General features: G+C 40.1%; 2 protein-coding genes, 1 long non-coding RNA gene, 1 other non-coding gene and 1 pseudogene across 16 annotated transcripts; 2 read left to right on the forward strand and 3 right to left on the reverse strand.

Annotated features, from left to right (window-relative positions):
* Positions 1 to 21,833: 21,833 nt before the first annotated feature.
* Positions 21,834 to 63,688, reverse strand: Tmem144 (transmembrane protein 144). Of its 12 annotated transcripts, none has more exons than XM_076932555.1 (13): positions 63,576 to 63,676; positions 54,443 to 54,486; positions 49,890 to 50,056; positions 47,023 to 47,145; positions 44,848 to 44,947; positions 43,128 to 43,208; positions 38,340 to 38,421; positions 36,510 to 36,586; positions 34,476 to 34,594; positions 32,042 to 32,161; positions 30,647 to 30,744; positions 27,421 to 27,474; positions 21,834 to 23,363 (listed from the first exon to the last, which is right to left on the reverse strand). In XM_076932555.1, exons 1-13 carry the CDS (start codon positions 63,585 to 63,587, stop codon positions 23,280 to 23,282), a joined length of 1,161 nt encoding a protein of 386 aa, XP_076788670.1. In that variant the 5' UTR covers positions 63,588 to 63,676; the 3' UTR covers positions 21,834 to 23,279. The 12 variants fall into 12 exon arrangements, with proteins under 12 accessions (XP_076788670.1, XP_034357297.1, XP_034357296.1 ...); XM_034501406.2 differs by having other exon boundaries at positions 54,350 to 54,486; XM_034501405.2 differs by having other exon boundaries at positions 63,585 to 63,668.
* Positions 45,942 to 46,045, forward strand: LOC117707931 (U6 spliceosomal RNA). Its single transcript, XR_004606676.1, has one exon. It is a non-coding gene; the product is annotated as a U6 spliceosomal RNA (small nuclear RNA).
* Positions 63,689 to 77,020: 13,332 nt separating the features above from the next.
* Positions 77,021 to 96,778, reverse strand: LOC143442009 (uncharacterized). Of its 2 annotated transcripts, XR_013109867.1 has the most exons (4): positions 96,644 to 96,778; positions 92,696 to 92,779; positions 84,815 to 84,891; positions 79,265 to 82,781 (listed from the first exon to the last, which is right to left on the reverse strand). It is a non-coding gene; the product is annotated as an uncharacterized LOC143442009 (long non-coding RNA). The 2 variants fall into 2 exon arrangements; XR_013109868.1 differs by lacking the exons at positions 79,265 to 82,781; positions 84,815 to 84,891 and adding an exon at positions 77,021 to 78,512.
* Positions 96,752 to 151,065, forward strand: Gask1b (golgi associated kinase 1B). The gene is made up of 4 exons (XM_034500675.2): positions 96,752 to 97,666; positions 115,079 to 115,293; positions 143,746 to 143,972; positions 147,759 to 151,065. Exons 1-4 carry the CDS (start codon positions 96,769 to 96,771, stop codon positions 147,964 to 147,966), a joined length of 1,548 nt encoding a protein of 515 aa, XP_034356566.1. The 5' UTR covers positions 96,752 to 96,768; the 3' UTR covers positions 147,967 to 151,065.
* A 31,272-nt stretch (positions 151,066 to 182,337) lies between these two features.
* LOC117707698 (peptidyl-prolyl cis-trans isomerase A pseudogene) lies at positions 182,338 to 182,624 on the reverse strand (annotated as a pseudogene).
* Positions 182,625 to 288,358: the final 105,734 nt, after the last annotated feature.

The following is a 288,358-nucleotide window of genomic DNA, read 5'->3' on the forward strand; positions in this document are numbered from 1 at the left end:
TCTGTTTTGACACACAGAAAGTTCTGGAAACATGCATCAAGGAGTTAACCTTTGTCTCTGAGTTGTTAAATTATAAATATTTCAGGTACTTCTGTTTTTCCTAATTATTTTTACATTTTTTTACATGTTTTTACTCTTACATTTTGTATTTTTTACATTTTTAAATCACAATAAAAAACAATTATTTAAATTAAACAATAATGAGTAGCTTAGGATTTTTTTTTTTGTCCTGAGTGTTTTCAGAAGTAGTAGATGGAAGAACGGTGGCTATAGCCAGCTAGCTCCTGCCCGGCTGCTGGAGTGAAGTACACAACAGCTGGCGGAGCGCGCAGCGCTTTCATCTTCAGCTCAAGCACTCCCAGGCTCCGTTTATCTCCTCCTGGTTAGTGTCAGCAGTGAAGATGACAAGGCTAGACACCACCTGCTCAGTGAACCTGCTTTGATTTACCTGAGATGGAAATAAAGAGATTTTTATAGATGTATCCACTGAAATTTATCATCAGTGTTTGATCTTCCTAAGAGTGTTGGGAAAGAACTATGACACAGAACAGTCATAAAAGCCGCTCTTTGATCCAGTTGTAGATTTAGAATAAGAAAACTTAAAACTACCCTAAAGTATGTAGCTTGTGGCACAGACTTGGAATGGGGGGAACCAGAACTGCTCTGTGTAAGCAGGTCCTTCAGTTCAGCCCGCCGAGACTTCTATCCCTTTTTTTGCTTCCCTCTGATTCTTTTAGAGCCCGAGCTTGTAAATTATCTGTCTGGAGTTGGCAGCAAAACCCAAAGCTTCTATTTCCAGAGAAGAGTCCTTTTTAAAAAACAAGTCTGGTCATTTGTCATTTTCCAGAAATAGACAAGAGGTTCCAGAACCATTTGGGAACATTCTAGAAGTGCAGGTTGCCCCCAGTAAAACAGAGCTGGTGTGGGGATGTGTCTAAGCCATCGTGGCTGTGAAGTGAGGGCAGCCATTTGGGGGCTGAATTGTGTCCAGACTGAGAAAGGTTTTACAACTGAGGTGAATCTCTCAGTGTCTGTGCCCAATACGGCCGTTAAGTCTCTTTCATGGTAGCTTGTTGATGTTATTTCTCTGCTGGTGACAAGAGCTAATTCAAACCAGATTAGATAATATTAAGTGTGGGTTTATTGGGAAGCTGCTATTGGGGAGGAGAGGGGCTGGCGAGTTTGCTGGCTCCAAGGAAGGAAGCCAGGGAAGAGAGAAAGATAGATAGATAGATAGATAGATAGATAGATAGATAGATAGATAGATAGATGATAGATAGGAAAGAGTATAGAGAGGGGAAGAGAGAGGAGAGAGGAGAGAGGAGAGAGGAGAGAGAGAGAGAGAGAGAGAGAGAGAGAGAGAGAGAGAGAGAGAGAGAGAGAGAGAGAAGGAGGGGGGAGAGAGAGGAGAGTGGGTAGGGAGACAGGGAGAGGAATCAAAAAATCTGGATTATTTAGGAAGAGAGGCTGGGGGAAGAACAGCCCAGTTACCAGGCTGGAAAGTTCAGGATTGGGGACAATCCTGAGGGATGTTAGAAGAACCTGGAGGCCAGGTCTGCTTTGATATGCATCTCAGTCCCTTGTCCTAGGTCCAAATCAAATACTTGTGGCATTGTCTGGTTCTCCACTAGCTCTGAAGAATTCTGAGGAAAGGGTTATGTTGAGTTTTAATGTTTGCTTCTTTTAGTGCCAAGCTTTTCACTTTGCTCATATGCCACATACATTTGCTTATTGAGTACACACACACACACACACACACACACACACACACACACACACACACATATATATAAAGAATCATCCGTGTAAATTTCAGTTTCTTACAGCCTCAGCTCTAAACAGGATGGTTGTTGTCCTCAAATATATGCAGTAGAAATTTTTGTTTTGTTTTGTTTTGTTTTGTTTTGAGGTTGACTTAGTGCAGGTCACAAGATGGCTTAGTGGAAGCCACATGACTCAAGATGACTCAAGGAAACCTGAGGGAAGTGAGCAGTGGGGGCAGGGAGTTTTGTATTTAAAAAGGCATGCTCCGGATGGCTCATGCCATTCTTTGGCTGTTGCCATATCTAGACCTGCTTCCTGGATCCTGCACAGTGGTCTCTGGGCATGTGGGATGGGGTTGAGAGTGCATGAAATGAAGACAGAGAAAAGGAAGCCATATGGGTTTTGGATGACTTGGTTGCACTGCTGCACCCAGCAGCATCACAAATGAAACTCTCTGGGGATTGATTTGTTTTTTATTTATTTTATTTTTTTTGAGGTACTTTGATTGAACATGGGCCTTCAAACACGCTAGGCAAGTATTCTGCCACTGAGCTGTAGCCTGCCTCTTTTACAGTTTGTACATTTTTAACAACTTGTGTGGTTTAACTGTGTATCGATGGAGGCATGCTGGGCTCCTGGGGGGGGGGAGGATTCTTATGAGAAGTAATAGACTTTGTTTTTGTTTCAAACAGATTATAGAACATGTTTATCCGCAGCTAAAATGCATCCTGAGTATTCAATTTCCACTGTAGGTTTCAGGAAAGTTGGAGGTTAGCCTTATTCTCTTATGTTCCAAACACTAAGGGCTTCTGCCTCTAAGACTGTGGGGTGCAAACATAGTGCAAAGAGACATGGCCACCCTGCTTGCAGTTTCCAGCCCTGTGCATCTGATAGTTTCTCCATCCTGGGTTCTGGAGTGGAACGGAAAGACTGAGTCAAATCAAGAGGTAAAGTTTGACAGGCTCATGTATTTGAGCACTTGGTCCCCAGTTGGTGACACTGTTTTGGAAGACTGTGAAGGCTGAGGAGGTATGTCCTGGCTGGACATGGAAGGCCCAACCTGGGTCCAGTCTTGCTGCCTTTGCTTCCTGCCTGCTGTGATGCTCCTACAGACAGCTGGGGCCTTGATTCTGCCACCAGGATTCCTTGAAGCTGAGACAAAATGAGACAAAATAAATCTCTCAAGTCATTTCTGTTAGTTTTTTTTCCCGTTGTGATAAGAAAAGTAGCTAACACTGTGGGTAAAGCACTCTAGGTAGAAGAAAGAGAACTGAGAAGCACGTGGTATAGACAACTGAGGCAATTCATCATGATGCCTGGCCTGAGGCAGAGCGTTGTCCAAGAGACGCCAAGAGGGATGGGGGACAAGAATGGCTTAGCTCTGGGCACTGAGCTAAGATGAGCTAAGTTCATCACTGAAGATGAACAGCTATGTATGTAAGAGAGAAAGAAAGAAAAGGGTTAAAGGTGAGAGGGAGAGGGAGAGGGAGGGGAGAGAGAGAGAGGTTGTGTAGGCTTGACTAGATTTATGGGCCTTGAAACATAGATACAAGATATTATGGTTATAAAATCCCTTTTTCTTTATTAATCTACACAACAAATATATTGCTTATTCATTAGGGAAAGCTTATTGCAGCCTGTCCAACACTTTGGGTAGTTCTTCTCACCAGTGGTTAAATTGAAGACCATTGGTGATCAAGATTTTAGAAAACTTAACAGTAAATCACAATTGTGATTCTAAATAGAACTTCTCACAAAAGATATCCTAAACCTGCTTCTTTTGGTCCTTATTAAGCCCTAGTTCCAAAAACAAAGATCTCCTATTGTACCATGCCTGGGGAGGGGTGTCTTTAATTTTTTAATAAAGGTTTATTTATTTTGACATGTCTGAGTGTTTTGCCTACATGCCTCTGTGTACCATGTGCACTCAGGGCCTGTAGAGGCCATAAGAGGGGGTGGGCAGAGCCCCAGGAACTGGGGTTACAGCTGGCTGTAAGCTGCTATTTGGGTGCTAGGAATAAAAACCAGGTTCTCTACAGCAGCAAGTGCTCTCAACGACTGAGCCATCTCTCCAGCCTCTGCTGGGTGAGGGGAGGTGTCAGAGCGCTTAAATTTTAATGTGATTGAGTCCCATCTGCTTCATGAGAAACATAAGAACCTAAAATTGGCTGAACTTTTGTGCAGTAGATATGAGCAATATATAGTCACACACACACACACACACACACACACACACACACCGCACACACACAGAGCCCTTCATAAGACACTCAATCCAATCTTAATGTGACAGATATGTATAGACTTGTGAAACAATGGTGCACATTCTCAGAAACAAAGGAATGGGGCTGAAAACCCACTGCGAAGTGACCTGAGGACATAGACTGCTCACCACAGGCGGAATGAACTGGAAACCTTTTCCTTTTGCCTTTTATTTCCCAGTTAATGCTTTGTTTATTAGAACACATGCACACTGTAAGGTCCTGTTAGGAGCCTTCTGCTGATGCTGCTAACACACTTAGAAACAAATCATTCTGAATCATCTGCTCTGGTCAAGGGATTCTAGTTGATAAAGATACACAAAGCAGGAACACTTTTAACACCAGAGATTTGTCCCATCTATGTATTATTACTCACAGAATTGTATTTTTTTCTTAAATCTATACAAAAGTTTAAGGTCAAATCATCCAAGACAGGGCTTTGAAACGCAAGCATGGCTTTTAATGTTTGAGACTTATTTACTCATTTTTATTTATGTGTGTAGATGTGTGTCTACATGAGGTTATGTGCACCACATGTATGCAATGAGCCAGCGGCAAGGGGGTGTCAGATGTTCTGGAACTAGAGTTACAAGGCCTTGTGAACTACCTGCTGTGGATGCTGGCCACCAAACCAGCGTCCTCTGGAAGAGCAGTCAGTGTTCTTAACCACTGACCATCTTTCCAGAGTTTAAGAACCTGTATTTAACCTTTCCTTTATCATAGTTTTTAAATGTGCAAGCAATATATGAGGTCCAGTTGGAGCCCCTTGTTGATACTGCTAACAAAACTGGAAACAAATGTTTTTTGACTAGGAAGCCTTCCTACAGACAGTGTTACTACCTTACCAAGTTTACCCTTAGGAACCTATTATTGAATGTGTTTATAGCTTGTTTTCTAACTCCATGGCAATTTAGAAATACTCTGCATTATTGATAACAAGAAGTGTATTAAATATAAAAATACTTCTAAATACAAAACAACACTCACATAGCTTATATTTTTTTATTTATAATTACCTGTTCTAGTCAGCCCCAGAGTATTCCAGCCAACCCCAAAGTGGCCCAGCTAGCTCCAGAATGCTCTTGGTCTTCCTCTGCGGCAGAACTTGCATGTCACTTGCTACAGAAGGTGTGATGAGAGGCCCACTTAGGAACTCAGGTACACTTCCCTTTCTCAGCCTTGAACTCGTAGAGATCTCCCTCAGCTTTTCCTCCTCCTCCCTCCCTTCTTCCCTCCCTTTCTTCCCCTTCTCTCACTTCTTTTCCCCCTCCCCAGTTCCTTGATATATGGTAAAGGCTAGCCTTGGACTGGTAAAGGCTAGCCTTGGACTCACATTTGTGATCTTCCTCCCTCACTCTCCAAGATGCTGGGAAACAGGCACGGTCTACAACACCTGACAGCCGACTTGTTTTTGTAAACAAATTATAACCATATTTCAAAACCACTTTGTTTTGCTTCCTGATAGGCTTTCCTAACCCTTCTTCTGAAAGTTTCCTCTCTGCACTGTACAAGGAGACTCCCTCACACCCTCAGGGGTCTGTTCCTTTAAGTGTGTCTTGAGGGGTTGGTCCTCGGGTGAGGGGAACATGAACAGTCTTAATTGTTGCAGTGGTTGGTGACTCTCCACAGTCTGAACCTTTGCAGCAGAATTTTTTTTTAACTAATTATTTCATTTCACTGGAGAGAGGCAATTAGAAAAATGTCTAAAGATTTATCTTTAGAAGAATGATAATTTTAAAATGTCAAGAAACACTATTATAAATTTTAAAATATTTAATTCATTGTATACATTTTCCTGTTCAACTTACCTATCTCCAGGAGACACTAACTATTTCACTCTCTCCTCTCCCTCCCTCCTTCTCTTTCTCCTTTTCTCTTTCTCTCTCTCTCTCTCTCTCTGTGTGTGTGTGTGTGTGTGTGTGTATGCACATATGCACATAACAGTAATGTATTCATTGTTTACAACTAAAAATGACATAAACTCCATCAATACAAGGTCCTTGTGGCTGTATTTTACATGAGTAGTTTACAGTATGATCTCAAAAATCTGTGCATTGATCCTAATGTTAACTCAGACTCTGCCTCTGACCATGCTCCATATATGGCTTCTCATTTCCCAAGCCGAGTTGTGCGGTAAGTGGTTGTGGGTTTCTGTGAAGGATGAGACAGCCTTACCAGAGGCTACAGCATTACATCATTGCTCTAGAGATACAGGGCCCTCGTGCCAGGGGTATAGTTTAGTTAGTGAGCTCAGAACATGAAAATTGACCCAGGTTTGGAAAGGGGGCAGTGAATTATGACTTTCAAATGGAGAAGCTACTGTCAGCTTCTCCACCACTCCTGCTCATTAGAAGAAAAAGGGGGAACTCTCTCCTCTTCTCACATGATACAATGTATTCTTTCCTTCATTCTGCCTGGGCTAATGACAAAACCACAGCAAAAAGAATGTTGTATGCAGACTGCCTTGTTCTCCTGTCCCACCGTGAACATTCAGAATATGGTAGCTCACTAAAGTGAGGTTAGGGAAGAGAAAGGGAACAGATGCCGCTGGACCCTGCTGTACCTGCTGCTGCTGCCCTAAAGATGATTTTCTTCTCCTCTGTACAGTTAGTGCATAGGATGCTGACCGTTTCCACCCTGATTCCTGGAACCAAAACTCGACTACCTCATCAAATTTTCCATCTCCAGCAGAAAGCACTAGGGATGAATCAGAAGTGAAGTTTTCAGATGATGTGAGACTTGAGCAGGGAGTGAAGTGGCTCAGAGATTTATATGAATAGTTTTATTTCCAGCACATCAGACTCTAAAACAAAATGTTTAGGAAGAGGGGAGCTGGGATTCTTAGAGTCTGGCATAGCACATAAAACCACCGAAGTAAAGAAGAATTATTCCCCTCATAAAATCAGGGTAACAGATTTGCTGCACATATCACCTGGTATTTTAAAGCACTGTATTTTTGTGTTCTGTGGTTACAGTGTGTACCATGACTCAGATATGCTCTCCACCAGGCCAGTCTTCTTAAGAAGAATTCGCAATTGATATAATAGCAAGGCCTGAAAGGTGTATCACTAGGGAAAACAAACAAACAATACATCTTGCCTTAGGTAGCTGACATTTAATATTCTGACATAATTAAGCTCACTTAAAGCCAGCCTTTCCTTCTAGATAATATATTGTCTCTTAAAACTATTCAGTATATATGTTAGTCTCAGCAATATGGTTTATTTTGATGGTTAGCTGTAGCCTACCTTTAGTTTTTAAAAGATGCTTAACAGACCACATTTCCAGGAAGACTTTCAGTTTATTGCTTTCTTTGGAATGAACATCATGGCCAAGTTTCTTAGTACAGAGAAAGAACATATCTTCTTTTGAGGCAGACCAGTTCTTCAAGGGAAAATACTTTTATTGAATATGAGTGTGTTAATATTAGCTTATCATATGTTAATAAATAATTTTGTATGTTACCTGAACTAGAAACTCACATAGAATTCAAAAAACCTTCAGACAGCATCATTTAGCTGTTCCCGTGTTGATGTTCTTTTATTTTGTAATTTTTACTGTTTTCTACATTGGGAAATAAGTACACACACACACACACACACACACACACAAAGAGACAGGGGTAGTGCGGGGGTGGGGGAGAGAATAATCTGTCTCTTCTTTGCAGCTCTTCTAAGTTCTGTATTTCTTTTAAAAACTTTTAATTGATTCTTTGTGAATTTCACATCATGCATCCCACACCCACTTACCAACCTATTCCTTTATACCCGCCCTCCACTCTTATAACCTCTCCCCCAAAAGAAAGCAAAAATAAAATTGAAAGCCACCACCATCACCGAATCTCACCGATAAAGCTGTGGTATGTTACAGTGTGTCATGTAGTATACCCTTTTGTCCAAACAGCTTAACTTATGAACGTTCACTGCATTGAGTCATTGGCCTGGTTTGACCCCTCTGGCTTCTGCTACACTATCAACTCTGGATCCTCACCAGGACTCATCTCTGATATCCTGATGTTCACCTGTGTTATGGAAGATCCCGCAGCTTTGAATCTGCAGGATTGGGCCCTTCATGTGCTCCAGCAGTTCATACATGGATGGGGTGGATGTTGGGGTGAGTCAACTCAAAGCCCTGGATATGGGCCTGGGTGGTAGCTGAGTTGGTCAGCCTGTCAGCTTCACTACACCCATGCCACCAGGGCCAGCTCTCTCACTTTGCCCAGGCAAGGGGCATGGCTTACTTTCTTGAGTGCTGCAGCTGGTGAGGGGTGGGTCAGCTCACCCTCCTGCTGCAGGTAGAAGTTGGGGGGGAGGCAACTTGCATAGCAGATGAGGGGCGGGGCCAGCTCCTGAACTTACTCTATCAGGCCCAGCACTCCTGCACCAATATCACCAGAGCCAGGTCTCCCATGCTTCCCAGGTGATGGGGTGGAGCCAGCTCAGTATAGTGCTTGCCCAAATCAGGGACATCTGCATGGCCTTTGGTGGTAACTTTGGTCATGGACATTAACAGCAACCCCAGCTGCAGCAGGACATGAACTCAGACATGGCCCTCAGCAGTAACCCAGGCCAGGATGTCACCATGGCCTCAGCAGGCAGCCCAGGCCACTCAAATCAGTTTGACCCTTGGCGTCAGTACAGTCCCCAGATATCAATATAGTCTCAGGCAGCAACCCAGACCACTGACATCCAGATGGCTTTCGGCGGTAATTTGGGCCACAGACAGCACAGATTCCAAAGGCAGGAGGGCGTGGACCTAGGCAGCCCTGGATGGCAGCTTGGGCCCACCATCAACCTGGCCTCAGGCGGCTGTGTAGGCTCCTCATATCTGCCTGTTTCTTTCCTGTTTTGACTTTCCAGTTCTACCTCTCTACAAGTGCAGGAACCACTCGGCTTTCTTTCTCTCCAATCTCTCTACCACATACTCCCTCTTTCCCATCTCTCAGGCACATATTCACTCATTGTAGTGGCTCTGCTGGGATGGGCACTTGGGTGTTTTTCTTCCAGCCAGCTAATTTATCTCTCTTAAAAAATTGTTGACATGAGGCTGGAGAGTTGGCTTAACCATTAAATGTGTTTGTTGCTTTTGCAGATACCCAGGTTTGATGCCCAGCACTCATGTGGTGAGACCTGATGCCCTCTTCTGACCTCCACAAGCACCAGGCACATGTGTGGTACACATACATATATGCAGGCAGAACATTTATACACACAGGTTTAAAGAAGAAAATCTGAACGTGTTGGACATGAGTGGAGGATCCCCAGTCATCACCTCACAACAATGCACATAAGGAAAGCCTAGTCAAAAGTCCCACCAGTGCAACTGAAGAAACTTCACGGGAACAAGTTGATGGTGGTACTTTGTGCAGGGATGACTTGTGGAGATCCAGGCATCTCCATGCCACTGGCTGATAATTATAGATCTAATAAAAACAAATCAAAGGCAGATCAGTAGAAAGTACTTCAGCTAACTATGTCATGACACGTGGAGTCACTGGTAATGACACCTTCTTCCCCACTTTATTGCACTTTGATGTGACATTGTCTCCACTGTTGTAGGCTGTGAGTGTCACTAGGACACTTTTGCACAACCCCACAAACACCCAGCCACAAAGTTCTGCTTTTCCAAGTTGAGAAACACAAGGCACAAAAAAGTGGCTTATGTAGGGACAAACACTGATTTTTTTCAGGGCTTGCTGATGTGGCTTCATAATCCATACTTAGCTCACCTCCTGTATCTACTCTTGATCTCTGCACGGCCTTTGGTGATAACTTGAGCCGTGGTCACTGACACCAATACCAGCTGGAAGCAGGACTATGAACCCAGACACGGTCCTCAGTGGGAACCCAGGCCAGGATGTCACACATGCTTCTAATTTTATGATTTGGATCTAAAGGGCTTAACAAGCAAGTGGCTGCATTGATGATGAATGAAAACATAACCTGTGAAAAAGGGTATCAACTGACACATAGGCAGAATCCCTATCAAACCATTCCCTGTGTTTATCTTCACAAAAAACAAACCTATAAGACAGTGTGGCCTGTCTGAGTTCAGTTCCAGCCTTGTTCAGTTCTTCTGGATGAAGCAAATGGACACAGTATTTAGGAATACCCAGCTTCCTCAGTTTTGATATGCAATGTTTATGAAAATTATGGCTGTTAAGTATTCCTAAGCTTTGCTCCCAGGAGATGGCTTTAGTAAGTCTGTGTCACTTTCTTGTGCAAGATGGCCTAGTTTGCTTTCTGTTGTTATCATGAAAGCCAGGACCAAAATCAAGTTGGAGATTAAGGGGTTGATTATAGCTTACAGTTTATAATCTGTCAGGAAGGGAAGTCAGCACAGGAACTCAAAGCAGGAACCTGGAAGCAGGAACTGAAGCGGAGACCATGGAAGGATGCTGCTTACTGGCTTGCTCCTTAGGGCTTGCTCAGCTTGTTTCTGTACACAACCCAGGACCACCTAACCAGAGATGGTGCCACCTACAAAGAGCTGACCTCCACTTCTATCAATTACTAATCAAGATTTGCCTATAGGCCATTCTTATAGAGGAAATTCTCTCTTCTCAGATGACTCTGGCTTATGTCACAAAACAACAACAACAACAAAAGACTACTCAGCACAAACATGGCAGATACAGATTTTGAAAAGATGATAGTAGTTGTCTTTAACATGGTTCTATATAAACAACCACAAAAGAAATAAATTCTTTCGAATGGTCACCAAGCTTCAGAAGAAAAAATATTGAAGATCCATCTAGTTTTATTTAACATATAATTCTAAATGTGGTATTGACAACTTTCCAAAATTTTCAAGTTTGAGATTTTCACGCTCTTTCCTGTCCTCCATTTCAATTTCTTCTGTTTCTTTCTCAACCCTGTATCAACCTGAAGGTTGTATCACCTGAAGGTGCCATCCCTCCTCCCCTTTCCCCAGTCCTAGTATACTCTGCCAAGTCCTAGCTACTCTGTCAGGGACTCAGGTGGGTGCATTATTCTTCTGGTCCTCCATTCTGATCTCTCTAGTCTTGCCCTCGGTCCAGTAACAAAGTGCTTATAGATGTCTGTTCTCCCATCTCAACTCCATTCCTGGAGATCCTAATGCTTATTTCAGACCCAACCTTCTCATTCCCATCTCTCCAGAATTTCTTTGCCTTATTGTAACCTATTTGGAGGGTCCCCTCTTTCTACAGTATCTCCAACTCTTTAGAGACACAATCTCTTGGTGTACACAGGATTCCCTTAGCTCTCTCCAGATGTTCCTGTCAGGATTTTCTCATAGTCCACCTCTGTTCTTCTTTGCTACACAGTGACCTGCAGAAGCACTGTTACCAGGCAACCCAAGCTAGCCTAATTTCCCTAAGATTCAACAAAGACCAGACCAGATAGCAACACCTAGAATTACCTCAACCATTCCAATGCTAGATGCCTAGGCAACAATGCCAAAACAGACATTAACAGATGAGACAGAATGCCTCCACCAGAACCCAGTAATGATATAATAGGCCCTGAGAAATGCCGTATAGTTGAATCAAAATACAAGGACTTCAAAAAAGCAATTATGATTACGTTCAAGGAACTTAAAGAGGAGATGAATAAATCCCCTGGGGGCTACCTGACTGCCTACCCCTTCTTCATTATGCCTGGATGCCCAACCCCATTACTGGGCAGAAATCTTATGATAAAATTACATTTCTCCTTTTCCATCTAACTTATTCCAGAATTTTTTTTCCTCTTCCTAGCCTCTGAAAAGTCTCCTTGTCTACTATCTGACACTAATACTTTGTCCCATCCTCTTTCAGGATCCCTCTTTCATTGACCCTAAAGAATGAGAATCTCCTCTTCCTCAGTGGCTTTCCTTCATGCCCCTATTATGATCCTACTCTGGGATCCTTCCTCATAACTCTGTCACTCTCAATACCTTATCTTTTAAAAACATAGACAAGGCTTAAAACCTATCATGCAATGCCTTTGTAATAAAGCTATTCTCAAGACTACTCACGCACCCTATACCAGCCCTATCTTGCCTGTCCTAAAACCTGAAGACTCCTACTCTCTGGTCCAGGACCTTGGGATTAGTAATATGGCTGTCTTTCCTTTACACCCAGTAGTGCTCAACTTTAGCTCTCTACTTTCTCACATCCCCTCTCTATGTTTTACTTTACAGTTCTAGACATTAAGGACACTTACTTACCATCCATTTACACCCAGGTTCACTCTGTCTTCACCTGGCCGTGACACTGGGTCTCTTAAAAAAATTACCTGCCAGCCTAAATTGCTTTCAAGTGTAAAAGTCAAGACTTGCCTTTTCCCTAGAGCTAGAGCAGTGGTTCTCAACCTTCCTAATACTGCAGCCCTTTAAGACAATTCCTCATGTTGTGGTGACCCCCTAACCATAAAATTATTGCTACTTTATAAATGTAATTTTGCTACTGTTATGAATTGTTCATATTTTTGGAGATAGAGGTTTGCAAAAGGGGTCTCTGCTCAGATTGTGAACCGCTGAGCTAGAAGGACAGGTTTCAATATAAAACAAACTCAAACTCCTATGTAGTTGTTACTGATGTAAAAAAATGCTTTTTTGCTCATCCTTTACTCTCAACGATGACTTAAAAATGACTTACTTTTTCTATGACTACTTTCAATATGCAAGTTGTCATGAAGATTTAAATGACTGGGTGTTTTCAAAGGGAAAGAAAAATAGTTTATGCAAGTTGTGGGGATCTGAGAAAGTGATTTAATGCATGTGGAAAATGAGACAAAATGATACATATTATGTTAAAACTTCAAAGCTCCACATTTAACATCAACAGAGTTCTGATAAGTTATTAATCTATTCTTGGTGACAGGAACACTGGCTACTAAAGCTCTTAAGAAAATAAAATTGTCATAGTTACAGGCTCAAAAAGGTTTAATTTTTTTTTTGGTTGTTTTCTAAATCTAGACTTCAAAGTGCCTCTAATTGTGCTGAAAACGTCTCGATCTTTCCATCTACCCAGTGCTCTGGAAGAGGAATGAGTGTTTGTGTTTCTTCCCATCTTCTGGGTCCTCAATCTTGTTTTCCAACTTGTTCCTTTTCCTCCCAGGACTTTTCCATCTTACTACAGATGAATGTCCATGCTTTTATCACGTTCTAGAACCTTTAGGCCTTACTTTTGCTGTGGTCAAAGGTGTGAATCCAGTTAAGTTCTCTGAAGATTTACTAACTGCTTTCTCTATAGTGGGGATGTCAGTGCAGATTCCAGACAGTGGTCCTGCTAACATATCTAAAACTTCTCTTTTTGTCAACTTTAAAAAATATTATGTAAGGTTTAGGGAGTTGTGACTTGGATCCATCTGTCACAGCTCAAATGGGCTCTAGATCCTTCGCCTGAGACAGGCCAGCAGATTTCTAGCATATGTCTGTGATAAAAATCCTCCCAAGTCCTTTCTGTCCATAGTCTATATCTGTCCCAGTAGATTTCCACTCCGCTGACAGACACCATCCAGGGATCAACTTCAGCCCTGCAATTGCTGTCTTCCAGCCCCAGGTGGTCCAGCAAAACTGGTCAGGCTTTAACTCAGCTGAAAGCTGGAAAAACTTCTTTCAGAAGAGCATTAGTGAAATAACCCAACTGTGGACAGTAAACCAGATGCTTCTGACAGAATTTCCTAGTGTCTGTTACCATCCACTGCTTACTTGAACCCCTGTTTTGGGCAGACATTCCAGACCTCCATCTTCTCAAGCTCACAGCCAGAAGGAGGCATCCTTATCATCAACAAAAGGCTAGACTGTTAGGCCCAAAGAGATCCCCAGAATAACAGAGCTAGAGGTAACATCCTAAGCAGAAGAAATTAGACTAGATAAATAGAGGGATTAGTATTGGGTAAACAGAGGCCTAAAGGTGGTTTCCTGTTTGCTAGGAACCACCCTTAAATCGCCAGGAACCTCCTTTAATCTGCCTCAAAGGTAATCTGCATTTCAGGAAAGGGTATCTGGTTCCCAGTCAGTTCAAACAAACAGCACCTCCACCCTGTTATGTGCTTGCTTTTCCACAGTAAATATCTTCTCTGTGTCCCATTCCTCACCCCAGAGATAGCCTTGGCAGTCTGATCCACAGTAAATCCTTCTACCCATGGGACGGTCCAGTTCAATGGCTTCCCTGTATCCTCATTTATAATATCAATGTAACTAATCAAAGAAAAACCATTCAATAGCTCTTTGTCGAACATGCAATGACCTGTGTAAGATTCTACATTTGAAAGACAACTTGAACATTAGGTAAACATGAATAAATAATTTGACTTATATTTTCATTAAAGATATACCCTAGCATGTTTTGCTGTGGAAACAACATCACCCCAAATCAGGCTTCTGTCACGATAATTCTTACCTATGTGACCAGTTCTCTAGAGATTCTGCCATCAGGACTTCCTGGCCATCATGAACTGAGTGTGCCTGGGAACTATGAGCCAAAAGAAAACCTCTTTCCCAAGGTTGCTCTTTTCAAGTGCTTTTCTTTTAGGTGCGAGACAACAAAGGCATAAATTGTGTAATATCTGTTCACCTCAAGTTGGTTTCTGTCGCTTGAAATCAAAAGACATAGCTAACTGATGAGCTGCGCTAGAGAGAAGCCAAGCAAGAGTTTCCAGTTGGCTCACACTGCCAATGCTCTTACCTGTGCAAATACCTGAAGCAGAACAAAGGTTAAAAAGTTCAATTATTAGATATTGATTTATTTGGTGATTTCCTTAAGGCACTGTCTGTATTGTGCATCTAGCTAGCATGACTTCACTTGCTACCTGGAACACAGTGACCTGGAGAAATAGCTGGGACAATGGGTCATTGTCCTTTAAAGCTGCCGACTGTCACTCATGCTGTATGAAGCCTCGCCTGCTTTCCTGACCCGCCTTGTGGTTTTAGAGTAGAAAATGAGAATATAAACTGGACCCAACATTGAAGCCTTTCAGAACTTGTCCTGGCTTTGGTCCACTGGAGACATCTCTTCTCTTCCATTTGCATTGAGTGCTTACTCCAGAAACATTCCCTAACACACCCAAGAGCCTGCATCAATCCGCCTCTTTGGAACACTGGGAAAATCTCCAGTCTCTCAGTTTTGTGTAATTCAAGTTCCCACAAAGCACTGGACTCTAAAGTCTGATGGGTTTTGGCAGAAAGACTGTTAGGTTTTTGGTGCTTTCTGAGTTGTTTGTTTGTTTTTGTTTTTTAGGTTTCAGATAAGAATTGGATCGGGGGATGACCCCAGAGACACAGTAACTAATCTCAAACCCTAAAGCTACTCATTTTAAAAGCTTAAAAAAAATCAATGGTTAAAATTGAAGCAAATCCCTCTTTCAACAGGTGACTCTTCTTTCTGACTTCATAGTTTCCCTTTCTCAATAAGGGTCTAGTACTGTTTGCTGTACAGCTTTGACAGTATTGGGTGGGGGAGGAATGAGAGTCAGTCGGGCAGCAAGGGGGCACAAGGTGATGCTGTGTGACCTGCTTTTTGCTATAGAGGAGCAGATGAGGGTGGGCATGTGAATTGAGTCACAGCAGAGAAACACTCAGAGGAGAGAAAGGAGTTACATGCTTTCTCCTTGAGATGGTCCTCCCCTGGGCATCAGAGAACTGAGGTCTGTTCTCTTGGAAGAAATAATACAAGATGAGAAGAGACAAGTCGCCAGGCCTGGAGCATGTAGACACACTTGAAAATGATTCTGTAAGATTCTACCTCAATTAAGACTGAATTACTAATCTTGGACTCTCCCAGAACAATATTTGAGCAAATTCAGACCTCCGAAAAGGATCCTGATTAAGAATGTGTAACTCAGGCATGTCTGACATGGGACATTTATTTAGATATCAGAAAACATCCATAAAAAACAAAACACAACAAGTAAACAGCAGATAAAGGTGGACAAGAAGAAATGTGCTTCCAGAAAACAAAAAGTTAGACAATTCTGATTTCTAGGAATCACTTCTAAGTGAAAGGAATGAATCTCTTGAAAATAGGAACTAATTACACATTTGGGCGAGAGAAAGTGCAAGGTACGTTGTCTCAGAAAGCAAGGTGTGCATAAATCCTGATAGAAGTGCTGAGGGGCTCCTGCTGGCCATGCTGCAGGATGCTCATCCTAAGTCCACAGGATGAGCATAGGGAGATGTATTGTAAAAGATTAAAGGGTAATGGACATATAATTAATTACACAATCATAGAAGCTCCCCTTTGCAACTGTCGATGCAATCGTTTATTTAAGCAAAGTTGCCAGTAAGTGCTGAAATCTTTGGGCAAAAGTTGTTGGAGAACTGTATCATAGAAAAAAACAATAAAAACAATGATTGTAAATCTGATGGAAAGGGCCTTAATCCAATTATCAAACTCAGCACTGTCACCAGTGGAGCAAACTAGGAGTCTATGTGAGGCGTGATAACCACCAACCAAAATGAAAAAATAAGCAGATTGAAGAGCCCTGGCTAAGGTGCTCCTTCTTACAATTCAGACTTACAATTCTTACAACTTAAGAAATTGTAAGTCTAAATTCCCAAACAAATGAGGATCAGTTATTGAGAGTTATACATAAGAAGAAGAAGAAAGTTCCAGAAAAGAAAGCAGAGGGACTGAACCCAAGGAAAGTATGGCAGACGCCCGCTCACAGATGCCAAGGCACACACAGATGATGTCACACATGTGGCAGTTACTCCCGCCACAGTGGGAACTCACTTAAAAATCATTTTGGCCAGAGCGTTGAGAAATGTTAGTGGGGGTGAAATTTAGTTACAACATTTTTGTAGAGCATTTTGACAGCATCAATCAAAACTCTAAATGTGTACCTATCTCATGATGTCTAGGCATATATTGTAAACTTTCACATCAAGTGTATAAGATAAACACACAAAGATATTAACGATGCCCTTCAATTTTGGTAGGGAAATACTGAAAACAGTCGCTAAAACTGTATGAGAAAACAGAAATCGAGCAATTGAGAGAGAACAAGGAGTCATATTTAATTTTTGCTTGTGTCTTTGCTGTTGTTTTGAAGGCAAATTTGTCTGTTGTAATAAGCAAACCTAATTTAATGAAATTGATGTTCTTTCCAGACAGAACTGATGGACACCGTAAGAATCATACAGAAAAGGTCAGACACTCATGCTGGGAAGAGTTTTCTTCATGACAGTTCTGAGCCCCAGCCAACAGGTAGAGCAGTTTTCGTTTGTATGCTCTTGTAGGCAAGGGGATTGCCTGGGAATGGGGCCCCCGACGGGCTTCTCAAAGTGTGTTCTTGGATGAACAGAGTTAGGGAGCTAAGCAATGGAGCCAGGGAAGACTACACACAAGCTGAGAAAACTATATTGTCTTCCTTGCCTCTGTAGTCTTGAAACATCTCGGGCAGAAAAGTTAGCATTATCCAATATTAGGGTAAACCCTAGGTGATTGGATATCCACAATTGTTGTGTCAGCCATTGAAAAGAGATCCACTTACAAAAAATCAGGAGGCATGTGTTGTCTGCCACTCACAGAAATTCTCTCTGGTGTGCAAGTGTCCAATATGAAACTTCCCTGTGTCTCCCACCTCCCTGCAGGATGCACACAGATCTATTGGAATTGAGTGAGAATTATTTTTATGTTCCCTCACCTCAGAGTTAAGAAATATATTCTTTTTTGTTTGTTTGTTTTGCTTTTTAGTTTTTCGAGACAGGGTTTCTCTGTGTAGCTCTGGCTGTCCTGGAACTCACTCTGTAGACCAGGCTGGCCTCGAACTCAGAAATCTGCCTGCCTCTGCCTCCCAAGTGCTGGGATTAAAGGCGTACGCCACCACTGCCAGGCAAGAAATATGTTCTTAATGTTGAGTTGAACAGATTTATTGCCAAGATGGTATTCAGGGAATATTACTTTTAAGTTTTAGGAGCATGGAAGAATAAAGTGCCCCGATGCAGGGCATGACTGTAAATGAGGCAGTTCTGCAAAAGTGCCTTGTGATGAGATTTCAGGCATGTCCAACTTTCTGTTGAATTTGTGTTGTGATTTTCCACTAGGTGTTGCAGAACTGAAATAAACACGGTCTCATGCCCGCACATCACCTTTGTCTAGTATAATTCCATACCCAGGAGAGAGGGATGGTGACATGCCTTCTCAGCCCAGTCTGCCAGGGAGAGTTAAGTCTGTAAGATTCCACATTCACTGGACGTGTAGTTACAGCAAGTGCTTGACTTAATGAGCCCACTGGGGAAACATTTCAGCCTCTTATTGGAAAAAGGCCTTCAAAAAAATACCAGGGCAAATAGTTCCAGGTCTCTGTGACCTGAAGCGTCTAATTAAGCTTAAGAATTACTAGTGCATCTTTGAGAAAACTGAGGCTGTGCAGCCTGATGAGTCAGTGGGGACGCGTTGCCATGTGGTTAGAGAAGTGTGGCTTAGCCGTGCCCCGGGTGTTGGTGGAATTCGACAAGGACACACTCTGCCCTTACATACTTCTAACCCAAGTTTATTTGTGATGTCTCCACCTTATGGGAAACGAAATGATGAAGTCCAAACACCAATAAAAGGAAGGCAAAAGCAATCATTGAGAGACAGATGGCACATGGAGATTTAGAGGCACAGCTGGGACAGAAAAGATACAGTAGTGATTTCAAACACAGGAACGCTCTTGGTACGGCCATCCATGGGCCACACATATATGAAGGAGGATAGTTGCAAGAGAGAGACGGGACTATTGGAGGATGTGTGCAGTTCTGAGCTGATCCCAAATTTATCTGGCATGCATATACTGCCCTCTGGTGGTCAAGTCTGCATTTTTTTCCATGAATAAATTATTACTAGTCTTTAAAAATTAAAGTTGGGCAACCAGGTACCTGATATTATGAGAATAACTCATTTTAAGCATTTGATTGAATTTTACGTAGTCATAAAAGTTGAATGGATCATCTTAGAGGTGCTCCAGTTTTATAAGATTTTCCATCTTTGGCAATGGCTTCAAGGAAGACATGGTTAACTGCATCAGGCTGAGACCCAAGCTGTCCTTTTGAGGGCTAGGACATCTTGTCAGCAGATGTTCATTTGATCCTCGGGAGAATGACACACATGGCATTTAGTGAGCAGTAAATAAGAGTCAAGTAGAAAATGTGGACTTTTTTTTTTTAAAAAAAAGATTTATTCTATTTTTTAAAAAAGATTTGTTTTATGCATTTGAGTACACTGTCACTGTCTTCAGATACACCACAAGAGGGCATCGGATTTTATTACAGATGGCTGTGAGCCACCATGTGGTTGCTGCGAATTGAACTCGTGACCTCTGGAAAAGCAGTCAGTGCTCTTAACCACTGAGCCATCTATCCAACCCTTGACTTATTTACTTTGTGTATATGGGTGTTTTGCCTATATGTGTGTCTTACACCTGATAAGTTTTAGAGATTCTTTTGTTTCCTCCCTGCCTAATGGTTTTCAAGATAAAATGCTTCATGCATGTGTTGGTGGCTTATTTCTTTTTAATTGGCATTCCACCATAGTTCTCAAGCACATCGTAATTTGCTTATCTTTTCCGTTTTTTTATGGACATGACCTTATCTCCCGTTCTCAGCTGTACACTCATGGTTGAATGCATTTTCTAGTTCTAGCCTTCTACTGTGTGAGTCTGCAGGATCCAACTCGGGCTGTCAGGTTTGACGGCAAGCATCTTATTTACCCCCTCGAGTCAACTTGCTGGTCCACTATTGCTCTGTGACGACTAGAGAGGCTTTAAAGGTTTCCCAATAGGACAGCTTTCATATACCATATAATTGTATGTGAGGTATTGTTAACAGATGCCAAGAAACTGTAAACTCTCTTGATTTCATAATGACTTAATGACCATTTATATCAGTGATGGTAAACTACGAGATACATAGAAATTCTGTCTGGTGAAATCAGGATGCTCATGTACTTAGGGAGGGTTAAGAGGGGTTTGAAGACCAGAAACCTGTGACAGTGCTGAAGAAAAGGTGGGTTTCAAGTGCACTCCTGAGTTTGCAGTACTTGAAAGCATGTCAGGCACAGTCTGGGTGGAACCGGAAGGCTAGAAACAGACACAGAAAAATATGCACCTATTCTGGAAAAGGAGACCTTCCCAGTGTTCTGTCTTGTCCAAGGGTTCTGACAGAAAGCTGTAAGTGCTCCTGCACCAGCTTTAAACAGGATGTGCTGGAGACATAGCAGGAGTGTAATCGGGCTGATGGTTCACACCTGCCCCTCGGTCATTTTATGGCTCTGAGAATGTACATACGGTAACCTTGCACAGGACTGACTTACGCTGACAGGACACCCAGGGCTGTTTTCCTCTTTGTCCACATTAGTTTATTTTCAACCCAAACGCTGAACTTCATTGTCTATACCTAAGAGAAGTTCTGTGCCCTCCCTGCTTCAATTCTTTTAAATCTGTTAAAAATTACAAAAAACAAAAAAAATACAAAATGTGTCAAAATATACCAAAAAATGTGTCATACATAATAAATGCTAAGTACATGATTGCTTAATGCAAACAGCTTTTCTCTCCCCTCACACTGACATACAAGTCTCCTTCCAGGTCCCAAAAGCCATCTCTATGAGTCTGACACATTGTTTTTGTTTATTGTTTGTTTTTTTCCAGGCAGGGTTTCTCTGTGTATAACTGGCTGTCCTGGAACTCACTGTGTAGAACAGAGAGATCTGCCTGCTTCTACCTCCCAAGTGTTGGGATTAAAGAGGAGTACCTCCACCACCTGGTGACACATTGTCTTTTAATGTGTACATAAATATACATACAGGTCACTTTGATCACTAGCAATTTTCTTTAAGGGTATCATGTTGTACACAAGATTGTACAACTTACTTTTTTCAACTCATTGTGACTTTTGGCACCAACAGGTATAGTAGTCAGTCACACTAATCGAAGTTAATCAGGAATAAAGACCCATTAGTAGTTCAAAGGAAATGCTATATTGCTAAGCCCAAGATTCCTTATTTTCTGTTCTGCTCGTGAACATCGTGTGAAGATCAGCCTTACTGGGTGGCTCCTTTTACTTTATGCAGTTTTGTCTCTGGACACAAGGGGGCAGGAGCTCTTTGGTACAAACATGGTTGTCATTTTCATTAAGGTGCAATAGAAAGCACAACTTGAAAAGATCAAAACAGCAGAATCTGGCTGTACCAGACAAGGGAAATAAAAACCTCAAAACCTCACCTTTGAGGGTGAGTGGACAGAGTAGAGATTGTAAAACTGCTCCGTTAGGTCAGCTGGCAGGAGGGGAGAGACAAAAACGGACAGACAGACAGACAGACAGACACTAAAACCTACATCAAGATGAACCAGGGCAGAAAAGATTGAAAGCCCTTCCCCACTAGGCTGCCTACAACGTGTGGAGCTATGTCCTTGATTAGAAAGGATCCTGTGGTTTCTGGCCAGCACGTCTGAGCCTTCCCCTCAGCTCACCAGCCTACTTTACCTAATACCTCCCCTTTCCTAATAGCCACATGGCCCTGTTTCAAAAGACACAGAACCTAGCAAATGCCATCGAGTGTGCTAGGACTCAGATCTGCCCCTATGACGTAACCATGAACAGTAAATTGTTTGGTAACCATTTTGGAAAAGCTTCTTTCTCCCATAATACCTTTTTAACATTGTAGGCATTGCTTGGATTGCTTGGGGGGGGGGGGGTAGAATAAGGGCCCCATTTTTTCTTTTTTTGTTTTTTTTCCCTGCAATTTCCTTACTTCCTATTTAAAATTAGCAACTTTACAAAGAACAATTAAAGGCTGCCCACCGTGAAATTCTAAAATATATCTAAAGAAGAAAAAAGTAGCTTTTTTTTTTTTGGCCATAAGTTTATTCAGAAGTTGTCATATTATCACAATTTAATGACATTTCAAGTAAAAACTGAAATAGATAAAAGACATTATTATCAAATATTATTTGTTTGAGCAATTCAATGATTAGAAGGGACTCCAGGGATGTTTCTGATTTGGCCAGACAAAGTATAATTGGGTTAAGGGTGGTTGAGTCCAGTAGTTTTCATAAGTTGTAAGTTTTTCCTATCTGTAAACTTTGTTTCCTCTTGATTAACATGTAGTAACAATAGCAAAGAAGGTTAGAGTGCTTGTCGGGCAAGGAGACATTAGGCAAAGGACACATCCTATCATTAACCCCCTTTCACCGGAAGCGTGCCATGCCCAGAGCTCAGGTCCAAAGCCACATAACTCAGGAGCATCTGAGGTTTATGCCCAGGCAGGTACAGGATGCTATTCTGTTGCTCCGGCACACCTAAGTATTGCAATACCAGGAGGGAACAGGTAAAAGACACAGCTAAACACTGTTATTATATTAAGGGTGCAGAGAGCATGGAAGCAAGCAGTGTGCTTGCAGGTTTTTTTCCTTAAAGAATCAAATCAATGTACTTGCTACATTCTTTTGTCTCCTGGAAATCAGTTAAAATAGGATCAAAGCAAACACTTCCAGTTAAAATAATTTTTTAAAGTAACTGTGTTTAAGGACAAAAATAGTTGTGCGGTCAAACAAATTTGCTTCCTTCAAATTGAGTGTGATGAACTAAAACTTTTAGCAACCCTAGAACGTGTCCAAATCTGGAACCATGAACACAAGTATGTGCGCCTGTGAACGTACATAGAGTGGTGGTGACGTGCTCTCTGAGGATCGGTTTTATTTGGAATAATTATCAAAACATTTTCAGCTAAAAAGGGCGGGCAATGTTAAGAGCTGAGCAATATTAAAGCAATAATTTTTGGCTAAAAATAATGAACTGGCCTTTTAAACATTCAGGTATCAACTATGACACTTGCTTTTTCTAGCAAAGGGGCCGATAACTTTGAAGTTGTATTCCACAAGGTATGCCTGTGTTCCTTCCCTCAGTCAAGAAAGTATCTATTTTTGTTCCTCTTTATTAATAAATTATAAATTTGGATGGTAATTTCCTTTGTACAAACTCCGCCCTATTCTGGATTATAATATTAAGTAGACCCTGATGAAGCCAGCACCACCAGACAGGATGATCCAGCATGCCTCTGAGCCAGCCAGCGAGGTCCTGCCTTCGTTAACAGCTCATTGGAAGGAGTTTTCATACATGCTGAACTGAAACATGGTCTCTGTCTTCATTCTCACATTTGTGGAGTAAACAGTCATTTATCCATTCATTCATTCCCAGAGTGCCAGAGCTCCACTGCTCTGCAGCTTAGCTGTCCGCAGTGTTAGCTTGTGCGGCAGAGGCTTTCTCCTAGCCGCGGCTGCCATGTGCTGCTCTTGCTGTGAATAACTACATTTTAGAAAAAGCAGTGCACAAGGCCCCAGTCAAGATGATGCAGAAAGCAAGCACCAACAGTAAGTAGTTTCGGAGACCCTGAGTAATAAAAACAAGAAAGGTTGCATTGAATAAAACTTGAATCGAATTTAAATTTACAACATGTATATTTTAAAAAGACTGTCATGGATCATGGATCTTTACTGCATCATATGCTCTGGCTATTGGTATTCTCTCTCTCTCTCTCTCTCTCTCTCTCTCTCTCTCTCTCTCTCTCTCTCCTTTTTTCTTCTTTGTCCTCTCCTGACAATCAACGAATCTCCTAAGAAAATCTGTAATAGTCTTACTAATTCATCCACTGAATAAACATATGTGAGCACTCTCAACGCACGCCCTGGGAAATGAAGGAAAGGGACGTTACAGACGAAGACAGGCGAGGGCTTTTAACAAGCATCACCATGCTATTTGTGCATGTGTTCCTGGACTCTTCATGGAGCTGGTTTGGAGAGTAGAGCTGGGCTTCCAACCCTTAGGTGTTGCCCAAGAAAGTGGGAGAAGCAAGTGGAGATTCCTGGAGGAAAGACTGTTATGTGCAAAGGCTGTTGTTCTTAGGAAGCATGGCTGTTTCCCGGGGTGGTTTCAGTATGCCTGAAGCATGAAGGTGAGTGTGTGGTGGTTTGAATGAATGGCTCCCATGGGCCCATAGGGAGCGACACTAGTAGGAGGTGTGGCCTTGCTGGAGTAGGTGTGGCTTCACTGAGGGAAAAGTATCTCTGTGGGTGCGTCTTGAGGTCTCAGATGCTCAAGCCACACTCAGTGTGGCAGTCTCCTTCCTGCTGCCTGTAGACCCAGATGTCGAAGTCTCAGCTTCTCTCCAGCACCGTGTCTGCTTGTATGCCACTATGCTTCTCACCATGCTGATAATGGACTAAGCCTCTGAACTACGAACCATCCCCAGTTAAAGGTTTTCCTTTGCTGTGGTCATGGTGTTTCTTCGGAGCAATAACATCCTAACTAAGACAGTGGGGATGGGGGTGAATGGCTGGATGAGTATTCAAGAGCCTATAGGTCTTACTTTTTTGAGCAATGAGGTATTAAAGAAACAGGAAGATGTAGGTGTTGAAATTTTAGATTTGCATTCTAGAAAGTTTACACTTGTGTGTGCATGTGCGTTCGCACGTGTGTACGTGTGGAGGATGTGAAACAGCTAGGAGGACCAGAATGAATGTATGGAGGCCAAGGAGGCAGCCCTAGTCTTTGAGAAAGAAGATGGAACACCAATGGTATGATGGAGATGGGTCTGAAGAAACAAAGAGAAGATCGAAGAAGATTAGCTTCTGCTACTATGTATGGGCACTCGTGTTAAAGATGGAAGACATGGATAGCCTCATTCTAATGCAGCTCCGTCACGGTCTGAGTCTCAAAGAAATACCTTCCTGCCGTAAGCAGACATATTTCATTTCCATGAGATCTGTCTTTAGGGGTATACACAGATCGATTTCAATAGCTCCCTCCTGAGATTAAACCCTCAAACACCGAGAGACAACAATCCTCTATGCCTGAGCATACTTTCTGGACAATATCTTATCCCCTTCAGCCATTTTTCACATAGAATGGTTCCCAGAGCCCTCTTTGTCTTGGCTGTTCTTCCTGAATGATAGCTAGTAGGTACTCACTCGCCCCTTTGTACAGATAGACTCTGTATACTGTAAGGCAAGATCTGTATACTCCAAAACCAGAATAATGCCTAATTCTAAATACTCATTCTACCTCAGTGGCCTTGTCACCTAGTAGACTAGCCTGGGTAGCCAGGGAGTCCCGGGGACCCTCCTTTCTTTGCCTCCCCAGCACTTGGATTACAAGTGTGTACCACCACACCTGGACTTTTATTTGAGTCTGGATTCTGGGACTGAACTCTGGTCCCCAGGCTTCAAGTTGAGCACTTTTCCAACAGAACTAGTCTCCTTCCTAAGTTATAGGTCATCCAATACAGAAATCATAGAATGCTATTGGCCATTTTCTTAGAAATGCCATGATTTAATTATAGTCATGTAATGAGCACACAGAGATTCTGAGAGGTCGACTGGGGTGGGGGAGATAGGAACGTAGACATGCAGCCTTCGGCCTCTGCAGGGAAAATGCAGGTGGCCGCCCTCCTCTCGCCAAAACCCTGATTACATCCGGCTCACCCAGACAGGTAACCTAAAAATTACTTAAGAGAGGGGCAAACGGGGAGGAAGACTGGAGATAGCATGCTGTGTCTCTGGAGAGAACCGAGTGACTTATTGTGAGGAGTGAATCTGTGAAGGCTGGGTGCTGCTCGTCAGTGAGCCTCAGCAGAGCGGAGAGCTGCATTTGTGAGCACCTCCCCTCGAGTGCCTGGCCAATGAAGTATGAGTGAAAACCTAGTGGTGGGTGGATCATGTAAGATTTAAAGCTAAGGGAAGGGTTCCCTCTTCACTGCCCTTTGTCCAGGTCTGGTGTGAGGGAAGAGCAGGAAGGAGTGCCTAGTGTGGTTGCCCCGTGGTGAATCAGAGTCAAGCAGAAGAGGCCAAATTGACGACTGTACGTGAGGCTAGCTCTCCTAACCACACAGTAGGACTCTCTCAGCACACTGAGTTTTCCTGTCCTCATTCGTCATCTTTTCCTGACAGTTCCTTAGGAGTTCTGGGCTTCAGTTGTGACAAGTTCACGGGGCAGAGGCAAATTTGTGCAGCACACCCCAGACACAATGGAAACAGTACCCAGAAGGGAGAAGGTGTGGATGCTGCTAAGGGACTGTGCTTTTAAATTCACAGCCCTTATCAGGATTAGTCATGCTTGGGGCTGGAGAGATGGCTCAGTTGTTATCAGAGCTTGCTGCTCTTCCAGTGTATCCCAGTGTTCCCAGTGTCTCCACAAGGGGCAGCTTACAACTGCCTGAACTCTAGCTGGGGTGGGGTGGGAGGGATCCTACACCGTCTTCTGGCTTCTGCATGCAAATACCCACATACTGACACACACGTACATAAATAAATGCAAAAGTAAATTAAAAAACTATTTCTAAGAGTTAGTAACTACCCTTAACATGTAATTCAAAGACCTAAATATTACATTACTCTTTTTGCTACTTAATAAAGAATCAGGTTAGAGCACATTAATTTGTCTTTGATCAGGGCTCTGTAAGGTGGGTTTAGGCCAGGTAAGTTGTCTGACTTGCTGGGAGCCTCAATACTAGAGACTATGTCTAATTCTCTACTAGTGAAGTACAGCACCCAGAGCTGCCAGGTGGGGCCCAGCTTCTGTTGCACACATTTCCATGTATGTGAGTCCCACACTAGGGCTTTAGGTCTCCCTAAAATCGTTAGTTTTCAGAAGTCTTAACTTAGCTACTAGTACTAGGTCAGAACAGGCACTCAGTAAATTTGTTTAAAGAAGGCATGTATGCATGGGCTCTCCAGATGAACTTGGTTGCTGTGGGTTATCCTGATGTTGTTTGTATTCTGATGCTAATTCTGTTTCCTCAAGAGGGGCTGCCCCGATGAGGAGTGAGTGGATCATGTACTCAGGTGATTCCATGTGAATCTTCTTTCCATTTTAACTGGTCAAATAAAGGCTAGAGCCTGTGATTGGACAGTGGAAGGGAAAGGTGGGGCTGGAGGTTTTAGAGAGTGAGGGAAGAGAGGGAAGGGAGAGGAGGAAGATGGAGGAAGAGGAGGTGGAAGGAAGATGGAGCAGAACCACGTGGCCTGGAGAAGCCACAGTAGCAAGGGATCTCATAGCTGGGGAACAGAGTAGTGAAGTGGTAGATCTGCCCAATCTAGGCCTGCAGCTTTTAAATATTGTAAAATTTTTACAATATTGTGTGTTTTTTGTAAGGGCTTTTTTTTTTTTTTTTTTTTTTTTTTTTTTGGGTGTTGGAGATTTACTGCAACACTTGGTGAATTAGAGAAGAAGCTGTAAGTTGATACAGTTACATTTAAAATCCGAGCCTTCAGTTATTAAGTGCTGTATGCCCGACTACGGGAGCACTTTGCTAAGCCTCATCCTATCTCGTAGCAGCAGAATGGTGTTCTCATGGGGTCTGCTAACCCTTTGCATTTAAGCATCTATCCAAAATTCTTAATTTCCTAGAGGAGACTGAGATTGGGGACAGCAATCATTTCTTCATCCTTACCTGTATTTCCTTGAAAACGAAGATCCCCCAAAGTGCAGCAATAAGTCCAGGACCCTTATATTTTAAAAAAAAAAACCTTTAATTCTACTGGATTTTTTAAAAATATAACTGCACCCTAGAAAAATACCGTAAGCTACAAGCAACATAATTTTTGGGGGGTGGGGGAGGAACCCTATAATCTAAACTATAGTTCCACATTGATCCAAGAATCAAAGTAACATCCTTAAATAAGACAGATTTCTTTTTTTCTTTTTCCTTTCTTTTTTCTGTTTTGTCTTCATAGTTATTATTGCTATTATTTTGATGATGCTTTAATATTTTATCACATTAAACAATTTTTTAATGCAATATGCTTATGATAAACTATTTTAGTCAGGCCTTGTAGTGTGGGTATGTAGTCCTGGATACCTGAAACAGGAGTACTAAAAACTGAAGGCTTGCCAGGGTTAAAGACTGAGTTTAAAGACAGCCTGGCTAGCTTAGCAAAACTGTCTAAAAAGGTAGTAATATTTGAAAGGGAAGGGGCTATACCTCAGTGGTACAGTGTGTGGAAACAAAAACAAAACAACAAAACAAAACAAAAACCCAAACAACAAACCAAAAGACAGAAGAGAAATAACTTTCCTCTTTTAAAATAAACAAATACCTTATTTTTCTCTTGATGCACTTCTGGGATACATATAAAGAGATTGATAGAATAAAGTATATGAATATACCTTATATTTTCTCAGCATTAGCTACATGATCTGATCTCTTAAATGAAGCAAGGGCATCTCTGAGAGAGAATGGCAGTACCAGGCCCCCACGTAGACCAATCAACTGTGTCTAACACTAAACTGGAAGGGATGCTAAAGGTAGCTATATATAAAAATAAAACCATGTAAGCAAGCAATGGGAGTTCCTGGAGGCAAGGACAAGAGTGAAAAAAGTATACAAAATGGGAAATGAGAAGAAACAAGAAAAGGCACATTTCTACAATTTGAAAATGTGAAGCTGTTCAGATCTGGTATGAGTGTTTTTCACCAGCAAGGAAAGCCGTGGAGCTGGCTTAGCTGTGATGTCGGTGAGGAAGACATATGAGGGCAGAATTTTAATGACTCCTCTTCAAACCCTGCAGGGACTTTGGAAGAGCTTCAATAAACAATTCCACAATGTTCTCTCTCCCGGCACTACTCCCACTGTCTACAGGGCTGGCCCAATAAAGTTTGATTCCACTGCTTCTAGCATGTGAGGGAAGTAATAAAAATGCCTTGTTTTCCATTTATCACCATCTGCGAAGTCAGCATCAAAGGGGCCAGAGAATTAGGTCAAAGGAACCACCTTATATCAGATTTGCAAAGTGCTGATCCCAGGAATCCAACTCAAATGAGAAGCACGCGCCTTGTAAGGGTGGGCGGAAACATCAATATTACGCCGGTTGCTCAGGAATCTTTATCAGCTTCATTCTGAAAATGCATTTCTCTCCAGAGAAGAAAGGACCATAAGGTGGCACTGGTCTTGGAAGCTTCCTACCTGGTGACTTTTTAAATTACCCCTTTATTCATGCTCCGAGCATTGTTATGAAGATATATGTGGCTTTAGGAAGTGATGCCAATGTAATGTAATATGTAATGTAATGTAATGTAATATGTAATGTACATCCCAGGCAAAGGAGAGCTGTGGAGAGAGAGACCATTCCACAGCAGCTGCAACAGCTTGGGATGCTTGAACTGTTTTCCTTTAGGAAAATAATACATGTGAGGGGGTCCATGAACTGAGAAATGGGGTCTTCCTTCCTCCTCCTCCTCTCTCTCCTTCTTCCTTGCATAAAGACTTTGGGTCTAATAAAAAATTTATTGAGACTTGCAGAGTTAGGCATTTCCGTTTCATGCCAACATGCAGGTTGTTTAAACAACAACAACAACAAAAAATCACTTAGATTTTATTTGAATTTAGTTTTGTTTGCAGGTTATTTAATGAATATAGAACAATCCAAAGAATGCTGTGTGAGCCAGGCTTGGTGAGACATGATTGTGACGTCTAACATTCTGGAGGATTTTAAATTTGAGACCAGCTTGGGCTACAAAGACACTGTCTTGGAAACAAACAAAATACTCTTTGAAACCCACATCAAGCCTTTGTGAAATCTGTTTTAGACTAGTCAAGGTTTAATTCTTTTAGGTTTACACAGGTACGCTACTAAAATGACTTAAAGAAGGAATGTCTGTGATGACTATTTAGGAATCAGGAGAACAAACTGGTCAGAAGAGAGGAACACTAGGGTGGAGGCTTGACAGGTAGGGGTCCTGATCGCTCTTGCAGAGGACCCAAGCTCTGTTCCCAACATCTATGTTGCATGGCTCACAACTGCTTGCAACTCCAGCTCCCGGGGGATCTGGACTCCATTACACATGCCCACACATAGGCACATAAGCATAAACATAATTAAAAATAATAATGATAAGATTCTTAAAGAAGAAAATGCCCATTTATATACTATACTACAAGTGTGTGTGTGTGTGTGTGTGTGTGTGTGTGTGTGATTATACTTTTTTCACTCTTGTCATTGCCTCCAGGAACTCCCATTGCTTACATGGTTTTATTTTTATATGTAGCTATAGACTGGAGACTGTCTAAGGTTATGATGACCTGGGGGTCCACAGGAGCTGTGGGAACTTCCAAGCTATTCTTGGAAGTTCTGGTTTCCACCAGTTCTGTGATTCAGGCAGCACTCTCGCTGATGCCTCAACTTCTTCATCTTCAAAGTGGCTTTGAAGTGACTTTAGCATTACTTATGTTATGTCAAAATAAGCATTTTGGTTTTTGCTGTTACCTCTGTTTCATGTAATTAAGCCCTCCAAACCCACAGACTCAGACAGCAGTCCTTATTATTATTATTATTATTATTATTATTATTATTAATGCCATTTGAAAACTTCCTCAACCCAGGGACATAGAGTGAGTGCCAAGAGGAGTTTGAAGAACTTTTGTCTCACATTATATTTTTATATAGTATCACACAAATGAACCCGAGAGAGTCAGGAATAGAAAATTATAATATATTCCAGATGTCATTAGGTAAAATGACCAAAGGAAACACTTCAGGGATGTAAAAGATTGGGTATCTGCAAACCTATTAAAAAGAGGTTATAAATGTTGGCTCCTTAGCAACCAAGCACATGCCAACTCAAGAGTGTCAGCTTATCTATTTTTAGCGTAAGAACAATCCAGGAAACCGGCCACTTACAGCAGTGATGATCGGGAAGCTGATCACAGCGCTTAGTGAGTGGTTGGCTATGAACCAGCAGCAGGTGGCGATGGCCCACAGCACCCCTGACAGGAAGCCTGGAACACAGGGAGCATATGTGGGAGGCACGTGGTCCTCTACTGAGGACCTCCTACGCCTCCTACAGCAGGGACTATGAAAGCACACGTATAAAAGCATTCTTATAAACAACGCTGGCCCCTCTGGAGTTTTGAACTATGCTTTGTGGTCCCTTTAGAAGGTGAGTGATTCCTCTGTTCTAGGCTGCTGTGAGGGAGATGATGAATTATTCCCTTTGTAGATGTTAAGGAGGAGCTGAGGGAGGGACTGAGGGAGGCGGACAGGCCTAGAAAGTATCAGATCAGACATCCTGTGAGGTTGGGACAGGTGGGGGAGGACAGAAGCCCATCCTTTAAGTGAAAACCCAAGCTAAGTAATCTGCAGTGCGTTAGCCAGATGTTCAATAAATACTCTACTGTTGCTAATCAACCAGACACTCAAAATAATCAGATGCTTTATGTAAAAATATTCTCTTGTGAATACACACTCCACATTGAACTATGCTGAACTCTTTAATGAGAAACTGTTATTACAACAGTCAATGACTAAAGGATTATGACTCAAAACACACTTTCTATTAAGGCTCCAGGAACTTTTTCTTTCTTTTGAACTTTTTGGATAAACTACTTTTCTAAGTGACTTCAGACTCTTTATTTGTTGATACTTCTTTTATTGTAAATACAGGCTCAGGGAGCTGGCTTGCAACACTAATCTTAAAATGGTAGGAAAAAAAATAGTAAAGACTGATGACCCCAATAGAAGAGACTTTAACACAACAAACATCAAAATTAATGTTTTTGCAATTTAGGTTCTATAGTAATATAACATATGTACAGTTTCTTGTTTTATTAATCATTTTAACCATTTAGATTTCAAATTTCAAATTTCAAATATTCCCCTTCCTGGTTACCTCTCCACAATCCCCCATCTGGTCCCCCTCCCCCATCCCCTTTGCTTCTATGAGGTTGCTCCTCCACCCACTCACCCACTTCCGCCTCACCCCCGTAGCATCCTCCTATGCTGGGGCATCAAGGCTCTTTCCCCTCCCATTGATGTCAGATAAGGCCATCCTCTGCTACATATGTATCTGGGTTTTTCTCAGTGCTTCATACTTTATAGTGAACTGAGCCAGGACACTTAAGACAGCTATCTCTTTTTTTCTTTCTCTTTCTCTCTCTCTCCTCCTACCTCCGTCCCCACCGCCGAGATTGTCTCTTTCTTCCCCTTCCTCACCCTCTAATGATTATTCAAGTTCATTTAGTGGAACTGGCACTTAACTCAGAATAATAAGATTTTGTAGTTAATATTCTTTCTTACCTGGTAAGACTGCCTCTGGATACAGCTTTGGCCTATTTTTCATGGCTACACAGTAGGCCACAAAGTAGACTGTGGATGTAAGAAAGATGCCGCTGGAGTGTGCAAAAACGTAGTCTAAATCTGCAAACGTGGATGGCCAAATGCAAACGTCATATTAGCTACCTCAACAGATTTTAATTTCTGGACATAAAACAAACTCACAGAACCCACTGACCTTAAATGTGCAGGACCATTCATCATACCTAGTTATTCTAAATCTCCAATGCGCTGGTTGTTTCAAATTTTAATAAACAGATTTAAAATCTAGAAATGTTAAGTGAGTTAACTACAGCGAGACTCTGTCAGGCTACTTTTCCTATAACCCTGGAAATCTCAGTAAGAAACAGTGACTAGTATCTGACTATGATGTCAAGTTGCCTTTTAAGAAGGACTAGGCATCCAGCCCTCTTTTTGCTATGGACCTCAGCAACTGTGGTAAATCTTGATATAGACCAGAGGGGAGAACATGGATTAAAAATGGGCACTAGTGTATTGCCAGACTCTGAGGTCTGTCGATCCACTCAGAGATCAGCACTTCTACTGCAGATCACAGCTGAGCTGGAGGTCAGAAAGTGCTGGAAGTTATTCCAAAGACAGTTTTCAACGAACTAGCTGCAAGGCAGGGAAGGGTAATGACACACAATGGTGGCTCATCCTGGAGACCCTAATATCACTGACAGCCTGAGCAGATGGCACTGTGCCACCCAGATGGGTGCACTGCAGGAGCCTGGCTAGAAAATCTACCTTGTAGTCAACGGTTCTCTCATCCACAGTTTTGACAAGGATGAGTGGTGTGCTCACGGATGAAGATTTGAATGGCATGACTATCTCTTCTTCTAAATGTGAAACAACATTGTAGATCGTAGAAATAAAATCCACCCATCTATCCACAGAAGGATATCATAACTTGAAAAGCACAGACCACAAAGGTGAGTCCTTCCTCACTGACGTGTGACTCGAGAAACCTGCCTAATAGCTCTCTGATTTTATAGTTTTCAGCTGGGAAATGGTAATAGCAAATGGTGTCAGTTGCCATAGGAGCCAACCAACTGGTTTCTGCAAAAGACTTTAGAACAGAGTGCATGATACAGATGTGCAGTTAAACATGACAGAGTAATGCCCGCTGAGGATTATTGTTTAACAAACTGGAATAAAGTTTGCTCCCGTCAGACTGTGTCATACTGTCAGAGTTCTAAGAACAACACCTAAAAACTCATTGTCTATTGACAGTAAAAGACAGTTGTGGGCATTGTTTATTATGTCCCAGGACTAGGAGGGGCTTTCTTCCTGAATAGTCAATTGTTTTTATCTGTGTTCTCTGACTTCTGGGACTTGTGGCCCTGAATTCATTTCCCTTGTGGCCATGAGAGCCATGGCTTATTTCAAGCAAGTGTACAAGTGTTCCACAGAGTTGTCAAACTCACTTTTGACTCTGGTTTTTCCTAATTTTTATTTTTCCCTCCTTCCTTTGATTAAATTTTCCTTTAGTTATTATCTCTTAAAAAGAAAAAAAAAACCCAAATCTAAAAAAGAATTTACACAAAAAACTTAAAATAAAGGAGATCAGTAGAAGGTTCTAGAATTGCACATGGAGCCAAGTACAGAAAGAAGGAAAGGAGCCAGCAGCCTCAAGATCGTCAGTCAGTTCAAACCTCAACAATAACTCAAGTTCTCCCAGTGGGCACTCAACTGGCCTTGAGCTTGTGACTTTCCTGTCTTATCTGCTTCCTAGGAGTCCCACGTTTCACATTTCTCTCTTATCTAGTCAGCCAGTCACATTGATTTTCTACATCACATGACCCAGAAGTTCACTTTCTCTTTCTTGCTTCCTTAAGTATGCCATGCTTCCATGGGATTACAAGACCCCCTACACACTCTCATCTCCCTTTCAGCTTGCCCAGGGTTGTTGCACAGAATGTTCAGGTTGCTTCTGAGATACCGACTTTAGAACTGGAGGCATTATGCTGACCCTTTCAGATGGACCACTTTGTCCTTGAAAAAGAATATCCTCTGACTGAATAGGTTTATACTTTGACATTTACTTGGTTTAAGAATACTATGTGCTATATTTTAACTTTTTAAAAGCACAGAATACATGCCTTCCCATCGGTTATGATGTTAGACACAAAGGGCTCTTCATAATCTCTGAATTTTACTAGAAATCTGGGAACTGCGTGCTGAGATCCCAGCAGTGGAAATGAATCCTGACCATAGTTGATTCCATTTGTATGTTACAGATCCCATAAAAACATTTTAATGTCTGCTGCAACCTTTATTCCTGGTGCCTTCTAATTCACCACTTACAAATGAAAGGACAAAGGCACACAGCAGTGCTGACTTCATCATAGCTCCTTTTTCTACTAATAGAATATCAGGAGGAAAGCTCCTCACTCACCATACTGGCTAGCGCCTGCGTACATGCTGTCATTTCTTTGGCTGTGATCCTTGATGTAAATGATTGGCACAAATGTGGATCCATAGAGTATTCCAGATATTACTGCAAGGCTGCAGCCCCTTTAAGAAACCAAAAGAAAACCACTGTGTATTTTGGCCAGAGGAAATGTTTCCGATACACAAAAGGAACCACAAGTAAGGCTTTCTTCGATTTTAAGCAGTTTACCAGAAGCCAGACCTCTGCCTTGGCCTCATGAAGAGAGAAGTGTAGCTTCAGTCGTCTACTGTGTCACGGTGGAAGGACATGCCATGCAGAGGGGATAAGGAACCATTACTACAAATGATCACTATGAACGAGCTGAAAGGATTGTTGCTGAGGGTCATACACTGTACAAATAAACTGATGTGTGAGGCCTTTGTGGATGGGCATTATGTTTCAAATTTCCCTCAGACACATGTTTCGGGATCCTCATGGAACCAAGACAGACTATGGACAAATGCATTTTTGTTTAGAATGACTACACAGACAGAGTTGATTATAGTCCTGTCAAGAAGTGTTCATTGACTCTAAGAATCTGAATATTTTAGGTATAAAAAATTTTCTTTATGAGAAGAAGCAATGTTTCATTTTAAACACTGCCAACTCCTTGGCCTTGGGCCCTACATGCATAAAATGGGGACTAGTGTTTTGGGGCAGGTGTTGAAGGACAAGATGAGGGTTTTTAGGACAGTCCTTCTATCTCATACAAACAAGGACTTAAAAGAGGGAAGCCATTGTAGACCAGACCCCTGTCTTCAAAGCATGATGCCCCAACCCTGTAATCTCAGAGAGTGGAGAATTGTATGTTTGAAGCAGTATGGCATACATACCAAGATTCTGTTGAAAAAACACAAAATAAATTAAAAGCTCCCCTAAGCCTGAAAACAAATTCCTTGTCAATTAATAATTTTATTTAAGGATATTTAAAGGACACGAGAATCCAGAACTCTCTGTACATGATCCTGTACATTCCCTGTACATTGCAGGCCTCTGACTTGGAGGAAGACAAGATTTCATGGCTCCAAACACACAGCTATGAAAAGATAATTAGAATTTCTTTTTAGGTAGTACTTGGGGTGGATCCCTGGGCCTCTTAAACACTAGGTAAGTGCTTACGCTACATCCTTTGAGCTATAGCCCCTGCTCTTGAAATCTTCCTCTTTACAAACATTCATATATATATTGCAGCTTGATTAATTTTTGTCTTTTTGACTAAATTCACTTAATTTAGTCAAACATTTATTCTATGGCTTCTTTCCTATTGTGAAGGCGACTTATGTACTGCCTGTAGGTTGCAGTTGTAAAGCTCAGTCATAGAGTGTTTGGCTAGCAAGCCCAAAACAAGTGACCACTTCAATGTCCTGGGCCCAAAGAGGTTATCACAGCCACAAAGTTCAAACAACCATGAGCGTAGAAGGAAAGCTATACACTATAGTGTGTTTTAAATAGTTTGTTTCCCTGGGGGTGGGGGAGAAAAAAAGCAAGTAAAAAGCCAAACCACTAACCCTCCATACTCTAAAGTGAGATGGGTTGCTTTAAGGCATCTCTGAAGTGCTTATGACGAGACATGGGGTTAGGACTTACACAGGAACACAATGTTCTATTATATCTGACAACAGATACCTGGGATCATAAAACAGTCACAAAGGAAAGAAGGGTGGCAGCCCTGGGCTGATCAAATGGAGTGCACTGTTTCATTAGACTAAATACTCACTGCATGGTCATTATGCAACCGCTATACTTTTGGTACTGAAGTCCTACAAAATACGGTTGCTCTTGTCGCTGGCTAACTGGTCAGATACTGTATGCCTCCAGGCATCTTCTGTACCTAAATCTCAGCAGAGTGTAAAGAACCCTGTCCCCCAGGAGGTGGAAGTGCAAGGTTTCACCATCATTTTCTTCCTGGGATCAGATGAATTTCACCACGTCTCTCTGGACCCTCTGTTTTAGAAAACGTGAAACACAACAGGAGAGAGAGAAGCTGCCTCGCCTTACACAATGCGGTGGTGCGTGGTAGAAAGTTTATCCACCCAGGAGGAATCCGCACGCGGGTCTTCAGTTCTGTTGATCACCTGTGGAAGTCATCAGAGAGACCCGCATACAAGGACCTTCAGCACACAATTTCAGTGCCACACAAAGACTTTCAGGGTTTCCTCCCCTCTCAAACATGCCTTAACACACACAAACACAAGACACCTATGAGCTCCGGCAGTTCAGAGCTGCCGTCCTGACTCCACCCCTTCAGTTTTCAACTTAAACATTTCCCACAGATTAATGTGTAGCTATTTGATAAATTTAAATTTCATGGTTCACTGGTGTATTTTAATAAACTGTAAAGAAATTAGACCCAAGAAAAACTCAGACTTTCTACAGGAGAATGCATAAAATCAGTAAACATTTTAACGTCTCTTTTCCCTCAATAACATTTTTTTTGTTTGTTTTACTGAATTAAAAATACTTCCAGCCATGTTTCGAAGTTACGTTGATACTTTAAGTTGAGGAAAATCTGTGAGACAAACTTGAAGAAAATTTATGCTGCAGGGCACCATCTAGATCCCTGGATCAGTAAGAGGGACAAGAGCTTCCTCTCAGGGCCAAATTATCTTTTCTTGAAGCACACAGCCTTTAAAGATGCCCAGGAATCAATATCCCTCTTCTCTCTTTCTTTTTAGGTCAATTTAATGAAGGTATTAGCCATCTCCGTCGATAGAAGAAGAAGGGAGGGGGAGGGGCAGAATCATGGTACAGTGGGGAAGCTGCCAGGGAGGCAAAGCCTGTGGCTGTGGGTGTGGGCTCAGGGAGCCTAGCAGATGGGGAGGATGGCTGGGACTGAAGGACTGGCACTGGGTTCCTGGCAACGTGGACTCACCCTCATGCAAGCTTTGCAATGGGACCCTCGACAGCTGGGCAATGTCATGTCTCTTTAAGGTTGGCCCTGTTTAACACTGATTTCAGACCAACTTATATTCTTTATGGTCAAAACAGTGCCTCCTTGTATATTTTCTGTCATTGCCAGCAAGCAAAGCATGATGAAGATAAAACCAGAAATGAAAAAACCAAAAAACCAAAAACCAAAAAACAAGTCTAGTTCACTTCTTACTGGCATATGACCTCCGTGAGGATCATTAGCTCGCTCTGCCCATTGCCTTCTGTCTTCCCCCCAGCCTCCTCCCTCCTTCTCCCAAGCTACTCTCTCATCCCTCACTGTGCAAGCCCCCAAGGGATCCTCAGTGAAAAACTGCAATCGTATACCTTATAGAGATCTATTGTTAAAAAAAAAAGTCAGCCTCATCATTGGAAGGGGGCATCACCATGGAAACCTGACCCACTTCTGATAAATATGCTGAACTATTTTTATAGGCACAAGGGATGGAAAATAGCATCTTCTCTCATGGGGGTCAGAGTTATGTTTTGTCTTTACATTCTGGTAGTATGAATGCAATGGTCCCTATAGGCCCACAGGAAGTGGCACTATTAGGTGTGGCCTTGACAGAATAGATGTGGCTTTGTTGGAGGAAATGTGTCACTGGGAGCAGACTTCGAAGTGTCAAAAGCTCAAGCCAGGCCCAGTATTGCTATCTCTTTCTGCTGCCTGCCAATCTAGATGTAGAACTACTGGCTAGCTCTATAGAGCAGGCCTGCCTGCACATCGCCGTGCTTCCTGCCATGATGACAATGGACTAAACCTCTGAACTATAAGCCAGCCCCAATTAAACGTTTTCTTTTATGAGTTGTGGTGGTCATAGTGTCTCTTCACAGCAATAGAAACCCTAAGACACATCCCTCTCTTACGTTTCAAATAAAACTGTCCCGTACAATACTCACAGGCTCTGTCATTAGTGGTGTGGTGTCCGAGCTGCCTGGGTTATTCGGAATTTCACTTTTGATGAACAAAAACGTGAGCGCACTGCATGAAAACACATTCCAGTGAGATTGATCCGGACATGATCACTTTGTTTTGTTTTTGTATAAAGCTACCCAATTTTTAAGGGAAAACAAAATTTAAATCGAGTCCTGATAATGGAATTACTTTCACACACACCCATGGTGGTGGGGGGAGCTTGCTGTCTCTTCAATGCCCCATTCTCCTTGGTGTCCTTTATCCAGCAGGGTAAAGAACAAACACAAGAGACTTCCCCTAGGTTGGCTCTTTGTCCTGGTTTCCCTGTTTTAGTGAATGGTCACATCTTTCTTACTGTTCGAGTACAAACTTGACATTGAATCATGTGAAAATGAAAGTGAACGCAACCCTGAAGCATCCTTCATATATTGTAATTGCAACCGCCAAAAATTTAACAGTATCCTGTTGGACAGCTGTAAGAGATGGCCACCTTTAGTCACATTTGTGATAAAGGACATTCTTCCTGGAGAAATTAGGAAGGTGATGTCTCCTAACCCACAAGTGCCTATGATCCTAGCACTTGCGAGACAAACAGAGAAGGACCACAGTTTAATACCAGTCTGGGCTTTGCATTCTAGGGCAACATGAGCTATATCAAGACCTTGTCTTCAAAACAAAATGACAGAAAGAATGAATTTTATGAGATTAAATGCAGCACACATTTTGTGTTGTAAAGGAGGAAATTCAAGGTGGTTGTGTTTTTCTAATTAGAATTTTGCCTTCAGCCTGTCATCTCACATAGATGGATCAGGAGGTATTGTGGCATTTTAGTAGGGCTGTCCAGCCTGGTCCATAGTTAGAGAAAAGGACTACAGCCCTATGAAAGACAAAGCTAGGAACAAAGGCCTGCACTTCCTCACAATGCAGATTAATGACCAAGGTTGGGGGAAAACCAACACTCCAGAGAAGGTGAAAGAGATAGAAACAGAACAGACACTTGGATAATCCATAGCACATCATTTTATTTTTTAATAGGAAAGGAAATCTTCCTGGAAGTTGAGGAAAGAGGACAGAAAATTCAAAGCCATTCTAGACTACCCAGTGAGGACTTAGGCAAGCAAGTACGCAAGCAAGCAGGCAAGAAGGCAGGCAGGCAGGCAGGCAGGCAGGCAGGCAAGAAGGCAGGCAGGCAGGCAGGCAGGCAGGCAGGCAGGCAGGCAGGCAGGCAGGCAGGCAGGCAGGCAGGCAGGCAGGCAGGCAAGCAGGCAAACAGGCAAGAAGGCAAGCAAATAAATCATCTGCTGATTCAAAGCCCCAGAGTGGTTCCTGTTGTATAAACAAACAGAGTGGTATATATTATATAGGGAAAATGTACAGGTTCTTTAAAGACTGGACCATACAGTGGACTGAAATGATCATTTTAATTATGAGAAGAAAAGTAGCATCTGAGCTGAGGAGATGGTCCAGTAGGCAAAGTGTGTGGTATGCAAGAATGAGGACCTGAGTTTGAATCCTCAGAATTAATGTGAGAGGGAACACGTTACAATGAAAGAGTATAGAGTCCTGCAGAAGGATAGGACACCGGGACAGGAGAGTGCCTGGGACATTGCAGGCCAACTGGCCTGGCGTATGCAGCAGCTATGAGGGCTTATCTCAAGAAAGATGAAAGTCAAGGATCAATAGCTGAGGTTGTCCTCCGACCTCCACACATACGCCATGACACCTGTGTACCCAAATGCATACAGGAATATTTGTGTGGACACACATACACAGACACACAAACAGACATAGACATACAGAGACACATCACCCCCCCCACACACACACAGATACATATATAGGCACACAGACAGACAGACCGACAGACAGACAGACACACACACACATACACACACACACACACACACACACACACACACACACACACACACACACACAGAGAGAGAGAGAGAGAGAGAGAGAGAGAGAGAGAGAGAGAGAGAATAAAATTACTCTGTAACCAATGAAACTATGTTTTGTTTCCTCACTCTACCATGAGCTCTAAATTCACTCAGCCAATGCCCTTCAAAATGAACCTATTAAAGCCATTAAGTTAAACTAATTAAATAACAGATTGGTGCATTCCACCCAGGAGAGCAATAGAGATGGGGCCGAATGCCTTACAGGAAGAGATCCTTGCATCCTCCCACTGCAGAGCCAGCTCTTAACAGAGCTGCACAGTCCCTTCAGCTCAATGTCTACTTTAACATTAACTTGAGACACCAACAAATATCCCAAGGGGCAACTATGCATGGATATAATAGTACAGGGGTTTGGGTTCTACGTGTCCTGAAAAGGCTGTGTCCAATGTTTGGTGACTGCTCTACTTGCTGTGGGGAGGCAGTCAGCCTTTCAGAGACGGAGCTTAATCAGAAGTTCAGTGTTAGGAGTGTGTCTTTAAAGGGGCTTTTTGAGGGTCCCTTTCACTTCTGCTGTCCTCTGGTAGATAGCGTTGCTCCTTCATACACTGTGAGTTTACTGTGCAACGTCTCCCCAGCCCCAACCATGATTTGTTATAGGCTTTTCCCTTATGCTGATGACCTAAAGTGTTTACTAGAGAACAGAGAGTGAGTGCGGTTGGAAGCTACCTTATATTAGGAGTCTTAACCATGTGTCTAGGTACACAAAGCTCTCGAAACATTTACTTTTCAAATTACCTTAAAAGATTGGTACTAGCATTTCCTCCTCTTTAAGGATGCAAAAACCAAGGATTTGGAGAAGAGATCCGTGCAAGGTCATCTGGGTAGAAGTGTCAGAGTATGAGAAAGTAACTGATTTGTAACTTTAGGGAAAATTTTTGTGTTTTTAAAGCAGAAATTTGGAGGAGAATGGTGCTTAATGTACTGAACAGACCAACGTTTAATTCTTACCATTAAGTTAAAACTAGACATGCTAAATTAGAATTTTACAATGTGAAGAAATTGTCTTAGAACTACCGAAAGCCAGAATTCCATGTGAACTGTATAGAACACATAAAACTGCCTCTAACCAAATGTGTCAAGAATTTACAGTTTTAGAATAAGCTTTGCTATTCGTCCCCAATTGCCTAGGGACTGCTCTCTAAGGCAACATTTCAATGACAAAGAGACTGTTCCTGAATGTGGCTGGGGAAAAACACCATTACTGGAGGAGGGAAGATATACTGTTCTTTCCCAGAAGACTGAAAAAGTACTGAAGTCTTTGAGGGCAAAGCTATTCAGTATGCGCAGCACTGACAGCAGCCGATAGAAATGGAATCCAGAGAGAGAAGGTGACTGAATTTAAGGTGACCCAATTCTTGCTTGAGTTTTATTGGCAAAACTCCACCATGTGGAGATTCAAGGTCATTTTCATACTCACTGATACAGTATACACAAGTAGAGGAGGAGACATAAAGAACTCGGTACTCAAAAGAGAATGTGAGAGGTGAGAGAATTATAACTGGGTTAAGAAAAGGAATGGGAGAGTGGGGTGGTAAGAGCTGGAATCAGTGCTCAGAAAGGCCCCCCTTACCTGTAGTCAGCCATGATCTGACATGTTAAACTCAAGGCACACTCATCCCTAAATTCTGCCTTGTGCACTGCCTTCCATAGCACAGTGCCGTCTTCTCATCTGAGGCCCGAGGCATGCGTTGGCATCCCTTTGCCCAGTTAGCCACCTTGAAGAACTACCCAGCACTTAGTCACTTGCAGTCCTTTAGTCAAAACCACGATGGTGATTTGCTGTGCCGGATTCAGCTAATGTGACCACAAATCACAAAAGTGGTGAAGCAAGCCGGCAGGACCAATGTGCCATAGAAGATCCACTCAGAGTTGTCTTTCAGTGAGAAGGTAAAAAGTTCTCACCTTAAAAAACTAAGAGAGAGAGAGAGAGAGAGAGAGAGAGAGAGAGAGAGAGAGAGAGAGAGAGAGAACTGCACTAAAGGTTCTAAGACCTGTAGTAAGAACAAAGCTAAGTCATAAAGTTGTCAGACATAGATATTTCTCCTAGCTTTTCGGTCTTACTGAAACCATAAAACTCTAAAAGTATGGCCTTAATGCTTAGTTAAAATGGAACAAGCATGAAGTCATAGTGTTTGGTACTCCCTGTGTTTTAGGAATCCTCTGAGGGTAGAGCATATTCTCTTGTATGAGCAAGAACTATGGTACTAAATAGAAAAAAAAATGACCATTCCAGTTGCATAGAGGAAACGAGCAGACTATTGACTTAGTTAGCATTCTTTGGTAAGCAAACTGCTCCAATACATCCTGGTTCTTCTTCATGTGCAGTGTATTCTATTTAGTATAGCTATTGAAATGGAACTTCAGAGCAGTTCAGTGGCTTTTACGGAGTTTCTCAGAGCTCTTGAGAACTAAAATTAGGGTCCCCGACCCCCCTCATCTGGTATTTCTTGTTCTGGAAATAAGGTCTGTCATTGAAAATTAAGAATCAGGAAACATAAATTTTATGAAATGTAGGTTTAAAGAAAATGTAAGGATATTAAAAGCTTTAGGAAGTGGGGCTGGAGAGATGGCTCAGTGGAGAAGAGCACTGGCTGCTCTTGATGGGGGGGGTTGATTCTAAGCATCCTCATGTCAGCTCATAACCATCTGTCACTTGAGTATTAGGGAACTGGAAACTCTCCTCTGACAGGCACACATGTGGTACATATACATGCAGGCAGAACATTCATACACATAAAATAAAGATAAAACAAATCCTTAGAAAACACTCTGAATGCCCCAAAAAACTAGTGACTAGAAACATCTGCAGACCTTACTACTGACAGCCCAGCTCCAAAGTAATTCAGCATTGGCTTGGACACTTCTTCTGCATCCATCCCAAACCAGCCAAACCTGGAAATGCAGAAGAATATCAAATCAGATAGCGAGAAAATAGACTCAGTTTAAGAAAATAGACTCGAGTTGAAATCTTGGTTCTCTTATGCACTTATCTTTGGATAAGTTACTTTTCTACACTGTGCCTCTAATTTCCATGATAAAGTGGAGAAAATAGCAGTTGAGGCATGGTGGTTCATGTCTGCAATCCCCAGAGGTAAGACAAGAAGAACTCAAGGCCAGTCTGGGCTACAGTATTTGGGAGGCAGAAGCAGGTGGATATCTGTGAGTCTGAGGCCATCCTGGTCTATATATTGATTTCCAGGCCAACCAAGATTACATCGTGAGATCCTATTCCAAAATTAAAACAAAACAAAACCCAAACAAACTAAACCCAACCCAACTCAATTAAACTCAAGCCCTTCTATAATCTTTGAAGTATTTAAAAATGAATTCTTGTCTAAAAATTCCTACTCTCTGACATCAGTTTACAATCTTTTCATCATGGTTTGACTTTGTCACAATCCTTAGCATTCTTCATGGAAAGCCACACAAAGGATGAAGCAAGAAGAAAAAGCACTGTGTTGAAACAAACAAAACTCTAGCGCACCGGGAGAGAAAGGATGGGAAAAGATGAATATACTGCAAGTTAGTAGACACATTTGCCTTGCTCTTTGGGGGCAGTATAATGCTTTTGGGTAGAAGGGAAGCCTTAAAGTGAGGCAAGAGTAATGTTTTCTCTTCTCATTTCCCAAGCCTGGCCTGAAGCATATTGACCATGGGCATCACACACTGTTCATGGAGCTTCACGTGTTCCCATCCCTGCCCTTCGTGGAATAGGGGAGCCTCTGCAAATGTAGCTAGTACCACGGGGACACAGAAGGCTCAAGTCTGTGAATTTAATTAGCTTAAGTTTCCATATAAAGACTACCTGTGGCTTGTGGCTAACCTTTTGGACAATGCAACTTTCTAGCTAGCCTTGAAGGAGTGCTCCCTAAAGAGCCAGTGGTTTAGGTGTGGCTAGCTGTTCCCCTTCTCTCTGCCATTATACTGTGAAAGCAGCGGTAGACCATGACAGGTTTTTTGTTTGTTTGTTTGTTTGTTTTGTTTTTTGTTTTTTTTCCCAAGACAGGGTTTTTCTATGTAGCCCTGGCTGTGGTGAAACTCACTTTGTAGACCAGGCTAGCCTGGAATTCAGAAATCCACCTGGCTCTGCCTGCCAAGTGCTGGGATTAAAGGTGTGTGTCACCATGCCCAGCTCCTAAAATGTTTTGATATGGCTACATCGCACTAAATCCTTACAAAATGCCAGGGAGATGGAAATTGTTTCTCTATTCTAAGGAAGCACATCTACGTTAGAATAGGTACCTGGTTAGGGAAGAGAGAGGGAAAGCAGACTTCAACTGCCTTTCTCCCTGTTTTTGTGTCCAAGATACAGCTTTTTTACTTTTTTATTTCCTTTACTACATCTTGATAAAATATCTAGATCGCTTATTTCTAGAAGAGCCTCAGAGAAATAATAGACGTGGCTCATTTACGTGTGCCAGCCATAATCTAAGCCTAAGAATCACATGCTTTCTCCCAGTGCGTCTATTTCCCAGTTAACACTGAATACAGGGTGCGGGACTCTTAGCTGAGATAGTTTGAATTGTGTTACCTTGAGCTTGCCCAGCCAGTTAAGGTGTTAAATGATCCCCAGATTAAGAGTCCAAGACCTAAACCGATGGTTTTGATAATTGGAACGACAGCAATGTTCCCTGTAGATACAACATGCAGGAAAAACGGGTCACTTCCCATACAACAAATGCATTTCTAAGCTAAATTAGTATTTTTTTCTGACTTTTAACTTCTGCCTCAACATGACTCCAAAATGTACTCTCTGGTACTCACTAGCTTTCCTTCCATATTCTCACAGACATTGACTTGCGCTCTTGAGGGTCACCAGGGCCAAATCCCTGATGGTGTTAATGTTATTAGCATAGTAGTTATGGAGACAAGGTCTTGCTATGTCCCACAAGGCTGGCCTCCCATTTTAGGACTCAAGAGATCTTTTCATCTCACCCTTCCCAGTAGCTGGGACAATGGATGCTTCTTACTCACTGTTGCTTTTTGTAAAACACTTCTTACCCTTTCTGCAACCCGACTCAGTCATGCAGTTTTCTCTCTCAGGTTTCTTCTTTAGGTTTGTGAATCACCTATGTCTCCTGATTTGAGCCATTCATCAGAGGTCCATATACCCTGCTAACATAACTCTACTCTAGACTGTCTTGAGTCTCAGTGTTCTGCTCTGAACTGCTGAGGCAATCTGCAGCTACTGTCCTCCACTGTGGTGATGCTGGAGATTTAGACTCAGAGGGTATCATGCTCCACTTAGTTTCACATCTGGAAAAGTTCTTCTGGTTTCAAGGTGTTAGTTTCCCCTCTAATCACCTGCGATAAAGTCCTTACACTATCAGCTCCCCTCTTTCCTCTGTGTGCCAGTCCGGTTGGTTGGTCTAACCTATAATATGGTTACATTTCTCAAGTTTGGCTCCCCACTTATCCACCTGAGCACAGTGGAACCTGATTGTGAGATAAAGATCTGCACAATGGGCCTGGGGAAGAGCCATCTATCTTTAATCTCAGATTCTCTGTGAGTTAGAGATCAGCCTGGTCTACATGGTGCCCCAGGTCAGCCAGGGCTACATAGTGATATCTCTATCTCAAGTAAATAAGTAAGTAAATAAATAATTTCAAAAATTAAAAAAAAATGCTCATTTTGGCAGTGCACATATTAAAATGGGAGTGATACAAATAAGGTTAGCATGACCCCTGCACAAGGAGGACAAAGATTTCACGAAGCATTCCACATTTTGCACTAGTCTTGACCAAAACAAACAAACAAACAAACAAACAAATAAATAATCTGCAGGCTGACAAACAAAGGAGAGATGTCTTGTCTGCAATTACATCAGTAAGTGGAGGCAGGACTCAAGAGTTCTAGGCTGCTCTGGGCTGCATGTGAGACTGATGTCTCCAAAAGCCAAGAGAATGAGGGAACAAATTCTGTTCACTCCCTCCCAATTCCACGTGGTAAACAATCACAGAGACACATGCAAGGCATGGAAATGCAAATTCTGGTGGAAAGGTAAAGTTTTACTTATGTTGATCTCTGATTAATGAATTTCATTAAATCATTTAATCCCTCAAAGACTCTGTGGGTAAGCGGGTACCATTTTAACATTTTAAATTTATTTGCATCTAACAAATTTATCTCTTAAAGGTTTTCAGTAATTCTCTTTGTTTAAAAAAACAAAACAAAACAAACAAACAAACAAACAAACAAAAAAACGAGGGCTTTCCAGGTTGAATTCATAGTGGAGAACTGTTTCAGAATGGCTATCTGGAAATGTAGATTCTACTATAGTAGTTAAGGCATTGATAAAGCAACGAGATTTTTAATTGTCAGTTTCCTTTGCTAAATGTTACTCAAAATGATTATATGCCACTATTTGCCAGCTCTTATGGGTAAGCTCACAAATGATGGTAACAAAGGGTTGCTCTCTAATATAAACATTTTCCAGTAAACATGCTGGAGAAAGGTCAAGTGTATACAATGGCATTTGACTTATGTGTTTAAAGGATCAAATGTCTTTACTCTAATAATTTTCTAGCAGGAACTTAAAACATTTAAAGGGAAAACAAAATGAAGAAATTTCCCAAAATACATGAAAGGAAAACAATATATACTTCATGTCTGTCATGTGTACCTCACAACTGTGAGCCCACTGTGGTTTTTCTCCAGGTTGTGAATATGACTGTGACCCATGTATAAGATGAATATGCACATTACCTGTAGCCCAAATGCAGCCGCCAAGCATTGCAAACGGCCAGAACTTAGGGCAGTGTAGTATCAAGTTTACCACCAAGGCAACCAACCAAATGGCAGCACAGAGCACCCACTGAAGGAACATCCCTACAAATAAGACGACCTGGCATTACTTAGCAGAAAGATTTGAGTATATGCATGTTTAAGAATATCTGTAAGATGTTCTTAGAAAGACAGACACAAATCAGGACATGTGCCCATAGTGGGCACGTGGTGTGTTTATTCTTACATACTTTATGTCTTGGTGGACCCAATCTCAGACACCAAGAAAACAAATCTGGTCAAAAATCTGGTAGGTATACTTCCAACTGGACTGTGAAACCTAGATGCTTGACACTGGAGTCCACAGTGTGTTCCTGGTTAACATGCTATTCTTTTACTTTGTAGTCAAATCAAGAAATGTCTATTAAAGAATTTTGAGAAGCGTGAGCCTGTATTTCCACTCTGATGCCAGTCTCACTGCAACTGTCAAAACATGGCACTGAGAACTTCCCAACAATGTAGCAGTGACTTAAGCTTTGGGATACACTTGGTCATTTGTGGCTCACACAGTTGGGAGTTTAATGAGATAGATTTTACAAGCCTGAGACCTAACCTTCTAGGCCAGCACTCCTCTGCTTTTTGTGAGATAAGGTGCTACTGGCTATGCACCAGAAGACGACATGGCAGTGGCCACCCAAGGCTTCTGTACCATCAAGGTCTCAGGGATCGAAAAGATAGATATTCCACATCAACTGAAGCACCAAGGAAGCTGTAATTCTACTCTGCCATTTTTGGTTGTAACTTGCAACATTTTCATCTATTTCTGTTCATTCTTATAATAGAGTAAAGGGGGAAAATATCTGTTAACCTCCAAGACTTGTATTGGAGTGGAAAAGAAACTTCATGCTACAAGTGAGAAACTAAAAATAAAAAACTAGTAAGACTTCTGGGTTGGCGGTGGCTCAGACTAGAGCATTCTACTACTCGAAGGGACCTGGGGTTCAGGTTCCAGAAACAAACACATGGGTGTAGAGAGTTGTCCCGGTGCTGCCTGTATCCAAATGCTAAATTCTGTACTCCAAAACCTGCGGAAATGCAGATCCTCAGGTACCAGCTTCTGTTGTATAAGCCTTGCCCTCAACTTATCCCTGATTGGTTAATAAAGATGACTGCAGCCTATAGCTGGGTAGAAGAGAGGTAGGCGGGGCTGAAGGTCCCAGGCTTGGGGGTCTCAGGCAGGGACTCCAGGGAGAGTGAGGGAGGAGGAAGAAGGAAGAGGTCCCAATGAAGTAGGTGGATCCTGAGCGGTGGTCTTTGGGCCCGGCCTGTTGGAGTAGTAGTGACCCAGGTGGAACATGGCAAGTGATATCTTGGGGTTACTGACGACGAAGTAGAGAAAACAGCGTAGAGGGTTAATATCTACCTAGCTCTAATGCTTTAAGACTTACTGTAAATATAAAGGCTTTTATGGCTTTTATTTGGGAACTATACGGTCAAAGTGGGGTAAACCCTTCCCCCAAATAATATTTACCACAACACATGGGACACTTTTCTAGGTTCACAAACCCAAGAGCAAAGCCAGCTGTCCTTTTTGGTTAATTTTCTAGTAGGTTTTTTTTTTTTTTTTTTTTTTTTTTTTTGCCTGTCAACATACAAAAGAAAAGGCTAGGAGAAAGGGTTTGTAATCTTTTTGTCTAAGCAGTTTGAAGACTAAGGAACTAGGGAGATTTGAAAATAACTGGGATGTTACCTTCCAGGGGGTGTTCACTGGGTGCCTCCACTCCCTTCTTGCTTCCAAAGGGAGGGCAGCAGGTAGGCAAGAGCAAGCCCTGCTCTCCTTCACTAGACAACAGCTTGCACTGCTTTGTGGCAATTGTGGTTACATGCATTTCTCAAACTATGGTGCTGAGCAAAACCATGCAGTAAAAAAAACCCTCAAAACAGAACCAGATCTGGTTTGGAGAAAGATAGATACTGACAAACTGCACCAGCAATGCATTTAAAAACAAAACAAAACAAAACAAGACCAAGAATTAATAAAAACAGCAGTTTTAACTGACTATTGGTTAAGTATAGTCACAGTAAATTAGATCTAGCCCTTTAATTTGAAAAGGACTGGAGGTTTGTGTGGAGGGACCACTGCAAAGAATGCACCCTATGGATCATTGCAGGGCTGCAGGAGTGGGGGTCTGCCTGACACCAGATGTCAGTAAGCACGAGGCACAGCATACACGGCAAACTTGGGGATCGTGCGTGGTGAACTGAAAAAGCGTGGTATACGGTTTTGTGGTAAGGATGTGTGTCTGTGTGTGCACATGTGGTAAACTGAGGAAGCCTGGCGCACAGCTCTGTGGAGAGGGATGTATGTGCGCGTGCCTAGGTTACAGTACTGCCGCACATCTTTCTTATCTTTCTTTAACTGAGAGCAGCGTTCGGTGTGTGCCTCACGGTTTGTTAGAGAAGAGCTTGTTCACTGGGAAACTGGTTTGTGTTATGCTCAGAGTGATCTCTCACGTATCAGCTGTGTCAAAAATTGGTTTTCAAATGAATGTTGATAGTGGAACTTACCTACTTTATAAACACAGCAGACACAGTCAAGAAGCTTTTCCAGTGGTACCCACCCTGCCTTTGCCACAAAGCACCATCTGGCCTTCCTGTCTTGACTCACCCTCAGTGCGCCACAAGGGGCACTGTGAGACGATTTATGGGAGTTCTAGTCACTAGGCACTGTGATCAATAAAACGTATTATTTTTTTTTAGCTCTTATTTTTAAAAAGATATAACAAAAACAAAGCAAATATCCCAGACACTTAAAAGCAAGTTTAGGTTAACAATAAAAAACCAGTTACCGTCGCCAGTGTCATATTTTTTAAGTGGTACAAAGTTGGAGCCGAACAGGAGGATTGCTACAGCAGAGGAGAGGTAGCCAGTGGTGAGGTCTGTCGCATTATAGCTCATAATGCAGGCTGGCAGACAGCAGACTGTCTCACTTTCGATCTGTGTTTTACAGGAATTTCTGAAATTCAAAAAGAAGAAGAAGAAGAAAAAGAAGGTGAGAAGCTGTGAACCTGTGAACCAGCTGTGCTCTGGATATGAAGTCTATGGATCAAAAGGAGGCCAAGGTTCCTGTTTACAGATAGGTCGCTACGCAAATATCTATCGTTTGTAGACGATGCTCGTGCATTTGCTTTGTTCTTCATTGGTACTACCATTCCTTTTTTAATCACTAACTTATAATAAGATAAATCATTTGTTTCCCCCTTTAGGATTTGAAAAATCTAACTTTTTACAGGATCTGGATTCATTTTTTATTTTCTATATGACAAGGATCATTCTCCCTTAAAGTAGTCTGACATGATGAACAAGCTTTCTGGACTCTGTTGTCGTGTCAATCAAATTCAAACTTGCCTGAGAAGACTTTCAGAACTAGTAAGTATGTTATAAGTGAGTGCTTGCTGTATTTCAGACATGGGCTTAAGGGCACATCGAAGTTGTGTGGCCATTACAAATTCAGAATCTTTTCTGTCCATCGATACAGCCTTAGGAAGTAAGTTCATTGCTCAAGAGTCTTGCCTGCAGTACCAATTGGTGATAGAGCACATACTTCATACGATGGGTCCCTGGGTTCATTCCCCAGCACAGTGCACACACACGCTGTACATGCTGTAAGCATGCATGCATAAATAAGCATCTCTACCATCAATTTTTTAAACACAAATCTTGTAAAATCCAGGATGCGCAGCAGTGTGGTTCACAATGGCAACTTACAGAAGAGGGCAAGTTGTTAGACGCCCCCGTTGTGCAGTCTGGGAGCACCAGGCCACATGAAGTAACTAAGCTTTCAGTAAAATCAATCAGGTCAAGACAAAGAAAAACAAATCAGGGCTTCAGCTAAATTATATTCTGTACTCAGTTGCCAAAGGTGCCTAGCAGTCACAATTCTGAACTCTGCAAATTTAGAATTTTCTGTCACTGCAAAAAGTTCTATTAGATATCATTGTAATGAAAAAGTTCTGGTTCCCCAGTGAAGAAAAGAACAAAGAGCTGGGGAGATGGCTCAGCAGGTAAGGTGCTGGTGACAAGAGTTGCCCAGCACCCACATAAAATCTGGCAAAAATATTTAACTGTAATTCCATGGCTGGGTGGGGAGAGAGAAAAGAGAGGAGGGTCAAAGGGGCTCACTGGGCAGCCAGTCTGGCTTAAATGATAAGTTCAGATTTGGTGAGAGACTCTGTCTCCAAACGCTGGGTGCAAGGGCTGGAAAGATGGCTCAGCATTTGCTTCTCTCCAAGAGACCTGAGCTTTTGAGTCCTAGTACCAAAGATGGATAAGTCATCCATTGTAACTCCAGCTCCAGAAGATGCAATGCCCTCATCTGGCCTTTAAAGGCACCTGCACACATGTACACACACCTGCACACAGCTACCCACACAGGCACATACATACATACATAAAGATAAAAATAAATCTTTAAAAAATACTGCTTGTGTTGGCATCACAAATACTGATGGTAGAGATAGTACAGTGCTGGCCCCTACCCAAGAATGACAGACAAATTCATGGGGTTATTTTATAAAGTTTTGTAAGTTCCTCATTTAAAAAGTAACAATAAAGTAGGGTGCCTTGTTGGTTTTTTTTTTTTTTTTTTTTGGTTTTCCAGACAGGGTTTCTCTGTGTAGCCCTGGCTGTCCTGGAACTCACTCTGTAGACCAGGCTGGCCTCGAACTCAGAAATCCACCTGCCTCTGCCTCCCAAGTGCTGGGATTAAAGGCATTTGCCACCACTGTCTGGCTTAAGTAGGGTGCCTTAAAGGGAGATGCTCATGTCTTCCTCTGACCTCCATTCATGCACTCATGGGTGTACACACACACACACACACACACACACACACACACACACACACACACACACACACACCATCCTCATCATCCTCATGCACATAAAAACAAAAAGACCAAGCCCACCAGGAACCAAATGTCAGATACTTTTCACTGGCAGTATTCGGTAAAGCCTGTGGAACATGGGTCAGCAGCTACTTTATCACTACGTTCTCACAATGCTATTTCAGATTTATATTTTGTATGTTGATCCTTCCTAATAACCTCTCTAAAATGGAATTCAGACTAATACAGAGTTCCTTTTTTCCTCCAGATTTACTACAGTGATACTGTCCTGTGGGTGTGGGTTGAGGAAGGCACCACCAAAGCCAGTCTTCCTTTCTATTTTAAGGAAAAAAATATTCAAAGTTCACACATTGCTCTTTAAGTGGTCTTGTAGAGAATACAAACATCCCGATACTGGCCAGACTGGGTCGGCACAGGTTTTTAAATCCAGCACTCAGGAGGAAGAGACAGGGGGCTCTCTGTGAGTTTGGGGCTGGCCTATTCCAAAGAGTGAGTTCCAGGACAGCCAAGGCTAGGCAAAGAAACCCTGTTTCAAACTCTCCCACACACACCCAAACCCAAACAACAACAACATTGTTATGGAGGATTTAACAGAGAACAGAAACCACTTCAAATAAGCTTTCACAATAAGCTTTAGACAGGAAAATGTCTATTGGGCATATATGTGCATATATACATATATTTTCTTAAGAGCAAAAATCATGGTGGGTAGAAAACAGTTTCTGTATTGGGATGCAGCTAAGGAAGAGACACTGAGGCCTGTTTAAAAAGTAACATAGTAACTATTCAATATAAAGACTATACTGCCTGTAGGCTCCAAGAAAGTTTATGCCTTTAAGTGGCTTGCAGTGGCTCCTGCTCAGGGGTCAAGAGGGATGTGGTGTCAGGAAAGATACCTGACACATACCGACAGTCCCAGCACTTGGGAAATTGAGAAAAGACTACTCTTTGTTAGTTAAATAAATAATAAGACAGATAAATAGCAGGGCTGTTAGATATGAGGCAGGAGATCTCATCTAGAATAAATTTATAAATAAACAAATAACCAACAGGACTTTTAGATATGAGGCAGGAGCTATTTGGAAAGCTGTCCTGGGACTGAAAATACAAGTTTAATAGCTAAGAAATCTTGTTTTCCCCCATTTGAATTAAAACAAGCAAAGCAAGTACATGGAGAAGAGGACAGTGCTCTAACAAAGTAGATTATTTTACAGGAAAGAAGGCTCCGCTAAGGGATATTGATGGGCAGCCACAGGTTTCAGCCCGAATTGAATGAATAATTAGTAGTGCTAATTAGAGCGCATGACCTCATTTGACTGCTGAACCAACTTCAGTCAGTTCCTGCCTTAGATAAACGATGTTCGTTCACAGCACACAGCTCCAGCGCATTTCAAAAAGCACATGATCTAATTCCCTGTGAAAGGACAATCCCGGGCTGCCACAAGGAGTCCATCTCGCTCTAAATTAGTGACATTTCTGTGGTAAAGGGAAGCATCATTATTTTACCAGACATGTATCCCCCAATTCCCTTTTAGCACAAGCCTATCTCATACTACTCCCTAAAAAATCTTATTTTTCAGCCCAGGTTGGTAGCAACTAATTTCCAGCACTCAGAAAGCAGAAGCAGGCGGATCTTTGAGATCATCTCCTGCGTGGTTTACATAGCTAGTTCCAGGCCATCCAGGAGTACGCTAGTGAGACCCTGTCTTTAAAAAGAAGTAAGTAAGCAAACAAAATCCATTATTATTATTGTTGTTGTTATTATTATTATCATCCTTAAGAAAACAGTCCAGCATGCTCGACAAACGCTCTATACCCGAACACGTTTATTTTATGTGTTTGATTTGACACAGTCTCTCAAGCTTTTCTAGGCAGACTTTAAACTCACTCCAGACCCCGGTAAAGCTTTAAACTTGTGTTATATCCCCCACATTCATTTAAAAAAATTTTAATTTTTAGTTAGACAATAGACCCATAAATATCACGTGGGTCACGCAGCACGTGACCTGCCCATACACGTTTACCTTAGGCAGATTATCAATCAGGCGGCAGCTATCGCAATAGTTCGCATTTCTCCGAGATAAAAGCTTTCAACGTTCTGTTGAAAAGTCTCAAGTCCAATTAGCCTAAGGTTTACGTGTTAAGTATCCACTGATATTTTATTAAGCTACATTCGTTCTTTCAAAAAAATTTACTACTTTCGTTTTATTACTGGTATATCTGCTGTTTTTCCTACTATAAAGTTTTAAGTAGCTCCATCCCTCCGGTTAAGATAGTGTGGGGGCTCGATCAATACCCGCGGCTCTAGTTCAAAGACTTCATTAATGGTTTCTTTTAATTTCCTCCAATCTGAGGGCAGCAGCTTCGGCTGGCTCTGGGCTGACGTCACTAGTGCTGGCACTTACTTGCTCTGCGAGTTTTCCTAAGGAGCTGCAGGCTTCCGGGCGGCTCTCAGACCCAGGGCCACCTTAGACTCAGGTGACCTGGTGGATACTCACTGCGCTGGCTCTTCCTTGGACGACTGCGGACTTCCTGCCGGCATCTGAAAGGAAGACCAGAGTCCTTCCCAGGCGGAGGCTCGGGATACCCTCCCAGTGGAGGGCCGGAGCTCAGTCAGGTGACTAAGGAGTCGTCAGGCCTTCTGTCAATCAGCAAGTTAACCAGAGAGGGTTTTTTTTTTTTTTTTTTTTTTTTTTTTTTTTCCTCCCTTAAAGAAGAGCTCCGTTTTGGAGTAGCAACCCACCTTCTCTAAAACATCACACATCACACCTTTAATTGTGCTGTTTGTGGATAAGACAAAGTAGAGCTACCTCACACTATTACAAAAAAAAAAGCACTCCGCCCCATTTTGCCTTATTGCTAGGCAAGCGCTCTCCTAATTTGCTCTCCCACCTCTCTTTTTCCCTTTTAAAATGAGACAGCTTATCCCAAGGTTGCCTAGACTCGCTTACACTCACTCCACAGCCCCCGTAGCCTCTAATCTTGTGATTCTCCTGCCTCAGCCTCCCATGTAGCTGGAATCGTAGGCTTAGACAAAGGCATCTAAACAGTTAGTGGACTAACGTGTGTGCCCTAATGTAATGTGTACTAAGTAGCCTGTAGGACTGTCGCCTTTGTGGCTTGCTGGCACATTTCAATGGACAAGGGAGGTGGCTTTATAAAAATCCACACACTGGAGTAGCTAAAAATAAAGCTTGGCCCAGGAGTTAATTTATTTGAAAATATCCTCTTGGAAGCTTTCCTGTGAAACCAGGCAGTGAATCATGTTCCAGATCAATAGCCGTCCCACCTCAACAGCTGTAAGAATCATGGGATCAATGGGTTAGAGTGCAGGCTTCTGACGTCTGATTGAGAAAAAGCAGCCACTAGTGTAAGATGTAGACTTGCCTGCCTCTTCTGTAGCTAAAAACCACGTGTGTGTGTGTGTGTGTGTGTGTGTGTGTGTGTGTGTGCGCGCTTGCTTGCTTGCTTGCTTGCTTGCGCATTTGCGTGTTTGTGTGTATTTGCGTGTTTGTGTGTGTGTATGAGAGAGAGAGAGAGGGAGAGAGAGAGAGAGAGAAAGAGAGAGAGAGAGAGAGAGAGAGAGAGAGAGAGAGAGAGAGAGAGAGAGAGAGAGAGAGAGAGAGAGAGAGAGAGAGAGGAGAGAGAGAGACTCTCCTAGATAGCAACGCTGTCTTTCTAGACCGGATACTAGCACAGCAGAAGACACAGATGTGGAATTTAAGAAGAGGAAGCGCTAGGTTCTGTCCTAGTCTGGTTTTGCGGCAGGCAGGCAGGCAGGCAAGCCTCTTGGAGTAGATTAAGCTGACACCATCCACTAGCTGGTCATGTGAGATTCACAAGAAAGAGAAGAAAAGTAGAGATGTTAGAAGTTAAGGTTTCTTGAAAGGAAGCCTTGCTTTTAACTCTGCATTCATCAGAGAACCGCACTGGGAGGCAGAGTATCATGAAGAATGAAAGAAGATAATTTTCTTAAAGGAAATGATTAATTTAGCGGTTGAAAAATTGGATACAACTTCCTGTCTTTGTGTACACATACTTAAACAGGCAGAGATTTGCTCATTGAGTTCAGTTTTTAAGTGCTTCGCAATTAATTTCTATAAATTTTTCCACATTAAATTAAGGGGTTTTAACAACAACCACAGTGTATATGCAGAGGACCTAGTGCAGACCCATGCGGGCTCTGTGACTGCTGCTTCAGTCTCTGTGAGCCTCTGTGAACCCTGCTTAGTTGATTTTGTGGGCTGTGTTCTTGTGTCCCTCTGGCTCCCACAATTCCCCACCCCTTCCACGGGGTTCTCCGTGCTCCATGGGGAGGGACCCGATGGAGATCTCCAATTTGGGCTCTATTAACCTAATAATTGTCTGTAGGTCTATGCACCTGTTCCTATCAGCTGCCAGAGGAAGCCCAATTGAGTACTTTAAGATAGGTTTGCATACTTTTTAGACATAATCTATTGAACACTCAATAGACTACACTGTAAGAAGAACTTTAATATGTACTAGGAAAGCAAAAACATTCCCATGATTCACTTTGCTTTTATTGCAGTGGTCTGGAGCAGAGAATACAAGGTTTCCAAGTTAAGTCTACAGTATACAGACAAAGACTCTTTTCCAAAGATACAGAACATAAACAGAATCTAAGATATCTTCACTTTATGACCAAGAGACCCTGTGACTACATCCTTAGCTATTGTTTTAAACTGATACGAAAAACTGAGGCTCCCTTTGTTGAGAATTCCCTAAAATGTAAAAGTATGTTAGAGTCTGTTTCAGGCCTGAGGGCTCTTTCTATGAATGTTTCTATCTGGTGCTTTGCACATCATAGTAAAGAGAAAGTCCAAGCATACAAGACTCGGCTACAGAATTTTAAAGAGATTGTACCTTTTTCACTAATGACCAACCATAAATGCCTATAATGTAAGATCTAGATTCTAAATTTAGTTTCGTCTGTTATCAGTCTTTCTCTAGGAAAGTCACTTTCAATGACTTTTTTAATGGCATTTTTATGTTTTTCAATGTTTTTTTTTAAATTTTTTAAATTTAGCATATGAAATAATGGATTTTAAAAAATGACATTTTCATCCAATGACATAGCTGTATCCTAATTCTATTCTCCCTCCTGTTCCTCTTTACTGTCCATCTGATGAGACCAGGAGACAGGCATTGGAGAAATAGTTTATAGGTGTTCCAGGAAAGTCCTTGGTTCTCTGGCAAAGAAGGTCTAAAGGGAATTATCTCTTTGTAAACCAGCACCCAGCCTAGAAGCAATACATGGGGGTGGGACTGAAAGTCCAGTCCAAGCATTAATCCCCTGTAGTGAAGCTTTAGAATTGGATACCTAGATTTTCACAGTAAAAATGCTTTACATATCTAATGCCCGACTTTATCCCATCGCCTAACTGATTTAAGGGTTACCGCTTCAGAGGCGGAATGCTACAGAAGTCTTTATTGGTGCTCTGCTGAGTTTCGGTGCTGCTCCACTGAGTCTCCTTAAGAGAAATGTATTTCAATGGCCTGGGTGAAGACCCAACATTCCAAGCTACCCAAAACACGAGTTAATGCAGTTGGGATGGTCAATCTGCAGGCTCACTGACCATACTTGGAAAGGGTGATTTACCTTAAGGGATGGTAAAGAGACGGGAAGAATAATTATCCCTTTATGAAGATATCATGCCTTTCTCACGCCTCTGATGAGGTTTTTATAGTGAGCCTCCAGAAGGCTCTGTTACCTGTCCACCTTTCTGAATCTGGCTTCAGAGAGGTGTAACTTTTCCTTTCTATTCTTTTCTGTCTCTTTCTTTAGTACACTGGACAGAGCATACATGTCCTTCCCCTCTATTTCTCAGAAGCCACCCCAAATCATCCACCATGTGGCTGCCTTCAAAGGTCTTGATTTCCTCCTCTCCATCTCCTTCCTCTGGATAGCTGTTGACTTTTGAAGCTTGCTTGTCCTAGGCTTTTTTTTCTTTAAGTTCTTTCTTCAGAAGTGTTCTACTGAATCAATTATTAAGTTATTTTATTAATAAGCCTAAGAACTCAAAAAGATGAGCCACAAATTCCTTGGTAACATATGGTATCCTTGGTGAGACATTTTAGAATTTCCACGTACATCTCCAAACCCCACTACTGATCTTTTTCTCCTAGATAGTCCTGTGCCCTGTGTCCTGTGCCCTTTCTTTCTCCCTCCTTCATTCTGTCTCTTTCTCTCTTCTCCTCCCTCCCTCATATGCACACACGCTTAAATACGAACTTGGCATATGAGAGAAGATTTGATATTTTCTGTCTCCCCTTGTTACCTTTTGTTGTTCTCCCTTCTCCCATCCTCTTAAACCTCTTCCTCCTCCCTGTTCCCCTTTGACATGTATATGTACATGTATGTATGTACATGTACATGTATGAATGTACATGTACATGTACATTAATGTTTAAATCTAGATTCTGCATGTCATGGAAAAGAGGTTTTTTGTCTTTCTGATCTGGATGATATCATTTTATACTATGATCTTCAGTCCATCCATTTTCTTGCACATAAAATTTGAAAAGTCATTTCCTCTTAAACATCAGTTTTTCTTCATCTTTTTATGTGGCCAAAGTTACAAACTGCATAAAATACTAAGACTTACAGTGTTTGGGTTTTCTCTAGGAAACTCAAAAGGCTTGAAAGTCTTCCCTTAGATTATGACAAGAAAAGCATGGAGCAAACTGAAAAGCCAAGAATCTTCTTTAGAGAACAGAATTGAGATCGCAGCTTGGACTACTCCGAAGAGTGGAAGAACTCGGTGAATGCACAGAACCACATCTCTCCAGAGGAGCAAAAGCCCCCAGAGGCAGTGCCAGACTAGGGGCACTTGACAAGTCATCAACAAATGGGTACAAGGGTACAGAGGCTAGACCTGGAAACTCTGGGTGCATGGAGTAGTCCTGCAGGAGCACCCATAAGTCAGTTAGCTTTACTTTTACATACATCACTGGGTTTTCAAGGTGACACTTGGAAATTTTTTTTAAAAAAATAAATTTTTCTTTTTTTTTCTAAAACAACTTTTCTAAGACAAAAAAAATCTTTAAAATTTCAGTAAAACAGTGTTGGATAAAATATTAAAATTCTCTAGAGAGAAGAACTATGATATAAGTCAGAAACTCAGACTTCCATGAAGGAAATACTTTAGGTGGAACTAAATCGTTTACTTTAAAGATGATTGTAATTTATAAACGATAAACTTTAAGGGACAGGAGAGAGCACTGGAAACTGTCTGTCTACAAGGCAGAAACTGACGTGCTTCGGAAGCAAAATAGTTGTCTTATTTTTGTTTGTTTCCAATGCTAGATTTAACTAGTGAATGTACATGTGTCAGACAAATGCTGTATCCCTGAGCAGCATCCCAGTCCTAAGGTCTCACCACATAGCCCAGGCTGGTATCAAACTCCTAACCACCCTGTTATACAATCCCAAATGCCAGGATAGCAGGTGTGTGGCAGCACAGGGCACTGTGCTAGAGCACAAAACGCTTTGCTGATTCCATTAGATTATGTAGTCATTGTGTTATTTCATAGTGGACTTAGATAAGTTGATAATGTGTACTGTGAGATTAGAAAACAAAATTCTGATTAGAGCAACCCCTAAAAAGTTTTTTTCCTGAAAGATGTATATTGATAGAGAAAGAAAAGGAAGAAAACAGAATCTTATAAAGTGTGCAATTAAAATTAGAGAGATTGAAAAACAGAAGGTCAATAAAAAGACAAAGAGTAACAAAGACTAAAATACAGGACCTAAGAATACATTGTCGACCTTTGAAATTCACCTTCATTTTATCAATAAGCATATAGATTTACAAAGATGAGAAAAGATCTTGAGGAATCCAGAGTACCCTTTTTATCTTCAAAGTAGAACAGTTCAGGAGATTATCAGAGATTAAGAGCAATACTGCATAATGAAAAAGTCAGTTTTCAACAAAACAAAACAAAAAAACAAAAAACAAAAGACAAAACAAAAAAAAACCAAAACAAAACTGGAGCCTTTTTATGTGTCCTATAGCAGTGTCCCCATCTGTGAGGCAAACATGAGCAAATATAAGGAGTGAGGTTAATCAGGTCCTCACTACCCTTCCGTATTAGACACAGATAGATAAGTATCCAGGGAGGACGCAGTGAAACCGAGCCCGGCTGCATAGTTACACAGTATTTCATCCAAGAACAACAGAATCTATTCCTTCCCAAGATTACTTGAGTGGGCAAATGAAATCAACTACATTTTGTACAACGCACAACGCAACATAATGAATAACTCTAAGGTGCAACTTATGCTTTTACTTATTCTTTTCAGAATAATGTATCCATATCGTATAACTTCAACATATTTAATGGAGAAGACTCAGTGCTAACACAGCAGCTAAGAGGAGAGAAAAGCCGTGTGGAAACTTATTGTCAGAACCTCTTCTAGTAAATGGACTGTGGGTAGGGTTTTTTTTTTTTTTTTTTTTCCAACTATTTACTTATGCTCTCTATTTTCTAAATAGTTTCAAATCAAATGGCTATGCTTTCCTCTTGGAGGATTTCCATATATAATGTGAAGTTAAGAACTGTGTGGAAGCAGAGCAAAATCTGCTGATCTCACTGCATTGTGTAATCATGTTTGTTCATGCTTTAAAAGATGTTAAATACTCAGCTCGTTTTCTTTCTTCTCTCTCTTTCCCTCTTCTTTTCTTCCCTCTCCCTCACCAGCTTCAACATTATCCTGTAAAGTTTTTCCTAAAAGACTTAATGGAGGATAGAGAAAGCATCGGCCACGCTAAGGCATTGGATCCTGACCCACACCCATCTTCTCTAGCTTCCTCAGCCCCCCCCCCCCCCCACTCTCCCACCCCCTCCGACTCGATTCCCTTCATTGAGTTCTCTGGATCTAATGATTTCTTTTCTTTCTTTTTCTTTTTTGTTTTTTGAGACAGGTTTTCTCTATAAAATTCTTAGTAATGCTCAGTAAAATTCTCAGTAGACCAATGATTTGTTTTCCTTCCTTCCTTCCTTCCTTCCTTCCTTCCTTCCTTCCTTCCTTCCTTCCTTCCTTCCTTCCTTTTGCTTTTTTTCTTTTATCTCCTCTTCCTCCTCCCCCTCTTCTTCTCTTCTTTTTTATTGTTGTTGTTATTTGTTTTTGGAGACAGGACCCTGGCTGTCCTGGAACTCCCTCTGTAGACCAGGCAGGTCTCAAACTAACAGAAATCTGCCTATCTCTATCTCCGGAATACTGAGAGCAAAGGTGTATGTTACCAATGCCCAGCCTGAGTGAATGATTTCTAGACTGAAATTGCTGTCAGGGTTCCAGAGGTACAGTTCACTGTCTTTGAAACCAAAGTTACCTGCAGTTCTTCAGTGCGATAAGCCAAAGCACCTGATAATATAGTGACTGCTTCCTTTCCCTGGCTGTCTGACAAATCAACAATCTTTTCTATAAGGCTTTGCCTTTTTTCTTTCTTTACACAGGGATAGGGTGTCACTCTCCCACAGGTCACATGATTGCTAACAGCACATACATGTTGGGTTTTGCACTCAAGTACAATATTTCTTCTTGGAGAATATACAGCATTTCCCTACATTGTATTTGAGCTACAACCTGATCCTTGTTGTTGGTCTGAAGGCGCTGAGCAAGTGACCCCTTGATACATGGAAGGACTGGGATACCTGCCTTAGAAGGTGGCCAAATGCACCCAAGTGAAGGAAGTGTGCAGAGACTCATGGGTCAGAGTATTAGACATGTGCAGGTTTTCTGAGTGTTCTTTGATTTGTTCCATGTCAGTAAGTTAAGCAGAAAAACTAAAGAGGGAGACAAGCCAGGACTCTGTACATGGCTCCGCCACCACCCATGTACCCAGGGCCTGGCTCTTTTAGCATCTGCCTTGAAGGCAGGGGATGAGATGCTCCCTACAACCACCATCACTGAGGCCTTTTTTTTTTCTCACTTTGAACTGATAGTTTATAAGTAATATGACCTTGTCACCTTATTGATGTATCACGGGCGGGGTTATTTAAAGCCACTAATAAAAACATAATCAGTTCTATCATCTTCAGTGTATTCTTTTCAAGAAGAGCTTATCATAAAATCAAATTAATTAACATTTTTTGAAAGCAATTTGGGATTAGGAAATTATTGAAAATTGATGGTGCCGGGTTGAAGTTGAAATAAATGTTTCTGCCCTTCCTAGGGCATGATTTTCACCAAAATGTTTAACAATAAAAGTTATGTAATGCCTAAAATTAACCTGTAAGTCCCACCTGCCCATGGACCAGGTAACTTCCTGGAATGCTGGGAATTGTAATTCTTGGGAAATAACAAAGCCTTATGGGAAAGTACTGAGACCTATAGATTTGTCCTTATAACCCCTGCAGCCATGGCTAGAGGCCATTCTCAGCAGGGAAATTCTGGGAGATGGTTCTGACCAAAGCCCATTGCTTGGTCAGTATTGACTATTTAATAAAGCTTGCTTTAGATTTGGCCTTTTTAGTTGGAATTGGTTTTTTTTTTTCTTCTGGAGAATCTCAGAATTAAGTTACTTCAATAAAGAATAAAACTATCACCTTTACTAATTTTTCAAAACCGAGTTCACTAAGAGTTAAAGCTTTACTCTTCATAATGTTAATAATTCTAAAAATAAAACAAGTTCCTACATAGAAGTACCTGCTAAGAACCAGACACTGGTCATGACACTGGGAATAGATAAAAACAACACAGAAGAACAACAAACAAACAAACAAACAAACAAAAACCCTCTACCAATTTAACTTACAATCAAATAAGAGATCAAATAATGAATGGTATCTATGGTATGTTGTAAGGGTCCATGATTTTCTGAAGAATGATATCCTGGACTCAAAGTATATAAACACAAAGAGTGTTTTATTCTGCAGAAGTCCAACATCTGGGGTCTCCCATTACCAAGACACCCAAGAAAGCTTGTGGGCCTGATTTAAGCACATTAGGGAATTCAGGGGTAGGTGACTTCTATATTAATTTGTTGGGTCCATCCCTACAGACATTCCATTACCTGGGTGTGGTGGCTGGAAACTTGCTGGGGAAGTAGCTGAGGAAGTCTGGAAATTGCTGCTGACCCTTCGTCCTTGCCTCAGGCTAGGTGTTGGGGCAGCTTCTGAGACCTGGACTTGCCTGGAATTGCCCAGTTCTTGGAGACAGAGATTTAGGCCTAGACTCCTTAACTGTCAATTTGAAGCTTGTCATAGAATCAGCCTAGCCTTCTCGATGTTAAATAGAGATAAGAGGAAAAAAAAAGAGATAGGGGAGGAGTGGCCCATAAAGAGGCCATCTGAGGCCTCTGAGGAATGTCAGGGTGTGGCTGCGGCTGATGCTGAGTTAGTCAGGAGGAGAAAAGAGTGGCAGAGAACAACACTAGAGAGGCTTAAAGTGGGGCTGGGCAGCTGAGAGGATGGCTGGCTGGACCACTAAGAAGGCTTTGGCTACTCTTCTGAGAGAAACTGAGTGCCTAGAGTATTCTAATCACAAGACAAGTGAAAGTCATCTTTTACAGACACCCCCCCAAAAACCATATATAACCATCTCCTATAGCCTTCGGAGGTCTAGACTTTGGAGCGTGGGAATGAAGCATGAGGGCTGGGTCATCTTACCCACATTACCATGGGCTGCTCTCGTTGCTGTCTTGAGAACTCGGTTCCTCTTCATGGGGGCTGCTGGAGTATTCTGACATGGTGCTGGCTTTGCACAGTGACAGGTTTAGGGAACTGAACGTGTCCATTGTCCCTTGTGAGCTAGCCTCTGAGGTCACACTCTGTCAATGCTTCCTTGTTCATCACAATGTCCCTGATTCAGTGGGAGGAGAGACCACAGGACAGGACAGACACCTAGAGGTCAGTATCACTGAGGGCTCTTTGGATGCTGATACCCAGGAGAAAAGAGGAAGAGACTTAAGGGACCACTACATGTGGAAGTAACCTAGTGTGAAAGACCAGGAAAGAGGTTTATGGTGACATAAGCAGTGAAAAAGCTGTGTGGAAGAGCTCATGCATGTATTCTCCAGGCCTTTCCTGCTTCTCAGTGAGGTAGGACACACAGTCATACATAGGTCATGAGTCAGGACCATTAAGGAAGAGTGATGGAGCTTTACAAGTATTTAAAGTGTCTCAGTGTCCTGTAGGTGATCAGTGCTTATTGTCAACAATCTTGTTTAGTTACATCTTAAAGGAGAGAATATTAAGCCATCATCCCTTGGACCATTGTTCTATCATAAAAGACACATCCTGATTTTTTTGTAAAGTGAAAAAAGTTTAAAAAAAGTATATATACATATATGTATATATGATATATATTATGATAAAGTTTTTTTTTCAGGGGCTGTTTATATTGATGGCATGGAAACTTCTCAAACATTTTTTGGTTCTCAGATTATTATTTCTGCATATGAAAAAGAACAATTTGAAGATAATTACATGTGCTGAAAAGAAGCAATTAGAAAGAGAGCGGGCTGTGGTGATGGCTCGGTGGAATAAGAACTTGCTGTGCAGGTGTGAGGCTCAGAGCTCAGAGCCTGAAAGCTCATGTAGAAGTCTGCTGCAGTGGGATGTCTGCTCCTGGGAGGTGAAGACAGGGGATCGGTGGGCACATCAGCTAGGCAGACTAGCTAAGGTTGGGAGTGGAGAGTGATCCAGAACAAGAGCATCATCAACTCTGGGCTTCCCCTGTTGTGGACTGCCCTGGTGCTGTTTGTATTTTGATGCTGATTCTGCTTCCCCAAGAGGAGCCACCTCAGATCAGGAGTGAATCACATATGCAGGTGGTTTCATGTGAACCTTCTCCCCATTTTAACTTGTAAAAGAAAGGCTAGAGCTGGTGACTGGGCAGTGGAAGGGAAAGGTGGAGCTGAAAGTTTTAGAAAGGGGGAGAGAGAAAGGAGGAGGGGAGAGGAAGGAGAGGAAGGAGAGAGAGGAAGACAGAAGAAGAGGAGGTAGAAGGAAGGTGGAGCAGAAACAGGTGGCCTGGGGAAACCACAGTTGCTTTCATAGCTGGGGAATAGAGTAGTGTAGTGGCAGATCTGCCCAACCTAGGTGCACAGCTTGTACCCATATTAATTGAGTTGTGTTTTCCTTGCAAGGGCTTATTGGGGTTGGAGATTTACAGCAACATCTCCCAAGCACATGCATACAAGTACATGCAAATCTGCAGATACACACCCACCCACAAATATGTAAACACACACATACACACACACTGCACCACACCACACCAGCACATGGACGTGCATACACACAAACACACATACACACGCAGACACACACAGCAGACCAAGACTTGTCTTTGCCCAATCAACCCAAGACTAACCAAGGACAAAACCATTGAATGACTTGGGCTAACTGACTCATTGTGGTGTGGGGGAGGGCAGGAAAGGAGACATGTCAGATGTCAGAGGATTGATCAGTAGGGTGTCTCTCCAGAAATAAAAGTGAGGATTCCGTGAAAGCAGGGCTTGGGTACAACCAAGTGAAGTATTTTAGTGGATAGGAGTGAGTGCACGAAGTCAGTGTTGTGTTGGAATGGCTCTCGTCCAGATAGATCACACCAGGTCAAAGTTCCATGTGGCAGAGGTTTTATTAGGAAAGAACGGGACAAAAGGGAGAGAGAGAGAGAGAGAGAGAGAGAGAGAGAGAGAGAGAGAGAGAGAGAGAGAGAGTTGAAGGTGGGGAATAGTGGCCTTGTGTCCATGCTGTGATGTAGGCAGTTCCCAGGTGAGTGTGAGGAGTGGGCTCCAAGAAGGTATGCAGGGTTGTCATGGCAACAGATGTTACCTATGTGTGACATTCCTGAGTTTGGAGCCAGTTTGCCAAGCTGGCTCTGGATACCAACAGTCAGCATTATTTCTGGACAATAAAATGGATCTATGATCCTGTTTCCTTGGAAACGAAGATGTCAAATGTGTTCACATACCATAGCCACATCTGAAGCTTCCAGGTGGAATGCTAATGAAGGCTGCTTCACTCTGCAGGGGTTTTACTCTTCCACAAGAGCCAGGCATTTCATTATTACTGGAATAGTTTTATTTTGATATTAGCATCCAAATTAGAATACCTTTTGCAGCATGTTTAGAAATTCTCACATCTAACATTCACAGTTAGGCTTGCTGATTGCAAAGGGGAGGGGGGAGGGTCTGTAGTGGCAAGTTTACACCCTTCCTAGTTCTAACTTGATCTGGGTATTTACTGCTTGCCAGGCAGTGGTCTGGAGATCTACTGTTGCTATAATAGGGACCATCCACGTGAGGGCGCTCGCTCCATGTGTTTGTAGCTGCAAAGCCTGCCAGAAGCAGGACTCAGGGACAGGTTAGAACCAGGACAGTATTTCCCTGAAGCAGTTAGCTCAGTCTTAGAAACATTGCTCCTGTCTTCTGTCTCCTCTTTGGTAAGCAGTTCTTAAAACATACAAGAACAAAACAAAACAACAAACAAACAATACTAAGAGCCACACAAGGGAATAAAAGTAATTGACTGGAAAATAAGTGAGAAAACAGAAGAGTAAACACTCTCCAGGTTGTAGTTGGCTTCTGCTTCCCATGAAGACCAAATCACTCTTAAGCTCAGCCTATATCTCTTTTGCCAGGAAAAAAAAAAACCTGTCCTAAAAGTGAATAAAGAACTCTGATTTTCTAAGAAGATGAGAACAGACTATTCAGTCAAATACCAACCTGGAGATCAGAAATTGATCAACTGCTCACATTCAGAAGTTCAAAACTCTTGAGTTTAATATAAGATGGAACATAACATTGCAGAAGTAACTTCAGAGTCCCCCAGTGACGTCACACGGTCTCTCCTGCTTTGTTGGCCTGGTTAGCATTAGCGGAGTCTCCCAGAGTCAGTGACTTTTACAGGTAAGCGTTGTATGTCTATGATGGGGGAAGGGCAGAGGGAAAAGCACAGCAGAAATGTGAGAGGGTGCACTGAAATGATGAAACAGAGAATCTGAGTTGGAATCCACACGGTGAGAAAGAGGAAAGGTACCAATGGAACAGCCTTGGATGTAGCCATGATTGATCAACAAGGACTGAAGGAGCCTCTTGGGGAGGGGCGCTCATGCCACCTGCTTGCATTCGCGGCCCGCACCTGTGGGCCCCACTGCCAGGAAAGAATGGGTGACAGAGATGCGAAGTGATGGAGGAGGCACATGTGGAAACATTCAGAACTGGTGACTTGACTGCTGTGACCGGTGAGAGAGTGGCCCGAGACCGATAGTGGGTCATGTCATTCATTGCCCAATGGAGTCGACAGAATGGTGTGCAGCAGTCTGGAGCTTAAACAGATTGAAGATTCAACCCGGCGAACAAACCGCCTAGCAGAGCATCACCCTCAATATTGGTAATGACGGAGGCCGGAGATGAGGAACAGTTCATTTTCTTGATTAGAGCTCACGAAAGGACTACTGTGTCCCGTGATGCTGCTGAGGGCCACGTGGGGGATCACTGGCCCTGATGTTGATGTCTGAGAACTGTGTTGTCAAATGACAACTTGTGGATATTCATGGACTGTGCCATGGCCTGAGTCCGTGTTCATGTCCATGGGGCGTGCTACCCCTGGAGACCATACGGATGTGAGTGGCCTATACTGCTACTTGAGACCATAGTGATGACCAGGTCCGGGCTGCTATGTTTGGTTCCGTGTCCTTAAAGCAGCCAGATCTGCGTTGATGGCCGTGGCATGAGCTACCACGGAAAACCTATATGAATGTCTGTGGTCTGTGTTGTAGCCTGAAGCCACGTTGATAGTAGGCAGTGCTGCACCAGGGCCCACATCAATGTGGGTGGCCTTCACTGACACCTGGGTCCATGGTGATGATATCCAGGCTGTGACTGAGGGCTGAGTTCGGGTCTCTGGTCCTTTGCCGCTGGGTTTGTGTTGATGTCTGTGACCTTTGCTACTACCTGGATGTCAGTGGTCTGTGCTCAAGCTGAAAGCCACGCTGATGTCTATGATCCCAGCTGCATCCGGGTTCATGGCTCTACCACAACCCGAAGCCTTGTTTGTGGTCTGTGCTGATGCTATAACCCCTGTAAAAGCCCAGAATCCACGCTCCCATGGTCCTTAAAGAGCAAATAAGCTACTTTCAAAGTGCTATCAATGACTAATTACAGACGCGCATTTGAGAAAGGGGGATATGGAAGATGGAGGTGACAACACCTATCTCCACCCGAACGCCTCACTGCAAAATAGTAACAGCCTAGACAGGAAGCCATTGGAGAAAGCTTAAAAACTGTGATAGGATGCTATGATGTCGCCTTCCACAGTAGATGACTTCCAGCAGCCACACGGGAGAGGAAGGACTCATCTCCGTTTAGGGGGCAGGCCACGGAGAGTTTGACCCTATCCCAGTGGGTATATAGATAAGATAAATTGAACATTTTTCTTTGCCTAGGGGTGGGAGTGGGAATAAGAAGGGTGGGGGAGAGGACAGGGAGGGACTGGGAAGCAAATGTAACAGGAGGAGTGTATGATGTGAAATCCCCAGAGAATCAATACAACTATTATGTTGGTTAAAAAAAAAAAAAGAATGATTGAGCATCTTCTTTGTGCAAGTGAGGCACAGAGGCACAAGGATTCTTCTCTGTTCACTATCTTGTCCTGTGTGCTTTGCCCATTACATAATGTTAATCCTATGGATGAGGGGCCTCAGCTCAAGGAGTAACTTACTCTAAGTATAGTTCTTTTTTTTTTTTTAAATTTAAAAGTATACAGCTTGACCCAGAATTCCACAATAATCAACTTTTATTAAGCCTTAATTATACTTAATAAAATATGCCTTGTTTCTTTTGTTGTTGTCATTGGGTTTTTTTTGTTTGTTTGTTTTTGTTTTTTATGAGACAGAGTTTCTTTGTGTAGCCTTGGCTGTCCTGGAACTCACTCTGTAGACCGGATGGCCTCAAAATCAGAGAGATCTGCCTGTTTCTGCCTCTCAAGTGCTGAGGTTAAAGGCGTGTGTCCCCACCTCTCAGCACCTTGTTTTTTTAAAAATATTTTCTTTCTCCTCCTCTTCTTCTTTATCTTTTTAAAATGTTTGAGATTTTAGTATAATTATTGTATGCATGCATATGTATACATGTGTATGTATACACACACATATATACATACATACATACATACATACATACATACATACATACATCTTAGGCCAAAGTCTTTCTGAATCTGGTGACTGTGTTATTGATTAACACATTTTCCACCATAATGTGAGATTATGCACCTCATTTGGCCCCTTGACACAAAACACGTAGTGGAGTAAGGATTTGATAAGGTGCTCATGTCTTTAAGTGTGCATTCAAAAGTTCTACTGCTCGCCACTGCCGGCCAACTGTGCCCTGTGGGTTTTAATTTCTGAATTCGAAGTCTCATTTTGGCCTTCTTCCCACAATCCTTTTATTTCCCCAGTAAATTTCCCATTCCATGCTGAGCGCATTGATTTCCCTCTTTCGGATTTCACCTAGGTGCTATTCTATTTCTCAAACTAGTGTCCCAGCAAGAAACTGTTTTAGAGTTGCCAAACAGCTATCAGAAAAAGAGCAGATAAGCTTGAGAAACAACTGGCTACGCTCATTAGTTAAAACCAGAAATTTGCCCAGACAGCAAATCCAATGTGAAAACCAAATGTGGTCCCTGTGTCTAGAGTTCTTTCTCCACACCGTTGGCAAGAAGGAAAAACATACTCTTGGATTTAAGGCCTATTCTGATCGGTTGGCATTCAAGGCTCAATAGCCACGTCTCAGGACCTGTCCTCTGCGCTGGTCACCCCAGGAAGCTGTCTAACCACCCTCGGCAGCTGTGTTCCGGAGCCAATAACAAATTCTCTGTGTCCCTTCAGCGGCACAGGCTGTCATTGATTTCTTTCTTTCTTTGCAGCTTCCCATTCACATGACTAAAGGACACCACATTCTCTGCATTTTCCTTCAGTGCCCTCCGAGATCCTTTATCGATCTACTCCGGTGTTTTTGCCTATTGTTCCGGATCTCTTAATCTTAAGGTATCCGGAGAGCTTCTCTGAAACCTTGCCCTACTGTTCTAATAGTTTACTTAGATTTACCCAAACCTACCTTGTATTCAATCTTCTATAATTTCCAAAATGTTCATGTCATTGTTCTGGTCCAGCGCAGAGAATGTTGATCAGGGATGTTTGCTTTCTGTCTCCATAATTCTCATCTTTCCATCTCTTCCTCTGTTCCTCCCTCCCTCCCTCCTCCCCTCCCTCCCTCCCTCCCTCCCCTCTTCCTTCCATCCCTCCCTTCCATTTTTTCTTTTTGAGACAGGCTTTCACTATGTATCCCAGGTTGGCCTAGATCTCCATATGTAGACTAGAATAGCCTCAGACTCACAGAGGTCCATCTGCTTCTGTCTCTGAAGTGCTGGGATGGGATTAAAGGTTTCTGCCCCCGTACCTGTTCTCAACCATTTAAAAATTTTTTCCTTTTATTGAAAATAGATTTCCCCCTCATCTTATATGTACAGATTATGGTTTTTCCTCCCTCTATTCCTCTCAGCTCCTCCCTACTTTCCCTCCCACCCAGATCCAGACTTTCTGTCTCTTATCAGGCAACCCCCCCAACAAACAAAAAACAAACAAACAAACAAACAGACTTCTAAGGGATAATAATAAAATAAAAGATAAAAGAAACACATCAGTTGTAGACATGACAAACAGAAGGAAAAGAGCCCAAGTGAAGTGACAAGAAACAGAGACCCACTCATTCTCACACTCAGGACTCCCATAAACACACTAAATGGGAGGGAAGCCATGATATATATGCAAAGGACTTGGAGGGGGAAAAGAGAGTAGAAAAATACATAAATAAAAGGAAAATAAAAAATAAGGTAAATTTAAATTTAAATTTAAATTTAAAAAGAAGAGCCCAGGCATGGTATTACATGACTAGGAACCCCTGTTTTCTGTTGGCTATCACCTGAGGAATCTCCTTTTGTTGGCTACCACCTGCTGGGCATGTAGCTTGCCCTTGGTTAACTTCCTGAGTGAGACTCTCTTGAAGAAAACTAAAATTTCATTTGCAAGTTCAATCATTTTTCTTAATTCACACTGTCTATTCTGCCACAACACAACCATTTAAAGGGCTGTTGTTATTTAACAAATTATAGATGTAGGTAATCTTGGAGTACAATGATAGAGAAAATTTGAAATTTATGGTTGTGCACAGTTTTATGTCACCTTGACATATGCAAAAGTTATCTGAGAGGGAACTCCAATTACAAAATGCCTTCATAGGATTGGGCTGTACCCAAGCCTGTAGGGCATTTTCTTAATTAGTATTTAATGGGGAAAGGCCCAGCTCATTGTGGGTAGTGCCATCCCTGGGCTGATGGTCCTGGGTTCTGTGAGAGAGCGGGCTGAGCAAGCCAGGAGGAGCAAGTCAGGAAGCAGCATCCTTCACGGTCTTCACATCAGCTCCTGCTTCCAGGTTTCTGCCCTGTTGAGATTCCTGTCTGACCCCCTTCTATGATGAACAGTGGCATGGAAGTGTAAGCTAAATAAACCCTTCCCTTCCCAAGTTCCCTTGGTTCATGGTGCTTCATTGCAGCAATAGTAAGGCTAACTAAGACAGTAGTTAAGACAATCTACTTTATCAAAATCAAATGAATACATCGTCTCTTATGGATTTGAGCAATAAGTTCAGTGGGACACATTTCCTTGATCTTTTTTTTTTTTTTTTTTTTTTTTTTTTTTTTTTTTTTTTTGACTCCACAGGATCTTAAATTCAGTATCTTTAAATACGCCATCTTTCCTTCAGTGACATGTCTGGCTGTGTCCACCCGTCTTCTAGGAAAAGGACATGAAAAACTTGTAGCACTACTCTGCTTTATACTCTTAGTGTGTAACTTAGTATTGTCACTTCTTACAGGAGCCAATGTCACTAGCCCCAAGTGATTGGTTTGAGGATATCAACTTGGTCGGAGCTGAGCTGGTTATTAAAAAACAGTTAAAGGAATCAATTTCTTTTGTGGTGCAAAGTGGGTCAATTATAATCTTTCATTAGACTGAGCAGAATTAAGATCCTTCCTTCCTTAATAAAAAGATGAGAAATGAGACCATGAGAAATGAGAAATGAGGTATCTGCTGTGGGAGGGAAAGTCCCTTGGAGTCCAAAGCCAGAGCCAAGAGTTGCAAAGAAACAGAGGACCAGCCAGTGACAACCTTGTCTCTGAATCTTGTTTGTCTTTGGGCTACCTTTCAGCAAGTATTAGCTCAGAATTTTGTACTTTATGTTTTGGAGACTCATTAATGACTTCTCTATGAGGGAAGAAAACTGACTTTCCTATGCACGTGGCAATAAAATCCAAGTGCCTAACGTGATCAGAGAAACGGTTGCCTGTATCAGTCCCCTTTGTGCCTGACACCTCAGAACTAGCTTCTTTCAATCCTGTTTCTTTTTCTATTTTTCTATTTATTTATTTTATTTTAAAAATGTGTATGGATATTCTGCCTGGATATGTTTGTGTACCATGGGCATTCCTGGTGCCCACTGAGGACAGAAGAAGAAATTGGACCTCGTGGAACCAGATGGTTTTAAGTCTTTATGTAGGTGCTGGGAACTGAACCTGTGCCCTCTGGAAAAGCAACCAGTGTTCTTAAACACTGAGCCATCCCTTGAGTCTCTCCCCTTTCTTCTGGATTAAACCTTTGAACCAGTTTCAATCAGCCTTTCTGGAGATAGGCTTTGTCTAGGCTGATGAGGATGGTGGCGGCAAGCTGCTCTAACCTTTTCTCCTTCCCAAAGACAAAACCTCTAGAGAGAAGTCTCTGTTAATGGAGAATTGAATAAAGACTTCTGATTGGTGTAGCTTAGGTCACATGACCACTTCAACTACTTTGGCCAAAAATATGGGCTATTCTACCCAGACTCATTATATATTACTTCTTTGGTATTGAGTAGGTCATACATAGCTGTACCCAAATAGGAGAATTAGGGAGATACTATTGCCATAGAGGGTATATAACAATCTGAGAAGAACCACTGTTCCTACCATAGTGTGTTACACCATTTTTTATTGTTGGTAAAATTCTTTCCTGGGTTCTGAGCAGCAGTAAGTCACTTTCTGCCTAAGTCAGTTGTTTTCTCCCATTTCTAATCAAGAGTTCTGATGACCACACATTTCCCTCCCATCATTTCCTTCCTAGAGTCTTGTCTCCCTAAGTGGTGCTGTGAGTGAAGCACTTTAGTTAGAAGTAGAGGAATCTTCTCCAATTTCTCCCTCCCTCTCTATACCCTCAAATGTGAGGATTATTCTCATTTTGGCCTATTTTCTTTCTGTCTCTGATTAGCTATCTTCTGATGTCATCTTCAACTTTAAAATATCACTGTTACCTATGTCACTGTTGCATTTCTACTGTTTACACGCTTGGTTATGCCTTCATCCTCTGGTGCTTATATGTGTTCTGAATTAGTTTTTAATTTGTTTATATTGTGTGTGTGTGTGTGTGTGTGTGAATTGGTGTATATGTGGAGGTCAGTGGACAATTTGCAGGAGTCTGTTGTCTCTAGCCACCATGTGGGTCCTAAGGTCAAAGCCAGGTATACAGTCTCAATAGCAAGCACCCTTCAGCCATTTTCCACCAAGAGGAATGCCAAACTTTCCTCAAGTGTTGGAGTGGGTGGTTGACTGCTCAATGTGTGCCAAGACTAGCAACTGTGGCTTCTTCTTCCTGATGTCTACATCCTGGACTGCTAGACTACAAGACTTCCTATAGAGACAAGCTAACTTTTCCTCCTATGCGTACTTCATAAAAACACAAAGGTTCCAGGCTGCTGGGATGGTGGGTGCCCTTCATCAGAGGTATTTTACCCCACCTGAACCCAGCTTTCTATTGCAATGTGTCTATGGATCAGGTGGTCAGGCTTTTAGGACCCAAGGTGTCAGGATATGCACTTTAGGATGGTATCAGTCTTCTCAGTGGTGGTGTGGGACTCTGAGTGCTTGCCCATCATGCCTAGTTTGCTTTTGAACTCTCAGGTCTCACCTGTGGACCCTTTCTCTAGCACCATATCATCATCGTATGTCCCTTTCATCCACTGCCATCCAGACATTCAGCTCTATGTCACACTTAAGTACACACTACTTATTCCTAAGATGCCTTGATATCTTGTTTCCCTTTGATATTTGTGTGTGATACACATGTTACAGATGAAGGTGTAAAGAGCTTGTTTTCTACACCCCTTCAGACATACTATACTGGAAAAGGGTTTAAAAAGTTATTCCTCGAGAACTTCACATACATTTTCAGTGTATTTTGATCAAATCCACTTCTTACTTTCCATCCTTAACTCCTCCTGGAACACCACCCTTCATCCCCCTCCCAACCTCATGTCATCTTCCTTCTCCTCATCCTCCTCTTCTTCCTGAAGACATTGAGTCCAACCAGTGCTGCCCAAATGTACACGGGTATAGAATATTCACTGGATCATAAGTGACCTCAGATTGCCAATATAGCTATAGTTAGGGTGGGTTCTCTTAGAGCCCTCTCTCATCTCTGAGGAAATACTGACAGGCTAGATTGTGTGCACGTCTAGTGCAGGTAGACCTGTATGTTCATGAATGCAACTTCCTTGTCATGTGAAGAACACATTATGTCATGGCAGTCCCCCCCCAAACCTCTGGCTCTAAAAAGATATCTACCCTTTCTTTTACAATGCTCCTAAGCTTTGTTGGGGTCAGGGCAGGGTGTGACGCAGATGTCTTATTTAGGGTTGACCACTCTACACGCACTTTTTCTTTGCACTTTGTCTAGATCTGAGTGTTTGTGTTAATTGATGTCCATTGCAAAAAGAAACTCTCTTGTGAGGCTGAGAGCTGTATTAATTGATGGGCATAAGGCTAAGTATTTATAAAATAATCTGATAATCTGCCCATTTAGCAGAATAATAGTAGGTTTTCTATTTGCATCTATAACCCCCCAGTGATGAGTTCTTGGCAAGTTTTGCAGTAGAGATTTTCATTTATTCCTCTGGATCAGGCATTAGTTCAATCAGAAAGTGTCTGGTTACCCCAATAGTGGCACTATTACTCCAATAAGTATATCTTGGAAGGCTGGTTGTTACTGTAGCTCTTAGGGTTCACAGCAGTGCAAGACTTCTCTCAGCAGCCTGCATAGCATCTTTCAATTGAAAACCTTAGTCAACAGGAAGCTTCTAGGTCAGTACCAATTTTTTTCTGTGAGGAAAAGTGTGTGAAGTCTTCAGCAATAGAGTCTTACTTACCATCAAGTTCTTGTGGGCCACTAAAAACAATGGTAATAGCTTGCTTTTGTTATTGTTTTTGTTGTGTGTGTGTGTTTGTCTGTTTTTTTCTTTTTTATGTCTGAAACCCTCCTGATCACCTGAAAGATGGGGTATCCCACATCTGTCCACTGGGCTTTTTGTTTGAGAGAGTTATTTTAATTGCCCCCACCCCCAGGGATTCTGCAGCAGGTGTCTTTGAGGATTTACTTGACAAATGCAGTACACAAGGACACTGATGCTGTCTCACCTGGAGACCTCTGATGCCTCTTTTTATCATGCCTGGATTTCTTCTTCCATCTACTTCTAGGGCTTCTTCTGATGCTTGGCCTGTCTTTGAAATCTTGAGATTTATGTCATAGTTGTCTGCACCTCCACTCTCTGTCAGAGCCAAGAATCAGCTGCTACCCAGCCCCTGTTAGTCTACATTCTTGAATTTAATCTGTTTATTCTTTATAATCTATAATGCAATATCCAGGCCAAGTCTAAATTATTTTCATAACTAATTTGGCCACAGAGACAACCATACATTTGCCTTCTTACTTGGCAGCCTTAAATTTTTATAGCTGGGATATTTGCTGGGACTTTTAAATTATTCTAAATGACCAAGTCAGTGGTACAGCACAGCATGGATGGAGAGCATGCAGCAATCCCCTCACTGAACAAATTCAATTGGTGCTTTGAAATTGGAAATAGTATAGATATTTACACTACAGAAATCATAAATGACTTGGCGAATGGAACTCTTTTCCTTTGGAACCTAGCTGTGGTGGAGGACTCATTTACAGAGGCCCAGGTGCCAGATTGGTAAAGGCCCTGCATGGCATCTCTCTGGACTAATACTGGCTAGCGGGAGGGGTGGGCCTGGCAGGATGAGTAATTACTAGTCTCCAGACTTAAAAATGTCTAAAGCTAAGCTCCGAACATTGCTCCTAAAGCTCTCCACTTCGGTGTAAGTGCCCTCTTAGTTAATGGCCACAGCAAGGAACGTTGCCCAAGTCATTAGCATGAGCTGTGCATTCAGTCCCTCATCCATGGACTTGGTGAGTAGTGCTACTGGGGGAGTGAGTGAATTGTTTTTGGAATCATTCTTGGCACAATACCAGTTTTCTGAAATACCATGTACATGTTGAAGTCGTTGTTCAGACTATGCTCTTTACCCTGGACCTCATCTCCCCCACGGTCCCGCACCTTGATTTTTAAGCTATGTCAATCACTACAATCTTAGCTTTACCAATTCTGTGATGACCTCCCTGGGACAAGCTCTTATCATGTTAGTCTGAATTATTTTCTTGGCACAAGGTAATTTTATAGCTTTCGTTATTGACTCCTTCACAGTCTGCTTCTGTTTGTTTTTAATACTATTATTATTATTTTTTTGTGAGATAGAGTCTTTGTATGTAGTTCCAGGTGGCCTTTGACTCATGAGTCTCATGTTCCTGCCTCCACAAGCCATACTTCAGTGCTGGTTTTTATAATGATTCCCCTCAGGCATGCTAGCATGGTTTTTCTAGGGCAAGGAACGGGTTTGCCAAAACAAGAATGGAGGAGAAAGCAAGGCTAGGCCTGGGGAAGACCATGGGGCTGGGCAAGGATGGCACAGGCGGTATAGAGAACTAGGAGCCAGGAAGATGGTGAGCAGTTTAGTAATTTTGTCTGAATTACAATAAGTACAACATGAACTCACAGCCACTTAGAAATGAGCATAGGATAGAGAAAATGGGAAACACAACTCCAGCAAGGGCTCTATAGGTAAGACTGATAACTTTGAATACCGGTGAGTCCAAAAAATGGGCTCTATAGTTGACTTTGTCATAGTTTTAGTGTTAGAAAGCTTGAGCATATTTTGAGTGACATGACATTTCCGAACTTGATGATATGTGGAGATGACCACATTAATAACATTGACCTGATTTTCTCCTAGAAAATGCTGGGATGGCTTGTGCTATTGGAAAATCTTGAGCATGGATGGATGTGGTTAGGATACAGGAGAGAGATTGGGGGATGGAGTGAGGTGGTAATGGGTAGCATTTTGAGACAGCCTAGCTATCCTAGAACTCACTGTTTAGTCTAGGCTGACTTTAAAAATCACAACAATTGTTAGCTTCCAAAGTGCTGGGATTATGGATGTGACCCACGATGTCTGGAATTCTCTCTCTCTCTCTCTCTCTCTCTCTCTCTCTCTCTTCCCTTCTCCTGTCCTTCCCTTTGGTAGGGCCAGGATTGCAAACTAAACAAATGTATAATTTTAAAAAGTTGCTTCGCTTACTCAGTTTAAAACATCACACTAAGAGAAAGATACTGTAAGACAAACTACTCACTGGCACCCCGACTCCCATCTTTTCTGGCTCACTGCTGCCCTTTCTGCTTCACTGGTCTGCTTACTGGTCCCATTCCAGTCCCTATGTTGACCTGGCTTTGTTTCATCTTGTAACTCATTGCTTCTTGCCAGTTTCAAGGATTCAGTACCCCCATTTCTGATGATTTTAGAGAGCTTTTCTCATTGTGGCAGTCATATATATCATATATACATACTATATGCTAAAGAGACCAAACTGAATTGTTCATGAAGATGGGAAGACGAGCCTGGACCATGGCAAGACTTCCGATGAATCAGTTCTACATTGTATCAAATAAATCAGTCATTAGTGCTGGGTCATTTATTCTGACCTGCAGGTGCTTCCACTGTCCAAAGCTCACTAACAGCAGTGCCTCCTTCTCCCCAAGTGCTAAGAGTGTGAAACTCCTGCCAGAGCGTGGTCCCCACTCTAGAGTCTCCCTGGACTGACAGGGGCTCTCATTCACAGTGGCTTAGGACTCCCTCTTCCTTGGTTAGTCAACCTGGAGGAGTTTTTAAATCCCAATGTTTTGTAGAGTGGAGCTGTGGGGAGACTCCTCTTCCCCAGATCGTAATGCCTGACTCTCTGAAGAAGGCTTCTTCTTCATGACTCTGTTGTTAAGTAACACTAGCTAAAATTCACTTTCCTTCAATTTTTCAGTAACCTCTACCGTGTGACTTTGCATCTATAGTTAAAACCTTTCTGAATCTTAAACTAAAGCATTAATTCCAGAAGAGAACTCTGATGCATCTACTTGGACAGGTGTCACTCACCCCTATGCATCATCATAAATGCCTCCCCCAACATAACTTGCATCTTTTTATTGGGATAATAGGTCTTGAGACATAAAATACAGGTAGGGTGTAGTATCTTCCTTCCTCTCATCAAGTTGCATTGATGTGAGGCTCCAGTCAGAGAGGCACTGGATTCTGTTTCCATGGCAACTGCTTCACTGCCTAGGGGAAAAACAGGACAGCAATTGAAGTCTGTGCTAATGGCAGCCCTAAAAATAATCAGTAACGTGTTGAAATCAAGTGGAAAGACCCAGGAAATAATAGATAAAAATTAAACCTCTGCAATGTGGGGCTGAACAATCAGATGCTGGTTAAATCTCGTTGCAAGTGTCTTGTGTTCCAAGGTGTACAGGGACAGTTGGTGATGAGTGTATTTTGGAGGATAATTGATCATTCTTTTATTGAATCACTCATTTGGGTAACTACTAAGTAGGCAGGATCCTTTGGTCAGCAGTGGCTCTGATTCTGGACTCTCATGGTTTTATGTGGTCAAGAGACAAGAAAAGCTATGGTAATTATTAAAGATATCTTGTTTGCTGCCCAGGAGTTATTCTAAAAATTTCCACTGGGTATTTGTGGGGTTGACCATAGCCAGCTCCAGGGACAATTCAAAACAATTTATAGATTTTATTAGTTTAGTAAAGGCCATGCAACTACGGTGGATGTCTGCCTGGTATTCCTATTTGTGGTGACTGAGCTCTGCTCAAAGCTCAGAAATCTCGTTTGGTGCTCGGAGAATGTTTATCATCTTTGTTTTATCTGAACATGAAAAAAGGATACATTTAATATCTGTCACTCCTGGCAGCTACTTTGTGATTAAAGGGAAAGGAAGCTTGAGAATGAAAACAGCTCTCAGACAAGGAAAATGCCAAGAGGTGGGCTGGAATGATGGGTTGGTGGAAACAAGCACTGGCTGCTCTTCTACAGGACTCAGGTTCAACTCCCAGCATCCACAGATGCCTTATGACTGACCATCTGTAGCTTCAGTACCCTCTTCTGGAATCTGTTGGCATCAGACATACACATGATACACATAGATACATCTAGGAAAAATACTTATACACATAAAATAAATAACAAAAAAAAAGAGAAAAAAAATGAGAGAGAAACATAATGGAACTTGACTGAACTGCATGGAGGCTTCTAGATAACCCTTTGTGACTGTCAGCAAAATTATTTTTGTAGAAGCTTGGGTAGAGATTTCTTGTTTTCTGTTGCTTGAGATTAAACAAACATTTCATCCTGTTAATTGCCAGAGAATAACTTCCTCCATATGAACAGAGAATTCATGTTCAGCTTTGCTGTAGGCTTAGCTTCTGATTGCCTCATTCTCCAGAATTGGTCGTCCTGGCAAAATGGATCAGGCTTTGTGGAAAGGTAGATAGGCAGGCACACAGGCAAGCAGGCAGGCAGACAGACAGACAGACAGAACAGACAATAAAACAGACACACACACACACACACACACACACACACACACACACACATTCTGGCCTAGAGGTCACTCCTTCTAGGGCTTAGAGATGTGTCTAGGTGGAATACATGATGAACATGAGCTAATAATACTATCCTAAACTTACCTGGCCACCAAGAAAAGCCATTAGTGGGACTAATCTGGTATTTGGACCTGTTTTTTGACCCAAGGAGAAAGATATGTACTATCCCAGCAAATCTTTTTGTGTATGTGTGTACATGTGTGGAAGGAACATGCATGTGTGGTCATGGGTGGGCTGGCTCTCGTATTCAGCTGTATCAAAGAGCCAGAATTCTCTGTGGGCTTAATCCTAGGCAAAACAGAAACCTCTTTTGAAATAGAAGTCAGAGCAAGTTGTAGCACTGACACGGAATAACAGAAGGGTAGGTGAAAATGAAAGGAGAATCCCGAGGTTTTAAGTAAAAACAAAAGTGCAATCAACTGTCTTCTAAAATTGTTTTTTGCAACCAACTGTCTTAAAACTAGATTTTTTCTTTTCTATCATCTTTAGTTAAAATATCAAAATCATTAGTATGTAAAATTTTATCAAAGAATACAAGGTCAAAGCATGGCATATAAATACTAACACTGTTTCAGGCAATTAATCAATAATATTAACAATTTATTAATTTTTTGAACTGATGTTATTTATGTTATGTCTCAACTTAAAAATCTGCAGTATATTTTGGGTTATTTTCTAAGTATTTTCCTTATTATCTTTTTGCTGTACTACTGAAATGAGGTCACCCATACTAAATACTTGTCTGCCTCTTGCTTGTGTGAGTAGGACACTTCTTCCTGTGAGTAGGCCTTTCTCCACCATTTTCCTTCAGTTTATAGGAAGAAGGAACATGTTGGAAGGCCTGATTATTTTATTATTATTATTTTAAAACCCCAGTAACAAGAGCCAGCTTAAGCCTCTGTCCTGTTACTGCATGGCTTCATTTTTGGGGCTACTATATATAACACATGACCATAAACTGTGTCATTTAAAAACAACTGACATTTAGTTTGTCACATTTCTGGTGGCTCAAATCTGAAATGACCATGTTGGCAGGGCCATGCTCTTGGTGAGTCCTCTGAAGACTTTTTCCTTTTGTCTTCTCAGCTGTGGTACCGGGAGCAATACTCAATGGTCCTTGTTGCTGCCTCACTCCAGTCTCTTCTTATACTGTCACATGACTTTTCTTGTGTCTCCGTGTGTCCCTGCACTTTTAATAAGGATACTGGGCACTGGATTTGAAATTCATCTTAATCCCTTGTGACTTCATCTTGTATGCCTGTCACGGTTTTGTCATAAGGCTACATTGTAAAGTCCTGGGGGGGGGGGGAATGTAACTTTATTTTGAGACAAGGTCTATGTGCTGGCTAATTTTTATGTCAACTTGACACAAGCAACAGTCATCTGAGAGGAAGGAACCCCAATTAAGAAAATTCCTGTATAACATTAGACTGCAGGCAAGACTGTAGAGTATTTTCTTAAGTAGTGATTGATGTGAGATGGTCCAGCCCATTGTGGGTGGGGTCATCCCTAGGCTTGTGGTCCTTGGTTCTATAAGAAAGCAGGCTGAGCAATCCACAAACTGGGAGCAACATTTCTACATGGCTTCTGCATCAGGTCTAACATTTAACTTCCTGCCCTATTTGAGTTTCTGTCCTAACTTCCTTCAGTGATAGACTATGATGCAGAAGCATAGGCCAAATAAACCCTCCTCCCCCCCAAAGGCCTACTCTCACAAGCAAGAGGCAGACAAGTATTTAGTATGGGTGACCTCATTTCAGTAGTACAGAAAAAAGATAATAAGGAAAATACTTAGAAAATAACCCAAAATATACTGCAGATTTTTAAGTTGATACATAACATAAATAACATCAAGTTATCACAGCAATAGTAACCCAAAGTAAAATAGTAGTTCAGGCTGACCTCAGACTGACCATGTAGTTCATGTTGGCCTTAAACGCATGGCAATTTTCCTATCTCTGATTTTTAAGATCTGGGATTCTAGGTGTGAAGCACAGCATCCTGCCTAGACATGCTTTTTCAGGTGGCCTTATTCAAACCACCACACCACATAACATATACATAGGTATATTATACATCGAGAGAAGATGGGGGGAGTCACACTGTCTCCATCTCATGTTCACTCAGCTCTTTCCACATTTCAAGGGCTCAGCTTGAAAAGGTTATAGTTCTAAGTCCAAATCCACACCAGTCAAGAACCTTTGGGTTTTAAGCCACTTTAACTATATATGGAGTTATTAGGGACAACCCATTGCCCCTATACTAATACAGAAAGGCAGTGGAATGGAGCCTGAGGCTGGGTATTTTAAGCTCCAACATTCTCTCGTTTCATGCTCCTTTTCTTTGTTTGTTTGTTGAGACTGGATTTCTCTGTAGAGCCCCAGCTGTCCTGATGTAGCCCTCACAGAGGCCTTGGACTCAGAGATCCTCCTACCTCTGCCTCCTGAGTGCAGGATTAAAGATATAAGCCATCCCACTCAGGTATGTTCCTTTCTGAATGCTGCTTTGTGCTCTCAAGTTGGTTGGCACGGTGACCTCCCTTGGCAGCTGGGATCAAAACTCATGGCTGGATGACTAGAGAGCAGATATTCCCATTGGAAGTTCCATGAAGAAACCGAGTAATCCAAGGTTGAGCCACGTTTCTTGCTGTGGAGCAACAGACATAACAGTGAATGAGATCTAGATCTGCCAAGGCTGAGTCATGTGGACATCCTCTCATCACTCCAGCGTGCTGGGGTTCTGTTTCCAGAATAAAAGTGCAGGACACCAGGCAGACGGAGTTAGATGGCCCTGTTGGTGAAGCTCTCAGCTCCTCTCACTTCTGTGGCCAACCTCCTTTCAGAAGGTAGAGCACCGGAGTAGGTGTTGTGTGGATTGCCACAGAAATAATTGCAGGTCTCGAGAAGGGATAAACAGTGGTCCTGTGCCCACATGCCTGAAGAGAATGGAAATAGATGAACAGTTTTGGGTATAAGAAGTTCTTGAAGTCCAATCCCAGGTGGATTTTTAACACTGTGTAATCCTGAACACGTGACTCAACATTCCTTCTCACTTCCATTATGTTAGGTCAACAGAAAGTACTTTAAACCGTTTATTTTTAATGTGGCAGCATGGTCTGATAGTTCTGCTGACATAATAACAAACCTAAATGATAGGAAGTTTTGTATCATGAAGAGATTATTAGTTTGTACCTAGAAGCTCTGACTGTGGTCATCTCCTGTCTGACATGGACAGTCCTGTGTGACTGTGACCATGCCCTGTGTGACTGTAACCATGTCCTGTGTGATTGTGACTACGTCCTGTGTGACTGTGACCATGCCCTATCTGATTGTGACCATGCCCTTTGTGACTGGGACCATATCTTGTCTGACTGTGACCATGCCCTGTGTGACTGTGACCATGTCTTGTGTGACTGTGATCATGTGTTGTGTGACTGTGATCATGCCCTGTGTGATTGTGACCATGTCCTGTGTGATTGTGATCATGCCCTGTGTGACTGGAACCATGTCTTATCTGACTGTGACCATGCCCTGTGTGACTGTGACCATGTCCCGTCTGACTGTGGCTGTGTTTTGTCTGGCTTCTCTTGGTTTATATATTTGCAGAATCTTCAACTTATTTCCTTTATAAAATCAGTGAGTTAAACATAATTCACCTTTCAAACTGCTTCCATTCCCTATAAAAATTCAGCTACATCTCGATTAACCAAATATATTGTTTGCTTCTTAGATAAAATTTATGTTTGTATTTATTCTTCTTAGGGTTTATAGACTTTCTTGAACCTGAAAAAGTATTGGCAATTGTCTCTACAAAAGTTATTTAGTCTTCCTTTCCCAGATTCCTTTAGCTTTGCACTTTAAATAAACTTTGTTGCCAAGTCTGTTATGTCTCTGATGCTTTTATGTCTTTTCCATTTTCCAATTTCAGCTTCCTGTGGGCCAGTTTGGCTGTTTCCCTTTCAGCTGTGTCCATTCTGGTTTTTAATCAGCTGACTGTGAAATCTTCCTGGACAATGAGTCTTGTTCCCAGTCCAGTGATTTTCTGTATTCCTTGGATTGATACCTCTTGTCGGTTTGAATAATCTCTGTCCTCTTTCAGTTGTCATTTCTGCTCATCTATATCTGACCACACATCACATCTTTTACTATATCCAATGCATCTCTGATTTTTCCAATTTATTTTTGACAGTTTTCATATTTTCTACAGAACAAGGTTTAATTGTATAAGCCTTATATTTTGCCTTGTGAACTTAGACTTTAAAACTAGCCCCCCCCCCATTTAATTTCAGATTATTATTATTTTTTTTGGAGATGGGCTTTCTCTGTGTAGCAGTCCTGGCTGTCCTATAACTTTCTTTGTACACCAGGCTGGCCTCCAATTCACGAAGATCCACCTGCCTTTGCCTCTCAAGTGCTGGGATGAAAGGTGTGTGCCATCACACTGGACTTCCAAAACTTTTTTGAATTAATAATGTCCATTTCATTTTACTCCTAGTTCTAATATTTTGTGCAAATTCTGTCAGTTCTCATTTTTGTTCATATTTTGCTGTATTTTCTTTTATGCATTAATTAGTATTTTAAAGTCCAAGTCATCAGTAGATCTATCTCTTTAAATTCTTATCCTCTATTTTATAGAGAGAAAAATTAAGAAATTTCATGAGAACATGTACTGCTAAGTGAAAATCTTAAAAAATAGTATCTTAACCCCCATCACCCACTTTTATGTAATAAATATTATTATTCAGAGGAGGCAAAAATAATCACCCATGTTAAACACACTGAGAAGATGCATTACTAGGTGCCATAAAGAGATGATACCCAGCTTTGAACCTTGGCATTTCTTTCTAGTTATCCCAGAGTAATTATGGTTTTTGTTGTAGCTTCATATTTCCTTAAATCACCAACTAAAATAGAATTCCATTTGGGAAACAGTCAAGAAGTAATATCGTTTGATCATATGCAGACTTACAACCTTCCGAGGGAAGATGATGCAATAGGATGCTATCACTGTGGTCTTCTTGCTTCTCATCGCCTGTGCAGACTTTCCTAATTCCAACAAAAGGTGGAAAAGTTCATGAGCCACCTCTGAGCACACCAGGGAACACACTGAAAAGTCACAATTGTATCAATATGTCATATTTTAGGTTTTGAGATAATGAAACAAAGCTTTTGGGAGGACTATATTATTGGAACTTTATAGGCGTGGCATGTTATACTGCTTGTGAGGGAGTGGCACTATTTGGAGGTGTAGTCTTGCTGGAGTAGGTGTGTTACTGTGGGCGTGGGCTTTAATATCCTAGTCCCAGCTCCCTGGAAGTCAGTATTCTTCTAGAAGCCTTCAGATGAAGATGTAGAACTCAGTTCTGCCTGTACCATGCCTGCCTGGATGCTGCCATGTTCCCTCCTTGTTGATAATGTACTGAACCTCTGAACCTGTAAACCAGCCCCAATTAAATGTTGACCTTATAAGGGTTGCCTTGGTCATGGTGTCTGTTCACAGCAGTAAAACCCTAACTAAGCCACTGCTTAAACATTAAAATAAGTGATGGAGCAGCCCGATCACTCTCGCATTGAGAGTGTGAACTCATTAACGAGACTAAACTAACTGTACAGCTACCCGAACCAGCTCAACACTGTCACTGAGCAGATCCTAGACTTGGTATGATTAGACTCGCCATGTCTGAGGTTACATGTAGGCACGAGGTACTTAATTATATTGATACATATGGAGCAAGAATTGATATGGGAAGTGGGAGGGTTTTGCTAGGTTTGAGCAGACTCTACAGGTGGTAAATGAAGCAGAAGATGCACAAGGTGATTAAGGATGTTGGAGTAGAGCCCATGCTACAAGACGGGATTCTTGACCAGTGGTTCTCAACCTTCCTAATGCTGCAACCCTTTAGTACAGCTCCTCATGTTGTGCTGACCTCCAACAATACAATCATTTCATTGCTATGTCCTAACTGTAATTTTGCTACTATTATGAATCATAATGTAAATATATGATATGCAGGGTATCTGATATGCAACTCCTGTGAGAGTCCAGACCCACAGGTTGGGAAACACGGCTTTAGACTCTGATAACTGACCATAGTTTATATATTTTATTACTAGATCTAAAGAAACTTGGTAGGGAGAACAAACGGTTGCTTCATGTCATTAATTAATTAATTTTATTTTCAAGACAAAGTCTCCCTGTGTAGCCTTGGTGGCCTGGAACTCATTATGTAAACGAGATTGGTCTTGAACTCATAGAAGTTTGCTAACTTATGCCTTCTGAGTGCTGGGATTAAAGACAGGTGTCATAATACCCCATGTTCAAAAAATACTTAAGTGAGAAAAGAAAACAATAATATAGCAGTCTAGCAATATGGCTGCAAGCAGTTATGTCTCTGGTCAAACATGAAGAGTTTCCATAAAAGAGAGATGCCTGCCTGCTAGGAACTGAGCAGCTGAAGTGACCTAGTAATTGCTAGTTCATTCCTGACAGTGTATAAATGGGAATAAACAACTGCCATTCTCTGATTTTGGTCACAGTAAATGAGTACCCCTGAGTTGTGTTTGTTTCCTTCCTGGTAATGGTCAAGCCAATATTACTCATGTTTGTTCATTGTTATAGTAAGGTGTCTCATGTATTAATTAATTTACTCCTCACACCAACCCAGTAAGATGGATACTATTACTAAGATAAGTTATAAGATAAATAAGTTATTATTAAGAATAGTAACATTAATCTTAATATATTTTACTGTTATTATCATCAATCACCATTGTTCTGGCAGTGCATGTGTGTGTGTGTGTGTGTGTGTGTAGAGGTATATTTGTGAGTATGGATATACTTGTGGAGGCCAGAGATTGACATTAGGTTAATCCAAAATCACATCTCTACCTTTTGAGAGGTGACCTCTCACTGAGCCTGAAATACACTGATTAGCTACAAGGATTGGCCAGAGAGTTCCAGGGATCCTCCTGTCTCTGTCCTTATAGTGGTGGGGTTACATGCATGCGCTGCAGCATGCAGCTGCATGCATGACTTTTTAGGTGGGTACTGGGGATCTGAACTCAGGTGTTTATGCCTGCCCAAGCCTTCTCCCCAGCCTCTGTTCTGTATTATCAGAGGCTTAGGAAAAGTGTGTCCTATTTAGCTTAAAAGCAGCAAATTACCTGGAAGAAAATGCCACACTTTCTGATTCACACTTAATCTTTTTGTGACAAAGCTTTCTGATTTCAATTATATTGCCAAGGCGCTAACTACAACTGTGCAGATTACCACTAACTGCTTATAATTTTAAAAGGCAAAAATCACCCATGAATTGAATCCAAAGCAGCATGGAAAATATACTCCTGATTATAGGATATAATCATGAAGCAAATTCTAGGTAATGTGTTACGTTAGTAACTTCTGACAACCGTGTCATGAGCCTGAAATCATGCACTGATCACAGGCTTTGGCTATGCCTGTCTCCTTACCATTTATGTAGAAAGTTTAGCTATTACAGCAAGCGGGAAGACTGAAGGAGTGCTAACATCCTTCCAATCACTGTGGTAAGTGCTTTACATATAAGGTCTAGTTTTAGAACCACCTCGTGAACGACATAAAACCATCCTACATTTTCAGATGAGGAAACAGTAGAATTCAGTATCTTGCCCAAGGCACCTACCTAGCTGAAGTAAGAATCTTTGCTTACAGATTCTTCAACCTCACCTAATGAAATGCAAATTGGCAATCATAAACTCTATTGCCTACTTCTATGTTGTGAGCAATTAGTGCAAAAATGAAACAAGGAATTGCCTCTGAGCTGGTGATTACTGCAGTCAAGGATGGTTCTGTTCTCTAAAGAACTAAATCCTATGTGCGTTTTCTCCTGTGGAGGAACAGCGAGGGTCTGTTGTACTTAGGAAGAGACCACTCATTCTTCTGAAGACATTCATTGCTCTTATGTACCTTGTGTACCCTTTCTTTTTTTCCTTTAGAACAGACTCCAGGCTTCTAATAAAAAGCTTTTAGGCTTCTACATTTTGGTTCCTCTACAAGTTATGTGAGCATGGGCCCCGAGGAAGGCCTTGGAAAGCTGGGTAATTTTAGTATAGAAGGCAGCCAGTTAGCATGGGGTTGTTTTCTTCTGGATGCTTTCCTTAGATAGCTTATCTATACCCAGCCACGCCTGTTCTCGGTTTTCATCCTGTAGATGGTAAATTGTGATCTTTCTCAGATTTTTCTTCCACTGTGATTGAGTCATGCATGATGGTATATGAAAAACCATATGCATAAACTTTATAAACCAATAGGCTGAATTTTGAAAGACAGTATTTTTTGTATACATGTTATAACATTGCTGAGAGAAAGAGACTGAATCCATTGGGCTGGGGAAGTAATGTTGAGTGACTAGGCAGAATATGATATTAAAATATTTTGCTTCTGTGTTGTGTGAGATATTTAAAATGGTGGCATTCAATCTGGCGTTTCTTAATCAGCTGGCGTGTTCCTGACTAGCCTAGGCCTACAGCCACTAGCGGTGGTGGCTTACCGTTGCTGCTCAGCTCAGGCCGTTCGCTCAGGTGACCTGAGACACCTGCCCTGCCACCCACGAGATGCCAGCGTTGGGAGATGGCTCTGTCAATTTTCCACTCTGTCTCCACAAGGCTGGTCTGAGCCTAGACCATCTCACCATCCCCACGGTACCCAGTATGAATGAGATTCTAATGTTTAAAGATTAATCAAAGGCTTTATAAGTTTGGTAATGCTCAATAACAAGATGCTCACACAATTGGAGGTGTTTCCCAATTAAATAACCTAGATATAAGTTGTTACCCAGGACTGCTCTTGGTACACGCATGGTCATCCATGGAGCCTATAACTCTGCCTCTCTAGCTCCTCCTCTTTTTTCTCCTCTTCCTCTTTTTACTCCTCCTCATTCTCTCATTACTCCTCCCACCTTAGCTCCTCCCAACTTAAGGGAATTTCCGGCTACACTTCTGTGAATTCATTAACTAAAGGGGCAGGAAGGAAACTGAAACCTCAGGAGTGGGCAGCGTAGAGCAATCATAGATAAATTGCCAATGTGGGCGTGACTTTGAATCTTCTCAAAGCTTTGATTTTATTGGCCCTTCCTCCTCTAGCATCCTCTTCTCTCCCTTGAGTCCTGCTCCATTGCTGTGGAGTCTCATCAAGGACTGTGGTTCTCAATTTTTGGATTCCCTGTGTCAATTTAGATACTGGCACTTTCATCCAAAGTTTCCAATTTGGTAGACCTGGTGCTACCGTCAAGGGGTCGCTCTTTTAGGAAACTTCCAGTGGTAGCTGATGCTGTGGGGCATGGCCAGGATTTGAGATGCATCAGGCAAGGAGCTTTGCTTTGTTATCTTGATATTTTCAATCATTAATTCATTTATGCAGCATTTACCAAGATATTATTGAGCCAAGTAAAGTTGTTTCAGTTTGCTCTTTATTGCTGTGAAAGGTACCAAAAGCAACTTGGGAAGAAAAGTGTTACAGTCCAAGTGAGGGACGTGGGGCTGGAGCTCAAGGAAGAATCTGGTGGTAGGAATTAGAGCGGAGACGATGGAGGAGCATTAGTTACTGTGTTCCCCCTGACTTGCTCAGCGTACCTACAGGTGATAGGACCACTTGCCCTAGGGTGCGCCTGCCCACAGTGGGCTGCGTCTCTTCCATCAACCATTAACCAACAAAACGCTCCAACAGGACAATCTGCTGGAAGCAGTTTCTCCCCGGAGGTTCTCTCTTTCCGATTTACTTGAGCTTGTCTCCAGTTAACAAAACAAAACAAAACAAAAACAAAAACAAAAACAAAAACAAAAACAAAAATCTAACCAGATCAAATGCCTTAGAAATTGATGCATTCCACAGAAACACACCCCCTCCTGTTTTTAATCGCCATTCAGCCATTTTGTAAATGCTAAATGGTTTAGTAGTCTATGAAGGGGTTCTAACCAGACAAAACATGGCAAACATAGGCCTGACCATGGCAAACATTGTAAAGCAATCAGGTTTTGCCCTTTCACCTCTTTTCATCTCCCTTGCTAAAACTCATCACATTCCTAAAGTTAGCCCCGATCCCCAGGTCTGTTCTCTGATTTGGTCACCAACTCATTTCTGAGACAAAACACTGAAGTCCAATGATCAAAATTCATTACTTGGCTAGTTTGTCCAATCAGGACTTACCAGTTCACTCTAGCATAGACTCCCCACTTTTCTCCTTAAAACCCACTCCTGCACAAACACCCTCTCTTGCTTCTCTTGCTTTTCATGTTTGTGTTTGCTGCTGCTGTTGCCGCCACCTGTCTTTGCCCCTCCAGGGTAATAAATTTCCTTTGTGCTGAGAATTTGGTATCTGGGAACCTCCTGTACTGATTCCAATTCCAGGGGCCCAACTTCTTTCAGTCAGTGGGTTTACCAAGCATTCTTCAGCAGAATGACTTGAATTGTAGGCTGTCACTCTCCTGCTTGAGATAAGCCCAGCAGCACCCTCAATAAAGCTCTTAATTGTGTCTCAGGAGTGTCAAGCCTTGTCACTCATAGGCTTATAACCCTGTCAGTTCTGATTATTGCACTAAAGTCTTGTTTGTGCATGTTTCCTGTCTGTGAAGCCGCTTAAGGACAAGTTGCGGCTGCACCTGTCACTGTTGCTGTCTCCATGTATGACATGCTTCACCCCATGGATGCTGCCCTGCTATGCTCCATCTAGACAACATCTAGATGTGCCTGAGCAGCCCTGGAGAAAGAACAAGGTGCCATTAGATCCTGTATCACATCTCCTCAGCTACAGCTACAAATGTGTTGCTTATGTCTCATATCTCAGAATACACGAAAATACCTTAATCAGTGTCTTCCTATAATTACTATGAATCTATTAGAACTGCAGGGCTAAGAATGGTTGTGTGGACAGGGATTGTGATATTATCCTAGGCTGTCTTTCCTAATCTAGACTTTTGATCAGTTCATAACACATGTATGTGCACTTACACATCCACGTCTCAGGTATGCTCCACATATTTGAATCATAGAAGGTAGCATGTAAACTCTCAAAGCCACTAGATTTAAATGAATGAGAAATCCCACTTTCCTCCGACGTTTGCCTCCTGCACTTGTATGATGTTTATTTATAATTCTGAAGCATTTCTAGTGTGCCAAATTTAATCTAGCATAGCTAAGAGGCCTTCCTTTCTTCAAATACAATCTCACAGCTTATTTTCTGTTGTACAAACTGTGCCTGAGGTAAAGGGAGATGATTTACAGTTCTGGTCTAATTTCTTGCTAGAGGCCCAAGCATTGAGACAGTTTTGAGCAATCTTTACTTATGTGGGAAGATGCTGATCTACTGCTGTGTGCTTCTCTCCAGGCTGAGGGTATCCTGGGGTCAGTAGGCAGCCACTGCTTCTTCCCCATGAGTGGTCTGCTGGCAGGGGTTGAGGCCGCACACTGAGGACTCTGCCCATTTCTGAAATAGAAGCATTTAGTTGTCTAGCTTCTTGGCATATTTTGGTAATAGTTTATGTAGTCTTCAATTAATTTTCCAGATTTTTTTCCCCTGATGGGGCCAGAGGATTGACTCATCGGAAAAGAGCATAGCTGCCCTTGTATGGGACCCAAGCTCAGTGTTCACCACCCATATGGCCACTCACACTCATCTGTAACCTCAGTTCCAGAAGATATGACTGGCACTGTCTCCTGACCTCCAAGGGCAATACACACACATACACACACACACACACACACACACACACACACACACACACACACGGCACACAACATACATGCAGGCAAAATGTTCATACACAATAAAGTAAATAGATCTAAAAATAAATTTAAAAATCTCAATAACTCTGAATTGAATCAGAGGTTAATTATTCTAATATTCATTAAACATCTGATAATGAAGAGGTGAAATAACCTGTAAGTCCTTCTTTCTTTTAAAGTTAAATTGGCTGATATATATTTATAAAGGGTTTAGACAGGGTCTTCCTATGTATTTCTGGCTGTTCTGGAATTTGCTATGTGGACCAGAGTGGCTTTGAACTCATAGAGTTCCCCCCCCTCCCATCCCCCATCTGTGTCTCTGAATTGCTGGTCTTAAAGGATGTGTCATGACATCTGACTGCTGGTGTATATTTTAAGTGTTATGTGTAGTCCGTTCATGCAAACATTTCTGGTAATTCAACGGGACCATTGGAACACATAGCTTTAAAGAAATGATACCACCTTTCTAGGGAAATAGGCTAAGTGAATTGTGGTGGGACATTTCTTTACTGGGGCCAGGAGCATCCTTTTGCTCGTAATCAGTTTTAGTCACAAATCAAGAACACATTTAAGACAAAGGGACATCTCTTGGAAATATGGCTACTGTATCTCTTGCTTATGTATAATCAATTGCAAGCTGTGACAATGAGTATCATTTTACAGGTTTATAAGGACATCTCTGAGGAGACAGGTTCTCCCAAAGTGATTATTCCACTGCAAGTTAGTGTAGAGGTGGAACTCAGTAGAAATGGTTTCTATGAGGGACCATCTCATACTGCATGGATATCTACTACTGATTTCTACAAAACAATGTAAGAAATGGAACTCTCTGCACACAGCTTAAGGAAAAAATAAAATATACAGTGCTATTTAAACAGTTGCAAGATGGTATGGTAGCTCACACTTGTAGTTAGCATTTGTGAACCTGAGGCAGGAGAATTGCTGTGCGTTCTAGGCTAGACCCTGTCTCAGAATAATAGCAAGATCACCACTAGCCAAATAGCAACAACAATAACAAAAACATAAAAAGAAAATCAAAACAAAAAAACAAAACAAAACCTAGTTAAAACCGTATTCCTTATTACCACTTACGTATGCATCTGTATCACAGTATTTCCAGGATGATGAAGTTGAGCTCTTCAGCTCCCTGGCAGGGCAGCTTGGCACTGTCCAGGCCTGGAGTGAGAATAGTCATCAAACACAGGAGTAATTTCTGTGTGGGAAGCAGGGGAAAGGCTGCAGTAGAACTGAAGTTTCAGAAAAGTGGTGCGTCCTGTCAGGTGTACCACTGTGTGCCCCCTCTTCCCGTGGACTTAAACTCCCCAACCTTCTGAAAGCTATTTGAAAAATAAAGAATGCGTAAGAACTCTCAATGAAAAGTCACTCACTAAATCTTCCCTTTTCTTTGTTGACTCTTGCTTGTTACATGTTACATACCCAAGAATGGCCACTCACTGTGTTCTGTGTTCTGAGATGAAGTGTGAGTCACCACATGAAGGGGGTTTACCCATGTAAAACCAAGGGTGCTGATGGAGACTGTTGAATCCCATCCCTTATGAGGCAGGGCTAAGGAAGCCGGTTTGCTGGCCATCTGACATGCTGCTCGAGAGAACAACTGGGAGAGGTGAGGTATAATAGCTCATGTCCGAGGAGACATCAATAGCCAGCTGGGAAGATGCTGTGTCATTAGCACCTTTGAAGAGACTGCAAGATGCTTATTGAAGGGTACATATACCCCATGCCCAAGGAACTGCTCAGCACATTCACAACAGTTTCAAAGAGGAGATATTTTCTGCTCTCCCCCTACTCTATAGAACACTGGGATACCTGGAGGCAGGCTTAGCATTCTGTGAGGAGGTAAATGGGTCTAGAATGAATTCACTACACAGGAAACAAATAAACAAAGATCAAATGGGTCACCTTGATTTTTTTGTTTTAGTAGTTGTGTGTGTGTGTGTGTGTGTGTGTGTGTGTGTGTGTGTTGATTTGAGATAAGTTCTTACTTTATAGCCCAAACTGGCCTCTAACATACTCTTCAGCCTCCAGAGTGCTGGGATTGAAGGCATGTGCTTCTATGCCCATCTCTTAGCCAAGCTTTTTGAGAGGCCAAAAGCTTCTGCAGAGGGAACATGATTCAACTCTAAAATGAAGAGATTTGACTATGTTACAGAATCCAACATTTTAATAAGTTATGCAGAGACATCTAGGACTTTATACCCCCTCCCAGCACAACCCCAGTGTAGAAAGAGGAGTCCTAGATCCAACCCAGTCCTAGTTTCAGCCAAGGGGTTTGAAGAAGGTAATAAGACCTCAGCATAGGTTTGATCGCAGTGGAAGTAACGCTACACTAATTGATTTCTGATTACATCAAATGAGCCTCGTCTGCTGTGCTGATTTTATTTTTACCACATAAATAATTTCTTATGCTTGTTCCCAATTCTACAATAATGGCTTTGCCTTGGCATGGCCGGTTTCAGTAGACGGTTCTTTGAGAAATTCAAGGTGTGGATAGGAGGTGATAAAGACAAACATATGTCCTTCCATCAGTGCAGCCTCCTTTAACCACAAGGGGGAGCCCTCAGGATGAGTACTGTTGTCTGGCTTTTGGATGTGGACTTCCCAATACAAAAGATTAGACAGGTTCCAGCAGCACCCCAGCAAGTGAGGTGGGGGGGGGGGGGGCGCCATGTTTGCTCCTTTTTCTGACTTATTCTTTGCTGATCACATGGCTTAGCTTCTACTAATCCTTATTGTGATGGAAGGAGGGGGATGATGAATTGAGCCATTCTTTCCTAATAATGAACATTATTTTGAGGTAAGCTAAATATTTATCAGTGCATACAACCTTTATCTGCTTCCTAGACGCCCCCTAAAGTTGCCTTTAAAATGCCCGGAAGAGGCTTCTGCCAAGCAAGTTTTCTATCAGCAAGCCACATCTCAGCTCATGGCTTTCCTTTGTAAAGACTTAGGTCAGTTAATCTTCTGAATATGTGGAAAGCATAAAATAGCAGTTCTGCCATTGTCCCCTCTCAGAAACTTCTGAGATACTCTAATGTTCATGAAGTATGCTTAAAGAGTTTTGGAGCATTAAGCAAATGGCTTCAGTGCCTGAATTCTCTCGAAGTTTAGCCAAAGCCAGTCAGAATTTCAATGTTCCTGTCCATCTCTGTTTTGTCTCTTTTCACTATGTATCAGAACTTTTAAAGTCGGAGAACAGTTTGCGAATGGGACATTTGCTTTTTTCTTTTTTGGATTGTACAGCATCATATTCTATTCTTTTCATTTCCACATCACAGCCTTTTGTCTGAAAAAGGGGAAATCGTCCCTATTCCATTGGTGGCTCCTGTTTGATTCTATTTGCTTCGGAAGCAAAGACAAGTAGGTGGGTGAGACCCCAAGGTCATCTGATCCTGCCTTTGTGCCAGGACATGCAAATGACCCGGGCCAATGACTAACCTGTTTTCAGAAGACCTCCAATCAGAAGGGGTCCAGGCTGCCTTCTGAGTGCTGTTGCTGTGTTCATTTGCATGCCACAAGTGCCTTCCCATCTCCGGAACTCTACCTCACACTTCTGTTTTTCTACTCATTCCCAGTGACCCCCCTCCTTAGTTTGTGTACTCTGCCTGGCTGCTTTTTTTCCCCTCCAGAACTGGTGGGAGACAAGTGTTAGTCTGCAAACAGCCCAGATGTAAGGTAAGTTGCAGGCCCTGGACTCTGGTGTCCTGTTCCCCCTCCCCAACTCCATAGGGTCAGGCAGGGGTCAGTGGCGCTCCTCATTTTACAGAGGTATTTATTTGGCAACGGGGTCTCCACCAACCCCAGCAAACACTTCAGATCCCTTCAACTTCCCAAGGCTGACATTTCTCTGTCGCTTAACAAATGGGACACTAGAGGGCTCCCAGGGGCTGAGAGGACTAGAAAGTTGTTTGAATGAAAACTGGCTCTGATCTGTGTTTGGAGAAATTCAAAATTAAATTATATATATATATATTTAAGTCATCTTTAAAAAGAACCTCACGTGTCTGAAAACGGTGCAGCAGCCAGTTTAAAAATCATTTTGCTTTGCTGTTAGAAGGCGGCAACTTTTAAGGCTGAGCTGAGATGTTTGAAAGGTGGAACACTCTTGACCATGAAATATGTTCTCCTTACGCGCCTCAGCCTTTCAAAGTTCTGTGCATTAAAGTCAGGGATTCCATTCTTCCTGGAGCTAAGCGTGGGGCCAGCTGTGTAAGTAAAGTTTTGCTTTTCTTTTTAACCTAGGTTTTCCCTCTGTTTAAAAATGTGGAAAAAAAAAAGGCAAAAAATCTTAGATTCTTTTCTTTCATTTTGCTCTCTTTAGTGGAAAGAAAAGAAATGAAAAGTAATTGTGTGTGTGTGTGTGTGTGTGAGAGAGAGAGAGAGAGAGAGAGAGAGAGAGAGAGAGAGAGAGAGAGAGAGAGAACTCACCTTTTCCACTTTCCAAGCTATACAGACATTACGGGGTAGTTAAGTAACAATTTTAGATATGAAACATTGTGAAGACAACATGGAAATTTCTGTTAAGAGTATGTTTAAATATAAATTCACTACTTGTTGTTTTTGCCCAAATAGTTAATATATATCTTATAAAAATTAGGGTGCTTATAAAAATATTACAAAGTATTTCTTGTCTTATTTCTGAATTACAAAAAGGGGGTCTGCATGATGACATTTTAACGTTTTGCTTCTCAGGTGTAGTGGCTTTAATTCTGAGCTATCAAATGCTCTTTGCAGCTAGTCTTTATTACTTTAAAGCGAAATCAGACTCACAAAGCTATCCTGCTTCCGTGTTTGAAACTTTACACTAAACTTGGTAGAATTTATGGAAGGAAAGGGTTACTCGCCTCTTTCCTCTTGTAGAGGAACTGAAATGGGTTGAGTTAGTGACTCAGTCAACTCTGTTTCCATTCATTCCCAGAGCCAACCCTCCTTTCTCCGGGGGAAGGCTGATAGGAGTTTAAAAGGCTTGTGGTGGCCAGTGCACAAAGCCTTCCCAGAACCTGCAGCGACCCTTCTCTTTACCTCTGCCTGTTGGAGACCACTTAGCGAAGCCGACTGGACGGCTGGATTCAGGAAGCCATGAATCATGTCACCAGGAGCCAGCTGCAGACTTTAAACTCAGTTCAGCATGTGGAAGCGGCAGAGAAATGACCTGTCCAGACAAGCCGGGGCAGCTCATAAACTGGTTTGTCTGCTCCCTGTGCGCCCCACGAGTGTGTAAACTTTGGAGTAGTCGGCGTCCCAGGACCAGACGGAACCTCCTGCTGGGCACTGCATGTGCCATCTACTTGGGCTTTCTGGTGAGCCAGGTGGGAAGAGGCTCCTTCCAGCATGGGCAGGCAACTGACAGGGGGCCACCCAACAGCCACGACATCTTCAAGGTACCCTTCCCGGAGATCCCCCTGGATGGTACTCTGGCCCCTCCAGAGTCTCAGGGCAATGGAAGCACACTGCAGCCCAACGTGGTGTACATTACTTTACGCTCCAAGCGCAGCAAGCCTGCGAATATCCGTGGCACAGTGAAACCCAAGCGCAGGAAGAAGTATGCGGTGGCATCTGATCAGGAGGTGCTGGTTAGACCATCCCTTATACAGCAGGAAGTTGCACGGGCAGCAGATGCTGAAGTACCTGGCTATGTTCAGGGTTACCTGACCAAGGTTGGTGGACGACCCTGGAGGGTGCTGCATGGTCCTGGAGTCAGAACTAGAGGTTCAAACTTGCAGCAGCTTAGGGTCCAAGAGAGCAACATTAGGATTTACAGTGAGAGCGCCCCCTCCTGGCTGAGCAAAGAAGACATCCACAGAATGCGCCTCCTGGCTGATGGTGAGGTGGCTAGCATCCTACCAGCAATCTCTAAGAGTGGTGCCCGCTTGCTGGTGTTGGAAGGGAGCATCTCAGGCTCTGTGCCTGCCTGCGGGCCTAGCCCCTGTGGGCTCCTCAAGCAGCCTCTGGACATGAGTGAAGTGTTTGCCTTCCACCTGGACAGGATCCTGGGTCTCAATAGAACCCTGCCATCTGTGAGCAGGAAATTAGAGTTCATCCAAGGTAACAGATTCACTTGCTTCTTATTTGCAGCTGCTGGGGATTTGGGATCGTTTTCTCCTTTCCACTACACTCTCTGAATTATTTTCCCCACCCCTGTTTCCCATTTGGATAGCAGCAGCATCGTCGTCTTTCCATATGCGTGGCATTCTTCTTTTTCCCAGTCTGGTTATGTTAGAGTTCTAGCACACAGCTGTGCTGGGCATGTGAGGGTAAGCCAACACTGGAATCTCTGCTCTCTGTTCCTCTCTGTGCACTTTTCGTGGCATGTTAAATCCAATTAAAACCAATGACAATTTGCACGATAACAGGAAGCCAGGGTACAGAGCTTGCTGAAAGCCCTGCATAGAACCTTACAGTTTTCTATGGACACTTCCTCCCTAGGATGGTTTAAAGAGTAAGGGGGTGGGGGTGGGGTGTAGAGAAATGATCGGTCAGTGGTTAAAAGCACTCAATGCTTTTGCAGATCACACACACACACACACACACACACACACACACACACACACAGAGTTTCACAACTGCCTGCAACTTTAGTTCAAGGGTTTCCAACACTGTCTTCTGACCTCTGTAGGCACCAGACATGTGTGTGGTACACTTACACAAATGAATACAAACACTTCTATGCATAAAATAAAGATTAAATTAAAAAATAAGAGGAAAGTGGTTATCTTTCCTCAGCAAACAATCTTTGTCAGAGGCTCAGACAGAACTGACCACGTAAGAGCCAACTCTTTTACCTCGACTGTCACCAATGGATTCAGCCTCTTTAATAAATAAAGAACATGAAGTGAAATCATACGTGATTTCTTCAAGCGTCATTGTTTACAGAGCCTGATGTGTCCTCCTGTAACACAAAGGTAGCGTCCAGGACATGTGACCACTAACTGAAGTACAACTTGGCAGTGTTGGACTCTGGAAATGACCATGCTACCTAGAGGCTACTCTCTGAATAAGAATGCCATGTCAGGGTCAGAATCTAAAGTATACTCAGTCAGTGACTGGAATGCAGAACAATCCAGGCTGAAATGGTGCAGCATCTCTCTTCAGCTGTGAATGGCAATACTGTCCACCTCATGAAGTTGCTGGTAGCTCACACGTAGCAAACAGATCTTGGCACAAACCAAACCTTCAATAAGTGCTGGCCATTGCTGTTCTCCCACTAAGTACACGAAGTACCAAGTTCCTTGAGTTGCTTCGGGCCATCAACCCTCTAAGGTCATTTTCTCTTGTGAACAAACTAGCACTAGAACTCTGCTAGCTTGACTATGCCTATTTTGTGCCAGAATTGCTCTCAGAGATTTGATTCTGTTCCCTGGGTTTCTAGAATAAAAAAAAAAAACAAACAAAAAACAAACAAACAAACAAACAAAAAAAAAACAAAAACCCAAAACCAAAGATTCAGTTTGAAGAAATCTCTGACATGGTCCTCTCTCCAACCCTATGTAAATGGCAGGTGAGATAAATTAATAGAGTCATAGTTGCAGCTCAGTATGACGAGCTCGATCCCTGGGATTTTGTATCAGATGGCTTCTGTGGTTGCTCTGCTCTTGTTTAATTATCTCTTCCCTTCAGTCTTTTATTCATGAAGTCAGATCAGCTTCCTCAGGAGCATGAAAGAATTCACATGTACATCATCTCGTACATGTGGATTGTTACACTGAGGTAGGCGACAAGAACAGGTCAGTTCCAGCATGCAATGAACATTCTCCGGCTTCCCCTTCCTAGGTTGCCTTTTTTTTTTTTTTTTTCCTATTGATTTCCTTTGGGTGTGAATTTCCCTGTCAGGACCTCCTATTGTAGCTCAAGCTTAGTTCTGTGTGAGCATGTGTGAGCATGTGTGAGCCCCGAAGGAGGTCTGGCTCATTCTATATATAGTTTTATTGTGTCTTCCCTCCCTTTCCCACTGGTCTCTGAGTCTGGGAGCCAGTAATGTTTTCTGTATTTTTTTTTTTTTATTGTGTGTCTGTCTCCTATTGGAGTGTCTAACACACTGAAGATACTCAATGAACATGTTGAATGAATGCAGGAATCCCTTCTTACCTTGTTTCTTCGATGCTTGACAGCAAATCTGTATCTGCCTCCAGCTTCTAATGCTAAGGACAAGTATTAGTATTTTTATCCTAAATCCAGGCTGGGATTCATCTGAAGGGCTTCATGAAAAGGTTGCTGTGGAGGCTAATGACAAATGTTCCTGGTAGAACTTGTCACAGTACAAATAATAAGGCTTATTTATAGATGTATCACGCTGAGGGCCATCAGCTTGGTGTACTGGTATTATGCTAGCACGATTTAATGCTGGGTGTTCTGTAGGAGGAGCAATACGATTTGCTTAAGTGACATGGTTTGGTCTGGAAGTGCATCTTTTTATATGGAGGAGAGAGTAGTAGTTAGCACATCCTGTATGTAGTCCGTCCTAAGGGCTGTTTCTATTCTTCAACTTTTACTTGGGTTTATGAAAATACATTTATGTCTCATACAAAGAAGACAGCTTGTTCGAAGCACAGAGTTAAGTGTTTGGGTTCCCTCACTGAGTCTCTTACATAGTTGGCATTAAAAAAAAAAATCCTTAATATGAGATGAAAGACAAGACTGTTCAGAGTCATAAAAGGAGAATGAATTCTTGAGACCGTAAGGAATAAAGGCTCTATTTTTTTCTGCATTTTATCCTAAGTTTCCAAGTCTTTTCTGTTTTCACCAGTCAGTTTCTTTAAACAAATCCTTTAAGGGGCCACAAGGCATTTCTTTTTCTCTCCGTATACTTGACAATCAGAATCTCAGTCACTGAATACAGTATCACAGGCGACCAACATTCGTCCACACATACAGGCTGTGGAAACCTCTTCTCTCAAGGGAACAGCAGCCTGCATTGTAACCATGGCTCACTGAGTGTTGCTTCTCACCAAGCACCATGCTGTTTTTAAGAACTGGCTCTCCATTATGACATGAAGTCCACATAAAAGTTTTTGGAAGTGTACTCAAGACACAAGACCTTGGAACTCCGTGATAGGAAGTTGATGAATATGGAGATAGAAGGCCAGAATAAATAAGTATTTTTATTAAAAGCCTATGGATATAATACGGCTAACCTAGGCCATCATCGATCAACCTGTCTCATCTTAAGCATGATCTGGTAGCATCCAGGAATATTTATTTTAGGCTATAGCTGGACAAAATAATCTACCACAAAGCCTGTTTTGTAATAAAGGCTCAGTTTCTTTAAACAAATCCTAACATGGACAAGGTCCTCAGTTCAATGCTAAGCACCACAAACAAAAATAAAATAAAATATCAGTAAAATCTGATATGTAAAATTGGTAATAATATACACACAAAGAGGTATATTTCATACACATGATGGATGTAAAAGACAATATCCAAGTAATGCCTGAAATATAGTATGCTGGAGATTGTTGGTTGTCTATGTTCATAGTCAGATGGCTAACTGGGTCTCAGTGCTGCCACCTGACATTGCTAGAAAGCACCATCAGATACTGCTAGTCCAGGGAAAGATCAAAACTTAGAATTTTAAATATGATTTCTGCAGAGTACTCTCATACCATCATAAAATTGAAAAGTTGTAAATTAATTTGAGCCACGGTGCAGGGATTGTCATTATAGATTGCCTTCAGCACATATTTTTCAAGATTAAAAAAATTAAATTATATGTATGTATGTATTTGAGTACTTGTCTTATGCATGTGGGCGTAGTGCCCTCAGAGTTCAGAGCAGGGCACTGGACCCCCCTGGAGCTGGAGTTACACACTGTTTTGAGCTGCCTGATATGGTTACTAAGAACGGAACTTGGGTCTTTCACAAGAGTAATATGCTCTTGTAACTACTGAATCATCTCTCCAGACCTGTCTTTAAAATTTTAAAAATTGATAAAAGAAATAATGATTCAATCATCACAGAATTATGAGCTCAGATTACTCTTGGACCAGTTCTTGGTTTTAGAATGATATGTTTTAAATGAATCTCTTTGAATATAAAAATATATATTTGAAATCCATGGACTTGCCAATACTTATCCTGAGCTATTTTCTGGAATGCTGCAAAGCTATTCTAGAAAAAGAAAAATGTGTGTATGGGAAAGTTTGTAATTAGGTAAGGAATATCAGAAGCACGCCAATATACAAGATCTAGTCATTGTTATAGACACAGATTTATGTTTTATGGCTATCTTTGAGGGAGATCCAAAGATAAAAATAAAGCATCTTTTAAAAAGGATTCAGTTTTAGTCCCTCTTTAAGCCTTTAAGATTAAGAACTATAAGCCTCTGATGGGGAGGAAGAGGTTGGCTGGACACTCACAGTGGCTGAAGGCTAATAGATCTAACCTGTAAAACTGGCGAGGTCCAACATGGCCAACTGGGGTGATGCCTAAGAGTTCTTTACCAAAGGACCTCAGAGTCCTTTATCAAGATATCACCAACTGTGCACTTGCCTAACATGGACAAGGTCCTCAGTTCAATGCTAAGCACCACAAACAAAAATAAAATAAAATATCAGTAAAATCTGATATGTAAAATTGGTAATAAACATGAAAGACAAGATATCACATGTGTTACATGCATTATGTGAAGTCTAACTGTAAATTCTTTGTAAAATCATCTTGCTGCATCTGACACTGTGACAAATGTGGGAAATCACATCTAAGGATCAAAAGTGGCAGAAAATCTCCTTCTATTCCTGGCATTCCTTGCTTTTCTTCACCTCAACTAATGAATAATCTTTTTTGTTGTTGTTTTTTTGTTGTTGTTGTTTAAGTTTGTCTATGAAACCAGTGATCTAAAATCCTGCGGGTCACCTACATCTTGAAAAACAACACCCGCCCTTGGGTATGCCGTACTGTCATTGCATTTTTAAATAAAGCCCAATTTAGTTTTATAAAAAATAAATGAAATATTACAAGGTATTTTTTACAGTAATATTCAACTTGTCATCTATTAAAGACCCAGTGCTAGACATAACGCAGTATATAATAATGGTGCTGTTTGCCATGTACATGAGACAAGTTACTACCATGCCCTTGGAGTCATGGCGCATGGGGGAAAACCCACAGAAGAGCAGAAAAGCTACCCACTGAGCCTCCATTTTATTTTAAGTGGGGAGATTCTGAAGCTATATAAAGTTACAAACTTCTCCCCAAGCCACATGGTTAGTGATTAGTGAAGCTGGAACTTGTACCTGATTCTTCACAGGCTAAGTCTTCCTTCCACAGGTTGTTTCTGTAAACCAACCCCATGTTTTAAATACTATCTGGGACAGTTATGGGATAGTGACCAAACTCCACATTTTAGCATGATAGTTTCTGATTGTGCTACTACACCAACATACTATTTATTTAATATTTATTTATTTAAGTTCAACACTACAACTCTGACAGTGTTTTTGCTCTGAGGAAAAAGTGTTGATGGATCACTCTGAGATTTGCTATATTTATTTTTAAATGAAAGCTAAAATTCTGATATTTAACAGATTTTCTTGTTTGTTTTGAATAGCCACGAGCATGAAAATATGGTTGAACATGTTAATTTGTTTTTTGTCTCTCTTTGTGTGTGTGTGTGTGTGTGTGTGTGTGTGTGTGTGTAAGATTCTCAAATCATTGCCAAGGGCACCAGGTACACATGGTGTTGGGTTGATATATTCAGATACTTTTTTGAAAGAAAAATTAAAAACTTTTAATCTAGGGAAAGGCAAAGCAGACTATGACCATGTGAAAGTCAATGCATTTAAAAAGGAAACCCAGGGCTGGCAAGATGGTTCAGCAGGTGAAGGCGTTTGCTGTCAGTCCTGATGTTTGATTTCTGGAACTCACACGGTGGAAGGAGAGGAACAACCTCTGGAAGCTATCTTTTAACCTCAACAAGAACGATGGCATGTGTTTGTTCTTACCCCAAACTAAACAAATAACTAATGAATGAATGAATGAATGAGTGAGTGAATAGATACAGATAAAAAGATAGATAGATAGATAGACAGAAAGACAGACAGATGGATAGATGATAGATGAATGAATGGAAACCCAGTGCCATTTGACCCTGAACTAGGAGCTTTTCCAAAGCTCTCCTCAAGTCTGCGAGTTTCTGTGAATGGGTCTTGGGAACACCATTTGGGTAGCATTTAAGCATCTTGCTATTTTTCATACCCAGCATGGAAGATGCATTATGTATGCTTTATTTTTAGGCTGCTGTTTTATTGCCATGGAGCTGTCATACTGAATTAAGGTAGGCTAGTTCCAAGAATTCTGTGCAGCAGAGCTGCTTAGATGATAAACTACAGGCACCCCACAAACCTCCATTTAAATTCATTGTGGATCCCAAGTCGCTCACTGTTTCCCTACTTGCATTGCCTCTTCTTATTATAGAGCAGGAGAAATATATTGTGTGCTTTTTTTTTTTTTTTTTTTTTTTTTCTTTCTTTTTTTTTTTTTTTTTTTTTGTCTTTTCAACTTTCTTTTTCAACTGCCTTTTTGCTGGTGTATCTGCCAGGGTGAAACAATGGCAGTTTTGCTTTTCCTGTTGTTTCAGGGGTCAGGTAGGCATGGAATCCGTTTGTTTGGAGTTCTGAGAATACCTTCGGAAAACACACTGGTTCCGATTGCTACAAACCCTTGACATGTCTGCAAACTTTCTTAAAATATTTATTCAGGAGATTATAATCATGGTTTATTGTTGAAATTTCTGCTCAAAAGCACATTCTGTCCTTTATCAGAAAAGCCCCAGGGCTATTTCTTTAGCAATCAAATTGAGCTGGCCAGCTTAGTACTTGCATTCATTTGGGGACAGAAGTTTATTGAGCATCCTTCCCAAGCATCACTGGCTGGCTGCAGTGTCCTCTTGTTTGCCCACTACATACCTTCACAGACACACTGGAGACCTGGCAACCTTCTGCTATGCATCTGGAATGTCTTCCTTGATCTCACAGTGGGCTAGGACAGAAGTGACAATGAGTGGTTGTTATGGAATTCACACTGCAAACGTGTGCCTAAAGTCCATGCAAACCTACTCCTTTGCTAGGATTATATTTATCTGTATTCCTTTAACATGTTTATTGAGCACCCACCTTGGGGCTGCATCCCTGTACAACGTTGTCCAGGGGAGCTATCCTTGTGGACCTGACACCACTGGGTCGTGTGAGAGTGACTCTTATTTCCACTAATTGCTGACTTCAGGGCCATGACCTCTCGCTCTCTCTATGGACTGAATCTGTTGCAGCTCTGGGTTGGTGGAAGGACTGCACAGGTTCAGTAGGACCGGGCAACCTTTCCTACCTTAGTTAAGGGTCAATGCTTATGACGTCAGCACAATTTAGATATAAAGAGCTCCATCTATTGGCATTGAGTTTGTCTGTGAAGCACTGCCCCGGAACTGGACAAGGAGAAGAATTTCCCTATTTAACAGCCATTTAATTCAAATGGCTGTGTAGCTGAGTATGTACTGCCTGGGTTTGAGTCCAGATCTAATAACTTACTGATCCTTATTTTTTATGAGCATAATAATGATGATTAGAATAATGATATTTACAATAATATTTAACCTGGTGTTGTCACTAAAATTAACCCCCTATCTATCTCTCTATATATTCTCAAACACTTATAATAGGGCCTACTGCATGCTGATTTAGCGTCCTGTGGTATGCTTTTTAGATTGTCATAGTTTCTCTAATTTTACTTGAGATAAGTAAACGGGCACCCACAATGAATTCAAAGCAAGTTTCGTAGCTGGCAATGGATGATACCATTGTTTTTAATTTTTGGAACTGAGAGCGCTTTCCATTCACTAGCTCATAAGTCCTATAAGAGCATCGTACACAATTTCCTTGTGGTACGGATTTTCTGTGGAGAAACTGAAGTCTAAAAGATAACATGGGTCCCCGGATGATGCACAGTGAAGTTAATACAGATGTAAGTTGGGAGACTTCAGTAGCCTGATCCTTTATCACCCTGCCTTGCTGCCTCTGCCATCAATCATGCCACAGGAGGGCCTCCAGTGATTGTATCCTTATCCCTCAGCCATCCAGATTGTACCTTGCTTTCAAGAGCCTAATGATCCTGTCTCTCCCGAGTATAGCCCCGATGCTTTCACAGTTTGCGCCTCATATCAATGGCCGGGGTCAGTAGGTGTGCGTGTATGTGTGCAGGTTTCCACCCCTCCTTTCTTCTTCCTGAGTCCTGTAGCATCACGGATGTGAGAGTCAAGAGCTAGTTGTCAAGAATGAGGGCACAGAAAGCTCTGCATGTTTCTCAGCTCTGTTTCTCAAGTTTCTCCCTAATCCTTCTCATTCGTTTTTTCAGGGAGGGCTTTGGAATCGAGGATTACTGGGGTCTCAGAGCAGCGGCATTTCTACTCTGAGTCCATTAGCCATGTCTTAGAACACTCGAGTTATACAAGGACATTGGGGGATTACGAAACAAATCATTCATGTGTCCCAATTGTTTTTACGTTCATTTAGTTGTGTGTGTGTGTGTGTGTGTGTGTGTGTGTGTGTGTATCAGAGGACGACTTCCAGCCGTTGTTTCTCTTTCACAATGTGATCCAAGGCTCAAACTCAGGTTATCCGGTGTGCACTTTAACCCACTAAGCCATCTTGCTGGCCCCAGGACTGTCTCTTAGAAGTCACTGTGGGTAGAGCAGGAGCTGGGATGCCGTGTAGAAAGGCAGACAGTCTTGTGAAGGCAGTGTGTCCTCAGGAAAATGCAGATAGTTTTGAACTGGAGATTGGGGCTGGAGGGATGAATGAAGGGAGGCAAGTTTGTCTTTGATGGGCTGTATGTTCTTTATCCTGTGAGGACCTGAGTTTTGTTTTCAGCATATGGGGGATTAGGAATAATTGAGGGTTTTAGAAAAGAGAATGATAAGGTTAGAAGATTGTGTTAGAAGGCTACTCTTGTCAGAAACTCATGACTCCTTTCTCTACGTGAATCCCAAGACTCTACAGACTATGTTACCCAAAGACAGGGAGGACTTTCCCTCCCAAATGTGGCCTGGTACCCTTACCATATCCCCACCACCCTGGGAAGTCGATTTCTGTGATTTTTTTTTTTTTTTTTTTTTTGAGACATGGTCTTTCTACATAGCCTTGTCTGTCCTGGAACTCACTATATAGACCAGGCTGGCCTCAAACTCAAGAGATCTACTTGCCTCTGCCTCCTGAGTGCTGGGATAACCGCACGAGCTACCACACCCAGCCCTGATTCCAGCATTTAAAAATAAACACCTAGGCAAGAAGAATCTAGGGGTTTCTGTTTGTGGAGACTCTTAGGGAGTGTCTGTTCAGGGTTGCTCCACAAGCAGAGGTCCAGAACAAAGGATAGTTTTTAAAGTAGAGTGGATAACTTAGGTAGCTAGGGCAGGTCATGTCACATGGCATTCTTTCCTGTTCCCAGGCTACACACTCACCCGAGCTGTTAATCATCCATGCAGCCCCCTGGGATGAACTGAGCTCTGTCAACTGTGAAGTGAGTGGTAGTTACTTGAATTTTGAATGCACAGACTTGGTTTTGTTTTTGTTTGTTTATTTTTTGCTTTTTTGCTTGCAGAAGTGGTTTAAATTACCTATAAATCTAATGCCTCTTTAATCGTAGTTGTAGTTGATAATTGTGTATACTTTTGGGTTGTAATTATACATATAGTATATAATTGATAAATATTTTTAACATGACATAATAGGCTAATTAAACCTATCACTTCAGATACTTGGTATTTCTTCATAATAAAGGCATTTTAACTGGTTTTTAAAGCTGGTTTGAGATGCACAATGCATTATTATTTTGGTCATTACTCTGTGCAATAGATCATGAATTTTTAAAAGCGTTCTCTTTCTCTCTCATACATGTGTATGCACATGGGTGTGTTCTCACCCCTGCACTTCAGATGTCCTGTGTCTTCCTCTGTCACCTTCCACTGCGCTCTTTTGAGACAGTGTGGAGCCTGGTGCTCATTGTCTTGGGTAGACTAGCTGGATCTACCTATCCCTGCCCCCACCCCAACCCTACTCACAGCACTAAAGCTGAAAGCACATGAGGCCACACCCAGAATTCAGGTCCTCAGGCTTGTGCAGCAAGCTCCTTATCCCCTGAGCCATCTCCCCTGTCACAAGATCATTGAATCTTCTTGTCCCATCTAACTGAAACTTTTTTTTTTTGTCATCATACGGTCTCAAGTAGCCTAGCTATTCTTTCTAGACTCTAGCAACTCTTCTAAGAGCTCAGATATTTTAGTTTTTACATATGGGATTGTGCTGTATCTGTCTCTGTCTTTCTGTCTTGCTTCGCTCAAGCCTCCTGTTTTTGCATGTTGTCTTGTGTGACAGCATATCCCCTGAAATAGACTGAATAGGAATTCCATTGTGCATGTGTGGTAGCACATGATGGCGGTCATGCTGGTTGCTTCCACTGCTTGGCTGTGGTGAAGGAGGCTTCAGTGACCATGGGAGTGTAGACTCGTCTGTGCAGTTCTGGTTTCAGTTTCCTGGAAAGCATCGAGGAGTTGGGTGATAGGGTTGTATATTTTCCTTTCATTACTCTGAGTACCCTGCAAACAGTTTCCCACAATGCTGGATTAATTTCCCTTCTCACCAACAGTGTCTGAAGTTTCTCCTTTCTCCAAATGATAGATATTCTAAGTCATATATAGTGATGTCTTCCTGTTCTTCAGTTTATATAGAAATCTATTTCCAAGACAAATCCTGAACTCCACAGCTTGGTTAGTGTTAAAGCATCTACATATATGGAAGATACATTATCTTGTCTTTACTCCTTCTCCTTCAAAACAAAGAAACAACCACCCCAAACCAAGCAAACTTTATAGAACCTTAGGAAGATTTGTTCCCTTGTTAGACTTGTCAGAGCTGGTGTTTGTTTAGTTGGATTTACACAGTCTTGCCGGATGAGTTGAGAAAGTTCTTCCTATGCATCTTGGGTAGGTTAGTATCTTACTCAGTGTTAGGTCTTGCCTCTGGTACTGAAGAGACAGTGGTGGCTTCAGGCTAGAAGCAACAATGTGTGACTTTTTGTCTACCCTATCATAACAAGCCCTGAGCTGCTTCTCAACAAAGCTTCCTCTCCTAGTGACCTGTGATTTCCAACCATATGTCCCGGAGCTCAGCTCAGTCTTTAGTTCCTCACTGTTTCTGTTTATCCACTTCTTCACCTCACCTTTTAAAAACCACGCTGTATGTGTATACTTGCTTGGTTATATTAACTTCTAGATGTTTAAGGTTCAGCTCTTGCCTGGAACCCCAGGGAACTACCTAATAATATTAATATATATATATATATATATATATATATATATATATTTCTTCTACCCCAAACTTAGGACTTTATAAGTCCAGAGAGTAAATGATGCTTTTAAATACCATTTACATGGCTAGACAAATTAACAGTACCAAAAATCCAGACTATATTCCTATTTGGGTTTTGGATTTCCCACATACATGTTAGAGTGTCACACTCACAAGTTTCAAGCTGAGAGATTTCACCTGCTTGGTCACGTCAGTCAAACTGTGTACATATAAGTAACATTATACAAATGGAACAGGTTGTATATAGGTTGTTTAGGAATATATGTGTATATACATAAATCCATTCAATAACAATTAATGAAAAACAGAGTCCATAAATTTTAATAAGAGAGGGGAGGAGTATATAGGAGAAAAGGGAAATATAAAATTAAAAAATAGAGATAGGTGAAAAAATTGTGTGTGTCTGCATATGTGTGTGTGTGTGTGTATCATGAGAGTAAGAGAAAGAGACACAGAGAGACACACAGAGAGACATACAGAAATAAAGAGACACAGAAAGACAGAGACACATAGAAAGACAGAGGGAGAGACTCACATAGAGAGAAAGAGAAACATAGAGAGACATGGAGACAGAGATGCAGAGACAGAGAGATAGGGAGAGACAGAGAGACAAGAGAGATGCAGAGAGAGAGACATAGAGAGATACAGAGAGAGAGAGAGTTGGGGGAGAGGGATATACAGGGAGAGATTGTTTGTAGTACTCTTGGGCATGCTAGGTGAAAGACTGACTAGTGCTCAAGCCCCATTGCTTAGTATATTGAGATAATTTCTCTTTCAAGTAGCTCAGGCTAACCTTTAAGCAATAATATAAACTAGGCCACCATGAACTCAGAATGCCTTCGCCTCAATTTCTGTATGTTCCAATGGGGTGGGCACTACAACCAGCACCTGTCTACTACTTTTGAAAAGATTTGTCTTTGAATTATTTTTCTTTATGTGTATTCTTGTATACGTGTGTGTGTGTGTGTGTGTGTGTGTGTGTGTGTGTGTGTGTGTGTGACCTGTGAGCTGGTACCCATGGAAGAAGCAAGAAGAGATAAGATCCCTGGGAGCTGGAGTTGTAAGAGTTTGTGAGCTATTAGGTGTGGCTGACAGGAACTGGGCTCTAATACTCCCAAAGAGCAGCAAGAGCTAAATGATTGAGCCATCTCTCCAGGTATACATATATATTCCAAATCTTGTTTTTCAAGGCACTGAAGAATAATGAAGTTAATAGGACTTGACAAGTTTACATACCTAGACACTTTCTACAAGGTCCTGGAGCAGCATGCATGAACACCTTATTGGTTTTAGCAGTGAGCAATCTGTAGTATAAAGCTTTCTGTCGGTGACTTGTTGATGCTTGTGATGGAGCCCATGGAATTTATTTCCTGCAATGAAGATGCTCCACCAGTTTTGACTGGGCCAGACTTTCTTTCAAGGATCTGTAGAATTGTGTTTAGTGAAAGGCCTGATGCTGAACTTTTACTTCCTTTCAGTCTCATTCACAAGGAGTCTTGGAACTCGGCCCATTCGATAGAAAGGACTTTTGATTCGCAGCTCAGAATACTTTTGTTTATTTTTGTCTGGTGATAAATACGGGTAGACTATTCACAATCCACCAGCAGGCTTGGCCTGCCCCTATGGTGTAGCAAAACCAGTCAGCCAGTGTTTAAAGTGAAGGGCATTTAATGCATGTAGACAAAGGAGATTGTGTAAAGCATACATTCTTGGTTAATTTTCATGTCCATCTTCCCCAAAGAATGTCTTCTTTGTGCTGTTGAGTCAAAAATGACTAAAGAGAACATCAAAATTCTGAGGAGATATTCAGATATTGGAAGAGAGGCATTTTTACTGGCAAGTCTCATTTTTAAGACAGCTGTGTAACCTTTAATTCACATGGACATCCACACATCTGTTAAAGGCTGCTTCCCACTACTCTGACAGTTAGAATTTTATCTCTTCACCATTAAGATTTCTCCAGAGAGCACACAGCACTGCATCATCTTGACAAATCTGAATGGAAGGAGATGAACACTGCTCATTTCAAAAACCCTTCAGGGTGAATGCGTTTAACCAGGCTCCTGTTTTCAGAGACCATTTTCCCATCATCTCTTCTGCTTTATCAATGCTCCTTTACGCCTCCTAAAAGCTGTATTTTATATAATGGGAATTCTCCTCTCAGTGGCACTTAACTGTGCTGAGGTCTGCAGCTACACCAACAGGTATTAGTATACACTGGGTACCACACTCTTGGCTCTAGTGGGAAGACTGAACAACAAGCATGGAAAAGCAAGAGGCCAGTGCTCTTCCACTCCCCAACCAGGGAGCTGCAGATCTCTGGCTTTCTCTCTTCTCTGGGAATCCTTTTCTCCAAAAGGCAGGAAAGAATATCTTTATGTTTTGCTGGGGAAACATGGATGACTATGGAGAATAACTGATTGTGCTTATTTGCTGAACTACCTTTCCCTTTGGCAGTTTAAAAAATGATTTATTAGCTATGAGCATAGAAAGTATATCCAATGATTGCATGTGTGCCTTTAATCTCACCACCCATGGAACGGAGATGGGAGGAATGAAGGTTCAGATGCTGCTCTAGCTACAGCAGGAAGTGTGTAGCTGGATGATGGGAAGAAACCACAAGTTGTGGTGGTACACACTTTTAATCCTAGCACCTGGAAGCAGGAGCAGGTGATCTCTGTGAGTTTTGAGGCCAGCCTGGGCTACATAGCAGATTCCAGGTCAACCATGGCTATACGGTGTGACCATGTTTCAAACCAACAAACAAGCGAACAAACAAACAACAACAGAAAAAAACAACAAAATCCATAAAAGAATTTGATGATTTATAGAGAAGACTAATAAATCCATGGGCATAGAGCTTGTGGCTAAAGATGGCCCACTATGTATTTTGCTTTCATAAACTGATGTCTGCAATTGTATATGGCTGAAAATAATAAAAAGGTTGATAATATTACTGTAACAATTGAAAATCATCTGGATTCACACTTTAGTGTTTACAAGGAAGCTGTGTTGGCTTAGTCATGACCAGTTGTTACTTTCCTGTCTGCCACCCTTTTGTGCCACTGTGCCACTGAGCCAGGCATATAGCTGAATGGCTGTGGTGGCTAGCGCATGAATGGCAAAGCCCCAGTTACATCAGTGATATTCAAATATTGGATTGTAAAAATAAACATCTGTATTATAATATTTAATGAAACAATTATGAAAATCCACATATTTCTATTTTATCCTTTATGTAATTTTTGCTTCTTTATCCTGTTTTTATGCTTCACGAGAGCAAAATGTTGGCACCTACTTATTTATAATTTAGCTTCAGGCTCCAGAACACTACCTGGAATATAGTAGTTGCTTAGTAAGCAGCAATGGTTGGATGAATACTTATGTTTTATAAGACTGTTGGAGGTGTATACGTAGAAATAGCTGCTATAAAATTATTCTTGATTATGCATTTATGCTAAACACTAGGATGAGGGGTTTTATTTATTTGCTTTATTTTTTCTTTCATTTCATATGGCAACATGAAAATTTTTACCTGTTAGGGAGTTACATGCATACACTGTATAATATACAAATCAGGGTAAACCTATCTAACATGCTGGGTGTTACAACAGTGGGGTGGTTACAGGCAACAATCATATGCTGAATATGTTCACAAACCTTGAGGAAGGGAAGTCTGAATGTTTCCACCAGGTAGAAGTGACAAAAGAGAAAGGAATTTCTTCTTTATATACAGTTGTATTTAATAATCGTGAAATCGGTTTATGAGGATACATGATCACCTCTGTGACACAGAGGAGGAGGAGAAGGTGGGAGAGGAGGAGGAGGAGGAGGAGGAGGAGGAGGAGGAGGAGGAGGAGGAGGAGGAGGAGATAGGTTTGGAGAGGCTTGTCACTTGTCTAATGTCACAAAGCAAGGAGGTCAAACTAGAGCGCAAAAGGTCTGCTGGGTTCCATAGTCTAAGCTTTAGCCATGAGTTAGCCATGTTCTTGTCTTAAAAATGTAAAGCTATTTATTTATTTATTCAGGTGAGAGTGAAGAGGGCAGGAAAACTTAAGAAAACAAAACAACCATTTGTCATGGGCTGCAGACAACTGGGTTTTTCTTTCTTATACATTCTCCATGCAGAATTTTCTTCATTCCCTAAAATGAGGAGACTTCTTTTTATTTAATTTTACAGTAAGGCATTAATGCTCTTAAAGATGCGGAGAGAACCAAGAAGGTTTCTCTGACTTCTGCAGACCACTTCTCACCCCTCCCAGGACTTGGGTTGTGCAGGAAACAGCTGCCTGCCTGTCCTTATAGTGACTGTCCTGTAGACATGCAGTATTAGGCTTTAGTTACCCTTGAGCACGTCCTTGCTGTGATATGAGAAGTGCTGTTAGTGAGTTGCAGTGTCCAGGTCACTGGTCCACAGCCTCTTACAGTTCTGATGTCCCATGCACTTGTCTTAGAAAGTTGCATGATATTTTTCTATTCATAGTTGGTCACACTGGCCCAGCTTGTCTTCTTCATATGACAGACAGATCTCATACCGATTTTATTCTCTTTAAAAAACAAGTCATCACAGTATTTGGGGTATACAAGATTGTCTAGCTCTTCTATTTTAGAATAGAATTAGGTCTCAGGAGCCCCAATCTCTTAGTAAAAAGGAAGTGGAAAGGAGGAAAGGAACGGTAAATTCACGATCTTTTAGCTCAGCTCGAGATTCTTTCTTTCTCTTAACTGTGTGTCAGTTACTGTGGTGTACCTACTGTGTATAAACCAAAGGCCTTCCACATGCTCTATTCCACAGGCACTACTGATGAAATGGAGGAGGAGTTTTCTTTGGAACAGGCTGGGATGGGGGGCAATTAGAATGGTTGAATTAACGTGTTTAAACCGTTGGTGTGCCACCAGCTTCCGAATGAGTCAAGCAGCTGACTGTTTCCTGCAGATAAGAGTGCTTACAAGGTTCAAGCAAGGGGGGTTGAGTTTCTAGCTAGGTGAGGAAAGTTGTAGATTTCAAACATCTCAGGCCACTTCAAAGGGCTTTCAGCAATTCCTGGCATGTCTGGACACTCCCATCAGAATTCCTGAGGACTCTGTTGTTCAGGCTTGTTCAGAATGAGTTAAGGGGGCTTTCTGGGTACTTGTAATTGAGTTATTTTCTTCAAAAGCACCGCACTGACTTTTGAATTATAAGCAACCCTGATCATCACCATCTCTGGGACTTTACTTGGATGAAATGGGGGCTTGCAAATGATAGGTCTGGCTTTAAGCCTGAAATGTTGTTCAATTGACTCCATCGTGATCTCTCCTGTTGATGAAGATTCCACAGGGACGTATTATAGTTTATCCAGTTTAGCAGTGATAGAAATTGCATTTCTGTTCAGTGACGGTCCAACTTTAGTGACATTTAAAAAAATACATCATCTATGCACATGCAGTTGAAGAAGTGATATTTGCTTAAAGACACCTTCTGAGGCTATGTGTGAATGTGTGACCCCTTCCCAAAAGCACTGTTGTGTTTACATGCTTCTATCAGAAAAGAAAAACACAAACAAAAACACTTTTTTTCTCCTGCTGTCCTTCTTTGGAGACTCCAGAAATTGATGCGAAGCATCCATTTTCTCTCTGAAATTTGTGACTTCTAAAACTTCTCCCCACCCCCAGCATCCTGATGTAGCCTCAGAAAATCAGACAGCTGTTATTACAAACAGAGACTGCTCTGCTCAGACCTTGAATAGACAATTATAAATGTCTGGATTCTTTCCTTTTTTGTGGCGGCTGCTTTTTAGATGTGGAATAAAACCATACTCAACCAGAGGATGCTTGAGTAGTAGTTAGTAGCCTGCTTCTACCACATCCATAAATCTTGTTAAATTTTCTTTCACTGTCTACAGTAACTTTCCACTTCATAAGACTTATTATAACTGACCAGGAGTGTCATTTATATAAAAGTCTTAAAACTTGTGAAGACACAGGGGCTATGGAATTTGGTTACAAAGTGTCCCACATCTGACAGGTGAGGAGGGTGTGAAGCAGTGAGTGACCTTCCCAAGGTCATTTGCTACTCAATAAGGCAGCAATGCTGAGTGAACTGTTTGCTTTTCTGATTCTATAGATGGCCGACCTCGCCCTATCATTCTGTGGGACTCAGCTCTAGCATCTGCAAGCAATGATAGTCATTCTTCTGTTAAGCTCACCTGGGGAACTTATCAGCAGTTGCTAAAACAGAAGTGCTGGCTGAATGGCCGGGTTCCCAGACCTGAATGGGGCTGCACTGAAATCCATCACCATGAATGGTCCAAGATGGCTCTCTTTGATTTTTTGTTACAGGTAAGTTTATCCAGTCCCCTGTGGTGATCCAAGACTGACAAATGTAAGGCCTCAAAGGAAACTTCAGCAACTGTAGTGTCTATGAAGTTATAGTTTAAGTTATCATATTATTAAATTGTAATTGGGAGAGAATTTAGAGCTTACAAGTCTTAGAACACTTGTAAAAACATCCTCCTTTTTGTTAGTATCTTTTATGTATGTGAGTTTGACTGGAAGGAAGGAAACAGATCGGAGTGGACACAGACAGAATTCTCCGAGGCTATATAGAGATTTCAAGTCCAGTCTAGTGTATATGACCCTCTGTTTCAAAAACAAAACAAAAAAAGTAGAGAAAATGCTAGCTTAGTCACTATCTAGGAGACAAACTGTTGACCTAGAGAATGGCCTTTGGTGTCAGTGATGCAGAGTGGAGAGTGAAGACTAAGGCAGTGTGCAGGCCATTTAATGGAGTGGAGAGGCAGCCCACAGTCACCTGGTATTGCTACCTTGAATAATGTTTGGGTTCAGTTCTGAGGTATAGACAGGTTATGTATTATGTATGTATTATCTCATTTGTAAGCTTAATATTATCTCATTTGTAAGCTTAATATATGAAGTCTGTGAAGTAAGCTCCCTGTCTCTATATTGCATGTAGGGGATCCGAGGCATGGAAACTATATGTATTCTGGCAGCTTTTTTTTTTTTTTTTTTTTTTTTTTTTTTTTGCAAGCAGACAAATTAGCCCATGGCAGAATGACTAACGCTAGTAAAGTCATGAAACCCTTGGGTCTGACACATGTGAATTTCACACTTAGGATAGAGCCACTGGTATCCATTTCACACTTCCTTGCATCTCTGGTTTTATTTCTGTGAAACTACAGTGTTCTGGAGAATGCTTCTGACGATGTGTTTGTTCCTGACCTGAACTCTAACCTTGGAATCTTCAGTCTTTTTATTGGCTGCTAGCAAACCTGACTTGACTAACATTTGCCTTAGAAGGATATGTGATTTTAGTATTTTGGTAAGGATGCAAATAACCCCTACATTCCAGAGTCAGATGCATTTGTATCTTCTAGAGCAGTTAACCACATTAACAAGTGTAACAACTAGTGTCACACTAGATTTGAAGGACAGCTCCATGACAGAGCCCTTGCCTACGATGGATGAAAACCTGAGTATGTCCTCACTACTGCAAAGGCAAAACCAAACAAGACAAAACACAAAACTGAAGAGCAAGCTTGGTGTGCTGTGCAGAAATGCCCATGGGGAACTGTCTTTCAACACAGAATGATCTTGAAGCTTGTAGCTGAGAGACATAAGGACTTACCTATAGCAAATAAAAGGCAAATCTCATCTTGATTATCTAGCATTATGTATTTTAAATCTGAAACCTTCAAGTAAATATCTCATTCTGACCTAAGTGTCATTTATTATTCAACCAAGGAGAACACACACACACACACACACACACACACACACACACACACACTCAATGATCATTGTACTATAAAAGTAGTGTAAAGTAATTATGCCCACTAACACACTCCAAAGCTTTTTGGCTTTTGTTTTCTTCTGGAAGTGTAATGGTTAGGAAAATATAGTATATGAAATAAAAGCCAGATTCACATCAGAATTGATGGCTAAATATTAGTTCTGATTGTTCTGAGGTCAAACGAGGGAGAACATGTGGTACAAAATAGTGAAGAGAAAGCATCTGAGTGGAAGTTTAGGTGGTAAGAAGAGGAGGCTGTAGAGAAGCCTGAGAACACGGGGGTGATGACATTTCATGGTATTCAATCATGTGAAATAGGCCATTCAAAACAGTCTTTGTTTAAGCAACTATTGGGAGTTTCCTGCTTTTGGACATAGGAAGTAGCAAAAAGGTAGAACTCCTTTACACAAAGTATGTGTTGACTGTGTTGCTCTACTCTTCGTTACCCTAACTGAGCCAGAACAAAGTTCAGCCGATGCAGATTAGCTTCTGAGAGCACTGGCAGCTTTTACCCATGCAGGGACCATGTCTGCCATCTTGAGGATGAATGTGAGCACATGAAATCATCACTGTGAAATGTAAACATGCACAAATATTCCATATACCTTGAAATAATAATATGGTTAACCTGCCACTCACAGAACACTTACTTTGTGTGTTTGGTTCTAGGCACTCTTGTACTAAGCACTAAGATAGTAATTTAGGAACTGATATGATTGTTATTTATACTTTGGAGATGTGGAGGCTGAAGCAAGCACAAATTTGATAATCTTGCCAGGGTCACATGTTCACTACTTTCTGGAGTCAAACAAGAAGTTCTGTTTTAAAAATAAAGCCTTCTTGATTTTTGAAGGGAACAACTTCTCAATTCTCAACAATTTGTTGAGTTAGATATTTAAATAAAGGGGACTATCTATGTGGGGACGGCTCTGCTTAGCTCAGGCAGCCATGTGCCTCGGCCTGACGCCAAGCGCTCTGCAGTTGGAAGTAGCCAGAGGCCATGCGCACACCACAGCTAGAAACGGCCAGCCAGAAACACTGGCCCTGCCACGCAAGAGATGCCAGTGTGGGAGATGGTCAGAACCATCTCCCACGCTGTCTACACAAGGCTGCGCTGAGCTCAGACCATCCCATCATCCACGTGGGCCTGGTAGGAATGAGACTCTAAAGCTTAAAGATTAATCAAAGGCTTTATATATTTGGTAATGTTCAATAACAAGATGCCTACACAATCAGAGGTGTAACCCAATACCCAACCTAGATATGTCAACTACCTTTGACTGCTACAGGCACGCGCATGTTTGATTCCATGTCCTCTCTCTCTTCTGTAGTCTATGCTGTGCTCCCTTTCCCTGTGGTTGGAGTATTGGAAGGTTTTCCTCCTTGATAATTTGTGAGGAAGAGGTCTGGGCAAGAGTTTACCACAACTTGCTCAAGCTGTAATATCAAGTGGAAGCTCCTAACTTTGGTTTAAAAGCTCTGTGTAAAACTCAAAAATACCATTTATTAATGGTTAATTTAACTAGTATTTGCAAATATATATGCAGAGATAATCTCTTGTGTGCTGTGTAGACATATAACCTGTCAATAAAAATCTTATGGCCAATAAGCTGAGGCAGGATTAAAAGGTAGGACATCTGGCAGAGCAGAGACAGACAGACAGAGAGGAGAGAGAGAGAGAGAGAGAGAGAGAGAGAGAGAGAGAGAGAGAGAGAGAGAGAACAAACACTCTGGGAGATAGTCAGAGGGGAAGATTCCCTGCCCTGACTCAAAGAAAGTTGAACATATGAAACTGAGGGGAGGTAACTAGCCATGTGGCAGACATAGAATAGTATAAATGGGTTAGATACGTTATGAACTAGTGGGAACAAGTCTAGCTTATGGCTTAGGCATTTTAAAATAAATAATGAGCCTCTGTGTTATTACTGGGGTACTAGGGCATGAGTGGAAAAGCCTACAGTTACATATACATGCATTCACACATCCATCCATCCATCCATCCATCCATCCATCCATCCATCCATCTATCCCTTCATACATACATATGTAAATGGCATCTGTTGGGAGAAATTACATTTTTCTTTACTTTTCATTGTTTATTTCTAATAGTGAACAGGCAAGAGGCTAATTTCCTTTAGATGGTGCATCATTTTACCCTTTTATATGTCATGCCTGATAGGTCCTCCCTCTTCCCACTGTGGGAAGCAGAATGCAATGTGATGTTTCTGCCAATCAAGTGAAGGGTGATGAGGTTTGATCTGCATTTTCAGTTTTACATTATGTGTGAGATTGAGAATATTGTATATTTAGGTATTTTTGTTTGGTTTCAGTAAATCTCTTTGTTCAAACTATTGACATTTTATAACTTTCCTTATGGCCCCAAAATTTTGTATATTATGAAAAGGAGTCCTTATTATTCATGTCTGCAGGCAGTCAGCTTTCCGTGATACAAAGAGCTGAGAGAATCAACTTATAAAGAGAAAAGACTTATCATGGCTCTCAGTTTTTAACGTTTCAGGCTGTGACTGGTCAGTCCCAGTGCTTTGGGCCTATGATAAGGTAGTAGATTGTGGCAAAATCGAGTGGTGGAACAAACCTGCTTATCTCACGGACAGTAAATCGATGAGAGAGAACAGAGGGTGCCGGCCTGCCACAAACTCATTTATGTTTCCTCAGGAGAGATGAATGAACCTTTGTCACCTGTGATATATCAAAGAAATGATTTACACAAGTCCAGCTTGGTAAGCCAATATGTTTACTGAGCTTATACGTAAATGGTGTCACTCACAATGGTGACAAAACTGATACATCACTAAAAAGTGCCACCCCTTCATGGGTAACGCCTGTGGAAGCTGCATTATGAAGTTCAGCCCAGTTAAGTGTCTACCTCTTATGTATTCTAGTACCTCTCAAGATCATGAACATCCTGGGACACGCATTGGTTATGACAGTATTGTTCGACTTTTCCTGGGGAGACGTGAACAAATTCTGTTCAATCCATTTAGGGCATTGATGACAGATTGAAGAATCAATTCACCCAAGTCTAACTTTACAAACCAATGAGTTCACTGGGGTTACTACAGATGCATAGATGAAGTGTTAAAGAAATATATGTGACTCAAAGGCAGTTGTATCACTGAAAAGCCCAGCCCAGCCCAGCCCAGCCCAGCCCAGCCCAGCCCAGCCCAGCCCAGCCCAGCCCAGTCCAGCCCAGCCCAGCCCAGCCATGGAAGCTGCGTGTTTGGAGCTCTCTGTGGGAGTGGTAGGCGGTACCATCCACAAGAGTCTTTTCTTTCTCTAGAGATTGTTTACTGTTTGCAGGACCTCTAGGAGAGGCCTTGTGACTCCTACCCTGAATCTCTTGGGTCTCATCAGCTTCCCAAGCCCTCCCCACTCCCCACAGGAGTGAATGTCATAATTCAGAGGACATATTTGCCTAATAATGTGCTCCTTCATTTCCTTCAGCTCTAACACCCTTTCTTCCCCATTCCATGATATTCCGTGGGCTTTGGTGAGGGTGATAGAGGTATGTTGGAATTTTCTTCCCTTTATGGTTGATTACTGAGTCCTTACACACAGAAATAGTCACTTGTTTGCCTCAGGTAGACCAGGTTTGAATTGTAGCATCTATCACTCATGGCAACAAAAGAAGTTTCCTTCCTGGGTCAAACCTGATGACAGCAGTAATCTGTGGGTATAAACACAAACACTTAGAAGGCACTTTGACAGGCATGGTATATCCTTTGAACTAAACAACAGCACAGGGGTCTATCAGCTCTCCAGCCACAGATCTTTGTTTCAGTTTGTTACCAACATGAGTTCTCTTTGCCGGTGCTAGCCTTAAATCAAATTGGAAAGCAGTTGATTGAACCTATAACAGTTCTGCCACGTTTTGCATGGCCTGCGGCTAGTGTAGCATGTACTCCATAACTGAGCAGGGGTTTTGGTGGACGTTCCCTCTGAACCACCACTTGCATAGAACTTCCCAGAACTATAAAGCCAGGCAATATGGAGGGAGCATCTGTCTTAGTTCCAGCCTGAATTTTCAAAATCCTAAAACCAAAATATGAAAGTCTTCAGCAGCAGCAGCAGCAGAGTCTTACTCTCCAGGAATTTTTTCTGAAAAAAGATTGCGGAACATTTTTATAAGATGGGAACAGGAAGCAAGGGGGATTGGGGTGGGCTGTTGCATTGACCAATCAATCATATTTTGACACAAGGGGTTATAAACAAGGAAGTTAATGTTGATGACTGGACCTTATCCGGGTCACCTGATTTCAGAGTCTTTGAGTCAGCTGTTTCAGTCAGGTCCCTTCCTGGACTCTGACCTGGAATTTTAGAATGATAAGAGAACAAAGGAATGGGCAAGCCACACATAGTCAATTAAATCAAGACAAGCAACAGATTATGACTTGTGTACTTAGTTTAGATAACGGGATAACAGCATCTTCCCTCTTTATATCCGTTACTGGTTATCAGACAAACCTGAAACATCTGAAGAAGCAGGATACGAGTTAGATTCCCAGGCCTCGGAATACAAACTCAGTTTTGATCCTGCCAGCAAGGCGGTATTCATTCCTGAGATGGCTGAATTTAGGAAACTACCTCCTGACATCTAGCCAACTGTCTATAGGTCTAAGTCATACTTATATGTAACTGCCAACTTCACATAGCTTCAGATCCTGCAAAGAGTCTCAGTTAAGTAATTTTCTTTATCAGGTGGTCTGTGGGCTTGTTTATGAGCTATTATCTTGATCATTAAGTAAGGGGGTCCTGAGCTAAGAAAGCTTGTCAACTATAAGCCTGAGAGTGAGTGAGCAGGGAAATAGCATTTCTCTGTAGTTCCTGCACTAAGTTCTTGCCTTGACTTTTCTCAGTGACCAGGAAAGATAAAATGAACATATACTTCTCTTTAGGATGCTTTTGGTCAGAGTGCCTATCATAGCAACAGAGAATTAATTGGGATAGGAGGTAACTCATTCCTAGCAGCAAGGTTTTAATTTAATAACCTATGGGTTCTGAGTGGCCTTTCCCACTCAAATAGAGTGCCTTCACTCTGAATCGTCAACATCTGTTTTCACTTTTCTTTTAGATGTGTCTCCAAATTTGTAACATATTCAAGACACTCAAGGGCATTATGTAATGAAACCTTTTTATAGAGGGCAAGATGTCTTAAGGCTTACCACTGTACACTTTAAGCAAGTGCCAATTGGTCTTTGGATTTAGCAGCTAGACTTTATATTTTTCAGAAGTAGGGAGATCCTGTAGTAAAGCATTAAACGATCTTACAACTTGTATCAATTGTTTTATAAAAAGAGTAATGTCAAATAGAGCAGAACGGGTGGCAGGCATGGCCATATTTAGCCTTCTTCTTATGGAGAATCCATGCATTCTCCATAAGCTGTTTTGCTTCCTCATCTGGGGCACTGCTGTGTGGCCACTATACACCTCTCCATGTTAGATGGTTTCCATTGTGCTGCCTTGCACTACTTGGCTCACCTAGGTTATGGCTGCACCCTCACCTGCTGCTCAAGGCAGACCCATGGCTGTAATCAATCTGTTATCCATTTTTGCGGCTGCTGAAGGAATCGTGGGCTGGATTGTTATATTAGTTAGGGTTTCCATTGCTGTGAAGAGACACTGTGACCAAGGCAACTCCTATAAAGGATCACATTTAATTGGGGCTGGCTTACAGGTTCAGAGCTTCAGTCCATTATCATCAAGGCAGGAAGTATGGCAGCACCCAGGCAGACATGGAACTGGAGGAGCTGAGAGTTCTACATATTGTTCCAAAGGAAGCCAGGACCAAACTGGCTTCCAATCAGCTAGGAGGAAGGTCTCAACGCCCACCCCTACAATGGCACACTTCCTCCAACAAGACCATGCCCCCTAATAGTGTACTCCTTGTGCCAAACACCTTCAAACCACCACAGTGTTAAAAATTTCCACCTCCAGCATATTTTCTCATAGCGGAGAAATGTACACAGAATACTCTGGGGGAGCCAACAATTGCCTACTTCTAAGACAAACAATCTCTTTTAACTGTACCACTTTGTCTTCCATTCTGTCTCTCATGCCTTTGGTGAACTGCTGCTTTGGCCTTAAAGCTTTCCCAAGGTTCCCTCCACAGCGGCTTCTGTTAAAATTTACCTGAGGAACTCTGGCTTTTCACGAATCTCATCACTCTGGATATTAGTTGTCCTGGATACACTCCTTTGTATAATTTCCAGTTTAAATTTTTAAGTCATTCGGATCTACTAGAATGCCTTCTACCTCCTCAAGATCATGCCTCACCTGTGGCTCAGCAAGGTAACAGAGCCCCTTGGGATTTAATTTCTTCCTTAGCTCTTCAGCAAACCCAAACCCATTAGGCTTGGTGAGCAAGCAATTAATGTTATCTCCTTCACCCCCAGTGTCCTCCAGTAATAATATTATTCCTGTCTTGTCTTCTAGTCCCTAATATTCATGGGGACCCATCTAGCTATAACCACTGTTCAATCCAGTTCATTGGGGACAAATTCATTGTATTGTCCCAAGCAAGTATGAGTAGTTACTCAAGTGTCCTCATACCTTTGGCCCCCAAACTGATGCTATTCATTCTTATATCCCGTGACCTCCTAAGCTTTGTAAGGTCATGAGGGCTTCTTTTATTTCTTGTTTACATGACGCTTTTCCCAATTCGAGCACTGCAGATACAGAATTTCCTCATAGTTATAGTTTCTTGTGTAATTCTTTAGGAATGCTCCCTCCTGTGTGCATGCTAAGTCGGGATTTTCCTCTTTCTTTGTATTAAGAGTTAGACTGATACTGAAGGACATCAGACATCACTTCCTCCTCGCTCTTTCCCTCCACATTGATTCTGCTTCGGAGGTGAGGTTTTTAGATCTCAGGAATGGGTGTTTAGCAAGCTACTCATTTTTATTCTCTTTCTATTTGTGTCTGTAAGAAATGGCAAGCTAACACTTCTTTTTTCGTCCTCCATTTTTTCATATTGTCTTCCAAATTGGAGGCTAATTTGAATTACAACACAAACAAATCCTTTTCTTGTAAGTCTTTCTTTGTCTGTGCAGATTGCTAAGCCTCAGTTGTGTGTTTTATTGTCCCTCAACTCCCCCAGGACCATGGAACACCACAACTGCTTAGGATCCTAAACCATATGTGCAACTTTCAGAGACTGTTATATTCTCTAGTCCATCAGTCAACCTGGGTTTCTGCTTGTACTCACACACTACATATGTCTCAGTCTTGGAGGCACATTGCTCTGTGCCATAGAGAGAAAGAGAGTCACCTTGAGTCCCCCTGCCCCCCAAGTGTGCTCCACCCTCGTATGGCTCAACCTTGGTTGTGGTTTAGGAGCTAGCTCCTAGTATGTGGTAGGAGAAAGGGGCCTGTGGTGAAGATTGCAAGTGAATAACACATGTAACACTGAGCATGGACTTATGGGTTAAAACCGGGAGCCTGGAACACTAGGAATAAAGACACAGAGAAACTTGCTGTGTGGTATGAGACAGCCAAGTGGACCAGATAAGAAGAACCGGCTCTTAGCCAACTATAAAAGCTGGTGCCCCCTTCCTGAAGGTTTTGAGAAACAAAGCTAAGCCTCTATTGCCTTTTTACATCCTCTTGCTTTGAAATGCAGCTAATTCTAAATCTAAATTGAAACTGAGCACCTTCTCGTAGGAACCTTCCACCTAGGAGACTGCTCCCTCTGATCCCATTGACAAGTAGTTAAATACAAAGCTGTCACAGAGTTAACTCTGCCATGATAAAGATACAAGTTGATCATGTAAATGTGAGAACAAAGAGAACTTATTACATTAACAGTATATGAGACATTGCAATACCAGAGGAAGCAACAGCAGCCAGTGACTGAGTTAGCAGTCAAATTAGTATTTTTCAGCACAAATCGGAGATCTCACAGAAGGGCTTTAACTAGTTGGATGTTTAGTGCATGTTCAGAGCATGTTTTAGGCTCATTATCACTTCCACGGTTGACCAGGAAAACTTGTAGAGTATGTGGGTGCTTTACTGACTTGGCCCAATATAGCCCAGAGAAACAATCAATCTCAGTGTAATTATCTTGTCATTTGTCCAGTCTTTACTATATGCCTGTAAAAACCCCAGACAAGGAAGGTTTTGACATCTTTTTCTCTCTTGGAAATCCCTCCCACTCTTGAGAGTTTCTCACACTATTCCCTCAATTTCTCATTTTTTCCAAATAAAGCTTGATTCTACTTTGCATGTTCCCATGAGAGTTCCCTTAAAAAAAAAAAAACAAAAAAAAAACAACAAAAAAAAAAACTTTAGCAATGAGTGTGAGGAAATAAATGTGGAGCACTGTCCCAGAGTGTCTAACACCTTAGGTCCTTGGATTATGCATAGCATAACTGGGGTGTTAAAAATTCCATTGTTCTAAACCCTTTCTATCAGATGCATGCTTGATTTCTCTCCTTTAGCAAGGTTTATGCAATTTTCACTATAGCAGGGTAGTAGGTCATCCTTATGGGAAAAATATAGCATGTTAGATTACTCTTGTGGATGCTTCATCTACAGACGGATGAGCTTCAAGTACGTGTCTTATTACCCATTGTAATTGCTGTGCAAATGTTCATCTCAACTCATTGGTTTAGTGGGTCTTTGTGTGCCAGCTACTTTATGTAACTTTTCCCTCATAGATGAGAACAAATGTCCATGTCTTAGGTAGGACATTACAAATGTCTTAGGTCGGATATTAGTGTCAGACGAAAGAAACAATTCCATCCAACTCTAGCTTTCCAAATCAATTAATTTATTGGAGTTGTTTGCAGAAACACGGCCAATCTAAAGGCAGCTGAACCACCAAAAAGCTCACACCCACATGGATGATAGGCTCATGAAAGCAGCATCACTGGAACCCAATACCTAACTCAAAGGCAACAAAGAATGTCCTCATTCTCCAGCCATAGTTTACTGTTCATACAAACCTGGGAAGGTGCCTTGTAGGTCTTGTACTTAATTGTAAGTTTCATGAACTTCCTTTGCTTAGTAGGTCTCATTAGCTTTCTGGATAGAAGTCTTTGTCTTCTCTCCATGAGGGAATGTTTCAATTAGAAGAAAATGGTTTCACAAAATACTGGAATCTCAAGCCAAAATTCTCTCTCCCTGCTACTAGAGAGTGTAAATAGACCCATTGCTAGCACTAAAGACTGAGCTATATTGTATTGTTTTGCTAATTTCATTATCATGGCTAAGAGGCCAAAGTTATTTCATTACCACAGTGTTTTGCCTGGAGAGAAGAGTTATGCTAGACTATTTCCAGTGAGTTGATGCCTTGCTTTTAACCTGATGTACTTCAGGTTTTATTACTTCCCAATAGTACATCACTGGGACTAATACTTCTATGATTGGGCCTTTAAGAGACATTCTAGATCTAAATTACTGTAATATTTTCTTTTTGATTCTTATAATACCAAAGGAGCAGTTTTACATTTTCTGTAAGGTTGTTTATAATTGGTAAGAACTTTTTGTATTTAGCATCTTAAATTGTTGATAGAAATTGGAGTTTGTGAAACAAAGTCTGTTTATAAACAGATGCATTTCATGAGTGTCATCTTAGCTAATATTTTTTTTATAAAATTTTTCTATTCAATAACATGGAGGTTGGTTCTTAATCAGAAACATGCCTTATAAAAGTGGTGCTTGGGAATGCAGAGAGCGGATTTTGTGAACAATTTTAGACAAGTTATGCCTGGAGCAAGCTATAGTTACTTGCTCTGTGATGCTGGAGCAAGGGCCAGGGAACACAGAATAGTTGCTATTCTCTGCATACAGTGTTCATTTGTTTCACCCAATTAATGAATGTATAATTCAGAAGGGCTGAACCATATTACTGACTCTGTAAAGTGCAAAAGAGCCACAAACCATCTTTTCTTCTCTAAATGTGGGGTTAACTTCACAGATCAAACTTTACCACCATAGGGATGACAAAACAAAGTGTTCTAGAAAATGCTTTGTGTTTCTTTGTCTGAATTTCTCTCAAAAAATTAGATAAAAATAACAGGACTGACTTCAGCACACAAGAACCATGTTTCCTGAACTAGGAGCCTCTACTGTAGTGTTGGAAACTGAGAATGAATTAGTCTGCAGTATTTAAGTGACCATGCTGTAGTCCTTTCTTAGCCTTCAGAAATCACTTATGCTTTTCTCTCCTCAGTTTCTCCATCTGTAAAATAGGACATTCACACCACATAGAGGGCTGATGAAAGAATAGATTACTTTTATACATACCTTTGTGTATTTAGAATGATGCTTGATACATATTCAGTAAATATTATTCATTAGTTATGCAAATTAGACATCTAGAAATTCAAAGATGTACATAGAGGTAAGTGAATAAATCTCCCTATTATTCTATTCATTAAATTGCAAGTCATTTACAAATATTTTAACTTACTGAATGCTTATGGACTGCTATATATCCCTTCTAGGCCTTTTCTTATTATGGTTTAATTCTTTTTGACAATTTTGTCTTTTTTTTTTTTTTATAAACTCTGAATTTCTCAAGGACAAGTGTTTGTCTTATTTGACTTGTAACCTTTCTGTTATCAGCCAAATGTTTAGAGCTGCTGCAGCTCTTGGGGCACTGGTTTTTGGTCAAGGAAAACTACTTAGTCATATTAACATAATAAATCTGAAGTGCCAAATTAGGATTGTTACAAATGAAAGAAAAACTGCTTGTAACACAGAAAGTAAGTAATGTTGTTAAAGGAAATTAGAAAAAGTAAATGGATGAATCTAATGAATAGAAAATGTTTGACATCTTTTTATTGGACTTATATTTTCTGAGTCCATTTGTTGAAGGAGAAATTAATGAATATTTACATTAAGAGGATAGTAGTTGTGTATTCAGAAATATTTGCTTTCACTATTACCAAAACGTTATAACATGTTTCTTTCCACTTAGACTTTTTTCAGTTCTGTTTTTTTTTTGTTCTAGAAACAGAGGGGTTTTAATGTTATACATAAAAAGTTGAAAGAGATTATATCCTGTCTCCAAAGATACATAATTTAATATGAGAGAAAGATAACCATAGTAGAATATATTAGATACCACAATTAAGTCTTAAATCTTATGGAAAGAAACAGGAAGCCATGAATTATTCTCAAATGGTTGGCTCAAGAATGAAGTTAGAGACTTTGGCATTTCATCCAGAAAAGCAGGGCTCCATAGGACGAGATTTTAATGGAGAAGATCTCAACAAAGAACTCAAAGTGGAGAAATGATGCCTGAAGATACTTCCTGTTCTCCATATGTAGTTTTTTTTTTGTTTTTTTTTTGGTTTTTTTTTTTTTTTTTTTTTGCGTAGATGGCTGTGAGTAATGAACCCATGGTGATAAACTCAACAATTAGCCACATTTTTCCTTGTCCTGACTGCTGTCTCCTCCAGTTATCTTTGCCCCCATTTTCATCTGGTGCCTAAGGAATTTGCTCTGGGATGAACTCTGTAGAATTCCTCTTGCTTTGATCTTCTTTGTAGGTTGAAAGTAAAAATTCCAACCATTTTTCTGTGTGTGTGTGTGCACATGCATATTTGTATATGGGTGTGTATGCTCTCATATGTGGAGATGTTAACTAACTAGCCAGTTAGCTGCTGAGGTTTTCCTGCCTCTCCCTGCCAGCACTAGGATTACAAGTGTGTACCACCCTGACTTTCCATGTGGGTGCTTGGGTCCTCATGTGTACATAAGTCTACCCAGTGAGCCTTCTTTCCGGTCCTCCACCTTCAACTATCTTTTATATAAGGGACAATTTTACAAAAACAAAGTTTTACAAATTTTACAAAACAAAGTTTTATTCATTTTGACCATTCTTTGCCAGGCAAAGAAAGATTCTGCTTATGGCCCTTTGATAGCTCAAAAAGGACGCCCATGTATTCTCACCTCTTCTGCTTTCTCAGAGACCAAGGCTCTCAGTTGCAGACATCAGGAGCCATCGAGGAAGACTTGTCACAGGTGGGCATTCTGGTGGCAGAAGGTAGAGTAGTCTAGGATTCTAGACATCGAGAGTTAACACAATTTGGCTTAGTTTTTGTTGTTTTTCGGCATTAGAGCACTATCAATTTAAATGGCCTCTGCCCATGTATATATTGTCAAGTTCAAACAAATGGTGCAGTTTCTCATTTGCTTGATTACAAATAGTGAGGGATGATGGCTTCAAACAATGTCTTAGGAGCAAATAGCAAAGGAAGTCTGGGATTACTTTCATATAGTGGTTAACTGTCATGATGAATTGTCTTGGACCTAAAAAGTGAAGAGAGAGGAGCAAAGAGGCTGCAGAGCTATGTATCTCTCCTTCTTATTGTTTGGTGATATAACATCCCAATTCTCTTATGGGGAGCACGAAATAATCAGAATGGTTTTCTTGCTACAGGTCCCTTACTTAGGTAAAGTATGTAGGGATTATGCTTTTCTAACATTAAAAATGCCTGGGGTTCATAGATGTGTCATGTGTCTTTGCCCCCATTTTCCTCTGGTGCCTAAGGAATTTGCTCTGGGATAAACTCTGTAGAATTCCCCTTGCTTTGATCTTTGTAGGTTGAAAGTAAAAATTCCAACCATCTTCTCTCTCTCTCTCTCTCTCTCTCTCTCTCTCTCTCTCTCTCTCTCTCTCTCTCTCTTTCTCTCCCCCCACCCCGTGTGTGTGTGTGTGTGTGTGTGTGTGTGTGTTTTCTCCAGGACCAGTGCCTTACTGAGCAGTCAATAGCTAGCTTCTAGGGAAAGGAGAACCATCATTTTTTTTATCAACCCCCATGCTCATATTATCGGCATTCATTGGACTTAGTGGGTTATCAATACACAAACAAAGGAGATACGAAGTTGGAAGAAGGACATGTTAGAGGGCATATGGGGGAAGCTGGAGTGGGGGGGGGATAGGGGCCTGGATATGATCTTGTTTCATTATATACATGGATGAAATTTTCTAGAGAAAAAGGATCATTATTTTTTAAAAAACTGACCAAGGTCAAACTTCATAGGGAGGAACATGCCAAACACTGGCACTTATTATGGTTATTTTAGATTTATAATACTGTCTCATTTCATCAGTGAAATTCAAGAGAAATTATTTCAGCATGATCGATGCTTCTTACTACACTTAATGGGTGTGCTTAGGAAGATAATGATGTTATTTTACTTAAGAATTCTTCCCAAGAAGATCCCTTCTTTTAAACTTACCTTGTGCAATTGCAATTTGATTGTAATATCTAGTACTGTTTCTAATAACTGGGTGGACCATGCAGAAACCTTGGTGTATATGGGACACCCATATGTGTTTCTTGCTTTTTACTATTAAGGAAAGTAGAGAAATGGGAAGTGACATAAAAGAAAGACTACTTACGAGATTGCTGAAAAGAACAAGAAATGGGTCTTTTTTGGCATTAGATGAAATGGATAAACCATGTAAGGATTATTGCTATTAAGGGAGGTTTGAGGCTATTTTATGTTAGTTCTAACAAGATTTGACTTTATTGTTTTTTTCTTTTTGAACGAAGTCTTGCTATGTACCTATCATGGCCTGAACTTTTCAGGCCGGTCACCTCAGCCTCCTGAGTAGGATTGCAGGTGTTCTCATCCCAGCTAAATAATTCACTCAGTTACTCCATTACAGTACATTTAATTCATGGCAGTTGACTTATATGTAAATTAAACAATCCTCTAGGCATTATTTGTATGCATCCCTTGTTAAAGAATTTGTTTTCAATAGTAGTCAGTTCCTCAGGTGCTCGCACTGCTTGGGGGTATTTTTTATCAACTCATCACTAATGACTTCCTCTCTTGACCTACCTGTTTTACTTCCTTACACAACTGTGTTAAATCTGAAGGTTTCTACATTCTGAGTCATTTTTTTTTTAGCCTTCCTATGCTTAGTGCCTCACAATTGAGCAACAGCAAACTTTGACAGTTCTTCAAAATGACTCCCATATGCCTATCTCTCTCCCCTTCCTGTCAGCGCACCTTAATCAGACTCTCTTCCAATGAGTCAGATGCCATCTAGGGCTCCCAACTGATCGCCTTGCCTTTCTCAGCTGCCATTTACTGTACAAACCGTCACTGAATCGACCTCTCAGAAAACTAAAATATTCCGTAAGGACTTCCATTTGATTGGGCAGTGAAGTGTAAATGTCTGAGGGCTTTCAGAGTTCTTATGGAAGCCAGAGTTATAGCTGAGAGATGCAGGGCATTATCGGCATGTGTGAGGCCCTAGCACCTATCCTCAGGACTAAAGCGAATAAAGAAAGACATAAGGTGATTAAAGGAAAAAAACACCAAAAATATACAAGTAGGTAAGGCGTTATAATGAACCTCTGAGTATCTGCCCACAAGTTCCAGCTCATGACAGTCTTGTTCTTTCTTTAATGCTACTATATCCTATGCCCTGTATTAATTTGAAAGAAGTCATAGACACTGTATTACTTAATTTGTATGTATTTCAACACACATCACTAGAAGATAAAACAGATGAGCATATTACTATTAGCATACCTCAAATTATTTTTTTTTCCCCATGAGATGAGGGAGGAGACGCACGGGAGCTAGCGGGATTCGAACCCGCGGGGTAGAGAGAGAGCTCAGAGGGGCCCGCGCCCTCTGCAGGCAGACGCCTTATGGGCTGCGCCACCGCCGGTTCGCTCATACCTCAAATTAGTAATCATTCTTGTCATATACCAAAGCTTTTTATTTGTTTTGTAAATGGCATATGTATATACTTCAATTTGTTTGAAAACAGGATTTCAATAAAACCTACACCATGTGATCAGTTGAGATCATCAAGTGTAAACTCCAAGCCTCCAAGCCTCCATCTTTTTATTTTTATTCAGTTTTCGTTTCCATTTGCAAGATCATGTGAGACCACTTTCTTGAGCCTGTTGTGTGCAGGCCCAAGAGGGTGGGCTCACATTTCTATAGAGACAAGAAGACTGCAATGAACACCTCTGGATGTATTTGGTAACTGAAGGGCCCTTGATCAATAGACTAAAACAAATCAACATTTCACTCTTGGATTCTCTTAGTTGGGAGTCTCTTTGTTTTAAATCAAACAAAACAAAAGAAAACAAAACAAACAAAAGAAAAACATGGCCTAACAACGCAGGACACAGCACTCCCTCTTTCAGAATGATCCTGTCAATCTTTTCACATATTTGCTTTCTGTCTTCTCTCTGAAGACTTGACTCCTGTCCCCTTCCTCATGCCCCACTCTTGTATCTTCTCCCAGATGTGATCCCTTTCATGAAACTAACATGAGCGTTTTAGCTAGCTGGAAACTTCTTTTCATGCATACATCTATGAGTTCATAAGTAGTAAGTGAATCTGTGTGCATTTTAAAAAGGTGGCCCACTGTATCTGCAGGTGACTACATTTCTCTGCACCTCCCTACTTCCATACCTTTACACCTAAGGAAGGTGAATAGGGGAGGATATGTTCCTGAGAACAGTTCAAGAACAAGGTGTTAACTGGGGGGTGGTGGCACTTGCCTTTAATCCCAGCATTTGGGAGGCAGAGTCAGACAGATCTTGGCAAGAACAGCTCTTAACAGCTGAGCCATCTCTCCAGTCCTGAAATCAGATCTTGATGTGACAGATTCTAAGAGCATGTATTCATTGCTTGTGACCATTTTAACAATATATGAAAGCTTTGATTTGCTTTTGAGTTATTTGATTTGAACAGGATTTGTGTGTGTGTGTGGTATGTTGTATGTGTGTGTGTGTGTATGTTTAATCAGCTATTCTGTTCCTGTTATTGTACTTCATCAATTCTTATGTTACTTTATAAACCAAATTGAGAATTACAAACATCTAGGAAACCATGAGAGGGTTTTGATGAAAGCCATTGCATCCCTATTGCAAGATTTCTATAATTTCTAGTTGGCCTCAGTTATCATTTGAGGTTTGAAGGCTTGCCTCTTGACACTGACAAAATGTCTCTTCCATGCCCTGTTTTCAGTAGTGTTCCACCCCAGCTGTCTTCGTGGTTGTTCCTCTCATCTGCTTCCCCATTAACCATTCATTGATGCATCTCCTTCAACAAGACAGCGCCTTTAGATCTCACACCTTAAACTGCATTCATTGGGAGGTCTTCCTTGGCAGAGATTGACATGGTTACTCTGAGAATTAGGTCTCCTGGAGACCTTGGGAAGGGAGGAAGGAGGCAGTGGGTCTCTAGTTCAAGAGGCAAATGCTTTCCACTTTTATGGGCTTTAAATGGGAAACACTGCTGGGGCTAAAGTTCTCTCCAAGAAGATAATAGGATGGGAAAACAAGTGTGTGTACTGAGATGTGGTGATTTCTCTTCTACCAGAGAATTGAGATTTAGAAACCACATTCTCTCACTTCACATCATGTAAGCTATTTAATTGTTTTATGCTGGCAATCAGAGAGGGAGAGGGGGAGAGAGAGGGGAAACAAGAAAGGGAGAGGGAAAGGGACAGGAATAGTCTTTAGCTACATTGACTCATACTTGGCTTATGGGCCAACAGCTGGCCTCAGCAGTCAATAGCTACTTTTTTGGAGACTAGCTAGTTTCCTTTCCTTTTCTTTCTTTCTTTCTTTCTTTCTTTCTTTCTTTCTTTCTTTCTTTCTTTCTTTCTCTCTCTCTCTCTCTCTCTCTCTCTCTCTCTCTCTCTTTCTGTCTTTCTTTCTTTCTTTCTTTCTTTCTTTCTTTCTGTTTTTAGACAGGGTCTCACAGACTGGCTTGAAACACATAATCCTTTTCCTTGATGGTTCTCCTGTATGTTGGGATTATAGGTTGGTGCCGTCTGCCTCAGCCCACGTTATTTTCATAATAATTTGTGCCTCAAAACCTTTGTGCCTTGCTCCTTTCTTAAGGAGCAAATAGCTTCCCAAAATGTCTGCTCCCAACATGAAATATTTAAGAATATTAATGTGTTTTTCTTCTAAATATTAAGCAATATTTTACTGTACGTATTTCCCTGCCACCGCAGTAGTTCCGTATGCATGTACAATTTGTGCTGGTGGAGTCAGGTAACTGGTGTCTCCATCATCTCTAAGTTTGGAAAGTCCAATATCCTGTCTAATAGCTCTTTTGAAATAAGCAATTAATTGTTGTTAACCACAGTTATATTACAGTGCCACAGAACAGTTTGTTATTCCTTTTACCAAGCTGTGACCCTGTGCCCATGAATCATCTTCTCTTATCATCCCTCCCCAACCCTTGCCAGTGTCTGGAAAATGCTAGGCTGCATGCAGTTTCCATGACATCAACTGTTTAAGCTTCCACAGATGGGTGAGACATGTGGGATTTATCTCTCTCTGCTTGACTTATTTCATGTAATATGATGTTCTCTAGTTTTGTTCATGTTGCCCAAAAGAGCAGGATTTTCATCTTGTCTATAAATAATTCTCTATGTGTGACTCATATTTTTATTCTCCATTCATCCACGTAGATGCGTGATATAATTTCATGGTTTGGTTGCCACATGGAATATGGCAGTGGCCGGGGACATAGATGTCCCTTGGACATGCTGATTTTTTTCTTTTCTTTTCTTTTTTTTTTCTTTTGGGATTTGTACTGAGGCATAGGATCACTGGGTTATATGGAAGTAGAATTTTGTATATGTTTTTGCACATATGTAGCATTAATTCTCAGACACTCTTGACCTTGATTTCTCTACCCTAGGATGTTAGCTGACTTAGGTGCTCGCTTTTGTGTTGAGTAAAAGAGAGAGAGAGAAAGTCAAAACCATGATATACATAATCCCATATTTTTTTGTGATAACCAACTAAGTATTTCCTGGTCAATTTTCTAATTTTGTGGTTAGTCAGAAGTGAATAACATATTGATTAGTTATGTGCCTTTTAAAATTTATTTTCACAGTTGCTATGTACCTTTCAGACAGTGCTGAGATTAGTAATACACAGAATGTTTCAGTCATAGATTTAGTTATACTCAGGGCTGCTGGAGAGATGATGTGTTTGAGCAAACCTGTTATTCTATACATAGCCATTTGACATTCAAAGGCTGTTTAACATGTTATATGAACTAGCTTCTGCCTTCCTTTCTGATATCATTGCACGATTCTGGCACCCACTTAACTAGCATGTTTCAGGGACACGAGAGGTTTGTAGTTGGACTTCTGGGTGAATCTGTTGTAAAGCAAATTAAAAACTCTGAACTCCCATTGGGAGAGTTGAATATCCATCTGCTTAATCTTCCAGGTATTCCCTTGGAACCACTGTAATGCATATAGTATTCTACATATACTTACATATATACTACTGTATAATTGTTTAAGAATTTTCATAGTTCATTATTGGTTACTGAGGAAGTAGACTTGGAGAGAGGGTAAAGGGTTAACTTAGAGCTTGTTGATCCACTGTGAAAGCGAGGTAAAGACTCTGTTACTCTCATGCTCTCCCCAGCCATATTAATGTTGTTGTTTACAGATATCATTTACTAAAATACACATGGAACTTCGAACACCATTACTGTGATGTGGTCAAATCAAATGGAATCTGGTCTGAGGCAATGGGTTTTGTAGGCTTTTCAAGGAACCATGAGGTCAAAAGTAATTTCATAATACTGAGACTTGTTTTTTTCTCTATTTGCTATTTTCAGTATGTTAGTATTTACACTAGTTAGTGAATTTGTTAATGTTTTAGCATGAGTCAAGATAGGCAGCAATACACCAGGAATAGTTCCAGTCTGTCCTCCTCTGTACAACCCAGGAAAACACGTAGAGTAAGTGTCAGATTCTTTAAAGAATGTCCTTTGTGAACTGATACTTTATTAAATGTCTGCATATAAGTTCCTACTTTTAAAATACCTGACTGACAAGATGAGAAGAATATATACAGCAATCTCATGGATTGCATTTCATAGCTCAGTTGTTGTGTTGAGACATTAGTAGGATAACAGATAGGGAAACATGGAAGTCTGGCTTCAGGCCCACAGCAGTTATGAGTGTTATTATATCATGGACACCTGTGGAGCCAGTCTTCATTTTTTCATTAACAATTATTAAGTATACTATCTTATTCTTTATAAGATAGGAAGTGCGCTGGTAAGAAATACAAAATTAGTCATGTTTAGCAAGAAGCTGTAACGTCTGTGGTGGTAGGCCCATTGGCCTTCCTAGCATGAGACACCATGGCAGGCGGCTGTGGAAATCAGCTCTTGTTTCTCTATAGATAGCTGAGTTACCCTCTTGGAATTGATCTCTTTATTTGTATGTCATGACTGGGCCCCATAAACCCACATGCTGGTTTGGATTGTCTTAATGATTAATACATTTATAATGGAATAAGCATTGCAGTGTTTTGAAAAAAAAATAGCTGGTTATATATAAAGCTTTAATGTATAAGAAGCACAGAAATAAATCCATCCTAGAATGGGAGATCCTGTATATAGTGGATAGAAAAACAATTTTGAAAGCAAGGTCAATTCAGAAAGCAAAACCAAAATGTTTTCAAAGGCTAGCAAATAATCAATTTGTCAGAATTAGTTACTGTTTTAATTGAGTTTCATCAAGCAAATGAGTCTAGGCAGCTGTCAGATTTGTCTCTTCAAGTCTAGCCATGACCAGAATGGTCTGAGCATCATCGCCTAGTTTGTCTTTATTCTTGTCATTTTTCTTTTAGTAAATTCACATTATTGAGAAAAATAAAATTGGCAGGAATTCTTTGTAAATACTAAACATGAACAAACATCTCTGTACAAAAGACCATTATTATTCCTTCAGGAATTCAGGAGTTTTGTAAGGTGAGATTTATGTAAGGATTTATGTAAGGTGAGATGCTGCCTTATTTCACTTGAGGAATGCATTTTAAGGAAATTTTTCTTAGATTAGGTATATTTCATTCCCAGCTTAAATTGTTTAGTATAAAATTTTAAGGAAAACATTTAGGTTGTTTCATCCTCATTTTGTTTGTTTATTTTTTAATTTTAAAGAAATTTTATTTATTTTCAGTGTATGAGTGTTTTGTTTACATGTATGTGTACCACCCATGTGCATAAAATCCAGGGTGGACAGAAGATGGCATTGAATCCCCTGAGACTGGAAGTATATAGTGTTGTGAGCCACTGTGTGGGTGCTGGGAATTGAACCTGAATCCTCTGGGTAAGCAACAGTCCTCTTAATACCTGAGTCATCTCTCCAGCCCCATCTTCCTGTGTTACATTTCTCTACTTAATATAAATTCAGTCTACAAATCAGAACGTCACAGGATATAAAAATACTCGTCTTTTTTTTGTTTGTTTGTTTGAGTGCTTTTTAAAACTCATTGCAGGAAGGTGGGTGTGCCTCGGGCAGAGTTTATTTTTATGCAGCTCTGCTTGTTCAAATTATAGAAAGTGAATTTCTTTCCCTAAAAATAGACTGTTGATTGCCTGGGGCCTTTATGTAGAGCCTTTCTGTGAGAGTGAATCTTAAAACATTACATCCTGAATCCGTCACAGCACTGAACAGAAAACAGAGAAATAAGACCATGTCTTTCCTCGTGAATCTGTAATATGGAAGAAACTGGAGATCCATCCTTGAGTTGGCCCACACTGATAGCAATTGAAATGTGAGATTCTGGGGTGGAGGTGAATTAGAGGAGCTCACAGATGCAGGACTTTGAGCCCGTGCTCCTTGTTAGATAGATGTTAGACACAGAAGACCATTGCTATATCTCTCATCATTCTTCAACTGCCCTGCTAGTCATGTGTACGTGGTTATTTGTTGTCATGGCAACATGAAACACAAGTGAAATACATTGCTTGACTTATTATGTGACACAGTTCCCAAGTGATATAGGTGCAGGACAGGGTAGAACTCTCTCCCTCTCCCTCTCCCTCTCCCTCTCCCTCTCCCTCTCCCTCTCCCTCTCCCTCTCCCTCTCCCTCTCCCTCTCCCTCTCCCTCTCCCTCTCCCTCTCCCTCTCCCTCTCCCTCTCCCTCTCCCTCTCCCTCTCCCTCTCCCTCTCCCTCTCCCTCCCCCTCCCCCTCCCCCTCCCCCTCCCCCTCCTGTCCGCCCTCTGCCTCTCCTCTCTCCTTTCTTCTTTTCTCCCTCCTACTTCAGATTTTTGCTGTCTGTAGTTCCCTGAGGGAAGAAGCTGCTCTGCATTAACAAGCATCACTGATGCTGTGGTGTTTGTCTAGGATTTCTCTTCCCATGATGTGCTGTTTCCTTACTCATTAGACCGTAGGAAACCAACTCTGATTCCATTTGTAGCATTGCAAATACACACAGGTTTATATAGGACAAAACTCCAGAGCACATTTTCCCATGTGAGTTTCTCTGACAACTAACTAAGCCCGAATGTTTTGTGTTTTCTCATGCCTGGAGTGCTGCAAGTAAGTGTGATTCTGTGTCTCTTTGCCTTTTGAAATTAATTGTTGAAAGTAAGACCTATTTCCTACCTGCATTTTTTACAAGCAAGTGAGACATTCAATCAAATAATTGAAGGTCAGAGGAAATTTGCCAGGAAACTGCCAGCCAAAGCAAAGAAAGAATTTCCTTTTGGGATTTCCATTTCACCTGCCTATTATGGTAATGTCATACAAGGCTTTATGGTAGATAGTCTACCAGATGCAGAATTCATGATCCATGCTTAGTGCAGTTAAACCCAAAGATAGACACTAGCCAAAAGCAAAGGACAGACAGAGGCAGCTGCTGGCTTGCTCCTGACAGTCCTTTTATAACTTCCTCTCTTCTTGACATACCTACCACCGTACTGTGCTTGCTTTTTCTCAATACAAGACAATGTTTTGTTGAAGGTCTGTACATAGTCAAATCCAAATTGAGTTACAACATTCAGCAGAGTTGACTCACTAAGATCCATTCACTGAATGTCTACAACATGCTAGCTTTTGGGTAGGCAAATCATTGTGCAGAACTGCTATTTACCTACTACTTTCTTGAATATTTAAGTTCTCCCAGCCCCTTAAATTTGGTGTTTTCTTTCAAAAGATGGCAGTTGTTTAATGTTTGAGCAAGGTGTGGTCGTATACGCCTTTAATCCTAGCTTTTGGAAGGCAGCAATAGGTGGATCTGTCTTCTATTTCACAAGTTCTAGGACAGCCAGGGTTGTATAGATAGACTCTGGATCAAGACGTTGAAATTAGCTGGGCAGTGGCACCTTTAATCCTGGCACTTGGGAGGCAGAGGCAGGTGGCTTTCTGAGTTAGAGGCTAGCCTGGTCTACAGAGTGAGTTACAGGACAGCCAGGGCTATACAGACAAACCCTGTCTCAGAAAAACAAACAAACAAACAAACAAACAAACAGTTGAAATTAAAATCAAATAGTTTGATTAAAATCAGTAAGAATCTTAAGAGGACCTGGGGAGACAATTTAGTTTGTACAGTGTTTGCTATGCAGTTTTCATGAAGTTTTGGATTTGCATTTTTAGTGCCTCTATAAAAGCATAGCAGTGGGTATACATTTGTAACCCCAAAAACGGAAGTGTGGGGCAGAGACAGAGGCTCATGAAGCCAGCCTTGACCAATCAGAAACAGAAGGGTCATCAGCCAGCCAGTCTATACTAATCTATGTGCTCCAGGTTCAATGACAGATTTTTGTCAAACACTAACAGGGAGAGTGACAGGAAAGGACACTTGAAGTCAGTCTCTAGCTTCCACATTCACCTACACATATGAACAAATATACCTACATTCATGTGTGCACACACACATTAACAAGTATATATATCCCCTCCACAAAGAATATTAAGAGTCTGACTTATTAAACAAGAAGTACATACATGTACAACTATGCTTGTGCAGACCAGTTAAGAATGAAAAAAGAAAAATAGATGGATGCCAATATGCAGGATTATCTAACTTAGCTGATTTATGCCATAACGTGGATGATAGGAGTTCACTGTTTGAGTTGGTGAGAATATCCTCATTATATTCTCCCTTCAGCTTCCCAGCATGCTCTGTTTCAGTTCTCACTCTTTTAGTGGTTTCCCCTGATGTCCTGCTCACTGGCCTTCTGTCCTTCCAGTTCAATGTGAGAAAATGGCAAAGTTTTCAGATAAACCTATTCTCAAATTTTTCACATGGGCAGGACACTCTTAACTTCTCTTGGCTTCATGCTCTCTTTGTGTCCAGCACTCCACTCTAACCTGTACTGACCAGTGTCTCTCAAGGGCCCAGGCAACTCCATACCAGTCCACCAAGGATTCAGTCCACTTCACACTGCTTCATACCAGTCCACAGCACCAACGCAAACAGTGCCTGTGAGCACTATTAGAAATACCCACAGTGTTTTCATTGAGCACTTTTTCCCACTGAGTGTAATGAAGAATTTCTTCTCCAGCTCATGCTGCCTGGCTCTTTAAACTCAAGTCTTATGACCTTTCCTTCCTGCATTTTTCCTTGATATTCTGGCCTGAAGTTCTTTGTACTTCTGCTGAAACTCTTGTAATCAATACTAATTGCATGCAGAATCATTTAATGTTTTATGCAAATGTGAACAAGTGCTTCTTTTGCCATGAATGGGAGACAGTACCTGAAAGATAAAATCAGGATGCATGAGAGCATGGTGCTTTGAAGACAGCTTATACTTCTTGGATAAAATCCTGAGTTCTACTCTTTGTGAGAAGAGGGGAACCCAGAGGAGTCACCTGCCTCTTCTTTATAGCTCAGTTTCTTCATTTAATTTCTGTTGCTTTGTTGGGACACTGTCTGCAATTAGTTGTTTAATCATGTTACTTTTAAGTCAATGACCATATGAATAAACTAACCCAAGTCCTTGATGTACCTAGTTTTGAACACAGACCTGGATAGGGTGTGTTTTTTTTTGTGTAAAAAGGAGCTGGTTTTATGCAGACATTTAATGGCTCTTCAGAGCTACGCAACGAGGCAGAGACTTCCTTGCTTTAGATGCAATAAGAAAAAATAAGTTACCCAGAAGGTGTATTTTTCCTACAGACAAAATGATTGCTACCAAAGGAAAATGGAAATAAGGGGAAAATCTTTTGAAGGAAATATATCTAAAAATATCTATCCCATCTCTTTTTTAAAAAAATTGGCAGGAACACCTGGATTTTTTCTGAGTGTAATTTTAGTTAGGTAAACATTGAAAAGATATATTTTTCTAAAAAAGGAAAGAGTACTTTTTATGGAAAATGATGGTTGCCAGTCCTCTTCAGCAGTAGATTGCTTTTGCAAAAAAAAAAAGTTTTTTCTTGTATTATAGAATAAGAAAGTATGAATTCAGTCAGGGCCAGTGACATGCCTGGGCCAGGTTGGTAAAGGTGCCTTTTACCAAGCTTGATGATACAAGTTCCATCTCTAGTGCCCATATGGTGAAAGGATAGAGTCCATATCTGAAAGTTGTCCTTTGACTTCTATGTGTGGAGGGTGTCATGTACACACATACATAGCATATGCATCCACCAAAAAATTAAGTGAAGTAATACAATAATGAGAACTCAAACAGTAGTGGTGATCGGTGTCATTATTGCTTACCTGAAAACATTTACTCACAATAGGCTTCTTTCTAGGATGCCCACTTAAGAACAGAGACACAGCTTGGCATTGTGGGTACTTTACCATGCGATGCTTAAGTGTTTGCTTTAATGTGTACACTAAACAAGCACATTAAAATATCATCTGGGGTTCACAGCTAAGCAGAATGTACTTTATTAGGCTGTAAAAATTGGTGAGCTGTCTTGAAAGTTCGCAGGACCGCATTTGGCATATACCTAAACCAGCTGCCAGGGAAATAGTGCTGACTTTCAGGGACTTTAAGGGATAAAGGTTATACCAATATCCTTGGCCTATTGAATGGGGACTAAGGGGAAAACGATGATAAAATTCTGAGAAGACTTGAAGACTATGATTTAATAGCTACACAAGCCATTACTATACAAGGGCAGAAATATAAGAACATGCATTACTCTAGCTAGAAAGCAATGGAACTGAGTAAAACACATTATTCAAGGCCTTGCAGTCTGAGTGTACATTCCTAGGTATACATAGGCATACACTCGGCACATGGTAATGTACTCACCAAGTACATGTTTGGATCTGAATAACATCGGTGGCGTCATTTCCCAGAAGAGGAACTGGTCATACATACCTATCATCAGTGGTGATGTTGGTCAGACTTGCCAGCACAGCAGGCTCTCAGAGAATTGGTGAAATCATCAGAATATCTCATGATTCAAAATTAGATTATATAGAACATTTTAGAACACACTGTAGGAAACAGTCAAATGAGGGGACAGCAATAAAAAAAGATGTCCTCCGTCATTCTTTCTAATTGCTCATGCTTTCATGAGGTTTAAAAATATCAACTATAAAATGTAATTCTTACAGAGATGCTGACAGGGCTTAAATTCATGAGAGCTTATGATCAAACATGAATTCATTCAACATTCATGGCTTTTATTATAGTTTGGATCAAAATTATTCCCTGTGTCTCCAGTGTTAAACGCTTGGTTCCAATCTTGTGGAACTGCTGGGAGGTAGGTATTGGATCTTTGAGTTCAAGGCCAGTATGGTCTACAGAGCACATTTCAGGATAGCCAGGGTTACACAGAGAAATCCGGTCTTCAGCAGCAGCAGCAACAACAATGACAACAAACCAAAAAGAGTTAAATTCTAAATGTTTATTCTATTATTATCAAAACAAAAGCCATTTCATTTCCTCATGAATGTTAATATAGTTGAACATGGTAATAATAATGGTAATAATAAAAACTGGCCTCCAGCCAGTTTAAGCTTGACTCACAGTTTTGCAGACCTTAGTCCCTAGATGGCTGACCTCCTAGCTTTTGGACTTATGGGAAGGCAGCGGTACAGGGAAAAGGAAGCTGAGAATCAGAGAAGAGTAATGAGGGTCGAAATCCCTTTCTGTGGTCTAACTAGATCACTTAATACCTCTTACTAAGTCCCATCTTTCAAGGTTTTTACCACTTCAACAATGTTAGCCTGGGAAATAAATCTCTTCTATACGGGCCATTGGGAGGGTGAGGGGAAACATTCAGATCTAAAGTAAAGATTGTATGCCCTATTAGTGTGTCTAACTTGTGGCACAGAGCCACATACATCTTAAGAGAGTTGTGAATGTGGTCCAACATGTTTGTAAATAACAATGTCATGCTTCAGTGTCATAAGCTTGGACACCCTTGCCTATCAGGGTGGTGTATAGTATTTCCTTCCTATTTCTACCAACTGTACAACATAAATAAGTCATAGCATACAGGTGACTAAACAGAGTCAATGCCATGCAGTAATCTACACAAGGTTGTGCTAACAGGTGTATGAACAGAGGTTTGACTTCAAGTGACTAAATTCCTGAGCTCAAGTGTAGTTTATTGTGATTATTGAATATTACTTTTTTCTTGGTCAAAAGTGACATTAAGCAATGTTCTAGTTATCCTTGCTACATTATTTATTTATTTATTTATTTATTTATTTATTTATTTATTTATTTATAATTCTTTATAACAAACCCCTAAAGTCTCTATAGCTTTGTCACTTATTCAGAATTTAGCTGATGTTTCATTATTGGATCTCATACTTTCTGTACAGTTCTATCTTATTTCAGGTTAGCTACTGCAATACTTCAGTCCAGCACAATAGACTTTATAGCCAATAAAGTAATAAGAATCTGTAGGCCTCCATCAAGGAAAAACACAAGAGCTAGTCCCTGGGTCTGTAGAAATACTATGCTACCTTCTCCTTCCTGAAGAGTTAGAGATTCTGCTGGCCACTTGTTTGCATGTGATTCCGTGGGAACTGTGGATATCAAGGGTGGGGTCGCCTGAATTGGATGATCTGCTGTTAGCAGAAGCTGGAAATGCTTAGGACTGTGTGTGAGTCAGAGGGCTTTGAACTATGGACTTATTCTAACAGATGCTTTTAATTAAAGGAGCCTGGCCTGCTTGGATTCTGGCAGGTCAGCTGTTCAGAAAGCTCCCAGTCTTTGGAAATGTTCTGACTTTCCCAAGGTTTTGCTCAGCATCTTGGATGTTGTTTTTATTTCCATTTTCAGATTTATAATCGCTTGGATACAAATTGCTGCGGATTCAGACCTCGCAAGGAAGACGCCTGTATACAGAATGGACTGAGGCCAAACTGTGAGGACCAAAATTCTGTGACTTTAGCACACATTATCCAGAGAAAGAATCACCCAAGGCATTTGGTCTTTATAAACAATAAGGGCTTCTTTGACAGAAGTGAAGACAACTTAAACTTCAAATTGTTAGAAGGCATCAGAGAGTAAGTGTTGTGCATATTGCGGAAGTTTTATCTCACTCCCTAGATTGTTCTGGAATTCTCTGTGTAGCTCAGGCTTTCCTGGAACTCACTGTCATTCAAGCTGACCTTAAACTTACAGTTATCCTCCTGCCTTGGCTTCCAGAGGGCTTGGATCACAGGAAGGAGCTGTTACACCCAAAACGAAGCGCACATTTTCTAATCGAGTGACATCCTGGAAGACCACATGTTTGTGCACAATTAGTAAAGCTTTGTGAAGACTCACACCTTATGTTAGATATATTTAATTTCCAAAGAAACTAGAAGTGTGGGAATAGAGATCCCAAGAAGAAAATAGCCCTCCAAGAGCAGCCATTACATCTGTGGGCAGTCCACAATGTCTACACAGCTTCTGCCACAGTCCACCTTCACTCCATGTTCAACTTTCACTGTGAAAACCCATGTGGGTAAGGTTGGACATATACAGAGCTGTCTGGAGTATGATAATCGGGTGGCAGAGGCTCTATTATGAGAGCACAGGATGCAATAAGCTATTTGGCATGTCAATGGAACTAATAAGCATGGCAGGATGTCAGGTTCATGATGAACCCAAGTGACTGCTGTGAATACAGTGGGAGAAGAGCTCTCTAAAATGTAGGGCACCAAAGGACAGCTGGCCCTTAAACTGGGTAGGAGGGCTTTTGAGTACTCAGAAGTCTTTTTGGCAGACAGACTGTGGGGCTGGGTCTTAAAAACTACAAAGCAGGGGCTGCAGGAGGCTGGACAAGGCAGAACTGTTGTACTCAAGATTGGCCCAAAACTCAAAGATGACCCAAACCATTTGGGAGACATTTGGTTGGACTTAGAAAGGATACAGAGTAAAGAAGGAGGCAGCGTGAAGCTAAAGGAGATAGTTCTGTACTGGAGAAGTAAGAACACAGTGAGTCTTGTGGCGTACTCATGCATTTTCGGATAGCAGAGACTCATATGGATGGCTTCTGGTGAGGGACCAGGGGCAAGGGCGGTGGGGGGCCAGAAGGGGCAATGGGGAAAAGGACTCCGTTTTCTTTAGGGGGCTGGCCATGGGAAGTTTGACCACGTTCTAGTTGAGTATATGGTCAACACAAATTGGACTTTTTTCTTTTGCTTCTTCTTTTTGGGGAGAGGCTGGGAAGTTCACAAGGGTGAGAGGGCAGAGCTGGAAGGACTGGGAAGTGAGTATGATCCAGGTGCATGATGGGAAATTCCCCAAGAATCAATAAAAATATTACGTTGGAAAAAAGTGTAGCAGAAGCTGGCTACAAAGTCTGATCAGTCCCACCTCAGTTATGGAGTCCATAAGTAAATTTCACAGCAAGGAGAGCCACCCTCGTATATAACATAACCCATGTTAGTTAGGAATAAGGTTCCCCAAGGCATTAGGTTCCATTGGAAGCTTAAGAGCCCATTAGATAGACATAGCCCTCCCCACCCAAGATCTGAACATCAGGAAATAAGCCCAATATGTCTGGTCTGAAGCTAATAGTAGAACTCAGCCCTTCCAAGCCTTCACCTACTGTTTTTTCTTTGTGGCAACTTGTGTTTCTGTTCTAATGCTGTTACTCTTACTGGCATGTGGGTCAGCATGTTCCATATCCACATTTCAATCATTTCCCCCCAACTTTGTACTTAGATAATGTGGATTTTAAAACTCTCGACACTTTCCTGTGGGTTTTGAGAATGCCAAGAGGATTCTCTCCCCCCAACCTTCCCCACATGCTTCCCTCCTTGATGTTCTTTACAGCTCTGGGAATTGAAGGCAGAATGCATGGCAGATTCTCTCTTTGAAATGCCCAAGCCAAGAAAAAGTTATGCATAGGGAAAATGACATTCCTAAGACATCACTTACTAAATTGATATTACAGGGACTTAAATTTCTTTGCAGAATTGAGAGTGCCGAGGGCATACATCTATCTATCTTAAACATTCATAGAAATATGAATACTTTTATTTATTCTTTCAAAGAAGATTAAACCTTAACTGCATTATGGGGTATAGTGGGTTTAAGGTTAAATCTTCTTTGAATATATAATTCACACATTAATAAGCAAAAGTGAAGTCTTTGTTAAGCTCAGAGTCACACACTGAATATTTCCCTTAACCAATGCAATGTAAGAACCCATAGCAGAGGAATGCATTGTTTTCTTTTATGAACAGGACTTCTAGGCACTGAAGAGCCTGGCAGTTTTTATACTCTTATCTCATGCATTCTGCCTAAGCTAACTTGGTTGAAGGCTATAAAAATAATTATGAATATGTTATGCAACAAAATGTTAAGATATAGCCCACAAGACTGCACAGTATATGTTTTTAGGGGACTCAGAGCACACAGTACTATTTTTTCTGTCCATCTCAGTAGTCTTTGGTTTCTATCATCACCAGAATTCTTGATCCTAGATTCCTAGTATCTAAGGCGTCTTGTGCATCCTGTGTCTTGTCCCCAAGTGTGTCTTTAAATAAGTATATGTTCTTGCCCTATAGTTTTTAAGGTGCAACTAAATTTATTTGAAAGTCACTCTTGAACCCCAGTGATTATATGGTACAATACTTCTGCAAGCTAGAGGAGGCCAAGCTGGAGGTGTTGCAGAATATAACCTATGACTTAAAGTAGAAATTTTCTAAACCTTATGACACTATACATGCTAGACCCTGGTTCTAGTATTCCTACCTGAAAAATAAAACAAAAACCAAAAACAAGTTTAATGATTCAGCCAGGTTCTTCTTAAGTGATTTCACCTCCACTCCATCTTCTTCAGTGTTTCCTAAGCTCTAAGTGTAGAAGTTGTTTTGTAGATGAGACCTCACTTCTACACAAAGAATTACAGGCAATTAAGGAATAGTGAGAGCTAAAAAAACAGTCTTATCCAGGGAAGAGAACACCAATTGTCTATTCAACACCAAATTGTCAGCCCTAAAAGCATACATATAAATAACAGTATATAGACCAGTATACAGATCAATATATAGAACAATATGTATATAAATATATATTGAAGAATATATATTAATATAATAACAAGTAATAAAAAAAGGCCATGAATCAGAAAGATATCAAGGAGAGGTATATGGGAGGGTTTTGAGGGAGAAAAGGGCAGAGAAAAATGATGTAATTATATTATAATGTCAAACATAAAAGAAATAATTAAATACTAAAAGAAAAATCCCCAAATAATGCCGCCCCCCAAACCAAAACCAAACACAGGCAATCACTCAAGTTTCAAAAGTATAATCTGAATCAGAGGGAATTCTTCCTCTAATTGATTTTTTAAAAATAATTTCTCTTTTGTTCTATCACAAGTCTGAGGTCATTAGATGTTAAACTGTATCTGTTGCTCAGAGAGGATGCTTCACTGAAACCACACACATTTTGGCTTCTTACCATTCTCTTTTATCAATTTTCACCTTGTTACTGATGAGAGCAGACAAAAGGCTTTCTATAGGAGACATGGAACTTAAGATGATGGGAAATACATCTTCAGCCCTAATGTGATCTTAATTCTATGCCTCTCCTTGCCTGTCTTTAATGACCTTTAAGTAAGAAATTAGGATGTCGAGTTTCGAATGGATTAGATAATTTGGTTCACTTGAAATACATTTTTTTTTTGTATTTTATTTTTAGGAGTAGTGTCTGTTTGTCAATGACAAAAACATTTTGGTTTTCTAGGTCTTATCTGATACTGTGATTTATGAGACTAAGGAAGGCAGAGAAACTGGGGGAAGAAATAATTTCTGAGCAATTGCTAAGAATGAAATATTGTGTTATCGTTTCAGGTTTCCTGAATCTGCAGTTTCTGTTTTGAAGAGCCAACACTTAAGGCAGAAGCTCCTTCAGTCTCTGTTCCTTGATCAGGTTTATTGGGAAAGTCAAGGGGGCAGGCAAGGCATTGAGAAGCTTATTGATGTGATAGAGCGTAGAGCTAGAATTCTTATCACCTACATCAATGCACACGGGGTTAGAGTATTACCCATGAATGAATGACAAATGGCTTTCTGCCTTGAGGGCTATACATGTGTCACATTTGGTTTCTCTTAAATACAAGATATCAACCTTAAGTGTTTCTAGGAATGAGGCATCATAGTTGAATACATGACATGAAACTGACACAGTTTATATCATGAACTGAGTTTAAAAAGTTTGTAGAGTTTAAAGGTATGCAGATTCAAAAAGTTTCAGAATAACATATTGCTTGCAAAATGCCTGATGATATTTTTTCCTAAGACTCTGGTATGTGGGTCTCAGCATCATCATTGCACAATGACCCAAATGATTATACCTACTGATGTTTAAACCACTTTCATGTCATTTGATGGAACAGTATAAACCAGAGACACTGGGTCTTCTAATAAACCATTCTCATGCCATTGGACTGATCTGACCAGATGGAAATTGAGGCATGTGACCTGCAAGAGCAGCAGTCTTGAAACACCTTCTAAGTAGACATGGTAGTAGACTCATTGCAAATGATCAGTATATTTTCTAGAGTCTAAGATAATTAGCTACCTCTGAACAACAAAAATCTCATATCTTCTCTTTTTAAGAAATTTGTTGACAGTATAGAAATATCCATATGTAACCATCAATGTATTAGTTCAATTTGCTGTCTCAATTTTGATCCAATGTATGCCTTCTGGTTAGAAAACTAAGAAGTTATAAAGCATGTTGTTACCTGTTTGAAAATTTACTTGTAGAGTCTCTTACTGTTCTTACTGGTTGGTTAGTTTTTTTCTAAAAAAAAAAGTTAAGGTTTTATGTAGCCCAGGCTGGCTTTGAACTCTTTATGCATCAGTGGTCTTCTGCTCTTCTGATGCTCTGTCTCCCAAGCATTGGGATTATAGATAGGTATGCGATGCCATGCCCCGCAGTGCTCAGGATTAAACTTGGGCCTTCAGTCATGCTAGATAGGCACTGTATGACTAAACCCATAACCCCAGCCCACTTTTAACAATTTTTCATTTTATAAAGGATATACTATGATTTCTGAATTTTTTTTTAATCATAGAGGACTTCCTTGGTGTAATTAGGTTTCATCTGATTTAACTGATGTTATCTAGGTATTGATGATTAAGTTCAGATATTAAATAAATTATGTAGATCAGTTCAATACAAGAAGTCTTAATGAAACCCAATGCACATGACTGCATCTTCTCATGAAGAACACATGAATAGAGAGCACATAACAACAAATTAGGGAAAATTAAGTCTCAACTAATTCTCCCCCAGATCCCTCTACTAATGTTTCGTTGGGTTGGAAGAACTAAGGCACACAAGTTTATGCTCTGAGTCTTTCTGTCCTGGGAGAATTTGCCAGGTTATCATATATCCTACTTACCTGGGGCCTTTGAATTTTGTCTCTCTCGCTTTCAGCTCTACTACCCCTTATTTGAAAGGTCACTGATTAGCCAGGTGTGGTGATACAGACTTGAAATCTCAGCACCCAGGAAGCCGTGCAAGGTTTGCTAGTCTGAGGCTAGTTTGGTCTTCATAGTGATATCCTGTCGGAAATGTTCCCCTCTCTTCATAAAAGCTGATTTACTGACTTTTTTTTCTTTTGGAAACTTCAAAATAAAAATTTGCACATTTTTATCATATTTCTTGTCTCCCCCTTTTCAGTTTTGTCCCTAGTGCACACAATGTTTTCCGTCTTCTGGTGAAGAATAATTTGATATTGATGCGAACTTTTAAAAACATAGCAATATAGACTATATCATAGGAAAAATAACTGTGTAGATTGTAATTGATACAAACACACCAACTTGTCAAAATAGTAAGTCAAAATGTTAAATATAAGAGAAGGCAGACCAAGGGAAGAGGCATCCACTGACCCTCTCGGTTCTGCTTTTCAAGGCTCATGTCCAAGCACCGCGCCTACCATGCTGTATGTTTCCTTTTCTTTGGCATGTTAAACTTTGTCATGTTCTCTACAGTTCTCTCCACTGTGATCTAAGTATGACTGTGGGCCCTGGTGAGTCCCCATGTTGGCTGTTCTCCATGAGTTTTGTCTCACAAATCACCTTAATTACCCTCGCCAGCACTTTTACACCCCCACTTGACTTAGAATTAAAAGATTTCTGCCAAGTTGTCTCATGCCTTATCAAGGCGACCTACATTCATTGTAATACTTTTTATTTTTTTATTTTTTCAGAATTTACCATTTTAATTCACATCGTCGTGATATTAATTACAGACATTCTGGTTTCTTAAAATCTTGCTTTCCTGCCTCTCAAGTTAGGTTGCATCTGAGCAGGATGGCCTCCCCCAGATATAACGCACTGTATTTTTTGCCTAGTTATTTCAACATGCTTAATTCTAAGCAAAAGGCTCAAGAACATTGATTACTTTTATGACTTGTCTTTTAAGGATTACTTTTTACTTTTTATTTGTGTGCGTGCTTATGTATACACATGCCTGCATATGCAGTACCCATGGAAGCCAGAAGAAGGGCATCAGAACCTCTGAAACAGTTGTGAGCTACCTGACTGGGGGTCTTGGAACTCAACTAAGTTCCTCTGAAAGAGCAGTGAATGATCTCAACAGCTGGGCGTCTCCCCATCCTTTACATTCATTTTTTTTGATGATTTATTTTGTTTTGTAAAGAGTGAGTAATTGATGGTGGATTAGTTTTGAATAATAACTGCAGGCCAGACTCTGAATTCTAATAAGTAACATTCTTCTTTCATTGAAATGATGAGAGTGATTTTGTATTTCAGATGTGCTCAACAACTACTGTGATTTGGTACACATTAGCCCATTATGTGGTTTATTTGCTCAAACAGATGTAAAATAGAAGAATTTACCTTGGTTCACTTACAAGAGCTTATTTCTGGTGTGACTTGTTCCATTTTAGCTGATTTGAAAATGCACATGTGTCTTACACCTTGTAATAAAATTTTACAAATTAAAGTTGTGTATTTTTTTTCCTAATACACAAGTTAGTTTTCAAAAGAAAATGCAGCAGCTTCCCACTCCCTTTTGGAACAGTCCACCCCAATCTGTCTCTTCTTTATACTGTGTTTGTTTTGATGACCAAATATTCTGTTTAAGCTGGAAAATGGAATAAACAATGAACTTTCAAAAGTATGTTTGCTTGTTACTTCACTAGTGGGAAAAAATAGGCAATTTAAAAGTCAAGATGCTTGTCTGGATCTTGTGTGCACAAATTTGATGTCATAACTCATGATCACTATGCTTTTTCTCTGTGTACATATAGCATTATACTATAGGGTTGGCAAAAACAAAAATAAATAGCTAACAGATTTCATCCCTCTTAGGAGGAGACTTAATTTTTAGTTAGCTTTACATGGCTGCTGTGAGCCTTACAAGAGTTTAAACTCTTCTTCTTACTCCTCTTTAATAAGTTTGTTAAGTACATAGAGAATTGATCAAAATGTAAAATTTCCTAGACTATTTTTAAAATATTTATATCTGTGGGCTTGAATAGTAATGTTTCTATTCTACTGTACTTTTAAATATGCATTGCATTACATCTAATGAATAAAATATTTAGATAGAAATTTATTTGCACATTATCTTATGAAATCTTAATGTTTATTTGAATGCAGACTATTTAAGTCACATTTAATGTACTAGTCTGAAAAATGTATTGAAATCATATATATACATATATATATATATATATATATATATATATATATATATATATATGAATTTGCTCTGTCTCATAAAAATTAAGTAATTTAGTCAAGAACCAGGCTGGGGGAGTCCAAGGTATTCATTAGCCTGTGGCACCATGATGGTTTGAGACCAAGCAACTGGAGTCTCACTGGAGAACACAGCAAGTACCTTGGGTACTTTTTACCATACTGACGATTTTCCACTGATGTGTTATAGAGGCAATGATGGCATGTACTTGGAATCCCAGCATGTAAGAGTTGAGACAGAGCGGCTTCAAGTTTGAGTCAACCTGGACTATAGTCAGACCCTGTCTCAAACACAAATGAAAACCAAAACAGGACCTCAGAATGCAAGAACTTTTATTTTATGAGAAACTTTTTGACTTGTTAGAAGACGTATCTGAAATTGGAAATAGCCTACTGTGACTTTGGCATGTTCTTACAATGTTGATCTTGATTTTTCTACTAAATGACTATTGAACAGAATTTTAGGGAAGAGGTTAGCTTGTAGATTCATGTTCCATAGAAATACAAATTTTTCCCGGTGGAAGAAACAAATGTAATAGTTAAAATATAACCAATTTTATATCTACTCTAAATATTTTATAAAGTGGCTTTTAAATGTTTAGCTTTAGAAATATTTTAAAATAAACTTACCACTGTAGTAATGCTGCATTTATTATTTGGATAAAATATTTTATGTGTTTATATTTTTCTATAAATCAATTTTATCTTTTGGAAAATTTTTCTTTAATAAACTTCTAACTACTGCTGTATACATTTTATCTTTTTGAAAGTTATTTTAATTTTTTGAAAAGTTCACTTAATCAAGCTCTTAAGGCATAATAATATAATTTTATAACTGAATGTTTTCATGAATTTAGCATTTGTCCAACTCCCATCCTGGAAATAAACATTTAATGAAAGAAAATAACTTAATTTGCTTCAATTTAGGCAAATGGCTTAGATTCCTCACTATTCTGATATAGAAAGTTAAAGAGTAAAAAAACACAGTAAATCAAGCATTAAATATATATATGTATAATGTATAACATATATATTATTTTTATATTTAATGTTATAATAATATACATTATATATCATATATATATGGAATCTCAACTTATGGACCCTGAAGATTTCACATGGGTATATACACATGTGGTAATGATTTTCATTTTGTGAACTTTCAAGTACAGAAATAAATAGAAAGTTTTGCTAATTTTTTGGCGTAGTTATTTGGCCATCTACCATCTTACTCTCTGTACTAAGCAGTGCAAATGCTGAAATTAATAAGCAAACATTCATTGTACTAGTCCTCAATCAAGAACCATGGTTAAACTTTAAGTTCTATTTTTAGCAATCAAGTTTAGAAGACCAGTTCTATTGAAAACTGTCCAAATTTAGAACTGAATTTTGAACTTGAAGTGTTTAAAGGGGCTTTGTTCTTTTAGTGAGTTTGAGTCTGTTTTCCATTATTATTATTATTATTATTATTATTATTATTATTATTATTATTATTGGTTTTTTGAGACAGGGTTTCTCTGTGTAGCCTTGGCTGTCCTGGAACTCACTCTGTAGACTGGGCTGGCCTTGAACTCAGAAATCCGTCTGCCTCCCAAGTGCTAGGATTAAAGGCATGTGCCAACACTACCCGGCCTGTTTTCCATTATTAATGTTTGCTGTTCACAATAATTATCCCATGCCATTTGGCAGCTGGAAGACAGATCCAATGTATTATGTCCTGTGTGTATCTATATGTTCAATATTACACAACTTAGTGGCCATAAACTCACACCTCAACCAGTAAAACAACCTTCACTTGTGTTCTGAGTTATAACCATAGCATCAAACAGTTTTGAGCTCTGGATCACCTTGAGGAGCTGTTGATACAATCTGTTCAATATTCTGCCCATAATGTCAGTAGGCTCTCAGATTCATAGGTACCCAGTTATGGATGGGAAGCTCTTCCCTCTGGGGTTGACAGCCTCTGAGAGTTAAAATGCTTGCTTTCCAGCAAAACTAAGAGGGTAATAAATTATATTACATAAGTAAGAAAGATCACCTAATAGAGTAATTACTTGTATACAAAATTGGAAACTGAACTTTACAGGACATAGTTTACAAACTTTTTATTCACAAATGTAAACTGAAGAATCATTTATTGTTAGTAATTCTTAAATATTTTTAGTCAATGCTATGAGTTCCCAATCTACTGACATAATTGTAGAATGTTATTTCCATTTATTTAATACTTTAATTTATTAAAACTGTTATCTGACTTGTTTGCTTTTATTTAAAAATAACCAACCAAACAAACAAACAACCCCCCCCCCAAACTAACAAACAAAAAAACCCCAAAAAACTATGGTCTGTTTTTGAATAGGAGAAAAATATGTTAATATGTAGTATTAAAATAAGCAACTTGATTATTACTCAATAGTTTACTGCACATTAGTAACATTCCTCACATTTAACAATTTCCTAAACAAATTTATGAACTTTTGCCAATGGAGTTATTTCCTTGTCATTGGAAACAGTTTTAATGCTATGTGACCTGTGTCTTTGACTCCCAGAAGCTCCTAATGTCTTTTTTCCTGTTATCTTTGCTTCTGCCCTCTTTATACACAGCTGTCTCTGTCAGAATATGGCATCTTCCCTACTTTTTAAGCTCTTTAGTCCCTTGGGATGGGGTTCTGCTGTACGAAAGGCCTGACTCAGAGTTGCTGGCAGTCTGTTTCAGAGCCTAAAAAACGCACATGCTGAGTGAGTGAATCTCAGAGACTCTTCCGTGTCAGCAGTGCTCTGGGCCTCATCAACCCCACATTTCTATTCATTGTGGAAAGGTTGGGTAACCCTTTACCCTCATCCCTCTAAAATGCACTTACTTTTATTTTTATTTTTTTTAAAATGTGCACAATTACGTATGCATTAAGGAATCCTCATGCATTGTCTTTCTGAAAAAGATGCAATCTATATTTCTTAACAGTACTTGTCAGGACTTTCTAAGGCTTTTGTGATACTGAGCTAAAAACTGAAGCCAGGCTCCTGGTCCTGTTGTGGCTCTCACCCCATGTTGCAGAATGGCTGGCTACCACGCTAGTTTAGCAGGCAAGATGGACCTCTGTGACAGCACTGGGACTATATGCCAGACTGAAGGCTGTGAGTTTGCAGGTTTGCCAACTCTTTCTTTGGTTCCAAGACAATAGGCATTATTTAGTTTATAAAGTGTTATATATTATCAGTTCAGCTTCCATTAAAGAGACACTTGTTTCGTAATCTCAGGAGTATTAGACTTTGAGGTCAACACAGTTGTTTGTTTTTTAATCTTTGTAGCATTTTAACAACAATAACAACAAAGATCTAGACATTCTTTTTAAATTGGCGAAAATATGTTAGGATTAAGCTTGTGAGTCTCAGATATTTTTAGAGAGGGAAGGAATAACTTAAAGTTTCATCCATAAGAGACTAAATATTAATCTCTTTTAATCAGTTAACATGACAGTTAAAATGTAAGACAGCCGTTAATGTGACAATACTAATTGTTTGCTAGTATTGTTATAGTTCCTGTCTTAATCTCTTGTGTTACTTCCTCTTTTATAAGGATGCCAAAAACATTGTCTCCAGTGAGACGGGGATGGTGTGTTTTAACAGCAGTGGCATGGCAGGACCAGGAATAGACAAGTCTCCAATTAAAGACAGAAGTTCCTAGTTAAACTTCAACTGTAGTGTGGGTTTTCTTGACTGGACACATCAATCCCAAGAGCCCCTGAGAGGGCAGCTGTTATGTGTAGTTTGGCTATGTTCCAGTTTGTTTTCTGTTGCTATGACAAACACCTCGACGAAAGATTCTTGGGGAGAAAAGGGTTTCGTTGGCTTACACTTCCAGGTAACTGTCCATCACTGAAGGGAATCAAGAAAGAAACTCAGGCAGGAGCCTGGAAGCAGGAACTGAAGAGGAAAGCTCCTTATTTGCTTGTTCTCAGCCTCACACTCAGCCAGGTGCTGCCAGTATTGGGCTAGGCTGTCCTATATGAGTTAGCAGTAAAGAAAATGCCTTCACATGCCAACAGAACCAATCTGATGGAGGTACCTGTCTTGAGATTGTCTTTTCAGGTATGTCAGGTTAGCAACCAAGATTAGCTATCACAAGCAGGTTTCCTTGACAACCAAGATTAGCCCTCACCTGTTCTCCACTCTCTTCAGGAGAGAAGTATAATATCACTAAGGAGACACATACTCTCCTGCCCAGCTGAGAGCCACTACATAGACACTAAGTCTCTCATAAAAGACAAACTGTAACTGTGGTCTTCTCACAGTTAGGCTATACAGATATTTCTCTGTGAAATTCTATGCATCAAAATCTCTTGCCACCCCGTGTGACATCAGGGAAAATTTAGAGAAATGAGAGGGCTTGAGATCACAGGAAGCAGCCACTTGCCATTCAGGAGAGAGACACACTGGAGACTGAAAGATTCTAGGTGAGACATAAACCTGGGAGCCCGAGGCAAAACAAAGACCAGGACTTTGGGGATGGCTTTTGGCTGCTCAAAAGAGTGATTATTCCCCACAACAGGACTCAGATTTCTTGAGAACTTTTCTGTCAAAGAAACTCAGTCTTAGGGTCTTAGCAGCATTTCAAAACCTCCCCTGATAGAGGGTCAAAGAAGCAGAAAGTATTTTTGGGGTTAAGAATGAGCCAGTCACCCTAGAGGGGGCCTGCTGAGCCAGGACACAGTCAGCTGCCAAATGGGTGCTGCAGAAAGATTAGCAATGGTAAATGGGAAAGCCTTGGTTGGGGCAGGCACATCAGTCAGCTTTCAGTACTATTATGAAATGCTTGAGGCAACTAACTTATAAGGGCTAAAGGTTTATTTTGGCTGATGGTTTTGTGACTCGAGTCCTAGTTCAATGTTCCTATAACTTTGGGTATCTAATGAGGATGGAACATCTTCAAAAGAGTATACTGTAGGGCAAGCTAATTCGTGAGTCTAGAAGCGAGAAGGGAGAGAAAGGAATGAGGGTCTCACATTTCTCTTTAATGGTAAAGAACCAGTAACCTTGAGACTTGCCATCAGGTTCCACCCTTCCCTATAGCATTGCTGGGGGTTGGTGGGTGGGGGGTAATTGAGCATTTAACTCAGTGAACTTTGGGAGATTCTTTTTTTCCCATTTTTATTGGATATTTTATTTACACTTCAGATGCCATCCCCTTTCCCATTCCCCCCACCCCCAGAAAACCCCTATCCCATGCCCCCTTCTCATCCCTGCACACACAAACAAACACACACACACACACACACACACACACACACACATATATATATATATATATATATATATATATATATATATATTTAAAAATGTTAATCAAAGGTTTTATAAGTTTGGTATTGCTCAATCAGAGGTATAACCCACTACCCAACCTAGATATATCAACTTTCTTTGACTGGAGGAGATACATGAACATCTGCCTCCCTGTCTCCCCCCTCTTTCTCTCTTTCATCCCCTAGCTTCTCCTATCCTTCTTCTCCTCCTCTTCTTACTCCTTCTCCTCCTCTCAGTACTCCTCCCACATTAGCTCCTCCTACATATCACCCTTCCTGTTAAAATGAATCTTTTCTCTCAAAATACAATTAGAGCATAATTATGCCAATTTGTACCAGTGAGGTACAAGATAGTCCTAATACCCAGTCAATCATTTTGTTGACTAACCAGAACCTCTGTCATCTATCCTAACTAAAACCTTTAGTTCTGAACCTGGCTTTAGGATGAATGTCAGCTGACGACCATCCACTCAAATCTTTTCTCTCAAGGTAAATAGCCAGGATTGGCTATGAGGCTATAAGTTTTCAACCCAGTCAGAAATCCAGAATGACTGAGTTAACTATAACTGTGGGAAGCACAAAGCATAGCTTCTAAAACTTAGCCAATTTATAGAGACCTCTGAACACCTGGACACTCCCTCTACTATAAAACGTTGGAGCATCTGTTCTTCTGCCTTTTGGCCCAGGATCATCTGACAGACCTTAGTGCTGCAGAATTATTAAGGGCTGATTACTCTGTCTAGGCAGATATAATCAGTCGACTATTCTGCAAGTGTGTCCTTTTTTGGACAGTAATTTGTCTGTAGAAGGAAAGAGGCAATTCTTGTCTAGTGGCTGTCTCACCACAACTGGAGTAACTCCAAAGATCCTCAATTTCTTCTTAGAATTCAATATAGGAAGCTGTCAGGAGCAGACAGGTCTCTAATCAAAATGAATATTAATACAGAAATGTTTGTCACGTCAATTCTGTGGATTTCTGATGTTTTGAAAACCAACTATCCATGTAAGGTAATCTGGACTGTTGTCTGTTAACTCCACTCAGCTATTTCTAAATAAAACATAGAAAACACCCTAACAATAAACTTCAAGCCATGAATTTGCTATAGTCCCTTAACTCACAGGCTGACCATCTCAAATCAGTTAGAAAAGTTAAAGAAGGACTGGATCTAAGCCTTGTATTCCTAAATGTGTTATACTGGTACAATGCCTATGAGAGTAACAATATTCATCTCACTTTTATATCAATAAGAAGCTCGTACCAATGAAAACTTTAAAATTTGTAATCAAAGTAAATTGGTGCTATTTAAGAATTTATATCTTAATCTTGATAATAATTATACAGATTTTTACTAATAGGTTATGGCTATGTAATAAACCCTAGCTAATCCTCTCTATTCCCACAAAACCACTACTTTTCCCTAGAAAGACAGCCCAACATTTACCACCATAGTCCCCAAGCCCAGGGAATAGGGGCACTGACTCTTCATTAGCTTCTTCAAGCTGATTATGGCCGTTGAGATATTAGAAGAGGAGTGGGGGGGGGAGTAAATTGATAAGCCTCTGATGCTGTGTATTCACCGCCTCCAGATGGAATTCCGGGACCTCAGAGGTTTGAGCAGGTCTACCCAGCTTGCTTGTTGAGTAGATACACCAAGGCTGATCATTCTGCAATATACAATTCTCAAAACAAATTTTAGTATCAAGATAGTTTTTTTTTTTTTTTTTAAAGAGGGCTGACATTTTATTAAGGATGTTGGTTCTTACCGCTTTTCTTTTTTTCCCCCTTCTTTTATTGGATATAATATTTACATTTCAAATTTTATCCCCTTACTGTATTACCTGAGGACCCAGCTATACCACTCCTGGGCATATACCCAGAAAATGCCCCAACATATAACAAAGACATATGATCCACTATGTTCATAGCAGCCTTATTTATAATAGCCAGAAGCTGGAAAGAACCCAGATGCCCTTCAACAGAGGAATGGGTACAAAAAATGAGGTACATTTACACAACGGAATATTACTCAGCTATTAAAAATAATGAATTTGAGAAATTCTTAGGTAAATGGATAGAACTAGAAAATATCATCCTGAGTGAAGTAACCCAAACACAAAAGAACACACATGGTATTTACTCACTGATAAGTGGATATTAGCCCCAAAGCTTGAAATAGTCAAGATTCAACTCACAGACCACATGAAGCTCATGAAGAAGGAAGACCACGTGTGGGTGCCTCAGTCCTACTTAGAAGGAGTAACAAAATACTCAAGGGAGCAAATGTGGAGACAAAGTGTGGGACAGAATCTGAAGAAGAGGTTGTATGGAGACCATTCCACCTGGGTATTCATTCCATGTGCAGTCACCAAAAATAGACTCTGATATGGATGTCAGGAAAAGAAAGCTGACAGCAGCCTGATAAGGCTGTCTCCTTAGAGGTCCCCCAGAGTCTGACATACCCAGAGGCAGCTAACCATTAATCTGATCAAAGGTTCCCAATGGAGAAGTTAGAGAGTAAACTGAAGGAGCTGAAAGGGTTGGTGGCCCCATGAGGAGAGCAACAATACCAACCAGCCAGAGCTCCCCAGGGTCTAAACCACCAGCCTAGGAGCACATATGGAGGGACACATGACTCCAGCTGTATATGTAGGGGAGGATGGCCTTGTTGGGCATTGGTGGGAGATGAGGTCTTTGGTACCTTGAAGGCTGAGCACTGAGTTGTGTGTAGGGGAATCTGAGGGTGGGGAGGAGGCTTGGGGGGGTAGGTGGGTAAACACCCTCATAGAAGCAGGAGGAGGGGGGATGGAATAAAGGGTTCCTGGGTGGTGGGGGAATGCAGTAAGGGGAGATTCTTATCCAAACAGGAAGCAGCACGGAGACAAAGGAATGCTGCAATAGCAGAATACCATTAAATCTCAATGACTTAAAACAAAGGGGATTTCTTCTGGCACACATCTATTATAGGAAGGTTTTATCCCCAAGCACTCAGATATTTTTATCTCTATGCTCAAGTGAAAAAAAATTCTGGAAGATTGCCATTCCACACATTGGCTACTACATAGCCTGCAAATTAGAACTCTCTCTGGTGAATGGCTAAGTATAGCATGTGGTGAAAGTTTCAGGTGTTGAGTCCAAATATCCTCAACTTTGTACTTCATCCTAATTACAGTGTTCTGGGGACTGAGCATCCCAACCCATGCACCTCTGACCTTCTTCTTGTAGTTGATAGCCATGCAACATGAAAGTCAGTCTTTTTTGGGGAGGGGTGGGGGCTCTGTTTCCTGTCATACTTTATTGGTTCAAAATTAGACTACTGACTTAAATGGGCCAATCAGAACGTTTCACTGAGAATTTTGGCGTCATGATAAGAAAAAGATTTCAGAGTTGAAAACTAAACCATTAATAATCTGCAAAATTGTTGAGATCAAAAGGCTTTTTCTGCTGAGCTGCCAGAGATGCATAAAGAAGAGATGGTGGGGACAGTAGAGATAGCAAGAGAGTTAGGTATGGAAGGATGGAGGGAGAAATAAAGACTATGGACACTAAACCCTCAAGCTGCAGAGCCAGATCCATGTTTCCCCCACCTCCTCCCATCCTGGTATTTGAAGGAGCAAGTGAAAGACTTGTTTTCAGCCTCTACTGAAACATCATCCTGCTACAGTTTACTGTGATTGGCTGATGCTCTCCGTCCTGATTTTCAAGGCAGCCATTTTAGAGAGTGATTCTAGATGTACTGTCTTCAACAGAATGTCTGGCCTCAGCTTACTTTAGTGGTTTCTGTCCACATTTGTGGGTATAGACACAAGAGGAACTGTCATTCTCAGCAACCTGAGGTTTTCCCTTAAACTTTAGGGACCTTAATTCAACCCAAAGTGGGATTTGTGGCTTCAGTGCCGAAAAGAGTTTCAGGACTGGGAAGTTTATGAAGCAGAGGTGAGGTTTAGTAGATATGCTGATATCAGTTTCAGTACCAGGGCTAAGAGACTGAGGTGCTCTGGAGAAAGTAAGACATGCTGTCAGTCATGGGTCTGGGTTTCTCAAAGAAAAGCTGCATCACCTCATGATTGTTGGCAATAGCAGCACATAGGATTCTGGTAGGGTTACGTTTATTATCTTAAAGGGCTATCAAGAAATGTAAGTGAGATCACAAGGTGGTTTCTGAGGCATCTGATAGAATTCTAATGGATAAGGTAAAAAATCTAGAGATGCAGGAAAATATCTTCATTGTAAGCAAAGTTAACAGCCTTGTTTGGGATCCTAAGGTGATGCCTGGGGAAGAAGCAGAGGCCCTACCCAAGGTCATGTACATTCAGTACCCAAGCCTGCTCTTTATTACTTTAATATAAAATATCTATAAACATTAGAGAAATATTAACTCTATGTCAGAAAAATGTTAATTTTTAGTGCTGGAATTTTTGGTTTCCAGTTAGTTTCGGTCTAAGTCTGGAGTGAGTGCTTTTCTCCCTTTTCCATATCCCCAAATTACCTATCTTTCCACCCTGCCCCAGCTTCCACTAAATGCTATATTTATTTATTTTTTGTCATGTTTTATCGACAGGCTTGAACGTATTTTTCGGAAAAGCTGCCTTGGGATAGGCTTGTCTGCCAGTGAACTGGGGGCATGTTGCTGGAAGGGATGGTGGGTGTTTTGGAGAATTTAGCAGGCTCTACAAGCCTTTTGAGCATGAGGCAGTCAAGGTAAGAGCTATGATGGGTACAGTTTTCAAGAGTTTTTCATATGTGATGTGGATCACATTAAAATTCTTGGGAAATGTGCTAATTTATAAAAAATTGCTATGAGATACAATTTCAAAAAATATTTTAGAAATATGGTATAAAAGGAGTTGCTTCAGGGCTTAGATCTCTTTTCCTCAGCTGTCACATCAGTAGTCTTTGAAGAGAGTTATATAAACCAGAGAAGGTCACTGAGGACACATCAAAGGAAAGACTCCAAAGGGCATGCACTTGAATAACCATACATGTATACTCATGCAAACACACACACACACACACACACACACACACACACACACACACACACACACACACACATCAAATCCAAAGGAATTAGATCATTTTTCCTTTCTATTAATGGACAGGCTGATTTCTCTTTATGTTTGATCATAAAACAGCTTATTTATGAGTTTCTGGCTGGAATTGTGAACTCAGGTTGAGGGGGCCAAAATCATGAGTTGCAGTTCTTGCTTCAAGGGTCTCTGGGCTTGTGACACAGGGTGCTCTCAGGTTGTGATGATAAAAGACTTCACTTCAGTTGCTAATGTGATTTCTCTAGTGCTTCATTCATTCATTCATTCATTCATTCATATAACCAACGTTTATCAAGTGCCAGCTATGTGTCAGGATTGCTTTTGGTCTCCTGAGAAAGCAGGAAGCAGGCAGTTAGGGCTTTTCTCTTCGGCCATTTATTTTCTTCAACTTAACAGCAGTGCCTTTGTGGAATAACAGAAGTTAGGAGCTGTTGCAGTAATTATTTAAAATAATTCAATGGTGGCATTCAATCTGGCTTGTTCTCAATCAGCTGCCATCTTGTTGACTAGACAAGGCCTGTGGCCATGAGCGGTGGTGGAGTATTTTGCCACTGCTAGGCTCAGACCTCTGGCTCAGGCTGCCAGGGACACCAGCCCTGCCACCCATGAGACACCAGTGTGGGAGATGGCTCTGCAGATCTTCCACGCTGTCTCCCCAAGGCTGGGCTGAGCCCAGAACATCCTGTCATCCACCTGGTGCCCAGTATGAATGAGATGCTAATGCTTAAAAATTAATCAAAGGCTTTATGTGTTTGGTAATGCTCAATAACAAGGTGCTCACACAATTAGAGGTGTTTCCCAATTAACTAACCTAGATATAAGTTATTACCCAGGGCGGCTCCCAACACAAGCATGGTTCTCCATCCTCCTACATCTCTCCCCTAGCTCCTCCTCTTCCTTCCCCTCTTCCTTTCCTTACTTCTCCTTTTCCTCTTCTTACTCCTCCCACCTTAACTCCTCCCAACTTGTGGGGAACATTTTCCGCTACAAGGAGCATTCATTCTAAATTGTGCACATATCATGAAGATCTATTTCACATAGAGTTTCCCTTAGTTTTCCAGTCTTCAAAGGTACTTACGGGAAAGGAAGCATCAACGTTGTTCCAATGTCCTTGTGTACACAATGTGTATCTCTTGGGTCAGCCCAAGGCACTTACCTTCCTATCAGCAATGGTGAGCTCCCCACCATTCTACTGTCTGGTCTTCTTCCACTTGCTCTTAGGGAGAAAAAGCTGCCTATAAATCCCAACAACAACTACAGAAAGAAAGAATTTGGCTGGCCGCCAGGCTTGCTAGTGAACTTTCAAATCAGGGAAATGTTCTAAAAATCAATATTTAAAGAGCCTACTTGGCAAGATGTTCTGCCCTGAATGAAATGAATGTTGTTTGTGAAGAGGAAGACTAATGTGAGGACAGCCAAGTTCGAGGACTATCCTCTGTGAGCCGCACCAGCCCCAGAGCTTCTCCTGTGGCCAGAACCCTTGTAGTCTGTGTCTAAGTGCTTTGCAAAATTGCTACCTTTGTTTCATCTTTTTTTTTTCTAGAAGCCTCTTCAATATGGCTTGTATTTACTGAAGTAACTTCTCTGTGCTGTCTGGATACTTCATCTTTGTATAACTTCTAGTGCTCCTTCTCTTTTTCACTAATGATTGCCCTCTCCTCTGCTGGACCCCAGAGGTGCGGCCTTTGACATTCTCCCATTCCCCTGCTTTCTCTTCCCTTAACACATGGGCAGTGTTTCTTCTGGTTAGTGTTCTCAGGCAGATACACCAAGTTGCTTCTACCTCTGAGGGAAGTGAAAGGGTTGGCTTCATTGTCTTCTAAGATGTCTTGAGTGTGTGTGTATGCGTACATGCCTGCAAACAGGCACATGTGCTTTGTAGTGAGACATGACCTCGGTATATAGTGAGGGCTGGCCCTGATCAATCTCTAGCATCCTCCTACCTTAGCGTCCTGAGTACTGGGATTACCATGTGTATACCACTACACACTACCACTATGCCTGGCTTTGTCCTATTTGTGCTACCAAATCCTCAAGGGTTCTTTGCACAGATGTTGAATGTCATCAAAGGAGTGCAAGGAGCAAGGGGACACAGTGGGAAACTGGACACAGTTGTAAAGCTGACACATTGGAAACTTGTTTAGGTTACTGGGCCTTTCATGTTATAAATTTTTTTCATTTGCACTTTGAAGATGATTTTATATGAACTATTGAGAGTGGTTGCATAGAAAAAAAAACACAGGGCAGATACTTTCATGAAAATAATACCCCCTTAATAATAATAGTTGCCCATGTCAGATTCTTTCTATAATGAAAGCTAACATGCTACCTGCTCTTTAAAAATACTGTCTTCTTTTCAAAATTTACTTAAAAAAACAAACAAACTCCCAAACCTGCATATACTCATGGAGTACAAAGCAACATGCCTTAAAAATATCATATAGAATGAGCAAATCAACTAACAGATTTATCACTTCCAACTTCATTCTTTACATTAACCTACCCACCAAACAAAAGTGAGTGTAGCATGCACGATGGATCAATTAGGTAGGTGTCAGCTGAACTGATTTGAAATCCAGTCTCTTTGACTCTGTCACTTTATGCTTGTGAAAATTAGCTCCCTCAAGTTTCTTTCATCTACCCTGAGCTTTCTCCACCTTGCCTCTGTGGCTTCCCTGAGAGACTTTATACCTTGGGCATATAATAAGATAAACTGCAGAAAACACACCATATGGAAAACTGACTAATAGGCACCCATGGGAGCCGACAGTACATTTTGTGGTACCTCTTGCATGTATAGTGTTAGTCAGGTATGTGAGGTAGTGATCTTCAGTGTCCTCTCCTGCCGGTAGCTGATGTTTAAAAGGATAAGTGTTAGGTATGCGCTTCAGGGCTTCTTGATTCATAGAGACAAAGAGAGCATGGGCTGTCCTGTGCAAGCTGAGTCCCACCCGTTATGATGCCGAGTAGCATAAAATGAGGCCACGAGTAAAGTAAATACTTCTTTCTCTTCCAAGCTTCAATGAGCATTTTTCTTGATGCCTTTGGATGCCCCTGGTAAGGAAATCACAATGTAAAGCCATTCTTTACATTTGATGTGAGTTTGAACAAAGGGCTGTGGGGCTTCTGTGGTGTGAAAGCTGGCAAAGTTCACAGAACAAAGGAGACCAAAGCCCCCTTAAAATCACAGCATTCCACTTCATTTTGCTTTGTGTTGTTATGCTAAAAATTGAATTTGCTAGTTTGCAAGTAGACATAATGGCCAGTGCAGCGCTGGTTGACTGGTTCATTAGTATGCTTCAAAGCAGGAAGGTAGGCGAAACCCAAGCCAGATTGAAATTCGGAAAATCAGCTCTCTGCTGGAGAGGAAGTCTTTCTTTCCCTTAGAGTACTAAAAATAAGTCTATTTTCAGGAATAAGAAGTGATACTTAACTTGATACTGTTGTTTTGATTGAAATATTTTTTGAAGTGATATTGTTGTTTTCTGCAATACCAGATGGAAACCTTAAAATAACGATACCATAACATATCTCCAACAACTCAAAATCTACTCCGTTGGTTTAAATGGTAGAGCCTTTGTACTGAGAATTGGAGAAAACTGAAAATGTGAAAATACACATAGAACTCTTTTAGAGACAAGTACAGATTTAAGAATTCAGGGTTTTCTGCACAGCATTCTGTTATTAGCAGAAAAGAGAGTAAGCTGAGCTTACTTTGTGAAATGCATAGTAGAGTAATAGTCATGGCCTCAGTACAGCTTTCTTTTGTTGGATGAGGTACTTTTTCAGAAGACCATATTCTTTCTTATAAAGTTAAGACAGTTTGTTAAACTCTTGCCTCCGCAAAAAGAGAAGTGAGAAATAAGAGAGAACTTCTCTTTCTCAAAATTCCTTTGAGATAAGAGTTACTTTGAGACAGAAAGACATTTATAAAAGGTAACTGTTGGGACACAGAGTTCTGCAAATTCTTTTCAATTGTCTTCCTTGAATAGTGATTGATTTATATTTACTAAATTTTCAACCTCGTTTGAAAAAAAAACCAAAAACAAAGGAATAAACAAACACACTTGACATACCTGGTTTCTAACAAAGGATAACAAAATAAGCCATAAAAACACCAATGGTAAAACAAACACAAAAGGCTCAAAGACCAGAAGATGGAAAGGAAAAGAGATTCAGAAACTAGGAGGTCATCCTAAAGAAATGTGTCTCTGGATATAGCAACATATGAAATACATGCATGCCAAGGAGCTCAGAAGGCCAGACATCATGAATACCTCGCTGAGGAAATTGAATTTTTGTTAGATTTCCAGTAAGGTTATCCAGATGATATGGAAAATAAATCTTGGACAGGCAAGGCTTGAAAGAGTAGATAGGCAAGAAGCCTTTGAGGGAACAAGATAGGTAAGTTAGGAGAAGTAGAGATGAAGGATAAACTCATATTTACTAAGTCTGAGCAATTGGATCAAGCTTTTAAGAATGACCTCTGCATTTTGGCATTGAGTAGTCAGTTTTATAACAATGCCTGCCCTTCAGCAAGATGGGAAAGATGGATGAAAAATGATTTGTTAAATAAAACCTAAATCACTGTTTTGTTCAACACATGTAAATATGCAATCAAATGTGGGTCTAGAAAATAGGAAAGTAGTAGGCAGCACATAAAGGCCGTCAGGCTCTGACTGTTGGCATTTTGGTGGGAGATGTGTCTGCCGTGGTGTTGCCCTGGGTCTTATAGGTTGTCTAGCAGCTCTTTGGCTTGTACCCACAATGAGCCAGCAGTGGTCTCTCCTGTTACGACAACCCAAAATACCACTGGACATGACAAAATGCCCTTTATAAAGCAAAGGCACTACCCAATTGAGAGTCACTGATTTCAGAATACAATTGAGGAGTTGTTAAGATGCACAGGGAATTTTTAAATCTATATAAATGGAAGAAATCACCCACAGAGGTTCAGTTCCATCAAAGTATGTGCCAAGTAAGTGCCAAACCCTCCCACTGTGCTGGACCTGCTTGATAAAACATATGCTGACACTAACAGTTAATACTGAGAACATAGCAAAGAAAGAAAGTCCTAGACACCACAATAACATTTTACTTTTTGAAACAAATAATGGAATGGAACTTAGGTTCAAAAGTATGGAGTAGACATGCTGCAGCCCTGGACAGAGGTTGAAGCATGATGTGGTAATAGCCCCTGGACTTGAATTTCAATATATGCACATGACTGTACAAAGCAAAGATTCTTTACGAAGAAAGAAAATCTTCTAATAAAGCCTGCACAATAGAAATGTGAAGCATCCATGAGAGTTGGGCATTGCCTATCTGCTCTCTGACCCAGGGTTGACAAGGAAGCTCATTTTTCTGTTGTTGCCAGGGGAAAAAAATCTCAAATAAATTAAAACCCTGTACCAATATACTATTTTGGGTGAAAATTTAAATTTGCCATATGTGGACAACATAGAATCACCAGAGAAGAGAGCAATATAAAAGCTGATACTCAGGGTACCCCTGGGATGTGAAAAACAAATAACCTACATTTCAGGGAAGTCACCTTCAGCAGCTGTTATCATGAGGTCACTAGTGAAAATTAAGACTCTCTAAAATAAGTTCAATTCAAATGTAAAGAGCCCAGGTACCACGAACCAAAGTTTATAGATGAAAAAGTGGAAAAAGTACTCGAATCAGCTGATCCAAGAAATAAAACAGATATGTGGGAAGTCCTTAAAATACCAGAAGAAGTTTATTGAAGCAAGTTAATATGGCCTAGAACAAGAGATGACTATGGAAAAAAAAAGAGAGAGAGAAAATGGACTTCTGTTTTTCAAAACTGAATTCTTAAAATAACGGTTATGTAAGTGGAGTTATGAGCACAGAGCTTGCAGAGCAGCTAGCCATTGGGACAATGGACTATTCTCAAAGGATGTCTGATGATAAGCTTGAATGGAAGGAAGCCTGGGGAGGACCTGTGGATATCTGCTAGGAGATCTACAAAGACAGACTAGAAAGAGGGAAAGGTGGCTGGCGTGGGCAGAACAATGTCTATACATTTCCATAGCCACCAAAAGGCAAACGTTCCCAAGGAAAGAAATAAAAGCAGAACTCGCACCTCAATTTAGATGAAAAGTTCAGCATAGGAACAATGTAAAAGAAAACTGCAAAACACTAAAATGAACACATATTCCAGAGAAATCACCAAGGTGAGGGGAATAGAGCCAGACAGAGAGGCCAGAGATCTGTTCCTTATGCTTGTGTTTGTCAGGCATGCCAGCAACCACACAAGGCTTGTTTGGCTACTTGGTACAATCAAATGGAAAACAAAGCTTACTAAAGAAAACTCTTCCTCTGAGGAGAACGTGCACCTCATCTGAGGCCATTCTGCTTCTTCATAAACTGGTTTGATCTTGGGACTCTATCTTTGATAACATAAAATCACATCAGAGATCCTCGGTCCCCAAACTGTCACTCGGCATTATGAAATGTTGCTGTCCAATTTCTTCAAGTTATTTTATTAAAGCAGTCAAGAATCAATTACATGTGGAAAAATACTTTTTTTTTTCTGGTTTCATGGACCTATGACAAAACCCAATATGGTTGTATTAGAATTCTCTGTGTGCTACTAGCTTGGCTGAACACTGCATAAATTGTTAATTGATAAACTCAGAATCTTAGGGGCCTTATGCACATCTATCTGTCACTATCATCTTCCTTGCCAATTAAGGCTGGAGAGACTGCTCAGTTCCTAATGTTCCCTGGTGCATAAGCACATGATCCTGAGTTTGGATAGTCAGAACCCATGAGAAAGTAGGCATGGCAGCACAAGCCTGTAACAGAGCCCTAGGGGTGGGAAGGGGGGTGTGTGAATGCAGGAGTCTGTGAAGCTCATTGACCAGCCAGTCCGGACAAATCAATGAACTTCTGACTTAGGGAGACAGCCTGTCTCAAAAAATAAGTAGAAGATCAGTCAAGGAAAGATATCCAATATTGACATTAGATTTGTGCAAATGTGCATCTCTCTCTCTCTCTCTCTCTCTCTCTCTCTCTCTCTCTCTCTCCTTTCTCTGTCCTCTCCTCCTTCTCTCTCTCTCTCACACACACTCTAAAATATACAATTTTAGATTTCTAGACTTAAAATTTAATTTTCCATGATTGTCTGATAATCTTGAATTGGTAGTTTGCTCTTCCATTTTGTCACAGATAAACTCACCCTCTGCTTTTGGTGTATCTGTTCTATTTATGAACTATCCTGCTCTGGCTTACTGTCATACCTCATCTTACTTTAACTTTCCACATGTTATTTAAGTTTCATTACATTTCCTTATGCAGCCAATCACTAAATTTTGGTTTATAGTGCACTTGGTGAGAGTTTACTTTCAAGTAAGTGATTTTATTTTATATAATATAAAGATCATTTCTCTTGGTGTAATATTAATTTTGGTGTGGTCTGTTTACCTGGAGTTACATTTTTATTTTTTTTGTCATCTTTCTAGTAAATTATCTTTTATTTGCTTAGAACAGTAATAGCTAGTGTCTGTGGCTGCAATATGATTTTTTTTGTAATTAAAGCCAAGCTCAATTTTATTAAACATTTTTGATGTGTAAGGATCTTCTGTCTTAATACTTTCAGCTCCCTGGTAGGAGAGAATGATTTCCACAGCTTTCTACAAACAGGCAGGAGAGTAGGTTGAGAGAACCAGCAGGCAACCCCTTTCCGATGGTAAGAAAAGGTGACTTCATTGTGTGTGGGGGGGTCAAAGGCCTGTTTTCGTTTGTTTTGCTGCTGGATTATTTACTGCCTGCATATTCACTCAGTTTTTACAACAGTCATAGTCATTATTATCACATTTTACAAGGGAAAAATAAAGAAAAAGACACCAAGATAAAAAAGCTGTTCTTCCCCCTAAACCTGTGAGCTCATGCCTTGACCTGAAGCTCCATCCCTCCAAGGGAGATTGGGAAGCCAACAATTCTGTTTCCTTAAGAAATGATCGGAAAGACAGTGTTTTAGTTGTTCATTATTTAATTGTCTTTGTTACTGGCCAAGACACAGCAGAACACAGTGGCAAAAATCAGACCCTGTTTGTAGGTTTGAGTACCAGTCAGGGCACTCTTTGCCTTGTGTCCTTGGACAAACTGTCACACTTTTCTAGCCTCAGGTTTTTAATTTGCTAAGTGGGAATGAGTCAGCAATATGCAGCTGATGGAGAAGCTGTGTGGATTAAGTAGGATAATGCCTTAGAACTGCCTATGCACAGGCTTGGTTTAGAGAAGTGCCTCAATGTTATCTTTGAGAAACAACTGTAGCAGAGTTTTCCTTGGTCAGGAAGGCACCTCCTACAATCCCCAGTCCTCCAAGGAGCATCACCTTCTCCCAGCAAATCTCTTCTGGTCAAGAAACGCCTGGCTTTTGTTCTGACTTGTTAAGATGCTGAGCATGCACAGAGTTTCAGCAAGCACCTAAGTATTTTATTTATTAATTAAAATTTAATCTCTGGATTCTCCAGTTTTTCTCCATTAGCACTTTATACTTTACATATTTCAAACTAATATCTCAATAAGTTTTAGTGTCTTCCTAAAAATGTACATTGTTTTTACTATGTAAATAAGATCTGAACATTAAAATGGTAGTCCAGAAATATGCAATTATCCTCTGATTTGAGAAAATACATGTTTTTATTCTTGACTTTGGTTTGAACCTTGTGTCTCAAAGGAATTCTAATCAGCTGCACCTTCTCTAGGATAGAATTTCAACAATGCCTGAACCTGAGGAAGGGCATTGTCTGGCCTAGGGTGGTTTCTTTGTCTTTAACAAGGATAGGCAGAGATCCCTAGAAAAACAGCAGTCTGTATTACAACATAGGTGTTGCCCTGGCAATTACTATTTAACTTTGCTTGAGAGAACCCAGTGAGTAGAAAATATCACAGTGGTGCTTGCAGTGGGGCAAGGGAGTGACTGCCTTTTGAAGTGTTAGCTTTGAGATCACTTTTGCATGACCTTGGAGAAGTACACAGAGATTCCACACCCCCCTTTAGGGCACACCTCCAATGACCTAAAGATCTCCCACAAGGCTCTCCTTTCTAGAGATTCCACTAGCATTCAACCAAACCATTACTTTGACCAAGTCTTAACACATAGGCTTGGGAGGATGTTAACATTCAAAGAACAACAAATGTAGTGACATATAACTTCTCTTCTAAAAGTCTTCTCTGGCTGAGAACTAACATCATTTATTAGGGGCCTTCCTGAGGGTGAGGGTTACAAACTAAGACACAAGTAAATAGGCACAGAGCTAGTGAAGACACCATATTTAGTGACTCAGGTGAGCAATGATGGACCACAGTACAAGCAGTGACAGAAGAGAGAAATGGTCAGATGTTGGACACATTTTAGAGATGGAACTGGTTGGATGTTGGTGCGAAGGAAATAGAGAAGAGTCAACGAGAAATAAGAACCAGAGGGGTAGAGGGGCAAAGGAGAAGGTGGGGGTGACAAAAGGGAGATTATTCTGAATGTTCTATATCTGAGGTACTTCAAGAAGTTGAAAGGAAGCAATTGGCAAGGTAAGTGCAAACCTAAGATATTTTAGTACCTTATAATCCAGGAAACACACACACACACACACACACACACAAATACACACACACACATACACACACACATAAACACATACACACACAGAGGGGAGGCAGAGGAAGGAAGCTAGGGAGGGAGGGAGAGAGAGAATGGGGGAAGGGAGAGAGATAAGAAGCTATGTCTACATATCACCATGGGATAGACTTTATTATTATAAATATTTATAGTGAATGGTATAAACATAAATAATATGAACTTGTAATTTTCCCAACCTGCAGTCTGATTCTGGAGGAAAAGACATATCTCTTTCATTTGGAGGAAGGAGAAGTGAAGCAATTACTATCATCTTTCTATTTTTTCCCAGCTTGTGTGCTGGAAGCCACCTCCAATCTTAAGAACATTTGGTCCAGCTGTGAAAACTAGACTCTTTGTCGACTGGAAGCCAATGATAACAGCTGCCTCTTGGCAGCCCTGAGAAGAAACTTGTTTCCCTGAACTTTATTAGCAGAAGATGGAAACCATGTTTTCCTCTGGTGAGTTGGTGTGTTTACTTGGTCCCCTTGTGTACTGATCTCTACTCCAGACCGGAGCATGTAGACAGCTTTACTGTGGTTTGACTATGAAATGCCTCCCATAGGCTCATGATATGAGCACTTTGTTCTTAGCTGGTGACACTACTTTGGAGGTATTGGTATCTTTAAGAGATCAAACTAGAAGAAGTATGCCACTGGGGGAAGGTCCATGGGAACTATGTTGTCCCTATGTGCCTCCTGTCTCACTCCTGGTTGACCATGAAGTCAATATCTGTCCTTTATCCCAAGTTCCTTCTGTCATAATGCTCTACCAAAGTCTATAGGACCAATTAAGAATAGGCTGAAATCTCTGAAACTGCAAATCAAAAATAAGTCTTCTCTCCTTACAGGGTAGCTTTCAAGTAGTTTGGTCAGTGGTAGAAGTGAATGCAGGTCTAAAACATGTGAATCAGGTCTGAAAAAATTTCTTTTTTAAGTTTGGGGCTAGGGATTGAGCCTAGGTCCTGATGCATGGTAGGCAAATGCCCAACTTCTGAGCTACACCCATAGTCTTTAGTCTGAGTGTTTCGTAACTGGTCTGACATGAGCCGTGTCAGATAAATAAGAACTAGTGAGAATTCAAATTACTCTTTAGTCACACCCAGTAGGGTCAGAAAGCTTTTCCCTACTCATTTAATAAACCATTACAGTTTCTCATTTTGCTGCAGAATTAATCTCATTTAGAGCAAATTAATCATTTGATAGCTTTTAGTTGTAGTTCTGGGTAACCTTTATGCCATTCTTCTTTTCTGAAGATTAGCCTATACCATAAACTAGGGGCAAGAGAGGATTGTGGGAGCATTCATGTGGCTCTTCTTACACTCTTTTGTGGAGAGGAGAGATCCCTTTCAGAGATCTTTTCCCTAGCAGCCCAGGCAGTGTCACATTGACTTTCTGTTCTTTGATATTGGATGGGTTGGTTTTTTTTTTTACTCTTGCATGAGTGTCATGGCCACTCATTTGTTTTTCAGACTAGAGTTGGATTAACTAATCATTTGCAAAATTATATGTTCTTAATGAAAAGTAGAAAGACCTGTAATGTTTTACAAGTTGGAATAAAGTGTGAGGACCTTAATTTCAAAGTGACTGGATAGGATCTGACACTTTGTAATGAAGATCTCATGGTGGCAGATTCTGGAAGCTTGCTGCTTTCTTCCTTTGGTTGCCTGGCTCTGCTGCACTGTGGCAAATGCAGCCGTCAAGGCACTGGTTCCAAACTCAGTGGTGTATTCCTCATTTCTGTACTTTCCCTCCTTGGGGTGTTTTTCAGCTAGCTCTGACCTTGGAGTATACCTTACTCCTTTTGGATAGCTGTGCAGACAGCATCTGCTTCCGCAGTTACCAATGCCAAGGTTATCTGCCAAGAACAGAACACAGGTTTCTCATCCAGTTGCAAATAATTGACTCTTATAAAAGGACTTCATGGGAATTAGAAGACCTTTTGCAGTTGGAATTCATGAAAAAACATATGCCATATTTGTGGACAGGAAAGATGTTTATAAATTACATATTTGCTTCTTGCAAATTTCTCTATTTCATCTCTCCCTTCTCTCTAGTAGGTCTTGAACAATTTGTGAATGGTGGCTAGAACAAAAATAGCCACTAGTTTAGTGACAGAAATCACTGTAGGACATGAGCAACATTTCGTTTCTCTCACAGCTGCATGGTAGTAACTTCATGAGTATACATGCTGTGTCACTCAACTACCATTGTGTGTGACTTGTTTCAGGCAGTTATATAAGGTGGTGGTCCATACCTGTGGACCACCAGTGTGGATAGCCAATGCGTACAACTTCCCTTTGCACCTCCAAGAGAGTCTATGTATGTCCCTCCCTTCTTACGAAGATCAAGTAGTAAGAGAACTTGGGCATTTATTATCCAAGGTCTTGGTGCATCTGTGAAAATATAATGGGAGGAAGGAACTACACCATATTTCTGTCTTGTGGACAAGAAAATTGAGGAAGTTTTATAAAAGTTATCCTATCCAAGGACATAGAGCTAGTCAACTACAATGCCTGTCCTTGAATAAAGGAAGCCTAATTTTAGAGTTCTTATTTGAATGTTGTCTTACATTATGTCACTGGGAAAGTTGAGTAAAGTGGAAATAAAACTACTATTTAGTGATTTCCAGAAAGATAATACATCTGTATTTTCTTTTGTGTTTCAAATCCGAGTGGGGAGATCCAAGTTACTTTGTAAAGATTGACTCTATTGTTCAGTATTAGTTGTCTAATCCTTCTCATCAAAATTCATCGTTTCCAACATTCTTAAGGACTGTTTGGCTTCATAACTTGATTAAAACAGGATTGATTCAATTGCTTTACCAGTAATGGAGCCACACTTTGCTTCCACTGAATGGTTTATTCCCCTTCCTTTTCATTGACTGTGGATACTCAGCTTAATGGAGTCAGTGATGCAGAGATTCATGCTCTAAAATGTTTCCCCATTGATTTAAAAAAAAAAAAGATGGGGAAAAAATTAATCACATTCCTCATAAAAATGCATTCCTGCAATTATGAAGCCATGGATGGTGCTTGAAATTTCTTATGGAACAGAAAATGAAAATCGGAAATAGGTTATGTGCATTGCAGAGAGAAGGCGTAACTTCCAAAAAAGTCAATCAGAATTTTATTGCCAAGTTTCAAGGGCATAAAACTCTATTTGATTAGGACTGTGATTGTTCTACGTGTAGCTGTCTGTTCAATATTCAGGGCTAGGCACTGACAGCTGCCCAAGCAAAGCCTTCAGTGGTTTCTGTGGGTAGCAGAAATACCGAAAGGTGGGCGTGCTGCAGTGAGGAAGCAGAACTGAGATGGTTAGGCAGCTCTTCCAGGGCAAGGAAGATGCCTGGACTTTCTCTCATCAGTTTATCTACGAGCTAGTGCAAAGAGCAAATGCTTCCTATGTTGTATTCTGCACCAGAGTGATAAGAAAGGAGGCTTTTTTTTTTGTTGTCGTTGCAGACATAATTGTGAACTTTCTCTTCTGTGATGGTTATAACGAGGGTTAGGAATACAATCAAAACAATCTGCCCCATGTATATTTTTGAGAAATATAAATATAATATCCTACATTAGGCTAGAACAAAGAAGTAATTTCAGGCAGGAATCTAAATATTAGGTTAGAACAAGGAAGTAGGCTTCAGGCATGAAAATGACTTTGGACTAGAACAGGGAAGTAGGTGCAGATGTTTTAGTCATCCTGATAAGCCCTTGGAAACAGTGATCACAGGAGTAATCACGGGACTTTGTTTATTGCCTTGCTTGTTCTTTGACTATTTGCATCTATTATATTGCTAATTCCTCAACCTAGAACTGACCTTAATACTTGCATGAATTAAAATGGTATAAAAGCAGATTGGGAAAAAATAAAAATTAAAAAAGAGAAATATAAATATCATATCGAATTGAGAAGTGTGACCAGGTGTGGTCCAACTTGAGGTTATCTGGCCTTGTCTCTAATAGGTTTAACTATAAGAAAAAAATCAAGCCCTGTGGGTATCAGTGTCTCTTTCTGGCAGAGAGGGAAGATTGACTTGGTTTCCCTCTATTGGTATCACATATATTACTTTTTGGTGGCCTCACAGCACTTAGGATGGCATTGGGTCAAATAGCTGCTGATTCAAGAAGAAGCTGATCAGCTGGATGTATGGAACTTGGGATAATCAGGTAAACAAAGGAAAACCAGGTCCAAGCTTTTCACAGTGGTGAATAATGTGGAACTGGAATGACAGAAGAAAGGGATATATCTACCTTTCACTTCTCCATGGGCAACACTTGTCCTGAAACTTTCACTGCTCTCTATCAAGGATTTAATTCTCAAGGTTATGGCTTCCAGTGTGAAACCAGACACACAGACGAAGGTATACAGGTAGTCAGGTGGCAGAGGAAATCCGGTTTTAACTCTATGGCAGCTGATAAGTTAGAATTATATGATTCTGGCTTCATAGAAAAGGTTATTTTGTTTCTCCACAAAGACAACTTAAAATACAAAATCTTAAGGCACTGATGGGATCCTATTTGGAAATAGGATTTGAGTATGTCCAATGAACTAAAGAAGAGTTCCTTAAGGTAGACATTAATCCTGTGTGACAGTGTTCTTTTGAGGGTCTGGAGATGGAGCCCAGTTGGTAGAGTGCTGGCCTAGCCTAATCAGTGTCCTGGCTTTGATCTCCAGTACCATATAAAGCAGTTCTGGTGGTAAATGACTATAATCTTAGCACTCAGAAGGTAGAGGCAAGAGGATCCAGAGTTTCAAGGTCATCCTTCTGACTGCACAGTGAATTTGAGGCTATCCTGCTGAATAGTGAGTGAGGCCACTAGAGAATTCATGTATGCTTTTTTTTCTTTTTTAAAGCACTCATTTTATAGTACAATGGTAACCTAGGATACTAATGCAGGTAAGAAACCTCCGTCCTGTCATTTTTCTTAGACAATGGACCAGGACATCCCTCCTGACAGAAATGAACTCAGGTAGTCAACTAATTATTTCTACCTCAAACTGAAGCAAACGATACAGCTGCCTCTGAGTTGTCTGTGCTCCTGAAAGCAATTCCTCACCCACATTCCCACAAGTCACCCAAATGAATTCGGTTCACTAAGCAATACTTGAGTAGGTTTGTTTCTTTATTCTGTCATTGGTGTTATATGTAGTGTGAATAACATTTGTCCACACCTCCCCAGGAACATCCTCATCACAACCGAGTGTCAAACCCAAGGCTCATTTCTCTGTCTTCTCTCTTCTTCTCACGAATCCTCCTCTATATGAAACACTCAACTAATCACCTACGTCATGTTTCACGTCTATAAAACGAGGACCATTGGAGAGGAAGGAAAAGCTTGTGATCTGGTGCTCAGTAACATGACTAGATGCAATAACAATGTATCAAAATAAACAATGCATCAAAATAACAAAGAGAGTAATTCCAGGGATCTCAGCATCAAAATAAATGGGGAGTGAGGTAATGGGTGTGTGGATAGGAGTGATTTAATATTCTGCCTGTTACATATATATCAAATCATCCCCTGCATTCCATAAATGTATACAATTGATTTATCAATTAAAACACTAATTTAAAAAATGAGGACTGCGATAATAGGTACTTCATATATTAAAGGAGCTATATATGTTGACATAAGCCAGGCTTTTCCAGAAAAAGAGTCTATAGTATACACACACACACACACACACACACACACAGACATAGAGAGAGACAGAGATAGACAGACAGACAGACAGACAGGCACAGCCATAAAAACACACAGAGAAAAATAGGTGTTATTATTATATTCATTTCCTGTTACTTTTAAAACTAGTGTAAAAAGTAATGGGCTTCATTACACCACCTTGTCTTCATACATGTTTCTTGCTCACATTCTTCTGCCCTTCTTGCCTCTCTTCATTTTTCCTCCCCCACTTCCTGCATTCATGCCTTTATACTTATATTTAAATAGTTTTATGTTCATAAAACATTCTGTCTTTCTGTGCTTTTTTATACATAAAAATCAATATTTCAGAAGGAATAGGCTTATGCAGTTATGGAAGTTGGACAACCCAAAAGTGCAGAATGAGCTGGTGGGGTGCAACCTGGGGCGGCCACACCACAGCCCCACTTTAGAACCAGTGTGGCAGAGTCTGTAGGTGGTTTGTTGTATAACAGGACATGTCTGTTTGCTATAGAGTTCAATCCCACTTGGGGTAGATACAGCCTTTTGTTCTTTTCAGGTCTCTGTTGAATGGGCTCCACTGATACTGAGGAGGGCAAGCTAAGAACCTACCCAGAAACTGTGATCAGTGTTATAGTATATGAAAAAAAGTATTCCTAATTAGACAAACAATAAAGCAAACAAACAAAAAATCAAAACAATGACAACAAAAATCCCACCACCACAACAACAAAAATCAATACCACCACAAATCCTGACAGAAAAAAATTCAGAATAATATTTTATATACAGTCTGGAACCTTTGTGATCCTAACAAGTTGGCATAAAAGTTAAAGATCAAAATATTAAATGAAATGTTTAATGTAGTCCTAACTAGTGATGTCCATGTTACTAGTATACTTCTGAAAATTGCTTGAAAACCAGTAACAGCTGATATGAAAATAGCAAGAGAAAACTCTTGGTAGTAAGGCTGAAGGCACATGGTGACCCCTGTAAACATCCTGGAAAACATTCTGCATGTTCAATAAAAATGGATGAGTATTCTTAGTGAGCCATGCAGAGAAAGCAGTCTCTTCATCTGCATGCTTTTCCAACTGTGCATCACAGGAAAGCTGGCAAATTTCTTTCCTAACCTTGCACTTGACTGAATGCTTTAAAAAGGATTTCTGTGAAAGTCATTCTTGTTCAGAAGTGAACAGAACAGTAATATTTAAGCCACAAGAAGTCCATTGTGCATGAGCAGAACAATGCCTTCCTGAAGATATTCACATATATATATCTGACATACTGTGAACAAGTCACCTCATATGACAAAAGGGACCTGGGATGTGAGGCTCTGACATGGAGTTAAAACCTGGACACGACTCACCTCATGAATAGAGTCTAATGACATGGAGTGTAAAGTAGACTTTAGGAGATGGAGAGAGAGAGAGAAAGAGAGAGAGAGAGAGAGAGAGAGAGAGAGAGAGAGAGAGAGACAGAGAGAGAGACAGTTGTGAAGGCTTGGAGGGAGATGGGGTAATAGGATCATGAACCAAGGAATGCGAGTGACTTTTGGAAGCTGGAAGAGCAAGGAAATTGATTCATTTTAAAAACTTCCATAAAGGAGCACATCTCTTCTGTCTTTTCATTTTCTCTCTCTCTGAGACCTGGGTCAGACTTCTGGCCCAATCAACTATAAATACCAAAATCCTGATGTTTTAAGCCTCCAAGTTTGTGTAATTTGTAACAACAGCAAGAAGAGAGTTACTGCACATTCTCAAATGCAGGGAAGGAGCAGAACTGTCTCTTCTCTTCTCATATCTCTCTATTTTTTCTTTTGTACCTTTAGGATTTTTTTTTTTAAAGATTGGGGGAAAATTTTTCCTAAAATACTGTCAGGAACTGAAAAATACTCTCTTGCTGAATAAAACGATTATCCATATCCCTTTCTTCTTTCTGCATTATCCATGTTGTACCATCCCCTCTCCTGAGGTTTTCCTACACTGTGGCCTTTTTCTACTCCTGACTTATAGTTCTCCAACTTAAATGCAGCAGACTAACGACCAAAAGCTAAGAGCCACATCTGGGAGAGAAGACAGTGTGTGTCTTGCTGGATCAGGTTAAGTTTATTGAGTTTATTCCATCTATTTAATTGTAAAATTTGTAATTTCATAACTTTTAAAACATATTTTTTAATGGATTCTTTGGGAATTTCACATCATGCACTGCAATCCCACTCATTTTCCAGCCCTTCCATATCTATCTTTCAACCTTGTAACTTCCTCCCCCAATAAAACAAACAAACAAACAAACAAACAAACAAACAAACACCTTTCACCGACTCCTCTGGGCAATGGCTTGCTTCTCTTTCAGCCATAGCCTTCTGTCACATACCTGTCACATCCCCAGTTCTGCTGTGCATGTATCCATTTGCTCCTCCACGTTTTCCCATCTCTCCATCACACATTTGTTAGTGACGGTGGCATTGGAAGCTGAGATGTGTCATGTGGTATATCCTTTGGCCTATACATATTGCAAATGTTCATAACAATGAGTCATTGGTCTAGTTTAAGTCCTTTGGTTTCTGCTATACTATCAATACTGGATCCTCACCAGGGCTCATCTTGGATATCCTGCTGTTGCCCTGTGTCATAGTTGCCCTGCAGCTTTGGTTCTACAGGACCTGTCCTTTCACACATTCTAACAGTTCATAGATGGGGTAGATGTTGGGGTGGGCCAACACAAAGCTGTGGATCTGGGCCTGGGTGGTAACTGAATTTGTCAGCTCACCAACTCTCCCATGTCCATGCCACCTGAGCCAGCTCTCCCACTGGCTAGATGAGGGTCAGGGCCATCTTTCCTGGCCCATGACACCTCTGATGCCATGGTATGGTGGCTAGTGAGGGGTGTGTCCATCTCAGTCTGACCCTTGGAGATCAACATGGCTTCAAGTTGCAGCCTAGACCATGGACATCCACATGGCCTTTGGTGGTAACACAAACCTGGACATCACCATAGCCTCAGGTGGTAGCACCCTCACATCAGGCTGTTCCTCACCTCAATCTGGACATATCTTCAATTCTGCCTCTCTTCATAGTGCACAAACCATTCCACTTCTCTTTCTCTCCCATCTCTGTACCACACAGTTGTTCATTGCATTGGCAGACCTCTTGCTGTCTTCCATCTGCCCATGTTGAGAGGCTATTTTTATCTACAACTAAATAAAATTCTAAGTGTGCACCACACTTCCATTACCCATTCTTCAGTTGATGAGCATCTAGGTGGTTTCCACTTCCTAGTTATCATGACTAGACAAGCAATAAACATTGGTGAGCAAGTATCTCTGTAGTATTGTATAGAGTTCTTTGGGTATAGCCCTGGAATAGTGTAGCTGGACCATGTTGTGGTTCATGTATAGAAACTCCATAAGGACTTCCATGTTGTTTATACAGGATCACACTCCCACCAACAGTGAAGAAGGGAACCTCTTTCTCCACATCTTCAGCACCATTTTTTGTTACTTTATTTCTTTGTGATCACCATTCCATCAGGAGTAAGATGAACTCTTGTTTCTAAGTATCCAGAAGTATTTTGGTGCCATTGGAACAAGATGGAATCTCACAATAGTTTTAATTTACATTTGTCTGTTGGCTAGTGGAACATTTTAAATGTATTTACTAGCTATTAATGCTACATTTTTTTGTTTTTGATTTTAGAACACTCCATTAAGTTCCATAGTCCATTTTCTGATTGGTTGTTTCCTTAATGTTTAGTTTCTTTCATTCTTTCTATATTCTAGATACCAATTTCTTGTCAGAGTAAACTTTTCTCCAATTCTGTTGGGTCTCTTCATGTGATTGACAGTTTTCTTTGCTGTACAAAAGCTTTTAATATCATGAGCTATGATTCATTTATTATTGGCCACATTTCCTTAGCAACAAGAGTCTGTTTTTTTTTTTTTTTTTTTTTTTTTTTTTTTTTTTTAACCTAAACTAATTTGGGAAGAGGAACCTAACTAAGAAAATGCTTCCTCCCTCCATCCAACATGCCAGTAGGCAAGCCTGTGGGACATTTTCTTGATGATTGATATTGTAGGGGCCAGGCCACTGTGTGTAGTCTCATTCCCAGGCAGATGGGTATATAAGAAAGCCAACTGAGCAAGCATGAGGACCAAACCAGGAAGCAGTACTCATGACTTGACTCTTTCTTTTCCTGCTTCCATATTCTTTGTTGAGTCTTTGCTCTGACTTCTTTCATGATGGTCTGCTGAGGAAGTTTAAGCCAAATAAACCCTATATTTCTTAACTAGTTTTTGGTCATGGTATTTTTATCACAGCAATAGAAACATAATTAGAACAGAGTTTCATTCAGAAAGTTGTATCTTTTTTTTGTGTGTATGCCATAATATTTTGATGTTCCAAAGAATACGAAAGAGGATATGAACTTATACAGGTATATATGTATATGTTACAGACATAATCACATATGTGTATAAAAAGAGTATAAACAAAAACTAGAGAAAAATTGTCCCAGGCTCTGGTGGAATATACAACTTTAGTCCTGGTACTGGAGACATGGCTTAGCAGTTAAGAGGGCTTGTTCTTGCATAGGACCCAGGTTCAATTCCCAGGATCCATAGGGCTGCTCCCAACATTTGCAACTCCAGCTCCAGAAGATCCAGTGTTTTCTTCTGACTTAGATGGGCATCATGCATACACATTATGTACATACATACATATGCATAAAAATCAAGTAAATCTAAAACAAATTAAAATTGTAATCTTTCATAACTATTCTGCAAGTGGCAAAGTCTTTATATATAATTAACAGCTTGATTATGAGTTATTCTTTTTTCTTATTTAATTTTTATTCATAATCATAAATTTAGCTTTGCAATCCTGCTAGCCTTGAGGGAGAATGAGGAAAATACAGAACCCAAAGAATTTAGAGCAGAGATTACAGGGTACTGTGAGCAGATGGGGTGGGAACACTCTTCTGAGCTACAGAAGGAATGGTTTGATAGGTAAAATGCCAGCAAGTCAAAAGAAATTAAAGTTGTCCATAGTCGGAAATGGTGATCTTCTTGCTGGTCTTGCCATTTCTGGACTCAAAACCGCTCTATGGCTTCCACAATGTTCATGCATTCAGTCTTGGCAGTGCAGATAAAAAAAAACTGGGAATCATTTGTGTTTGGTCCAGCATTTGCCATGGACAAGATGCCAGAACCTGTATTTGTCAGGATGAAGTTCTCATCCTCAAATTTCTCTCTGTAGATGATAACATACCATAATGCCACCAGTGCCATTATGGTGTGTGAAGTCATCACCCTGGCACATGAATCCTGGAATAATTCTGTGAAAGGAGGAACCCTTATAACCGAATTCTTTCTCTCTAGTGCTCAGAGAATGAAAGTGTTCTGCTGTCTTTGTAACTTTGCAAACAGCTTGAAGGAGACGCAGCCCAAGGGCTTGTCATCCGCCATGATGTCTAAGTACACGGTGGGGTTGACAATGGCTGCAGCAAGCAGAGAAAAGCGATAGTGGCGTTTGCTATGAGTTACTTTCAAAAGCAATTTATTTAGATTTTCTACATCCTTTAATGAATTATAATCATATTAACAGAAAAGACTGCCTTACCCTAAAGGCTGCATCAGGACAGGCTGCATATTATTAATTTTGAAATAAGTAAAACAAAGATAAGAAACAGATGTTCATTCTTTCAATGCAAACAAGAACATGTACCATCTCATATTTACAGCTGCATTTTTTAAGGTTTTAACGAAGAAAACATGTCATCATATTCCTCAGCGAAGACTTACTCTATACTCTGTCTAAATAGAGACTTTAAAACTTTTTCTTCACAAAGATTTTTTTTTCTTAGTGCATTAAATACTGTTATCACTTAGCTATTGTTTAAGGTACAACAGCAGTGTAGTTCAAATGTTACTTGCAGTTGTTGGGTAAAATAATGAAACACAAGAAAGGGAGAGAACACATTTCATTATTCTAAATATGATTCACTATTCTGAAAACAAATTCCAACTTTCTAAAATCCTGGAGTAATACCAAAAATACCCCCCTCTTCCAGTGCCCTAATAGGCTTCTCTCTATGTGTTTGCATACATACACATATGTATAGATGTGAAAAGCTTAAACAGAAAACCATCAATACCAGTTGTAGTAAAACATGGTTTTATTAAGTGGTGCTTTTAAAATAGCACTATCCTTTCCTTCTAAGAGAGAATTTCTTGAGGAGATTTACATAGAGAATTTTAGACAGCAAAGGCTGCTTATTGGTGGAAACTTACAAGGCTTGAAACTATGAAAAGTTTTCCAGTTCTGGGTAGACCTTGGCATTTACACAGTGACAATATTGTTTAGAAAAAGCCAGTTTTAATGGCATTGACTTTTTCCTATTCCACTGTGGACACTTCCCTTTAATGCCTGTGTGGGATGAACAATGTTGTCAACACCCACTGTCCGTCTGAATCCTAAAACTTGAAGTTGGATGAATGTCACAGCTGAAAGTAAAAATACAGTCTGTTCAACAACATGTGCAATTTTGAACATAGAAGCTTTGTGCAATGTTAAGACAGATTATATAATATGTGAAAATACTCAAAACATGGCTTAAGATGAATTTTCATTATACTTTAAGATTAATTTCATGCATTTACCTCTTTCAATTGCAAAATATCACATGAAACATTTTGTATATGACCAAATTAATATCTTTTAATTTTTAATAAATTATTCTTAGGAGCTAATTTTTCTTACAATCTGCCTTTCCTGAGAGCTGAGGTCTGACTTGTGTATTATGGTACAGATTATATAATAAGGATTTACAGTGTATATCAAGTGAATTAAGTATAATGCAAATTTCATTTTTTTCCTCTAAGAAAACTAATTGCTTTTGATATGTCACAGGGCCTTGGTGTCTTTGAAAGCCTTTGTACATTATGACATCATAGAAATCACTTCCTTCCCTACTTGTTTCTCTTGGGGGTAAGATTTATGACCTTCTGTCATCTAAACACTCAAATTCCACCAAGACTCATGTCGGTCACCTGTCAACTAACAGCAGCTTCTATCTGCATTATGTTCAGTCCTTTGTGAAGTCTCTTTGGGGCAGAAACAGAATAGAAAATGCATTCCAGTATGTATGCAGCAGGTACATTGCACACAAGCACCATGGCCTCTGGAGATAGGGTAGCGCCTCTTTCCTGACCTGACGACTTTGGCGCATGCGAACCAAGCAGCCCAGGAGCCCTGAGTGACTGGAGCAGACAGCAGACAAACGAAATGAGGAGAACTGAAGGCGTTCAATCTGGCAATGTGGCAACTATTCCAACAATTCCCCTCTAGTTGGAAGAATGTGAGCCATCTCAGGCATGGGGTTAGTATTTTTAGAATTCTTGTTATACTAAGCATCTTGCAATTCTAGGCTCAACTAGGAAATTAAAGTCAGGCAGAAAAGAACAAGCTTGACAACAGGCTTTACTTTGTCTCCATTATGAATGAATAATGTTTTTCTCTCCCAAGTGATAGTGGAATGTGTGGTCAGTTAATTGAATTTCTTCTACATTATGGAAGTCAGAAAAATACTATATGGAGAGGAATTTTGGTGGGAGAAAGGACCTTAAGGATGTAATCTTTCGATTACTCAACAGTTCCACAGCTGAAGAAATTGAAAATGTCCATTTCACAAGAATATACATGATGGCCCACACCATGAGTCATCACAGTAACAGCTCAAGATCTGCAGGACTTCATTCCAAGAGGAAATGTGCAAAAATCATTTGCTCACCAGCTGTACAAACCCATGGCAGAAGATGGAGGACTTAACTCAAACACTGTCAATCTTCTCCAGGACAGAATTATCAACAAATCTTCAGGCTTTCAAAGCTGCCAGTGACCGGAAGTGGAGATTAGGAATGAGTAGAACTGAGGATAAAGGCTTCTGGCTTGCACAGAGCATGGGGGCGTGATGAATGTCCTGTCAGGAAAAAGAAAATGACTCTTTACCCTCAAGCGATAATTTCTAACTTCATGACAAATTGCTTTATTCTCTCTCTCTCTCTCTCTCTCTCTCTCTCTCTCTCTCTCTCTCTCCTCCATTCCTCAGCACACAGAGTTGTTTTTAGCTAAATAACAGTAGGTTGTAAAGGTCATAGTCTTTGACCTATATACAATATAGTGTATATTTCCTAAGAAAAGAATTTTTATATAACCATAGTATAATTGGGAAAAAAAATCTAGAGAGCTAATTAGACGATCAAATCTATACTGACTTCTGATGCACAACTCATTATACTAGGTTGGGATCTATCTTATCCTTTGTTTTTGAAAACAACACACACATATACAATGTCTGTATACATTGTACAAAATACAAAAACAATGGTGTTTCCTTATTGGTTTGTATATTTAGTCCACGAAACATGAACAATCAGCACATGACACCAAACAAGAAGCAAAAATGTTTCAGTAAATTTTGAGATCATTCTATCCTTTGCCTTCACTTGTTTTTTCCTAACCTTTTCTAACTTCCCTACACAAGCCGAACCTAAGTTTCCAAGGAAATGATGCTGTGAGCCAGAAGAATCAAGGAGCTTCAGACAGAAGAATGAGTGTCACAGATGTTTTATGAGATTGGCTTTGGCAGCCCTGTGAGCATCACACTAAAGTGGGGGCAAGCACAGAGAATTGGGGAGACAAAGTGATTACTTATGACAGTTTCCCAGTAAGAGATCTTGAAAGGCTGCCTTGGGTCAAACCGGAAGAGTAGAAGGTAAAGTATTTGGGAGTAATCGATAGGGAAGAGATGTTTTCTTGTTGATAGAATTCCTTTCATTCAGCAAACGACAAATATATTTGAATTACATACAAAAGAGACAGCATCGGGAGGTAATTGTTCAAAGACTCCCATTATCCATGTAGTTTTGGCAGCAGTAAAGAATGTGGGGTAATGACCCCTAACATAAAACAACAATGATGATGATATTGTGTATGAGGGAATGGGATACAAAAGCTATGGAGTGAGAGAGGGCAGGTGCGGACAAGATCAGAACCACAGACTTGATGTTGGTGAATTTTACAGCCTTGGAAGACATCTCTGCAACTGTCTGAGCTAAGATACATAGAATGAATGGTTTTGAGGGGAAGATGAACAGTGGAAAGGTTAGGGAACAATGTAATAACAAAGAACAATGAGGAGAAAACACAGTGTCCTCTACAGGCTGAGTAGAGGGGTAGTGGCCTGCATGACTGTTTCACCTTTCCTGTTTGCATGCAAGACCTTCTCCCTTGAGGGCCCATATGTCCAGATGCTTATAGATGTCTTCCTGGTTAAACCTGGAGGACAAGCAGAAGCATCCTGGTCTTGATTTTATATTTTGCACAGTGGTAAGAAATGGCTCAAAAACTCAGACTTCATAAAGGCAGTGTCGTACTAAAGGCATGCTCTAGTAATGCAAGGTGTCTGTAAAGAACTTTGCATATTGAATTTTTTTTGTTATTTTTCTTTGTAAGAACTGAGTGATATCTGAGAATATAATATGTGGTGGTCAGCACAGCTCAATATTCAATTTCTACCTTCCCCTCCTCCCTGGAAGTCTCTTGACACACATTGTTTTTGTGTGTGTGAAGGTCAGATCTCTATTGTGCTAAAATTCTTTCCACGCTGAAAATATTTTATTTTTTTCTCCACATATAGCTTCCTGCTGAAAATGGGGAGGAAATGTTTTCCTTTTGTTTCTAGTAACCAGACTTGCATGGAAAATGGAACTCCATGTTTGAATGGTGAGAATCGTATTCGCTGAAGAAGCCAGCTTTTGTGGAATTCTTGGAGTTGTTGGGACTTTGCTCCCACCCATCTGTGCAGCCACTTTTAGTAACATGGGGGCAGAAGTCAAACACTCGAGCCTTGTCAGCACTTGGTTGAGCCATGAATTCATTAAGAGAATCCCAGCACAGTGTATAGCAGAGGAAAGAGGTGATGAGTTAAAACTAACCAAGGTCACCACTCTTTTTACTGTGAGGATGAGCATGGTCCTCTGGGACCATTGTGGACTCTCTTGGCTAGCAATAGACAACAGAGGCCTTTGGAGCTCAGACTACATGTATGAAGACTCATGTTTTTAGAACTTCGCTATTTTCTCCCCTCATAATCTAGCTTGATTCCTCAAGCTTGGGTGACAAGCCTCTTTTTATCAAAATTATTTTTGTTAATATATATTTAAAATGGACAAATAATAATGAAATACATGAATGGAATATGTATTTTTTTGCTTGTGTGTTTGTATTTTGTTTGAGGCCAGGTCTAACTAACATACAGCAATCTAGTCTCCAAGCCATAATAAATCCATGGCTGGCTTTGAACTACTGATCTTCTTGACTCTTGAGTGATACATTTTAGGAATAGACTATCATAGCCAGTGTCTGTGGTGCAGAGACTAGAATGCATGGCATCATAGATGCTAGGCAAGTCCTAGGCATCCATAACTGAGCTTTATTCTGAGTTAAGTATGTGATATTTTAATATATTACAAATAATATATCTTATCTAGTAATTAATATTTTTATTTAATTCATACATTTCTCTTTGTTGGAAATATTCAAAATCCCTTATTTTAGTTCTTTTGAGATTTTAATTATTCTTCACCCTAATCATGCAATTAAGCTGCAGAACACAAAAAAATTATTCTTCCTACCCAATTGAACCCCAAGCCTTCTTTATTCTTCACTCCCAGAGATGTCTGTGAGACACAGAGTCAACCTCTGTTACTCAGTTGAAAAAAGAACTGAAGTGCCAACAAAGCAGCTCACACTCCACAGGTAGCTACTGCTAGTCTCTGTTTCTTTGAGAACTATACATTTGGTGCTGTTAGTTTTCTGTCTAAGCCCAGGCTTTCTAAAGACATGTCATCAAAGATATGCTCCAGTCCTTGAGCTTAGGCTGTAGAGAGACTTGAGAATGAATCCTTGAAATCTCTTAGTATGTTTCTGACTCATGTTTCTTCATCTATTAGCATGAGGAGATTCATAATATCACTGTAAGATTGTTACAAAGATGACATGGTACAATATGCAAAAGATTTCAGGTAACAATTGAAAATTGAACTTGTGTTTGCTCAATATGCCATCTGGGGATGAGTATTTTAAGCTGCTGAGTTTAAAATCAAGTCAAGCAGTAGGTTGAAAGTACAGGGGCATTTTCTAGATAGGGATACTTGAAGGTAGAAGTTTTCATAGAGGACTGATAATGTCATTAATAAATGTCATTTTTTCCTTGAGCATCGCCTCAACTTCCTCCTTGTGGTCGTAAATTCCAAGCAATGGCAGGTTGCCTTACCTTTTGTTGGCACAAAACTAATTAGGCTGAGTGGTTTGTCTGTCAGTGTGGTTCAACTTTTCCCCCTAGAAGCCAGTAGGAACTACAAGCCTGCTTCCTCTTGTGGTGAGCTTTAAGCACCATGCTTTTCAGAAATGGTGGCAGGGCATACTCAGCAAATGCCTTTACGGGAATCAACATTGTCTCTAGCCCTGTCTGGGTACTTGGGCACCAAGAGAGCAATCTCTGCTTGTCCCCAGTTTCTTGCCACAAGCTAGTTTCATTTTTCCACTCCTCTTGTTTAGAATCAGGCCCTATTTATTCTGTCCTTAAACTTGTTCTTAAATAAGCTTTCTCGAAACTCTGTGCTCAAGCTTGGCAGTGCATGTCTGGTCTGTAATCAAAGCATTGGGGAAGCAGAGGCAGGAGGATCACTGCAAATTCCTGGCTACTTGGAAAAATTTTTTCTGTCTGAAACAAACAGAGAGATGAACAACCTATGCTCACGCTCCGTGGTTTCTACCTTTGACCTTGAAGGTTGGTCCTAATCCAACTCTTCTCAATTGAGCTGCCTTTCCAACCTAGGATGATGCCCTAACTCACTTTGTTTACATTTGGTGTGCATCCTATGGCATGCACATCTTAAGACAATTGACTGAACCATTTAATTAATTAATTGCACAATTAAACACTGGTTTAATAGGCTATAAATGGAATAGGGGAGGAAAGACATTTAAGTTCTAACTTAAGTTTCATCATTAATTAATTTTCTGATTTTTGGTATGTATAATTTGGCCCCTGAGAGATAGGTTTTATATCTGAAAAATGGGTCTATGTGGTAACCCACTCTAATGACTTCCAAGAATCTTGAAGGATATAATGTGCTAACATTGGTAAAGTCATTTGGAAATATCATGTTATGTAAATAAAACAGCTAATCATTTATTTTGTTGTGGACTGGAAAAAAACAATCCTTTATAAAACTTACCAGTTCATACAATGACCCCTACACAACTTTCTCCATAACTGTTATTAGTCTATGAGCTGTATGAAATTCTCCCGGTGTATCCTTGAACTGCCCAGATGGATTTGATAGCCATGCAGGGCACAAAGAAAATGGTCATCACTGCACCATTATGGGCCGAGGAGGAGGCTCTTATAGAGAATAGGAACAGAACAAAGAAGTCAGCTCTGCAGGAAGATGTGTTGGTGTCTGTTATGATAACTCACAGCCCTGTTGCCAAGGGAAGGTCATGTGATTTCAGAAGGAAACGAACTAAAAGGCATCAAGAAAATCCAAAATGTAAAGTGTGACATTGAGATTTCATGCAATTATTTGTCTTTTTCTTCAGTTCAATAATAAAAATTAGTTTAAGGACTTTTCTATTCATGGCATGTTAGATTTATCTTTTTCTGAAAAGCTAAAATTGGCTGCAAGAAAAGAAGGCTAAAAATACTGCATTTTCCACAGTGATTATTGATTATTTAAGGTTAAGCATGCTTTCTTGAGCCCTTCACTCATGTCGTTCGTTCCAGCAGCCATTTAATTTGTCTAAGTAAGTGTATTTAATTAAATCTGGTTCAATGATTTTGCCAACAAGTTATGTCTTTAACCGTGTCGAAAGCTTTGTCTTCCTTCAAAATTTCCTCAGCTTTTTGTTTGTTTGTTTGTTTTTGCACATTATACTATTAGACTTGGAATTTTACAGGAATATTTTCTTTATCAGTCTATTTTCAGTATGATTTTCTTCCTGAAATCATCATAACGGACCATAGAATTGTTTATTAAATAAGAATAAAGCCCATCACATGTTTGTAGCATTTATAACAAATATGGCAGACAGGAGCAAATACTTAGGAATCAAGTTATAGATTGGTAATATCAGTCTGACCCTTTTTTCCTGTTAGTCGCAAGAAGCAAATTGTTGAGAACGGGGACCTTAAAACAATCTTCCCTCTTTTTCATAAAAATCTGCCATGTAGATTTAGCAAGTAGACAAACTGTGGATTATAGCGAGTAGATAAAAGTGATGAAGAGCAGGAAAATGATCACCCAGAGGATTTGGTCTTACTCCTGTTTGGGTAAATATGCTTTTACCAGACCCTGTCATGGTTGGGGGTGCACTGTCCTCACACGCTTGTGTGCTTGAACACTTGGTCCTCAGCTGATGGAGCCATTTCAGGATGTGTGCAGAGCCACATTAAACCTTAACATGCAGAGCACATAGCAGTTTTTGAAAATAGTACTGAAGTGAATGCTGTGGTCTGCTTAAGTTCTGTAAATGACACAAAAATACTGCTATTGCTTTTATTATTCTTTTCTGAGTTACTAAGAAAGAAAATACTTGATTTTTTTATTGGTTATTTTATTTATTTTATATTTCAAATGTTATCCTCCTTCCAAGTTTCCCCCCCACGAACACCCTATCTCCTCTCCTCCTCCCCCTGCCTCTGTGAGGGTGCTCCCCCATCTGCTTACCCACTCTAGCCTCACTGCCCTAGCATTCCCCTATGCTGGGTCATCCAGCCTCCACAGGACCAAGGGTCTCCCTTTCCATTGATGCCAGATAAAGTCATCTTCTGCTACATATTCAGCTGGAGCCATGGGTCCTCCCATGTATCCTCTTTTTTTTTTTTTTTTTTTGAGTTTTTCGAGACAGGGTTTTTCTGTGTAGCCTTGGCTGTCCTGGACTCACTTTGTAGACCAGGCTGGCCTCGAACTCAGAAATCCGCCTGCCTCTACCTCCCAAGTGCTGGGATTAAAGGCATGCGCCACCACTGCCCAGCATCCATGTATACTCTTTGGTTGGTGGTTTACTGATGCCAAGAAGTGCTTGCTGACAGAAGCCTGGTATAACTGTCCCCTCAGAGGCTCTGCCATAGCCTGACCAATACAGATATGGAACCACACAGCCAAACATCGGACTGAGCGCGGGAACCCCAATGGAGGAGTTAGGGCAAGAACTGAAGGAGCTGAAGGGGTTTGCAAACCCCTAGGTAGAAAAATAATATCAACTAACCAGGCCCTTCAAAGCTCCCAGGGACTTTATTAACATTTTTTAAGATTTAGAAAAAAAGTTATTTTTTTTTTAGCTAAAATTTAACTTGTCTTTCAAGTAATTATAAAGATCTGGTAGCTACATCTAGGGAAATATAAATCTGCTTATGAGCTGATCTTGAAAATTTTCATCTTATTCTCTCTTAATCACATGTGCTTCCAGCAGAGGACAATAGGAACATCCCTGTTCTCATGATGGTGTGGTCTCAATGTGTAAGTTCTGATAAAGGCCATCTTTGATGGCTGTCCTGATTATAGCTTCGGCTCTACGAATATCTACAGTACTTATGTGATAATTTTGCAAGATTGTCACAAGATAGAAACAGCCCCTTAAGTGAGGCATATTGGGAGACTTAAGAATGACAGTGTCCCCAGTTTAAACATTCAATGTTTTGAGTGCAAATTGATGGAGGTTGAGAAGTGTGATAGAGAGCTATGAGTAATGACAGATCAGGGACAACAGGAGTGAATGGCTTCTGAGATTAAAGTGATTATCTGAATGAAAGTACTCCAGGGAGAGACAGTAATAGGAGTTGGTCCTCACATTGCTGAGCTGCCTGGCTCCTCTGCACTTCTGTGCACTGGGCATTGTTTGAATGCTGTGAGCTTCTTAAAATCTGGAGATTCTGCTGTTTGTCTTTAAAGGCAGCATTATCATCCTGGTAATTATTGTGAATTTTAAATGAAACCCTGACCTGGTAAAGGCATCACTCTTTTTCTAACTGCTGAATAAAATTAAGTGTCTGGGTGACTTGAATGTGAAATGTTTCCAACAGACTCATGGGTTCCAAAATGGTGGCTGTTTGGGGAGGGTATATAGTCTCTGGGAGGGAGAGTCTTGCTGGAGGAACTATCTCACTGGGAGCTTTGAAGTTTCACATCCTGGCTCTCCATTCTCTTCGTGTTTCCTGGGTGTGGTTGTAGATACAGTGAGGTTAGCCAGCTTCCTGCTCTGACTGCTTTTCTGCTTGATCCTGTACTTCTGCAAGGGTAGGACAAAGTCAAATCTTTCTCCCTTAAGTGATTTTTGCCAGAATATTTTACACAGCAGCAAAGAAATGGAAGCAATGCCATAGACAGCAGAGAGACAGCACTCATGAAAGCACTGCATCTACATAATGAGTTTAAAGTCACAGGATTTCCTCTCTATTCCAGAATTCCAGAAGTCTTGATACATTTTTCCCATTTAAACAAAATACCATAAATATTCTAATTTTCTCATTCTTGCCAATAATTTAGCTTGTGGCATGATTATTAGCAATTCAAAAACTTGTGTGTGTGTCCTTTGCCTTCCAGAAGCTTTTCAGTTTTATGAGGTCCTATATATTAATTGTTGACCTTAGGACTTACCCTATCGGTGTTCTGTTCAGAAGGTGATCTCCTGTGCCAATCCCTTCAAGGCTATTCCCACATTCTTTTCTATCATGTTGAATGTATCTGGTTTTATGTTGAGGTCTTTGATCCACTTTAACTTGAGTTTTGTGCTGGGTGATAAATATGAGCTATTTGAATTCTACATGCAGATACCCAGTTTGACCAGCACCATTCGTTGAAGATGCTACCTATCAAAACAAACAAACAAACAAACAAACAAACAAACTCAATTAAAAATGGGTTAAGATCTAATCAGAGAGGCCTCAATAGAGAAATCTCAAATAGCTGAGCAACAGTAAGAAGTGTTCAGTATCTTTAGACATCAGGGAAATGGAAGTCAAACTATTTTGAGATTCTTACACATGTCAGAATGGCTAAGATCAATAACACAAATGACAGCTCATGCTGCCGAGGATGTGGCGCAAGAGTTTGCTGGTAGGAGTGTAAATTTGCACAGCCACTGTGGAAATCAATATGGTGGTTCCTCAGAAAGTTGGAAATTGATCTACCTCAAGACCCAGTTATACTTCTCTAGGGAATATATCCAAAGGATGCTTTATCCTACCACAATGTCACTTGCTCATCTATGTTCCACTGAAGCTTTATTCTTGATAGCCAGAAACTGGAAACAACCTAGATGCCATTCAGGAGAAGAATAGATAAACAAAATGTTATATATTTACACAATGGAATAGTATTATTTGGCTGTTAAAAAAATGACAACATGAAAGTTGCAGTCAAAAGGATGGAACTAGAAAAAAAAATCATCCCCAGTGAGGTAACCCAGGCTCAGAAAGAAATATGGTGTATATTCACTTATAAGTAGATTAAGCCATTAAGTAGATGATAACCAAGCTACAACACATAGACCCAGGAAAGTTATATAAAAAGGAAGGGTTTAGTGGGGATGCATGAATGTTCTTAGGAAGGGGGAATAGAATAGATTTTACAGGTAGACTGAGGTGGGTGAGGATGGGAATGGCAGGGATCAGGATGGAGGATGGTATGGAGGGAGATAATGCAGGGAGAGATAGCTGGACTTGTGGGGTGGGCATTTGGGGGATGGTATGAAAATCTAATTCAGTGGGAACTTCTAAGAATATATGAAGGTGATCCTAATAAGGAGTCAGTACTGGGGGATATAAGGTCTCAACTGGTCATCTTTTGTAGGCAGGCAAGATTTCCATTGGTGGGACTGGGTTGAATTCAGTTGAGTTGTTGGCCATGGGTGTCCCATGAAAATCCCCAAACAACCCAGGCTGATGCAAAGACAAAGGGTTGATTTCTGCAAATTGGCAGCAGAAACCCATTGCCAAGGAACACATCCACACAGCTCATCAAGCATGAAGAAGCTGAGCTCATGCCTGCATGGGCCTTCATCCCTACATTGTAGTCTCTTTGGTGCAGGAAGGTATTCTCCAGGCTACCAAAAGAAAAATGTAGACACCCAACCAGCTACAAAGCTATAATCTGTCTTCCTCGAAAAATATGCTAGGGCAATGTGGCATAGAACTTGTGGGAATAGCCAATCAATGTCTGATTTGATTAATGCATAGACCCATGCACACACTCAAGCACACTTAGACACACACAACATGATGCACTCATACACACACACAATCTCTAAAAAAATTTTTTTTGGGGGGAGGGGATTAGACATATTTGTTGAGCAAATAAATCCAGTTTTAACTTTGTCTAAAAATAAAATCTGATGTTGGATCAGTCATCTGAAATTCGGAGGCAACACTCTATTAAGGACAAGTAGACAGCATTCCAGAGAGGCTATTTTTATAGACCTAAACTATCGTTTATGCATTTCATTGAGGATCTGTTGTTTCTTAATGGCCTTGCATTCTTTCTTGCCATAAAGCTTCTGGTGAGTCCAGGGTGGTGTTTTCTGAATGGGCTGACATGTGTTTGCCACCTGACTTTCCCATGCTGTTTTCAGACTGCATACATTGACGTGCTCCAACAGCTTCTGCATACCTCGGAAAGTACTGCATGCTGAGAAGTTCCTCTAGCCAGATCCCCTGATTATGAGTCAGATTCAGTTAGAACATTTCTCGAGTTATTTTAAAATGCATTAAAAGAACAAAAGATTTTAATAACTGGCCTCAAATAAATGGTCTGTGCTTAGAAATGCCTCTCTCCTATCCATGGGTTCCCTGTTTGTTTGGCACACCTGATGTGTAGTGGCCTGTGGGAAGCATACATCCACCTTTCTCTCCCCACTTTTGGAGGCAGTTCATAACAGAGTATGAGAAGTTCAAAACTGTCAGTTAATCACATTTAATGCTTCTTAGTAGTGTTTGTTTTCACAGCATTAGTGCATTGTGAAAAGGAAAATAGTGTGTGATATCTTAACCCTGGGATCAAGCTCGGATGGGATGCTTTCAGCCCCGACTTAGTATAATTACAGGATAGAGGGGTCTTTTCAAACTATTGAAGTGCTTCTAGAAGCCCAGGACTGGAAAGGAATCAGAAAGCCATTTTTCATCTTGTCAGTCCCGACATCATGCTAAAGGAATTCTCAAAGTAAAACAAATGGGTATTCAGACAGCATTCAGCATTCCTTGGTCTTAAGTCAAAGCAGTAATTCCTGCTAAGAAGGTTTGAAAATTTGCTGTCACCACTTCTAAAGTGTGTGTATGGAATTCGTAATTAATCAGCATGCTCATATCACGGTGATATAATGCTGAAGCAGCAGGGACAGAGTCAACAGCACACACATATAAGGACCTTAATACAGGCTTCACGTTTTTGAGATTATGAAGATATTACCTTTCTAGGTTTCATCTAGTGTAAAAGGAATTGTAAATCTGGAGAGAGTGACTTTGAAGCTTATTGGTAACTCTGAAGGATGGCTGGGAGATGGCCTGGTAGGTAAACCTTTATTCAGGCACCTTGGGATAGAACAGGTGTCTTTGTAAAGCTCTCTGCTCTAGTGAAACCCTAGTCAATGACATCAAACTCATGAGGAATGCGAGGGGACCTAGGCATGAGCATTTTTAAAGCCTTCCATTGTTTCCCATATAAAGCCAAGGCTGAGAAGCATTGCTCTAATTATAGCCTAGTGGTGTAGTCCAGAGTGTGGGCACTATCTTTGGGCATGCTGGGGAGAAGTGGGTGACTAAAGGCCAGTGCTTGCTATTAATACATGTGGCACTTTCTTAAGAACTTTGCCTGTGTTAACACATTTAACTCAGCCTAATGGACAAAAGCTATTACTACCAACTTATTACAAATCAGAAAATGATGAGAGAAATCATACAGATGAGACTAGTAGAAGAGGATTCAGGTTCTTGTATTTGAGCATTCAGTGATATTTATTTAACAAGTATTTGCTAAGCTCTTATGGCATATGAAATGCTTATAAGAATTCTTGCTGGAGTCCCCAGTGTTTGGTACAGCGAACAAGAAGTACTCTACCACTAAGCACCTAATTATCACCGAGTTCCTTGGTATGTCCTAGAATCAGTGGTGGAGAGAAAATAGTGTTTATTTCAAAAGTGTCCTGAAAAACATTATAGACTTAAACCACATGTATAGGTATTAAGATGATTGAGGCTTTATTATTTTTTTTTATTGGTTTCATCTAGGCTTATAAAAGATCACAGGGCATAGTAACAGCCAAGCTACAAACCTGAATCAGGCTATATGTCTTATTCACAAATACCTCTTAGTTCAAATGAGGCTATATATTGGAGGCAGTGGCTCACTATGTACTTCTCGCTTGCCTGGAATTCACTAAGTATATCTTGCTGGCCTGGAACTCACAGAGTTCTGCCTGTCTCTGCCTCCAAAATGCTGAAAATAAAGGTGTATGCCACCATGCCAGGAAAGGAATTTTTAAGAGCAGAGAATAAATCCACAGCATAATTTACTTCTTTTTTTTTCCCCTGTAAGAATGGAGTACTGTCAACGACTTATCTTCCCTATGGTCATCTCAGGGATCAATTGGAAATAGATTGAAGGACTTCATTTATATGCGGCATGGAAATCCATTTTCTTTCTCCTCCCTACTGACCCTCACTGCCAGGCTTCAGGGGAGAGGCATAAGATGACAACTAAACTCTGAGACCAGATATTACACATCAGTTATGCAAAAATATTTTATAAAATTAAGAAATTATCACAGTCTTACAAAAAAAACCCACTCTTGCACACAAGGGTGTTTACTTGCTCTGGTTTGTTGGCTGACCATTTGGTTGTGTTCTGCACGCCTCTCATGTCCCCTTCGCCCTCGAAAAAGGACACGGAGGCAGTGATCGGGTATTACTACAAACAAGGCTTTACTTGTAACAGCAGAAGCGGAAAGACGAAAAGACAAGAAGAGGCACAGCTTAAATACACCCTAGAGTGACATGTTCACTTCTGATTGGCTGTTCACTCATCACCCCATATTACGCCCCGGGATGGGCAGTGACTTTGGCGCGCTTTCTGCCTTTTGCACCTGTGCAGTCAGTTGTTTACTAGTGGGAGGACAGGATGCCCGCGCCATCTTGTAATGGAGAATGCTGACACGCTCACTGCAGCTCCCAACATGGTTGTGTGTAGTAGAGGAAGATACTGGGATGAGATAGCATTGTGTAGCCAAGGCTTCACTGTGCAACTCTGAACCTCCTGGAACTCCTGAGCCTTCTGTCTGTATCACGAATGTCATGATTTACAGATGTGTTGCTGGTAAGAATTGGTTGAGAGCTACCTTTTTTTTTTTTTCTTCTTTTACATTTGTTGATGAACAATGTAGTTCCAAATCTGAGTAAAATTGAGTTTATATAAAAACAAATCCCAGGAAATATGTACATTTGGATTTGAAATAATATAAAAGTGGCAATTTCGGGGAACTAGGTAAGGGCCACTTTACAGTGGTACTAAAGCTAAAGAAATGAATACTTCATTGGAAATCTTCCAGTGGGTAGAAAAGCTTTGAAAATAAATTCCACAAGGCTGGAGTTGGGGGGTTGGGGTTTGAGTAGCATACTTGAAACTTTAGGTTCAATCCTCCAAACTAAAAACAATGCATGTGTCATTAATGGATAGTCCTTTGTATTTCAGTGTAAATTAAGGGTTAAGAGCAGATTTTGCTGCAGTTCTAGGAAAGAAACCACTTGACTATTGAGACCCATAAAAGTGTTGAAAATGGGAGAAAGAGAAGGTGTGGTTTTGGCAGGATGACTCTAACCCCTCTCCAAGTTCTCCTTCCAATCACTTTCCAGAAGGACTCATGACTATCCAAGAAGGAAAATGAGGAAAAAAGGCTTATTTCTTTTTCTTGATAGTACCCACTTTCCAAGGCCAACCTACAAATTAAGACAATCAGTTTTATAATATGGAAAGATGGTAAGGTGTATTTCATTATTTTGATACTAGGCACAATTGGAAATAAGATCCATTAAAATCCCTTTATAAAGAGCAATGCGACAAGGGGAGGAAGATTCCCAGCAGTGTCATTGTTACCATGTTCAACAGGGTGCAGATGCTTAAGGAAGTCTGACCGTGAGAGGCAAGACTAAAAAATAGAATAATAACAATCATATTGGCATAAATGATAAAGTCATTAACCACACCAAAAAAATAGAAATTGTGCTGTGAAATAGAAGAATTAGCTTCATGCAAAAGGATCAAAGCCATAATGTTACCAGAAATAGGAAATATACAGAAAGCCATGATTATCTCCAAACAGAAGATCTATTGAAATTTTGCAGACACATTTTTTTTTTGCTAATAAAGTAATTTTAAATAAACTGATGGTAAAAGAAGATGTTACTGATTCTAGTAATTGACTGATCTAGAAAGTGATGTATTTGCTATAGATCTTCTTCATGAAATTCAGATTCATTTCTCCCAGAAGAGCTGGGAATAAGAAGAAAAAAAAAAAAAAAAGAAGTGAGAGTTATAACCCTATAGACCAAAGAAAGTGTAATTCCAGTCATAAATATAAGAAGGGGAAATGTCAATGCTTGGAATTAAATATCTCATACTGAATAAATGTAATATGACAGTAAATGTAATATATCCACTGATTAAGGGGATCTTTAAAAAAAAGAAAGAAAGAAATCTGAGAAGGGCTAGGAAAAAAAATCACTGGGTCAGTTGCTGGAGCAATAAAACAAATCCCCATACAGTTAGCATCTTAAATCCACTACAGTGCTATTGTTTCTCATGATTTGTACTTGTTAGGAACACATTAGTTGTGTGGCTGGGCAGATGTGTCTCCAAGAAGGTCGAACTGTGACAGGTAAGGGCTGTTCAACTATTTCTCTTCTTAGGGTCCTATAGCTTTTCTGTTCAATCTCATAACATGGGTGATTTAGCAATCCTCACAGCACAATAATTTAAGAGCTACCTGTTAACTCACATGACAGGTCAAGACTCCAGAGTTGGGAAAAATGGAAGCCACGCCTTCTCCTATGTCTTTGCCTGAAAGGTCATCCAGCGTTAATTGTGCCAGTTTCACTGGTGATCAAACAGTACCAGAACCCTTTGTGTTTTAGGGTACAGAGCTACAGTTCTTCTCAATGAAAGAATATAACTAACATATGTGAGACTGTCAGGTGAGGTTAGTGGGGGTAGTATTAAGTCTAGTTTAGAAGACATAATTTATCAGAAATCTCCTGCTACACTCTAGACAGATGGTTCTCAACCTGTGGGTCTTGACCCCCACAGGGATCACATATTAGAAATCATGAATATCAGATATTTACATTAGAACTCATAACATTAGCAAAATTAAAGTTATGCAGTAGCAATGGAATAATTTTATGGTTGTGTGTGGGGGGTCACCACAACATGAGGAACTATACTGAAGGGTCACAGCATTAGGAAGGTTGAGAACCACTGCTGTAGACTCTAAACTCTCCTACAGTCTACAGCAACAAGAAAGGCAATAGTACAATAATTAAGAGAACTGCACATTTCGTTTAATCCTGAATTCACTTTAGAGTTTTCAAACCTGAGCTTCAGATAGCTTTCTTAGCACGCTCAAGAGCCTGCTACAAAGAGTACAGCCACAAAAACCAGATCTATTTCCAATTTCATTTGCTTTCAGCTGCACTTGGTGTCCTCTTAAAGCAAGTTCATCACTACACTCTCAGGGTCATGGAGGAGGGAGGTTTATTACTCATCAGCACTTTGAGCTGGAACTCTAGGAAATGTTCAGTGCAATCCCACCATGTCTTAATCAGATCTTGTATCCTTCCTTATACTTCTCCATGTTCACTTTGACCACCATCGTTTCTCACCCATTCTAGAGCAGTTGCCACCATTTTACTTGAATTTTGATTGACCTAAACAACCTTTCTGACACTTAAGAGTTGGCCAACTCTCCAATTAAAGGAGAAAAATATCATCAAACAAGACTTCCTTCAGGTTCCCTCCCTTCCATCTGTTTGACCTTCACCCTTCTTTTCTCTTGTCACCCTGTCTCACATGGGCCCACAGATAAGCTCTTCCCTTTGCACACTGGATCCCCACCCTCTTCCTGTCTGTTCTGAGAACTTTCCCTCTCAAGTTATGTTCACTTCTCTTACCTCAGATCTCCCTCTTCTCTTGGCGCTCCCCCTTCCTTTTTAAAACAACTTCACATTCCTTATCCTAAAAAAAATAATCCTTCTCCAGTCTGCTCCCCTCTCACTTAAACTGTTTGTTTTCCCTTCTCCCCTTAACTCTAAAGGGCTTATCAAAACAGTTTACACTGGATGAATTCACTCCATTATCTTCAACTTGCTCCATGACTCATTTTGGTCTGGCTTCAGCTTCCTACTCCCTTCAAGTTTCTTTCAAATGACCCAGCCCTGAGTCCAGCTCTGAAATCACTGAAATCAAGGTATAGCTACAAACCCACCCCTTTGTAATAGATGTCCTTCCTGTAGCGTTCTGATGAACTCTTACTAGCTAGGAATAAAGACTTTACTTAATCAGTTCACCAGTGCCTCATTAAAAATATTAAGTTATATGGCTCAATAAAACACTGAGACAAAACAAAACAAAACAAAACAACAACAACAAACCAGAATTGTACTTCTTGATGACACCAAAATTGCTTCTAGAGTGCACATTCTATTTATATTAATCTCCACCTCTGTCACACAGTCAAATGTTTTTCTCTTAAGATCTAGCAAAGTCACGTCAGAGGGTTAAAAATAGTGAAAAAGATAATAGTGGCTTTTTTTTTTTATCCTAAATGTCTTTAGAATTGGCAGCTGTCTCCTGCTGCTATTGGCTTATCCATTTACTTATGGAATAACACTTTGTTCTTCCAAGTTTTGTCAGTTATGAATAAGTCTCCAGTAAGTATTATTGTGAAGGTTTTTATCTGGACATACATTTCAATTCCTTTGAGTAAATACCAAGACACATAATTCCCAGACACTGTGTTTTTTTTTTTAATACAATACTAACAAAATATCTTTCAAAGATGATTTAGGATGTTGCTGTTGCTCCAGAGCCCTTCCTATGACCAGGGATATTGATCTTGACATTCAAATATTAAGATTCTACAATCCTTCCCCAAAGCCTAGGGTAGGAAGAACTGGGGTTAATGGTGATCAAATTAAGATTCTGTGCAAGAAGAATATGAGGAATGTATGACAAATATGAACCTTCAAGCTGGATGTGGTGTCACACATCTACAACCCCTGCATTGGAAGGCTGAAGCAAGAGGATGAGGAGACTGAGGTCAGCCTGGGCTGTGAAACAAGCAGAAAGTATCCTGAAAGAAGGAACAGTTTTTGTATCTAGAATGACTGTGGTTCACAGGTCATCCTGCAAGAGAGATACAGATTATAAAGTGGTGAGGATTAGAAAATTGAACCTGACAAAACACAAATGTTGGGGAACCTTGTTATTAAGGCCACAGCTCACCATGTCTGGATGGTGAACTTAGTTTGACTCAAAATGAAGGACTCCATTTTATAACAGGGTTTCCCTTTCTCTACCTGGCCTTTGTTGAAAAGTGTTTCTGAGTTCAGATGAATGATGTTGTTGGAAAGGTGACCTTGTGCAGAGCTGTCTGCAAATGGTGCATGACTCAGCACACAAGTTCTGCTCTAGTTTCCCATTCAAGTGATAATTAACTACTGTGTTCTGACCAATCAGCCCTCTTTATCCACCTGAACCCTTAACAGCCCTTATGTACCCTGCCCTGGAACAATAAAGTAGAGTTGTCTCACTAAAGCTCTATTTGAAAGTTCTTCTGTCATAAGCACAGTTGTCTGAACCCCGAATGATGCTTCTGCTCCCTCTGTCTTCATGGGTGGGTGGCCAAAGAATGCTCCTCTCCTCTAGGAGAAGGGAGACCCATATACAAATATTTTTTTTCAGATAAAGCAATATGTTCTACACTAGGAAGACATTTTAACGTAGGAAAGAATGTTTCAGACTCTTGGTTCTGTGATGAGGACAAGCCCTTGATTTCAAGGCCAAAGCATATTCCCAGGAATCACTCAAACAAACAGTGGCTAAGTCCTTTATAGAAGAACTAATTTTTAAAAAAAAGATTCTGACCCCTTTATTTTAGCTAGTCTATTAATTGTTTCTTGAACTAAGAACTCACAGGGTAAAGTATATATCCTAAGATGAAATTTGGTCTATGGCCATATGGAAGTCAGTGTCAGGCTGTATCTTAATACCTGAACCACTTTACTGTATTTATGGAGCAGACTAAGACATCCAAATAAAATCCACATCTTGGCTGGGGCTCAAAGAATCTGTTCTAACATCTTCAAGAAATGTCAGTACAGAGAATGAATTTCCTTTTGTGTCAAGAAAGCTAATGCTAACCTTGGAGGAAAATTATATAGAAAAGGAGGAAGAGGAGAAGGAAGAAAAGGAAGAAAAGGAGCTGTATCACATATTTCCTGAATATGAAGGCTAGACCAAATGCTCGGGTCAGATAATGTTATCAGAATCCAAGAATGATAAAAAATGAATTTATGTAAGCTGCACAAAGAGCCCAAGTTACAGATACATTTTTATTAAAAATAGAAAATTTATTTCAAAAGTCTTTCATTATTTTACTTTAGTATGACCCATTAAATCTGCCCAGTGATCAGTCACAGTTAGGATACATCCATATTTGAAACTGGGCTCAGATCTAAGGATGCTTGGAATGTCATGGCATAGGTACCAGGAGAACATGGAAAGTCTTGTTACTTTTTTCATGAGGCCTCCCTGTGCAGAATCTCAAGCAGGTCTAAAAATAGATCAAGTTGGGAAGTAGAGGGGGAGAAGAGACAGTGGAAGCTGACAGCTCTCCTTGCAATTAGAGAGTGTGGCTAGGGTGAGCAGTCTCTCAGGTGATGCAGCTTTTGTGAAGTTTAAATGAGTAGCTAGCATTTTTGTTCAGCCTGACTATAAAGAGGGATTAAGATGAAGCTTAACAACTATCTGCAGACATCAAAAATGAATTCACATTTTTTTATGAAAGTCTGGCATAATGAATTGTGAAGGGGCAAGATTAGAAAAGGAGAGCTTTTAGTTTTTTTTTTTAATAATGTAAGTCTCAAAAAATCTATATTTTAAAATATGTATATTTTTAGTATTTTATGCTCTTGCCATTCCCTGGGGGACTCCTCACATTCTCTTCATGGACCTAGCCTTCCTCCCTTACCCTATCCCTTTGTGTCAGCCACCAAAGCCCAGATGCCCTTTCTACCTGGGAATCTGCTGCCCATGCCTACTGAGGGATCAAGTAGGCAATCTTCTCTCTTTTTCTTGTCCTCCACTTCCAATTCCCTAGTCTCATACTTCAGTGAGAACACGCAGGGTTCTTGTGTCAGACCCAGATTTCCTCCCTTCTGTAGACCCTCTCAGCATCCTTTGATCCTATTTCTAGCCCATCCTCTACCCATGGTCCCCAGAGGCTACCTAGGGTATGATTTCAGAAGTTCTCCCTGTGAGGTAAACCACATTTTTCACACAACCTTAAGATCCAGAGCTGCCAACAGAAACCAAGGAACCTTGGAATACCCATCTAACAGAGACAAGACCAAGTACTAGAACCTAGAATCTCAATAACCCCAAGCCCAGATGCCTAGACACCAGTGCAAAAAAAATTAATGACAGCCAAGACAGTATGCCTCCACCATAACTGTGAGAAACTTGATATAGCTGAAGCACAGGGTAAGGACTTCAAAATAGCTGTTATAAATATGCTCAAGGACTTCAAAGAAGATATTAACAAATTTATTAATGAAGTCTGTGAATACACAGAAAAATGAAATGATAAAAACAGTTTAAGATATGAAAATAGCAATAGAATCACTAAAGAAAACCCAAACAAGTTAAAATAGAAATGAAAAATTTAAGAATTCCACTAGATCTTCAAAGAAGAATTAATTCCAGCACTCCTTAAATTATTCTACAAAATAGAAACAGAAGGAAAATTGACTAATTCTTTTGTCAAGGTCACAATTACCATGATAGCTCTACCACATAAAGACCCAAAGGAGAACAAGACTTACAGACCAATTTCCTCATGAACATTGAAATAAAAATTCTCATTAAAATACTTGCAAACTAAATCTGAGAATACATAAAAAGATAATCTGCTATGATCAAGTCGGCTTCATACTAGAAATTCAGGGTTTGTTCAGCCTACATAAACCAATAAATATAATCCAACATATAAACAGACTGAAAGAAAAAAAACCCCAACAACAACAACATATGGTCATTTTATTAGATGCAGAAAAGGCTATGACAAACTAACAACACTCCATCACAATAAAAGTTCTGGAGAGAGTGGGGATGCATACCACATACATACCACAACCACCACCACAACAACAATAGGCAATTTACAGCAATCATCAGCCAAAAAGAAGAGAAACTCAAAGTATTTCCATTTAAAATAAGGAACAAGACAGGGTTGCCCCCTCCCTCCATATCAATATAGTACTTGAAGTCTTAGAGTAATAAGCTGACTGAAAAAGGGACACAAATTGTTAAGAAGAAATATTTTTGAAGATAATGTGATTTCATATATAAATGACCCTGAAAACGTCACCAGGAAACCCTTAAAGCTGATAAACACTTTCAGCCAAGTGGTAGGATACAAAATTCACTCACAAAAATCAGTATTTTTCTTATATACAAACAGATATTTGAGAAAGATGTCAAAGAAACAACACCTTTCACAATAGCTTCAAATATATCTTGAATATATCTATATTCTAAACAAGTAAGTGAAAGAATTTGTAGGATAAGAACCCCAAGACACTGAAAAAAATCTGAAGACGATATTGGAAGATGGAAAGATCTTGCATGCTCATGGATCAGTAGGAGTAATATAATGAGACTTGCCATCCTACCTACAGATTCGGTCTCCATCAAAATTCTAACATAATTTTCACAGAGCTTGAAAGGATAATCTGGTTCACATGGAAACACACACACACACACACACACACACACACACACACACACACACACCAAACACACTAAAACCCCCTAAGATCCCTTATCTCAAGTTGTAATATGGAACTATAGTAATACATACAGCATGGTGTTGGCATAAAAACAGGCTTGTTGATCAATGGAATTGAATTGCAAACCCAGACAAAAATCCACAAACCAACAGACACCTGATTTTTATAAAGAAGCCAGAAATAAACACTGAAGAAAGGAGGGAAAAAAGAACAGCATTTTTTCAACAAATGGTGCTGGTCAAAAGAACACAAATAGATCCATACTTATCACTGCTCAAAAATCAGCTCCAAATTACTCAAAGACCTTAACATGAAACCAGATACACTAAACCTGATGGGAGAGAAAGTGGGGTAGGACCGTGAACTCATTGGCCCAGGAAAAGACTTTCTGACGAGGATACCAATAGCATAGGCTCTAAGAACACGTTAACAAATGGCATCTCATGAAGCTGAGAAGCTTATGTGGGCAAAGAATGTTCACATCTTTATTTCTGTCCAAATTATGTGAACACAAGAAGTAAGTACATGTGACCTTGGTCTCTCATTCAGGTGATGTGCTTTGTAGACATGCTTCAAAGCTGTCTTTGATGCCGCCCATCATTGGTTGAGGGAATATTGTTTTTCTAATGCAAAATTGATAGTTGCACTGGATTACTGTTTAGATCTGCATAACACACTTATAGGAAACAAACTGTTGTCTCAGGTCTCTAATGTGATTGGTTGAAAGCTCTGTTCTAAAGAATAACAGAGGCTCATACGCTTCCTCTTGAGAAAAGAAATTATAAACATGTCTGAAGTACAACTTGTGAATGTTAAAACCAGGAACATTAAATATATTAGTATGTTCAGTATTATCTTTCTTAGAGTCTGTGTTAGATAGTTTTATGCCAACTTGACAGAAGCTAAAGTCATCTGAGAGGTGTGAATCTCAGTTAAGAAAACGTCTTTATAAGATCAGGCCCTACAGAAGCCTGTGGGAAATTTTCTTAATCGGTGATTGAACTGGGAGCATCCAGACTATTGTGGGTGGAGCTGTCGTCCCTGGGCTGGCAGTCTGGGGTTCTATAGAAAAGCAGGGTGAACAAGCCATGAGGAACAAGCCACTAAGTAGCATTCCTTCATTGCCCCTGTATCAACTTCTGCCTCCAGGTTTCTGCCATGTTTAAGTTCCTATTCTGACTTCTTTCAATGATAAATCGTAACGTGGAGGCGTAAGCCAAACAAACCCTTTCCTCCCTAAGCTTCTTTATTTAGTGTTCATGGCAGCAACAATAGTCCTAACTAAGACAGGGACATATTTACTTTTAGCTTTAAAAAGTGTTTTATATTTAACTACTATGTTTAATTAAATAAAAGTGCACTCTATAGCAACTTCATATCCTAGAATCCAAAGATTCATTGAAAGCTGACAGTACTGTGAATTTGATGACTTATATTTCTTAATTATCACAAAAGAAGGATTTGGACCATTCATGAGTGCCTGACCTTCAAAACCTTGGCACATCACCCATCTCCAGAGCCTTTAATCAAAACCCACTGAGGCAGAGGGGCTCAGCTGCTGATTTGTCATTCCCATTGTCCTTACTGGGATGGTGTTCGGGTGATTTAACAATCTAAGACCATGAGTATTGGTTTGGCACACTTAAGCTTTCTTGAAGAAATCATTCAACCCAGTCATGTGTGACATTGTAACACAGCTGAAATGGAGATACAAGTTTCAACTTATATCTTAACAAATTATAAACAACTTCAGGCTAAATTATAAAGAGAAATAAAAAAGACAATCGTATCACTTAGAAATACCCACTGTTAACATTTCGCAGTTTTATTTCCGATAACATTCCTAGTTTTATAAAGATTTGAAACTTTTCCTTACAATACTACTGTAGGCTTTGTGTCTATTTACCATCAATCAACGTTTTACTTTATATGTTGTAGTCTGTGTATTTTACACAGTTAAGTTCTCTTCAAAACTCCTTATTAATTTTATGTGATTATGTATTTATATTATCAGTAACTATAAATTGTTTGACCTGCTTACTATATACTATGTACATAGTTTTTTTTTTTTTCAGAAAAAAAATCACCTTGTCTTCTTCTCTTATAGTGTATATCTTTATATACACTATAAAAATGCACATTTCACCTCATGAGATCAGGGCAGAACTTTTTTTCCCTAATAGATGCTTTAATATTTTGATTTCTCACCATGCATAACACTAGTTTCCACTTGCACAAGTAACAGGAAATGATTTATTGCAGACAAGCATTCTTTTAGTGGGAAAAAACTACATACCCCATGAACGTAAGGAATTTGACACTAAGACAAAGGTCTCGTCTACATAAGTACAGCTCTGTGTTGAAAATTTTCTTCCACTTGAATTATTATGTTCAGTTTAAAACTAATAAAGAATTGTTAAACTGTTCATATGCTTTCACTGTAGAGAGAGAGAGAGATGTTCATGAAGCAGAAATATGTGTTGAGTTCACAAGTGTTACATTGTGTGGGGAATTCCATATGCAGAACCTGACCTCTAGAAAGCAAGGCAATGGCTTGACCTTTGACATTTAGCAATCTGTGGTTAAGTTTAAAAGGCTGTCTGGAAACTGTCTGGCAACTATAAGCATTCAGTGACAAGTACACCAAGACATGGGAGGAAATGCTTTATGAGGATCGCTTGTCAAAATCATTTCAAGTTAACTAAGTAGCATAAGAGATTCATTTATTGTACAATACTGTGTATATGAAATATTCCCAACCAATTAAACATAGATTACATGAATAAATGTGTAAGTAAATGAGAATAATAAAGGCCTAATCAACATTTTTTAGCTGAGCCCGATGTACATATGAAAACATGTTCCCTGGTACATGGTTCGAGGCCCAGGGTTGCCACAGGGTCTCACTGTGTAGTCCTGGCTCTCATGGAACTCATTATGTAGACCAGGCTGGCCTTAAAGCTATAGTGATCCACCTGCCCCTGACTCTGGAGTGCTGGGAATCAAGGCATGTGCCAACACACTATGCTGAGTCTTTTTTTTTTTTTTAAATTGCGTATACTTAATATGTGTTACATGGGGTTTGGGTTGAAGCTATTGGTATAGGTGAACAAATCAGCAAATCCAGCCTCCCACACAGTAACATTTTCACGGGCAACTGAAGCCTGTTCTCTTAGCAGTTTTGCAATATTTATAGCATACAAACATTGAAAACTTTGAACACAGGAAACAAGCTGTTGTGACAATTCCTGAAAGTTTCTGTATTAGTAGATTATATCTAAGTATCAAAGTATCTAAGACTCTGACTGGAAGCTAGAAGAAAATGTTAGTGATGAATGTAACTCTTTGTTTCGAAATCTCAGATTCTCAACACTGGTGTAGTTTATTGGTGAAATAGCAGTGCTTTAGAAACAATGGGAGACCATTCACTATGTATTTTAGTTACACTGGAAAAACATAAATTAGAGCCTGGGGAAGCAAGTCAGCAGGTTCTTTCTTTCTTAGTAATCTATTTTTCCCTTTTGTTAAAAATGAGATCCCAGAGATGTAAGAATGGATAATCCACTTTCTCTGCTCTCTTGGGAGTGTGCACCCACCCTGTGAGCATGGATCAGCCCCTGGGGTGACAGCAAGTTTGCAGTGACACAAAGGGTTTGGCTGCAAGAAGAAAAAGAATCTTAGGAGTCTTCACATGTTTTTCAACATTATATCTTGGTTCTTCCACGAGCTATGTACATACATGTACATTTTGTAGCAGGATCTCCCTCTATAAACCAGACTGGCTTGCAACTTGGGAATCATTTTTCCTCAGCCTCCCCAGTGCCAGGGAATAAGCCCCTCCACTTAGGTATTTTCTGTGAGTTTAAAATAAAGATTTTAAAAAGACATTCCCAGATACCACACAGAAAGCTAAATGGAGACTGCGTATAAAACTTCAAAGGGATGCCCATCATAGCCATCTGGGCTATAGTATCTCTCTGGATTCCTACACTTAAGAGTAATAGGAGGGTGTGGTCTTTAAAGAAACATAATACTTTCACATTCTGGGTGTACGTGAACTGGAACGACACCACATTTCACCACAACGCCACAAAAATGCTGAACACTGTGCCCTTTTGAGGGACTTTGCACCATGCAGCACAGAGCAGAAGGTCTAGAGTAAGAAAACAGAACAATCTGTCCTGTTTTCCCACTGCATCTTCACCACTTCCAAAGCAATGCAACAGTGACACCATCTTGCTGATCCTGCAGAAATAAGGGAGTGATGGGATGGTACTTCCAGCTGCTTCCTTTGACTTAATGAGCGCAATGCTGTCCTGTTGAATTCCTTTCGAAGCGGAAAGGCTGTTGTTATTTTGGGAGGTTTTGTCGTTGGTCATCTACTTAATTACATTTTTTTAAATATTATTTATATATTAAAATAACAGATGTGGAAAATCTCTAGAGTAGTTCTTGGCACTAAAAGGCCTGTTTATACTTGTGCATTTTATAAAGAATACTGATTATTATGTTTCTATGGAAATGCACATCCTTCTTTACACTTTGGACTGTTGTGGTTACCAGAATAATTCAAGTCGTCAGCTGTGGTGGTACATGGCAGTAGTAGATGATGAAAAGATGGAGGATCACAAGTTTAGCCCATGGTATATCTCTTTTTCATTGAGAAGATGGCTTGCTAGGTGTTTGATGTGCAAATTTGAGGATCTGAGTTTGAATTCTCACAAACTACTTAGACACCAAGGTGCATATTAGTAATCCCAGTTCCACCAAAGGATCCTGGGAGTGGGAGGCGGAAGAGACAGAAGAATCTCTGGAAGGTGATATATATGGCAGGAAGAAAATAACAAAACAAACAAACAAAAAATTCCCCAAGAGTTAACTTCTATCTTTGTGGCCAGGAGACTTGGCTGCTGAGAGTACAGGCTTCATAAGCATGCATGAGTTTTACATCACCAAAAGACTATGAAATACCACATGTTACGTTGCTGACCTATATGGTAGCACTACATGTGATACTGCTTTCTTATCCTCAAGCCCTATAGAAAACTAAAATTCTTTTAAAGAAATTATTACCTACTATACACACTTCATAATACATAATTTAAATAAAATGTTCAACTATGTTTAATTATTTTTGAGACAAAATGTAGATTTGCATAAGCAATGATATGAATCCAAAATCTACACGAGCACCAATAACATAGGAAATGCAATTCCCTGTCTGTTAAATTCAAACCCTGAGAAAGAAGTGACAACCAAAGCTTAGCTCCATAGGGACGGAAATGTGGCTCGCCTGAGCCACAGGTCATTAATAACTGCCCGTGTAGCAATATTAGCAATTTTACTGACACAGACATGCTGTAGGGGGATGAGAACAATAGTATTTGCTATGCCTCTGTCTCTCAGGACAGAGTGGACAGTGAAAACTCCTCCTGTTACTGCAAAGCCATCAGAGGGCAGAGAGGGGCTTGTCATGGCGAGCAGCTATCTCTGTGACATGACTCAGGGTTCCCGCGCAGACCAGGGCGTCCTTCCCACGTCGCTAACGCTTGACATGTTGGAATGCTTTATCCTTGAGGCCAGCAGTTCTAAAGATGGGTATCCTTCAGTGTTTTTAAATACTCCACTTAAAATTACAGACATCTAAACCCCACCCCAGAATGACGGCATGAGGATATTTGTGATCTGGGCAGTGTACGTGTGAAAGTTTGACATCCAATAAATGACAGTGTCCCTTCTCTCCTACCTGCCCCCTCAAAGTTACCACTTAAAGCCACTTCCAGGTGTTCATATTTTAGTATGAATCACTGGAGAAATATGTTGAGAAGGAAGAGGCAAAGTCTGTCATGTCAGTATAGCTACAGAAAGAGTAAAAAGTACTAATTTTATAAAAGAATACCCCATTCTGCCACTTATTAGGTCTAGCAGAGACTTAGGAAAAAATGTTTTATAACTTGGCAAAGTAGACAATCTCCCAGCTTACTGGTTTTTTTTTTTTTTTTTTAACAATGAAATTGCAAAACAGGAAATTTCTGTAATAATATTACAGACTTTCAAAATTAATAAGCTGAAGGAAAATGACATGATGACAAAATTAATAAGCCAACAAGGAAAAATGACATGACGATTGTGTATTTCTAAATGGACAGCGAATCTATATAGTAATATTTCAGAAACGTTCAGAGATTTAGCGATTTCAGAGATATAGTAATATTTCAGAAACGGTCACAGATCCCATGCCACGTGTGACCCAAATGACACCACTCTTGAGTAGAATTAAGTGAAAATAGATAATAGCCAGCCTTCTTCTCCAGATAACTAGACTCAGCAGGGTCACCTTTGCTCTGCTAAAATCCCACAACCAGGAGCCAGTCCGTGGAAATCAAGCAGAATTTTGTCTCTTTTAATATAGTTGCTGCCTTTGCATCCCAACCATGACAGTATATAAACCTTGTCCTTCTCACAGAAAAGATCCTTTAGTCTTAGCTTTCTCCACTGTAACAAGAACCTGAGATAAATCAACTTAAAATAAAAGTTGTTTTTACTAATAATGTTATCTAGACTTATTTTTATTTTATGAAGTTTTTAAAAAAATTTTTATTGGATATTTTATTTACATTTCAGATGTTATCCCCTTACCCCATTCCCCCCTTCCCAGGAACCCACTATCCCATCCCCCTTCTCCTGCTTCTATGAGGATGTGGCCCCACCAACCCCCCCCACTCCTACCTCCCCACCCTTGAATTCTCCCACACTCGGTGTCCAGCCTTTATGGGATCCTTTATGGAGTTTTAAAAAGGGCATTTAAGTTAACAAACAAAGGAGCAGAATTTGTTGTCACATTTCATATACATATGTCATTATACATTGTTCTAATGCATGGCCTTCCCTACTGCACTCCTTTGACACTCTTGTTCACCCCCTAACTGCTCTCTCTCTCTCCGACAAACACGTCTCTATGCTGTCTCCATCTCAGAGGAATCTCTTACCCTCTGTTTCCTCCACCTCTCTCATTAAGATTGTTCTTTCTCTCCTATCATCCCATTTCTGGTTTCAAGACCAACATATATACACACAATGCATTTACATGCGCATTGACATGTGCACATGAAAGGAAACATACCATATAGATAGAAACGAATTCTGTGTCTGGCTCCTTCTATTTAGGATAATATCTCCAGTTCTAACTATTTGCCACAGATGTCCATGTTTCATTTATGAAAAGCTGAATAGATATGTTGTAAAAATGGATGGCAGAGCCGGAGTTATCTACAGATTTAATGTAAAAACCATCAAAGTTCTAATGACATTTTCCTCAAAACTAGAAACAACAATTCCAAACTTCATACAGAAGGACAAAAATAACCCAAGCAGCCAAAACAATCCTAGGGTGATTCTGGAGGATTCATGATCCCTGAGACCAAATTCTACTACACAGCATAGGACCGGCACAAAAGAATCCATTGGAATAGGTTTATCCAGGGGTAAACCCACACAGCTACAGACAGCGGGAAAGTGTCAAAAGTGTATAGTAAAAAGAAAAAAGACGGCTGGACAGTGGTGGCCCACGCCTTTAATCCCAGCACTTGGGAGGCAGAGGCAGGCGGATTTCTGAGTTCGAGGCCAGCCTGGTCTACAGAGTGAGTTCCAGGACAGCCAGGACTACACAGAGAAACCCTGTATACCAATTTCAAAGCAAGCACAGACCTTAGTATAAGAACGGGAACTTTGAAATGACTAGATGAAAAGACAGATTTAAAAAAAAATTCCAAGATAGAAGAACAGACAAGGTCTTTTTGGAAAAGGCCTCCAATGGTAGGAAATAATCCTAAAATGATACAAATGGATTTACACCAAATTGTAAAGCCTGGGCAGAATGAAAGAAACCCTGCACAGTGAACAGACAGCCGTTAGCAAGGGGAAACTATGACCAACTATATATCAGATGAGGGGATAACAGAATATTTACAGACCTGTAGGATAAAAGCTTCCTTTTGGTTCACTGTTATATAGAGATTCCAGCCCATTGCCCCTCAGCCTGCCTTGGGTCTGTGACAATGTGGAATACCACAGAGGGAGCAGTTTGACCAGGAACATTAATCTCATGCTGGGGACAGAAGAAAAAAAAAAAAAAATCCTAGCTCCCACAAAGGCAAAGGCCAGGCTTCTGATGGGCTCCGGCACGTAGCCTCCTGTTTCCACCCGCCTCCAGCCCTAATAGCATCCAACTAGACACAAAGCTTTTAACACAGGAGCATTTGAGGGCTCTTCCAAATCCGAGCTACAGAGACCATCTTACGCGTTGCTTCTCTGTTGGTTTCAAACCTCTCTTGAGGTACACAGAGCATGTGGATGTTCTAAAACCACATTCACTGGTCTGGCTGCTGTGCTGTACTCATCCTGGGACAGGAAAGGATTGTTAGCATCACCTGCAGTACCAAATAAAATGGGAGTCCCTGTGAGCTTCCAGAAGAGCTTCCCAATGTTCGATGGGCAGTCTGCTGCCCTTCGACCTTCCTGCCACAGTGATGATCTCTGGGTCAGCATGCAAGGGCTGGAGTAGCTTTTTCTGCTCTGCTCCAGCCGTTTCCACTTTTCTTCCAACGACGCTGTTGGTTTTTCTAAAGAATCAACATTTGGCTTCATTGATTTTCTCTAATTTTTTTTTCTTTTCTGTTTGATTTCCACCCCAGGTTTATTATTCCTGTGCTCTTTTTTCAGTATTGGACTTGGTGTTATTTCCCTAGCTTCTGAAGGTAGAGGCAGAGATTATTGATTTTTGATCTTTTCTCCTTTCAACAGCAAGCAGTTAAAATAATAAATTTAACTCTAAGCATAGACCACTCTTTGTCGTTTATTTCCAACTTAAATTGCTATGGTTAGAGGATACATTGAGTGCTGTTTTAACTCATTTCCACAGGTTGTAACTTTTTAAAAATTATTTTCTTTTTATATTGGGTCAACACTGAGAGTGTCTAGTGCCCCCAGGAGAGTATGAACTCTGCTGTTGAGAAAAAAATTTCTCCCGGTGTGAAATTAAGTTGATTTTTTTTAAAAAAAGTATTCTGTATCCATAGTTTTTATTTTTATTGCTAACTCCTGAGGGTGGACTATAGAATTGGCTAATTCTAACTGCTGTCCTTTCCCCTTCTTTCTACATTCTTGTGAGCTTTTAAGAAAGTTTATGTATTTGGGGGTGGGAGACATGTGCATTCCATGGCATGAAGCTTGCAGAGATCAGAGAGTAACTTGTGAGAGTTAGTTCTCTCCTTCACCATGTTAATGTCAGGGACTAACCTCTGGTCCTTATACTTGGTAAGCAGGAACCTTACCCATGGAACCAACTTACCAGCCCCCTTTATGATGGGGGATTCTGCTTTAGGCGTTTATAATCCATCATTGTCAAAGCTTTGTCAGGTGCTAACAGCTGCCTCTGCTTCCCTGTACTTCCAACTTACATAAAGCTCTTGCAGCTTTAATACCTTATTATATTATAACATAAACATATGTAGTTAATTGACTTAACACTTGAAAATTTACATACTGATCATAAATATCAGTAGGGTGCACTGTGGTCTGTGCTTTCATGCTTAAGAATGTGCTGATCAAATGTGACCTCTTTCCTTTGGTAAGTCTCTCCCTGTTGCCTTTTGGCGTCCACTTCTTGAGAACTGCATTTTTCTTTTCCATTGTGGATTGTTTGCACATCTCTCCAAATTCATGTTAAAACCTTGGCAGTTAATGTGATGGTATTAGGAGACGAGGCCTTTGGGAGATAATTAGTTCATGATGCTAGAGATCTCATGAATGAGATCACTATCCTTGAGGAAAAGGCCCCAGAGAGCACTTCAGCATTTCTTTGGTTGAAATACAAGTAAGCAACTGCAGGACCTCATTAGAGCCCGACTCATGTTTCTCTAGTTCCTAGAGGCTGCTGGTGTCCTTGGCTTGGACCTCTTTCTCCATTTTAATGTGCAATATGGCATCTTCAGTTCTCTTTGACCATCATTCCTTCACATCTTCCACATTTGAGGCATTCTTATTGTTATGTTGACCTTATATATATTCTATAAGAATCTTTATGTTGGTCTTGAAAGCACAAGAACCTGAGTTTCATCTGAGGAAAAAAACCACATGTTCACAAAGTGTAGTGACGTGGTCCTGAATCTCATTTCTGAAGAGGTGGAGGCTTACTGGTCAGTCAGCCTGGTCTACTTATTGAGTTACAGTACAGTGAAAGATCCTTGCTCAAAAAATGTGAATAATCCTTGTGAAACACACACACACACACACACACACACACACACACACACACTTCCAATTCCTTCTAAAGATTTGACATCTTCTTGCCACATAATATAACATATTTTTGGGTCACCTATTAACCTATTAAGGACCCAGTATTTTCAAAGACTATTATTCTGTCATAGTAATAGTGTTTACCTCATGGCTTATTGTAATGATTAAATATACAATACAATAATGATGCCAGCACATGCTCACTGTGTTAGCTGTTACTGTCTAGCTTCTCATATAGGGATAAGACATGGAGAAAATAAGGAGAGAGGAAATGTTGGGGACACTTTAGACCAACACACAGTTGGCATGTAACTAGCACAGCTGTGGCTGAGAATGTCAAATGATGACTTTTACCCACAACATGAGCTATCATCCACCTCTTTTTTTCTAAAGTCAAATGTGATAATCACCAAATCATAACAAAAGGCAGACAACTGCTTGTACAAGGACAGAAAGCTAAAATCCTATGTCCTGTCCTCAAGGTATTACCAAAGTGAGTAAGAGAACACGTATCCACAAAAAATAGTTGTATTTTCCACTTTCTATCAGAATTCTTTAACATTCAATTTAATGACAATTTAAAATCCACACATTATGCTGTGAAGCTTACTGCCATTTCCCAACAGGAGATAGTAAACTTGTATATGTGCGTGGAGGAGAACAGAAATTAGCCCATTGAAGGTTTCAACCTGCTCTAATGTTGGTTAGTGTGGTGGTTGTTAACAGATATTTAAGCCAGCTGTGAAAAGAGACTGTATCAGATGTAGAGCTTTAGTTATTGATTTCTATTAGTTTTATTTCTTTTTTTTCATCATTTTGGTTAAAATTTATTCTAAAATAAAATTATGAGAGTAAGGTAAACATGTTATAATAAAAGTAATAGGGCAAAATTATTATTTTATTTTTGTTTGAAAAATGGATTCTTTTCTCATATAGCATATTCTGATTACAGTGTCCCCTGCGTCTATTTCTCCTAGTTCCCCATCACCTCTCCCTCCAGATTCACTCTCTTTTTTTCTCTTATTAGAAAAGAGCTGGGCTTCTAAGCGATAACAATCAAACATAACAATAGAAAATATAAGGTAAAGCGTATCTATCATATTAAAATTGGACACAGTAACCCAACAGAAGGAAAAGAGTCCCAAGGGCAGGCGTGTGAGTCAGAGACCCACTTATTCTCACAATCAGGAGTCCCATAAAAATAGCTGTCCACAGAGGACCTGGTTTAGACCCATGTAGATCCTGTGTTTGCTGCTTCAGTCTCTGTGAGCTCATATGTGCCTTGTTTGATTGATTCAGAGGGCCATATTCTCCTGGTATCCTCCATTCCCTCTGAATCTTCCAAAGGATTCTCTGAGCTCTGGGGTAGATATTTGATGGAGAACTCCATTTTAGACTCTCTCTCAGCATAATATCTAGCTGTGGGTCTCTATGATTGTTCTCATCTGCTACTGAAGAAAAACTCTCTAATAATGACTGGAAAGGCACTGATCTATTTGTATATACATTGTTAAGAACAGTAATATTTAGTTTTACCCTAAGACTCTGGGCTATCTAGTTTTTTTTTTCCTCAGTTACTCAAGGAATGTCAGGTATGGGTTCCTTCTTGTGAAGTGAATCTTAAATCAAATCATATATTGGCTGGCCACTCCTACAAGTTCTGTGCCATGTTGCCATAGCATATTTGTCAGGAAGGACAGACTGTGGGTCAAAGATTTTGTGACTGGGCTGGTGTCTACATTTCTCTTTTGGTAGCCAGCAGAGTACTTTCATGCACCAAAGAGACCAGAACATAAGGATGAAGGCTCTGTGTAGGTACCAACTTAACTTCTCCATGTTCAATGAGCTGTGTAGGTGATGTCCTTCGCAATGGGTCCCTGCTGTCAGTTTGCAAACACCAACCCTTTGTCTTAGTATCAGGCTGGGTTGTTTGGGGATTTCCATGGGACCCCCTTGGCTAACAATTCAATTGAATCTAACCCTCTTTCTTGCCACTAGAAGTCTTTCCTGGTTACAAGAGATGGCCAACTGAGACTTTGTATCCCTGTTACTAGGAGTCCTCGTTAGGATCACCTTCACAGCTTCCAGGAAGTTTCCACTGCACTAGGTTTTCACACTATCCTCCAAATGCCTCTGATTCCAGTCATTTCTATCAACATGATTTCCCTCCATCCTATCCACCAGATACTCCTGATCGCCCCTGCTCCTGTCCCCATCCACCCCAAGTCCACCTGTAAAATAGATTCTATTTCTCCTTCCTAAAGGGTTCTTTGAATTCCCCCCAACCCTTTCTCTTTATCTAATATCACTGGGTCTACAGATTGTAACTTGGTTATTACTTACTTGACACTGAATCCATATCCTGTTTGTCTTTCTGGGTCTGGTTTACCGAATTCAGGATGATTTTTTTCTAGTTATATAAATTTGTTTGCAAATTTCGTGACCTCTTCCTCTTTTTTTTTTCTTGTTTTTTTTTTTTTTTTTTTTTTTTTTTGTGTGTGTGTGTGTGTGTGTGTGTGTGTGTGTGTGTGTTTTGGAGACAGGGTTTCTCTGTGTAGTCCTGGCTATCCTGGAACTCACTCTGTAGACCAAGCTAGCCTCGAACTCAGAAATCCTCCTGCCTTTGCCTCCCAAATGCTGGGATTAAAGGCATGAGCCACCACTGCCAGGCTTCTTCTTTTTCTTAAAGACCTGAGTAATTCTCCACTATGTAAGCATACGACATCTTGTAGTTCTATTCTTCAGCTGTGGGACATCTGGGTTATTTCCAGTTTCTGGATATTATGAATAAAGTATCAATGAACATGGTTGAGCAAGTGTCCTTGTGATACGATGGAGTGTCTTTTTTGTTGTTTCCCTGATTTTTTTCAAAGTCTGTATGTCATTTGTATATAGAATGGCTACTGCTGTTTTTTTAATTAATCATGTTTCCAGCCACTCTGCTAAAAGTGCTTATCAGCTATAGGAGTTCCTTGGTGGAAGTTTTAGTGTCACTTATGTATACTACTATATCATCTGCAAATAATGATAGTTTTATTCCTTCCTTTGAATTTCCCTTGATAGCCTTCTGTGGGGAGCCAACAGAAGGCAGCTATCATCCATGCAGCCATCTTGAGCCATATACCCTGACAAGAGACTTAATTACAACAGCCTACAACAGCTGAGCACACTCTGATAACATTTTGTTTTAGATACCCAGGATTTTCCCTTGGGTGTGTGTGACTTAAGGGCATGACTTAGAGATCAGATTTAGAGACAAGACCTAAGGGCATGACTTAAGGGTGTGACTTAGAGGCGTGGCTTAGAAGTGAGACATATAAAATGTGAGAGGCAGACAGAAGAAATTATTATTAAGTATTAGGCACTTGGAGTAGGCAATTGAGACTCGAGACAGGAACTAGGAATTAGACACTTGTACTTGGATGAGACTTGAGACTAGAACTTGGAACTTGGAACTTGGAGGCACTAGGTACTAGGAACTAGGGACTAGGAACTCAAAGACTTGGGATTTGGACTAGGAAGAGAGACTGAAGAATAAACAGGACTGAATCACACTCTGTCTGGTCTCCATTCTTCGAATCTGTCCTCACTCTCTCTCTTGCTGAACCCCGACCCTCGGCCTGGAGCAGCTTGGGGCAGTGCAGGCTCTAACAATTTAGCCCCCAGGGCTTTTGGCGGTACAGGTTCCAACACTGACAGAGCAGTCCGCAACATTTTGGCCCCCAAGCGTGGGGCAGCTCGAGTTGCAACAGCCTTCAGATGTCTTATTACTCTAACTAAAGCTTCAAGTACTATATTGAATAGATATAAAGAGAGTAGACAGCTTCATCTTGTTTCTGATTTTAGTGAAATTGTTTTGATTTTTTTCTCCATTTAATATGATGTTTAGTTATGTCCATTGTATCTTTATTATCACCAAGACTTTTATCATGAAGGCATGTTGAATTTTGTTAAAGGCCTTTTCTGTATCTAATGAAATGATTATTTTTTTCTTTCAGTTTGTTTATATGGTAGATAATATTGACTGTTTTTCATATAATGAAGCATTCTTTCATTTTGGGTCTACTTGGTAGGTGATCTTTTTGATGTGTTCTTTGATTCAGCTTGCAAGTATTTTATTGAATATTTTTCATTTATATTCATAATGGAAATCGGTCCGAAATTATCTTTATTTGTTAAGTCTTTGTGTGGTTTAGATATTAAGGTGACTGTGATCTCATAAAATGAATTTGACAATGTTCTTTCTGTTTCTAATTTGTGGACTAGTTTGAGTATTGCTATTAGCTTTTCTTTGAAAGTCTGGTAGAATTCTGTGCTGAAACCATCTGGCCCTAGGCATTTTTTTGGCTGGGAGAATTTTATTGACTGCTTCTATTTCAGTAGGGGTTATATGTCTATTTAAATGGTTTATCTCATCTTGATTTAACTTTAGCAAATGGTACCTATTAAGAAAATTATCCATTTCTTTCAGATTTTCCAATTTGATGGAGTATAGGTCTTTAAAGTACGTCCTTATGATTCTCTAGATCTCCTTGGGGTCCCCTGTGGTGGTTTGAATATGCATGGACCAGGGAGTAGAAATATTAGGAGGTGTGGCCTTGTTGGAGGAAGTGTAACTCTGTGGGAGTGGGAAATGAGACCTCTTCCACTTGAGAGCTCCTGGAGGCCTTCAGATGAAGATATAGAACTCTCAGCTCTTCCTGTACTATGTCTGCCTGGATGCTACTATGCTCTAGCCTTGATGATAATGGACTGAACCTCTGAACCTGTAAGCCATCCCCAATTACATGTTGTCCTTATAAGATGTACCTTGGTCATGATATCTATTTACCACAGTGAAACCCTAACCAAGACATCCCCCTTTTCATTTCTGATTTTATTAAGTTGAATATTCTTTTTTTTCTTTTAAGCTAGTCTGAATAAGGGTTTGTCTATCTTGTTGATTTTCTCAAAGAATCAACTCTTTGTTCCATTGCTTCTTTGTATTGTTCTCATTGTATTGATTTCAACCCTCAGTCTAATTATTTCTTTATGGCCACTCTTGGGTATTCTCTCTCACTTTTTTTTTTTTTTTTTTTTTTTTTTTTGCAAATTTTAGAATGAAGGTTTATTATAATACATTTCAGAGAAAGAAAGAAGGCAGAGCTCTGGGGAGCTGGAGCAGGTGCCAGGGAATGTGGGATAATTGATCTTCAAGTCTGGAGGTATTTTATAAGACTTGATGGAAAAAATGGGTAAATTATGAAAGATAAGTAGTCCAGTTGTCCCACTCCTGAAGTGTCTGAGTGCTTGCTCTCAGTGTGGGTCACTCCTCACACCTCACTCTGGGGCAGAAGTGCTCACATAGCAGAGAGATGATGAGGAATCAGAACTTTGTCCTGGCCTTCAGCAAAGAAGGAACTGTTGACAGGACTAGGGCCATTTCCAGAACATCTGCTTCTGGATTTCCAGTTGGGTATTCTTAATTCTTTTTGTTCTAGAGATTTCATGTGTGCTGTTAAGTTGCTAGTATGAGATCTGTCCATTTTTTTAAATGTAGGCTTTTAGTGCTATGAACTTTTCTCTTAGCACTGATTTCATTACTCCCACAAATCCAGGTATGGTGTGCATTCCATTTTCATTGAAATTTAGAAAGTCTTTAATTTTATTTAAAATTTTTGTCTTGACCCATTTCAATTTAGTAGAGAGTTGTTCACTTTCCCTGAGTTTCTAGGCTTTCTTTTGTTTCTGATGTTAATATTCAGTTTTAATCCACAGTGGTCTGATAAGATGCAGGGTGTTAATTATTTTTTTTTTTTTTTTTTTTTTTTTTTTTTTGTATCTATTGAGACTTGCTTTGTGCCAGTTTTGGAAAAAAATTTATGTAAGTTTCTACTGATAAACAGGTATTTTTTGTGTATTTGGGTGAAATGTTCTTTATTTGATAGGCTAATTTGGTTTATACTGCTTGTTTTCTCCAGCATTTCTCAGTTTAGTTTTTGTCTGGTTGGCCTGTTCATTGTTGAGAGTGAGGTATTGAAGTCTCCTACTTATGTGTCAGTAAGTGATTTAACCTGTAATAGTGTTTTCTTTAGTAACTTGGTTGCCTTTGTGTTTGGGGCATAGATGTTAAGAATTGTAATGTCATCTTGGTGAATTTGTTTTTTCTTTGATGAGTATGTAATATTCTTACCTATGTCTTTTGATCAGTTTTGGTTTGTCATCTATTTTTTTAGATACTAAAATCCCTGTACCAGCTAACTTCTTAGGTTTATTTCCTTGGAAAATCTTTTCCACCCTTTTACCCTGAGATAATGTCTATCCCTGATTTTGAAATGTATTTCCTGGGCACAGTAGAGGATAGATTCTATTTTTAAAGTTCATTCTGTTAGTCCATGTCTTTATATTGAAGAATTGAGACTATTGATATTGAGAGATATCAGTGATCAATGATTGTTGATTCCTGTTATTTTGCTGTTGTTGTTGTTGGTGTGTGTGTATGTGTGTGTGTGTATGTGTGTGTATGTGTGTATGTGTGTGTGTGTGTGTGTGTGTGTGTGCGGTTTCACTTAATTTGGTTTTGCTGGTGTGAAATTACTTATTTCTTGTGTTTGCATAGGTATAGTTAATCTCCTTAGGTTTGAGTTTTGGTAGATAGTAGTTAAATTTGAGTTTATCATGGAATATTTTATTTTCACTATCTATGGTGATTGAAAGTTTTGATGGGCATAGTAATTTGGGCTGACATCTATGGTCTCTTAGACTCTACAGGACATCTGTCCAGGCCATCAGAATATTCAAAGCTTGCTATGATAAGATAGCTGGAATCTAGTAGAGACACTTTGCCATGTCCATTACTGATTGTGTTCTTATGCTGGTGTCTAGGCATCTGGGTTCGGGATGATGATTTGTCTAGGTGCTAATCTCTGGGTTTGACTTTGTTGTTTGAGTGTTTTGTTCTTTGGTTTCTGTTTTCTCTCTTGATTTTCAGAGATTGTGAGGGCTGTGTGGTACCTGTTTTATTGGCTTGATCAGCTGGTGTGTTCACAGGAAATGCATGCTAGTGTTGGAAGCTGGGATGTGGTGGTGAGTAGGGGGAGAGAAGTTAGGAGGAGATGGTGGTCTGTGTGATGCACAGGGGATGTGGGCATGGGAAAGGGAGGCTGCAGCTGGTGTGCTGTGACTGTGCTAGAACTGAGACTAAGGGATTGGGTTTGAGGAAACAGAGAGATGGGGGAAGGAAGAGAGAGGGACACACACACACACACACACACACACAGACAGAGAGAGAGAGAGAGAGAGAGAGAGAGAGAGAGAGAGAGAGCAAAAAAGGTCTGCAGGCAGCCTACCTGATTTTGGCCACAATCACTATTAATTTTTTTAAGTGCTGAGCCATCTGTCCAACCTCTCAAACATTTTAAGTTAAGCTAGCTTAAAATGCTGCATAAAAGCAAAATTATATATATGTGTGTATGTATATATGTACACACACACATATATTTACTAATTGTACAATGTGATATTCTGATATATGCATATAAATTGTCATGCTTAAAACAAGTTAAACATGTACTCAAATATTTAGTCTTTCTTATGGTAAAGCTGTCAGAATTCCTTCTTATAGTCTTTTGAAATGTTAGTGCGTTATTGGTGTTTATAGGCACCCAACTGAAAAAAAATGTCTGGCAGGAATTTTTACTGTTGTCTAACTGTAGCTTAGTGCCCATTCTTCAACCTCTCCTCTTCCCCCATCCTATAGGACTCTGGTAGCCTCTGTTCCACTCTCAACTTCTGTGAGACCAACTCTTATAGATTTCATACCTACCAGTGGGTAGTGCTTGTTTTGCTGGCCTGGCTTGGTTTACTAGCACAATGACCTCCACTTTTGTACATAAGTCTAGGCCCCAGGTACAGAAGCTGATACTGTAGGGAATGAACACAAGTCCTTTGTCTTTATCAAACCTGAGAAACATGGAAAAGAAGAGGTTCACAATAATATGGACAAAGCCACCTCAGTCATTAATGTATTGGTATAGAATTTAACATGCATATTAGATTGCTGTTCTGAATGTTTGAACATAATAACTCACTAATCATCAACCAACTGTGAAGTGGGTTCTATTTATTCATATGTAAACATATGAGCAATATAAGACAATAAGCTTAAGTATTTTGCCAAGGCTAGTCCATCTCAATATCATGAAGCTCTGAATTTACTCTTTATACATGTTATGGCTCTATTTTGAACTGTATCATTCATTAGCTTAGTAGTGTAATTTTAAGTAATGTTTATATTATAAGAAGAAACATATTAATAAAAGTAATTTTTTGAGATAGAATCTTACAGTGTATCTCTCAGGCTTCCTGCTATTCACTTTCATAGTCCATGCTGGCCTCTTCTGTACCAGTAGACTCCAGAGTATATAAGCGTGAGTACCCACACAAGGCTAGTTCAAGTCATTTTAAATATAATAAGCTTTCAGCATTCTTTATCTGAAATTATACTATAGGTTAGAGATACAAATAGTGAAAACACTTTAAAGATAATAAGAGTGGAGGAGGAAAGTGTTTTTGTATTATACTTATATTTAAAACATTTGGTTTGTATTCATTTTAACAGCTTGGTTATATCTGTTGTAGAAGACTTGAAAATATGGAAAAGCAAAGAACAAAAACTACTCATAATTAATAATACTCAAAAGAGAAACTTTGCTTCTTATATGCCTACATGTAAGATATATGTACAAAATTATGGCAATGGTATAGCTGTCATAAATCAAGTTTTTTGCTACTTATTGCACTCACAAACACAACATAAATGTTCATCATTCTGAAAATAGTGGCTAAAACTCATTTTTAAATCAGGCCCGCATCTTTTCAGAGGCATTATGCATTTTCCCTCATCTTATTCTTCATTGCTATGTGAAACAGAGCAGGGACAATTTCTGCATTAGTAGGATTGGTTTTGAAAGTTCCACATCAGGAGAAATCTAGATTGCCAGTGATAGTTCTAGAGAGAGTATTGAGAGCCTCTCCAAATCAATGGCCCTTTATATTCAAGAGAAAAACCACCTCTGTGGAAGTAGGTGAGTATCTACACTTTGTAATGTTAGGGTAATAATTTCTAATTATTAAACCTCTGTCAGGCTCCTGGGTAAGTGATGGGCCAACATGTGAGTCATAGGCACTTTTGATTCACAGAGCATGCCACCAAAAGCCCCAAGTTCATTTATTTCAGCCATGTTTAATGCCACAGCACATGATTTATTTGGTATGATTCCAATGTATTGTTGGAGAAAATAAATAATAAGTCTCTGTATATAATTATGTGGGAGACTGGATCTTTGACAGGGGAATTACTCATCTAAAGACAAGTGGAAATGCTGCAAACTACAAAGGAATCTCAGAATGCATTGTCTTTTTCCTAAATAAGTCTCTGATGAAGGTGTCTATAGAATACATCATTAAGAAAGTCAAATAGTTTAAATCTCAAATTATGCCAGCAAGGAAGATTTCTCTGTGTGGTTGGGAGGTATTTCTTAGACCTAGGACAGAGTTAAACAAAATAATTGCAAGAGAGGAAACACTTGGAACAAGAAAGCTTACATTATCCCCAGTCACTAGCACCATAAAGGGTAGCATTAAAAACCAAACAAACCCAAAAACAAACAAACAACAACAACAAACCCCTCAAATCCCATTCAGCTAAGAGCATAGGAAGCTGAAGGTAGAGAATGCAGGAGGGGGTGCGGTTCAGCAGTTCAAGAAATAACTATAACAAATAATTGAGTTATGCAGAAATTCTATTCAGGAGCATCAGCTGAATCAGTTCTCGAATCTGACCCAATAAATAGCTTCCCAGACAGAAGGATTTCTTATATAGATTACGCAACTTTGAAATTCAACATTTCTTTCACTTTTTTTCTCTTTAAACAAAAGAATAGTTTGAAAAAGGAACTACATTTTCTAAAATGTTCAGTGATGGCTTTTAGACTTGGTCATATTGAGGAGCACCTCAGGGTATAGTAAAGGTAACACCTCAGGGTAAATCCATGAGATAGTTTCTGTACGTTCTTTAAGTAAGACTCCTTGAATATGGCCTTGGTTCCTAAATGTGGGAAGTTCAGATAAAATACAAGGAAAAGAGATCAAGTCAGCTTGTACCAGTATCTTCTCTCTCTGTTTTTGGCCATCATTCTGCTCTGCATTGGCCCTGTTCAGAAACAGTGCTGTTGATTGTGAGCTGAAGCCTGCACAACATTAGCCAAACCCATCTCTTCTCCTTTGAAGTTGTTTTGTGAACTGTTTAGTCTTGGTGATGAAAAGTCTGACTACACAGAAAATTGATTATTAGAGAATGAAGTTAATTACTGTGTCCTTCCAAGATGTTGTTAAAAGCCTTTGACAGTGAAGTGTAGGGGGTTGGAAATGTTTGAGCATGTGGGCTAGAGATGGCCTGGAATGCAGTAGTCACAGAGTAGTGGGTGGTTCTGGTGGGAGCTCAGAAATCCAGAAGACTGCCAGGAGTGCAAAGACAAGGTTTCCCCAGGAATAAGTAAGTCACCAGAGGCCCTTACTATTACATTCAGCAAAGTACTTGGCCACACTTTGCTCAACCCCATGGAAAGAGGTGAGGTTTAAAGGTAATGGACTAGCTTATATGGTGGATAGGATTTCAAGGGAGCTGAAAACTTTGCACTTTGTCCAGAAAAGAAATTATGGACAAAGGGGGTAACCTTTTAAAATAGACTAGTGCCATTAAAGAGAAGGCAAATCTTTTGCAGGAAGACAATAGAAAAACCCTTAGAGAGCCTCAGAACACTATCTACCCTAGACTCCAGAAGGTAAAGATTTTAGTACACCCCAAATCACTTGAAATGCTTGCAAGATAATTGGGGTGCCATATTCATACAAGTCCACTTAGAAAAGTATTTCTTCATGTTCATCCACTCAGAGTTATACAACTTAGGTCCAAGGGGAATCTGAATACTACTACTCAAGCATGTGGAAGGGCGTGGCATTGACCACATGACGTTAGGTTTGCAGGCATGTTGAAGGCAAGTTCTCGGAGACACTATCCAGATTTCAAAAGAGGGCCTGGGTAGCCAGGCAGATCACTCTGTTTGGGGAAGTTGTGAAACATTTAGAAGGTCCACTCATTGAAGGAAACAGATCTCTAGAGGTGGGCCTTAGTTCAAGTTTGTATTTGAGTCCAGCTTCCTGTTACCATTCTCCCTCCTGACTGCCAGAGCTAAGCAACCAATGCCTGCATCCCTGCTTCCCCCACTTCTTGCTCCTCCCTGCTATTGTAGCCTATATTCCCTGAAGCTACAATCCAACATAAACTCCTCTTTCATCAAGTTTCTTCTTGTCAGATATTGGTTATGGTAATGAGAGGATAATAGGTATGATTGCCAATGGGAGTGCCTATTGTACAGTGATAACACAGTCCAAACTTGCTTTCAACTTCCCATGAATTGTCAAAACAAGTTTCAGTGTTGTGGGTTGTTTTAAATCTTTACATCATGATTGCCACTATAGAGTTAAATAGTTCTTTCCATATATATATATATATATATATATATATATATATATATATATATATATATACATATGTACGTAATTACTCATATATACATGAATGCATGTGTGTACATTGGATTTGTAAGGATTTATTCTGACCTCAGCTTCACTAAAGATGTTAACTGTGCTGTTAGGTATGTTGCAACTGCTTTATTTTTCATCAAGTATTGCATCTGTCAAAGGGTGATAATATCTACCACAGATGTGAGAAAAAGATGACATAATGGTTTAGTAGAGTTCTCAGCTCTGTGGTAGGGCAAGGAAGACAAGCAGAAACTCCTTTTTGTCCAGCATGAGTGATTGCTCTGTAGAAGAAACTGATCCTGGTTCTCAAGTTAATGAGGGGCAGCTACCTGAATGTGCATACCTGCAAGGGTACAGGTCTAAGCAGATTCAAAGAGATCAGGAATAAGAGGCATACACTGAGATAAAATCTCATTACAGGACTACCTGCTTCTCTAAGGAGTAATGATAGGTTGATGGGTTGAAACCAAGGAGATTTGAGTGACGCATGCACAAGATGTCTACAGATGGTGCTGGTGTGTGTGTTTGTGTGTGTTTGTGTGTGTGTGTGTTTGTGTGTGTTTGTGTGTGTGTGTGTGTGAAGATGAAGGTGAAGAGCGCGGCTGCTGAGCTGTGAGGTTTCAAACAAAAATGACTGGATGGAAAATGAATGAATATTCTGAGGTCTGTCATTCTCTGAACACTGTTCAGTTGTGGTGCTCCCATCTACTGCAGGAGGAAGCTTCTCTGATGATGGCTGAGTAAGACACTGATCTATGAGTGTAGCAGAATGTTGTTAGGAGTCATTAAACTAATACACTCCTTTAGCAGAGCTGTATCGAGGGAAATCCCTTTTGTTTGTAATATAAAAATAATGACATTATTGTTTTACAGGTGAGGTTTCAAACTGGCATTGAGTTTACAGTCTTTATTCTCTGTCTCCTGGATTCAGGATTACAGACATGCACCACCATTCTGGATTTTACTTTTCTTTCTTTTCTTGTTTTTTCTTTCTTCCCCTCCCCTCCCCTCCCCTCCCCTCCCCTCCCCTCCCCTCCCCTCCCCTCCCCTCCCCTCCCTCCCCTCCCCTCCCCTCTCCTCCCTACCCTCTTTCAGCATGAGTAAAGTGACATTTGCCTGGGAGAGGTAGTCCACAATAGCAGCATCTGCTGCTCTTGTTCAAATGTCACACGTTTATCTAATGACTCTTCATCTAAACTCCAGTTCAAAAGTGTAGCTGCCCCTTGTCTTACAGTGAGAGTACTTCTGATAAGACTGTCAGAAGCTGCAAATGTCATTAATCTGAAAAGTGCATTTAATACACATGCCTACTGACTAAGACATGCAGCGCTCTGTGGAGCATCAGTTCTGCACTCCTATGAACACATAAATCCATGCTCTGCTGCCACCCAGCACTTCCAGAGAGCATCTTATCAAACACTGCTAATCCAGGGAAAAGGTCAAAATTCAGAGCACAAATTCTGTCTAATGTGGGTGGTTTTGACCCCACAATGAAGTGTGAAAAACAACATATTTTCTTTTCTTTTCTTCTCTGGTCCTTAAGCTGTAACTTGGGTCCTTGGATATGTTAAGCTTTGACACTGAGTTGTAACCTCAGTGTCTCCCAAACAGTTAAGCTGAACCATTGAGAAATGAGAAACATTTATACTATCTCCCATCTCTTCATTCGTATTCACTTGGCTAGAACGCAGTTACGTGACCACAGCTCTATGATGTGATGTGAGGAGTCAGCTTCCAGAATAACCCAGCTGTGTGTGAGGCTTATGGTCAGCTCCTGAGACGACTACCTTAGGGACAGAATCTACTCAATATTCTAGCCACTTTTTTTGCATCAGTTAGCATTAATCACTCAGAAAACTTAGGTCACAAGAAAAGAGTTCTAAAAGCCCTTGAAGATGCTATGTTTGAGCAGCAACTAAGCCCATTTAATTTGTATTCTGACAGTGATAGCTTGATTGCATATTTTGTGGCTCGGAATAATTTCCACTAAGAGCCTTTATGCAGACAAACCAAGCTCCAGCACGAGGACACAGCATTCTGAAAGCAAATACTGAGTGATGTGGAGAACGCTGTATCTCCTTTAAGAAATCCAAATCAAATGGAGGCTTGAAATATTGAGGTTACTTAAGGCATGGCTATATTATGTTTTCTCTTTCTTTTTATATTTATTTGTTATCGTGTGTATGTGAACATTTGTGTGGGCATGTACATGCTATTACACACATAGGAGGTCAGAAGATAAAGTGTTAGGGTCAATTCTTTACTTCTTCAACGTGGGCATGGGTGGATTAAACTTGAATTGTCAGGCCTGATGCAAGCACTGAGCCATGTCACTGGCCCAATTTTATTCTTTCTAGTGAGCATTTTATGACTATTATTAAATTTGATGATTAAATGAATATGTATTAAGTTATTCATTTTAAGGTTTGCAAAGGTGGTTTTCTAATTCTTTATTGTTATGAAGAGACACCATTGCCATGGCAATGTATAGAAGAAAACATCTAGTTGGGAACTTATAGTTCCCAGAGGGTTAGAGTCCATGAGCATCATAACAGGGAACCTGGCAGGAGGCCGACAGGTGTGGATCTGGAACAGTAGCTGAGAGCTTGGAGCTCCATCATCAAACAGGAAGCAGGAAGAGAGCTAACTAGAAATGACTTGGGCTTTTGAAACTCAATGTCCCCTTCTGCCCAGTGACACACTTCATTTAACAAGGCCATACCTCTTAATCCTTTCCAAATAGTACCATCAACTGGAGACTAAACATTCAAATATATGAGCCTATGGGGGATACTCCCATTCCAATCACTACAATGGTTCTTAAGGGACTGAAATAATGAGATGACTGATAAGAGTACCCATTACAAAAACAAATACACACAGGGCTGGGATGGTCTTATTTGTCCTTTCCTAACCTCACGTGTTAGCTTTAAAACAGACGATAACCAAATACAAGAAAGCAGTGCACTATTTATAAGTTGTACATTTTGCTTTTTCGCATACTGAGCATGTAGCAATGCAACACATGTTCATTGAAAGAGTTAGTGTTTGTCTTTTGAATAGCATTTTTAGAACCTGATTCGATACTGAGCCGAGTACCATTTCATATAAATCTATTAAGTACATGAGGAAAAATATTAAAACCACTGAACTCCATGGTTTAGATATAACTTAAAGAATATTTACCTAATCATTCCCTCAAGTGCAGAAGACTAGATTCCAGAATTTAAACAAAAAATTATTTTGATACTGAAATTTGCTTTGAGAATTGTATATTGCAGAATTCACAGCCTTGGTATATCTACTCATCAAGCAAGCTGAGCAGACCTGCTCGAACCTCTAATGTCCTGCAATTCCAGCTGGATACAGTGAAGACCAGCATCAGAGGCTTATCAATTTACTCTCCCCACTGCCCCTCTTCTAATATCTCAATGCCTGTAATCAGCTTGAAGAAGTTAATGAAGAGTCAGCGCCCCTATTCCCTGAGCTTGGGGACTGAGGTGGTTAATATTGGGCTGTCTTTCTAGGGAAAAGTAGTGGTTTTGATGGAACAGAGAGGAATATGGCTATGCAGAATATATTGCATAGCCATAACCATTGGTAGAAATAAGTATCATTGTTATTAAGATGAAGTTATAATTTCTTAAATGACACATAATTTACTTTGATTCCAAATTTAAGGTCTTCATTGGTATGAGTTTCTTATTGATATAAAAGTGAGATTAATATTGTTACTCTCATAGGCATTGTGCCTATATAACACATTTAGGAATACAAGGCTTAGACTCAGTCCTTCTTTAACTTTTTTAACTGATTTGAGATGGTTAGCCTGTGAGTTAAGGGACTATAGCAAATTCATGGCTCTGCGTCTATTGTTAGGGTGTTTTCTATATTTTATTTAGAAATATCTGAGAGGAGTTAACAGACAATAGTCCAGATTGCCTTACTTGGATAGTTGGTTTTCAAAATGTCAGAAGTCCACAGAATTGATGTTATAAACATTTCTGTATTAATGTTCATTTGATTAGAGACCTGTTTGCTCCTGACAGCTTCCTGTCTTGGATTCTAAGAAGAAATTGAGCATCTCTGGAGTTACTCCAGTTGTGGTGAGACAGCCACTAGGCAAGAATTGCCTCTTTCCATCTACAGACAAATTACTGTCCAGAAAAGGACATACTTGCAGAGTAGTCGACTGATTATATCTGCCAAGACAGAGTAATCAGCCCTTAATAATTCTGCATCACTAGGTCTGTCAGATGATCCTGGGCCAGAAGGCTGAAGATTGGATGCTCCAACATTCTGTAGTATAGGAACTGTCCAGGTGTTCAGCAGTCTCTATAAATTGGCTAAGTTTTAGAAGCTATGCTTCATGCTTCCCACAATTTCAGTTAACTCAGTCATTCTGGATTTCTGATGGGGTTGAAGACTTATAGTCTCATGGCCAATCCCGCCTACTTACTTTGAGAGAAAAGATTTGAGAGGATGGTTTTCAGCTGACACTCATTCCAAAGCCAAGAAAAAAGCCAGGTTCAGAAGTAAATCTTTTAGTTAGGAGAGATGACAAAGGTTCTGGTTAGTCAACAAAATGATGGACTGGGTATTAGGTCTATCTTGTACCTTACTGATACAAATTGGTATAGTTATGCTTTAATTTTATTTTGAGAGAAAAGTTTTATTTTAACAGGAAGGGTGATGTGTAGGAGGAGCTAAGGTGGGAGGTGTAAGGAGAAGAAGAGGAGTACTAAGGAAAGGAGGAGGAGAAGGAGAGGAGGAGCTAGGAGATGAGAAAGAGAGAAAGAGAGAGAGAGAAAAAAGAGAGGGAGAGAGAGAGAAAAAAGAGAGGGAGAGAGAGAGAAGAAAGAGAGGGAGAGAGAGAGGGAGAGAGAGAGAGAGAGAGAGAGAGAGAGAGAGAGAGAGAGAGAGAAAGAGAGGAACATGGAGGCAGATGTTCGCGTGTCTCCGCCAGTCAAAGATAGTTGGTATATCTAGGTTGGGTATTAGGTTACACTTCTGATTGTATGGGTATCTTGTTATTGACCATTACCAAACTTATAAAGCCTTTGATTTACATTTAAAAAAAACATTCATTTCAGTGAAAAAATATTAACAAAAGGAAGGCCTGTTTTGTTACTTACAAAAATAAAATCAGGGTAAACAGAAGGCTTTTGTTTGAGTTTATAAACAGAAGATAAAACTTTTCAACTAAAGGAATAAAACTAGAATAATTTAATAGTTGTTTACAGAAAGAAATGCTGTGATCAGTGCAGTTCCTTGTAAACTTTCTCCTCAAGGTCATGTCAGCACCACCCCTGCACAGTCGCTCTCCCTTCCAGCAGGAGCATTGGCCACTTCCTATTCTGGAAGGCAGAGTGTAGTCTGTTCAGAATAATAGCAGCCCATTCCATAATGAAGGGGACCAGATTAGGTAACATGCTTGAACTGGCCTCATGTAAGGTGTTGTTTTGATGTTGAGATCTGAAGAGAGATCCCGATTCTAACTGCACTGAAGGCACAGCGCTGCCCTGACTACATGCATGCCTCTGTGAAATCCAGTGAGCTAGATCCATTTTCAGAGACAGATCAGAGCTGCTGAAACAATATTGGATCTGGAAATCAAATGGATGTTACAAAGCCCAAAACAAATGAAACTACTATATTTTTTCATTTTTGATAACATCCATTGAAAATACTGTATTCTTCTTTGTATTTATCCCTTTCTTTGATTTTAAAATTAAAAATTGTTATCATTTGAATGCCTTATTTTCAGGGTAGATTCTTTTAGCTCCTTAATTTGTTCCCTTTGCTCATTTTCCAAGAGAACTTTTTCTCTCATCTTGTTCCTCAAATTGCTGTTGCTGTAAGGTATGTTATTTTAGGAAATTATAATATATTTAATAGCATTTGTGTTTGTTTATGTCCATATAAATGTTATTTTAGCACAATATAACCTAACTAAACTGGAAATAGTTTTGAGTGGTTACATTATTAATATTATCAAAACCAAAGAGAAAAAACAAAAAACCAACCAAGCAAATAAGTTAAATCGGTGGTATTTAAGCCATAGATCAAATTCAACTTTTGTAAGGTAGCCAGTGGTATATCTTCTGCTACTATAATTTTTTAAATAGCAAACTCAGTTTTTAAAATTTTACTTTAATTTTATGTGTTTGGATGTTTTACTTGCATATTATGTAAGTGTACCACATTTATTCCATGGCTTGAAGAAGGCGATTATATCACCTAAAAATTGACTTTTAGTCAATTATAAACAGCCACGTGGTTCTGATAATTGAATCTGGGTCTTCTGGAAGAGCAGTCAATGTTTTTGCCCATTGAAGCACTTCTCCAGGCCTCATGAAACATGCAATTTTATATATTAAATTTTTATGATTCTTTTATCATGGAGAAATAATATTTAGTTTTTATTGTCTAATAATGTTGCCATGTCTACAGATACCTTGTCCCAGTTGGACCTCACCCTGTTAGTCATTGATTTAACTATTCTATTTTAGTAATATGCTGATAATAGTAACCACTTAATAATAAGGTACTGCTCTGGTCATGTGGTTAGGGGCACTTTCTCTTTTCTGCCTTTTTTTTTTTTTACCTGTAATATTAGTTTAATAAAACATATAACTAACAAGGTAGTGAGGTTTAAAGTGTCAGTCTAAGGGAAGAGGCAAAGTAACTGAAGATTATAAACCTATTAATGTTACGATCAGTTGGGGAACATTCCAGGCCCTGGCAAGGCAGTTATGAAGAAAACCAGCAAGATTCTTGTGCAAGATGAGATGGATTGAAGTAAACCAAAAATAATTAACATATGCTCTGATCATAATTGAAGTTACAAAGACTATGATACAGGGCAGTATAATGGAAATTTCTTGGTGGTTAAGGCCAATTTTAGAAAGAGTAATAATCAAAAGACACTATTGTGAAGAGGTGAACTCTAAGCTGATACTTGAATTACAAATAGAAATTGGTTCTGATAATTCGAAATGGAAAAATGCTTTGTTTTTATAATAATAGCGAGGCGCTCAGAGGGTGTGCAGCTTAAGTAAGATGAGAGAAACAGAAAATCATTAAGCTTGTATTTGAATGAACTTTAGTAAGACCTAGTGCTTTGTCATATTTTAGCATGCTCAGTGCAATCTCAGAGAAATTCCCATTTGGTTTACATTTTCTATAATCAGATCTGTGGTATATTAAATTTTAAAATACTTGATGTAAAGCAACTTAGGAAAAATGTTTATTGCTGGGTAATTTAAAAAGGCAATATTGGCTAACAGTTATTTAATATCTTTTTAAAAAGACTTTCTAAATTATATCAATAATGTTGATTTCCCTAACAAACTGAGTACAATCATTTTTTATGGATTGTAGGACATAAACATATCCTTTCCTCAGGGTCTTGGGACAACTAAGTTGTGGGGATTACTGAACATAGCTGATAATACTCACCAGACACCACTATGGGTAAAGATAGAGATGGCTGAAGTTACTGGCCTGCAGTTATGGCAACTAATTAAGCAAAAACCAAAGAGAGAAATGGTTGAGCTATTAACATTCTCTCATGGGAAAACAAAGCAGAGAAACAAGACCTTCAGCTGAGGTCTGATCCCTATCCCCCACACACCTTGCTGTGCATGGTTTTGGAGGTGATATAGGTATATAAAAGGTATGTGGGTTAACATGGATTACGACTACAGGAATGCAGGCTTTGTAAGTCATCACTAATGCTATGCTGGGACTTCTAGTTCCAGTTTACAAAGGGACCCTTGTTCCTGAACATGACCCCATTGGGTCACATATGTTAACTTGGGTGAAATCATTTCTATGCCTCCCACTGCCCTATGTGTATGGACAGACTTTACATGTCTCTGTGGAAACTCATACCACTTTGTTATTTGTTCTTTACCATGGTATCAATCTGGAGAATTTAGACCTTTGGAGAACTTAGAACAAAACAAACCCTTTAAAGCTGCAAATTAAAGAGGTATTTATTTAATTTGGTGTGTATTCTGACATCCCTATCAGCCCATGCAGGTCAGCACAAATTGATGAGGTTGATGGAGGGAAAGTTCCAACCATGTGGACTGGCCCATAACTAAAGACCTTCAGCAACGTGGCTTCAGAGGCCAAATGTAACAGTGTAATCTTTTAGTTAATGGCCAATGTGAAACTCTTTCAACACAAGTACATATATGTCAAGAACAAGTGTCACTCAGCAGCCTCTCAGAAGCGTGTAGAGCAGGAGTAGTAGCTTCATGGAAAGGGACAAAGGAAAGCACACTGAATGTAGAGAAACACTGGTGAACTTTGAGGGGAAGTGGAAGAGTAGAAGGCTAGAAGGCAAGACTGTGATAGCCGATTGGCAGGTGGAAGTTGGAGTTCTCTGAGGGGTGAGGAGGAGATGGATATGGTGCTCCTATGGGTGCTTTCTTTGTAGACTGTCAGTGATGTTTGCTTTCAAAATCAGAACTCAATAGATTGCTCTATTTTTAACTATGGTATGATGTCAACCACATAAATAATCAACAATCAGGATTGTCAGGGGCAGCCTTGCTTATACAGTGAAGGCCTACAAATTAGCAATAGGCCTAAGTCAGCTTGCTAACACAAAGTCTTGGTCTCTGTGGAAAAACATTGAACAGATGGCTATAGGATCTTGTAAACAAGTAGCCTTGGTGGAAATCTACCAGCCTGGATAATAGTCATAGACCTTGTGGATAGGTAGCCTTGGTGGATAGTACCAGCTTAGATAAAGGCAAGTGAATCATAGACAGAATCATAGTGACCTGTTCCCTGAATCTTCACCCAGCTGATACCCTGTTCTGGAAGATATCTGTACTCCCCCTGAGAACACCTACACTCCTGCGTCATCCCCTTCCCTACATCCTGCCTTTATGTGTTTATAACCCCTGTGTGAAACAGTAAAACTCAGCAGTTTGATCAGACTGTAGACAAACCTCTCGTTCTTTGTATCCCCTGTCCTCCAGTTCTGTCTTCCAGGTCTTCTGATCCCAGTTCAATTCCCCGTGGGACTGGGGCACAGGACAAGGCAAAAATTCTTGTAATTCTTTGTATGAAGCTGGCACAGATGGCACTGACACAAAGTGAACACTCACAGTATGGGTCCCTGCTGCTTCTCTGTCCGTGCTGCTCAGCAAGAGGTCACTCTAAGAGCCTGCTGCTTGTGGAGTGACATACAGTATTTGCTGTGTGCTTTTTATTCATTGTTATCTCATGTGTTCACATCAAATATTCAAGCAGACTTTCAACTTTCTCACTTGAAAGCCAATGGCGTTTGGGTTCAGAGAAATTGAGTTACTCAAACAGATTCACACAGGAGACTAGAAATCAAACTCAGATTTGTAAGGGCTTAGGTTGACCATCATTCTGTGCTGCACTACAAATACAGAACCAGGTATGAAAGCCCCCACAGCATCCTAGGCAGAGGGAGAAGCAGGTGGGGGGCAACTTGACTGTGACTAGCAAAGCTCTGTTTTCTGCATACACTTTCCCATCTCCTAATGTCATTTCTACCCTAAAAGGAATTACGCAATTCTGTTGGGATGCCAACATTCCCAAGTCTTCCAGCTTTGGACTGGGGTGATTTGATTTGTTCCTGTAAATTATAGGAAACATCAATACTTTGAAGATGATCCTGAGTGTCATATTTCACAGTAAAAATTTCGGTAGTATAGTCAAGAACAAGAACTCATTGTAAAGAGAAAACAGTGTGCTTGCCAGCTTTTAATATTCTAGTTATGAGAGATGACATCCTCTAGGAGAATTATAAGACACATGGACAGGGTTTCCATAACAACCACTGTTTGCTGTGTAATTTGGTTATTCCTGAAATTTTGTTGTAGGATGAAGCACTTCCATCAATTGTTAGGATATATAAAGGTTTGCTCTCTCTTATTCATGGCATGAGTTTTCCAGAATTAATGAGGAAGCTTGAACTTCTTGGTTTGTTGTTCTCTTATAGCTAAGGGAACATGCTGCAATACAATGAATGGGCATCCAGCCAGGGCTATTTCCTATTAAAAAGCAGTTAGCATTGTGCCAAAGCACAGGAAAAACAATTTATAAAACACAAGTGTGGGGCTTGTTGAGATGACAGAAACAGAAGATATGGGTTTTTTTTTTTTGTAACATTCCAATATAAAAATATATATTGCCTCTTTTGGCCCCAGGATCACACTTAAATCAGCCCTGGCAATCCTCCTTGAAGTCTGTCCATTTTCCTCTTGAGCACTGAAGTAAGGCATTGAAAGCATAAGCCTTAAGGAAAGCATGCTGTCAGCCTTAAAACACTCTTGTTTATGGGCCTCTGGCAGCATACTACTGTCAGCCAACTGAAGTATTTTCTTAAATAGGAGTCAAAGAGAAGAGGAAATTCTGGTGGGACTCAACAAAGAAAAGTACACAAAGTTCGAGTGTAATTAGTAGCCAACACTGATTGTGATTCTATTCTGTACAAACATTGGATGAATATACACAGTGCTAGTCAAGAATGATAATGTTCTTACTCACAAAAGAAGTGGCCTTCTGTAGAGAGAACTTTCAATATGTTTTAGGAGTGACTATAGTTTTGATATTGCCTACATCATGCTATAAATCATATAAAATAGTAATGGTGATTTTCTGTAGAACACTAAAACAAGTACAAGCATGAAAAACGAAAAATCCTACATAACTGATATAGCTTCTTTATCATATCTATGGTACACATAATAGATTTTGTTTATTGTTCCAACAATGGCAATGACTGGAGACTCATGGACCCACTCAGGGAACTGAGAAGTATGGTTAATAAAGGAGTAAATAAGAAAGTGAGTGTCAGGGAGTTAACAGAAGCTCTCCAGGTAGAATCTTAGGTGTGCTTAATGGTAATAATAATCACCTTATATTTTGAAATAAAATAGGGTTTGATAAACTTAAATTTGATCTCTGGCTTCAGGGGCTCACTCATTTAGCAAGACCCACTTAATCTTAAATTCTTTTTTTTTTTTTTTTTTTTGTTATGTGTGTTTTAAGCTAGACACCTGTAGGAAACCGTGGTTAGTGGTGATACATTCTGCCATTCCAAGATGGCGCGGGCATCCTGTCTTCCCACTAGTAAACAACTGACTGCGCAGGTGCAAAAGGTAAAAAGCCCGCCAAAAGTCACTGCCCATTCCGGGTTGTATTATGGGTGATGAGTGAACAGCCAATCAGAAGTGAACACGTCACTCTAGGGTGTATATGAGCAGTGCCTCTTCCAGTCTTTCCGTCTTTCCCCTTCTGCTTATACAAGAAGTAAAGCCTCGTTGTAGTAACCACCCGAACATTGCCTCATGTGTCCTTTTTCTCGAAGGGGACTCGGAGGGGCTCGGAACAGACACCCCTTTTGACCAGCTGTTTTTAAAACTTGTATCTTCCCTTGATTTCAACATACAGGCACTATCTCTGTGGTCACTCCTAAATTTTGATTGGGTGGGTTTAGTCTCTAAATCTGTAGTATGTTTCCAGGTTACTGGTGCAACCCAACCTATGAAGCTGAAAACAAAGCCCCTCCTACTACTTGATTAACTCAGGGCATGGGTTCTGAGGGCTTAGAAAAACAAACAAACAAACAAACAAATAAACAAACAAATGTCTATCATAGTCCATTCTTTTAACTCCCTACATTCAGTTTTGGGTTATAATACCTGTGATAATGAACTAGTGATAAAAGGTTTATTTTTTTCATGGTACTATAGGTTCCAACATAAAATGAAGTGACTTCAATATTTTGTGTACCTAATAAAGGCAATTTGTCATGTCCTTAATGCTTATTGGGAAACAAATAATTGAAAAGGAATCAAAGAGAATGGCATAATAGGATATGATATTATAGTTCCTTTATTAGAACACTATCAACAACCTCCTACAAGGACCTACTTTTTAGATGTTCAAAGTACCTCCCAATATGTCACTATCCTGGTTACCAGAATTTGGAAACATGCATTTTTGTGGAGACATTCAATCAAACTAATTCACCACTTAACATTCATCCTGAACCTTATTCATAAATACCTTATTCTCTGTTACTCCACCTAGTTCCTCTGATTAACATCAACCTTTTTTCATCAGTTATGAGTAGAAATCCTTGTGGCTACAACAGCCAAGAGTCTAATGTCACACAGTGTCCAATCATATGAAAAACATATTGGAAGAGAAAAACATATCTACAATAACATTCACTGGATGGTAAGTGTAGGGAATGATTTGGTGAATATCACATGTGGCTCAGAAGGGCTAGTAGAGATTCTTTGGTCTAGGTTGAAAATGGATGAGATTCTTTTGTCAACAGGTGTTCCCAAGTTGGTTCTCATATTCTAGAAATTTCTTCAGTTTTCTTTTGTTTTGTCCTTAATGGTCATATGGGAGATGTGAAAATGAGTTTCACCAATTCCTGTTATAGTATAATCAGGACTTGAGATATGAATTGACTTGTTATTTTTATGAGTGTTGAGGGACATATTAGTAGCTTTTCTCATCACTCTGAAAAAGCACTAGTGAGAAACAATTCAAAAGTAAAAATGTTTATTTTGGTTAATGGCTTCTGAGGTTTCATTCCATCATGGTGAGGGGTGCACATCTGCAGACCAGAACAGTTCACATCATAGTGAACAGGAAGTAGATGACAAGAACATGCAAGAACATCACTCAAGTTGAGATAGATCTCACAAGAGCACAAAAGCTGTGACATACTTTCGCCAATTAAACCCTGTACTGACTGGTTTTGTGTAACAATTTGACAGAAGCTGGAGTTATCACAAAGAAATGAGCCTCCATTGAGGAAATGCCTCTGTGAGAACCAGCTTAAGACATTTTTCTTAATTAGTGATCAAGGGGGGAGGGCCCAGCTCATTGTGGGTGGTGCCATCCCTGGGCTGGTAGTATTGGGCTCTATGAGAAAGCAAGGTGAGAAAGCCAGGGGAAGCAAGCCAGTAAATAACATTCCTCCATGGCCTCTGCATCAGCTCCTGCTTCCTGACCTGCTTGAGTTCTAGTCCTGACTTCTTTTGATGACGAACAGCAGCAACGTGGAAGTGTATGCTGAATAAATCCTTTCCTCCGCAAATTGCTTCTTGGTCATGATGTTTGTGCAGGGATAGAAATCTTGACAGACTCCAACTCCTTCTTTTCATTAACTCCCAACAACGCCAGTATGTTATTAATCTGAGAAGAGAGTAATCCATTTATTGGATCAAAGCCTTCATGTTTCTGATTATCTCTAGAAAACCCCTCATAAACACACCAAGATATGTGCTTATTAATCTTATAGGCTCTATCATCCAGAAAAGTTGATTATCAGAATTCTCCACCACATTACCAAAGACTAGAAGCGTACACCAACATTTGTATTAGAAATAATCATCATAGCTGTCAACTAACGTGTCCTACCATGTTGTTCTGCTTATGTCCTTTACTCAGATCACTTGGGTTTTGGCTTCTACTAAGGCAGTTTGTCATGGGGTCGGAGAGGGAGATTCAGCCAATCCCGTTCTTACTCCCAGGTTCATGCCTGGAGTAGAGTTGGAGATGAGATATTTGTTCTAAGTAGTTTAAAGTAGAATCTCCAGGGATTGTCATAGTAGAGTGAGTCTTTAGTCCTGACTGTAGTCTGTAGTCTCAGCTCTCTTGGGACTATAAGAATCACTTGAGTTTGTGGTTGACCTGGGCTGCGTACTGGATAGAACTGTCTAAGGAGAATGGCCAAGAGAAGGGTTTTAGCTTCTGCTGTTCTTCTGATCATTCTGTTGTTCCCGTCTCCCTGATTTACCTGCTTTCATTTGGAGGAAAGAATTTTGCTCTCAAGACTTTCATCTTAAAATATGTCTAATATCCAGAGACAGAGGTCGCTGGTATGAAACATATTTCTTAGTAAAGCCTCTGTGTTCACTCAGATGAGCCAACTTCAACATGAGGCTTGTCTCTTGCTTATGAGACTTGTAAGGATAAGAATTATTAGAAATGATGTGACCAAAACTACATTCCTCATTTCAGGATTATTTGTATCATTGTGTCAGGTTAGACTAGGCCTTCATCTGTTAAGTGTAACCTCTGCAAACCACAGGTGCTGCCATCTTTCAAGCCTAGGCGAACTGGACTCCTCCTCCTTCCTTGAGTCTGCCAGTTATGAATTCAGTTATGAATTCAGCACTATCATGTAAATTCTGATATCAGCATTTGCATGTTCCAACAACTAGTGAGAAAAACTAATCCAATGTAGTTATTATGAGGAGATTTGGTTTACATGACTTAAAAGTCTAGTGTTAGCTTGATGGTGGGGGAGATGTAAGCAGGGCCAGGTCATCTGTGTATGAGGGCTCCTTTGTTAGATAGCATTCTAGTGCCATGTTGCCAGTCTCACTGAGCTGAGACCACAGATCTTTCTTGTCCTGATTTCATATCAAAGTTTGCCACAAGCAAAGGATAAGCAGGATGTTGCCAATGTTATACTTTGAAACATGCATCGTGGTCTATAACTTCATATAGTTATTTGTCAATAAAAAGAAATCTACCAAAATTAGAATGATAAGTACTGACTTTGTGTTGGGAAAGGAGTTATTATCATGGAATTTAGAAGTGAAGGCCTCAGTTGCTTCTGTAATGTATAATTCTTTTTAAAAACAGGCATCTAAAACAAACTGAACAAACATAGCAGTTTTACCCGGCCTTTGTCAGGAGCATGCATAGCTCTTTTGAGAAAAACATCACCTTTTTAAGTAGGATACTCATCGTGTTAAGATTGAGGAGTAAGCGATAGACTCTAAGTCTCCTTTGTACTGGGTGTTCTTGTGACTTCATTCATTCTCCTGCCTCTGTTATGTCTGAACTGGCTCTGACTTTCTTGAGGTCAGCTTTGTTTCTTTCTTAAATACCAAATTCAGGCCTATCCCTAGACATTGACGCAAGAGCATTCATTATTTATTTTCAACAGCTTTAAAAATTGGGCCAGGCTTCTGCTGGATCATAAACCTTTATTTTGCATTGCTTATAGTCACTCAGTGTCTGTAATCAAGTCATCACAAGTAAAATTCCCTTTTAGTATTATCACGTGACAAGATTGACTTCAAATGACATTGTTTCAGGTTCCAATCTGGCAGAAAAGGCCCTGTGTCTCATTTCAGTCTAATAATCTCTTCTAATTAGACCACTGGGAAAATCTTTGTGGCCACAAAGGGAAAAGCATATATTTATTAGCCAGGCCTGGTTTATATATCCACATTGATACTGATTGTTGTGGCCTGAGAAACTCAATGAATTGACTGGATAATCTTGATTTACAGGCTTTTCTCTGACAATGTTTGAAAGGACTGAGGTCCCATTTTTTCTTTTCTAATACTTCAGGATGAGAGCAGTGTGTGTGTGTGTGTGTGTGTGTGTGTGTGTGTGTGTGTGTGTGTCTGTCTGTCTGTGTGTCTGTGTGTGTGTGTGTGTGTGTGTGTTGAGAGTACACTCATTAAAGAGTGACAGAAGAACAGCGTGCAAGCCTGAAAAGTCTGAGCTTACTTTACATACACAGTGGGGGTTAAAAGCCTCTGAAAGATGCCAACCTAGGAGACTTCTGACCCCTCAGTGCTGAAGTCACTGTTAAATTTTGTTCTCTCCATTTGAACATTTTAACTGTACATGTAGACATTCTCTAGAAATAATTTGATTGCCAAATATTATGCTCCATGTTGTTTGGAAAGATGCTATTTGTGAGGTATCTAGGTGGGAAATAATGAAGCCTGGATTATGGACTGCCTAAGTAAAGGCAGGAGGCAGGAGATCTCTATGCTGCAATTCTGTGGTATCCAGCATTTGTAGACAAAGAAACAGCTACAGTAAAGGAGACTGAGGAACAGTCACAGGGATAATAAGGAAAACCATGCAGGTGTGTGACTTCATTACACTGGCACAAGGACTATGTCTCCTTGGCGAAACTGAGTGTCTGAGTGATTCCATAGTTTAAGAACATGCACAATGATGTATTGCAAATAAATGAAAAGATATGCTTAAGTATCTCTACTTTCTTTTCACAATATCCCTTAATATATACATCAAAAACTCCCAGCAGACATTGAGTTCTGACTTATAAAAGAGAAATTATTTATTTATTTTTTACATCAGTCTGTAAGTCTTTGACCACGAAGTTTCTGTTTTTAAAAATGAAATAAGCTGCCAAACACCACAGGAAGCTGCTTTTTGAAAACAACTCAGCTCTAAGTACAGACTGAGTAAAAGATTCATTCTTAAGAAAGATGGCTAGAGGGCTCAGTTAAAAGAATGTATTTCTCGTGCAGAGGATCCAAGTTGAATTTGTGGCACCTATGCAGGGCAGTTCACAACCACCTGAAGCTCCAGCTCCAGGGGGTCCTATGTCCTCTACAGGAAGCTGCACTCATGTCCATCTACCTACACACAGACACACACACACACAGGTTTCTTTCTTTCTTTCTTTTTTTTTTTTTTAAAGAAAAATGACGAGCAAAGAGTTTGACAGTTAATGACTAGACATGTTTTTGATTGGATACTCTTTAGTCTAATTTTCTGTGAGTGTTATAAATCATTCTGATTTTATGTATCAATAAGCTTTACAAATATTTTTAGTAAGAAACAATTAAAAATAAGCTATTCATTCATTCATTCATTCATTCATTGGTGATGGGGGTGGAACTCAGTACTTTCTATGTGCTAAGCTGGTGCTCTCCCATTGACCTACATCCCTGGCTCAGTTTGGTAGTTTTCTACTATAACTTCTGACTTAGAATTATTCACTTAGAGTCAGTTCTTGAGTTTACATAACTGGAGTTACCATCAAAGTAGAACCAGAGGATAATTCAGGGATGCGGTTTGTGTTGCAAGTTTTTAGGAAGGAGTTGATGAAGCTGGGCATCCTCTGTCATCTATTTCTTGTCTATCTAATGAGCTCATTTTCTTGTGTTTTGACTCTTTAGTTACAGACATCGAAAACAAATCATTGGCTAAAGAGTTTCAGACATGAAATTGACACTTTCCAAGTTCTAAAGCAGTACACAGACTTTAGCAGGGCTGTTTGGTTCTCAGCATATCAGCGCCTGTGTGTAACTACTGTAGTCACATCACATAAACTTTAAATCCCTCTAGGACGATGCTGCCTGCCTCTGATGACAGTCGTTTATTCTCTTTTGTTCTTTTAGTATCTTGTTTCAAGCTATAGCTGTCAGTTACCAATCCCCAGAGTTTTATTTCTTTGAGTGAATTTTTATAGAAAAAATTCAATTTACAAAATAAAGCAAAACTCAAGTTATACACTGAAGCACAACTGAAGAGAGACCTCCAGGGGCCCAGTGTTTGCAGACATGTCCTTACTCAGGGCCCCAAGGCTAAGGATATTAGAGAATTTACAATGACTCTCAAGTTTTTCTTTATATCAGATTTCCAGTTTAGGCTTTTTGTTTGATTCTGGTTTTTAGCTGGCAAAATAAAATTGTTTATATAGTCATGTACTATAATATTTTAAAATATGTATATATTATGAAATGTCTTGATCAATTAAATAATATATTTCTTACTTTGTATATATTTTTAATTGCTGAAAACACTTTAAGCCTACTCAGAAAATTTCAAGAGTGCAAAACATTGTTATTAACTATAGTCACTTTTATTTTCTATTCTGCCTATCCAACTGAAATTTCATATCCTTTTACCAGTGTCTCCTGTCTTTCCCCGGCCACTAGAAACCAGCTTCCTGCTCATTGCTTCTCTTAGACCATTTATTTCAGATCCCGCATGTAAAGGAAAGTCTGCAGTATTTCTTTTTGTGCCTAGCTTATTTCATTTCGCATTCTGTCTAGGTCTACTGACATGTCACAAATCATAGATCGGTCCAATACACCAATCTAAATAAAACTCTGCTGCTACGCAATACACAATAGAAAGTAAATCATGTAAACAAAGGCTCAAAACACAAAGCCTTCAAGCTCTCATCTAAATGAGTTTTTAAGACAAAATAACAATTAAATCATAATTATTCATCCAAAGAAAAGAACAAAAGCTTACATTGTAAACAAGTACAAGTAGCTCAAAGCTAATGGGAATCCATGCCTAAATATAGAAAAGCTGAACTATGACCTCAATTCAGAATGTTCTAGAAGATATTTGAAAAACCACACAAATTAAAAATATATATATATACATAATATATATACTGTATATATTATGTATGCATAATATACATAATATGTGTACTATTATATATATAATACACACATATATGTAATATGTATATACTAATGTAATAAACACACACACACACATATATATATATATAATAGTAGACTGCAGAAAGAATGAGTTAATGCTTTAGGGAGAAGATAGGGGAATTAAACTTCAGAAACTGTATTCATGAAATAAAATACCTTTAAAGGAGAGAAAAGAAATGCACTAAGATATGCGTATGGGATTAAATGTCAGAGCATACAGAAGGCTGAGGCAAAAAAATTTCTGCTTTGAGGTTAGCCAAGTTGAGAAGCAAATTTCAGCCATCCTGAGCTGCAGAGTGCAGTCTTGCCGCCACCTCCTTCCCACCACCAAAATAGAAGGCTACACTGCTAGTGCATTTGAAAGTCCCTATGAAATAATAGATTTTGTGGGAAATTCTAAAAAATAGTATAATATGATCTAAAACATTCACATTGAACAAACATTTCTTCATAAAATTCTAAAAGAAATCAGATGACATTTTAAATTCACAAGGAAAAAGTTTCATAATTTTATAATATTATTAGGATTTAAAAAGAGTAATAAGTTATCATGGAAAGCTACAAGGTTTTTTTTATAAAATATAATCACTCATGATTATAAAGATGAAAATTCGATGCACATTACAATTTATAGATTACTACAAAAAATAACCATTGTTTTAAGTTGTGTATGTGTGTGTGTGTGTGTGTGTGTGTGTGTGTGTGTGTGAATCCTCTCTCCTCTTATATTTTAGATGAAGATTCATGATATGGTCCATGTCAGTCTGGAACTCCTGGCCCTCTGTCTCAGCCTCCTTAGTGCTGGATTACAGTGCATCCTCAGGCCTGTCCAGGAAAATTCCTGATTCCTGTCTTACTACTGGTCCACATCAGCTACCCAGGGCAGTTGTTCTATGATGTATCCTCTTTTTACTCAAAGGTTTTCTTCTACCTTTCATCCTTCTTGTCCTATTATCCCTCTGAATCAATTTATCTTTTAACTTCATGGCAACTGTTGTTTGAAGTGACAGAGATCTTCAATTCAAATGTATAACAAGTATGTCATCCCTCCTCTCTCTCTTTTTTCCTTTTTTAATATTTTATTTATTTATATTTCAGATGTTATCCCCTTTCCCCATTCCCCCACCCCCAGAAACCCCCTATCCCATCTCCCGTCCTCCTGCTTCTATGAGGGTGTATCGCCACCCACCTACCCACCCATTCCCATCTCCCCACCCTCAAATTCTCCTCCCCCCTTCCATTGGGGCATTTAGCCTTCACCAGACCAAAGACCGCTTCTCCTACCTATGCCCCAAAAGGCCATCCTCCCCTACATATACAGCTGGAGCCATAGGCCCTCCCTGTGTGCTCCCAGGCTGGTGATTTAGACCTTGGGAGCTCTTGTTGGTTGGTATTGTTGTTCTCCTCATGGGGCCACAAATCCCTTCAGCTCCTTCAGTCTTTTCTCTAATTCCTCCACTGGGAACTCCTTGATCAGTTCAATGGTTAGCTGTGAGCATCCATCTCCTTATATGTCAAGCTCTGGCAGAGCCTTTAAGGGGACAGCTATATCAGGCTCCTGCCAGCATGCACTTCCTGGCATCCACAACAGAGTCTGCCTTTGGTGACAGCACATGGGATGGATATCCAGGTGAGGCATTCTCTGGATGGCCACTCCTTCAGTTTCTGATGCACACTTTGTCTCCATATTTGCTCCTGTGAGTATTTTGTTACTCTTTCTAAAAAGGACCAACGTATCCACACTTTGGTCTTCCTTCTTCATGAGGTTCATGTGGTCTATGAGTTGTATCTTGTGTACTGTGAGATTTTGGGCTAATATCCACTTATCAGTGGGTGCATACCATATGTGTTCTTTTGTGAGTGGATTACCTCACTCAGGATGATATTTTCTAGTTTCATCCATTTGCCTAAGAATTTCATGAATTCAGTGTTTTTAATAGCTGAGTAATACTCCATTGTGTAAATGTACCACATTTTCTGTATCCATTCCTCTGTTGAAGGACATCTGGGTTCTTTCCAGTTTCTGGCTATTATAATTAAGGCTGCTATGAACATAGTGAAGCCTGTGTCCTTGTTATATGTTGAAGAATCTTTTGGGTATATGCCCAAGAGTGGTACAGCTGGGTCCTCAGGTAATAATACTATGCCCAGTTTTCTGAGAAACTGCTAGACTAATTTCTACAGTGGTTGTATCAGCTTGTAATCCCACCAACAATGAAGGAGTGTTCCTCTTTCTCCACATCCTCCCCAGCATCTGCTATCACCTGAGTTTTTGATCTTAGCCATTCTGACTGATGTGAGATAGAATCTCAAGATTGTTTTGATTTGAATTTCCCTGATGAATAAGGACGTTGAACATTCCTTTAGGTGCTTCTTGGCCATTTGAGTTTCCTCAGTTGAGAATTCTTTGTTTAGCTCTGTACCCCATTTTTAAAATAGGATTATTTGATTGTCTGAAGTCGAATTTCTTGAGTTCTTTGTATATATTGGGTATTAGCCCTCTATCAGATGTAGGATTGATAAAGATCTTTTCCCAATATGTTGGTTGCTGTTTTGTCCTATTGACAGTGTCCTTTGTTTTGCAGAAGCTTGGCAATTTTATGAGGTCCCACTTATTAATTCTTGATCTTAGAGCATAAGCCATTGGTGTTCTGTTTAGGATCTTTTCCCGTGTCCAAGTATTCAAGGCTCTTCCCCATTTTCTCTTCTATTAGTTTCAGTGTATCTGGTTTTATGTGAAGGTCCTTGATCCACTCGAACTTGAGCTTTGTTCAAGGAGATAAAAATGGATCAATTTGCATTCTTCTACATGCTGACCTCCAGTTGAACAAACACCATTTGTTGAAAATGCTGTCCTTTTCCCTCTGGATGGTTTTTAGCTCCTTTGTCAAAGATCAAGTGACCATAGGTGTGTGGGTTCATTTCTGGGTCTTCAATTCTAGTCCATTGATCTTCCTGCCTGTCTCTGTTCCAATACCATGCAGTTTTTTTGTTTGTTTGTTTGTTTGTTTGTTTTAAATCACTATTGCTCTGTAGTACAGTTTGAGGTCAGGGATGGTGATTTCCCCAGAAGTTCTTTTATTGTTGAGAATAGTTTTTGATATCCTGGGTTTTTTGCTATTCCAAGTGACTTTGCAAGTTGCTTTTTCTAACTCTATGAAGAATTGAGTTGTAATTTTGATGACGATTGCATTGAATCTGTAGATTGATTTTGGAAAGATGGCTATTTTTACAATATTAATCCTGCCAATCCTTGAGCATGGGAGATCTTTTCATCTTCTGAGATATTCGATTTCTTTCTTCAGAGACTTGAAGTTCTTGTCATACAGATCTTTCACTTACTTGGTTAGATTCACACCAAGATATTTTACATTATTTGTGACTATTGTGAAGGGTGTCATTTCCCTAATTTCTTTCTCAGACTGTTTATCCTTTGAGTAGAGGAAGGCTACTGATTTGTTTGAATTAATCTTTTTTTTAAATTTATTTTTATTGGATATTTTATTTACATTTCAGATGACATTCCCTTTCCCCATTTCCCCTTCCTAGAATTTCATTTCATTTTCGCTTCTCCTTTTTGCTTTTATACATTTTTTTAATGTTAACCAAAGGCTTTATAAGTTTTGTAATACTCAATAATAAGATTCCCATATAATCAGAAGTGTAACCCAATGCCCAACCTGGATATATCAACTTTCTTTGTCTGGCAGAGACACTCTAGCATTCTTCTCCACATACCTATCTCTCCTCCCACTCTCCCTGCCCCCCCGCCCCCCGTCACCTAGCTCCTCCTCTCTTTCTCCTCCTCCTCTCTTTCCTCCCCCGCTTCCTCTCCTTACTCCTCCCACCTTAGCTCCTCTTACATATCACCCTTCCTATTAAAATAAAACTTTTTTCTCAAAATAAAATTAGAGAATAACTATACCAATTTGTGTCAGTAAGGTACAAGATAGACCTAATACCCAGTCTGTCATTTTGTTATTATAGGTGGAATTATGTTTGAGTGGCTATCTTCTTTTGGTTTGTTGGAAGAAAATTACTTTCTTCCTTTTTCTAGGGTATAATTTCTCTCCTTGTGTTCAAGGTTTCCCTCTATTATTCTTTCTAGGGCTGGATTTGTAAAAAGATATTGTGTAAATTTGTTTTTGTCATGGAATATCTTGGTTTCTCCATCTATGGTAATTGAGAGTTTTACTGGGTATAATAGCCTGGGCTGGCATTTGTGTTCTCTTAGGGCCCATATAATATCTGTCCAGCATCTTCTAGCTTTTATAGTCTCTGGTGAGAAGTCTGGTGTAATTCTGATAGGTCTGCCTTTATATGCTACTTGGCCTTTTTTTCTTACTGCATTTAATATTCTTTCTTTGTTTTGTGCATTTGTTGTTTTGATTATAATGTGAGGGGAGGTATTTCTTTTCTGGTCTAGTCTATTTTGAGTTCTGTTGTAGTTCTGTTCTAGTTCATAGACATCTCTTTCTTTAGGTTAGGGAAGTTTTCTTCTATAATTTTGAAGATATTTATTAGCCCTTTAAGTTGGGAATTTTCACTCTCTTCTATACCTACTATCCTTAGGTTTGGTCTTATCATTCTGTCCTGGATTTCCTGGATGTTTTGTGTTAAGAACTTTTTGCATTTTGCATTTTCTTTGATAGTTGTGTCAATATTTTCTAGGATATCTTCTGCACCTGAGACTCTCTCTTCTATCTCTTGTATTCTGTTGGTGATGCTTGTGTCTATTACTCCTGATTTCTTTCCTAGGTTTTCTATCTCCAGCGTAGTCTCCCTTTGTGATTTCTTGATTGTTTCTACTTCCATTTTTATGTCCTGGATGGTTTTGTTCAATTCCTTCACCTGTTTGGTTGTGTTCTCTTGTAATAATTTTTAAAGGGATTTTTGTGTTTTCTCTTTAAGGGCTTCTACCTGTTTACCTGTGTTCTCCTCAAATTCTTTGAGAGTGTTATTTATGTCCTTCTTAAAGTCCTTTATCATCATCATTAGAAGTGATTTTTAAATTTGAATCTTGCTTTTCTGGTGATATGGGGAATTCAGGACTTTCTTGTGTGGAAGAAGTAGGTTCTAATGATGCCAAGTACCCTGGGTTGCTGATGCTTATGTTCTTGTGCTTGCCTTTTGCCATCTGGATCTCCTTAGTGCTACCTGCCCTATATCTGCCTGGAGCCTGTCTTTCCTATTATCTTGGTTGTATCAGACTGTGTGGGGTGTGTGTTAGTACTGGGGTTAGAGCTGGGGCCCAAGTTCTGCTCAGTGTTCAGGCACAGACTGGAAGGAACCAGTGCTCTGGGCCAGGGGTGACTTTCTGGGCCCTAGTGGATCCCAGTTACTCCCTCTTTGGGGCAGGTATTGCTGTCTCCTTACCTGAGATACTGCCTGGGTTAGAGCTCCTGGGAGGCCTGCTTTCTCTGGGTTCTGTTAGATTGGGGGCAGAGCTGCTGCCACCGGAGATCTACTCAGTGCTAGGGTCCAGACTGGAAGGGGTTTAAGTTAATCTTATATGCAGCCATTTTGCTGAAGTTGTTTATCATGTTTAAGAGTTCTCTGGTGGAGGTTTTGGGGTCACTTAAGTATTCTATCATATCATCTTCAAATAGTGATATTTTTACTTCTTCCTTTCCTATTTGTATCTCTTTGACCTCCTTTTGTTGTCTAATTGTTCTGGCTAGGACTTCCAGTACTGTATTGAATAGGTAGGGTGAGAGTGGGCAGCCTTGTGTAGTCCCTCATTTTAGTGGGATTGCTTCAAGTTCTCTCCATTTAATTTGATGTTGGCTATTGGTTTGCTGTATATTGCTTTTTACTATGTTTAGGTATGAGCCTTGAATTCCTGATCTTTTCAAGACTTTCACCATGAAGGGATGTTGAATTTTGTCAAATGCTTTCTCAGCATCTAGTGAGATGTTCATGTGGTTTTTTTCTTTTTTTTTTTCTTGCATTTGTTTATATAGTGGATTACATTGATGAATTTCCATATATTGAACCATCCTGGCATTCCTGGGATAAAGCCTACTTGATCATGATGAATGATTGTTTTGATGTGTTCTTGGTTTGGTTTGCAAAAATTTTATTGACTATTTTTGCATCAATATTCATAAGGGGGATTGGTCTGAAGTTCTATTTCTTTGTTGTGTCATTGTGTGGTTTAGGTATGAGCATAATTATGACTTCATAGAGCAAATTGGTTAGTGTTCTTTCTGTTTCTATTTTGTGAAATAGTTTGAAGAGAATTGGTACTAGGTCTTCTTTGAAGGTCTGATAGAATTCTGCACTAAAACCATCTGGCCCTGGGCTTTTTTTTGGTGGGCAGACTTTTAATGACTGCTGTTATTTTTTTTAGGGATTATGGGACTGTTTAGATGGTTTATCTGCTCCCAATTTAACTTTGGTACCTGGTATCTGACTAGAAAATTGTCCATTTCATCCAGATTTTCCAGTTTTGTTGAGTATAGGCTTTTATAGTAGGATCTGATGATTTTTTTAATTTTCTCAGTTTCTGTTGTTATGTCTCCCTTTTCAGTTCTGATTTTATTAATTAGGATACTATCTCTGTGCTCTCTGGTTAGTCTGGCTAAGAGTTTATCTATCTTGTTGATTTTCTCAAAGAACCAGCTCCTGCTTTTGTTGATATTTTGTGTAGTTCTTTCTGTTTCTACTTGGTTGATTTCAGCCTTAAGTTTGATTATTTCCTGCCTTCTATTCCTCTTGGGTGTATTTGCTTCTTTTTGTTCTAGAACTTTCAGGTGTGTTGTCAAGCTGCTAGTGTATGCTCTCACCAGTTTCCTTTTGTAGGCACTTAGAGCTATGAGTTTTCCTCTTAGTACTGCTTTCATTGTGTCCCATATGTTTTGGTATAATGTACCTTAATTTTCATTAAAATTTTCATTAAAATTTTCATTAAAGTCTTTAATTTCTGTATTTTTTTTCTTGACCAAGTTATCATTGAGTAGAGCATTGTTCAGTTTCCACCTGTATGTGGGCTTTCCATTGTTTTTGTTATTATTGAAGACCACCCTTAGTCCATGGTGATCTGATAGGATGCAAGGGATTATTTCAATCTTTTTGTATCTGTTGAGGCCTGTTTTGTGACCAATTATATGGTATGTTTTGGAGAAGGTACCATGAGGTGCTGAGAAAAAGGTATATTCTTTTGTTTTAGGATGAAATGTTCTATAGATATCTCTTAAATTCATTTGGTTCATCACTTCTGTTAGTTTCACTGTGTCTCTATTTAGTTTCTGTTTCACAATCTGTCCTTTGATGAGAGTAGGGTGTTGAAGTCCCTCACTATTATCGTGTGAGGTACAATTTATGCTTTGAGCTTTAGTAAGGTTTCTTTTATGAATGTGTGTACCCTTGCATTTGGAGCATAGATATTCAGAATTGAGAGGTTTGTTTTGGTAGATGTTTCGTTTGATAAATATAAAGTGTCCTTTTTTTTTTTTGATAACTTTTGGTTGAAACTCGATTTTATTCTATATTAGAATGGCTACTCCAGCTTATTTCTTGGAACCATTGGCTTAGAAAACTGTTTTCCAGCCTTTTATTCTGAGGTAGTGTCTGTCTTTGTCACCGAGGTGCATTTCCTGTATGCAACAAACTGCTGGGTCCTGTTAACGTATCCAGTCTGTTAGTCTATATCGTTTTATTGGGCAATTGAGTCCATTGATGTTAAGAGATATTAAGGAAAAGTGATTGTTGCTTCCTGTTATTTTTGTTATTAAAGGTGGAATTATGTTTGTTTGGCTAAGTTTGTCTTCTTTTGGGTTTGTTGAAAAATTACTTTCTTGCTTTTTCTAGGTTATAGTTTCTCTCCTTGTGTTGGAGTTTTCCATTTATTATTCTTTGTAGAACAAGATTTGTGGAAAGATATTATGTAAATTTGGTTTTGTCATGGAATATATTGGTTTTTCCATTTATAGTAATTGAGAGTTTTGCTGGGTATAGTAGTCTGGGCTGGCATTTTTGTTCTCTTAGGGTATGTATGACATCTGTCCAGGATCTTCTTTTATAGTCTCTGGGCAGAAATCTAGTGTAATTCTTATAGGTCTGCCTTTATATGTTACTTGAATTTTTCCCTTACTGCATCTAATATTCTTTCTTTGTTTTGTGCATTTGACGTTTTGATTATTATGTGACAGGAGGAATTTCTTTTCTGGGCTAGTATATTTGGAGTTCTGTAGGCTTCTTGTATGTTCATATGCATCTCTTTCTTTTGGTTGGGGAAGTTTTCTTCTATAATTTTTTGAAGATATTTACTGGCCCTTTTAGTTGGGAATCTTTAATCTCATCTATACCTATTATCCTTAGGTTTGGTCTTATTGTATCCTGGATTTCCTGGATGTTTTGGGTTAAGAATTTTTGCATTTTGCATTTTCTTTGACAGTTGTGTCAATGTTTTCTATGGTATCTTCTGCACCTGAGATTCTCTCTTTTATCTCTTGTATTCTGTTGGTGAAGCTGTGTCTATGACTCCTGATCTCTTTCCTAGGTTTTCTATCTCTGGGGTAGTCTCCCTTTATGTTTTCTTTGTTGTTTCTACTCCATTTTTAGATCCTGGATGGTTTTGTTTAATTCCTTCAGCTGTTTGGTTGTGTTTTCTTGTAATTCTTTAAGGGATTTTTTTGTGTTTCCTCTTTAAGGGCTTCTACCTGTTTACTTGTGTTCTATATTTTTTAAAGTAAGTTATTGTTGTCCTTCTTAAATTCCTCCATCATCAACTTGAGAAGTGATTTTAAATCTGAATCTTGCTTTTCCGGTGTCATGGGGTATCCAGGACTTGATATGGTGCGATAACTGGGTTCTGATAATGACAGGTAACCTTGGTTTCTGTTTCTTATGTTCTTATGCTTGTCTTTCTCTGTCTGGTTGTCTCTAATGCTACCTGCACTCATTGTCTCTGACTGGAGCCTGTCTCTCATGTTATCTTGGTTGTGTCAGAACTCCTCAGAGTCCAACTGTGTCTGTGATCATGTGATCCTCAGATCTTGGGTGAAAGAGCTCGTTGAACTCAGGCTGCCTCTGGGCTCTTTAAATCCTATGATCCTGGGCATGTTAGAGCCACTGGAAGTCCAGCTTCTTCAACTGTTCTGAGTGCAATGGATCCTCTGTTGCTCTTAGCACAGTGGTTCCTCTAGGATGGGTCAGGAAGGATGTGGTGTCTTCACAGGAGCAGACCAGCTAACAGTCTGCCTCAGGCCCCCTGCCCTCTTGGGGAAAGCCCATCTTAATTTGGCTTTCACCTTATCAGATTCCATGGCAAAGTGTAATTAATCTTGCAAACAGATCTCTTTCTGTCTCTATCTCTCTCTGTCTCTCTCTGTTTCTCTCCCCCTCTCCCCTCCCCCCCTCTGTGTGTTACTTTAAGTGCATGTTTGAGGCTTGGACATTCTATTTAAGAATGCCATAGCCAGTACATTCATGGGTGTGACACTGGCATCAATTCAGCACCAGTACATTGACTACTAGAGGATTCCAGAGGCAAATGTGGGTCACGTTACTAAGCTATCTCATACTGCTCAATTCTCCAGCATCATTCAGCCAGCACCAACCTTGGCATCCTGACCGTGTTTCAGAATGCCTGCTTCCTCAGAAGCTCAATGTTGTACAGTGGGCACTGTGTTTGCTTCTCAGTTATAGCAAATACTTGCAGCTTTGCTAATATTTTCTGTGGTTTTTGTGACTATTTCTCATGGTTATTCTAATACTAGGTATTAGTCTACTTCAGATCTTTCCAGTTATCACTAAATAACAAAATACCATTTTGTTATTTCTGTATAGACTTAAGAACCAGTTTGTAAATTCCCTGAAGAATTCTGGAGTTGGTGACTAAATTAAATTAAATTTCAGCAGCATGTTTTTTTTTTGTTGTTGTTGTTTGTTTGTTTTGTTTTGTTTTTTTTTGTTCTATCCTCCCTAGAAAGCTTCCTTCTTGTGGTTTGTTCAGCATCACAGGCTCCTGATTGTTTTTCTCCACAACAGGAACTTTTAAAACCCACTCTTATGTCCCGTCCCTATTATCTTACTTTCTTTAAAAAAATATGAATTATTTTTTATGAACATATAAAAAGATAGAAATTATATGTATTAGTGGAGTGTACTCTGATACTTCGAATTGCATGTTTAAGTCAGGTTACACTTATCTTTCCAAATATTTATCATTTCTTTATAATGAAAATATACAGAATCTCATTTCTAGCTTGAAATATTCAACAGTACAGTAATTACTGTTAGGTATAAATACATGCCACACTAGAACTTTTTGTTCTTTTTTTTTTCCTGGGGAAGGGAAGTTGCTTGTCCAGGATGGAATACACACTGTCCGTGTGCTCATGTGATCAGCATGCTGTCTACTGCTGAGGCTGAGTCACTTACCCAGGGGTGGCTGCTATCTAAGTGGAGCTCAGAAGGCACTGATTAACTTCCCTCCGATGTCCCCTCCTCCTTTGCTCTCTGCAGCTGCTGGCCTTGAGTCCTCTTCTCACAGCTACAAACAAAGTTACCCATAACTTCCAAAGGGAAGCACGATTTTCAGAAATCTCTCAGAAGGAATTTTATGGACTACTGTTTTCACACTGGTGCAAGAGTTAACACTGATTCTAGTGAAAACCAGGAACCCTTTATTTCTAGCATATAAGTACCCAGATAATGAGCCAGAATTTAAGGCCAAAAAAAAAAAAAAAAAAAAAAAGACAAAAAAAAGTTAATAAAAAAGAAACTGTGTTTTTGCTCTTAACCACAGGAAGACCCAACTACAGCAAATGTTATTTGTTATTCTACATATTGTAAGAGAAATTCACAAAGCAATGATGAAGCTTAGAAAACATTGTCATCTTACTTTGTAAACTGTGGACTCAAGAAACGAAGCTTTTATCTCAAAGGGATAAGAGATTCTTTCTTTTGGAGCTAAGTATGAGTGACCATGTCCTTGGAACACAGATTTAGATCACTGCATATTACACATTCCAATGTGGCAGCAGTTTTATGACATTTGTATGGTAGCATAATAAAGCCATAAATCAAGATGCTTTTAAATACATTACTTGATACATTAGGTATCTTACCTTAGGCCCCAGATGCTATCTGCTGACATCCTTAGCTTTTGAATTGCCTGATAATTGTTAATGCATTCCAAAAGGTTTCACCTGATAGTTACAAGAATGTAAAGTCAGATACAGAAGTAGACAAGGAATGGCTACCACTGGGGCTGAAGAAAGATGACCCAGGGTGAATGATAAGGCCTTTAGCTTGCAACATTCTAATCTGTCCATAATCATTGACGTTCTAATCAGTTTATTAACTTTGTAAGGCGTAGCTTCCTTGTTGTAGGTTTCCTTCACAAAACAAACACAGGAGGAGGTCTTGCCTGGATTTTATTATCTGGAACCTAGACCTGAGTCAAGGACTATTTGGTTCCCACCTGTGTTGAAGCTAGTGATGTGCTCTGTCCTGAATGGCAATGTTCCTAGTATCCAGTAACTCATTTTGCACAAACAGAACAGATGGGTCTTTCCAGCCCAACTGCTGGTTATACTTTCTTCTGACTGTATCTCTCTCAGAGATAGTGACCTCATAAGCATCAAGAATTCATGTCCCTTGGGTCACCTTATTTGTGTTTCAACCTAAGTGAAACACAGACCTATGAAGGTACCTGTACTAGGGTGGCCTAGCTGGTCCCATCAGTCAGACTGCTAACATGAACTGACTTGTCACTTAATGCTATGCCTTGTGTTTTTCTTACTATTATGAATGGTTTCACAGAATGTCAATACAAGACATGACCAGTCCATGACCAAGAGAAATCAAGCGGGGAAACAGCCCAATTGCAGTCATGTTTGAACATTGATAAAATATAAATAGGACTCAAGCTATGAAATATCAAGCATTCTCCTCTCCTGGTGAACTGAACTGTCCGTGGTTTTCCTACCTGCAGGCTTTCATCAAGATGAGCAGAAGGCCAGCCCTGCTTTCTGACATCTCATGATCCAGACCAAAAAATATGCTTTTTTCCTGGAGTCTTCCCTAATTACCTAACATGGATCTCAGTGTCTTAGTTAGGGTTTGTCACATAACCTATGGTTTCCTCTCTCTCTCTCTCTCTCTCTCTCTCTCTCTCTCTCTGACTCTGTCTCTCATTCTGACTCTGTCCCTCTGTGTCTCTGTATATGTCTCTGTCTGTCTCTGTCTCTCTGTGTATGTGTGTATGTAAAGGGAATCTATTGGAATGACAACTGGCTGCAGTCTTAACTAGTTCAATAATGGCTTGCTGTGAATAGAAAGTCCAAGAATCTAGTAGTTGCCCGGTCCCATGAGGTTGGGTGTCTCAGCTGGTCTTCTGTATCTGCTTTAATCCCAACGAAGCAGTCTCCAATGCCACTAAAAGAATGGATGTGTTGGCAAAGTGAAAGCAAGCAGATGAACAGACAAAACCTCCCTTCTTCCAGTGTTCTTATATAGGCTTCCAGCAGAAGGTACAGTCCAGACTGAAGGTGTGCCTCAAGACCTGGATTAAAGGCGTGTGTCATCACTCCTCAAGATCTGGATCAAAAGTCTGTGTCTTCTCGCCTCAAGACTCAGGTCAAAGACATGTCCTGCCTCAAGATGCAGATCATAGGTTCACCTCTATTTCTGGATTGTAGTTTATTCCAGATAGAGTCAAGGTTGACAACTGAGAATAACTATCACAGGGTTACTATCACTGTGATGAGACACCAGGACCAAAATCAACTTGGGGAGGAAAGGGCTTATTTGACTTAGACCCCTTATCACTGTTCATCATTGAAGGACTCAGGACAGGAACTCAAGCAGGCAAGAGACCTGGAGGCAGAAGCTGATGCAGAGGTCATAGAGGGGTGCTGCTTCCTGGCTTGCTCAGTCTGTTTTCTTACAGGACTCAGGACCACCATTCTAGAAGTGTTCCCACCCATGATGAACTGGGTCTCCTATCCATCACTAGTTAAGAAAAGCCCCTTCATGCTTGCCTACAACTCAATGTTTGAGCATTTTCTCAGCTAAGGCTCCCTCTTGTTCATCATTCTAGCCCGTGTCAAGTTGACAGAAAATCAGCCAGCACCACACTGAGCTCTTTAATAGTGAGTTTTATTGAGGAAGATTCTAAAAATTAATAATGCATGGAATCTCAGTGAATTTAAAACTATGTAGGTACTAGTTGAATAAGAAAAGTGAAAGCTGTCATCATTTTCAATAGAAGAAAGGGCAATTTTGTTTTTTAAAGGAAATAACTGTAATCAAATGTCTAGCCCATTTACCATTGTGTTGATTGAATAACCAAAATGTAGGAAAGAGTAATGCATAGCATAGGAATGAACTCCGGATTTTAGCAGTGACTTTCAATATGATCACCCACTGCTTATGATGTCTTGCACTAGCATTAAACAGCATTACTTATTTTCACTTATGTTGATTTTTTGAAAAACCAACTGTACATAGCTATCTAATATGAATGAAAGTCCAATTCTTTATTATCCATTTACTTCAGCTATTTTTTTTTTTTTTTTGCATCGAGTATAGGGATGGTTACACCAATTCACTTTATCATTATGTTATTTTCATCCTAATGAAAGCACTAATTTTCTGGATGTATCTTAGAGCAAACAGGCACACAGGTATCAGGAGATCAAACTAAAAGGGAAAACTAAGATTGCCGAGGAAGTATTTGAAATGTATAACACAACAGAAAGTTCTTCGTAGACTTCCACTGAAGCCTAGTCTAACATTAAGAATATGCTTGGCAACAAATGAAAATTGATCAAGTCAGAAAACAAACAAACAGACCCCTAAAAATTCAGGATGCTCCAGTTCCTGCTATTCCTTTAGCAGGCATAAGGCTTAGTACACACACTATTCACCACTCTTCTTGTACCAGGCCTCCGCTCTCCTGGGTGCTGGGCCTCTTCTTCTATACACATGCTGTCTCTGTCAACACTAGTTTTTCTGCTAGTTTTTTGGTCTTGTTTTTTTTTTTTTTTTTTTTTTTTTTTTTTTTTTTTTTTTTTTTTTTTTTTTTTTTGTGAGCATTTTTGCTCTCCAAATGCTCACTCAGGTACAAGAAGGCATGAATGAACAAATAAAAGCCCCTTCCAGATTCTGACAATTTACCCAGCAGAAATAGAAGATAAATGTGTCTTTAGACTCCTTTCTTTCTTTCTTTCTTTCTTTCTTTCTTTCTTTCTTTCTTTCTTTCTTAGTTTCTTTTATCTTTCTTTCTTTCTTTCTTTTTTTTTTTTTTGCTTCAGAGGAAATGCCTGCCCAGGACTAGTCATTGCTTATAAAGTCTCAAGGATTTAGGTTTTGGTTAATTGTTATTAGAAAGGAAAATGTGAGAAGAATAGACACAGATTTAAATGTTTTGGGGCCATATTGCTTGGGGTGAGCTACACATCTTCAATTCAGTTTCATTCTTTGTATGTTACTTCTGGCAAATATTTGATCCACGTTTGCCTCATCAGTCTGTGCCAGGGGCATTGCTCAGGTGCCTTCTTCATTCCAATCTTTCTCTAAAACAAAGAGATATATTAAACTGACAGATGTCTGTGGATACATTTTTAGTGTATATGCTTTGATATAGAACAGCACTAATTCTTGTTTTCATACCTAGTCTAACCACAGGAATGCTGAATGATCAGATTGTTCTTGGCTTAGCAAATGTTTATCAAGGACATTCTTAAATGAAGAGCAATCTTGCATACCATGTGGATACCTGAACTTCTGAAGCTGAATGGACACTCATTGTGCATAAAAAGAAATGGCATGAAATACCTGTACTAAAATTAACTTTCTCATCATACAGACAATGTTTTGGAGGAAATGGATGGCCAATTAAGCTGCTATAGGCAATGTGATCAGAAATGAAAGAAAAGGTATAAACTATTTAAATATAAAAATACCAAGGCTCAGTGGTTGCTTAGCTTGGTGATTTGAAAGGGAAGAAAAAAAGCAAGGATGATTTTGGATGTTTACCTCAGGAAAAATGGAAGTATGCAAGACGGAGAGTGGCTTTAGATGAGAAAGCGATGAGTTCAGCTTGGAATATGTTGACCTTAAATCCTTCCAAGAAAATGAACCTTAGTAGAAATGTTAGCTATTTGGTTATGGAGGGAGCTGGGAATATGGACTGGAAAATAGATTTGGGAGTCACTAGCATTTAGGTTAAAATACAAAAGTCTTACAGGAACAACAAAGTGGAAGTTTGTGCATTTTGCACATGTCCATGGATTCTAATTTATGTTCGTAGTAAGAAGACTCAAATATATACAAAAAAACTCAAGAAATTAGACTCCAGAGAACCAAATAACCTTATTAAAAATGGGGTACAGAGATAAACGAAGAACTCTCAACTGAGGAATACTGAATGGCTGAGAAGCACCTAAAGAAATGTTCAGCATCCTTAGTCATCAGGGAAGTGCCGATCAAAACCACCCTGAGATTCCACCACACACCAATTAGAATGGGTAAGATCAAAAACTCAAGTGGCAGCAGATGCTGGTGAGGATGTGAAGAAAGAGAAGCACTCCTGCATTGTTGGTGGGATTGTAAGCTGGTACAACCAGTCTGGAAATCAGTCTTGTGGTTCCTCAGTACCTTATACATAGTATTACCTGAGGACCCAGCTATACCACTCCTGGGCATACACCCAAAAGATGCTCCAACATATAACAAGAACACATGCTCCACTATGTTTATAGAAAGCCTTATTTATAATATCCAGAAGCTGGAAAGAACCCAGATATCCTTCAACAGAGGAATGGATACAGAAAATGTGGTACATTTACACAATGGAGTATTACTCAGCTAGTAAAAACACTGAACTCACGAAATTCTTGGGCAAATGGATGGAACTACAAAATATCATCCTGAGTGAGTTAACCCAAACACAAAAGAACACACATGGTAAGCACTCACTGATAAGTGAATATTCACTCAAAAGCTTGCAATACCCAAGATACAATCCACAGACCACATGAAGTTCAAAAGGAAGAAAGACCAAAATGTGGATGCTTCAGTCCTAGGGATCCATCCCAAATAAAGACACCAAACCCAGACACTATTGCAGATGACAAGAAGTGCATGCTGACTGGAGCCTGATATAGCTCTCTCTTGAGAGGCTCTGCCAGAGGTGGATGCTCACAGCCACCATTGGACTGAGCATGGACTCCCCAGTGGAAAAGTTAGAGAATGGACTGAAGGAGCTGAAGGGGTTTGCAGCCCATAGGAAGAACAAGATCAACCAACCAGACCCTCCCTCACTCAGAGCTCCCAGGAAATAAACCACCAACCAAAGAGTACATACCGAGGCACTCATGGCTCCAGCCACATATGTAGCAGAGGATGGCCTTGTGGGACATCAATGGGAGGAGAGGCCCTTGGTCCTATGAAGGCTCAGTGTCCCAGAGTAGGGGAATGCCAGGGCAGGAAGGCAGGAGTGAGTGGGTGGGTAGATGGGTGAGTGAGCACTCTCATAGAAGCAAGGGGAGGGAGGGTAGGATAGGGGGGTTTCTGGAGGGGAAATGTAAATAAATAAAATATCCAATAAAATATGAATAAAGAAAGAAAGAAAAAAGAAGACTCAAATAGATATCTTCCCCTCATGCAAATGAATGAGGACCTTGTAATCACATTGAAAAAACTTTATTCTAAAATTCTCAATTTCCCAGTTGACCGGGTATTTTTAAAGTTCAAGTCATATATTAAAACTCCTTTGTTTCTCCTTTATTTATTTATTTTTTTTACATTCCAAGAAAATGAACTTTGCCAAGATACTTAGTAGGCAATAAGCAAAGTCAAAGTCACACAACGAAAATCAGGATTAGAAAGGAACCATTGAAAAGCACTCTATTTCATTTAATTGAAGATGGTAATGCTGTTTGTTTGTAGATTTTATTTTCAGATTAACTCATAAAAATTCCTGCTTTCTTGGATCTTGAAACACCCTAGTACAAATATTGATAAAATGCCAATTAGACTTCCAACCCATTTTTATAAGGATTTCTAAGCTGTAAAGGAAAGGAAGGGGGTATTTTTTATAAACAAATTCTATATACCTTCATGTTACCCTGAGGATGGTCAAAAGGATACGTGCTCATTACAACTTTATGATGATTACAATGTTACAATGAGCAGAAACAGCTCAAAAGGGAAATGGGGAGCTATGACTAAATTCTCTTGTTAGTTTAACTTAGAAACAAACAAACAAACAAATTTGAAAGTAATTTCTATTAGTAGCGACAGACACTGAAATTAGAGACTACAGACAATTTTTGTCTTCACAAACATTTGCATGTTTTTTAGACTCAAAAAATAACTTCAAGTTTTTAGAGACAAAAAGCAGTTTCATTTTTTTTTAACCACTCTCAGGATGAAATAAGGAAACATCTGCTCCCTCCAAAGAGGCAGAGATCCCACAGAATCTCCATTGACCTACTTCACAACCCTCTCTTAAACATGCTGAGCTAGCATAAGTGTTGTTGCATAGATTTTCTATTTAAAGAATAACTTCAAATGTTCATTGTTCATTGATGATTCAATTATAGTGACAGCTTTTCAGAGAAGGTGAAAGTGTCTCCTTCAGGTTTTTGCGAGAGCCAAGACTTCATGCACAGAGATACTTGGGAAAGCACCAGTTCTTTGCCCTCTCTAGGATATATTTTTTTATTACTTTGAATTAAGAATCAGCATTTGAATTCATGTCTTTTCTCTGAGATTTGCTGCCCTCTAGTGACTGGCTTCTGCAGTTCAAGCCTATGGAATATGTAATTAATTAAATTATTATCCAAATTAAATAATTACAAAAGATCAACATTTGCAGACTTGCAACATAGATTTAAAACATTAGCTTTACCCTGAGTCGAATCTCATTGTCTCCAAGTGTGAAATTTAGAATCATTCAACTAAACCAATGAAATAGTTAAAAAGAGAAACATGATTTCAAGTTATTGAAAGAGTCATGAAGGTATAATCTGGAATAGTATTTCAGGGATAAAACAAATAAGACAATTTAGTCACATATTTTTCAGATCTTTAAACTCAGTTATACAACACTGAGTCTAATTATTACTAAAGAAAATAATTAAAAACAAAGTAAACTAAGTGTGATTATTTTTACATAGTTGTTAAAAACTTCAAAATAAATGCCATCAGAAATTAGGAATTCATCACACTATCACAAGTTGGGAAGTTCTTATGAAATATGCATATGCCTGTGGATAGGTATACACACAGCATCTATGCCCATTGTTGTGTGTTTGTGAGTGTTCACAGAATTATGTGCTTTGGTACTCTCATAAAAAATAGAAAAATGATGATATTGGTCCTTCTGGTTCTATAAGTATTTTCACTTATCCCATGGTTTGTCCTTTTTAAAAAAAAATTAATAGTGCCTTTAAAATAGTATAATATGTAATTTTGATGCTAAAAAATAGAAAAAAAACCCCCACAGATTATGTAGTAGCCCAGCACTCTCAGATGCATGGTAGACAGTCCTTCTAAGCATATTCACTCACTTCCATGTGAGCCACAGTGGGAAGCAAAAAGAAGGGAGGAAGAGTACCGTTCAGAAAAGGCTTTCTTAACTCTGGTAAATGAATATACATGAGTGATGAATAACACTACATGAGAAATCAATGGGAGGGAACAGCGTGTGCATTTGTGACAGAGAGTGCATTTGGCAGAGACAGGAGTGTGATTTTCACTTGGCTTTCCTTGAGATTGCAGCTCGGGCTTATATATTTGGAGTGCTCGGCTGGACCGCCACCTTGCTATCATGAAAATTCATGGTCCAAGGCAGGATTTCAATCACCACAACTTTCCCAAAGGTGAAAAACAAAATTCCTCCTTGAATGTTCTGAATGGGAAGATCTGGGACACAGGACTTATGGTACATTCATGAATGTGGAGGCATGTATGCATGGAATTCTTCAGTTTCATGTTGTTTAATTGTGTCTGCTATCACGTTTTCCTGGTGATTTTTGTGCATGGCCCTGACAGTTTAGGGACATGAGCTGTCCCTGAATTCATGTATATAAAGATGATAGTTACCCCTCCCCCCCTTTTTTTTTGAAACACATGCAGTCCGAATTAGACTTTCCTCTTAAAATGGGCATTTCCTACCATTTTGGCTCATCTCTCTACCTGTCTGTCTTTGCTCCAGAGATGTTCTCATTATGTGTACCGTTTTACAGGCTCTCCCTCCAGCTCTTTCTGATTCCTCAGCTCCCCTTGGGTCAGAATTTCCAGTGGCTTTCTGGTGATGTCAGTTGGTTGGTCTGTTGTCAAAATCAATACAATTGAAAAGTTCCTTATCACTGATGGAGATCAAAGGACTCAACGCCCTGTGTAGTAAGCTAAAGAGGCTGAAGGGAGAAATACAGATTACGCAGTTCAATCTTACCTGCCAGGCTTCATGGGATAAGGATTAGAACCCATGCCCTCTGCCTACCATCCTGGACAGTGGGTTTTCTAGCACACCAGTTCCATGTTCCCAGTAAAATGCTGGTGTCTCTCCAATGTGATTGCTGTCCAGGTTCCTTTAGTTGCCACAGCATGCAATCATAAAGTCATTTTGCTGACTGTAGTGGCACATGCCTTTAGTCCCAGTTCTTAGGAGGCAGAAGCAGGGTGGTCTCTGTGAGTTATAAGCCTGGACTACAGAGTTCCAGAACATCCAGGGCTACACAGTGAGACTCTATCACAAACAAACAAACAAACAAACAAGCCACCCCAAAACCCAAAATGGCCATTTTGTTCTTGGCTGTGGTTTTGCTTTGTAATAACTTCCCATTTCTTCTTAAAACAGTTTTAATCAAGGTTATTTATAACCATGTTTTAAAATGTCAAGGATGTCTGTAAGATTTATAAGCAAAAATAGCAGACTTTCCCACATTTCCTTCTTTCTGTGCTTAAGAATTGTGCCAAGAGAACAAAATTTAAAAAAAAATCCAAGATTTTTTTTAAACACATATCTTCTGAGTTTCGTTCACATCCCTGCATCTGGAACACCAGTGTATACTTTGTCTTGTCATTTTCCTTTTTAGGGAATAGTTCTTTGCTTCCTTCTTTAGGCCACAGGAATCTGTTTCTGTAAAGTGATAATCTTTACCTTTTGTTGTCCTTTCCCTATCCTTAATGTCATTAATTTAATGTTTGGTGACTGAGCACTCAGTGCTTTCATTAGTCCAGTTTGGGGTTAAATAAGCATTCAATTGTATTTACCTAACTGTCAGACACTGGCCAACAGGAGTTGATATGGTTACACATTTTTTTCTTGGGGGCATTGTAGGCTTTCGTAGAAAGCAGTAGTTGTTTTTATTTTTCTTAATCGAGTTCCTGTGCCTCCAGCTTTACTTCAGTGACAAACACCTGGAGAGCAGAGGGCATCCACCTCTAAGGATTGCGCCCGTTGGGTGAATAGCCAATTTCTTGTTAGTCTTAGAGACTTTCTTCCTGGTATCTGTCAGCACAGCCCTGACTGAGGCAAATCTTTCTGATCATATATCTTTTTCATAGCTTCCATATGAACTTCATGGATTGTCACTGTGAGTGGCCTCTTCCTTTTAAGAGCTGTTGCCTGAATCCCACGGTTACTCTTCTTGGTTATTCTGGAATTTCAACAGAGTTCATCTAGTAGTTTCTTGAGATGAATCACATTGATAATCTCTCTTCTTCCTTTCCTCTCCTCACCCTCTTTTCCCCCTCCCCTCCCTTTTCCCCACTATCCCCTTCCCCCTCCCCTCCCCTCTCCTTTCTCCTATGTTTCCTCTCCCTCCCCTCCCCTAGTTTCTCCTCCTTTCTCCTTTCCTCCCTTTCTTCCCCTTCTTCTCCTTCTGTCTTACTGCCTCCTTCTTCCCTTCCATTTCTTTAGGAACATGTCTGTATGAGAAAGTGAACAGTGTGACTGTGTCTTCTCACTACAGAAGCAGTCTGCGTTTACCGTTCTGGAGAGAGCTTTTGCTGAACACCGAAGGCATTGTTGCATGTTTGTCGGGTTCATTACTGCTTAGACATCTGCTACCATTCTGGTTTTTCGTTATGCTCTTTATCTTAGGTCCCTGAACATTTATAGAATTAAGTACCTTTTCAGTTATAGTGGTGACTTTCTAGCCCCTTCAGTCTGGCTCCACCTTTCCTCCATGTATTTAGTTTCCCACATTGTTTCATTACAGTGCTCTCTTATTTGATTGTATGAACCCTAATAACAAACTTCTACATTTTCATGTCTCTACCTATTTTCTACTTTGATTATAATTATAATTTAGATTATAGATTATAATTAGTCTTTAGATTATAATTTCTGGGAGGGTTTGTCTCTGTCTCTGTCTCTCTCCCTCCTCTCTTCTTTTTTAGAAAAACAAACATTTTACTGTAAAGAACTTGCTATCAGAAACATCACACAGCTGAATTAATAGCCACAAAATAAGCACTTGATCAGACTCAAAGTCTATGGAACTTAGTGAACTTCTATACAGTTAAAACAGCCATTGCGAAGCCATGAGTTTCATTTCGGACTTTGTAATTTCACAAACATTTTGTGAAATGAAAACTTGTCAGATAAAACTGGAAAAACAGTTAACTTACATCCTCCTTCACAGCTTCCATACGTGCTTCATGACTGATAGGCGTTTTTCCTGCATTCTGTTTTTCCTCCTGAAACTCTTGGTTTTTTTTCTATTTTGCTTATTTATTTACTTAAATAAAATAAAATATAATTTATTTTTAAGTATGTGTTTTGGATCACCTGGAACTGGAGTTATAGGACACTATGAGCTGTTTAAAGAGCTGTTCAGGGACCCAACTGGAGTCCTCTACCAGAACAGTATGCACTGTTAACCTCTCTTAACCTCTGAGATAGCTTTCACCTATGGCCCTCAATTTCCTATTGACTTATTTTTCTTCTCCCATGCTGTTAATTTCCAAGAGCTTTTCAATTAAAATCATTCTCCTTTAAACATGATATTCATCATATTTAATTTTTAGTATAAAATTGCATGGTTCTCTTTCTGTTTTTGTCTCTGTTGTCTGTCTCTCTGTCTCTGTGTCTGTCTGTTTTCCTCTTTTGAATTCGACAGATAAAGTCTTGCTCTATAGCTCAGACTAGTCTACCCCAGACTTACTATGTAGCCCTGGCTAGACATGAACTCATGAATAGCATGTCTCAGCTTCCTGAGTCCTGAATTCATGCGCATGATTTACTTTGCCTCTCTTGAAGGTTTCTGATCATGAGAGTTGTGTGAACGCACTGCTCCTGCTATCCTGTTCTGCCTGACTTTATTCTTATTTGGCTCCTCAGCTCTCAGTAGTTTCATAGTTTTCACCCTCCTTGGCTGTTATTGGTTATTTAAGAATGAGTCCTAAGATGCTGTTTAGAAACACTGTGTGTATGTTGAAAGATTGATGGTTAGTTGTCTTTCTTGTAGTTATCTACTGCAACAGAAGACAGATATTTCTGTCTTGTACCACCTACTAGACAGAAGCCCAGTTCTTGTACTGAGGGAATTACCCCCTCATTCACTCTTGAGGAAAAATTGAATGCCAGTGATATGGAAAAGTGGGGGAAAGTCTGGAATTGGATTCCCATTCTCTGTGTAGTTCTTCACTAAATTACCCTGATTTCAGTGTGGGTCCAATTTTTGGGTTTGTTTGCAGTGTCTGACTTCTAGGCCTGGAAAGAGAATGTACTACACTCATCTGTTGAGTGTAGACAAGGCCAGTCTAGTCTCTGAGGGAATGGAAAAGTTGACATGCTTCTCCCGGAAAGTTCAGTCTGGTGCTGGCTGTGCTTCCCATGTCTGTGTTTTAAGCCACCTGATACTCTAGTTTTCGGAGATCACTCAGCTTCCTTGCTCTGTTCTTGCCCTTGCAGGCATCATCTTCTTTCTTTCTTTGACCTTTATTTTCTGCTCTACATTTTCCAATATTTCTCTGCTCAGGTTTTCATTCCTTGATTTGGCTTTCCTTTTACAACTGTATGCACTTAAACTTCATTTGTTAGATGTTTAAGGAATTGTAAGAAGTAAAACACCAATCCACACAATTCAACAAAAATTTCTTCCTCCTCGTTTTCCCCATTTTTTTTTTTTTTCGAGACAGGGTTTCTCTGTGTAGTCCTGGCTGTCCTGGAACTCACTCTGTAGACCAGGCTAGCCTCCAACTCAGAAATCCGCCTGCCTCCCGAGTGCTGGGATTAAAGGTGTGTGCCACCACCGCCCGGCCGATTTTCCCCATTTCTATTAAAGCTTCAGGTCTGAATTAGGGTCTGAATAACCAGTTTTCTTCTCTCTGGTTCATTCTCTTAACTAACATGACCTGTTAATTGCCACACATAGAGACACTCTAGGATATAATTCAAGTTAGATCACTTTGCTGTTAAAACCTCCAGATATTTCCAAGAGAAATTTATGGCTCATTTACCATTTGCCCAGATTTTAGTCTAACCTCTTATCCTGCTTCTCTGTGAATGCATCTCTCATACAAATGGCATAATTCATTGTCTATGGAAAATGTATGTCTGTCCTCTCATTCTTAGACTAACCCATTCTTCCCGTTCATTTAACCTTGTTCATTCTTCTCAGCTACTACGAGGACTCCCTATGCAGCCATGCAGTTGAATAGAGATGATTTGTGTCAGTTTTATGCCCTATTTCTTTCAATGTAACATCTGTAGCTCTTTGTTTTCACACTTCTCTGCAAATTTCTAACATTCACCAAAGGTTGTGATCCTGGCATATTATTGCCACACCGCCTATGGCCCGGACTTATACTGAAGGTTCTCTAGAATTTTCTTTGGGAAAGAAAAGGCCTGTGTATCCATTTTGAAAGAGGCAAGACTAAACATGAGATTCCACTGACTAGCCAGAGTTTGGAAATTGAGCTCTGTTTTCTGATATAGGCAAGGCTTACCTCGATTTTATAGGAAACAAAAGTAAGATTGGGCCTCAATTCTATGTCAGGTATTCACAGTGGATGAAGAACCAGAAAGTTGTCTGGCTGGTGGTCAAAGCTCAAAGAAATGGAGCAGCAGTAATAGCAAGATTGAGCTTATTAATTTGGGGCTCACTGGAGCTGCTTAATAGAATTTTCTTCATATCTCTTCATCAAAAGCAGGACTAATCCATGAGTTTATGGACACATTGAAGGCTGCTGGTATAGCTCTGTGGTAGAGCATTTGCCTACAGATATTTCTGGGTTTAATTCTCAGCAGCACAAATACAAACGTGCAAGCAAACAAGCAAACACAAGTTGATCAGCCTACATGCCAGGTTCTTAGTGGCCCACCATCAGGAGCTGATAGTGTTTGTATTCTTGTCATTCTTTGTTAAATGTAGATATGATTTTGTTATGTAGCTTAGGCTGCCCTTGAACCATGGCCCTCCTGCATTATCCTTTAGAGTCTTGAGGTTAGAGACAGGTTCCACCTCACTAGGCTTTTCAGCAAACTATTGCAAAGGAATCAAACCCTTTGCTTTATGGAAGGCAAAGTTTCTTCAGAGAAAGATATTTTGAATGGATGGTGTGAATGCCCTCTCATTCCAGGAAGAGTTCCTTAGTCTCTTAAGGATTCGAAGGTTAGATTTTACATACACAGGAAGGCTACCCCACTGTTGTCAATTTTGAGTTCTTGCAGAAAGTTCTTTTATTTGTCTCGTATAATAGTACGAGACAAATGGTATTTATGGTATTTATAAAAATCTTAGATTTATGCCTTATATTGACTTATTTTAAAATGTATATTCGTATGGTTTAAACATTGTAATATTTTTGTAGGTTGAAATAATTCCACATATCTATAAGTTGTTGGCATGTAGTACAATGGTCATCCATTTTTGACACTATATTTTCTCTATTAGAACACTAAGTTGAAGTGGTTTAGGAAAAGTAAGGCTTTAATAGGAGAGAGAGAGAGAAAGAGAGAGAGAGAGAGAGCGAGCGAGAGAGAGAGAGCACATGGGGAGAGTCTATCATAAAAACCTTATTTTAATATCTATCTGTCTATCTATCTATCTATCTATCTATCTATCTATCTATCTATCTATCTACGGGCAACAATGATTAATTTATTGTGTGACTTTGCATGGTCTCTTACATTTTTAAGAAATGACTTATTTTGCTAATGCAAGATGGCTAGCCATGCAAATTAGATGGTATTGGGTAATAAATAAGACATGTATGAAAATGCTCTGGGATTATTAAAGCACATTAGCCACTGAGCTTTGGGGTATTAATTTAGGCAAAGGAATGAATGAATGCCCTCTGCTTGGCAACCGGAGTCATTTTTCTTCTGCAGCTCAGCAGAAGATTCTTCCCTGACTTATTAATGAGAGTGTCAGTGGAGTGGTTAAGGAAGGGTTGAAAGATTAGCTTGCCCTCCACATCTCCAATAGTCTGTCCAATATATTAGTGCAGGCACACTTTATTTCCAATCTTCTGTAATACATGCTTGCTTCAGGAAGCATCTCTCAACATCTTAAAAAAAAACAGAGAGGTGACTTACTAATTCATGAACATCCATTTACATATTTAAACCTACCGATATGTTAACAGACAGAAGGACCTATTGAAAAGAGTCCTATGAAGGATATGAACATTTAGAGAATTATGCTCTTCAGGATGATAAATGCACAATGATTCTTGGGAGATGGCTCAGTGATTAAGCATTGGCTGCTCTTCCAGAATACCTGGGTTCTTCTATTCCTAGTGTCCACATGGTGGCTAATAACTCCAGTTCCAGAGGATCTGATACATCTTATGGCCCGTGTATACCAGGTATGCACATGTTACACAGACATGCATGTAGGAAAGATTATCATACACATAAGCAAAAATAAATAAATCTTTAAAAAGAAACGGCATTTTGAACACACGTCTTGCTAATTTTTAGTTACTATGTTCTTAAATTTTAATTTGAGTGTTAGGTCAACTGTGTCCCCCTCTCTCCACATCTTCGTCATGTTGGCTGCTGTAGATCCATGCAGCAGCTGAGGGACCTTAAAATACACTCTATAGGAATCCTCAGAGAGAAATTACAGCAGAAGTTCTTCTGATCGAAGTCTATCATTGTAGTGATGAATGACAGCGATTTCCAGTTTCCCGGTGTACTCAGGTGAACAAAGTTGCCCAAATATATGAGCGAAATATAAACAGACTTCACAATTCTCTGTAATTTATTGTTTATGCTATGTAAATTATTTTTAAAAGATGAATAATGCCTTCGCAAATGTTGCTACCCTTTGAGAGATATAAACCCATACAATGAAAGTTGTAGTTCTTTCTAGATTAGGACGAAACATATAGCCTGTCCTTTTTTGAGCCGGTTTCAGTAGCCGAAGCTCACCTTGAACTTGCTATATGGCTGCAGCTGTCCTGGAGATCTTTATTTGCAGCTTCCACTTGCTAGGATTAATGGTGTTCACTCCCACATTCTGTTTTCATGTGACACTCGGGATGGAGCTCAGGACTTCATGTATGCTCGGCAAGTACTTGGTTAACTGAGCTACATCTTCAGCTGTAGATCTAACCTTTAGATGAAATGATTGAAAGCATACAAGTTAAATTTCATTTATTAAAAATCAGGTCCACGTGAGAGACGTTGTTGCTAGGAAATGCTGTTTGTGTAACTGCTGCATGAGGGAAGAGAGCAGGCAAAGGGAATGTCTTCTTCTTGGAGTATTTACCACACACTTGACCTTGCGCTGGCATCTGGGGTCACTGTTTTATCATCTTTCCTCTGAGGCACCAGGATTTTCAGAATGGTGTAATAATTAGGATGGGGAAAGCATTTTGAACTCCCCATTTAAAAAAGAGGTGTTGGTTTGAAGTCTAGGGATGGAATGAGCTGGGGCAACAGAACATGACCAGAGTGGCTACAGCAGGTCACTGAAGGACAGGAGAAGCAGCAGCAGGTTCTTTGTGTCCTCATCCAAACCATGGTGATGCCGGATTCTGGCACTGCGTCTGCTAAGTGGCCATGGGTTTATGGCTGCACAGACTTGTCCTCGTGTCCAAGGGCAGCCTGAGTTAATCACGGAGCAGCTCCAGATAATCCATCACACAGTCAAAGGTGAGTGCTCCCCTCTCATCCTCCAGCCAGATTGGCCTCATCCATCATTCTGCCCATCCCAAGGCACCACCTCCCTACAGTCTCCTAAATCTAAACTCTTGAACTTAGTCTCTGTTGTTTTTTTTTCCCATCCATGTATCCAATCCATCAATGTGAAGTTCATGCAAACTTAAATAAATCTTTTTCCACTGCTACCAGTATTTTAAGTCACAATAATTTCTCATTTGTAGCCTTGTAACAGCAATTGTACTACATTGATTGCTTTCATTACTATAATGAAAAGCCAGAGTCAGGCTGCTTTATAGTTCTGGAGGTGCAAGGTCAAGAAGTCTCATTGAATGAGGTTTTCTTACTGGGAAACTCTGCAGGTGGAACTGAGTACCACATGGTGGTAGACATGGACTATGGATGTCTACATATTTGTCTGGTATGTCTTCTGCTTCTTTTGAAGCCACAAAGATTTATTTATAGAGTTTTCACCCAAAGGAACTTATCTAACTCTGGCCACCTCCCAAAGGTCCTTTAATATAGCACTGCTGAATTGTATTTTCAGCCCGTGAATGCCTCTGGGTGGTACTTCAATATGAAGACCTTGAGGGCACAAGTTATATTTAAAACATAGCCAAGTACTTTCGTCTCCACTTCCACATAAACCTGATTCCTTTCTATTTAGATATTTTTGAGAGCATAAATCAGGATAGCTATTGGTTGAATTATAGTTATTTTATGATATATTTATACCGTCATCACACTACATTGTTATATTATGTTTTACGTATAACACATATATTTATCATAGGTTTTTGAGACAATGTCTTACTTGGTATCCCTGAATGGCCTGGAGCATAGTATGTAGACAGGGTTGACATTAAACTTATGGCTGTTCTCCTGCCCTTTCTTCCCTGAGTGAAGGGATAAGATCTGTATAATGTTTTCATTCTTGTTTTAAACCCTCACTCATACCAACTTCCTACTGCACTTAGAAGACAACCCCTTCCTTTGCCTTGGTCCCTCTTGTTCTGTGACTTTGATGGACATCCATACTGACTGACATTTGCCCGTTAGTCCTGACAGGATCATTCTTGCTCCTGGGATTTGGGGAGACAGTTTCTTGGGTCTAGATTATCCTGATTTCTTCACAGATCCTCTGTCACTCAACTTTCAACCCAAATGCTCTCTTGTCAGAGGGCCTTATACAAACCAGCCTTATGTCACTGCCCACTCATAGTTTGCGATCTCACCTGCTTAAGTCTCTGACACTGTTGATGATTGTTTCTGGATTGCTTGTCCTGTTCTGTTTGTATGTGGTGTGTGTGTATGTGTTTCCTTGTATATGTGTGTGTATGTATTTGTATATGTATTTTTGAATGTGTGTGTATATATGTGTGTATGTATGTGTGCATGTATATATATATGTGTATGTGTGTATATGTTCATGTGTTTGTATATATGTGTATGTATGTGTATATGTATATGTGTGTATGTGTAAGTATATGTATGTATATATGTATGTTTACAAGTGTGTACATATGTGTGTGTATATACATGTGTGTATATGTGTATGTGTGTATGTAGTATGTATGTGTGTAATTGTGTATTTGTGAGAATGGTTTATTCACATATTTTGCTTACTTGGTTATAGAGGTAACATTCCCTGGAAGTACAGTGCCCTTTCTTACATAGTTTCACTTTTTGTTCCTTCAGTTGCCTATGCTCAACCCCTGCCTCAAAAATATTAAATAGAAAATTTCGGAAATAAACAGTTTATACATTTTAAATGGCAGGATGTTTGGGTAGTGTGGTGGAATCTAATGCTTTCCTTCTCAGGATGTGAATAACTCCTTTTCTCAGTGTGTCTATGTTACAGGTGCTACCCACCCACTGGTCAGGAAGTAGCTTTTTTACTTAAGTTGACTGCCACAGAATCACAGAGCTTGTTTCAACAACAACCTTCATTTTACCAAATAATGGCCACAAAGTCCAAGTGTGTCAATGCTTACAAGTCAGAAACTAAAAGAGAACGGCTTCCTTTAAGTGAAAAAGTCTGTGAATAGTCAGACGAGGGAGACAAGTCTATGTGTGGTTTCTGTTAGAGCACAGTGTTAACATTGGTCTATTGTCTTATTCATTGGTGCTACTTTCTTTTGTGCCTATTTTATATAATAAGTATTTCCATAGGTGTGCACATATAGGAACAAAAACCACACTATACACAGGGTTTGTCATATTTACAGTTCAGGTACCCCAAATGGGGTCTTGTGTTATATCCCACTGCCAACGGGAAACTTTTGTGGGGCCTCCTTTGGTGTCCTTGTTTATCACTGTTCCCCTGACGCCCTCAGCAGAAGCTCTGCACACTGCAATCCTAGTAACTCCTTGCTAATGCTCTTCAGCTCCTTACAAATTTCTCTTCAATCATGTTACATAATTTTCACGAGACATGTTTTTGTGACATGAGAATGTTTGTTAATATTTTCAATAACATCTTCTGATAGTCCAGGTAAACTCAGTGTGCCCTTACTCCTTACACTACTAAGTTTCTCTAATGTCCTCTATTCTGACACCGTCTTCTCAAGACTTCACCATTTAGCCTGACTCATGCATGCTTCCTTACGTGGGATTCTTCTATAAGACTTTACTGTATGTTCAGGTCTATATTTTTTGTTTTTGTTTGTTTGTTTGTTTTCATTCTGATGGTTCATCATGTACTTCTATATGGTAACATTTACCTCTCCAATTCATTACCTGTTGTCCTGTTTGCTAGACTATAATGTAAGCTCTTTTCTGTCTTGTATGTCACAAGTTCAACTTCATGGCACAATATTCTACTGATGAAAAGAATGTCAACAAGGTGACAGTTCCCTCTTGGTCTCCTAGCAAAGATGATTTAGAGGACTCACAAAGAACAGTTAGAGTCTATCTCCTTCCTCTTCAGGGAAAAGCAAGAGGGCTTGTTAGAAAAATCTGAGATTGTCTGGAAGATGTTTACACTTACATACTGAGTTCCATACAGTAAATCTGTTAACATTACAAGCAGATCTTTCCATTCCCGAAGACAGGGAGCACTTCAATACCACAGTGGTAAGTCTTGATTGTCAACTAGACTGAATTTATAATCATCTAGGAGACAGAACTCTGGGTTTCTGTGAAGGAATTTCCAGAGAAGTTTGTGTGAAGAGGGTAGACCCATCCATAATGTGGGTAGCACCATCTCATGCTGTTGGGTTGGAACCAGATCAAAAGGGAACTGAGTGCTAAAACTTACCACTCTGCTTCCTGACAGGTATTATTGAAACCAGCTCCTTCCACTCCTACTCCTATGCTCTCCTGTGATGATGGACTGTATCCACTCCCAATTAATGAGCCCAATAAGCTTTCCTTGGTGAAGTTGATCTATCAGATAATTTTCTACAGCACGAAGAAAAGTACCTAATGCAAGAGTAATTAAGGAAGGCAGAGTAGATGGGTCTATAAAGAAAGCACCTCATAGTACCTCCTCCAAAATTGACCATATAATTGGTCACAAAACAGGCCTCGGCAGATAGAACAAAATTGAAATAATCCCATGCAACATCAGAATGAAGATGTAAACACTTAAGATTAGTAGAGTCTAGCATGGCTTGATATTTCTCTTTCAAGTCTTCTGTCCTCTTCCCTAATGAACAGAAACAAACAAAACAGAAATTCAAAAGGGCTCATCTTTAACAGACAAAAATGGAGGCTTGTTATTTACTTGTTTCTGTAACAAAATTCCTGTCACAAGCAACATAAAAAATGGAAGGCTCTATTTTGGCTCACAGTTCCAGGGTACCCGTCCATCATGTGGTGTCAGGAGTTTGATCCCAGCCTACAGAATGCTTGTGTCCACATTGGTTATGTAATGTAGGTAATCCTTCATAGGCATGCCCAGAGGTTTGTTTCCATGGTGATTCCAGATCTTTTAAGATTAATCATCACAGGAGGTTTGGCCACTGAGAAAACTGTTATGACAAGACAGACTGCTGTTATTTCAATAGACTCTTAGCTAAGTGAAACCCATTTTATGCCAATGTTTGCGATTATGCAGTTGTTTGTACCTCTAATTAGTAGGAGTTACATTTTATATTATCAGCTATTTCCATGGTACAAAGTCAATGATTCCACATGAGAAATGGCTCAGCGTTCTTGACTGTCAAGGTTGATGTTCCATATCTTCTTGATTCCCCTGAAACCAAGGGCCTTTGTCTAGACTGCAGGCTCTGTGGTGAGCATCTTCACATCACAAGACTCACTTTGTTTCACATCTAATTACTAAGTTATTTCAGCAGTTGACGTCTTGCTCAGTTCCCAAGTCTTCATTTCTATTTTCTTCCTTCTGAACAGAGACTGAGAATTTTGCTCGGGTCCAACCAAAGCTTTTCTTTCTGCAAACAGATTTCTGGACTCCTCCAGTGGTATTAGTTGTCTTTGCTGGGCTTCTCCTTGCAGTTCATCATTAGTTCTTATGGTGGACAGGGCATTGTTTCCTTTGTGCTGACCTCATGCTGGATGTCATTTCAGAATTCAGGAATGTATTTGTCTTCACCTTACTAAGCAGTTTCTTCATGGGAGATGAAATAAAAAGCACCAATTTGAGGAAACCATCAAATCAGAAGAATTTTTGTGACAGATTTACTCTGCGAAGCTGTACCTGTCAGAGCTGTCCTGCTCTCATCCAGGTGGCAAGATGGCTGCTTCTGTCCTAAACCCCAAGGCAGAAGGACTGAGGTGGTGAGAATGACTAGTGCTTTATGTGCTTGTCGTGTGTTGTCTATGGATCATTACTTTGCAGTTGGAAAATGAAATGTGTGAATGAAAGGTTTAAACAGAAGTGGGCTCAGTAGAAGCACTGTTTGGTAGCTGCTTGCGTGTAATTATGTCTTGCTCTAATATAGTTCCATAAACACTCTCATTTATAAGTTAGAAAGCCACTTGCTCTTAATCTTGATTTTTAAGTCTTGATTTTTTTCAACCCAGCAGAAAATTTGTCTTCAAAATTCCTTCCTATGGCTAAAAGTATACTTAGCCTGAAAACAATTTGTCCCAGTGACAAACTGACACCAGTTAAGATGAAGAACTTGAACAAATGTATGCTTCTTCCATTAAGAAAAAGGATCTGTCCTGACACATACTCAATATCAGAGTGCTCGCCATTCTTCCCGTTAATTTATTTATCGGATTTATGAAGAGCTTTCTTCTGTACTGACTCAATTTGATTTTATTCAGCTTTACGTCTGTCACAGCTCATATTTGTCTATCTGAAGATATCAATCATTGCTGGATTTGGTTTGATAAGAGCATAATTCTCTGTTCTTCATCATCATACATATATTGTATCTGGATGGCAAGGAGGAATTAATGTGTTTCCGTAAGATTCTGAACTCATATTTGAAGGACTTTGCTGTTTAATGTGTTAATTGTACCATATAATAATACTGCAAAGTAGATAAACTTACAGTGTTTGGGCTTCTTATTTTTACTTTCTTCTTTTCCGTTGACTTCAAATATTGTTGTTCCATATGCAGATTAGCAAAAATGTGCAAGTGAAAGATTTGCACATTTGCAACATTTTCTTCTCTCTAAGTTGGAGCTGGTGTGTGTGTGTGTGTTTTGTTGGTTTGTTTTGTTTTCTGATAGGGTTTTACTATGCAGCTCTGGCTAGTCTGGAACTTTTTATGTAAACCAGGTTGGCCTCAAATTCACAGAGATCTGCCTGTCTCGGTCTCCTGAGTGTTGGGATTAAAGGTGTATACTAACAAACCCAGCATATGTATTTTATATTCTTGAAAAAGATTGATGTTATTTAACTTGCTGCACTGAACAGAAGAACTTGAGGCACCCTATTTCTCTTTATGGCTTAAGTGAACAGTGCTGGAATTCTAGAAGTTTTTGCTCACCAGGGGGAGGATGGGAAACACAATAGGGGGTGAAAAGGCAGAGGTCTGGTGAGGCTACATGGATACTAACGTGTGAGAGTTTTGTAAAACAAAGCAAAAGTGTGGAACATAGGCTCTCATCGGTCGTGCTTTGAGTGCTGAAAGAGCCAGAAACCTTTAAAGTCGTAAGCTGGAGTCAGTTGCTCAGGTCACTGTGTAGCAGAGACTGAGGAAGTTACTAATGGTAGCCGTGGTTTCAGGGTCTGAAAGAAGATGGCTTCTAAGAAAGTGTTTCAGAGTTGATAGTGTGCAGCATCATTTTGTGAAGAGGTCATGATGCGGGTGTTGATGAGAATTGTGAACAGGAATGTGTTCTAAGGGTGTGGTGGTTTGCATGGGAATGTGTCCTATAGGCTCAGCTCATACGTTTGAATACCTGACCCCCACAAATGATGGGACTGCTTGGAAAGGGTTAGGAGATGTAGCCTTGCTAGCGGAGGCGTGTATCTGAGGGTGAGCTTTTCCTTTTAAAATTCCATGCCATTCCCAGTTAGCCCTCTCTGCCTTGCCTTTGTGGACCAAGATGCAAGGTCTCAGCTACCTACTATTCTAACTCCAGTCATGCCTGCCTGTGGGCTGCAGTGCCACAGTGCTCATGGACTTGCTCTCTGAACCTGTAACCCCCAAATAAACACTTCTTTTACAAGTTGCCTTGGCCATGGTATCTCTTCACACCCACAGAAAAGTAGTGAACAGGCAACATTTTAGATTATATTTTCCTTTTACTTTAGTTTCTTTCTTTCTTTTTTTTTTTTTTTTGGTTGTTCTTTTTACCTTTTGAGATAGGTTCTCTCTAAATTACTCAGGCTGGTCTTCAAATGACTCTGCAGGAAGCAGGTCTTGAACTTGTGATCTACCTGCTTCTGCCTCCTGAGGAGTTGAGATCACAGGTCTGTGTTATTATTCCTGTCTCTCGTCTATGTTTCAAGAACTTTTCTGAAATGCTCATATATTTGGGGGACTAGTTTCAGAGTAGGTGACATAGTTCATGGGAAATGGTCCTTGTTCTCCTTTTAATGTTAAGTCCACTGAGTGTGACCATAAAATAAAGGTAACCTTTACAACTTCTTACAGCTTTGGCTGGCCCCTCCCCCTCTTTTCCAGCATCTGCAACAAATAAAAGCCTGAACATTGAGATCTATATTGCTTTTAAGAGCATTTTGATGCACTGAGCTGGAAATGACAGTAATTTTTAATAGAGTACTGATAGATATAAATATTATCAAAATGTTAGTTTTGTGGTCCTTTACTTAGAGCAGTGGGATGTTTTGGTAAATTGTATTTAAATACAGAGCAGTAATTAAGTTAAATGACCATGCCTGACAACAGTCTGTTAATATACCTTTCTCATCATCATGTAATCTGGCCTTCAGTGTCCAAAGGGGAAAGAGGAGGTGCTATCAAGTTTGCTAATAAGGGATTTAGTGGACACTTGACAGCTGCTAATCAACTGGACATGCCTTTTGGGTGTTGATGGAAATCACATCGAAACTGTTTCATTCCCTTATTAGTGTTGGAGTGAAAGGGAATACTAGGCATGTTCTCTGCCTCTGAGTCCCAAGTCTCTTCTCTCTCTCTCTCTCTCTCTTTCTCTCTCTCTCTCTCTCTCTCTCCCACTCCTCACTCTGTTTCACATTGATCCTCTTGTCTCAGCTTCCTGAATAGGTAAGATCTCAGTCTTGCATGGTGTCAAGTCAAAGTGGCTTCTACTTATTTCCTCATCTCCAATTTTATGGAGATAATTAATTTGCATATGAGTTTCTTAGAGACAGTAATATTCTCTAAGGTTTACCAAGGACATCAGTCTCTGAATTGGTCTGATTTAGCTTGTGGATTTAACATGCCGATTAAATCTGAGGGAGGAGAGAATTTAATTACCAAGTTTTCCTTTTTGTAAATCATTTTGAATGTTAAGTATACACATTCTTCAAGTCCTTTTTTTTTTTTTTACAGACAGCTTTAGGTTGGCTGCTGTAGGAGGGAGAGGAACAGAAAGGAGAGAAGGCTAGAGGCATGTGTAAGGAATGGAAGAAGGGGGAGTGACAGGGAAGAAGGAGAACCAGAAAGGGAGGAAGGAAAAAAGGCTGGAAGGCTGAAAGGCAGAGCGATTGGGGGGTGGGGGGGACGGGGCGGGGAGAGGAGAGTATGGAGTTCTGGCTCCGCGCCACTAGGGGGCAGGGCAGCACTGGGTAGAAACGCCATCTTTAGCAAGTTACAGTGTTCATTCTCCCCCACTCTAAAGAAACCTCGGACTGAAAAAGAGAAAGGGAAGAAGAGGGAAGACATGGAGGAAATTACGAATGAAGGAGTGCAGTCGGGTGCAAGACAAGTTTCTTTTCAGATTCCAGCAAGGGGAAGAGAGGAAGGATCATTTCCATGTTCTTTGACACGAGTCTCTCCCATGCATCCACTAAAGGCAGGGATTGAAAAAAATCTATTTATTGCTCACCTAAGGATTTTCCCCCACTTCTTCCCGGAAATGCTCAACCTTAACAACAGATTTTTCCAAGAGCTGTCTGGAAAGTATAAATAGTTGTCTGCGACCACAGTTTGAGATTTTTGACGCTGCTGTCTGTTGAACTGTTTCTTCTGCTTCTGGGTTTTATAGAGGATTTTCCCCCACCAAGTCTCCGACTCAGCCAACTGAAACAATTTTTTTTCCTTTTAATTTTTCCCCAGTCAAATAATTCAAAGACCTAATATTTTCTTTTACATAAAGCACGTTGACAATAGCAACTAATTTTTTAAAAACTGATTTTATTTAAATCTACATAAAACAAGGTGAAGTATGTCACAATGACACACACACACACACACACACACACACACACACAACCCGCCTTTTTAAAAATGTTATAGCCGGTTTTAATGACTGCTTTGATATATGCGACATGGCATTTTAAAATTCAGAAACGGATGTCTCCCAGTTTAGATTTAGACTCAAGACATGCGGCTTTTAGTACAGCATGTTTTTGAGAGAATTGTAAAGATGGTATCTTGTTAGGGCTTAACAAGAGATGTGCTGAAGAGGCTCGTACTGTTCAGCCGAAAAATAGCTGCTCCCATCTTCAGCATCTAAAAACTGTGTGTGTTTTATTCAATCATTACTTAACAATTAAGACACTGCTGAGGGCCAGAGATAAAATGTGTCTGTAATGTTTTCGGTGAATGTTTCAAGATCGAGAGAAAGTCCTTTTAGAAAGGAATTTGACTATAGGTGTTTCTTGCTTTAAGTAATAGCTGTATCCTGCAAAACATATCTGTCAATTGATTTTTTTAAATGGAATTATGTTTTTTTATTGACTCACGAAAATTTCAGAAATGCTTTATCTTTATTATTTTCCAGTGATGTCTACATTTAGCTTTGAGGTTTTTCTTCCTTGCAAGTAAACAATATGAAAACATTCTCAGAAGCCCAGTGTTTGTAAAAGGCAGGCCTCGGTTTCAGTCATCTGCAAACAGGTTCTCTGCCTTCCTCAGTCAGGGCTTGAATTTTTGGGCAAAGCTAAGTCATTGCTTTGTGTCTTGGTTATGCAGACTGCTCTCAGGCCACATTTAAAGACACCTAAGCCATCATTTCCCGACCTCACTTCCAGTCTTCAGTGCTATGTAACAGCTGTCTTTTATTTAGTAGAGGAAATGTTTGAGAGAGAAACAGTTCCCGAGTTACTCTGTCTGTGACAGACAGCTCTTCCGCCATCTTTCCCTTGTTAGCAGAGGAACATGTCATCATGACTTTGCCAGGAAAGAACAATGATGCTTTTTCCCCCAGGATCAGAGCACTTAGCAAGATTTTTCTTCAAGGCTACTGGGTTTGTTTTAAATTCATAAAATAACCCATTTCAAAAAAAAAAAAAAAAAAAAAAAAGAATGGCAGAATTTCAAAGCTGTTTGGTAAAACACAGCATTTAAACCAAGGGTTTGGTGGGTAACTATTCTAGAGAATTTTCTCCCAAAAGAATTTGGGATATACTAACACTGGGTAAGAAAAATAAATAAATAAAGAATGAGAAATATATCTCTCATCACCTTTATATGCAGGTAAAATCAACTTAAACACAGAACATCAACAGTTTGTAAATGTCAACTTTTTTGCTTAAAGTGAATCTAAATTTTATGAATTTAAAATTTGTGACGTAGCTTGTGTGTACTACACCTAGGTTAAAATGGCCAAATGTTGACAACAGTCATCATAGAACCAAGACTGAAACAATTAGGATTCAGTAGTCTTCTTTCTTTCTTCACACAGTACAAGGTTTTTATTCCAGCTAAGGAGGCAGAGGCAGAGGCAGATAGACCTCTGTGAGTTCAAGATCAGCCTGTGTCTACATAGTGAGTTCAAGGACAGACAGGCCTACATAGTAAAACTCTATCCCAAAAGCAAACCAAACCAAAACAACAAAAAACAAATCAAAGATGGTGTTTTGTGACTGTGTCAGAGCTCTGCCATAAATAACACAGCCAAAGTTGAGGAGTTATTGTTTAAATTTATGTGAGAGGCTACCAGTAAGATTAATTTTACTATCATTATTTCTGTTATTATTTCTATGAATAAAGAATATTTGTCATTTCAGTTGACATAATATTGTCTGGTTCCACAGGAGGATATAGACAATGGAATACAGATATGCAATATCCCACTGTATATCTATAATATTTTCTTTGTCCATTCACCTGGCTGGTTCTGCATCTAGGTATTATGATTGGCACTGTAGTGAGCAGACACGCATGCATCTTTCTTTACTCTGATTTCATTTCCTTTGAAGATATGCTCTGAAGTGGGATAGCTGAATCATATGATATTCTTATTTTGAGTTTTATTTTTAAAGAACTTCCATATTATTCTCTATAATTGTCATGCTATAATTCACATTAGTGTTCATCTGACCAAGAATTAATATTCAGCATGCATAGGAAGCTATGTACGTCCCCCCCCAAAAAACCTTAAACCAACATAGCAATTAAAAACAGGTAAGCGCTCTGGGCAGAACCTTCATAACAGAGGAAAGAGGAAATACACATAATAATTTTCTTCCTAGCTCACGAGCAACAGACAGATTAATTAAATTATCCATGTTAATACAGCTAATTAGCAGAGAAGCAAGGAATCTAACCTCTGTGAATTTCGGAGGTCACACCCTCAGCTGTGTACCGTTTTAGGAGAGGTATTGACCCAGTGTGTATGCTTCAGCAAAATGGCACCAGAGATATGCATTAGAAAGACTGATCAAGTTTGATTGAGTCCTTCATATTGCCTCACTTTCATGACCACAACTCCTGGCCCATAATTTAATTTGCATTTTGCAATTGTATTTTTTATTGAGTCTAATTAAAAGTATTTCAAGATTTCTCACATTTGCCAATTTTGAGAAATGCTTTGGCATTTTTAATAAGACAGATTCAAAACGACTTTTAATAGAAGAAAGAGGGGAAGCTTTTTAGCATTTACTGACTGAAAAATACCGGAAGGAAGCATTTCTTTTAGTCCACCCATTAATCAGGCAGGAAGCTGCAGCCAGGTCTTTCAGACTATCCGAGACACTGACTGACATATGATAACACGACTTGAGCCCTTTCTTCATTTAACCAAATTTTGTGGCCCTCAAAGGTCAACATGATGAAATCATTCATTCAGCAACTCCTGTCAACAACCCACAGTATTATGCAATTCAGTTATTTTGTACAGATATCTGAAGAAGACTTGGAAGTAGTAATTGTTTAATCATACATTGATTTTTTTTTCTAAGTTAGTTTTGGGGTACCTATGATTACATATTTTGTTTGTATGGAACAACTGGATAAAACATAGGGTTGACATAAACCATTGAAGGGCAAAAACGGTGGGTATTTTCCCCCTGAATATGATAAATATGATACATATAATTAAGTATTAGAAGCACTGTCCTTGCCATTTACCTTAATGTCACAGGAAACAGGAAGCTCAGGATCTGTTTGTGTCACAGCCACAGAGACTGTGAAGGTATTGACAACTGCTGTCATCTCTCTGGGCCAGACTGCTGTGGCTATTTTTGTTTTGTATATCTTTCTTTCTTTTGATATAATACTCTCTCTCTCTCTCTCTCTCTCTCTCTCTATATATATATATATATATATATATATATATATATATATATATATGATTCAAGGTGATTTTGAAACAATCAAATTCAACCTTTTCCTTATTCATACACCCTTTCCAACCTCTGTCAATATTCTACATCCAACTTGACAATTTTTATTATTCAAATGTGGCAAGAATGTACAGTTCTTATATTTCTGTGCCAGACTTATTTCACTTGACATATTATCCTATAGATCTATTCATGTTGCTCCAAATGGCAGGCTTTCCTTCTTTGTAGATGAAAAATATTCAATTGTGTAAATATACACCAAGTCTTTTGTATCTATTCAAAATTCTGCTGATTCGTACATACGCTGATTCCATATCTTATTCCATATCTTACTGGTATGTCTCTTGATCTCGTTCTTTCTTCTACATAGGGCTATTTCACAAACCTCATCAGTAGGGATGCCGTCAGGGAACAGATGATGGCGCATCCCACTTTCCTCCCACTCTTTGAGTATTTTTTTAAGGCTCCAGCTAACACATTTTCACTGGAGTTTAAAAGTAGTAAGAGGAATAGGCTGATGATAAAGCATGGAGGGATTTCTCATCACTTTCAGCCTCCAGAACACCTTGTTTCTGAAGACCAGAAAGCAGTCACAGATAGAAAATCAAATTTCTTTCCACATATCTTAAGTTTCAGCACTTGTAGCAGCAAGGGCAGGGAGAGATAGTGTAGCAGAAGGGCTGGGGACAGATGGTGTAGCAGAAAGGACAGGCAGAGAGGGGGCCCTAGTGAGCCAGTTCATTTTCACAAATTTCTATCATAAGAACATTTTCTCAACCCCAGGGCACACTCACCTGTTCCTGATGGAAAAATATAATCTTCGCTTATCTGTTGCCTCACCTTCCACTGCTGACCTTGGAGACTCCAGATGCTATTTTATATATAAAAAATTCTGACTGCCCATCTACTACTTCTGATGTAGCTGGGATCCAAGGAAGTCCTGGTACTGATGACTCCTAGATGCTGCTAACTGTTATGACACCTGCAGGGACATCCTACTAGACTTTGTTGACTTCTCATCCCAGTGCTGAGACCAAGTGCATGTGTTTAACTCAGGGGAAGCTACTGGGGAGCCATCTGCCTTTGGGCCTTATTGTGTTGCTGGTATTTATCCAAAGCCCAGCCTTCTACTACTCGCCTGTAATTTGAATACTTAATAATGGATTTATACAGCTCCTATTATGACATGCTAGACGTTGCCATAGTAATTGCTTTGCTTTTAGTGTTTCATTATAGCCATGAGTAGCACACGGGTACACACACACACACACACACACACACACACACACGCACACACTGTCTTCATGCTTCATATGATGATGGGAAGAAACAAAATTTAGCAAATAGTTAACTAAGTCAATAATCAATTTCAAAGGAATGCATGTAACTAGTAATAGAGGAAAAGGAAAACCTAGGGCAACAGTGTTAACCAGAGAGGAGTCTACAAATATGCAGTGAACACTTGTCACCCAAACCTCCACAAAATACCTTCTATTTTATCACATTTCGCTGTCACCATCACTGTCAATTTAAAAAGTCTACAAAAGTAGCAAAACAGAAGTAATAAAGAGCAGAAGTTGCTTGCTAGGATGCAGCTGTAAGTACACATGGTATTTGGAGCAGGGAAAGAAGCATTCATTGTAGTTCTTCAGTGTGTATAGTCTCAGTTCTAACACCTCAGGTGTGTTGTGGTCAATAATTCTAGGTCCTACACCTAGAATATTTCCTCATAGCAACATCAGGATTATGTGGATCTGTGTGAATAGAAAAGGCCTGAAAAAAATGACAGCTAGTTGCAAAAAGATTCATAAAACCTCATTCTAAAATTCAGTGTAGATGTCAGTGTTTGGTTGGAATGTCTCCTTGTCCTTGCACAAACCAAGGTGGGAAATCCAGCTGCTTTCCCCTGTTCCCCCTCCCCGCCCAGAGACAAGTCCCCCAACTGCACAGAGAAAAATCCAGGCTAGCATGTCATCACTCTGAGTTTTGGGCAACCCACCCAAGAGTGCCTGCCCTGGGGCTCAGGTTTTGACCATGTATGGATACAATCCCAGCTCCTGGCTGCATGCCATCACTCCTCACCTCAGCTCTATAAAACCCCCTTGCTTTAGCCCAGGTGTGCAGCGCCACTGACCTCCACCTGTGAGATTGGTGAACCCACCTGAGAGCTGCCTTCTAATAAACCTGCTTTTATCTACTTTTAGTCTGGTCTAATATGGCCTGTATCTGCATCACCGAGGGAGAGAAATAGTCTATCAGTTAAAACAGGGCTACAACTCAGGTGAAGGGCAGATGTTGAATATACTTTCATTCACTCAAGCAGCATAAAGGCTGGATCGATTTTGTGTAGCACAGTGGTTTTACAGCCTTCTTCATGTTAAATTAGAGGTTTTCAGGGCACAGAAGTTGTCGAGTTTCTGTCAAAGGCCGAATAGGAAAGTAAGAAACACATAGTCACCCTCCCTCCCATGTTTGGCAAAGTCATTAATTACAACTGCATGGCTTTCTGAAATCTGGTTTAGAAAGACCGAAGGAGTCAGATGATATGAATTAGTTACAGTGGGAATCCTTTGGCGCAGTGGGATCTAAGTGGACTGAGCACCATTGAAGATGCCTCCCCTGCTTCTGGGAAAATGATGGAGTAAGAACTATTTACAAGGGTGTAGGACTGTAAAAGGCAGCCTGGTTTCTGGTCGAGCACAGGCTAGGTAACCCCCAGAGACCCCAGGTGATCCTGAGGGGCCCCAGGTGGGACCCAGGTGACCCTAAGAGACAGCAGGCATTTCACCATGCCCCCAGGCAATATGCTCCATAGATATGTGTCCTTCAGTCACTTAGGGCAATTCCCTTAGCCCCTCCACAGGTAGAGGACATGATGACAGGCCATGGAGCCTCAAGACAGATCTCCATATTAATGAGGTAACGAAAGGCCACAAGGCCTTTTAAATTTTCCTTCCCAGACACTCCTCTCTGCAAAAGGTATTTAACTTCAGGCCCACTCTGAGAAAACGGGGTATGGTTTCTCATCTACTTTCTGCCATGACAATAAACATCTTAAAACTATGGACTGTTTCTCTTTCAGCAGGATCCACTGTGGGGGACAATGGAACAGGCCTTTGCCTATACAGCAGCTGTCTAATCGCTGCAGAAGACCTCTCTGCGTTCCCAGCCACTGGGGCCACCAAGCCAAGCCAAACCACTGCGACAAGCCAAGGATTTTTCCCACAGGGCCAAGCTGGAGATTCTCTCCCTCTCTCCCCTTCAGCTGTGGTACAGTCCAGCCCATGAGCCCCTACGTTGTTCTCAGCTCTTCTGCAGCTTCCAGAGGTGCCTGGGTGCCCAAGAGCCTGAGAACCAGACGGTCCCTAGCCACCCTCCAGGCCCAGGGATCCCCCAAATTAGCTCCACTCCCCATCTCCCCAACCTCAGACTGTGCTCCTCCACCCCTGGAGCGGTGTCCCTACAATGTCTCACAGCCCAACACCTGCCCAGTAGTGTGGCTTGAGCACAATCAAGCTTCCCACATCCCTCCTCCCACCTCCCGAGCAGTGGTCCTAG

The sequence above is a fragment of the Arvicanthis niloticus genome, chromosome 4, assembly GCF_011762505.2.
Source record: "Arvicanthis niloticus isolate mArvNil1 chromosome 4, mArvNil1.pat.X, whole genome shotgun sequence".
In the NCBI taxonomy this organism is placed as follows: Eukaryota; Metazoa; Chordata; class Mammalia; order Rodentia; family Muridae; genus Arvicanthis; species Arvicanthis niloticus.

Coding starts and splice junctions, on each gene's coding strand:
- Gask1b (XM_034500675.2), top strand. CDS start 96,769: ATGACCTGTCCAGACAAGCCGGGGCAGCTCATAAACTGGTTTGTCTGC. Junction 97,667..115,078: donor GAAATTAGAGTTCATCCAAG/GTAACAGATTCA, acceptor CTGATTCTATAG/ATGGCCGACCTCGCCCTATC. Junction 115,294..143,745: donor TCTTTGATTTTTTGTTACAG/GTAAGTTTATCC, acceptor TTCCATTTTCAG/ATTTATAATCGCTTGGATAC.
- Tmem144 (XM_076932555.1), bottom strand. Junction 50,057..54,442: donor TCCAAGGAAGAGCCAGCGCA/GTGAGTATCCAC, acceptor TTTGAATTTCAG/AAATTCCTGTAAAACACAGA. Junction 32,162..34,475: donor CGCAGGCGCTAGCCAGTATG/GTGAGTGAGGAG, acceptor CCACGTTTGCAG/ATTTAGACTACGTTTTTGCA.